At 45.9% G+C, this 283224-nt stretch overlaps 4 protein-coding genes across 7 annotated transcripts; 2 read left to right on the top strand and 2 right to left on the bottom strand.

The window, feature by feature from the left end:
- Positions 1-98674: 98674 nt before the first annotated feature.
- POU5F1 (POU class 5 homeobox 1) lies at positions 98675-139167 on the top strand. The gene is made up of 5 exons (XM_030195343.1): positions 98675-98736; positions 132363-132477; positions 135231-135361; positions 135822-135983; positions 138253-139167. Exons 3-5 carry the CDS (start codon positions 135236-135238, stop codon positions 138511-138513), a joined length of 549 nt encoding a protein of 182 aa, XP_030051203.1. The 5' UTR covers positions 98675-98736; positions 132363-132477; positions 135231-135235; the 3' UTR covers positions 138514-139167.
- Positions 139168-144241: 5074 nt separating this feature from the next.
- On the bottom strand, positions 144242-150789 carry TCF19 (transcription factor 19). The gene is made up of 3 exons (XM_030197426.1): positions 150190-150789; positions 146948-147689; positions 144242-145699 (listed from the first exon to the last, which is right to left on the bottom strand). Exons 1-3 carry the CDS (start codon positions 150467-150469, stop codon positions 145471-145473), a joined length of 1251 nt encoding a protein of 416 aa, XP_030053286.1. The 5' UTR covers positions 150470-150789; the 3' UTR covers positions 144242-145470.
- A 993-nt stretch (positions 150790-151782) lies between these two features.
- On the top strand, positions 151783-204314 carry CCHCR1 (coiled-coil alpha-helical rod protein 1). 4 transcript variants are annotated; one of them, XM_030197415.1, is made up of 19 exons: positions 152359-152526; positions 153093-153185; positions 156755-157016; positions 157480-157972; positions 158170-158333; positions 161071-161206; positions 162841-162951; positions 171898-172041; positions 173359-173469; positions 173955-174061; positions 176095-176207; positions 176687-176771; positions 183837-183967; positions 184373-184615; positions 185137-185238; positions 187038-187189; positions 190311-190464; positions 191612-191671; positions 203706-203792. In XM_030197415.1, exons 2-18 carry the CDS (start codon positions 153116-153118, stop codon positions 191653-191655), a joined length of 2622 nt encoding a protein of 873 aa, XP_030053275.1. In that variant the 5' UTR covers positions 152359-152526; positions 153093-153115; the 3' UTR covers positions 191656-191671; positions 203706-203792. The 4 variants fall into 4 exon arrangements, 3 of the variants coding, with proteins under 3 accessions (XP_030053274.1, XP_030053275.1, XP_030053273.1); XM_030197414.1 differs by lacking the exons at positions 152359-152526; positions 191612-191671 and adding an exon at positions 151783-152140 and having other exon boundaries at positions 203706-204314; XM_030197413.1 differs by lacking the exon at positions 191612-191671 and having other exon boundaries at positions 203706-204314.
- A 50-nt stretch (positions 204315-204364) lies between these two features.
- MDC1 (mediator of DNA damage checkpoint 1) lies at positions 204365-266831 on the bottom strand. The gene is made up of 18 exons (XM_030197424.1): positions 266708-266831; positions 265924-266058; positions 248928-249449; positions 248058-248142; positions 245940-247601; positions 245708-245856; positions 245160-245246; positions 244822-244881; positions 237804-237848; positions 236475-237494; positions 235788-235924; positions 232957-233143; positions 231591-232588; positions 216235-216435; positions 210511-210693; positions 210195-210320; positions 206438-206548; positions 204365-204654 (listed from the first exon to the last, which is right to left on the bottom strand). The coding sequence occupies exons 2-18, from the start codon at positions 266051-266053 to the stop codon at positions 204391-204393; spliced, it is 5967 nt and encodes a 1988-aa protein (XP_030053284.1). The 5' UTR covers positions 266054-266058; positions 266708-266831; the 3' UTR covers positions 204365-204390.
- Between the last annotated feature and the right edge of the window lie 16393 nt (positions 266832-283224).

The raw sequence follows: 283224 nt of genomic DNA, 5'->3' as shown, positions 1-283224 counted from the left end.
TCTGCTGGAGATTCAGACACCGACCTGAGCAGACTGGAGATTTGTTTTCTAAAATATTACACAATTTATCCAAATTTTCCAAAGACAACTTTTCAAGATCACACTGCATATTTGATAGCTGTCCTAAGTAGTTAATGAAAACCACCCCACACAAGTTTAAAATTGCTCTTTTGCACTGGTCTTTTTCCTAAAGATAACACAGAGATTATCTTAACTTCTATAATGAAAAATCCCCAAAATATCAATGTGATTCAACTAATTATACACCAGTGACATCAAATCCTTACTTTTTTTTAAAGTAATGAAAGGTTTAGTTACAAACCAGTTGGTAATTAACTGGAGCACTTTGACTAAAGTAAATTTTAAAACAGTATTGCAGAAATTGGTACTAACTGTATTGGACTACTGTAAGTCATATCTAGGTATTTGATTCATTCATTACAACTTGTTCAAAACTCTGCCACTAGACTCGTGCCAGGCTTGTCAAAATTTGAGCATATTTCACCTGTCGTGAGGGAATTACACTGGCTTCCATTTTTTTTTTGGCAGATTAGCTTCAAAGCATTGACTTTGATACTTAATGTTTTGAGTAGTGATGCTCCTCTAAGTTCTTGCTTCTTCTTTGATCTCATATCGGTCATCTCGTAATTTACATTCGATGGATAAATTTTTATTAGATATTCCTTATGTTAAACAGATTAGATGAAGCCAATCGCTTTGCAGTTCTTCAAGTTTGCTAGTACTAGTGTTTGCAATACATTGCCAGTGGATTTACATTTTTGTCCACCTCACTTTTGCAATTCAGGAAACAATTAAAAGCATTCTTTTTTTTTTTATTCAAGCAATTTTCTGATTGATTCATTGTTCCCTGGTCCACTGTCATTTGTATTCAGCCATGGTTATGATGAGCTGCATTGTTGTTTTGATTTGGATTGGTACTTGCAAATGATGTTTATAATGTTTTTTTTTAATTATTATGATGTTTGTTTGTTTTTTATTATGTCCACTGCCTAGGCCTATCAGACTGGTTTAGAACAGTTTATTGTTTAGTGTTTTAAATAAATAAATTACATACATCTCAATCTGCCTTTCGCTTGGCTCATAACCGTGAAACTGTAACCCAGCCCCTCATCCCACTCAACCCATATAATAAATAACAACACCTACACTTTGTAGATTAAATGGGCAACAACTTGGCCACTGCTTTATTGTAAAGACATGGCTGTATTCAAACACAACAGCAGCCAAACAGGATACCCGAGCCACTGATAAACTCCTAGAAGCTACAAGTTGCTTGTTAAAAATATTTATTAATACCCTATGCTGTCTATTAAAATGTACTATTATGTATTGTGTTGACACTAAATACTATGTAAAATAAAAGTGGGAGGGCAACCAAGGATAGCAAAGACTGAGAAGATGTATAATAAAAGAGAAGTTTATTGAAGTATGAAGCCTCGACACAGCGTTGTGTTTCGGCCGTTAGGCCTGCATCAGGAATCTTATTTGCAGACAACTTCCGAACAAAGGATGAAGGAAGATCTTCAGTAAAAGATAGTCTTTAAAAAGACCATTATGGGAGCAAGTGTCCTCGTTTCGTTGCACGCTTACAGAGAAATGCTTAAATGACTTTTGCCAATTTAAGCATTTTTCTGTAAGCGTGCAACGAGAGAAACGAGGACACTTGCTCCCATAATGGTCTTTTTAAAGACTATCTTTTACTGAAGATCTTCCTTCATCCTTTGTTCGGAAGTTGTCTGCAAATAAGATTCCTGATGCAGGCCTAATGGCCGAAACACAACGCTGTGTCGACGCTTCATACTTCAATAAACTTCTCTTTTATTATACATCTTCTCAGTCTTTGCTATCCTTGGTCGCCCTCCCACTTTTATTTTACATTGTTGTTTTCCGTGGGGAGTCTTGAGTTCTCTGCCTTGCGGCAGATTTTCTCATAGACACTAAATACTATGCCGTACTTTGTATTGTTATTTGAAAATTTTTACTGCTGTAATTGACTGTTTTTTATGTTTGACTTATTCTTGCTGTACACAGTCTTGAGTGAATTCTTTCAAAAGGCGGTAAATAAATCCTAATAAGTAAATAAATAAATAATAAAAGTAATTCACCTGGTCAGCTGCCATTAGCAAGACTGATCAATGCGCTAAACACCGTACCCAGAGCGCCTCGCCACGCAGCAAGTTGCACCCAATCCAAGTGCAGCGAATCCATCGTCACCAGTCATTGCTTGATGTATTAGCGCTACTCCACTCATCCAGGCTCAGGTATTCCCGCCCTCCAAGCTGTGACATGCATAAAACAGAAAACTTTAAGCAAAGCAATGGGTGAGTGGGTGGAGGGTAGGCAGCTCTCCTTCCTGTCCTCATGGACAAAAGAGGGCTCATCTCCCGCACTCGTGGGATTTTAAGCCCCTGCTTCGCATCCCTCCTATCCTATCAGGGAGCCTGGCTTTGGCGCAAAAGCTACTTTACGGCTACCAGGCTTCCCCGACGCTTAACTGCAACCCCCACCGCCAGGGCGGGGGGTTCACGGCCCCATGTTAATGTCGGCTCTGTGCACAGCGGCCCTCCACCTCGTTTCATTTATGAATAAAGGACAGCAGGCCCTTATTATGCAGCTAGATCTCTTTGTCTTAGTCGATCATGAGACATTACTTGCGGTTTCAGATGATATAGGAATATCTGGTGCTGTGCTGGGTTGGTTTAGAGCAGTATTTCCCAAGTCTGGTCCTGGAGTACCCCCCTTGCCAGTCAGGTTTTCAGGATATCCACAATGAATATGCATGAAAGAGATTTTCATATAATGGAGACAGTGTATGCAAATTAAGCTCATGCATATTCATTGTGGATATCCTGAAAACCTGACTGGCAAGGGGGGTACTCCAGGACCGGGAAACACTGGTTTAGAGAGTTTCTATCTAGTATTTATTTGTGACATTTATATCCCACATTATGCCAAACAAGTTTGAGTTCAATGTGTGGCTTACAATGAACAGTATAGGATACATAACAAGGAATAATGTATAAGAAAGTAGTTTGTTGTAAGAATCCAATTTTATAATACAGTATCATAAACATACTGGGATAACTATGGAAGTTTAACATTTAGAAAATCCATTATGAGTGAGAAATTGTATATGAAGCAAATAGAAAGTTAATGGTAAATAGAGTAATAACCAATTCAGATAATAATTGTTTGAGATATGGTCTTTCTTTGTGAGGGTTTGTTTGAATAGGAGCAATGTGAGGATTTTGCAGAATCTAGTATATTTCTTATTTTGGGTGGTAAGATGTAGATCATATGAAGTCAAAATATAGGGAGTCCTTTCTCAGAGTTTGTCTCCACCGGCAGGAGTAGCAGAGGGGTCTCCTTTATTATCACTAAGTTATTGCTGGCCTCCCTAGAGCAATGGCAGACTATCAGGTTTTTATTTACGCAGATGATATCTCCATATTGTTTCAAATTGATAGCAAGTTGCAAGACCTACACCAGAAAATCTCTCATTCCTTTTCTCCAATTGTTGAATGGATGAACGTAACTTACTTTAAATTGAATAAAAATCAAATTCCTATCAATGGATTTGAATCTTGAGCAAAAAGAGAAGCTGGTTCTTAGAATGGATGGGATAAATTATAGATTAGAACGGTCACTGAGGTTGCTGGGCATTCTTTTGGATTATAAGCTAACCACGGAAGAGCAGTTTGTCTTGAGAAAGCTCACTTTGGATCCTGAGATGACTAGCAAACATTTAAAAGTATCAGTGTCAGGATCAATTCAGGCTGGTGATCCAGTTACTAATTTTGAAACATTGTGTATTTGTGGATCTCTCATGTTCAAAATGTTGCAATATGTCTGAATTTTACTTTGGAAAATAATCACAGAGGATAACACTACATTGTTTTACACTGGCTCCCAGTGGAAGCCAGAATATTGTTCAAACTTTGCTGTTTACTTTATAAAATCATAAATGGTTTGATATGTTAACGCAATACCGCTTTATCTCCCATTCCGAATTTGAATCTACTATGTCCTCATCAAGACGTACTCCAATGACCCATCCTATGAACTTTTAATGGAATACCATTCTCTCTCTTATTCTGAACATGAATTTTTTGTACCTGATTGATTAATCTACTATGTCAGTGATGGCGAACCTATGGCACGCGTGCCAGAGAGGGCACACAGAGCCCTCTCCTTTGGCACATGCGCTGTCGCTGGTCCGCCCACTCTCCCTCCCTCCGAGCACCAGGCCGGCCTCCATCCCTCCCACCAAGCACCAGGCCGCCCGCCCTCCCTCCCTCTTCCAACCAACCAAGCAAGCACCAGGCCGCCTGTCGTCCCTCCCAGCACCAAGGCCCCCCCCCTCCTCTGAAATTTAAAAGGCTTACCTCGGGGTTAAGGTGGCGTCGGCAGCGGAAAGCGTGTTCTTTGCTCGGCGCGCCTTCGGCCTTCCGTCTCTCAAGCTCTGGTCCAGCCCTCATAAATTTCAGAGGAGGGGGGGCCCTGGTGCTGGGAGGGAGGACGGGCGGGTGGCCTGATGCTTGTTTGGTTGGAGGGAGGGAGGGAGGCCTGGTGCTTGGTGGGATGCCTGATGCTGTGTGGGAGGAAGGCTTGGTGCTGGGTGGAGGGAGGGAGGCCTGATGCTGGGTGCTGTTGCTGCGTGGGAGGGAGGCCTGGTGCTGGGTGCTGCTGGGTGGGAGGCAGGCCTGGTGCTTGGTGGGAGGGAGGGAGGGATGCCTGGTGCTGGGAGGGAGGGCGGGAGGGCAGAGGAGGGTGGCTGGAGGGGAGGGCAGGGGGAGAGGAGGGTGGCTGGACATGGGTGGCTGGAAGGGAGAGGAAGATGGCTGGACTTTTGTGGCTGGAGGGGAGAGGAGGGTTGCTGGACATGGATGGAGGGTAAGAAATGAAGAAGAAAGGAGGAAAGTAAAGAAATAAATGGAAAGGAAGCCCTGGAAATGGAGTTAAGAGAACAGCTTGAGAGCAGCAGAATCAGCAACTAGGGCCAATATGGATAGAAAAACAAAATCACCAGACAACAAAGGTAGAAAAAATCATTTTATTTTCATTTTAGTGTTTGGAATATGTCCAATTTGAGAATTTACATCTGTTGTCTTATTTTGCACTGGGTATACTGGAGCTGTAACAGCTTACAGAAATTATTTATAATGAAAGAAAATCATGTTATTTTTTTCTCCTATACTAGTATAATATTTTCAATGATGTCTGTTTATATGCGCCATGGCTGGTGTAAGGAGTGTGGCTATCATTGGGGTGGAGTCATATGTGGTGACCCCGCCCATAATGAGTACCAGCACTTTGCGATAAATAATTAGATTTTGGGTTGCTGTTTGGGCATTCGGTCTCTGAAAGGTTCGCCATCACTGTACTACATCATTCATGATCTTTATGTAATACCTCTTGTATTTCTTACTCTGGAATGGCGATCACCATGACGGAACAATGTAAGCCACATTGAGCCTGCAAATGGGTGGGAAAATGTGGGATACAAATGCAGTAAATAAATAAATAAATACCTCCCTACCTGAGTCATCTCATAGGCTGGTCATCCACCTGTAAATTTTATAACATCCACAATCTGCTGCTTGTCGATCCCGAGTCCAAGGTAGGTTACACCAAAAATATTTACGTCTTCATTTGCCTATAAAGCAGCAACAATTTGGCCTTTGCTTCCGACCAAAATACAATCTTTGTCAAGGTTTGGTATGTTTAAAAAGGCCTTTAAAACAGTTTTATTTCGTAAATACACTCGTGCTAGATAAAATGTTATTTCCTAGACATTGATCCCGTTACATTTTGTTATGTCTCCTCCAGGAACTGCTTCTTGGTTATAGCGGGCTATAAATGGTGTCACTGTATGTATTTCAGCTGCAGGCAGGTAGTGGGAACAGGGGCACAACCAGACCTTGAGGTGGGGGGGGCACATTTTGGTCATCCCGCCGCCGCCCCACCCCCACCCCACCGCAGATACCTTGGCTGGCGGGGGGGTCCCCAAACCCCGCCAGCTGAAGACTTTGTCCAGCACTGGTCTCTGGCGCTGCCGCCACATTGCTTGCCCTGCTTTCTCTTCCCCTCACGTCTGGCATGCCCCCTTTAGTGACACTGAGCATGCCCAATTTCACTAATAGGAGCGTGCCCGACATAAGGGGAAGAGAGAGCAGGGCAGGCAATGTGACGGTGCCCCCGCAGATCAGCGCTAGATGAAGTCTTTAGCTGTCAGGGATTGGGAACCCCTGCCAGCCAACCAGGGGTCCAGAGCAAATTTTTTTGGGGGGGGCTACGCCACTGGGTGGGAGTGCTGGAGGGATTTCTTATATCACCCTCCTATAACTCACAGGGCAGAAGAGAGAGGAAACAGACACAGTGTAAACGGACAAGCTACCCCAGCTGAACCTTCTTTACTCTTATTTGCAAACTGATAAAGCTTTCAGACCCTTCCGACTCTTTACAGCAACATTCTCTCCCCTAACCCCTTTCAATTCCCTTTAGCCCTTCCTAGCTCCCTCTATCTCTGACATAGACCTCCACTCTCTCTGCATGACCCTCATCACCCAACCTCTCTTCACCTTATAGCTATTTTCTCCCACCTCCAGCACAGCTGCCGTTCACTCTCAACCAGTAACCCCTTCACCCCTTCCTAACCCCTCTATTCCCCTCTCAATAGCTCCACTCTCAGCGCACGTCAATCTCACCTAGCCCCTCTCCCCATCACTTCTCCTTTCTCTCTCTCCTGGGCAATAACCCCTTTCCATTCACTTATCCCTTCCTATTCCTCTCCCCATAGCTCCACTCAAAATGCACGTCCCCATCACCCAGTTCCCCCTTCCCGTACACATCTCCATCACCCAACTCCCCTCCCCTTAATAATTCCCAATTGTCTATTCAGTTACAGTGGAACTGGGTCATACTTTACAGGAAATATAAAATAGAAATGTTAAAATCTCAATCCTGTAGTCATAGCTGTAAGTACTACAGATGGAAGAAATACTAGGAGAAGGGGGCATGCGATGAAGATGCAGTGTGGTAAATTTAAAACGAATCGGAGGAAATGTTTCTTCACTCAACGCGTAGTTGGACTCTGGAATTTGTTGCCAGAAAAAGTGGTTAAGGCGGTTAACTTAGCGGACTTCAAAAAATTGTTAGACGGCTTCCTGGAGGCAAAGGCCATAGAATGTTACTGAATGGACGTAGGAATAATCCACTATCTCTGGGATGGGCGGGACAAATTGCTTGTTCTTTTGGCCGCTGTCGGTGACAGGGTGCTGGGCTCGATGGACCCTTGGTCTGTCCCAGCATGGCCGTACTTATGTACCTATGTTTTCTTGTCTAGTTGCTATTAACGTTCACTTTCTTTTCAATTCCCAATGTCAAATGCAATTGGTACCTACATCAGATCACTGTTTTTCCTTTTCATGCCTATTTTTCAATACATTGCCCAACTGTGCTCATGTGACATTACTGCTTTCAAGATACTTATCTTGACTTACATTCTTTTCACTTTGTAATATGAAAATCAATAAACATATCTGAAGAAAAAAAACAAAGTCCTATTTTTCAGACCACGATTTTTCTTCTACTTATCATTTCTATAGCGCTACTGGACATACGCAGCACTGTACACTTGAACATGAAGAGACAGTCCCTGCTTGACAGAGCTTACAATCTAATTAGGACAGACAAACAGGACAAATAAGAGATAAGGGAATATTAAAGTGAGGATGATAAGGGTTCTGAACAAGTGAGTAAGGGTTAGGAGTTAAAAGCAGCATTAAAAAGGTGGGCTTTTAACTTAGATTTGAAGACGGCCAGAGATAGAGCTTGAAGTCCATTTCAGGCATATTGTGCAGCAAGATAAAAGGAACAGAGTCTGGAGTTAGCGGTGGAGGAGAAGGGAGCAGATAAGAGAGATTTACCCAGTGAACGGAGTTCCCGGGGAGGAATGTAGGGAGAGAGGAGAGGTACAGAGGAACTGCAGAGTGAATGCACTTATAGGTCAATAAGAGGAGTTTGAACTGTATGCGGAAACGGTTCAAACTTATTTACTTATAAGTGACTTATAAGTGTTTCTTCCTGTTCGATTATCGCTGAAAGATGTCCACATTTTGGGCCTGCTCACGTCCCGGCCAAAATACACCTCCAACGCACCCCTTTACAATTTAGACAAACTACACTGAAAAACGTCCTAACTCTAACCCCCATCCCCCCCCCCCCCCCCCCCCCCCCGTTTACGAAGCTGTGCTAGCAGCTCCCTTGCGCTAATGCTGACACAGCCCGTCAGCACTGCCGTGTGGCTTAATAAACAGGGGATGTGTCAAAAATCCACAACTTGGACGTTTTTAAATCCATCTGCCACTTCATGCTTTCAGACATTTTTCTTTTTTTGAAAATGAGCACCATAGCCTCTAGCAGGGACTTATGGGATCAGATTACCGAACAGAAACATAGGCATACCTGAGTATTAAATCTGATCAGTAATAGTCAGAAGGTTGAAAAAAAATACGGAAGGAAACTGGAAGCCAATGCTCGCACTGCAATAAAAGTAAAACAGTCAAATTTACTTGTATTAAAGAGCAATTTAATAAGTTGTAAATAAGTTGGGAAGCAAAGATTCCATGGTAAAGAGAATTACAACAGTCTAGTTGAGAAATAGTGAGAAAAAAAAAAAGCTGTATTTTGAGCGCTGGACTTAATGCCTGCCAAAACCAGGTGTAAATAAATGTCAGTGTCTAAGTTAGACGGCTTAGACCAAATTCTGCGTGTAATGTTTTGGAATGCCCCAGACACCTCCCCTTACCACACCCCCTTTTCAGACATGTGCTTTAATAGTTACGAGCCTTATAGAATAGGTCACAGCGAGTTCAATGCACAAATTCTAAATGATGCCAATTGTTGCTAGTTAAGGATTAAGTTGTGTGTGTCCAAATTTCAACGCGTACATTTGGGTCACATATAGAACCCAGGGGTATTATTATTATTATCAGCATTTGTATAGCGCTACCAGACGCACGCAGCGCTGAACACCCGACACAGAGAGACAATCCCTGCTCGAAAGAGCTTACAATCTAAAAATACAGACAGACAAGACAATTATGGGCGAGGGAAGTACAGGGTGAGAAGGAACAAGGGGAGGTAATTGAGTAGTAGTTAGGAGCCAAAAGCAGCTGTGAAAAGGTGGGTTTTCAGCATAGATTTGAAAACAGGTAGAGATGGAGCTAGACGTACAGGCTCAGGTATGTGTATTTGGTTCTGAGGATGCTGTTAAATAAGTCTGAAGACCTATGATAGATCTATTCCTATTTCTAATTTCTAGGAGGCCCATTCCTCCTAAAGCATAGGGAATGCACAGTCTTGGCATACAATGATTCTTATAAATTACCTCTTGGGCATGGAGGAGTTTTCTTGTTCATACATGCAGTTTTGCAAGACCTTTAAGAGACCAGTGTACAATTCAAAAGCTGTATGAGTGTGTGTGAATTGCCAGCTGATTCATGGATTGTATCGTATTCTCTGATGTTTAATGCACTGTTCAATATCAAGCTTAAACTCCAGTAAAATTTGTTACTGATCTTATACTTCATCGTTGCTTCTTCCTCCGTTGCTTCCTGTTCAAGTTCTTTTACCTCACAGTCGTCACTCAGAGGGATTTTGTCAGTTTTGCTCAATTTTCCCCTAAGAAAAGTTACCATAGCACTAGAGAATGACAAGGGGACAAAGTTTGTCCCAGTCCCTGTCACCACCCCATCCCACAAGCTCTGACCCCCATCCACAGAAGCCTCAAACAATTATGATTTTAATATTTCTATCTTTTTTATTAAAGTATAAAAAGGAACAAATATTCTGTACAACTCTTTATAGATCACAAATAGAAAATAACAACAATGAGCAACTGAAACACCCCCCCCCCCCCCCCCCGGGCCACCCTCTACCCTTCCAAGCCCAACAATAGCTGTGACTTCTACTACCCCAAGGAACCCTAACCCACCCTGTTAAAATGTCCAGGGGTACAAAATACAACCCACTCTGTATGCCCTAGCAGGGGAGAAATAAGCCCTAGGAAGCACCCGATACGAGCACTCCATATACCAGCATTTTCCAATCGGAGTGCCATAGGAGCTGAGGGTCATTTGGGGTCAGCTTAATTTGTGCAGAAGCAGAGTGTACCTTTTAAAATGTTTCCTTAGCTCTAGCAGTCGGTGGCAGTGAGCTTGCACCAACCCTGGAACCTTCTCTCTGACATAACTTCCTGTTTCCGCATAGGTGGGAAGCGTCAGAGAGAAGGCTCGGGTTGGCGCGAGCAGGCTGTATGAATCACTGCTCGCTGCCGCCAACTGTTAAAGAAAACTTTTAAAAGGTACGGGGGAGGGGTGTCAAGACAGACACGGGGAGATGCCTAGGGATAGATACTGGACTATTTGTGGGGGGTAGGGGGAAGAGAAGGTAGAATGCTGAGCCATGTGTAGGGCTGTGCCTTGACAATGTTAGCACTATGTAAGTGTGCTGTGAGATGAACAACAATTAAAATCTCTGCCCTTTACTCTTGATCTGTTATGATTTTTTTAATCCATGGATAAACAATAAGTCATCTACAACCGCAGGATTCAGTCTAGCTCTCCTTTCTTCCACAGTCCTTCCCGCAATAGAAAATGTCCTTTCAGAAGACGTGCTGGTAGCAGGAATGCATAGGATCCCCCGTACAAGTTTTGCCAGTTTTGGCCAGCACTCTTGCTTATTTCTCCAATATGTCAAAACATCATCGTCGGCATCACTCGAACATAAATAACTGTCCAATTCATTAACAATAGCCTTTGAAGGAGACATTGTTCCATAGAAGTCGCTCAGAAAACTGCTAACATCCATTTTCTTTCTTTTAGAGGGGGGCTCTTCCACAGATGCGACGCTTTCTGGAAATGGAGGATCTTGAGTTGTTGATGTTGGGCTCGAGCCTTCCATTTCGATCAGGTGTTGGTACAACCTTCTCAAAGATTCGGTTGCCTGTGTTTTTACATCATCTGGGAAGATAATCGGATTGTTCTTCAGACGTGGGTGTAGAAGAGAACCAACACGGTGTAGTGGATGAACAGGAAAATAAGCCTCAAGTAAGTGTTGGAAATGCTCCTTGATGCCAGCAATAATAGACGAATCAGTTACAGTAACAGTTAGATACTTGAGCAGTTGGGCACGTGATGGAAGAACATTGCAGATGTTAGGAGTCTGATCAGCAGACAAGACTCTTGTTGCCACTTCAAAGGCAGACAAGACACAAATGATGTCATTTAACAATGCTTCATTTAAATCCAAAAGCAGCTTCTGCAGTTTCCTATCATTGAATTCAGTTGCCAGTTGCTTAAGATGTGTTAAGTTCTGACAGATTGATACTAGCATTTCATAGATGCCGTTCCATCTAGTTGGAACTGCATGTTTAAGGCTAGTCTCAAGCTTCTGCTGCATTCTTGAATGCTTGACATGGGTGACGATGTCTTTTGAAAGTTTTATCAGATCACTTATTTCAGCAGCTGGAGAATCAGAGCCAGAGTCGTCCTTCAGGCCATGAACCAACACAAGATTCAAATTGTGGCCAGCACACGATATCCACTGCTGATCTTTGAATGCCGCCTTCACGTTAGCTCCACTGTCAGTCACATAGATGTTGTCCTGACGGTAAGCCCCAAACTCTTGCAAAATTTCCTTCACAATAGATCTAACATTAGCCGCAGTGTGTTTCTCGAGCAGAGTTCTGGTGGCAAGGATTCTTGAGTTTAGATGGAAATGTTCATCCACGTACTGTGCAGTTACTGTTATGTATGGCATTCTCGTACCATCTTCAGTCCACAGATCCGTTGTAACACCAAATTTAATTTGCTGTCGCAACACATCACACAGTGCTGCTTTTTCCTTTTCAGCAATAGCAGAAATATGTCTAGAAACTGTTCGGGCAGAGGGGAGTACCTGGTCTGCAGAGAGCTGGCCATATTTTGCACCGATTGAAATTAACTTCTCAACAAGATGAGTGAAGCCAATTCCTTCGACTGTAGAGAAAGGCCTGATATCCATAGCGCACATCAAAGCGACCGCGTTGGTAACTTCTGCTTTCACTGTCGGAGGCACAGTCGTCGATCTGGCCAGTTCGTCCTTCTGATTCACTTTATGTAAGATGTCCCCGATGTTTCTCCTACGAGAACACTTTTGCTTACAGCTTATTATATGCGCTTTCAATCCGCTGGTACCGTCACGTGACCTCCACTTCAGCGCCGCCTTACAAGTCTTGCACATGGCGAAACCACTGCTTTGACCATCCACGTAGATGACAACAAAGGATTTCCACACTATACTAGTTCCCTCATTTTTGATAAAAGACAATCGCTGGCTTTTTCTAATAATGAGATTTTGGATTGTTGTTTTATCCATAGCTAGAGATAACCTAGAAAAAAAAAAGACACACACACAAACACAGTGTGATTCAACACATTAAAAAATAAAAATAAAACAAACCAAAAAACAGAACAAAAAAAAACAAAACAGTGTAATACAACTTTGGATTTGTTTTTTAAATGTAAATTACTCACCCTTGCCAAATGAGAGCAGCTACTGTAGTTACTTGACTCGAATCTGAAGAAAGAGGAGAAACCTTTGCAGAGTTTGGCTCCCTGTGTAAAGATGGTGAGGTCACGGTTAGACACTGTAGGACAAGCTGTGGAGCAGGAGAGAGGAGGAGAGGAAAGATGCTGGACCAGAATGCAGAGATGCTAAGGGTGGCCCATCCTAAAGTGAGATTGAAGGCCAATGAGTGAAGTTTTTTTTTCCTGGTTCATTTGGGGTATCAATTTGGTACACTGAACTGGTGAAGGGACAGAGTCCTGCTGCTGGCTACTTTTGACAAATAATGCCTTCACATGAACCTAAAAATGGATTTCTGTACATATTACATGTTACATATTTTAAATTCAATCATTTCAAGCACTTACGAACACTAAACCACATACAAATCAATGGAATCAATTCAACTGTATGTAAAGACCCCTCAAGAGAGAGTGACTTTTAATTTAAACCTCATCAGACAAAACTCACCTCAATACACATCAGATCCTGCAATACGTTCAAAAACCCTGTCTGATATTAACAAACTAAAATATTGTACTGCCTACTGTGGTCTCAATAAAAAAAAAAAAAGATTACACACTATTGCCAGTGCAGGATTAAGGCTAAACCCATAGCCCAAAGAGTTTACAAGAGTACTTAGTGGATTATGTACCATACAAAACAAAAGTGGCAACAAGGAGCCATCCCGATACATGCCTCATTGGATCTTGGTATTATGAATGACAAGTTGTCTATCTGTATACTTCAGGTGCGGTCCATCATATTTTCATGGTGAACTTGAGGTTTTTAATCAATTGAGTTTATTTTATACGTGTAAAGACAATTTATTATCCATGAATGTGGAACACTATCAAATCCATGCTATACAGAGAATTCTGCTTTTCTTAGCACTGGCCATGATGGGTTCATTCAACATTAGCTGGTCTTTGGTTTCATATGCACTTCTCTTATTGTCACATTATCGGAGTCCATAACATATATATTCTATTGGCATCTATTGCAGTGAATAGCTTATAGATTGTAAGTCAATAAGTTATGGATCTGTAATTTTTGGGAACATTACTTGGATCTCCCTTAGTTAAAACAAGTGTTCTGCCTGTTATGCTCTTTTCTACTGCCTGTTATGCTCTTTTCTAGTTCCTGATAGGAACATGTTTTGGGATCTCTCTTTAAAAAAAGTTCATTTTGGTCTCTTTTTTTTTTTCTGTGTTCTTCCCCGTGTCCACAGTTTTTGCGCTTCAGCTGCTACTTTAAATTTATTTTTTGAGCATATGAATTTTAAGGTCTTCCTTCATTAATGCAGCATGTTTCAGTTTGATATTTTGGATCTCTCTTATTATCTTTGGTAAAATTGATCCTTTTGGATACCCTCTCCTGTGTGAGTTATTTCATGAATTCTCAGTCTATATTTTCAATTGAAATATTTATCACATAAAAAAACCCCATTAATATGGCTTCTCTCCACTGTGGATTATTTCATATTGCTAAATTCTGTTTTCGACTGAAGATTTTAATCACATTCTGAACAATGAAACAGTTCCTCTCAGGGGCAATTTCTCCAAGTGGGTTAGTTTTGGGCATACTATCACAGGAATAAACCTCGGTCCTAAGCCAGGGTATGTGGAGTATGATCTCAAAGTTACTGCTAACGCTCACCTAAGTACTTGCATTGTGCCAGAGAGCTTCTTTCATAAGTTGTAACAATAGATAAATTGTGTTACATCTTATGAACTCCAGTTTTCTAAGATTGTATTTTTTATAAAAACTTTTATTATATTCATATTAAACAGTTTATTTCCAGTATGGATTTAGTCATGTGTTCTTAGATATGGCTTTAAACTGAAGCTTTTATCACAATCAAAACATTTAAAGGGCTTCCCTCCAGTGTCGATTTTTTTTTTTCATGTGGTCTTAAGTACTGAAGCTTCTTTCACATTCAGAACATTTAAACGGCTTCGCCCCAAGTTAGTTTGCGATACTGTAACTTTTAGACACGACCCAGAAACACTTGTCACATTTAGAACATTTAAGCAGTTTCTTTCCAGTATGGACACTTTCATGCCTTCTTAAGATCTGTTTTTGACTGAAGCTTCTTTCACGTTCGGAACATTTAAACGGCTTCTCTACCTTTGTTAGCTAGTGGTTCCTTAACTTAAGAGAGAACCGTGAAACATTTGTCACAGTCAGAACATCAGACCAGTTTTTCTCTAGTATGGTGTCATTTATGCATTCTTAAGTTCTGTTTAAGTGGCTTCTCCCCTGCGTGAATTAATTTATATTGTAATTTTGACAGCAACCTGAAACAATCCGAGACATTCAGAACATTTAAACAGTTTCTCTCGGGTGCAATTTCGCCTCCATGTGGTTTCTTTCATGTGTTGTTAAAGTTCTGCTTTAGAATGAAGCTTTTATCACATTCAGAACATTCAGGAACTCTTTTACCAAGTTGATTTTTAGCAACTAGAACGGGTTTTATTGCACGGTAGGCATTGGCGAGCACCCGTACGCCTGCTGAGCACTAAAACCAGCAAGGCGGTGACGCACCTACACTAACTGCATAACACGGCTGACTTACCGCCACCTCAAGAAATCGTCGTTTAAGTGCAATTTGTGCTACTAAAATCTAGTAGTGCAGCCATGGCCCTAATTCCAAAAATTTGCATTCGCCCTGATTCCCCCCCCCCCCCCCAGGTCTGATCACGCCCTCGGATCTGATCCTCCTTTCCAATCCTCCGCCCCATCAGATCACCTGATCTCCCCCCTCCCCCGCCAGCCTCCTCCTATACAGTACATCCCCTCCCATCTGTCCCCAACCCAACCCATTCTATAATTGACACATGTCCCTGTTCGCGCTGCCCAAAATCCACCCATGCACATACCCAACAGCATAATGCATGCCGTCAAATCGTGGGGCCTACTTTTCCACTTGTCGGTAACTGTAAAAGGCCATTTACGATTAGAATCTTGCTATTCTTTACTTTAAATCTAGGATGAACACCTACGTATTTCAAGTAGCTTTTAGCTGAGATCCTAATGACAAAGCGATATTGGATTGAAGACTGCATTAAGCTCCACTGTGAATCAGTCAAGTCTTTATATTTTGTTCTGATACAGATAACTTGTCATTTTTCTTCTCCTTTCTATGTCTTATCTCTTACTATAGAAGTATATATCTTGTAAACCACTGTGTCAGCTCTGCCTAATAGCGATATATCAAATCAAAAATTAAACTGTAAACGTTTATGTGCAAAAATGATTATAATAATCACCATTTACGCATTTCATTTTCATCTAAATCTAGGTGGCTTCTTATAGAATTAACCCTCACATAAGCTAATTTCCATTTTCTTTCTGTCCCACATTTACCCTCAGATTCTATTAAGTTGCCCAAAATTTGGGCATGAATCCCAGCTCTCTGTACAAACTAATTAGTTAATAAGCGGTTAACAAATCAATCTGACACTGATTGGCACTAATTAGAACTTATGCGCTATTCTAAACACTGTGTGACTAAATATTCTCACGTGGCCAGGGAAGACGTATGGGCGGCAATGTTCCCTCCAGTGGCGTAGCTATAATGGGGCCACGGGGGCCTAGGCCCCCCAGATTCGGCCCAGGCCCCCCAGATTCGGCCCAGGCCCCCCGCCACCGACCCCTTTGACCCCCCCTCCTTCCCGACGCCGCCAACCCTCCCCCGCTGCCACCGTGGGTACCTGTGCAGGCGGGGGTCCCCAAACCCCACCAGCCGAAGTCCTCTTTTCAGCCGGTCTCTGGGCCGGCACATCGCTGCAGCTGATGTGGAAGCCAATTCTGCAAGTCAGTCGTCCTGACGTCCTGCACGCTACGTGCAGGACGTCAGGATGACTGATTTGCAGAATCGGCTTCCACATCAGCTGCAGCGATGTGCCGGCCCAGAGACCGGCTGAAGAGAGGACTTCGGCTGGCGGGAGTTGGGGACCCCCGCCAGCACAGGTACCCACGGTGGCGGCGGGAGAGGGTTGAAAGTAATGGGGGTCGGCGGGGGGGGGGGGCTAAAATGTGCCCCCTCACCTCATTCTCTGGCCCCCCTCCCGCTGAAATCTGGCTACGCCTCTGGTTCCCTCTAAGCTGAGTGCAAGTCTACCAACTGCACTGCTGGCAGTAGAGGGCGGTGTTTCAATATTGTGCTTTCAATCATTACGAACAGGCAGGTTCCTGGAGTCCTGCAGAGTTTGCCCCGTCCCTCACTATTGAAAATGTGACACTGAAACAGCACCCCCACCACTGGCAGGACTGTAGAAGGAGGACTCCCGCTCAGCTTATAAGGAAGAGCGATAGGCGGGGCAGGGGCGTTCTGAAAATTTAGGTGCAGTGTTACAGAATAGGGTCATTTACATACCCAACTTCCATTGGTTAACCGCCAGCATTTACACAAAGTTTCAGCAGCCGCAAGTCCTCACACCCTGGTCATGGAAATCCACACTAAGCCCTGTTCGATAAATGTTGCTTAGTGCTAACCCCCTAATTCTATAAAAATCACCAAAATTGCAAGGGCAAATTTGCACACATAATATAATTAAATAACTGGCTTAAAGCAACAATTTTTATTGATGACAAAGCCAAGGAAAACCAACACTATACAGGTACAACATAGCAAATAGCCAAACCAATACGGTATGTACAAAAAGAAAGAACCAAAGCTGTCATCACATTTTTACAAAATATGCCCCCTGTTGCCAACCCAACCCCACCCCCTCCCCACCACATCAGAATGCAAACCAACTCAATCCCAACTAATTGGCTTTATAACGAGCAATTATTGGCACTAATCAAATTAAATTTTACATGTATGTTGAAAAAGGGGGTGTGCAAATGGGAGGGGCACATACGTGGACCAGGGGCATAAGAACATAAGCTTTGCCATACTGGGACAGACCAAAGGTCCATCAAGCCCAGCATCCTGTTTCCAACAGTGGCCAATCCAGGTCACAAGTACCTGGCAAGATCCCAAAAACAGTACATTTTATGCTGCTGATCCTACAAATAAGCAGTGGATTTTCCCCAAGTCCATTTTAATAATGGCTTATGGACGTTTCTTTTAGGAAGCTATCCAAACCTTTTTTAAACTCCGCTATGCTATCTGCTTTTACTACATTCTCTGGCAACGAATTCTAGAATTACACGTTGAACGAAGAAATATTTTCTCTGATTTGTTTTAAATTTATTACTTTGTAGGTTCATTGTGTGACCCCCCTTGTCCTAGTATTTTTTGGAAAGAGTAAACAAGCGTTACTAAAATTAACGCGCACTGTTATAGAATAACAGGGATACGTACCTAATGTAGGTGTGTACATTTGCGCCGCCTTTCAGTTGGTGCAAACAGCCATACCTAAAGTTAGGCGCAATTCCCAGGATAAGAGCTATTCCCTAAATCGCACCCAACATCTTAGTGCAGATCTCAACTTTGGACGGCATTTACTTGAATCTGACCTCAGTTCATTTTAGTGCTCAGTCCACCCTGGCAGTACCTACTTTAAGCTACAAAGTAGTAAATTTAAAATGAATCGGAGAAAATATTTCTTCATTCAACGTGTAATTAAACTCTGGAATTCGTTGTCACAGAATGTAGTAAAAGCAGTTAGCTTAGTGGGGTTTAAAAAAGGTTTGGATGGCTTCCTAAAGGAAAAATCCATAGACCATTATTAAAATGGACTTGGGGAAAATCCACTGCTGCTTTCTAGGATAAGCAGCATAAAATGTATTGTATTGCTTTGGGATCTTGCCAGGTACTTGTAACCTGGATTGACCACTGTTGGAAACAGGATGCTGGGCTTGATGGGCCTTCGGTCTGTCCCAGTATGGCAACACTTATGTACCTATGTACCCTGTATGCTGTGAAATGCTCAATGAGTCCACAGCGAGACATTTACAGACAGGATTTATAACGACCTGTATTATCATGGTGTTGCGTCTGTATTCTGTTGCAATATCTGTTACCCTATTCCCCTCCCGAATCTTACGTTCATCGGACCACCACCACCTTCTTGTACCCCCTCTTCAGTTGGTACTGCTCGCCACCTTTCAGAAAACAACATTTTCCATTTCTGGTCCTATTATTGTGGAATAGTTTTCCTTTAGAATTACGTTGAGTACGCTCTCATTACAATCCAATATGACTCTTTAAAAAACTCATTTTTTAGACAACTATATGGGTTTATCACATGATTTTGGGCCCTGTTGTTTGGCTTCTTGGTGGAAAGCCTGTCGGTTGGGACACTAGGCCTGCTGGACTTTGATTCTTGAAATAATCCCGTCTATGAATCTTTCCCTTATCTCCCCCTTCTCTCTCTTCTACCTCTGCTAGTCGTTTCGTGTTCTTTGCACGCTTTGGTGGTATATCACGAAATAAACTTGAAACTTGACATTCAATATATTTTCATTATGTATTTGTAGTTGTTACCCACTCACTACTATGGATAAGGCAGGCTGTACATTTTTAATAGGGCTGCATTTTAATTAAAATTTTAAGATCAATTAATCACGACATTAAAAGACCAATATCAGAAACAAGCAGATAAGACTAACAATACTATCTTTATTAACCATAAGAACAGCTAAGAAATGCATTTAGCACATGGAAAGTAAACATACATCGTCTTAATCTTTGAGCCAACCACTCAGGCACACGAGTTTATCAACGCTGTCTGGTGAAAGAGCTGCACGTTTTTTATTGTCTACATGTCCTGATAATGAAAACAAACGCTCACAAGGGATACTCGTTGCTGGTGTTCCTAAGTATTTCATAGCCAGCCTGGCAATGACCGGATGCGACACTTCATGCGTCTTCCACCACTTTAGTGGGCATAACTCTTGATCGATCTGAGGTTCGGCGATGTAACGGTCAACAGCCTTGTTGCCAGACGTTGGCTGCAGTAACGGATCATCGTCGGAATCTGATGAATACTCTGCGTATAAGCAAACCTTCTTTCTTGGGGGTTCTGCGGATGTTTCAACTTCAGCATTCGTTTCTACATTTGAAACTAGGCTCCGTAGCTCCTTCCACACATTACTTCGATGCTCCTTCGGCATACACTTGAGGAGTTTGAAGCGGGGGTCCAATGCAGTTGCAGTGTTCAGCCATGACCAGTTTAGCTGTCGGCCTCTTAGATCAGTACTAAATGCTTCTTTGAAGCGAACCACATATGCTGGATCATCATCAGACACCATCATAGCGTGATGAAGATGGCACATGGTCGGCAGTATCACCGAGCATGAAATATATCGATCTCCACCAAGCAACTCTGTTGCGTGTTTGCAAGGCTTGAGAACGGTCTCCATCACACGAAGTTTCTCCCACTCAGAGGTGCTTGGCAGGCTCAATGTGTGTTTATGTTGAGGGCGAGTTAAAGTTGCTATCACCGCATCTTTGTTCCGAACCAGTCTCTGGATCATATCTAGAGTAGAATTCCACCTCATGGACACATCCTGAACAAGCATCTCCATTTTCACATTAAGTTTTCGCTGTTTCTCCTCCAACTCCGCTTGATTCACAGGGCTGTGTTTGAAGTGGCTGGCTATTTTTCTACATTTTGCCAAGATGACTTCCATACCACACTCGACCATTGCTTTGTCAACGGCCAACTGGAGGATGTGGGCAAAGCATGGCATATGCTCAAAAGGCAGCTGACCAACCTCAACAGTCACATTGTGAGCATTATCAATACCGACAGTGGTGACTTTGTCATAGATCCTCCAGTCCCTTGCAACCTGACTGAAGTGTTCTGCACAAACTGAAGTAAAATGGCATTCTTCCACATGGTACACAGTTAACGGACAAGAGTACAGAGTCCAAGTCTGGTCCAGCATATGACATGAAACTCCCAAGTAGCTGTAGGCTAATGATGTCCAATAATCTCCTGTAAGTGCAATGTGAGCTGCTCCATCCACAACTGCTTGAATCTTGCTCTTTTCCGCTTCAAACAGAGCTCTGATGCATGCATCAATCTTTGGCCTGGTTGGAAGTTCATAGGTTTGACATCCTGTTGCAATCCTCAGAACTTCCTGTAGGCCATTATCGGAAACAATGTTAATGGGGCGACCGTCCTTGGCTATCCACTTGACGATAGCATTCGTAATGTTTTCATTTTTATTTGGACTGATTGGCTTGCTCTGACTTTCCTGTAACCGAATTAGGGTAGGCTGACGCTGGCTAGAATCCTTTGATTGTTGCTGGGATGAAGAGGCGTGTTTACTGCGGAGATGGTAAGCTAGGGACGTCGTGCTGCGGTGATACTTAAATTCACCTTTGCAATACTTACAAATCACTGTTTGACGATCTTTGAATGTAAATTGCCCATTAAGCAGCGACTTCATTTTTGTTTCCATTGGAAAACTAGATGAAACAATTCCAAATTTAACAAAATGAGCTATCACTGTTTCAATCGTGTTTTTCACCCTATGTATCCAGTACACTACCACAAAGATAGCAAATACACATTGCAAAAATTGACATTCCAACACAAAATTGAAAATAAAATTCTACTTCCCTCTGCTCATCTTTTTAAAACTCTTATTCCCCTTCCCATGTCCAGCCCACCAGCATCTCATTACCCCAAGATGGTTTCAATGACAGGAGATGGTATGAGCATACCTAACCCATTATGTGGGATGAAGCCAGTAGGCAGGGCTTGTCACCCTATCAATTACATTGTTTTGGGTGTACCAAGATGGCAGCAGCTGCACTGGGGAGAATTAAAACCTCCTTGGGTGGAGACCAGCTTTGTGTCATCGTGCCATCTCCCATCATTAAACCTCGCTGCATTACCCCCCCCCCCCCCCAGCCTGCCAGCATCTCATTCTCCTCCCCCCACCCACCGTGTCCAGCCAGCATCTCATTCCCCTCCCCCCCACCCACTGTGTCCAGTCTACCAGCATCTCATTCTTCCTCCCCACCCCCACATCCAGCCTACCAGTTCACGTCTGACACAGCCGTGTAGCGATGACGATTGGTGATCCTGGTGACTGGCCTGAATTCGCTCGATAATTCTAGGGGGCAAAACCAAAGGATTAGTCCACAAGCAGTTGCAGAGGGACAAAGCACCCAGCCCAGCAAACACACGCCAGTGATCAGCTGACACGACTATGCTGGCACATGTGCAAGGCCCAACTCCTTCTGGGAAGGAAGATGCCACAGTGTGATTACTTTTATAAGCTGCGACAAACAATGTGTTAATCACAGCGTTACTGCGATAATGTGCAGCCTACATTTTTAATAATAATAATATTGTTCCCTCTGCTGGAGACAGATTTACCTTAACCTAGACTCGATTCCCGCCTGTAACACTTTGTAACACACCTGTTTTAAATCCTCTTTGTGGTGGTGGGGGAGATAGATTTTTTTACGCCACTTATAACACACACAAAAAAGCTCTCTGTAATAATCTAAACAAAATGAACCTCTATAGGTAAAACATTATTGTTGAATTTTTCTGTTAATATAACGAAGTGCCCCCTTTCGTGTCTGCCTCAGGAGCCGTAGCTGCAAATTGCCTTCGTCTGCCACCTCGTCGGACCGCAGCTGATCAGCCTGCCTAAAAGCTTTATTTGCAAGGTAAGTTTCATCGACTCACACTGTTAAGTGATATTGACACAGTTTATAAATGGGCTTTGGGTTTTGAAGCAACATATTTTGGACTCGTGTTAAACATAGTTATTGTTGAAAGTACCACTGTGAAGAGCCTCAAGAGTGTGTGGTATTAGTCACGTTTAGAAGCGATAAAGGTCATTATAGGCATGTATTCGCTCACAGTGAAACAAAGGCACCACAGAACGCTCCCTGGTATGGGAACCACTGGCCTAATGGACCCACAGATAATTTATTAAGATCGGCTCTTGGTTTTGCAGTTTCATTATCTTTTTACTTCACCTGTGATCCCCCCCATCAGGTTCCCCCACCCCAGCAGATTATCACACCCAAAGCAAGGAAACAGACAGTGAGGGGAAGAGAACGGATGACAGCCTTTTCCCTCCCCGTGCTGAATTCCTAAACTGTGCCGGCTGACCATAGTAAAATGTGCAGGGAAAATTTTAAACTTACCTGATTCAGGAGGGTGAATCTTCTGTTCAATCGTCTCTGATTTGAAACAGTCGATGAGGGGAGGCTCTTCTTCTTGTTTGACACTCAGTGAGAATACAGACGTTATAACTGGAAGGTCTGCTATGAGAAAAAAAAAAACATAACGGATTCACCCAGGGTTTGGTTATATTAGCAAATGGATGTTAAACCTCCAAATATCTGTTAAACGATACATTTCTGCCAATCTGAAAATGCAAACCCAGTTACATTCAGAATATTTACTTACCTTTTGGGGGGTCATTCATTTTTACTTTTCTGCCCCACTCACTCTGTTGAGTGAAATATTTCTCATCTTCCTTTTCTACTTTGCAGACAACAAAATCTTCCTTTTCTACCTTGCAGACGACGTCATTTGTCTTTTCAATCTTGCAGACGATTTCATCTTCCTTTTCAATCTTGCAGACGACGTCATCTTCCTTTTCAACCTTGCAGATAAGGTCGGGATCAGCCATTGAATAACCTGAAATTAAGAAATAAGAATAAAAAAAAGACACTCTTCCCCCCCCCCCCCCCACAAATACATTTCTGTCTTTCCTGATCTGATGGAACAGGGGTAGTGTGTGCATGCAGGTCTGTAAATCAGTGTTGCATATTTTTTGGATGAATCTGTGCGATTAAGTTGGGTCAGAAGCAGTTGCATCCTTGGAGGATTTTTATTCGTGCGGAATCACTGCATTCTATTTTTGCACACTTTTTCAGTGTTGTTTCACAGTTACCAAATACAAGGATATTAGAGATATGCACTCCCAAAACTGACACATTCCAATTAGGGCTGCATTTCAATTAAAAGTTTAAATCGCAATTAGTCACGTTAAAGGATTAGTATCTCCCTCCCTCAGTCCCACCCCTCCCCCCCAGGGCCCAACATCTCTTCCTCTCTTCTCCCTCCTGTTGTCTAGCATCTCTCTCTTCCTCCCCTCCACCCCCAAGCCCAACACCTCTCCCTTCCCTCCCACCATCAGGCATCTCTCTCTCTCCGCCTCTCCTCCCCTCCCGGTCCAACATCGCTTCCTCTCTCTTCCCTCGCTCCCAGGTTCAATACCTCTCTTTCTCTTCACTCCCATTCTTCAAGTTTCCAAGTTTAATCAATATTTAATAGATCACCTATATTGTAAGTCATCCAAGCAATGTACAACGGTACATGATATTATTGTAAAAGTTAATAGAAAGGAAATCTATCAACAAATGGACAGTGGAAAGAACAGGTGAGTGCAAAGCAGCAGCAATGTTGTCAGACCTTCCTTAAATTTCTGTAAGAACTATTCTAGCCCGAGATGCAGGAGTAATGCATTCCAAAGGGTAACACTAAAGATCCTAATATGTATAGTGCCGAGACAGTAACGCGGAAAGAAGGAATAACAAGAATGTTCTGTTGGTAAGATCAAAGGGACCTATGGTCTTTACCTGCCTATATTTTTCTCTGTTTCTATGTAACATACACCTAACAATTTTCATAGTACTTATTTTTAATTTTTATAGCAATTTTTTAATCATTTTTTTTATTTGATATAAAAAATTAAAAATAAGTACTATAAAAATTGTTAGGTTTGAATGAAAATCTTCCATTAAGCTACACAGTAATATAAAAAAACCACTGTTGGTTGTGATTAGTTTTCAGATTTGAGTGGTTTAGTTCTTGATATTTTTTAAAAGTAATTGTACGTAACATACAGCCAGACAATTCAGAAGCAAACAAAAAGATGTATTCATGTAGTTAAAATTTTCTGTAAATAAAAACTCTTTGGAACTAAAAAAAAAAAAAAAAGGTCAGACAGACACCAGGACTGTAGGTTTGAGGGTGGGGGTGCTCCTAGACTCCAGGACCATTTTTTTTTTTGGGGGGGGGGGGGGGGTCAGACACCACAGGTCACCTCAGAGAATGGGGGAACTACGGTGGGTGGAGAACCGTGGGATTTGGGGAGGGGGGAGAGGAGGACTGAAGGTGTGACCCCTCACACAGCAACATTGTTTTCTTTAAATGTCTCCCTTCCTGTCCATGCCAACCCGACAGGAAGGGGTACAGTTAACAACGACCTGCAGCTACTGCAGCATTTTTGTTTTGCTTTTTTTTTCTGACAGTGAACACTTTTTAATGGGGCAGTAATTTACATGCTCATCGATTACTACATCTCAGTGGTATATGTTATGGAAAGGCCCTGTTAGAAGCTGTGCTGTCAGCGGCTCTCTGCATTGGCCCTGCTGATCACAGAGTCCTTTTAAGCCTCCTCGGACCTTGTGTTCGAGCTCAGGTGTTGTGCCAATCAGCTCTTCTTTGCATCTGCGCTGAATAGCCAACAGCTTCATTAGTATGGATTTAAATGAGCCGGGCGGGAGGTCGCAGTTGCCATTTTGGGATTGTAACCAGCAGGAGCTATCCCCTGTGAAAACAGCGGCCATGAATTCCCGTGGTAGTCTCGCGAGGCTGCCATGTGAATTTGTGACTGACGTTTTCATACAACGCAGCAGGAGGGAAGCAGGAGCAACTCATGATCCCTCCTGCTCCAAACAGGCCACTAGAACACCAGGGTTTTTAGAAGCTAGGCCCAGGGAGGGTCTGCGGGTGAGGGGAGGGCAAAATTGGTGGGAGGATGGGGTGGGTTTTTTTGTTGGGAGGGAGGGAGGCTGGCCAGGGCTTACGGCTACAGCAAAAATCAGGGCCGAGGACTGGGAGTTTTGGCCAAAAATGCCAGCGCAAATTTGGATGCAGGCCGGATTTGGTACCAAAACTGAAATTTGGTTAGCCTCTATTTATTTATTTATATTTTGCTCACACCTTTTTCAGTAGTAGCTCAAGGTGAGTTACATTCAGGTACTCTGGATATTTCTCTGTCCCAGGAGGGCTCACAATCTAAGTCTGTACCTGAGGCAATGGTGGGTTAAGTGACTTGTCCAAGATCACAAGGAGCAGCAGTGGGATTTGAACAGGCCATCTCTGGATTGCAAGTCCAGTGCTCTAACCTCTAGGCCACTCCTCTAATGCAAAGCCTAGCACACTTCATCACAGCATCAGCCTCTCAGGCTTTTTAATGTGTTGGACTTAATGGACGTGCACAGCCCTCTTAAGGTAACCACTGTTGACTGGGAGATATATATATATAAAAAGAAAATAGTAAAGGAAAGAAACAAAATAACTCACCTTGAGCTACTCTAGAAAAACGTGCACGCTAAATACAAATAAATAAATAAAACAGACTGCAAAGCGCACCAGGAAGCCATGTTTGATCGCAGCAGCACGAGTGTGAAGTCTACGGGCCTCATCGAGGTACAAAGGAAGCAAATCAGAGCCAAAGCCCAAGGGGGCTCAGAAAAAGGACTAGACACTAATGGGGAGGGGGGGAGCAAAGCTCTGACTTACCAGCAGGCACTAAAGATCCCGAGCACTGTGCTGCAGAGAAAAGACCCTCTGTCCACTCCCCGGGCACCCAACCCCCCGCTTTCCCTGCCTCTGGCCCTTGCTTCAAGCAGCCTCTAGAAGTTGCAAAAGGGTTGCAATTTCTCTGTACGATGTCGCCCACTCCTCCTTCGCTCTCACGCTGCAGTTCTGCTGCTTCAATGTTTCTCGTTCTTGACTCTCTCGTGCAGCCGAAAAAGAAGAAGAAAAAAAAAAAAACCTCCCAGAAAGCCGAGAAGGCAGCAGCTACTCTTAAAGGGGAGGTGTCTGCAATTATTATCAGCCTGAGCAAAGAAAGGAGAATCCTTCATTCTACATCAACAGTGAAGTCTTACCATTAATAAGTCCAAGTTCCAACTTTGTATCTTTTCTTGTACATACTGGTAGGGCAAGATGTAAAAGCATTGGTAAAGATGGCTAAAAGAGAATTTGAATAAAAACTTGCAGCCGGGATGAAAACTCATAGTAACACTTTTTTTCAGGTATATCAAAAGCAGGAAGCCTGCAAGGGAATCTGTGGGACCCTTAGATCAGGAAGGAGCAAAAAGAGGCACTCAGGGAGGATAAGGCCATAGCAGAGAGATTGAATTAATTCTTTGCTTAAATTACGGCAGAAGATGTAAGAGATCTACCTATGCCGGAAATGGTTTTCAGTAGTGACAATGCGGAGGAACTGAAAGAAATCTCAGGTGAACTTGGAAGATATACTGAGCCAAATTGACACGTTAAAGCGTGATAAGTCACCTGGACCGGATGGTGTACACCCCAGGGTATTGAAAGACCTCAAACATGAAATTGCTGATCTGCTGCTAGAGATCCGTAGTACCTGGAGGGTGGCCAATGTGTCACCAATTTACAAAAAGAGTTCCAGGGCGTAGGGTTACCATATGGCTCCAGAAAAAGGAGGACGGATTGAGCCAGCCGGGTTTTACTTCCATTGCTTTTCCATTGAAAGCAATGGAAGTAAAACCCTGGATGATCTGGGAAATTACAGACCGGTAAGCCTGACTTCAGTGCCAGGCACAATAGTGGCAACTATTATAAAGAATAAAATTACAGAACACGTAGACAAACATGGTTTAATAGGACAGTGTCAGCATGGGTTCAGCCAAGGGGAGGTCTTGCCTCACCAATTTGCTTCATTTCTTTGAAGGAGTGAATAAATATGGATAAAGGTGAGCCAGTTAATGTAGTGTATCTAGATTTTCAGAAAGCTTTTGACAAAGTACCTTATGAGAAACTTCTGATAAAATTAAGGAGTCATGGGATAGGAGGCAATGTTCTTCTGTGGATTAAGAATTGGTTATTGGATAGAAAACAGAAGGTGGGGGTTAAATGGCCATTTTTCTCAATGGAGGAGGGTGAATAGTGGAGTGCCACAGGGATCTCTACTGGGACCGGTGCTAATTAACATATTTATAAATGATCTGGAAATCAGAAGGTGATTACATTTGTATTTTGCTCACACCTTTCAGTAGTAGCTCACAATACCCAGTGTGCATTCAGGTACACTGGGTATTGTGCATGCGGACTGTGAACATTGTCAGGAAGACCTTAGGAAACTGGAAGACTGGGCATCCAAATGGTAGGTGAAATTTAATGTAGACAAATGCAATTGGGAAGAATAATCCGAATCCTAGTTATCTGATGCTAGGGTCCACTTTAGGAGTCGGAACTCAAGAAAAAGACCTAGGTGTCATTGTAGACAATACGCTGAAATCTTCTGTCCAGTGTGTGGAGACAAAATAAGACCAAAAATATTAGAATGCCTCTGTATCTGTCACGATTGTGCCCATGTTTCATGCTCTCATTCATTTCGCCGCCTGGTGGTCAGACCTGGTGGCTGCGATGGACTATCTGCTTGTTGTTTCCCGTGTTCCAGAAATCATTCTGGTCCGGATCTTCCAGCCTTCCAGACTGTCTTGGGATTTTTGAAACTAAGCAGCACCCTTACCTGGTGACCTCCCTGGTATTTTGCCTTTATTAACCACCTGGAAACTTTCTAGTTTGCCTTTGCAATTGCAACAGAGGTCCTCAGAAGAGTTTTCATCTGTGAGAGTTTGTTGCAGTGCTAACCTTGCTACTTTCAGTTTCAGCTAGACCCTGCTTGTTTCCTGGTTTAGTCTACTTTGCTGCCTGCCAGTAAGACTCTGCTTGATTCGTGGACTATTCTCCTGCTGCTTATTGCTTCTGTTCCAGTCCAGCTGCTCAAGTCCGGCCTGTGCCCGTCTGTCTGTGGTCCACCCTGCTGCCTGTTTGGGTGGTTCTCCTGCCGCTGCCGGTTATCGGTAGTGGCCCAAGGGCTCACTTTTCTTGACCAGTGTGACAGATTTCCTGACCAGTGTGACAGTATCGCTCCATGGTGCGACCTCACCTTGAGTATTGCGTTCAATTCTGGTCGCCGTATCTCAAAAAAGATGAGCAACCAATATGATAGAGGGGATAGAACTGCTCTCATATGAGGAAAGGCTAAACAGGTCAGGGCTCTTCAGCTTGGAAAAGAGACGGCTGAGGGGGGATAGGATTGAGGTCTACAAAATCCTAAGTGGTGTGCAACGGGTGGAGGTGAATCGATTTTTTTTTACTCTTTCAAAAAGTACAAAGACCTTGGGGCACTCAATTAAATTTAATGGAAATACTTTTAAAACAAATAGGAGGAAATATTTTTTAATTCCAGGGGAGGCCCAAGACAATCTGCCTCTTGAGGCAGAAAATGAGCTGCAGCCCCGGCTCCTCCCCATCCCCCTTCCCCAGCAACTCCCATAGGTGACTACCGCCTGTCCCAGCTCCTTCTCTCTACTGTGGGTGGACCACCTCTCTGACATAATTTCCTGTTTCTTCGGAAGTGGATCTCAAGCAGTAGAGAGAAGGAGCCAGGACCCATCTGCCTATGGGAGCTGCTTCTACGGCCTTAGTTTGAAAAACAAGAAAAGAATAGAAAAGGTAATTTTGCGGAAGGGGGTTCGGGAGGGAAGGGTGAGGGGTGATGCCTCCTGAGGCTGCCATTCTTTCATTCAAAGAATAAACTCTGGAACTCATTGCCGGAAGATGTGGTAACGGCGGTTAGCATATCTGGGTTTATAAAAGGTTGGGCAAGCTCCAGGAGGAAAAGTCCATAGTCTCTTACTGAGATGGACATGGGGGAAGCCACTGCTTGCCCTGGGATTGGTAGCATGGAATGGTGCTACTAATTGGGTTTCTGTCAGGTACATGTGACCTGGAAGCAGGATACTGGGCAAAATGAACCATTGGTCTGACCCAGCCTGTGCCTACTCTGGGTTCAAAAGGGCAACTGTGACCTCTAGCTGTAGTCTCTAGTCCACAGCCAGCCAATAACTGTGCAACAAACCACCTGACAGGTTTTCCTGATTCAGCCACTAGGACAGGCTGGACCTTAGCTCTCCCCAATGAAGAACTCTCACCCAGAAATCCTGCATTTGAATTGACCACTGGGAAAGGAGTGACCTCTGTGTCAGTCACATACAGACCCTGGCTCAAGGAACCAAATGCCATCATTGAACTTGGAGATAATTCCAAACTCTAGGCTACCTCGCCCTGAGCAGAACCCTGATTCGTGACTTAAGTTTTTGCATCTTGTCTTTGGTCAAAAATACTTTCCCTTTCTGGGTATCAAATAGAGCACTCAAACAATCCTGCATCTAGACTGGGACCAGTTGTTCTTCACAAAGTTGAGGACCCAACCAAGTCCTGCAAAGTCACTCAAGCTGTTGCCACTTCACTCACTTTGCAAGACTTTGCTCAAATTATCAATCATCTAAATATCAGTGCACTGAAATTCCTTCTTTTCATAGTGTAGTCAACACCAACACCTTCATTTTGGGAAACACTCTCAGAGCCATGGCCAACCCAAAAGGTAGAACCCAAAATGAAGTATTTCCAAAGAACCACTCAATGTGGGTAACTTCCGATGATCCAAGTGAATGGGGCTATACAGATACACCTCTGTGAAGTTCAAAGAATTAAAAAACTCCCCCGATGAATAGCTACCATCTGATGGCAGCCATTTTGGACAAGGAGCTGCCATGGATGCATCACTCCTGCCCTTAAGACCCCACTGGACTATCAGGACTCTTCACAGTAGGCCCAGGGGGACCTACAGGGGTGATGGGTGGCTCGGTCAGCAGTGCTTTGTCCTTCAGCGGGGTGGGAAGGGGATCAGCATTGCAAAGGAAGGAGGGAGGAAAGGAAGGTCGCAGCAACAACCCAGACGTTAACCAGGCCCTGGCCAATATTTAGATCAGTGTCCAGTTAGATTAGTGGCTAAATTTAAGACAACTTTTTGCTGACCTAACCTAACCAGTTAGTGGTCTGAATATGGACACTAACCGCTTAGACCCTGGCTCTTCCCATGCTCCACCCTGTCTGATTAAGTGCCGCTGACTATCAACACTTAGGCAGTCACAAGCCTCTTCTGCCCGGTTAAATTGTTTGAATATCGGGAGGTCCATTTCCACCTCTGCAATATCGTCAGTCTGTCAGTAATTGTGAATATCCAGTTCAAAGACTCTCCTACCTTGACAGAAGAACGTCCTGAGTTCCAGACACTGCCTGCAATAAGTTATGGTTTTGCTTATTCTTGCAATAAAGAGAATTCAAGAAAAAAAAAAGTCTTCCTTGTGGACGTTGGGTGGGTAGTTTAGCTGGCTGTCTAGTAACACATGTGAACATGTTTTGAAGACAGAACAAGAAATAAGATAAATTATTGGGCATTACAGGCCCCTGATTCAATTTACATCATAAGAACAGAAGATTAGCCATACTGGGTCAGACCAAAGGTCCATCTAGCCCAGTATCCTGCTTCCAACAGTGGCTAATCCAAGTCTCAAGTACCTGACAGAAAGCCAATTAGTAGCAACATTCCACGTAGAACCTCAAAGAATAGCAAGATTCCAGGCAAAATCCCAAATACTATCAAGATTCCATGCTACCAATCCCAGGGCAAGCAGTGGCTTCCCCCATGTCTATCTCAATAACAGACTATGGACGTTTCCTCCAGGAGATTGTCCAAACTTTTTCAAACCCAGATACGCTAACCACTGTTGCTACATCCTCCGGCAATGAGTTCCAGAGCTTAAGTATTAATTGAGTGAAAAATGTTTACTCCTATATGTTTTTTAAAGTATTTCCATGTAATTTCATTAACTGTCTCCTGGTCTTTGTATTTTTTGAAAGAGTGAAAAATTGATTAATTTTTACCCATTCTACACCACTCAGGATTTTGTAGACCTCAATCATATCCCCTCTAAGACATCTCTTTTCCAAGCTGAAGAGCCCTAACCTCTTTAGCCTTTCCTCATATGGGAGGAGTTCCATCCCCTTTACCATTTTGGTCGCTCTTCATTAATACATTTCAGCAGACATATTAATGATGTATCTTCCAACCTTTCTTTTTCAAGTGGTCAATCAATGCACACATGGAGAGAGATTCATTGTTGCATCTCACTAGAAAACAGGATGCCCCCTCCCCCTGCCAACTCACTGATGCCACCAAATTTTCAAGATTGTGACTAGCAAAGAAATCGTCTTATTTTGTTAGAGTGGCATGATGAAATGCAACAGAATCTGCGGGGACAAATGTTGGTCTTCTAGGAAGAGAGTGACGGGGGTTAATGCCTGAAGAACCAGTTCAAATTGAGCTGGCATCACCAGTTGCTATATGTGGAATCTACCACGTGGTTGCCTGCCCTCTACTCATCTCTACTTTGTTGACCTTGCTTTCTGTTCTTACCTACCATTTTGGTTGGTATCTCCCCTGACTATATGCAACCGCTTGTTGACCTTCCTCCACCTGATGCTGTTCTAGGGTCTAGCAAATGTTTATAGTTGCACTACTCGAACAGTCAGAAAATTGCTTTTAAGTCAGTTGTTGAGGCAGGATTTGCCTACCAGGGCACTAAATGTTGGAACTCTGTGGTCAACGGGATTACATGACTTTTCAAAAAATGCTAATGATCTTCATTGTTAGCAGATCTCTGGAAGTGCTTCCTGATCTTCTGTTTAGGTTGATTTGACCTGTCTCCCTGTCTGATCCTGGCTTTGCAGTGTTTTTATTCTCTGTAATGTTTTTATTTATTTAGATTTTGCTCACATCTTTTTCAGTAGTAGCTCAAGGTGAGTTATATTCAGGTATATTGGATATTTCTCTGTTGCAGAAGGGCTCACAATCTAAGTTTGTACCTGAGGCAATGGAGGGTTAAGTGACTTGCCCAAGATCACAAGGAGCAGCAGTGGGCTAAGTTTGTACCTGAGGCAATGGAGGGTTAAGTGACTTGCCCAAGATCACAAGGAGCAGCAGTGGGCTAAGTTTGTACCTGAGGCAATGGAGGGTTAAGTGACTTGCCCAAGAGGGTTACCATATGGCTCCAGAAAAAGGAGGACGGATTGAGCCAGCCGGGTTTTACTTCCATTGCTTAAAGCAATGGAAGTAAAACCCGGCTGGCTCAATTACTTCCATTGAAAGCAATGGAAGTAAAACCCGGCTGGCTCAATCCGTCCTCCTTTTTCTAGAGCCATATGGTAACCCAACCACGCGCAGCAGTGAGATTTGAACTGGCCACCTCTGGGTTGCAAGACCAGTGCCACTCCTCCTTATGATGTAGTTATGTATTTGCTTTGGTGTACTTTAGCCGCATTGAACTCAGGTTGCTAGGATAATGTGGGGTAAAATGTTATAAATACATAAATATGATAACGTAGATATGCCGCATTCTCTGATGTTGCTATGGCAATGTATGTGTTGCTATCTGCTCTCTCTTTGACCTTCTATTTTTGCATGATGTTTCTGCATGCAAAATACGTAGAAAGTTTTTAAAAAGAGATACAAGGTGTAGTCAACAGACTGTTCATATTCCTTATTTCTATGGTTTGTATATATCTTTCTTTGGTCCTGTACCCAGAAGGAAAGTCCAAAACAATGCAACTGCCTGACCAAGGCTGGCAGGAACAAGGTGGTTTAATTTACTGATGAAAGATCTTGTTTAACTTCTAGAGAGGTTGCAATGCTGTACATTTTCATCCATGCAGCCCCTGTGCTGCAAGGGGGGTCCAGGGAGGAGGTAGTATCCACTTATAACCATTCCTGTATTTTTTTTAAGGGAGATCTACCCTGCTCTGGGGGCCCTTTCTGATATTTTCCTTGGTGGTCCTTAATTTGAACATCTGGCCAGGGCCGCCGAGAGGGGGGGGCAGGGGGAACAAATTCCCTGGGCCCGGGCCTCCAAGGGGGGCCCGGCGCTGCAGTCCCCGATCTCACCCGCCCTCGGCTCCTTCGACCATCCGCCACCAGGCCGGGCCCACCGCATTGAAATCATCACAGCGCTTCATTTGTCACCTCCATGACTGAAAGCGCAGCAGCGGCAGATCGGATTTGCCTCCATTTGGGCCTTCCCTCCGTGTCCTGCCCTTGTCTGATGTAACTTCTGCAAGGGCGGGACACAGGGAGAGAAGGCCCGAAGGGAGGCGAATCCGATCTGCCGCTGTTGCGCTTTCAGTCACGGAGCGAGGGTGACAAGTGAGGCGCTGTGATGATTTCAATGCAGGGGGCCCGGCCTGGTGGCAGATGGGGGGGTGGAGGACTGCAGTGCGGCAGCCTGGGGGGTGGCGACGACCTCGGGGGCGGGAGCTGGGCCCCGGGGGCGGCCTTGCCCCTAGCCCGGCCCAGTCTCTCAGCGGCCCTGCATCTGGCACTAGTTCGTTGCATCCCAAAACCCAAGTTTTTTTTTGTTACTTCTCCAGTCTGCTTGCTTTTTCCTCTATGACTTTCTCAGACCCTTAAATGAGTTTGAAGTATGATCTACAACCAGCACTGGCCTGATGGGTCAGCCAGTAAGTGTTGGGTTCTGCAAAATGGAAGATCACGGATTTGTTCCTCAGGTTGAGGCTGGCAGGGCCACTGAGAGACAGAGCCGGGTCCGGGTTGCACCTTGCACCCCTTACCTTCTTGCGGTCTGCTCTTCCCTCAGTCTGTCTCTTTCCTGCTTTTGTGTGCTGGGACTCTAATTGCTGGAGGATGTGGTAACGGTGGTTAGTGTATCTGGGTTTGGACACGTTCCTGGAGGAAACATCCATAGTCTGCTATTGAGATAGACATGGGGGAAGCCACTGCTTGATAGTATTTGGGATTCTGCCTGGAATGTTGCTACTTTTTAGGATTCCAGAATCTTGCTACTCTTGAGTCTTTGAGATTCTGAATAGAATCTTGTTCCTCTTTAGGATTCCAGAATCTTGCTACCCTTGGGGTTCTACATGAAATGTTGCTACTAATTGGGTTTCTGCCAGGTACTTGTGTCCTGGATTGTCCACTGTTTGAAGCAGGATACTGGGCTAGATGGACCGTTGGTCTGACCCAGTATGGCTATTCTTATGTCCTTATGATGTAAATTGAATCAGGCGCCTGTAATGCCCAATAATTTATCTTATTTCTTGTTCTGTCTTCAGCACAATCATCTGGGTCCCAACAGACAGGAGCAAGAGAGAGAGACCAAAGGAGCTGGTGGTAACTTTGAGCAGTGGCTGCCCCTGCTAAAAATAAGGCCTCTAAAGTTTTAGCTGAACACTCACCTAAATCTAGATTTACTTGCTTCCCCTTCCCTCATTCACCCTGGGCCAATCCATATTTTGGCAGCCTAAATGGAGGTGCTCAGTCTTCAAATTGACTGATTTTAGCACCTAGCTCTTAAAACCTCTTGAGACCTGATTCCCCCCAACCCCCAAATAGAAGAGCGTTATAGCTAAGGCTGCCAACTAGATCCAGATTTGCAGGACAGGGTTGATCCAGTTCTGGGTTTACCCCATTGCATGCAGGGACTTGCAGTTCTGATTTCCCCATTGCATTCCCTAAGAAGAGCAAGACTACAAGTCCCCAGCATGCACTGGGGTAAACCCTTGACTGGATCAACCCTGTCCTGCGAATCTGGATCCAGTTGTCATCCTTAGTTACTGCTCTATATTTAACTGACTGACTCACCAAAGCATTGTACATGGCACAATTTGGGGGTGGGCCCGGCCCCCGGTGGGGGAGCAGCAGTCATGGCACTCAATGTGTTTATGTTCAGCATCTTCCTAAACCCCCTCCCCAAGGTATTCAAGTAACTTCCCTTCCCTTCCTCACCCTCTCCAGCACCAACATATCAGTAAGCTTGCCGACACAACACTTCAGCGTAGAGCCTTGATCAACTGTGCATGCTCCAGCTCCAACATGTCCCAGCCCCTCCACGCTTCCTGTTTCAGAAAAGGATGGACGGGGCAGGTCTTGAGCATGTACAGATGCTCAAGGTCCCACACTGGGTGCAACAAGTGTTGTGTTAGCAACCTTACTGACATGCTGGTGCTGCTGCAGAAGGAGTGAAGAACGGCAGGGAAGCTGCTGAACACCTCGGGGGGGGGGGGGGGAGGATAGGAAGATGCTGGACACCGGGGAGGGGGAGGAATAGGGAAGGAGAGAGATGTTGGACACCATGGGGGGAGGATAGAGAAGGAAGGAGATGCTGGATACCATGTGGGGTGGGAAATGGGGAAGGAGAAATGCTGCACACCATAGGGGGTGGGAAATAAGAAAGGAGAGATGTTGGACGCCATGGGGGTGGGAAATAGGAAAGGAAAGATGCTGGACACCATGGGGGTTGGTAGGTGCAGAGAGATGGTAGACTATGGAAGAAAGGGGAAATATTACATGTGAAAGGGTGAGGAGGGAAGACCTTGAGCTGCCCTGGGATGGGGAGGGGGCACACATCTGAAGGTTCACTTAGGGTGTCAGGTACCCTTGGGCTGAACCTGTCTGGCTGCCCCTCTTAGACTGTGCAAAACAGCACAGAACCATTAATAATATACAGACTGCGTAAATATTCCCTCTCGCTATCTCCAGATAGATTCAACATGTGATTCTATTGTAATTCTCCATAAACAATACTGACCTTTCTATGTTTGCACAAGGCAAATTCATTTGGTGTTCTTTTTTGTTCTAATAAAAAATGAAGCTTGAATGAGCTGAGACCCAGGGAAATAAATTGAGTTTCTAAATCACAGCAGAGAGACCTGGTTACTAATGTCTCCGACTGATACTTGCTGCCAGTGAGATTCATCAATGTAGTTCATATGCTATCCAGGACCCATCTTAACCTTCTCTGTTCTTCTGGGCTTTTGTTCTCATGCTGCTCTTGCACTGGGAATGGGATCAGGGTCTCTAAGAGTAGATGCAGCTCCCTATAGGGAGCTGCGATGGGAAAAACTGAAAGAAAAAAATGCTTTCCCACGGGTTTAGTTCTAATCCCCGGCTCTGTCATGCACTTTATTTATTTTATTTATTTATTTGTAGCATTTGTATCCCACATTTTCCCACCAATTTGCAGGCTCAATGTGGCTTACATTTGCCGTAATGGCAGTTGCCATTTCCGGGTAACAGAATTATGAGTGGTAATGCATTAAGGTGCATACATACATGGTAACATACATGGTAACATAACATATATGGAACAGATCACGGTATATATATATATATATATATATATATATATATATATATATATATATATATATACACCATGTGCATGCATACATGGTAAAGAAGAATAAATTATGGTATTGCATGAAGGTTCCTGAGTAATAAATTGGATTGTAACAAACATTAGGTCATCGACTATAGAGAGACCCTATTCAACATAGGTTTAAAGTGGTATTGCTTGATCATTAATATGAAAGAGGTTGATCCATCATATGATAAGAGTTCGGTTTTGTGTAGATCGTGTGTAATGTTATTATTTAGTATTTAAGATGGATGTTTATGGTATGCCTTCTTGAAAAGACCTTGGGGGAGAGTCCTCTGTTCTTCAGTTCTAATCCCCAGATCTGGGGGGGAGGGGGGGGAGACAGAGAGAGAGAGAGAGAGAGTGTGTGTGTGTGTCACTTTATATCTCCTTGTGTCTCTGACTCACTTGCACTCTCCATCTCTTCCCTAGCAGTGGGGTGAAAACACACGTATACATCTCCATGTTTCAGTTTCATAGAGGTCCTCTCTTGGTGCACTGAACAGTGAACCCTATTACCAATGTACGGCAGAGTGGGAGAGAGATCCTCTGGAAGACGATCACCTACTTGTGACCTGCTATTTGTTCAACACTCAGAAATGTTGGCATTCATCTACCCATGGTTGCTATGGCAATGATTGAACAAGGCCTTGTCTTATCTTTTTTTTTTTTTTTGCAGAATAGATTATCGGGATTTTAATTTTCTTCCTCCTTCTCTATATATTGGCAAGAAATGGAGGTGGGGGTCTTGTGGAGAGCGTTATGGGTTGCCACTATAGAATGATACAGGGACAAAGTTTATCTCCATCCCTGCCCCGTCCCCATGGGTTCTGTCTCCATCCCCGTGGGCTCTGTCCTCATCTGCAGAAGCTTTAAACACTTATGATTTTATATTTAAATCTTTTTATTAAAGTATAAAAAGGAACAATATATTGTGCAACTGTTGTGTATAAATTATAAATAGAAAACAATAATAACCCTCCTTCCCACCACCACCCTCTACCCTTCAAACCCCAACAATAGGTGATTTCTACTACACCAAGGAATCCTATTCACACTGTTAAAATGTCCAGGGGTATAAAATAGAATCTGTTCTATATGCCCTAGAGGGGAAAAATATGCCCTATAAAACAATGTTATGTTTTTTTTTTTTAATCTGTGGATAAATAAGAAGTTATCAACAATCTCAGGATTCAATCTAGCTCTCCTGTCTTCCGCAGTCCTTCCTGCAATGGAAGATGTCTTCTTAGAAGATGTGCTGGTAGCAGGATGTACAGGATCCCCCATGCAAATTTTGCTAGTTCTGGCCAGCATGTTTTTCCAAAAAAATCAAAATATCATTGTCTGCATCACTCAAACATAAATAACAGTCCAGTTCATTAACAGGCTTCAAAGTAGAAAATTACACGGGGACAAAGTTTGTCCCCTGTCCCCATCCCTGTCCCATCCCCGCGGTTACTGCGGTTCCCCGTCCCCGTTATTCTCTAGTTGCCACAGATGATGTTTGAACTTCACAGGCCTCCGTAGACATACAGCCTCGCGGTTCAAAGAGCCAGATTGAATTTACGGCCCAACCCCTACAGGAAGAAGGAGCTGCTGTGCAACCCAGTGCTAGGACCATCTGGTTCTGGTTGGAGGGGCAAGGGGGGGGGGGGGTACAAAGTAATTTTGGGGGTGGCAGGTGCCTATGCTCGAGACTCTCAATAAAATGCATTTCATGCTTGTCAAAAAATATTTTGTTAGTCTAAGGCTGCCAACTGGATCCAGATTCACAGAACAGGGTTGATTCAGTCCTGGGTTTACCCCGTTGCATACAAGGAATTGTAGATCTGATTTCCCCATTGCATTCATAGAAACATAGCACAAATAGAGAGGGTAATACAGCGTACACAGAAAGTATACGAACAAAAGAAGCAACACTGGGCCTTCAAGACTGGGACAAATAAAATTCTTTATTAATGACCCGACACTGGCCATGTTTCAGCACCAAACAACGCCTGCCTCAGGGGTCAAAAATGAACACAGTAGGATGTGCTTGGAATCAATTCAAAGCCCCAGCGTATAATGAGAGATCAGCCGTTCATCACAATAGCGAGAGTCCAGCTTTTTAAGCACACGAGAGGGCTCCCCATAGAGCTGGACTCTTGCTATTGCGATGAACGGGGGATCTCTCATTATACGCTGGGGCTTTGAATTGATTCCAAGCACATCCTACTGTGTTCATTTTTTACCCCTGAGGCAGGCGCTGTTTGGTGCCGAAACACGGCCCGTGTCGGGTCATTAATAAAGAATTTTATTTGTCCCAGTCTTGAAGGCCCAGTGTTGCTTCTTTTGTTCGTATTCATAGAAACATGACAGTAGATAAAGGTCATATGGCCCATCCAGTTTGCCCATCCTCTGTAACCCCTAATTCTTCCTGTTACTAAGCGATCCCACATGCTTATCCCATGCCTTTTTAAATTCTGGAACAGTCCTCGACTCCATCACCTCCACCGGGAGGCCATTCCACGCCTCCACCACCCTTTCTGTGAAATAATACTTCCTTGGGTTACTCCTAAGCCTATTCCCCAAGGAAAAGCAAAAAAATAAGTCCGAGCATGTACTGCGGTAAACCCAGGACTAAATCAACCCTGTCCTATGAATCTGCATCCAGTTGGCAGCCTTATGTTAATCCAACAAAAAAGGTATCACTTTATTTTCCTTTCTTTTGTTGTGTGTGTTATTTTTGTTATATATACTTCTGTTTACAGTCCTCACAGAAACAACAGTCCCACAAAATCAGGATCACAGCTATAGGGCTCATTTTCAAAGACTTAGAAAGTTACATAGGTTGTAAGGAACTTTGTAAGTCTAAGTGCTTTGAAAATACTACTCGTAGTTGTAGCGGTCGAATGCTGAGAGGAAGTGGCTTAGTACTTAGATCAATAAGTTGGGAAATGAAGATCCAAATCTTTTTATTTTTTTACCACTGACACTCCTAGAGGGGCATAATCGAATGCGAACGCCCATCTCCATAGGCGTCTATGTCCGAAAATGGGTATGTGAAGAGGTGGGACAGACCATATTATCGAAAAAGATGGGCGTCCATCTTTCGTTTCGAAAATACGGTTTGGACGGACCAAATGCCATGGATTTGGTCCCTTCTGAGATGGGCGTTTTTTTTTTCTTTAGCGATAATGGAAACTAAAAACGCCCAGCTCATAAACTTCCCAATCCAAGCCATTTGGTCGTGGGAGGGACAAATGTACAACACTACCATAGCTCTTAGGGATGAAGGGGGCAACTACATGTGGGTACAGTGGAATTTAGAGGCCTTCCATTTACCACCACAAGTGTTACGGGTGGGGGGGGGGGGGGATGGGCCTGGGTGTGCCTGCCTGAAGTGCACTGCAGTATCCACTAAAAGTGCTCCAGGGACAGGACTTGTTGCTGGTGTATAACCTTGGCACAGCAGTTCACACCTGAAGACTAATCTCGCTGAAAACGTCCTTTATTTGAATAAGCACCTTTACTCACAGTTAACTGCAGATCAGAGGTTGTGCCCCACTGGCAACGAGTCTCGCTGGTACTGAGATTAGCAGTAGGTCCGAGCTGGCAGAATGGTGTACAATGCCCTCTTTCAGCAACATTCAAGGTAATAACTAATGTTCTCTAACGTGGGTAACACATGAAAGGGATCTAAAAGTGGCCACTACCTCATGGACTACCGGAAACAAAACAGGGCACACTCTGACCCAGTAAGCAGAGGGAAAAGCACCATGAGAGTAGAGCCTACCAACTACCAACATCGTGAGCATTTAACACAAGCTAGTGGAATCACGGAGCCCAATACCCTACACCCACCACGATGCATTGGTGATGTGACTCTGCAGTGCCCTTAACGGAAAAGGTGTCACACTCACCCGAGACCCACATCAGAACCAGGGAAATCCTGTCAGAGGATAGAACACATTCTGCTGTCATGGAGGTGGGTACGGCATTTGAGGCTGGCATACAGGCTGGGGAAAAAAGTTTGTAAAGTGGGGTTTTTTTTGGTGGGAGGGGGTTAGTGACCACTGGGGGAGTCAGGGGAGGTCATCCTCGATTCCCTCCAGTGGTAATCTGGTCAGTTGGGGCACTTTTTTGGGACTTGGACCTGAAAAAAAAGGGTCCAAATAAAGCGGACCAAATTCTCGTCAAAAACGCCCTTCTTGTTTTGATTATCAGCTAAAGACACCCATCTCTCTTTGGCCAATAACCATGCCCCAGCCCCGCCTTCGCCACACCTCCGACATGTCCCCGTGATCTTTGTTTGTCTGCGTGACGGACTGCAGTTGAGGATGCCAAAAATCGGGTTTCGATTATACCGATTTGGGCGCCCACGGGAAATGGACGCCCATCTCCCGATTTGGGTTGAAATATGGGCGTCTTTCTCTTTCAAAAATAAGCTGGCTAGTGACCTTGGGCAAGTCACTGCCACCCACTGCCTCAGGTTTCCACCTAGACTGTAAGCTCTTTGGAGAACGGACCTATTGTACCAGTGGTGTAGCAATGGGTGGGCAGGGGTCCACTTACGGCCTTCCAAAATTTGTGCAGCCTTGTTAGGGTTGGTTTGGATCCCTAAGCCCCATCAGCTGAAGACCGTCTGCCAGCCAGAACTCTTCCAAGCTGGGGAGCTGGCAGCAGTGTCCCCGAGATGCTGCTGCTGCAAGCCTCCATCCTTCCTCACACATGCATGCTCAGTTTTCACACATTGGGTACCAGCAGCGGTAATGGTTTGAGGACTCTGGTGCCAGCTGCCCAGTTTGGAAGAGTTCTGGCCAGGAGGAAGTCTTCTGCTGGTAGGGCTTCTAGTCCTCACCAGCTTGGGTATTTATATTTTGAGTTTGTGAAGGTGAGAAGAGGTGGAGAGTGGGAGAAGGGTGGGACAGAGAGAATATTTCACATCTACCTACTTTGGGTTCAGGACCACCGAAAATTAGCCATCTGGCAACACCACTGTATTGTACCCCAATACTTATCACTATTGTACAACGCTGTGTACGCCTAGTGGCACTCTTAAAAATGATAAGTGTTCAGGCCTTTACATTCAACAGGAATTTCTTCCAGAGTTCCTGTAAAGGAGATTTTTTTTTTTTTTAGGCAGTTGATGTGGAAACTCTTCTATTTATTTACTTATTTTATTTGACAGATCTTGGGGCTCATTTTTTGAAACAGAAAAACTTTCACAAAGCGGCACATGGAATTTTTTCCCCAAAATGTCCAAATTGCTATTTTCGAAACCCACTTTTTAAGACAGTTTTCTATGCAGTATGTCCAAATCACAAGGAAGTATGTTAGGGGTGGGATTTGGGTGTTCCCAAAACTTGGACGTTTTTCTGCCATAATGGAACAAAAACGTCAAGGGCTGCAAGTTAGACAGTTTAGTATAGACCTGTTTCAATCACGAATAAATCACAAAAAGGTTGGCTTAGCGGAGTTTTAAAAAAGGTTGGACGGCTTCCTGGAGGAAAAGGACATACAATGTTATTGAATGGATGTAGGAATAATCCACTATTTCTGGGATGGGCGGGACGAAATTTTGTTCTTTTGGCCACTGTCAGAGACAGGGTGTTGGGCTCGATGGACCAGTGGCGTAGCCACAGGTGGGCCAGGGTGGGCCAGGCCCACCAACTTAGGGCTCAGGCCCACCCAACAGTTGCACACATTTGGTGGTAGCTGGTGGAGATCCCAAGTTCAGCCAGCTGAAGATTTCCCCTTGATGGTAACGAAAACAGTACTCTCCTTGATACCTGCACCTGCTCATGCTCTGTTTTCTGCACATGCCTGCTGCAGACTGAAAAGGTGGAAATAAGGGTTTTCCCACCTGCTGAGATGTTTTTTTTTTTTTGGGGGGGGGGGAACACTTGGTGCCCACCCACTTCTTGCCTAGGCCCACCCAAAATCTGTAGTCTGTCTACGCCCCTGCGATGGACCCTTGGTCTGTCCCAGCATGGCGATGCTTATGTCTTAAAAGCCCACTGGAGGAATTAAGGCATGGCCACACACCCCTTAATCCCCCATTGGTCACTGACTCCCTCCCACCCCCCACCCTCCAAAGATGTGAAAGAATCAGTACATACCAGCTTCTGATGTTAAGATCAGGCCTATTACAACAGCAAGCAGGTCCCTAGAGTAGAGAGGGAGTGGAGGAGTGGCCTAGTGGTTAGGGTGGTGGACTTTGGTCCTGGGGAACTGAGTTTGGATCCCGGCACAGGCAGCTCTTTGTGACTCTGGGCAAGTCACTTAACCCTCTGTTGCCTGCTGCATTGAGCCTGCCATGAGTGGGAAAGTATAGGGTACAAATGTAACAATAAATACAAATAAATATCCCACTCTACCTGTTACACTTGTGGTGGAAAATGTGAACCCTCCAAAACCTACTGTCCCCCAACTATACACAACTACAATAGCCCTTATATGTGGGTACAGTAGGTTTTTGGTGGGTTTCAGAAGGCTGATCATACAGTATAAGGGACTGATGGTGAGATGTGTACCTGGGACCTTTTATCTGAAGTCCGGTGCAGTGCCCCTTAGGGTGCCCCACTGCTCTGCTGGGATGTCTGTGTGGTCGGTCTACTAAGAATGCTTACCCCCATCCCCATACATCACAATGGCTTGTTTTTTTTCTGTGTTTTTTGCTTTGTCTTTTTTTTTTTTTTAAACAATCCAAAAAGATATTTTTTATTTTTGTTCCCACTCATGACAGGCTTACATGGAGCAATGGAGGGTTAAGTGACTTGCCCAGAGTCACAAGGAACTGCCTGTGCCTGAAGTGGGAATTGAACTCAGTTTCTCAAGACCAAAGTCCACCACCCTAACCACTAGGCCACTCCTAGACACACGGAGCACAAAAATGTCTAGCAAATGGCCATTTTCAAAACAAAGAGATAGGACATTTTTGTGGTTTGATAATGTGACACTTCATTTTTGGACGTTTTCAGCAAAATATCCTAAGTTGGATTTAGAGGTCATATCAAAAATGCGCCCCCCCCCCCTCCCACACACATAAGTCTCAATAGATATTGACTACATGATGTCAGATAGAAACCCCACAGCCTGAGTATCAGTGGAGGAGGAGGACAGCAGGACAGGCAATGTGGCATTGAATATTTCCGTAGAAAAACTTCTGTTGGTGGGGATTGGGGACCCCCACCAGCCAAACCAGCAGACCTTGGAGGCCAGACCCCAAAATTGTGGGGGGGGGGGGCAGGCTATGCCACTGGAAGGACCCTCCTCTTCATTCCTCAAACCCAGTTCATCTGTTAGGCCCCACTACGCTAATGCTGTAGTTCCTTAATTATCAAATCCCAGAATCACAAACAGATTCTCTTGTTACAATTATTTCATTTGTAGCCTTCTAAAGCCAACAGACAGCTCTTTGCAAATAACAATTCCAAGAATACTAGATCAAAGATCTAAGATGTAACAGAAAATCATTTGCTAACCAACACTGAAAAGTTCATTTATCCAAGATGTATTTAACATAGTAAATGACGGCAGATAAAGACCTGTACGGTCCATCCAGTCTGCCCAACAAGATAAACTCATTTTACATGGTATGTGATACTTTATATGTACACCCCAGTTTGATTTGTGCTTGCCATTCTCAGGGCACAGACTGCAGAATTCTGCCCAGCACTGTCGTACTAAGTTCTAAAGCTAAAGTCGAAGCCCCTTAAAATTTACACTCCAGCCCATCCCTATCTATTCAGTCACGATCAGGGCATAGACCGTAGAAGTCTGCCCAGCTCCCATTTTGTTTCCCAATTACCAGCGTCGCCACCTAAGCTCTTCTAAGATTCCGCTGAACCATTTCTTCTAAACAGGATTCCTTTGTGTTTATCCCACGCATGTTTGAATTCCACCACCTCCTGCGGGAGGACATTCCATGTATCCACCACCCTCTCCGTGAAAATATACTTCCTGACATTAGTCCATCCTGAGTCTGCCCCCCTGGAACCTCAATTCATGTCCTCCAGTTCTACCGCCTTCCCGTCTCCAGAAAAGGTTTGTTTGCGGATTAATACCTTTCAAATATTTCAACATCTGTATCATGTCACCCCTGTTTCTCCTTTCCTCCAAGGTATACATGTTCAGGTCGGCAAGTCTCTCCTCGTATGGTTTGCAACGCAAATCCCATACCATTTTCGTAGCTTTTCTTTGCACCGCTTCCAGTCTTTTTACATGTTTATTTATGAAACAAAATTGTTTTCAGAGCTTTTTTTTAAATTATGAATACTAGATTCCAATTTTAGATTAATTGGTAGAGCAGACCATAGATTAGCTGCTTGGTAAGAAAGCCAGTGCGAAGCCACAAAAAAAAAAAAAAAGGGTCTTATCCTATCTGATTTCTTCAAAGAATAGATCAGAGGTACTGCAACATTGTTAATAGTTTGAACCCTCTTCAAACAGGTTTTTGAGAGTCCTGATTAAACAATGTGGCAGTAGTCTAACTTACTCAAAATTAACCACTGAACCTCCAGCCTAAATTGTAGTGACCACAACTCATGCTGTTCCCTCCCCCTCTGCACTCATACCCTCCCATATAGCTTTGAATTTTCTCCTTGTCTTTCTTACTCCTTTTCTCCCTATCTCACACTCCTTCCCTAATTCTTCATCACTCTTTCATATCTCTCTCTCTCTCTCTCTCTCATTCTTTTGGCATCATCCTCCATCTTACCCATTTCTATATCCCTCCCTCTTTCTCTCTATCCCCATATCCCTTTCTCTGTCTCTAGTTCTCTCCTTTCCTCTCTGCCTCCCTCCCCTCCTTTCTCCCGTGGGTTAAGGGGTTGGTCTCTGTTTTGAGGGAATTTCATTAGCTCCCATGAAATAACCTCATTGAGCTGTCAGAAGAACGCACACAACTCCCTCCTCCTCCCCTCCCCGTCCTCCCACCTCTCCCCGTCCTCCCACACACACTTGTCCATCCTAGACAAATAGACATTTTGCACCATAGGAACCACACTGAAATTTGTGTCTAGGGGTGTGTGTCACTGATTTTTAAGGTGTGTACCAGTGTGCCTCCGATTCTATGCATCTTTACTTGTTACAGTGTTTGTGTGTATTATGGTGTGTGTCTGTACAGGGACAGAGAGCTAGATACGTCACCGAGAGAGAGAGAGAGAGAGAGAGAGAGAGAGAGAGTTGGTGGAAGTGATGGAATCAGACCAGGGGTCTGAAGGTATCACTGCTCTCTGAGATTCCAGTATTAGGCTGACACACAGTGAGAAATGGTGGGCAGTGGTGGGATTGGAACCTGGGTCTCCAGGCGTGACAGCTCTGTGCTCTCAGCGCTAGACTGTCACACAGTGAGATAAGAGCAAAATGGAACGGGAACCTGCATCCTGAGATCTGATGTCTTCTCCCCCACTTTGAAATACAACCCAGGCAGCAGATGTATCAGCATAGCAAGTGATTAATTAGTGGAGGAGGGACAGGACATTGTTACTCATTCATTCAACCAACACACACATACACAGAAATGCACAGATTATATATATGCGAGAAAGGAAATGCACAGAGGTACAGAGACACATAGCTGCAGGGAAACAAATACAAAATATAGTGATCCCCAAAAGGAGAGGATTTCCTCCCTTCCTGTCTTGCAGTTTTGCATCTGACTGATAGACTGTAGCCACACACACACACACACACACATACATACCCACAAACACAACCCTCCCACCGTCAGTTCTCCCCTCCCTTTTCTGCAATCTCCATTCATAAAGAAAAGGCAGTGGACATCAAAGAGAGAGAAAGCACTCAACAGGATTCAGCCACCCAGAGCACAGGGAGAGCCTGAGAACAGAGCAGGTGGAGAGGTGGGGGCAGCATTGGGATCCAAGGACAGGCACCCTCCCTTCCCCACCACCACCACCACCACAGATCCTGGAACTTGGGAAGAGATGCAGGCTGAGTGCTGGAAGCAGCACCGGTTCATCATCTGTCTCTTTCTACTGCCACGTTTGTCCCTGGAGGCTGCTGCTGTCACAGGTAAGGGTGGACTGAGGAAAGGAGCCTTGGGGGTGGAGGAGTAGGGGGAGATTTGGCCTTGGCCAAGAGGAGAAGGTTTGCCCCTGCTCTCTGTGGTTTTGTTCACAATAGGTATTTCTCTGTTTGTAAGCAGTGTCTGGGGTAGATGCATGCCCCACATGTGTTCACTAATCATACATGTTGTATATGTGTGAACTAGGCCTCTGTGTGTGCAATCTGTGTGCATGCTATGTTGTGTGTGAATGGGTCTAAGTGTGTCAGTTTCCAGGCATAACAGCTTGATGTGATTCTTCTGCTCTCACGGCCCCCGGAGACTCTCATGACATCCTAACCCAGATCTCCAGAAAAACTGAAGTGGAAGTCTGTGTGCTTCTGCATTTTCATACGTGTGCTGCGTCTGTTCTTGAGCGCGCTTTAATTCAGCATATTGAAGCTGCCAGGTCTGTAGGGTCCTGTTTTCCCCTGTAAGCCTCAGCAGAGCCCTCTCTAAATCCAAAAGGATACCCAGTATCCAAAGCCAGTTTAGCTGTCAATGACAATTCCTTCCTGACCCTAAAAATCCAAGTGGTGGTTTAAAATCCGCCTACATTGGTTCCTTATTCCTATCGTACACCCTCCAATAACTGTCCAGTTTTCAGGTCCTTCACACTTTGACCTGCAACAGCCTCTGCTGGCAAAACCTTTCAAGTGCCCTCTCTCTTTCAAGTGCAGGAAATTTGTGACCCTCTCAGTTTAGGGTTCCATCGCTGGCTTCACAGGGTAAAATGATCCCTTATGATGAGCCCCCTGCAGGGATTCTTCATTATCTTTTAAAGCTCAAATGTCTTCTGTCGTAAAAACTGTCTTTTTTTAAAAATTAGGCTAGTTATGCAATTAAATAATCGTTTGGCCCCTGATAACTTTCATTGTGTTATGCAAAGTTTGGTTATGCTGCATCTAGATTATTGCAAACGCTTGATTTTGTGGTTTATCACAAACATCACCATGGGGTCCTTTTATTTATTTATTTATTTGTTACATTTGTATCCCACATTTTCCCACCTATTTGTAGGCTAAATGTGGCTTACATACCGGAGAGGCGTTTGCAGACTCCGGTGTAAACAAATACAAAGTGATGTTGTGGCAAGATAAAGTTCATGTGGTATAGCCATATAAGGGAATCGTACAACGGAAGAGTTGTGTTAAGTCCAGTGGCGTACCAAGGGGGGGGCGGTGGGGGCGGTCCGCCCCGGGTGTCGGCGGATAGGGGGGTGCTCCGTCGTCTCCTGCTACCATCCTGCGTTTTTTTTTAATCCATGCAGCGACGCAGGCAGCGCCTCGTATCTGCCCTGCAGTGTGCTGTCAAAAAAGAAAATCGCTTTGCCGGCGTCGGGCCTTCTCTCACTATGTCCCGCCCTCGAGGAAATAGGAAGTTACCTCAAAAGTGGGCGGGACATAGTGAGAGAAGGCCCGACGCCAGCAAAGCGATTTTCTTTTTTGACAGCACACTGCAGGGCAGACACGAGGCGCTGCCTGCGTCGCTGCATGGATTTAAAAAACACAGGATGGTGGCAGAAGAGGGCTCTGTCACTCTCCACGGAGGGGGGGGGCTCAGATGGGAGAAGGAGGTGGGGGAGCTCAGAGGGGAGAAGGGAATTGGGGAGGGGTGAGGGGAGCTCAGAGGGGTCCGCAGAAGGGAGAAGGGAACTGGGGAGGGGTGGGGGAGCTCAGAGGGGTCCGCAGAAGGAAGAAGGGAACTGGGGAGGGGTGGGGGAGCTCAGAGGGGTCCGCAGAGGGGAGAAGGGAACTGGGGAGGGGTGGGGGAGCTCAGAGGGGTCCGCAGAGGGGAGAAGGGAACTGGGGAGGGGTGGGAGAGGGGTGGGGGAGCTCAGAGGGGTTCACAGAGGGTTGAAGGGAACTGGGGAGGGGTGGGGGAGCTCAGGGGTTCGCAGAAGGGAGAAGGGAATTGGGGAGGGTGGGGGAGCTCAGAGGGGTCCGCAGAGGGGAGAAGGGAACTGGGGAGGGGTGGGGGAGCTCAGAGGGGTCCACAGAAGGGAGAAGGGAACTGGGGAGGGGTGGGGGAGCTCAGAGGGGTTCGCAGAGGGGAGAAGGGAACTGGGGAGGGGTGGGGGAGCTCAGAGGGGTTCGCAGAGGGGAGAAGGGAACTGGGGAGGGGTGGGGGAGCTCAGAGGGGTCCGCAGAAGGAAGAAGGGAACTGGGGAGGGGGGGGGGAGCTCAGAGGGGTTCGCAGAGGGGAGAAGGGAACTGGGGAGGGGTGGGGGAGCTCAGAGGGGTCCGCAGAGGGGAGAAGGGAACTGGGGAGGGGTGGGGGAGGGGTGGGGGAGCTCAGAGGGGTTCACAGAGGGTTGAAGGGAACTGGGGAGGGATGGGGGAGCTCAGGGGTTCGCCGAAGGGAGAAGGGAATTGGGGAGGGTGGGGGAGCTCAGAGGGGTCCGCAGAGGGGAGAAGGGAACTGGGGAGGGGTGGGGGAGCTCAGAGGGGTCCACAGAAGGGAGAAGGGAACTGGGGAGGGGTGGGGGAGCTCAGAGGGGTTCGCAGAGGGGAGAAGGGAACTGGGGAGGGGTGGGGGAGCTCAGAGGGGTTCGCAGAAGGGAGAAGGGAACTGGAGAGGGGTGGGGGAGCTCAGAGGGGTTTGCAGAGGGGACAAGGGAGCTCAGAGGGGAGAAGGGAACTGGGGAGGGGTGGGGGAGCTCAGAGGGGTTCGCAGAAGGGAGAAGGGAACTGGAGAGGGGTGGGGGAGCTCAGAGGGGTTTGCAGAGGGGACAAGGGAGCTCAGAGGGGAGAAGGGAACTGGGGAGGGGTGGGGGAGCTCAGAGGGGTGCTCAGAGGGGAGAAGGGGATTGGGGAGGGGTGGGGGTGCTCAGAGGGGAGAAGGGGTCTGAAGCTGGAACTGGGGTCCGACAAGGGGGCAGGAGGGAGAATGGGTCCATGCCTGGGGCAGGTGGGAGAATGGGTCTGGGGCTGAAAAGGGGGGGTTGCAAAGCATGTGGTGGATGAAGGGGGCTGGAACTGGGGGCTGAAAAGGAGGGTATTTGGGATAAGGGGGCTAGTGCTAGAACTGTGGGCTGAAACGGGGCAGGGGCTGAAACTGTGGGCTTTAAAGGGGACAGGGAGAACTGGCTGGGGCTGAAGCTCAGGACTGGTGAGAGAAAAGGGCTGGGGTTGAAACTAGGGGCTGAAAAGGGGACAGGGAGAAGTGGCTGGGGGCTGAAGCTCAGGACTGATTCGGAGAAAAGGGCTGGGGACTGGTGGGATAGTGGGGCTGAAAAGGGGGGCCGGTTGGAGATGTGGGCTGGGGCTGGAACTAGGGGCAGGTGGAACTGGGGGCTGAAAAGGGGGGGCAGAGAGAGAGGGGACAACAGACCCTGGAAGGAAGTGGGGAGCATGAGGGAGGGCAGACCCTGGATGGATGGGAGAGGGAGGGCAGACGGATTGAAGGGGCAGAGAGAAAGGTCAGATGGTGGGTGGAAGGGGGAGAGAGAAAGAAGGCAGACTGGGGCAAATGGTAGATGGAGAGAGAGGGCAGACAGTGGATGGAAGGGGCAGAGAGAGAGAGAGGGCAGACAGTGGATGGAAGGGACATTAGAGAGGGCAGACACTGGATGGCAGAGAGAGAGCAAAGACAGATCCTGGATGGAAGGAAGACAGTGAAAAGAAGATGAAAGCAGAAACCAGAGACAACAAACTGTAAATATATATTTTTATTATTTTGCTTTAGGATATAGTATTGTAGCTGTGTTAATAAATGTTTATAAATAGAACATGTAAATAAGGTAATCTTTTTATTGGACTAATTTTAATACATTTTGACTTAACTTTCAGAGAACAAAACCCCCTTCCTCAGGTCAGGATAAGATACTGTAACAGCACTATACTGTACTGACCTGAGGAAGGAGATTTTGGCCTCTGGAAGCTAAATGTATTAGTCCAGTAAAATGGTATTATTTTATTTTCTGTATTTGTTTTATTTCTATTTGTTAATTTGTAAAGTGGTGATTGGTATTTGTTAGTTTTTTCAAATTTACATCTGCTGTCTTTTTATTTTGCACAGTACTAGGAGACATTTTCTGTTTATGTGGTGTTGCATTGTATGCAGAGTCTGGCATCGGGGGTTCAGTTTAATTTTTGTCTAAATAGAAAGTTTATGATTACTTATCCTATAGTGGATTAGGGTGTATCTGTGTTTGTGAAAAAGACATGGCTTTCAGTTGGCATTGACTGTGCAGGATCTACGATCTGTACTGTTCTGTCTGGTTCATTTACAATAGGTGAATTGATGTCTAGTGCTCACTGTAGTGTTTAAGATGCTTTCCTTTTCCTTGTGTGACTCGTAGAAATGACTGCTTATGGTATGGTAGAATTGCTCTATAGGTCCTGAGTGTTTTGTATTCTCGGTATGCCTAGTACTGGATTTGGGGGGGGGTGTACGCCACTGGTTAAGTCCATTACGTATTTTAGTTTTGTCATGTAGCAGAGATTGGCATTTATGTTGGATCAGTAGGGTATGCCTTTTTAAACAGGTAAGTTTTTAGTGTTCTCCGGAAGTGTAGGTGGTCATACGTAGTTTTCAAGGCTTTTGGTAATACGTTCCACAGTTGTGTGCTTATGTAGGAAAAACTGGATGCGTAGGTTGACTTGTATTTGAGTCCTTTGCAGCTTGGGTAGTGCAGATTTAGGTACATTCGCATTGATTCGGATGTGTTTCTAGTTGGTAGGTTGATCAAGTCTGTCATGTATCCCGGAGCTTCACCGTAGATAATTTTGTGGACCAGAGTGCAGATTTTGAAAGCAATGCGTTCTTTGATTGGGAGCCAGTGTAGTTTTTCGCGGAGGGGTTTTGCGCTTTCGAATCGCGTTTTTCTGAAGATTATTCTAGTTGCTGTGTTTTGAGTGGTCTGAAGTTTCTTTAAAGGTGCGCTAAAAATAAGCACACGTTAAATGTTAGAGATGCCCATATATTTCTATGGGTGACTAGCGTTTAACACACGCTAAAAATGCTAGTGCACCTTTGTAAATGATGCCCTATATGCATTACAAGTTGCTCAAAATTCTACTGCACGTTTAATTGGAGGAATAGGTAGAATATAGCAGATTACTCCTCAGTTTATTAAGCTGTACTGGCTTCCAGTAATTTGGCAAATACATTTTAAAATATTGGGGCTCAGTTTTCAAAACAGAAAAACATCCAACAAAGCAGCAAATAGATTTATTTTTTTTGCAAAAATGTCCAAACCGCTGTTTTCAAAACTAATTTTAAGACATTTTTATATGCAGGTTGTCTAAATCTCAAGGGGGGGTGTTTTGGGTGTGACTTAGGGCCAGATGCACTAAACTTAACGAGCCATTAAGGAGCAAGTAGTAAACCCTGGCATGCACTAAAGACTTTTTTCCCACGACACTAACGAAAATGGAATGCAGATGAGCAAATTGTGTAGAAACCCTGTTGTAATGAGATGCACTAACCTTTTCCGATTGCCTTAACGCTGGAAAATCTAACGAGAGGTCTGTACCTCTCGTTGGGGCTGCGTGGGATTAAAAAACTGCTACAAAAGTAACAAAAACAAAAAATTGGGGGAAAAAAAGTAAAGTGCTCATCAGGGACGTCCTTTATGGATGTCCTTCACTCAAAAACAAACAAACAAAAATAGCGCTCCGCTTCAAAAAAGACGTCTATTTTGGCCGTCATTCCCCCCCCCCACCCCGAAGACGCCGCGCTGCTCACCCCCTCCAATATAGCTCGATCCAGAGGACAGTGCAGTTGAGGACGCCCATCCAAAAAAAACCGTACTAAGCGGCCCTTTTACTAAAGGGTTTGCATGCAGCAACCTGGAACTACAACCAGCCCAACGCGGGTGCTAGCAGTCAGGGCCGGTCTTAGGCAGGGGCGAGTGGAGCGGTCACACAGCGCCTCGCGCCTCCAGGGGCCCCGTGGCACTCCCTCCTGATCCCCACCACTGCCGGGATCTGGCTCCTTGCCTCCCCTCCCCTGAGCCGCACCCGGCACATACCCGAGGCCGCCCTGGTGGTGTAGTGGAGTCTTCAGGGCAGGAAAGATCCCCAGTCTTTCCTGCCCGCTGCCGGCGCTGACGCCTTGTTGCCACATCGCTCTTTAAAAATGGCTGCCGAGACTGTTGGCTTAGGCAGCCATGTGAATATTCAATTACTGTTTCATTATTGCTACCAAGTATTACATATTAAGCAGATTTGTTTTAATTAATTTATCTAGTCCTTACATGCACATGCTTTTGCTTTTTAAATAGCATTGTGCATATTTGAATTAGTTTTTCTGTACAAGTTTTGCTTGATTTGTCTTTATTTGAAATAAAAAAAAATGTTTAAAATGCATCTTGTCAACAAGGGGTGGGGCTAGGTGGGGGGGGGGCCCACCTAACTGGTCTGCAGAGGGCCCCGCAAATGCTAAGACCGGCCCTGCCAGCAGTAGTTTCATCCGATCGCATGCCATTTCTGGCACCAATGGATTTCCGTGTAAAATAATATTTGTTACTGCCATAGGGGTCGCTACTATTTAACATATTTATAAATGATATGGAAATCGGAACGACGAGCAAGGTGATTAAATTTGCAGATGATACAAAACTATTCAAGGTTGTTAAAACTCATGCGGACTGTGAAATATTGCAGGAAGACTTTAGGAAACTGGAAGAGTGGGCGTCCAAATGGCAGATGAATTTTAATGTGGACAAATGCAAGGTGATGCACATTGGAAAGAATAATCTGAATCATAGTTACTTGATGCTAGGGTCCACCTTGAGGGTCAGTACTCAAGAAAAGGATCTGGGTGTCATTGTAGATAATACGCTGAAATCTTCTGCTCAGTGTGAGGCGGCGGCCAAAAAAGCAATACAGGATGCTAGGAATTATTAGGAAAGGGATGGTGAATAAGACCAAAAATACTATAATGCCTTTGTAACGCTCCATGGTGCAACCGCACCTTGAGTGTTACTTTCAGTTCTGGTTGCCGTATCTCAAAAAAGATATAGCAGAATTAGAAAAGGTCCAAAGAAGAGCGACCAAAATGATAAAGGGGATGGAACTCCTCTCGTATGAGGAAAGGCTAAAGAGGTTAGGGCTCTTCAGCTTGGAAAAGAGACAGATGAGGGGAGATATGATTGAGGTCTACAAAATCCAGAGTGATGTAAAACGAGTAGAAGTAAACAATTTTTCACTTTTTCCAAAAGTACAAAGACTAGGGGACACTCAAGAAATTACATGGAAATACTTTTAAAACAAATAGGAGGAAATATTTTTTCACTCAACGAATAGTTAAGTTCTGGAACTCTTTGTCAGAGGATGTGGTAACAGCGGTTAGCTATCTGGGTTTAAAAAAAGGTTTGGACAAGTTCCTGGAGGAAAAGTCCATAGTCTGCTATTGAGACGGACATAGGGAGGCAGCTGTATGCCCTGGGATTGGTAGCAAGGAACGTTGCTACTAATTGGGTTTCTGCCAGGTACTTGTGACCTGGCTTGGCCACTGTTGGAAACAGGATACTGGGCTGGATGGACCATTGGTCTGACCCAGAATGGCTACTCTTATGTACTTATGTAGCGTGGGAGCACTCACTGCCACCTCAATAGGTAGCGGTAAAGACTCCCTCTGAAATGGCCGAACGGCAAGTGCGAATTTAGTGCACTGCCATTTTTTTCGGGCTTTTTACCCACTGCAAAAAAAGGGCCCTGGCATGCGGCAAACACAGCCACCGCCACTAACACAGGGTCCCTTTTACCTCAGCTTAATAAAAGGGCCTAAACTTTGATCCACAATCTGAAAATCATACTTTGGGAATAATGGTTTCAACCTACTCAGAACTTATAATGGAAAGAAGCACAGCTGTACCTATCTAGAAATTTGTGCTTCTTTTTGCGCATTTTTGCCTTGTGCACTTTGTTTGAAAATGTCCCTTAACAATGATGCTCCTTTGAGCATCTCTACATGCCTGAAAGCGTATCGACCATCTACATCACTGAGATGCCAATAAAAATGCCTACTGGACGTTCCTTCCATTCATCAAGTCCGTCTAGAGCGGCGGGGGGGGGGGGGGGGGGAGCAACCTGATTGGATTTTCAGGATTCCCCCAATGAATACGCACAAGATCTATTTCCAAGCACTGGCTCCATTGTCTACGAGTAGATCTCGTGCATAGTCATCGAGGAAATCCTGAAAGCACAATCAGGTTGTGGCTCTCGAGGACCGAGGTTGCCCAACCCTGCTCTAGAGGAAGACCATTTCTCGCATGTTTTTTTTATTGCTGGACCTACTGTTTGGAATCATCTCTCCCTCTAATTAAGACAAATCACATCTTTGCCTTCTTTCGTGAAACAATTAAAGACCTACTTGCTCAGCCAGGCTTTTTGTTTTAATAATAGTGTAGGAGATGAAATGCCTTGAGTACAATGTAGCTATCACACTGGGGTTTTAAAAAATGTAATAGTTGTTTCTGTTTGTTGTATTGTTTTTGTTTTACTTTATAATTATGCTTGTATTTTTGTGACTTGCTTAGATTATATAGATATGTGGGCTATAAATATAATAAAGTAAAATAAACCAGTCTGTACAATGTGGTTCACTGCTTCCTCTGTCTCCCTGGTGGCTATTGCACATATTGCTGCCAAGATTTCAGCACCCCAGTGCTATGTGCTTAATGCCAATTCTATAAAGGCATGTTGGTACCAAGATTCCATTGTTGAATACAAGCATCAGCTGGCATTAACGCACCTAAAATTAGATGTCAACAGCACCAAGTCAATGGCAGTCGTAAGTGTGGGGACCTGATTGTGCCTTGAAGTGCACATAACCTATAGCATCTTTATTTATTTATTCATACTTGTATCCCACAATTATCCAAAAACGAGTATCGGTTCAATGTGGCTTACATTTAACAGTTGTTAGAGATTACATTGATTCAATTACATTTACAAGGTTGTATGATGCTGTGTTTTACAGTGGTTGGCAAGATAACTGTTAGGGCGTATAGAATAGTCAGTGGGTTTCTTGAGAAGATGTGACTTAGTTCATTTCTTATATGAAAAGATGTGTTACAGTTAGAGGTTGTGTTGTGTATTGTTGTTCCAGAATGATTAGTGCATATTTTACTTGTAGAATTTCCCCAAGAGGTAGGTCTTTAGGTCTTTTCTGAACTGGAGGTAATTCGTGATGCTGCTTATGACTATGGGAATTGAGTTCCAGCATTTTGAGCCCACACTCTACCCGTGGTTATGTGTAACTGGCAATTAGTGGCATCAGTCATGGGCATATGTTGCTTGTATTCCATGATGTACGCACACAATCTTGAGGCATCAGTTTACAGAATTATGCTTCTGTCAGAATTATACTTCTATGCTTTACTTGGCGTAAATCCCAACACCTATATTAGGCGCAGATTGGGTATATCCTATATAATCATTTGCACCTCCAACATTAGAGGAGAATTGCTGGACATGGATGGAGTCTGCATACTCTTTATCTTAAAAAAAATACTATAAATAAAAATCACAAAAAAAGAAAAATTAAAACAAAACAAAACAAAAAATAAAACAATCTGTATCTCATACCCCTGGAGCATATTACTCATTATACACCCTTCCCAAATATTACTTATCATGACAGAACATTTCTCCTAACGGTTCCCTTAAAAACATAATCGCCATTACATGATAACCTTGCTAGCTCCCGTTTAATTTGTGTGAGAAACGGGCCTTTTTTTACTAGTTCTATAATAATGTGCATAAATTTTTAGAAACACCCATGCCCCACCCACGGCCACGCCCCCTTTTCAACTATGCAACTTGGAATTTACGTTCACCATGTTACAGAATACACTTAGCAAGTTGTGTGCATAAATCATAATTAATGCCAATTAGTGTTGATAATTGCTTGTTAACACCCAGTCAACAGCGCTGATTAGCTAGTTAACCATTTAAGTTATTTGCATGGTTATAGAATAAGCTTCCATTTCCACATGGAAATTAAGGCACAATATATAGAAATTCGGGGATTGTATTTAAAGTTCATTTTAATGTCTATGTAGAGTTTAAAGCATTCTAGTGCTAATAGGGCAAAACAGTATTTTAAAAATCCCGTTTATTATTCTTATTATAAGTGACTCTTTTCCTGGGGCAATTGCTTATTGCTGTTGCTAAAACTCTCCTCTCTCTTTCTCTCCCCACAGTTGTGTCCCAGTGTTCCCCCAAAATCTCCTGCCTCATTCAGCGCCGCCAGTCCTGTGCACTAGGGGCTCAGCAGTGCGGCTCCTGCCTGCCTGATTACCAGGAGAATCTCGGAGGGACCTGCGTCCAAATGAGCCTCCAGAAGCAGAGTAAGGAGAGGGAAGGGTGGGAGAGTCACTCCTCTGTTCTAGACTTCCAACTAAGTTCCAAATTGTTTACCACATTGGGAAGTAGCAGTATATTGCATTGCTGTGGGAAAACAGCAATAATACTGTAATTATTCCTGCTTTAACACTGAAATGACATTAAGTTTTAGGCTGGATGCTTAGGGGCCCTTTTACTAAGCTGCGCCAAACGTACGTCAATTTGGAATTACCGCCCAGCTACCGAGTGGCCCGGGTGGTAATTTCAATTTTTACACGCATCCATTATATGTGTATAGAAGCAATATAAAATAAAATTACTATAAATATATTTTTTGGACCATCAGAAAGTAGGCTTTTTCCAGTTTCTCCTGTGTATGTAAATACAAACAACAAAACAAGACAGGATAGCAAAAATTCAAAAAAATCTATCATTGCTATAAAGTGCCTATGGATGTTAGCACCCTGTAAAAAATAGCAACCTTAAATAAACAAAAACTAAACTGCCCCAGGAGACACTAAGCAGTAATCATCTTGAAATGGGCGGAGTGGCCTAGTGGTTAGGGTGGTGGACTTTGGTCCGGAGGAACTGAGCTCAATTCCCATTTCAGGCACAGGCTGCTCCTTGTGACTCTGGGCAAGTCACTTAACCCTCCATTGCCCCAGGTACAAATAAGTACCTGTATACAATATGTAAGCCGCATTGAGCCTGCCATGAGTGGGAAAGCGCAGGACGTCCCCGCGAAGGGGCGGGGAAACCCGTATTATCGAAATAGGATGTGCGCCATCTTTCGTGTCAATAATACGGTCGGGGATGCCCAAATCTCCACATTTACCTTAGAGATGGTCATCCCTGATTTTCAGCGATAATGGAAACCGAGGACGGCCATCTCAGAAACGACCAAATCCAAGCCCTTTGGTCATGGGAGGAGCCAGCATTCATAGTGCACTGGTCCCCCTGACATGCCAGGACACCAACCGGGCACCCTAGGGGGCACTGCAGTGGACTTCACAAAAAGCTCCCGGGTGCATAGCTCCCTTATCTTGTGTGCTGAGCCCCCAACCCCCCCCCCCCAACTGTACATCACTACCATAGCCCTTAGGGATGAAGGGGGGCACCTAGATGTGGGTACAGTGGGTTTGTGGTGGCTTTTGGAGGGCTCACATTTACCACCACAAGTTTAACAGGTACGGGGGGATGGGCCTGGGTCTGCCTGCCTGAAGTGCACTGCAACACCCACTAAAACTGCTCCAGGGACCTGCATACTGCTGTCATGGAGCTGGGTATGATATTTGAGGCTGGCATAGAAGCTGGAAAAATATTTTTAAAAATTATTTTTTAGGGTGGGAGGGGGTTAGTGACCACTGGGGGAGTAGGGGGAGTAGGGGGAGGTCATCCCCGATTCCCTCTAGTGGTCATATGGTCATTTAGGGCACATTGTTGTGGCTTGGTCGTAAAAAAAAAAGGACCAAGTAAAGTCGGCCAAGTGTTTGTCAGGGATGCCCTTCTTTTTTCCATTATCGGCCGAGGACGCCCATGTGTTAAGCACGCCCCAGTCCCACCTTCGCTATGCTTCCGACACGGCAGATGGACACCCAAAATCAGCTTTTGATTATGCCAATTTGGGCGACCCTAGGAGAAGGACGCCCATCTCCCGATTTTGAACAATTTCTAAAGGACAGATGTTACCTAGAGTGATGGGATTGGTGGGGGGGGGGGGGGGCAATGATCCTTATTGCCCAGATCACTGCTGGCTGTCAGCCCTCAGGAGCCCTGACCCAAAAACAGGACTCTAAGAAAATATTATTAGATACACAGGGTCTCCACTAGGATTACCAAGGTCAACCCAAAGAGGTCAATCAAGCCCTGGTTATACCCCATTACATATAGAGCCCCATTTTCTTAAACAAACCAGGAGAATGGTCTGGGAAGGAGATATTTAAGATGGTGGTTCTGCTGAAGTCCAGTGATAGACTTGAAGGGTGATGGCATTGAAGTCGACGGAGGTGAAGAACATGGGAAAAAGGTATTTAGGTTTCCAGTTCTTCATGGGAAACTCACAGGTGTCAAAAGCCATGTGAAAAAAAAATATATTGGAAAATCTGTTATTTTCCCAGGGCTGAGGTAAGGGCCGGCATTTCTGCCTTCCAATCCTCCTGGGTGCTGTTGGCATTGCCCAGACCCTATCTCCGTTCTCCAGCCATGCTGAGAGACACTAGACCATGAGGAGTGTATGAGTGTGGCGACATGAGACAGAGGCAGCAGGTCTGACTTTCATGGTGGCCTCTTTCTGCCTCCTTTGGAGGTGAGGAGATATTTTGAGAGGTTGGCATCGCTGAAGTCTTTATCCCCCCCTTTCTTCTGTTTTGCAGCTTTCGCTGATGGGAAGCCCAATAGCATCACAGACTTCATCCATAAGCTCCTGACCAAGAACCCGAAATTCAGGTGGCCTTCTGGGATAAAATCCAACATCTATGGTATGGTCCAGTGGTGTAAATTGTACTCAAACTGCCCCTGTATGATGGGCAGAGTCCAACAACTGCCATCATCCCAGAGTAGCAGGTCAAGGCCAATGGCAATCTTCATGATATCGGAAAAGAAGAACAAAGGGCTCTCAAGAATGGGACAAGTGTGTTCAAGTTTTTGGTGCATTTTCTTGGCGGTTTGCTCCATACTAGGAATTTTATTCTCCGTTTCCAGATTCCTACTGTGCTGAGTACTATACTTTGAGCAGCAGTTCATGCATTTAGTGTTGTTTTGGCTGAATTGACCCCTGTCCCATTCTTGAGAGCCCTTTGTGCTTTTCTCCATGGACTCTTTAAAACACCTGTAGGGCCAGCTTTACATTACATTACAGCATGACTTATATCCCACAGTTAACCTCTCTGTTCTATGTGGATTATAAAGGAATCCTGTTCAGAAGGAATGGATCCTCAGAAGCTTAGTGGAGATTGGGTGGCAGAGCCGGTGGTGGGAGGCGGGGCTAGTGGTTGGGAGGCGGGGCTAGTGCTGGGCAAGACTTCTACGGTCTGAGCCCTGAAAATGGCAGATACAAATCAAGGTCAGGCATACACATAAAGTAGCACATATGAGTTTATCTTGTTGGGCAGACTGGATGGACCATGCAGGTCTTTTTCTGCCGTCATCTACTATGTTACTATGTTACTTTGACCCTCTCCGTTGTACGTTGATCTTCATGGTATCAACAGCAGCAGCAAGAAGGAAATATCACAGCAGAGACTGTGAGCCTGTTTGTGCTCATGGGCCATGGAAGGGCCCTATTTCCTCCATCTACATGAACTTCCTGTTACCAAAGATACTCATGTGAGCGGTGGGGTGCTGTAGGGCCTGTGAACACATGTATGCTCATAAGCTCAGCACTGGTTTTCCTTTATGTTGCTGCTGCACCTAGAGAGCTCCACCTGGGACCATGCAACTGATAGTCAGAAGAAGAGAACCTAGGAAGGAGCCATATGAGGTAGGGGGAGGCAGAAAAACAAGGAAGAGACACCAAGGAAGGGGTCATGGATGTGAGAGAGTCAGAACAATGAGGAAGAAGCCCCGAGGGGAACAGATAGGAGAGAGAGAACCAAGGAAGGGATCAAGGGAGGTTAGTTGTTCATGTGCTTACAATAAATCAATTGGATTACTGTAATCTACTTTTTGTGGGTTGTTCTGATAAATTGTGAAAACGTTTGCAAACATTGCAAAACACCTTTGCTAGTCAATATCCCAGGCTAAGAACTAGGATAGAGCTTTTCCCTGTACTGAAACAGTCTGAAAAAATTACACTGGTTACCAGCTGAGGATAGGACATTATTTAAATTATGTTTGTTTATATTTAATACTATTCATGGCTTCACCCCTTTGCCTTTAATGACAGTCTTGATGTCTCACTCTTTAGGAACAGCTTCCGGATCTACACATCAAATTAATCTCTCTTTTCCATCAGTTGTTTGTATCAAATACAAACACATTCAACTTCTTCTGATCTCTTATCAGGCAGCAAAGCTGTGGAACACTCTTCCACAGTGTTTTCCCAAGTCCAGTCCTGGAATACTCCTTGCCAGTCAGGTTTTCAGGATATCCACAATGAATATGCATGAGAGAGATTTGCATATAACGGAGGCAATGCATGCATATTCATTGTGGGTATCTTGAAAACCTGACTGGCAAGGGGTACTCTAGGATTGGACTTGGGAACCACTGCTCTACCACTGTCTATTAAATTAGAAGCAAACTACTCTATTTTTGGAAAGCAATAAAACCTTTTTGTATAGTACATTTTTTAGAGATTACGTGGAGGGGCATAATCGAACAGGGACGGCCATCTATAAGGGCAGCCATCGCTAATGACAGCCCTGTAGAGCGGCGTACCCGACCGCATCATCGAAACAAGATGGCCGGCCATCTTTCGTTTCAATAATACGGTCGGGGCCGGCCAAATCTCAACATTTGGGCCCCCTTAGAGATCGCCGGTGTTAGAGATGGCCGCCATTGGTTTTCGCTGATAATGGAAACTAATGGCGGCCATCTCAAAACCGGCCAAATCCAAGCCATTTGGTTGTGGGAGGAGTCAGCATTTGTAGTGCACTGGTCCCCTTGACATGCCAGGACACCAACCGGGCAACCTAGGGGGCACTGCAGTGGACTTCACAAATTGATCCCAGGTACATAGCTCCCTTGCCTTGTGTGCTGAGCCCCCAAAACCCACTCCCCACAACTGTACAGAACTACCATAGCCCTTAAAGGGTAACCGGGGGCACCTAGATGTGGGTACAGTGGGTTTCGGGTGGGTTTTGGAGGGCTCCCAGTTACCACCACAAGTATAACAGGTAGGGGGGGATGGACCTGGGTCTGCCTGCCTGAAGTGCACTGCAGTACCCACTAAAACTGATCCAGAGACCTGCATAGTGCTGTGATGGAGCTGGGTATGACATTTGAGCATAGGCGGTCGGTGGCCCAACTGTTTGGGGAGGCTAAAGGGGGTGGGGTTAGGGGTGGGGCCAGGGGTGGAGCTTGAATCCATAATTGTCTGATAACACACAGAAAAAATAAATAAATAAATAAAAATAAAAGTCACAATTAATACCTTTTATTAAATTTAGATATTAGCTATGTATCATATGTCAAAGAATAAAGTGGTTGCTCAAAGCATATACTAACCACAATCGCTCAACTGCAAAACACTATGCACAACTTTGTGCAAAAACACACTCAGAACCTTACTGTACCATAAATATTACACTGGGCAGAACCTAATACACCAATATACCACCCATACGGAAAATGCAGACCCTCAACAATATGAAACAAGGGATCATAATATCACAATTCTCATGTAGAGCCACAAAACACCCTAATTCATGTTTAATGTGGGATAAAATGCCATAAATAAGTAAATAAATATAAACTTTTAATGTTGAGCACCTGATTCTCAAAGTGGACATATTCCAAACACTATAATGAAAATAAAATAATCTTTTCTACCTTTGTTGTCTGGTGACTTTGTTTTTCTGATCATGCTGGCCAAGTATCTGATTCTGCTGCTATCTGTCCTCTTAACTCTGGTTCCAGGGCTTCCTTTCCATTTATTTCTTTACTTTCTGCCTTTCTTCTTCATTTCTTGCCTTACATCCGTAAGTAAAAGCTGGGTCCTCTGCAGACTTGACTGTCCAGTGGATCCAGCTTCTGCCTATTTTCTCCATCGATGTGCAGGTTTTCTCCCTTTTCCCTCATCTCATCTCCTTCCTCTGTCTTCCCTCCCCTCCATGCATGTCCAGAATTTCTCCCCTTCATTCATGTGCATCTCCTTCCTGTCTTCCCGTCTCGCCATCCATGTCCAGCAACCCTCTTCTTCCCTCTAGCCACCCACCTATGTCCAGCAAATATCCTCTCCCCTGACCTCCCCTCCACCCATGTCCAGCAACCCTCCTCTCTCCCCTGCCATCTCCTCTATCCACCCATTCCAGCAACCCTCCTCTCTCCCCTGCCATCCCCTCCATCCACCCATGTCCAGCAACCCCTCTCTCCCTCTAGCCACCCACCCATGTCCAGCAAATCTCCTCTCCCCTGACCTCCCCTCCACCCATGTCCAGCAACCCTCCTCTCTCCCCTGCCATCCCCTCTATCCACCCATGTCCAGCAACCCTCCTCTCTCCCCTGCCATCCCCTCCATCCACCCATGTCCAGCAACCCTTCTCTCCCCTCTAGCCACCCACCCATGTCCAGCAAATCTCCTCTCCCCTGACCTCCCCTCCACCCATGTCCAGCAACCCTCCTCTCTCCCCTGCCATCCCCTATCCACCCATTCCAGCAACCCTCCTCTCTCCCCTGCCATCCCCTCCATCCACCCATGTCCAGCAACCCTCCTCTCCCCTCTAGCCACCCACCCATGTCCAGCAAATCTCCTCTCCACTGACCTCCCCTCCACCCATGTCCAGCAACCCTCCTCTCTCCCCTGCCATCCCCTCCATCCACCCATGTCCAGCAACCCTCCTCTCCCCTCTAGCCACCAACCCATGTCCAGCAAATCTCCTCTCCCCTGACCTCCCCTCCACCCATGTCCAGCAACCCTCCTCTCTCCCCTGCCATCCCCTATCCACCCATTCCAGCAAACCCTCCTCTCTCCCCTGCCATCCCCTCCATCCACCCATGTCCAGCAACCCTCCTCTCCCCTCTAGCCACCCACCCATGTCCAGCAAATCTCCTCTCCACTGACCTCCCCTCCACCCATGTCCAGCAACCCTCCTCTCTCCCCTGCCATCCCCTCTATCCACCCATTCCAGCAACCCTCCTCTCTCCCCTGCCATCCCCTCCATCCACCCATGTCCAGCAACCCTCCTCTCCCCTCTAGCCACCCACCCATGTCCAGCAAATCTCCTCTCCCCTGACCTCCCCTCCACCCATGTCCAGCAACCCTCCTCTCTCCCCTGCCATCCCCTATCCACCCATTCCAGCAACCCTCCTCTCTCCCCGCCATCCCTCTATCCACCCATTCCAGCAATCCTCCTCTCTCCTCTGCCATCCCCTCTATCCACCCATTCCAGCAACCCTCCTCTCTCCCCTGCCATCCCCTCTATCCACCCATGTCCAGCAACCCTCCTCTCTCCTCTGCCATCCCCTCTATCCACCCATTCCAGCAACCCTCCTCTCTCCCCTGCCATCCCCTCTATCCACCCATTCCAGCAACCCTCCTCTCTCCTCTGCCATCCCCTCTATCCACCCATTCCAGCAACCCTCCTCTCCCCTGCTCTCCATGCATATCCAGCGAATTCCCTTCTGTCCCCTGCCCCCCCTCCATCCATACCCGGCAGCGGCAGCGCGATTCTCCTCTCCCCTTTCCCTCCTCTTCTTTACTATCTGGCCTGCGCCATTTTTAATTTACCTGCATTCCAGCGTCGCCCCGCCGCGTCATTTCAAAGCCCGCCCTGCTGCCTGTCTCTATTCTTCCCTCCCTTCGCGATGTGATTCGTTCGGCAGAGTCCCGCCTTCTGACATCATTTCCTCGAGGGGGGGACTCTGCCGAACGAACACATCGCGAAGGGAGGGAAGAATAGAGACAGGCAGCAGGGCGGGCTTTGAAATGACGCGGCGGGCCGACGCTGGAACGCAGGTAAATTAAAGATGACGCGGGCCGATAGTAAACAAGGGGAGGGAAAGCGGAGATTCACGGCGCTGCTCGCTCGCCCGCCCGACGCCTAACTCTTTCCTGCTGGCTGGGGAGGCTTAGCCTCCCCAAGCCTCTTATACCGGGCGCCTATGCATTTGAGGCTGGCAAAAAAATGTTTTTATTTTTTATTTTTTTTTTTGTGGGAGGGGGTTGGTGACCACTGGGGGAGTAAGGGGAGGTGATACCCGATTCCCTCCGGTGGTCATCTGGTCAGTTCGGGCACCTTTTCAAGGCTTGGTCGTGAACAAAAAAGGACCAAGTAAAGTCGGCCAAATGCTTGTCAGAGCCGGCCTTCTTTTTTCCATTATCAGCCAAGGCCGGCTATCTGTTAACCATGCCCCCGTCCCGCCTTCGGTACACTGCCGACATGCCCCCTTGAACTTTGGCCGGCCCTGCGACGGAAAGTAGTTGAAGCTAGCCAAAATCGGCTTTCGATTATACTGATTTCCCAATTTGTGTCAGAAGATGGCCACCCTTCTCCTTTGAAAATAAGCAGGATAGTAACATAGTAGATGACAGCAGAGAAAGACCTGTACGGTCCATCCAGTCTGCCCAACAAGATAAACTCATATGTGCTACTTTATGTGTATACCTGACCTTGATTTGCATCTGCCATTTTCAGGGCACAGACTGTAGAAGTCGGCCCAGCACTAGCCCCGCCTCCCAACCACTAGCCCCGTCTCCCAACCACTAGCCCCGCCTCCCAACCACCGGCTCTGCCACCCAATCTCGGCTAAGTTTCTGAGGATCCATTCCTTCTGAACAGGATTCCTTTATGTTTATTCCACGCATGTTTGAATTCCATTACCGTTTTTATCTCTACCACCTCCCCTGGTAGGGCATTCCAAGTATCCACCACTCTCTCCATGAAAAAATACTTCCTGACATTTTTCTTGAGTCTGCCCCCCTTCAATCTCATTTCATGTCCTCTAGTTCTACTGTCTTCCCATCTCCAGAAAAGGTTCGTTTGTGGATTAATACCTTTCAAATATTTGAATGTCTGTATCATATCACCCCTGTTTCTCCTTTCCTCCAGGGTATACATGTTCAGGTCAGCAAGTCTCTCCTCATACATCTTGTAACGCAAATCCCATACCATTCTTGCAGCTTTTCTTTGCACCACTTCAATCCTTTTTACATCCTTAGCAAGATACGGCCTCCAAAACTGAACACAATACTCCAGGTGGGTCCTCACCAACGACTTATACAGGGGCATCAACACTTCCTTTCTTCTGCTGGTCACACCTCTCTGTATACAGCCTAGCAACCACACTGTTTCATCACCTTCAGATCCTCAGATACTATAACCCCAAGATCCCTCTCCCCATCTGTACATATCAGACTCTCACCGCCTAACACATACGTCTCCCATGGATTTCTACTCCCTAAGTGCATCACTTTGCATGTCTTCGCATTGAATTTTAATTGCCAAACCTTAATCCATTCTTCTAGCTTCTGCAGATCCTTTTTCATGTTTTCCACTCCCTCCTGGGTGTCCACTCTGTTACAAATCTTAGTATCATCCGCAAAAAGGCAAACTTTACCTACTAACCCTTCAGCAATGTCACTCACAAATATATTGAACAGAATCGGCCCCAGCACTGATCCCTGAGGCACTCCACTACTCACCCTTCCCTCATCCGAGCAAATTCCATTAACTACCACCCTCTGGCGTCTGTCCGTCAACCAGTTCCTAATCCAGTTCATCACTTTGGATCCTATCTTCAGCCTGTCAAGTTTATTTAAGAGCCTCCTGTGGGGAACCCTGTCAAAAGCTTTCCTGAAATCTAAGTCTATAGCACGTCCATGATTCAATTCTCCAGTCACCCAGTCAAAGAATTCAATGAGATTTGTTTGGTACAATTTATCTTTGGTAAAACCATGTTGTCTCGGATCTTGCAAATTATTGGCTTCCAGGAAATTCACTATCCTTTCCTTCAGCATCGCTTCCATTACTTTTCCAACAACTGAAGTGAGGCTTACCGGCTTGTAGTTTCCAGCTTCTTCCCTATCACCACTTTTTTGAAGAGGGACCACATCCGCTCTTCTCCAATCCCACGGAACCTCTCCCGTCTCCAAGGATTTATTAAACAAATCTTTAAGAGGACCCGCCAGAACCTCTCTGAGCTCCCTCATTATCCTGGGGTGGATCCCGTCCGGTCCCATGGCTTTGTCCACCTTTAGATTTTTTTTTTTTTTTTTTTTTACATTTGTACCCCGCGCTTTCCCACTCATGGCAGGCTCAATCAAGTTGTTCATACACCCTCTCTTCCATGAACAGTGCTATATCCACTCCATTCTCATATGTACTTTGTCAGTCAATTGTAGTCCTTCTCCAGGATTTTCTTCTGTGAAAAAAGAACAAAAGTATCTATTTAGCAAATTTGCTTTTTCTTCATCATTATCTACATAGCGGTTCGCAGCATCTTTCAGTCTCACAATTCTCTTTTTAGTCTTCCTCCTTTCACTAATATACCTGAAGAAATTTTTGTCACCCCCTCCTTACATTTCTAGCCATTTGTTCTTCCGCTTTTGCCAGACGTATCTCTTTCTTGGCTTCTTCCAGTTTCATCCAGTGTTCCTCTCCGTGTTCCTCTTTATGAGTTTTTCTGTATTTCAGGAACGCCAATTCTTTAGCCTTTATTTTCTCAGCCAGTTGCTTGGAGAACCATATCGGTTTCCTTTTTCTCTTGCTTTTATTTACTCTTCTTACATAAATGCTTGTGGCCTGGACCACTGTCCTTCCACTTCTCGTTCGTCCTCCCAGCCCATCAGCTCCTTCCTCAGGTATTCCCCCATTTTACTAAAGTCAGCATGCTTGAAACCCACTTCAGCTGTCATATCAAACCAAACCGTTTGATGGTCACTGCCGCCCAGGTGGGCACCCACTCGGACATTTATTTTTATTTATTTATTACATTTGTACCCCACATTTTACCCACCTATTTGCAGGCTCAATGTGGCTTACATAGTACCATGACACACTATCCCCATTTGTGAGCACCAGATCCAGCGTCGCTTCCTCCCTCGTGGGTTCCGTCACCATTTGTCTGAGCAGAGCACACTGAAAAGCATCCACAATCTCTCTACTTCTTTCCGATTCCGCAGATGGAACCTTCCAATCTACATCTGGCAGATTGAAATCTCCCAGCAACAGCACCTCTCTCTTCCTTCCCAACTTTTGAATACCTGCGATCAGATCTTTATCTAGTTCCTCCAGTTGTGTCGGAGGTCTGTAGACAACACCACATGGACAGAGGTTCTATAATCTCTTTTTAAGGAGATCCATATCGCTTCTTCCTTTCCCCAGGTCCCTGTCATTTCAGTCACTGCGATATAATTTCTCACATACAGAGCTACTCCTCCACCTTTACAACCATCTCTATCCTTCCTAAATAGATTATAGCCTGGCACTGTTCCCTCTAAGCCAGGGGTTCTCAACTCAGTCCTCAGGACACACCTAGCCAGTCAGGTTTTCAGAATATCCATAATGAATATGCATGAGAGACTACATAGAATGCTTTATCTCATGCATATTCATTGTGGATATCCTGAAAACCCTACTGGCTAAATGTGTCCTGAGGACTGGGTTGAGAACTTCTGCTCTAAACTGAGCGGGAGTCCTCCAACTGCACTGCTGCCAGTGGGGGGGGGGGGGGGGGGGTTGCTTCAATATTGTGTTTTCAATTATTAGGGACAGGCAGAGTCCTACAGAACTTGTCTGTCCCTCACAAGGAGGTTTAATGACAGGAGATGGCATGAGTCTATCTGAATTACATTGTTTTGGGTGTGCCAAGATGGCAGCAGCTTCATCATGGAGAATTAAAAATGTCTTTGGGTGGAGTGGGTGGAGACCAGCTTTAGCTTTTTGATGTCATGCCATCTCCTGTCATTAAACCTCCTTGGTCCCTCACTATTGAACAATGTGATAGTGAAACAGCACCCCCAACTGTCAGGACTGTAGGTGGAGGACTCCCATTCAATGGGGAACAGTGACTGTGGGGCACACTTGGCGCACTGGTATGTTCTATTAATTTTTTTGCTTTTTCTATTAGTCTTTTTTTGTATAAGCAAATAGCTTGGCTGGTTGTTCTGATATAATTTCTAATAAATATATAAAATTTGTTTAAAAAAAAAAAAAAAAAAAAGCAGATCCACCGCCTTGGGTGAATCTCTTCATAAAGGCGGTTAATAAATTCCAATAAATAAATAAATATCCCCAATTTTGCCTTACATTGTCCCTCTGCAGTAACTTCTTTCCCTTCTCAGCCTCTGTTTTTATATGGCTTTATTTTCATCTTCAGCTGGATCTAACATCACCGGCTGGAACATCACCTCCTCTTCCCTGACACGATTCTCCAATGCCACCACGCCAGCCAGGACCCTTCCACCCTCTGAGCCCACCTCAGCAGCAAGGCAGACAGGACCCATCCAGGAGCCCCGGAAAGATCCCCTGCCCAGCCTGAATGATGCTGTGTCCTTGAGTAAGTGCTGATCTCTGCTTCTATGTCTCAAGCAATGAGGTTCCACAGGACTGAGCTATGTCTAGTTTGATAAAGATAATCCCCTAAGCCAGTGGTGAGGGGCAAGAAGGTTAGACCCCCTCTCTCCGCCCATCTCCACAATATGGAAAAGTCTAACTGGTCATCTCCTGTTAGGCGCCCCATGGCGCGCAGTGAGCAGGCAATGTTTAGATGCCAAAAACTGAGTGCTAAGTCAGTATTCTATAATACAGTCACATGCCAAATCTGTTATGGAATACTAGTGTAAATTTGCAGTTATGCAGCAAACTTATTGAGCAAGACATGGGAAGCAACTGCTTGCCCCGGGAATTGTAGTATGGAATGTTGCTACTCTTTGGGGTTCTGGATTCTGGAATCTTGCTATTCTTTGGGGTTCTACATGGAATGTTGCTACTAATTGGGTTTCTGCCAGGTACTTGTGATCTGGATTGGCCACTGTTGGAAACAGGATACTGGGCTAGATGGACCATTGGTCTGACCCAGAATGGCTACTCTTATGTTCTTATGCAAACTTTAGGTGTCAGATTCACCCAGAGCCCCAAATTTCCCAAGTTATAAGAGTGTGGTATAGCAAACACCAGAATAAAAATAGAAGCTCTGCTTGGATAAATAAGGCATTTAAAAAAATCCTACATTCATATTTAAAAAAGAAAATTGATGAAAAGCCCGAGTTAAATCTGTTTTCTCTGCAGCCCTCGTGGTCATTTGCACAGCCGTCGGGATCTCTGCGCTGCTGGTGGCTGGTCTTTGCTGGTACAGGTAAGGCAATCCTTCTCCAGCCCTATTTTCCCAACTCCTTCCTCCCTCACAGCCCCCACTAACCCTAGCTTTATGTGAGCTAGGTCAGACTCCACATCCAGGTATAAATACTCCAGTGGCAGCATCCCATCAAAGTCACCATCTAAAAGGCTCCGGGGCCTGTGGTTGCTGCTGCTCATCCCTCTGTCTTTAAGAGAGTATGTGCAATGGGACCTGGCAGCTTAGGGGGAGTGTGCCTGTGAAAAAGTGCTGATCATACGATGCAAAAACAGAAGAAACAAGTCTTTGCAGAAATATAAATAAAAAACAGCGAAGATGACTAAGTAAATGTACGACGCTCCAGATAAAAATCCAATATTTATTGATCGATGAACAAGACTTGACACAGCTGTGTTTCGGCCTAAAGGGCCTGCATCAGGAGTCTTTTGCGTTCAGAGAAATCAATTCTTGTATTCGTCATACAATTATTGGTCTTGTAGTGGAGCTGCAATATCTCTTACGTCAGAATGAAATAGTGCTCTTGAAGACTTTCTAATCTCGAGAGTAGACCTGGATCGAGATTAGAAAGCCTTCAAGAGCACTATTTCATTCCGACGTAAGAGACATTGCAGCTCCACTACAAGACCAATAATTGTATGACGAATAAAAGAATTGATTTCTCTGAACGCAAAAGACTCCTGATGCAGGCCCTTTAGGCCGAAACACAGCTGTGTCGAGTCTTGTTCATCGATCAATAAATATTGGATTTTTATCTGGAGCGTCGTACATTTACTTAAAGTCATCTTCGCTCTTTTGTTTTTTTTATTTGTGAAAAAGTGCTGCCAGGAGAGAAACACACTTCCCCTTTCTTACTGGCCTCTCACAATCCCCTACCCAAGCCTAGGGGTGCTCAAGAGGTTAATCTAGTCCTGGCAAGAGGAGGCCTCAAAATGTTAATCTAGTTCTAGAAATGCAAGTCACAACAGACCCTTGGAAGTCATATAGAGTTACTGATAGGTCTGGAAGGGATCCCAGTCTGGCCAGGGCCGGTCTTAGGCAGGGGTGACAGGGGCGGTCACACAGGGCCTCACGCTCCTAGGGGCCCCGCATCTCTGGAACGTCTGTCCTCCTGTCTCTGAACACCTCCCTGCTCCGTACCTTAATGTGCATCCACATTTCAGTAGAGAGCATCAGGCAATGGCAGCGATTTCCATATCCTGTCAGCTGCCGAGCCCAGAACTTCCTCACTGCTGCATCCCGCCCCCTTTTGGATGTCACTTCCTGCTTCTGCAAGGGTGGGATGCAGCAGCGAGGAGGCTCTGGGCTCGGCAGCTGACGGGATATGAAAATTGCTGCCGCTGTCTGGCGCTCTCTACTGAAACGTGGTGGACGTGTATCAAGGTATGGGGTGAGGTGCGGTTCCAAGATCTCTAAACCTCCTTTTAAACTGATAACTTATGACTTATGGTGGTGGGCACGGGTGAGGCCCACTGAACTGGTCTGCACAGGGCCCAGCAATTGCTAAGACTGGCTCTGAGTCTGGCAGTGGAAGGGTAGCCTAATGGTTAGAGCACCAGGCTGACAACCAGCAAACCCAAGTTCAAATCCTAACGTCACTCTTGTTGACTTTGGGCAGGTCACTTAACCCTCCATTGCCTCAGGTTCAAGCTTAAGCTCTTCAGGGACAGGGAAAGACTTTGTAACTCACCTCGAGATAGGATAGAAAAAAGTGTGAGCTACATCCAAATAAATAAAAAAAAACTGTCCTAAGCATGCAGGGAACAGGAAAAGAGTACAGTTTTTTTTTTTCGATTTGTGGTTACTTGTTCTGAATTTGGTGACGGGAATTCTCCGCTCGATATTCAGTGCTATTTCATTGACCAGGAACAGCTCCTGGCCGGTTAAATAGCACTTAACCGACTAAAAACATTGGCGCCAAAATTAGCGCTGACTAAGCGTCTTCTGTAATCGGCGCCTAAACTTAGGCAGCGATTATAGAATGTGCTTAGTTTATATTTCAGCACCTAAATCTATGCGCATCCATTTACACCAATGAAAACATGGCGTAAACCTCTGTGCGTAGATTTAGACGAACTGAGCCATATTCTATAACTAGGTGCCTAAATTTTGGAACACCCTTGAAATGCCCATTTCCTCGCCCAAAACCACACCCCTTTTGCCTGCACGCTTTAGAAATTTGGTGCACATCATTACAGAATACGCTTAACGAGTTGTGTGCCTAAATTATAATACGTGCCAATTAGTACTCATTATTGCTGGTTAAGTGCTGTTATTGGCGCTCATTAGCTTGTTAAATTGCGCGCATGTTATAGAATAAGCACCAATTTTGCTGCCGATCTCTAAGCAATCCTGGAGATAGTGGCTAACTGGCTATATCGTGCAATATAACCATCTAGCCACCAGTTTCAGACCACCCATATAACCAATTTCTTCTTCCTATTGTCATTCCTCGAGATGTCACTTCGCTTTGTACGAAGGGCTTCACTTTCCTTATTGTAAACCGCTATGAATCCTTTATGGAAAATGGGTGGGATATGATGCCAATAGAATAGGACAGAGTAGAAGAATTCAGCACTTCACCAGATACGTTTAGCAGCCATATCGGACCACCTAAATAACAGTCCTATCTTTGGCCGCTATAAACTTAATCAGCCAGCGCTGAATATTAACTTGGCAGGTTAAAATATCCGGGCACACTGCCGATCATGGCACTAAGCTGGCCTGCCTCCCGTGGGCTGAATATCAGCCGGTCTGTATTTTGCTCGAGTGGCCACTTTGGGGTATTCTGCTAGAATAAACAAACAAGCTGGACTACCCAGCCCTTCAGATTACAGCTCACAGTGTTTTTAGAATTCAGATGGAGTAAGTCCTTCCCCACAGAGCTTACGGCTAAGTGGGAGATCAAGTGACTGCCCAAGGTTATGAGGATCCAGTAGTGTTCCTTGGTCGGCTGCCACATGGGGCGGATCGCCACTGCACCCCCCCCCCCCGGGTATGACGTCATCCGTCCCCCCCCGGGTGGAGCACAACATACACCCCTCGGCGCATCACCGTTCCCCCCCCCCCAGAGCATCACCTTCAAGCCCCCTCCCCCCCCCTTGAGTGCATTCTTCTTACCTGCTGGGGAGCTGGAAGCAGCCACGAACGAGGCTGTTGGCTCCGCCGGTTCCCTGCTCCCTCTGCCCCGGGACAGGAAATACCAGCAGAGGGAGCAGGGAACCAGTGGAGCCGACAGCCGCATGGCTGCTCCCTGCACCTCTCCTGCAGCGTGTACCCGAGGCAGACTGCCCCGCCCTCGGTATGCCACTGTGAGGATCATCACTGAGCATTGAAACCTGGCTTTTGGCCCATTGCTCTAACCACTAGGCCATTCTTCCCTATTCTAGGGCAAGTGCAATAAGCTGCATTATTGCCTTTTCGGAGGTAGAGTTGTTGCTGTTTGAGTTCTGGTATGGCAGGTTTGCTTCGCAGGTTCTCAGTAATTTCTGGGCAGGGTTTTGTGTTACTTCTCAACATGTCTGGTAATGGAGGGAATTTGTTTCGCTATTAATGAGGAATTTGGGGGATACTCAAGGAAGTTACATGGAAATATAGGAGGAAACATTTTTTCACTCAACAAATAGTTAAGCTCTGGAACTCATTGCCAGAGGATGTAGTAACAGCGGTTAGCGTATCAGGGTTTAAAAAAGGTTTGGTCAAGTTCCTGGAGAAAAAGTCCATAGTCTGCTATTGAGACAGACATGGGGGACGCCACTGCTTGCCCTGCGAATGGCAGCATGGAATCCTGATAGTACTTGGGATTCTACCTGGAATGTTGCTACTCTTTAGGATTCCAGAATCTTGCTACTCTTTGAGATTCTGAATGGAATGTTGCTACTCTTTGGGGTTCTACATGGAATGCTGCTACTAATTGGGTTTCTGCCAGGTACCTATGTCCTGGATTGGCCATTGTTGGAAACAGGACACTGAGCTACATGGACCATTGGTCTGACCCAGTATGGTTACTGTTATATTCTTATGATAGTCAACTGGCGGCGTAAGCATTTTTCTAGCTATTGCAGGCAATATTCAGCATTTAACTGCATAAAGATAGGACTGACTTTTATGCAGTCCGATTTAACCTCTAAACTTAGGTGATTTAGTGCTGACCGTGACCATAGACTGCCACAAAATAGCCAGCCTCTCCTCTCCCTAACCATGACCACCCCCCCCCCCCCCCCCTCATTTGGTACATCTGCAACTCTGTCTCTTTCTTTCAGCTAGGTTTTTGGAGTGCCACATTTTGGCTGCTCTTAGTGATGTTTCTATGTCACTGCTACTTGTTAAATTTGAGTGGTTATCTTCAATATTTGGTTGTGATTATTCATTTGTTTCAACAATCTTAGGAATAGGACCCCTGAGGAAGGCTTGCATGCTGAAACACGGCCCGTGTTGGGTCTTGCTTTGGATTGAGGTGTAACCTATGATGAATCAATAAACCCTATGGATTTTAGCACTTGTTATTTTCAGATTTTCTATGTCTTTGAAACATTTGGTGACTTCTACTACTTGTTGGTTGTTTGTGGACTTCCAGTGGAAGATTTCTTTTGTTTTCCTCTTTTTGTGCTGGTACAAAGTCTATAGGTGAAAGTTAATTAGGAAGTGAGGAGGTAGGGGCACCAGGTTGAAAGTTCTAGGGTGCCTAATAGTCTTGCACTGGCCAATCTAGATTCCAGTCTAAAGAAGACTCTAAGGGCCCAACTAAACCATGCTAGTGATTCCTAGCACGGCAAGTACAACACAGGAATTGCATGTGCATTTGCTGCACAGGAATCGCTAGTGCGGTTTAGGGCCCTAACAATGATTTCAAATAATACCTTGAGAAATATTGGTTTGATAGCCACTAAGTTATGTTATTGGTGAATCAGAGTTGCAGAGTTACCCAGTTCCAGGCTGAAGATTTTGGGACAGTCATGGATTTCTGACTACCCCATCCTGTTGCACTATGGAACTTACAGCACTGATTTCAATGGGCAGGATCAGGCACTACAAATCCCAACCTGCTTTGGGATGTCAGTTTAAAACCAGGACTGTCACAAAACTTCCAGCCTGGAACTGGGTAACTTGGGATTTGTGGTGGACTGTTTTATTTTTGGTTGATTTTATTGTAGTTGTTCGATATATCTTGTATATTGCTTTCATTGTTATGTAGGTATGGTTGAAACACACTGAGGGGCATAATCGAACGGGGCACCCAAGTTTTCCTGAGGGCGTCCTCGCAGGACGTCCCCGCGAATGGGCGGGGAAACCCGTATTATCGAAACAAGATGGGCGGCCATCTTTCATTTCGATATACGGTCGGGGACGCCTAAATCTCCACATTTAGGTCAACCTTAGAGATGGTCGACATAAATGTTGAGATGGTCGACCTTAGAGATAGTTGTCTCCAGTTTTCGGCGATAATGGAAACCGAGGACGCCCATCTCAAAAACGACCAAATCCAACTCATTTGGTCATGGGAGGAGCCAGAATTCGTAGTGCACTGGTCCCTCTGACATGCCAGGACACCAACCGAGCACCCTAGGGGGCACTGCAGTGGACTAACTGATGCAGTAACTGAACGGAAAAAGCCCTTCCTTCAGAAAGGAACGGGCATGTATGAAGGAAATTGCATGCAAATGAGCTGCTCGCTGTTAGCTCATTTGCTCACGATTTCCTTCCTAAAGCGGGGAAGCCAGTGCAGAGCAGCCAAGCATTATGTGTGGCTGCTCTGCGCATGCCAAAGATGGCTCATACACGCAGACAAGGTACGTGAATAATAGCTGTCTACAACCTTAAAAAAACAAAAGTCCAGGTGAAAACATCCAAGTGCTTGTCAGGGACGTCTTTTTTTTTTTTTTTTTAGTACAGATGAATGACGTCCAGGTGTTGGGCGCCTTCTCTATGCCTCCGTCCCTGCGATGGGCAGTTCAGGACATCCAAAATATGGATGTTTCTTGAGAAGCACATCCATGCCTCCAACACCCCCTTTATTTATTTGGATTTTGGATCACAAGTAGCAGCAGTGGGATTTGAACCGGCCACCTCTGGATTGCAAGACCAGTGCTCTAACCACTAGGCCACTCCTCCACACCACACCACACCACACCACTCCATTCCCTTGAAATTTGGCCATCCCTGTGGGGGGGGGGGCAGTTCAGGACGTCCACGCCTTCGCTATGCCTCCGCTGACACCCACACATCCCCCCCCCCCCCAGGGACCTGCATACTGCTGCGATGGACCTGAGTATGATATTTGAGGCTGGCAAAAAAAGTTTTTAAAGTTGTTTTTTTCAGGGTGGGAGGGGGTTAGTCACCACTGGGGGAGTCAGGGGAGGTCATCCCCAATTCCCTCTGGTGGTCATCTGGTCAGTTCAGGCACCTTTTTGAGGCTTGGTGGTAACAAAAAATGGGCCAAGTAAAGTCGGCCAAGTGCTCGTCAGGGACGCCCTTCTTTTTTCCATTATCGCTCGAGGACGCCCATCTGTTAGGCACGCTCCAGTCCCACCTTTGCTACACCTCTGACACGCCCCCGGGAACTTTGGTCATCCCCACGACGGGAAGCAGTTGGGGACGCCCAAACTCGGCTCTCGATTATGCCGATTTGGGTGACCCTGAGAGAAGGACGCCCATCTCCCGATTTGTGTCGAAAGATGGGCGCCCTTCTCTTTCGAAAATAAGCCTGACTGTGACGACTGGATACAGCAAGCTATAAATTTTGTAATAATAATATCCTATCAGACCCCATTTCTGCATTGTGTAGCTGGCAGCCTGTGCATATGTGTGTCAAACATGACCTAAAGGAAATCACTGACGAAATCAACCAAAGCTTCCAAATCATGCACTCCTGGGCGGATGCATTTCAGCTTAAACTCAAAGCAGAAAAAACACAATGTCTTATACTCACCTCACAACACAACACAATACAAACAAGTTCACCACCATAATCACCCCAAACTTCTCCCTCCCCATCTCAAACAATCTGAAAATTCTAGGAGTTACCATTGATAGAAATCTCACACTTGAAAATCACGTGAAGAATACAACTAAGAAAATGTTCCACTCCATGTGAAAACTCAAAAGAGTAAAACCTTTTTCCCCCCAGGGCCATCTTTCGGAACCTGGTACAGTCATTGGTATTAAGTCACCTAGACTATTGCAATGCACTTTACGCTGGCTGTAAAGAACAGACCATCAAAAAACTTCAAACAGCCCAGAATACTGCAGCCAGACTCATATTTGGAAAAACAAAATATGAAAGTGCAAAACCCCTGAGAAAGAAACTACACTGGCTCCCTCTTAAAGAACGGACCACATTCAAAATCTGCACAATTGTTCATAAAATCATTTACGGAGATGCCCCGACTTACATGCTAGACCTCGTGGACCTTCCACCCAGAAATGCTAAAAGATCTTCCCGAACCTTTCTTAACCTACACTTCCCCAGCTGTAAAGGATTAAAATACAAACTAACACAGGCGACCTTTTCCTACTTGAGTACGCAACTGTGGAATGCACTTCCAACTCACCTGAAACGATCAATGAACTAAGTAACTTCCGCAAATCCCTGAAAACCTACCTCTTTAACAAGGCCTACCACAAAAACCCATAACTAACTAAACCACAACATCTATCCACCTTTATCAGATTGTATCTTTCTATAACTACCTGACCAATTCCTCTTGTTTTCCTTGACTTCTTTGTAACACCAATTGTATTCTTTACCCTGGCATGGGGACGCCATATCAGGTCTTTGTAAGCCACATTGAGCCTGCAAATAGGTGGGAAAATGTGGGATACAAGTGCAATAAATATAAATAAATAAATACCTGGCATTAACCCCATGTTGCTGCCTGCAATAGCTCTCCTTATTGACCCTTCTGTATCTCAAGGAAAAGACAAAATCCTAGTGGGAACTTAGCAGCAATCTCACAGCCAGCCACAAGGTGATGCCCTTGTCATACAGTCATCAGGATGGGTGGGGTGGGGAAGGAGATTCTTTTGAAATATGGCATTGTTTACATTACACCAACTAAACAAAGACTATTCAAGTGCAAATTTTGACTTTCAGCAGCTCAGGGAAACCTCTGTGGGATCTTATGCTTGGCATTCACATCAATGTCAGACATCTAAGCTGTTCCTCCACAACTCCCAGAAATAAATATTGGAGTGCCGAGTAACATGCTTAAATCCTGTGTGGTAGACAGTACCACAGAACATTTTTCCCTCAAGCATAGGTATAGTTTAAGGGGACATTGGGGAGCATTCCCCTCCCAAATAAAAACTACAAGTTTTGGTGCTGATTTGACCCCTCCCCCTTTGCCTCATGGCCAATACAACCTCTCACCTATACCACCAAGCATTAAGTATCATTGGAAATGTAGAATAAGTATATTCTAATAAAGTTAATGCCCCATCAAGATTTAAAGCTCAGGGTTTTAAACTCTTGCAGGGTGGGCGTCATGTGCTTAAGTAATGATGACTTCAATCCTGCCAGATTTGGAAAGAAGGCAACCAGTGACACACAGGAATGAAATCTAGGCAGTCTAGAGCTGAATATTCCAACACGCCCCTCCCTCCTTTTCACCACCATCCCCATGCCCACACCCACCACCACCTTCCCAAATGCAAAAATATATGCCATAGGATTTGCTATCCCCATGAATTTCTCTATTTGTGGGGCTTGGGGAGTCTGGCTGGCCTGTTTCCCATTCCTGGAGACACGCCATTTTCTAGCCATGGTGAAAAGGAGGAAAGAGCAATGCATGAATAATTAATGTTAAAAGAGCCAAAATGGTTCTTGTGAAATTATTCCTGCTTTTCTGTTTTTCTAACCACCCTCCCAGGTTACAGAAGGAAGTACACCTGGCTCAGAAGATGGCCTACACTGCCTACAGGGGGAGTCGGAGGTATCCAGTGCACAGGGTGAGTGACAGCTGACTGATCGGCACATGGCAAGCTCCAGCCATGATTGGTCAGCTCGCAGGAAAAGAGGAAGCCCTGGGGGTGGGGGAGGGGAGGATGCTGGTCATGGACACTGTCGTCGTCCCCCAAATTTGGACACAAATTGATTAATGAGCCATTAACTACCAATAAATAAATCCTTATTTTACCCATATCTATGAAAAAGAATAGTTTTAATTTTCCTCCTAAAATCTAAATAATTGAGATGGGAACCATAAAACCTTACATACGTCTTTTCCTAATCTGTACAAAGACACATCATCACCAAGAAGAAATAGCATCTACTTCATGTCGCATCCATCCAACAGTAACTGGATTTGTTTGAAGGAATCTGGTGACCCTTGATGAAGGCAAAAGCCCAAACTTGGCCAAGTTGGGTCCCTCTTCATTAAAATCTATTTTAGGTGAACTCTCATCTGTTCCTCATTCCCTGGATCACCTTTGCTGTCTGTGCTACTTGTTAATTGGAGTTAGAGAATTGCATAGAGACAGAAATCTAACCTGCTCCCACCCATCCCCGCCGCAAGTAATCTCCTCCATTCCCACCCCTAACTCACCCAGCCCCGGCACCGCAGCCCTGCATCATACCTCGTTGCACAGTCACCTTAAACACTCCCCTTGCCCCAAGATAGTCAGGTTCTATAAATACCGGTAAAAGTAAATGCATTTTCTTCCATACTCTTCTAAATAAATTTTTTTAAAATGCAGATTTAAAAAAAATAAAGTAAACATCCATGAGCAACATCCTTTCTTTTACCTCCCATCCATGAACAGCATGTCCCCCTCTCCTCTCCATCCCATTCACTCTATTTCCCCCTTTCCCTTCCTCCCTCTCCATGTATGTCCCCCTTACCAAAATGTTTTCCAGCTCCCTCCCTCCTTTTTTACAGCCCCCTTGGTTGCTCTCACCCCCCCACCCCATGCACGACTCCATCCATCCACTTCCCCTCCCCTCCCCTCCCCTCCCCTCCTGGTTGCCCTCCCTGAACATACCTCAGTACATCCTGGTGGTCTACTGGGGCAGGAAAGATCCCCACTCTTTCCTGCCTACTGCTGCCGATCCTCTCTCTCTGCCGCCTTTTCTGCAGAGACTTCAATCTGTAGCCTTGCAGGACTTCCGTGGAAGTCTGGCAGCAATCATGGGATTCCCGCTATCCCTGTTCAGCTCTCTAATTGGAGTTAGCAGCCAATTGGAGTGGAGTGGAGGAGTGGCCTAGTGGTTAGAGCACAGGTCTTGCAATCCTGAGGTGGCTGGTTCAAATCCTGCTGCTCCTTGTGATCTTGGGCAAGTCACTTAACCCTCTATTGCCTCCGGTACAAACTTAGATTGTGAGCCCTCCTGGGACAAAGAAATATCCAGAGTACCTGAATGTAACTCACCTTGAGCTACCACTGAAAAAGGTGTGAGCAAAATCTAAATAAATAATAATAAAATTATTAGCTAAAATTGTCCTCAATCGGCACCAATATGTAACTGTCCTTTATCACTATTCTATAAGTCACTCACTCAAATTCCAGAGCATACAACTTCAAAGGAGCAAGGCCCTGGAGGGGCACGGGCAGGTCAGCAGTGTATCAGGCAGTTAAGCATGCAGGTTATAGAATACTTCATTTACAGGATGGTGCAAGCATTTACACTAGCTATTGCACCTGTGGTCGGCTGTAAATGCAGATGTTTGCAGTATTCTATAATGACAGTTGCACGCAAAATGATGTTATAGAATTTTCACTTAGTGTGCATTATCCCGGCCCCTAAATTTGGTCAACCTTTTGAGAATTTACCTCTATCTGTATAGTGCCACTGAAAATCCATGGATAGTGCCAGCCAGCCCAAATATCCGGATAACTACAGCCCAGCCTGGTTTTAAATATCCAGGTCTAATAAACGTACAGACTGAGGCAAAAAATAGTAACCTCTCTGGAGTTTTTTTGCTGTTTTCTCAGCAACCGCTTGGAATTTCAAGGTGAAATTTTAAAGCTTTATGTGTTGTTACTATCTACGTTTATATGCCAAGTGGAATGAGATTATCTTTAAACACAGCAAGGTTACAGACTCTTTACCATGATCACCCAGCAACTTTTGTGTGTTCAAAAATGTTTGCACTCTAAAAGTTGAAACAAAAAAAACAGCTTCAAGCACTCTAAAAGTACCATTATTTGAAAAAATAAAAATAAAATGGGGTACCGGCTTACTGTTAACTTTTGTCTGAGGAGCAATGTTGGAGGCCTATCACAAGCTCCACCCAAAGCCACAAACAATCCTTGAACTCAAAGAAGCCCTGCAGATGATCTGGGACAGCCTGCCACAGGGACCCATGGACATGGCTATTAAGAACTTCTCAAAGTGACTGAAAGCCTGTGTTAAAGCTGGGGGTGGACACTTTAAGCATTCACAGTGACTGCAAAACTCTGACACATTGTTAATTGTAGCCTCTGAATGACGTTATTTTACTGTGTTTTAGCTTGAACATTTTTAACATACAAAAATCACTAGGTGGTAACACCAACATAGCTTAAGATAATTAAATGTTGTTTAATAGTAATACTCACGTTCGAGCCTCAGGTTGCCTCAGTAGTGAAAAAATCCTTCAGGTCTCTTTGGAAGCGGAGGAGAATCAGACCATATTTCTCGACAAACATCTTTAGACTGCTAGTTCAATCCTTGGTTTTAATTCAGTTCGTTTACTGCAATTCCATTTATGCTAGATGTAAGGAACCCTCCTTACATCCTAAAAAGCTACAAAACAGCCAAAATACAGCAGCTAGGCTTGTCCTCAAGGTATCACGTTTTGATAGAGCCGCTCCATTATTATTCAAGCTGCACTGGTTGCCCATTAAAGCCAGGATTATTTTTGAACTATGTGTTTTTGTCATTCAAATATTATATGGCATGACACCGGATTATACACAGGCTTATGAACCTCAACATGTATACCCTGGAAGAGAGGAGATATGATAGAGATGTTTAAATATCTCAGGGGCATTAATGTACAAGAAGTGAGCCTTTTTTTCAAGTGAAGGAAAACTCTGGAATGACGGGGCATATGATGAAGCTAAGAGGAAATAGGCTTAGGAGGAATCTAAGGAGCATAGTAACATAGTAAACGACGGCAGATAAAGACCTGTACAGTCCATCCAGTCTGCCCAACAAGATAAACTCATTCACATGGTATGTGATAATTTATCCCCAAGTTTGATTTGTCCTTTCTCAGGGCACAGACCGTAGAAGTCTGCCCAGCACTCTTCTTGTACTAAGTTCTGAAGCTAACATCGAAGCCCCTTAAAATTTACACTCCAGCCCATCCCTATCTATTCAGTCACGATCAGGGCGTAGACCGTAGAAGTCTGCCCAGCTCCCGTTTTGTTTCCCCAATTACCGGCGTCGCCACCCAATCTCCGCTAAGATTCCTTGGAAGTATTTGTTCACGGAAAGGGTGGTGGAAGCATGGATTGGCCTCCCGGTGGAGGTCATGGAGACGAGGACTGTGTCAGAATTTAAGAAAGCATGGGACAGGCACGTGGGATCCCTTAGGAAAAGGAAGAGTGAGTGGTTACGGAGGATGGGCAGACTGGATGGGCCATTTGACTTTATCTACTGTCATGTTTCTGTGTTTCTTAATAACTATTTCCCTACGCAATATAACCTCTGGTTCTAGGGACTACATTAGACTTCATCTTCCAGATTGCAAGAGGGTGCGCTATAAGTCAGTTCACTCTCCTGACTTTTGATACCAGGGTGCTAAAAGTGGTGGAATTCACTGCCAATGGCAATCAAGGATCAGCCTGATTACTTGGTATTTTGTAAAAGACTGAAAAATCTCCTCTTTGAGAGGTTTCTGTCCATTGTATCTTAGAACGCAACTGGCCATCAATGGTCTATATTTGATATTTTGTTTATGGTTTTGTAAACCTTGTCTGTTGTTTATTTACTGTTAGACACATTAAACTCAAGTATGTTCGGGATAATGTGGGGTATAAATGTCAAAAATAAATAAAGTATGATGACTAAATAAGGGGGTCTTTTACTACGGCACTCACTCACGTTTTTGGCACACGCTAAAATTGTAGGCGTGCTAAACGTTAGAGATGCCAATGCATTCCTATGGCCGTCTCTAACGTTTAGCGTGTGCTAAAAACATGAGCACCCTAAGTCTGTAAAATTTCTTGTTGAAATTCAAAGCAGGTACTGAGAAAATGGCAAACTACTACTTATCATTTCTCTAGCACTACTAGATGGACACAGCGCTGTAAACCTGAACATGAAGAGACAGTCCCTGCTCGACAGAGCTTACAATCTAATTAGAACAGACAAACAGGACAAACAAGAGATAAGGGATATTAAAGTGAGGATGATAAAATAAGGGTTCTGAACAAATGAGTAAGGGTTAGGAGTTGAAAGCAGCATCAAAAAGGTGGGCTTTTAGCTTAGATTTGAAGACGGCCAGAGATGGAGCTTGACGTACCGGCTCAGGAAGTCTATTCCAGGCATATGGTGCAGCAAGATAAAAGGAACGGAATCTGGAGTTAGCGGTGGAGGAGAAAAAAAATCTACTTTTTTTGGAGGGGGGGCCTCACCCCCATATATCTATATAACATAAGTAATACATTCAGGACCATATTGAGATACAGTTGTGCTGTGCAACTCTTCCCCTGGTGCTGCCCAAGTTCAGCTTCCCTCCATTGTTGTGCCCTGTGCAGCCCTACTCACTCACACAGCCCTTGGTAGAGCTGGGCTGTTGTTTAATTATGTATGCATACTGCTCTATAGGCCCCCTCTCCTACACAATGACTATTATTTACTTTCTTGGAAGCTCATTTCTCCTTGGAGGGGAGGGAAGGGGTGACACTGAGAAGAAACCCTCTTTATCTAAACCAAGGCAGAGAGCAATCAACAAAAGTCAGACAGAGCCAGCCTCCAAGAGAAATCCTGAGATTCAATGCTTCCTTTATCTTTTGTCTCTTTCCTTCATATCTCCTTCCTCTGTCCATCTTGCTTCCACACACAGTCTCTCTCCTTTTCTGTCTCTCCCCATTTCCCTTTTTCTATGTCTCACTCCATCTCTCCTTTTCTCTCTGTGGCTGCCTTGCTTTCATTCGCTGATATTTGCAGCCCAGCCTGGTTTTAAATATCCTGTTCTAAATTCCTAATAAATGTACTGGCTGATGCAAAAAAAAAAAAAAAAAGTAACCCCCCCCCCCCCCGGAGATTTTTGCTGTTTTCTTGGCAACCGCTTGGAATTTCAAGGTGAAATTTTACAGCTTTATGTGTTGTTACTATCTATGTTTATATGCCAAGTGGAATGAGATTATCTTTAAACACGGCAAAGTTACAGACTCTTTATCATGATCACCCAGCAATTCTCATATTTTCTCCTCTCTGTTTCTCTTTCTCCTTCACTCTCTTGTTTCTCTCTTATCATCTTCCATCCCTCAGCCTGGTGACATCAGGCTAGCTCAGTCTGTGCAGGTCCATCACTACCAGAACGAGAAGAAGAGGATTCAGGCCCTGGAAGAGTAAGTCTACATGAGCTAGAGGTGTCCTGAAAAGTTGTGTTCTCCTAGGACAAGCAGGATGCATCAGCCACATATGGGTGATGTAATCCGACAGCCCATTGGACGGAAATGCTCTCCAATAGCTTAGAGAGATTTTTTTTTTTAATCCCTCTGAGCATGTGCAGTAGGTGCCCCTACCAGGCGAGTCCCCTCACTCCCACTTCCTGCCTCAGTCTAAGTTTTCCGCCGTACCCAATGGTCAGATTTTTCAGCTCTCCACCAACAAACCATTAACACAAACTTACAACATTGCTAGAACATCAAGATACAGCGTCTGGGATACAGACACCAATATGGAGGTGCTAAAGCCACAAGGAGAAAGTCTGGTCTATACTTCACCTTCCCTGTCTGCTCTATGGCTGCACGTACCGCGCCCACATGCACACGCGAGACTCTTTCTCCACAACACTGTCACTGCAGGAGGTGATACAAAACCCTGCACCAGCAGCAACTTTTCTCTGCTCCGCAGCCAGCTCATGCCTCAGACACCAACAGGCCCTCCCTTTGGATGCTCTGACAAAATGGACATCATGGGCGTAGTTTGGGGGGTGAGGGGGGGCAGTGCCCCCCCCCACACAAACGAGCTGCTCCTACCCAAACTTCCTTGGACTAACCCACCACTATCTTCTCTTCTCCCGGCCGCTGCTATGGCAGCCTGGAGGAACCGCGAACTTCCATGCTCTTCTCTTTCCTTCCGTGCCTCTCGCTCGCTCGCTCACTCCCTCCCCCTCCCTGGCAAAGCATAATGCAAACGTGCGCGGGGGCCGTACTCCTTCTGCACATGCCGCTGCCGGCCTCCCCTCCTTCTCCCTCACTCACCTCAATATAAGTTCCTGTTTCCAGAGGAGGGAAGCTGGCAGCGCAGCAGGAGTATGGCCCCACGTATGTTTGCATTATGCTTTGCCAGGGAGGGTGAGGGAGTGAGTGAGCAAGTGACAGGGAAGGAAAGGGAAGAGCATGGAAGTTTTTATTTTGTTTTGTAGCAGCGTCGGGTGCGGGGGTGATGGAGAGAGTGAGTGAGAGGCAGGAAAGGGCAGGGTAAATCACAGAAGCTTGCGGTTCCTCCTGGCTGCCATAGCAGCAGCCGAGAGGAGTAGATAGTAGTTTGGTCCCAATGTCCCTAACCTTGTTTGGGGGGTAGAGAGAGTGAGTGAGAGGACAGGGATGTTTGATGGAGGGATGAAGGGGAGACGCTGGATGTGAAGGAATTTAAATGCTTTACTTTTTGTCTATTAGATTGTAAGCTCTTTGAGCAGGGACTGTCTTTCTTCTGTGTTTGTACAGCGCTGCGTACACTTTGTAGCGCTCTAGAAATGTTAAATAGTAGTAGTAGTAGACAGATGGAAGATCCTACAAAGGGGAGAGAGAGAGGGGAGATGCTGAATGGAGGGGAAGAGAACATGATGGAAAGGAATGAGAGAGCGATGGGAGATGCTGTGAAGAGGGGGGAGAAAGGGGGAGACGCTGGATAGAAGGGGGAAGGAGATGGAAAGAAACAGGATGGGCAGGGGAGAGAGGAGAATTGCTGGACATGGATGGATGGATGGAGAGGAGGGGAGAGAAGAGAGTTGCTGGACATGGATGGATGGTGGGGAGGGAAGACAGGAAGGAGATGCACATGGATGAAGGGGAGGGAAAAGAGGAGAAATGCTGGACACAGATGGAGTGGAGGGCAGGGAAGGGAGGAGAAATGTTGGACAAGGATGGAGAGAAGGAAAGACAAAGGAAGGAGATGCACATGGATGGAGGAGAAATGCTGGACATGGATGGAGGGAAGGGAAGACAGGAAGTAGATGCACATGGATGGAGGGGAAGGGAGTGAGGAGAAATGCTGAATATGGATGGAGGGGAAACTGCTGAATTTAAGAGCTGGATCGGAACACTTTGAGGGCAGATGCTGAAACTGGAGGAAGGATAGGGACAGGGCTACAGATGGTAGGCAGGACGCATAAGGACACAGGAGGATGGTGGACATGGTGAGTGAAAAAATATCAAATGGAAAGAAGACACTACATAAAACAGAAGACACTGGAACCAAAGTGAATAGAAAAACTAAATGCTCAGACAACAAAGGTAGAAAAAAGTATTTTATTCAGAATGTATTAATTGGAATATGTCAGCTTTTGGAAATGTGCATCTATGATATTTTGCATTTAAGTTTCAATTTCTCTAGTATTGCTGCATGCCAAGTTTGATTTCTTGAGGTAACTTTCCAGTTCAGTATTTTGCCTTCATATTTTTTTATTTCTAGTTCCTTGTGTCATATCTGTTGTGTCATGTGTTTTTCTTGTGTGATCAAGGTGCAGTATTCTGCTAGCGTGTAGTATTTGCAGCCCTTTTTTTTTCACTAGGTTTTGTACTGGTGTTTTAGAGCCCGGTGTAATTACAATGCTGCCTTTCTATGCATAAGGTTGTAGCTTGTCCTTTCCTTGGAATCAGTGCTGTTATGGTTTGGTAAGGTTATGAGTGTGTTTTTGCACAAGTTTGTATATAGCATTTTGCAGTGGAGAGATTGTGTGTTGGCCTTACTGAGGTGGCACCAAAACATCAGAAAGGGTTTTAGAGCCTAAATCATGACACACTACCTCTTGAAGGATCTACATATAGAGCTTATGCATTTCTAAGGTCTACACTGGCATGGTATGGTATGGGAAAGGGGGTGAGGAAATACTACTGGAGAGGAAGAGGGAGTGCTGGGTAAGGAGGAAAGAAGGAACGAAGGGAGAAAGAGCTGACCTTTCTGGGAATAACCATAATGTATATATATGAGATCTCATACATATTCATTATGGTTATTCCCAAAAAAGCCAGCTGTTTCTCCCTTCCTCCATATTAGCATATTCGTTTACATAAATATACATGCAAATGAATATGCTAATATTCCCCACCCCCATCCTTTGCCCCCCCCCCAAATGAAACAGTCAAACTACGCCCATGATGGACATCAAGGTAAGCCCCCCCCCCCCACCTTTGCCCCTCATGGCTTTTTGCCAAGTACTCAGCAATGGTCCAGCTCTGAGTTGGGGTCACATCAAGGAGGCTTGGCTGTAGCCGGCACCTGCTCACATGCTCTATCACCGGGAACCCAGAAACGGTCCTGGGCTGAGCGCAGCACCCATCAGCGGCCTGGGGCCGCACTGAATCCTGAAATGGCCCCAGTCCAAGGACAACACACATGGAGGTCCTGGCGCCAGATCTGCATTGGGCACCAGTTCAAAGGCGCGACCAGCGGGAACCCTGAAACAGTCCCGGTCTAAGGAGCAACACAGATAAGGCTCTACCACCGGGGCAAACCTGAAAGGACCCTGGGCTGAGGAGCAACACACATCAGGGGACCTGTCCACATTGGCCCCATTAACAACACAGGTCCTAACTCTTGCCCAGCCCCCACGCCATTTTAGGCCTCAACACCGCTCCCTTCAGCGGCAACCCTGGGCTTCTAGGCCCTGCCCACCATTTCTTGTCAGCACTGCTGCTCCTATGGGCCCCGCCCATACAAGCGCAGGAGGCAACTGGACCTGACCCTTAGGCATTCTACAGATCCCAGATACCCTAAATTACAAACATAGCGGGATTGTGCTGATGGCCACCCCCACACACACACACAGACGTCAGAGGGGAGATGGGACACGGCAATATGACCTACCTCATGTTGCTCCACTCTCCTCATCTGGAGCACTCATATAAGGTCCGCCTGCTACTCATGATGATGGACCTTGCTTCTGAGAATGTGGTAAAGGCGGTTAGCTTAGCGAAGTTTAAAAAAATAAATAAATAAAGATTTGGATGGCTTCCTAAAGGAAAAGTCCATAGACCATTATTAAATGGACTTGGGGAAAGTCCACTATTTCTGGGATAAACAGTATAAAATGTTTTGCACTTTTTTGGGGATCTTTCCAGGTATTTGTGACCTGGTTTGGCCACTGTTGGAAACAGGATGCTGGGCTTGATGGACCTTTGGTCTTTCCCAGTATGGCAATACTTATGTACTTATGTGCTTATGATCCCCACCTCTCTGGGGCCTCATCAAGGTACTTGACCCCCCCCCCCCCCTCCACCTCCACTCCATGACTCAAAAAAAAAAAAACACAAACAAACAAACAAACAAGAAGAGCATTTTAAAGTAAAACTATGACTGTGATTGCTCTGTAACCACAGGAGCCAACTTTTCAATACCACTTCAACTCCCCCCCCCCCCCTTGGGACACAAGCATGGAATTGCACAATAGTAGGGGTGCTCAAGCACCCAGGGAACTGGCTCTTTGGTATATAGCACTGCCTGCATACATTGGAAGTTTACCTAAGATCTCTGGGGCTGCATGCCCCCATCCCCTCACATGGGGGTATCTTCCCTATACAACCAGCAATGATCAGCACCAGGTCCCTTCAATGAGATCCCTCTAACCTATTTCAAGCCACCATCTAGCCTGGACCCAGGCCACCAGTTCATCAACTATAGGGCCACAAAAGATTGTCGTGACCAATCCACACCATGGGCCACAATCAGGCAGTGGCTCCTGTCAGACGGTGCTATACTATTATCTGTTCCAGATTAGTATAGCAGTACTCATTTATTTACTCACTGGGATCTATTAACTACCCTTATGAAGAAATTAAACCAAGGCGGCATGCATTTTCTGACTGCACCACTTGCTGACAGGGAACTAAGTGTCCCCCACAAAAAAAACCCCAAAAAACCACCAATATGCTATCCCAGCTCCACTACTACTAATCAACCACCGCGGTCAACCCTGAAGGTACCGGAACAACCCCTGATATTGAACACAAACCTCTTACAGGGTCCAGGGAGAGGTCAACCACACCTCTGAGGTCCGGGTTCAAACATCAACATGATTTAAATTGACTGGGTCAAACACCAGCAAGATAAAAATTCTTAAGCTGCCCTCTTACCTACGTTTGGTCTAAGCACCAACCACACAAACAACTACAACAGAGGCGCATACAAGGATTACAAAAAAAAAATTCTACAGTGGGGTAGAAATTGTTTATCATTATTACTATTATTATCAATCATGCCAGCGACAGCACCACCTTGCATGAACTCTGAAGCAGGTTGCTCTGGCAATTAGGGAACAATCCCTAGCAACCCCAAGGCACAGCTTACAGCCCTCACCAAGCCCTGTCTCATCTCACCCTAAACAGCACCCAAACACCGTACATAGCACTGCGACTCTGAGGAAGCCGTTCATCAACAAGCATGGCCAAACTTGAGCTACGCCACCTTCTGCCCTGCCAGTACTTGTGCTTTCGGCGGAACACTACAGAAATAGGACCCAAGACGATAGCCCCTCAGTCAGTTCCACTACGGCAAGGCTTCTCCTCCACAGTTCATTAACACCACCCATCCTGGTGGTCCTCACACTGAGGTGTTGTGGGTATTCCAGTCTAACTGTTCTGGTACTCATCATTGCAGATCACTAGCATTCATTCAAATAAACAAATAAATAAATACATAAAATTAAGACGACGAAGAAAAATAACCCCTGGTATTCCTGTCCCACAATGCCGTGTTCTTCCTGTTCCACTTCTACATGTTACACTATCACTGCTGGTCGCTGTGATGCAGACTTCATGCCTACACTACCAATGGCGGTCACCATGATATGGACTATGTGCCTACAGTCAGGCTGTTTGTTTTTCCACAAACTACTGACACTCCAGTGTATTTACTGCACCATGTTTACTGCAAACCTTCATGACCATCTCCCTTTTTCACTCCCTGCTCCTGCGGCTGGGGCCGGACCATCCTACCACAGCACATCAAGGGCCGTAAGGACCAAAAACCTACTGGAGCACCTAACCCTCCTTACGCCCCTTGGCTCGGGAGTCACCCATATGTGGCTGACGGATCCTGCTTGTCCCTGAATTCTGGCTCTACCTCTGCTAACAACTCACCAAACTCTCTGTCTGTAACTTTTCTCCCCCAGCAGTAATGTGACTGATATCCAGGGCTTTTTGTGCGGGGGGGGGGGGGGGGTACTTGGGGGTACTGAGTACAGTCACCTTTTCCATTGTCTGCTAAAATTGACCAATGGTTGCCAAGTTTTAATGAAAGAGCTGTGACTGGTGGTAGGGGGCCTGGCTATTGTGGGGTGGATCCCTCAGTGATCACCCCTCCCTTGAAGGGTGGGTGGCCTGGCATTTGAGTACCAGCACCTTTTTCGCTAGAAAAAAACGCACTGCTGATATCATATGCTGTTTTCCGCTTTCTCCTCCTTTCCTTGTTCCAGGGCAGTAGCAGGAGCCCAGCAGCCTCAACAGCAGCTGTCCACAGAATCTGAAGCAGAGACTGAAAATGGAGAGTACACTGTGTATGAGTGCCCAGGTCTGGCTCCGGTATGTCTTCCACCAGAAAACTTGGAAAGTGCCAGACCCTGATGGTTCTAGTTCTTCTGGTTTCTAAAATGGCAAAAAGTTATTTTGTAGTAATTGGTCACAGAGAGGTCTGTGTAGCTCATGCAGTTTGCGGATTATTCCAGAACATTATATTATATTTATGTTACATTTTCTATACCGCTGTCCTTGAACACAGTTCAACCCAAGGCAGTTTACAAAATGTGAATAAGTAGCAAATACTTTGCAATAAAATGCGTTGGTAAAGAATACTAATGCAATAATATATTAATAGTTTAGGGGCAAAATTCCACTCACTCTCACTGAATCAGGACGAATGCTTAGTATATGAGCTTTCAAGATTGGCATTCCTGCGTATGGTCCTTGAAATCTCATATATATGATCTGTGGCACTAGTATTCACTCTCAGTTCCTAAGGGCCACAAATTGGTCAGGTTTTCTGGATATATGTAAAAATATGCTTAGAAACATAGGGAAAGGGAATAGGGCTTGATATACTGCCTTTATGTGGTTTTTGTAACTACATTCAAACCGGTATACATGGTATATACAGGTACTTATTCGTACCTGGGCCAATGGAGGGTTAAGTGACTTGCCCAGAGTTACAAGGAGCTGTAGTGGGAATTGAACACAGTTCCCCAGGATCAAAGTCCGCTGCACTAACCACCAGGCTGGGATTCTACATGGAATGTTGCTACTCTTTGACACTATGCATGGAATCTTGTTAATGGGACTTGATACACTGTCTTTCTCTGCTTTTGCAACTACATTCAAAGCAGTTTACATAGTATATACAGGTACTTATTTGTACCTGCGGCAATGGGAGGGTTAAGTGACTTGCCCAGAGTCACAGGGAGCTACAGTGGGAACTGAACCCAGTTCCCCAGGATCAGAGTCCGCTGCACTAACCACTAGGCTACTCCTCCACTCCACATAGAAACATGACGGCAGATAAAGGCCATATGGCCCATCCAGTCTGCCCATCCTCTGTAACCCCTAACTCTTCCTTTTCCTAAGCGATCCCACGTGCTTATCCCATGCCTTTTTAAATTCTGACACAGTCCTCGACTCCACAACCTCTACCGGGAGGCCATTCCACGCTTCCAACACCCTTTCCGTGAAATAATACTTTCTTAGATAACCCCTTAGCCTATTCCCTCTTAACTTCATCGTATGCCCCCTCGTTCCAGAGCTCTCCTTCAGTTGAAAAAGGCTCACTTCCTGTTCATAAATGCCCTTGAGATATTGAAAATGTCTCTATCATGTCTCCTTGCATTCAAGACCGCTTACTAATTTCGTAGCCGCCCTCTGGACCGACTCCATCCTGTTTATATCTTTCCGTAGGTGTGGTCTCCAGAACTGCATGCAGTACTCCAAATGGGGCCTCACTAGAGACTTATACAACGGCACTATCACCTCCTTTTTCCTGCTGGTCATGCCTCTCTTTATGCACCCAAGCATCCTTCTGGCTTTGGCCGTCACTTTTTCTACCTGTTTGGAAGCTTTAAGGTAATCAGACACAATCACCCCCAAGTCCCCTCTTCCTTCTTACACTGAAGCACTTCACCCCCTATACTGTACCGTTCCCTCAGATTCTTGCGACCCAAGTGCATGACCCTGCATTTTTTGGGATTAATCCTTAGTTGTCAAATATCAGTCCATTCCTCCAGCTTCGCTAGGTCCTTCCTCACATTTGATATAGATTTACATGCGATGGAGGTGGTATGTATGCAAGTCTATCTCATGCATATTCTATAGGGATCCCTTGGCATCAAGAACTCAGAGTGAATGCCATTGATCTAAAGGTAAGTCTTATACTGGAATCAGAGTGCTGCAATGAACCAGGTCATACTCCGCGCCCCTCAGTCCCAAGCACTAGAGCAGTGCTCCTCAACCCAGTCCTTGAGGGACACCTACTGCCATCAGGTTTTCAGGATATCCACAATGAATATGAATGAGATATATTTACATACCAGAGGCTGTGCATGTAAATCTATCTCATACATGATCATTGTGGATATCCTTAAAACCTGATGGGACTAGGTGTGCCTCAAAGACTGGGTTGAGAAGCACTGCACTACAGCAGTGGTTCTCAAACCAGTCCTGTGGGACCACCAACCAGTCAGATTTTCAGGATATCCCTAATAAATCTGCATGAGAGAGATTTACATATAATGGAGGTGACAGGCCTGCAAATCTGTGTCATCTGTATCATTAGGGATATCCTGAAAACCCAATTGGCTGGTGGTTCTCTAGGACAGGTTTGAGAACCACTGGTGTAAGGGTATTGGATACTTAGGTGAACCTTGACCCTTATGCCCCCCCCCCCATTAACTCTCAGACCTCTGATCTGAACCTTCACACCCTCCCTCCAAACACATTATGCTTATCTGCCCACAAATAATGAGAGCAATTTCCAAGAGTCATTTACTCAGAGTCATTTTCAAGAGTCATTTACCCAAGTGCAAAGTGATGCATGTGGAAAAGAGGAACCCAAACTATAGTTATGTGATGCAAGCTTCCACATTAGGTGTCATTGTTGATGATACTTTGAAACCCTCTGCTCAGTGTGCAACTGTGGCAAAGGAAGAAAATAGAATGTTAGGAATTATTAGGAAAAGAATGGAAACAAAAATGAGAATGTTATAACATCTTTGTATTGCTTCATGGTGCGACCACACCTCAAATACTGTATGCAATTCTGGTCACCACATCTCAAAAAAAAAAAAAGTGGAATTAAAAAAGTTGATAAAGGAGATGGGACGACTTCCCTATAAGGAAAGGCTAAAGTGGCTAGGGCTCTTCAGCTTGGAGAAGAGATGGCTGAGGGGAGATATGATAGGAGGTCTATAAAATACTGAGTGGAATGGAACAGGTAGACATGAATCACTTGTTTATTCTTTCCAAAAATACTAGGTCTAGGGAGCACACAATGAAGCTACTAAGTAGTAAATTTAAAACAAATTGGAGAAAATATTTCTTCACTCAACGTGTAATTAAACTCTGGAATTCGTTGTCATAAGCTATTATTAAAATGGACTTGGGAAAATCCACTGCTTGTTTCTGGGATTTTGCCAGATACTTGTGACCTGGATTGGCCACTGTTGGAAACAGGATACTGGACTTGTTGGACCTTCAGTCTGTCCCAGTATGGCAAGGCTTATGTTCTAATGGGCTATTTCAAAATTGCCCACCCTTCCTACAGGTAAAAGCGTGCATTGATAAATCTTTGAGTTTGTCTGGCTGTCAGGATCCATGGTTTTGCTTTGACTGTCCTTCTCCCCTTCCCCCCAGAAGCTGCTGCCCTAGGTGAATGCCTAGTTTTGCCTAATGCAGTTGCATAGCTAGATTTGCAATTTTGGATGGGCCTGAGCCCAAAGTAACTCCATTCCTGACACCCCCCTCCCCAACTCATATCACAAATGCCTGAGCTGGTGGGAATGCTCAAGCCCCACCAGCTAAAGAGGTCCTCTTCTGGTGGCCAGAACACTCCCCTACTCTCTGCAGTCAGCGGCACCATCCACTGATCACTGCCTCCTCCCCCTACGCATGATCAGTTTGTACATGAACGAAAATTGTACATGTGGCAGCCCATGGACAGTGCCATCAACTACAAAGCATGGGGGAATGTTCTGGCCACTGGAAAAGGACTGGGGAATCCAGCCAGCCATAGCAGGGGTGCCACAATACCACCCATGGATATGCCAGTGTCCTAATAGTTAGGTTATTACCAGAGCTGACACTTTTATGGAATCTGTCAAGAAAGAATAGTCTACGAGGCTCAGGCAGAGTCCAAACAGATGTATCTTAGACCCAGTCAGGCCAAGGGTTTTAATATTGTTGTCTAATTAAAAGCCAAAGTGTGCAGTTAATCCATTCCTCTCTTTTCCTTTCTACAGACCGGAGAGATGGAAATCCACAACCCGCTCTTTGACTCCTCCATACTCCAGGGTCTCCATCACCAACGCTTCCAATAGGCTACAGCATCTCCCCCATCTCGTGCTAAAAGCAAGAGAAGAGAGTGCAGCTTAATCAGCAGCACCCCCTCAGCTGCTTCCTTCCACTCTTGTCTTGTAACTGCTCCAGTACCCTGATTGTGATGAGGAGGAGGAGGAAGAAGGCTACATTAGTGCTTTTTGGTCTGCAAGGTTCTGCACCTCACAGTTCCAGCTGCGGATGCTGTTGTCTGGATGACCCCCTCCCTTGCACTATTGTTTCCGTCTGTTACCATTAAACACACATACTGCATCGGTAATTCAATATTGGGGGGGGGGGGGTGTCAGAGAAGCTTGCGCTGCTACCGCTTGTGCTGTACCTGTCCTGAACTTGATGGAGGTGGGGCAAGAAGTGGAAAACTTGAGTGTTGCTACCTCTGCCATACCTGTAAGATGTGTGTGGGGCAGGGGGAGGCATGCTTTGTTGTTGTCTGTGGTGTATCTGTTGTGGGTGTGTAGGGGGGGAGAGTTCCAGTTCCAAGAGGGAGATTTTAGGTCAATCCTAGATTGTGACCAGCCTCATCCTAATGCACAATGGGACCTGTAGCACAGATTTCAATGGGTAGAATAGGGGACTACAAATCCCACACCGCTGTGGGGTGTGAGTTTAAAACTAAGACTGGTCAAAAAGTCTCTCTACTGGAACTAGGTAACTTGGCAGCTCTGTTGCTGGGGTGGTACGAGTCACAGAGATGCCGAGATTGCCCAGTCCTGGTTTTGAACTTAAATCTCAAAGCATTGTGGGATTTGTAGTGTCTGATCCTTGCCCATTGAAATCAGAGCTGCAAGTCCCATGGATGTGTGTGGTCAGAAATCCAGGACTGTCCCAAAATCTCCAGCCTGGAACTGGGTAACTTGGCATCTCTGTGAGTGAAGTTTGAACCGCTGCTGCCTGTGTTGTATGGGGCAGTGTGTGTTGGGGAGATGGGGAAGAAACCTGTACTTCTGTCTGTGCGATGTCTGTTCTTTGTAGGGAGAGGAAACTTTTGTACTGTTGGTGGGGGGGGGGGGGGGGGGGGGAGAGGGGTACGTCTGAAGAAACTCTCCAGTGCTGTACCTATTCTGGGGCTGATGAGTAAACTACGAAAGCACAGTGGGCATCCAAATCACATGCAAGGGATTGAATAGAAGGTTGCTCTCGATTATTTAAAAAACTGTGCTGAATCTTACCTTTCCCTTGACCCATAATCCTTGGTGGCTCAGTGGGACCCAGACCCTGATTCCCCGCTTCCAATGATTCCCCTTACATTCCCTAACCCCTATAAACATCCCTGGTAGTCCATGGTCCCTGGACCTCGACCCCTCACCTTCCCACCCCAAAGATTGTCTTGATGACCCAATTGGCTCCTTCCTCCCCCTCCCCTCTCACACAACAAATATAGTAGAGGTCCAAGTGGACCCTAAAAAAAAACCCCTGCACACTTCAGGTGTTGAGATGCAGGAGAGATGCCCACTTACTCCTGCTTCCATGCCATCATCTTACAAATGGGTGGCACCTGACCCCCATGATGCATAGACAACAGTGAGTGGGCATCACTCCTGCCTCTCTATGTTGGAGGTGCATGGGGGGGGGAGGGGTTTGGAGAGCTCAGAGAGATTCTAAAGGTATTAGTGGATCCACTTTGGACCCGTCCATATAATTTGGGAGAGGGGGAAGGAAACAGGAGGAAAATGCAAGGGGCCACCAGAGAAATTTTCAAAGTGAGGGGCTGGGGGTCCAGAGGCCACAGGCCATAACAGACATTTGCTGGGGTTAGGAGGGACTGGAAAGTCAGGGGATGGGGGAGGGAATTAAGAAGCACAATAAGGGGCAGCAATGCAATGAGTGCACAAGACTCTGGTAAGGTTTGCCTCTTTGCGGATGATACTAAACTCTGCAACAGGGTGGAAACCCTGGAGGGTGTGAATGACATAAGGAAGGACCTAGCGAAGCTAGAGGAATGGACCGATATTTGGCAACTAAGGTTTAATCCCAAAAAATGCAGGGTCATGCACTTGGGTCGCAAAAATCTGAGGGAACGGTACAGTATAGCGGGTGAAGTGCTTCAGTGTGCGAAGGAAGAGCGGAACATGGGAGTGATTGTGTCTGATGACCTTAAAGCTTTCAAACAGGTAGAAAAAGCGACGGCCAAAGCCAGAAGGATGCTTGGGTGCATAAAGAGAGGCATGACCAGCAGGAAAAAGGAGGTGATAGTGCCGTTGTATAAGTCTCTGGTGAGGCCTCATTTGGAGTACTGTGTGCAGTTCTGGAGACCGCACCTACGGAAAGCTATAAACAGGATGGAGTCGGTCCAGAGGGCGGCTACGAAATTAGTAAGCGGTCTTGAATGCAAAAATTATAGGGACAGGCTTATGAACCTCAACATGTATACGCTGGAAGAGAGGAGACATGATAGAAATGTTTAAATATCTCAAAGGCATTTATGTACAGGAAGAGAGCCTTTTTCAAATGAAGGGACAGCTCTGGAATGAGGGGGCATATGACAAAGTTAAGAGGGAATAGGCTTAGGAGCAGAGCTTTTTTTGAGGGTGTACTTGGGGGTAGAGTACCAGCACCTTTTTCATTGTCTGCTAAAATTGATCCATGGTCCCCAAGTTTTAATGAAAGAGTTCAGGCCCTACACACCAATTCTGCCTTGTCATAGGTTCTGTGACTGGTTGCAGGGGCCTGGCCATTGTGGGGTGGGTCCTCAGTGATCACCCCACCCCTGAAGAGTGGCCTATCATTTGAGTACCGGCACCTTTTATGCTAGAAAAAATGCACTGCTTAGGAGTAACCTAAGGAAGTATTATTTCACAGAAAGGGTGGTGGAAGCGTGGAATAGCCTCCCAGTGGAGATGGTGGAGTTGAGGACTGTTCCAGAATTTAAAAAGGCATGGGATAAGCAGTTGGGATCGCTTAGGAACAGGAAGAATTAGGGGTTACAGAGGATGAGCAGACTGGATGGGTCATATGGCCTTTATCTGCTGTCATGTTTCTATGTTTCTAAGACCTCCAATTGCCACTAGTGTAGACCCGTGTGCAGTGTGTTCTCTTACATTAGCATACTTTTTTTTTTTACAAAGGAGGTTTGATTAACAGGAGACGGTAGAAGTGTGTTTGGCCCACTATCTGGCCAGAAGCCAATAGGCGGAGTTTGTCACCATATCAATTACATTGTTGTTGGTGTAACCAAGATGGCAGCGGCTGCATTGTGGAGAATAAAAACCTCCTTGGGTGGAGTGGCTTCAGCCTTGTGATGTCACGCCGTCTCCTGTAAATCAATCTTCCTGTTTTTTTTTTTACATCCACTTATTTGCATCCTATTTGCCTACTGCGAAGGGGAGCAAATTTTTTGCATTAGGGAAACTGCGAGAAGCTTTAGTGTAATATTACTACATCAGTTGCTTTGTGGTGGGCAGTGTGTGTTTAGGAAATTTGCATTACCGTTTTGAGTGCTCTATCTGGTCTTTGGAGAGGGAAAGTTTATGTGTATAGGTGTAAAGTTATACTGCTTGCTGCCTGTACTACACTTGCTCTGGGATGGCATGGCCAGTGTACAGCGCTGCGTAAGTCTAGTAGCACTATAGAAATTATAAGTAGTAGTAGTAGTAGTTGAGTGAGGATGTGTAGTGGGGGTAAGACAATGGTATAGCCAGGAATTTTTAACAGAGAGTGCGTCTCCCGTGCCCCCATCATCTTAAAATCACTTCTGCTCCAGACTTCACCTGGGCAGCGGCCCTTCACAAAACAGGAAGTTGCATCAGAAGGGGGAGGGACTTTTCAGAGAGAAAGTTCTAGTGCAGGCCACAAGCAGCCTATGATTGCCGCTGCCACTACCCGGACAAAGGCTGGAGCAGAGATGTTTTAAGGTATTGTGGGGGGGGGGGGGGGGTGGCGTATGCAACACTTGTACCTTGAATAAATATACCACAGGTTGGTGGGGGGAGGGGGAAGCACATATGCTTACCTGAAGCAAATTATAGTCTTACTTAGTTACAGGGACAGACAAAATAGGGATAGGGGATATGATTTGATATACTGCCTTTCTGTGGTTACAATCAAAGTATTATATACAGGTACCAGTACTTATTTTGTACCTGGGGCAATGGAGGGTTAAGTGACTTGCCCAGAGTCACAAGGAGCTGCATTAAGAATTGAACCCAGTTCTCCTAGTTCCCAGGCCACTGTACTAATCATTAGGCTAGTCCTTCATGGATGATAGAGCACTGACAGCCAAAGAGGGGTCTTCTGAAAAAAAGATTAGTATGCACAGACATTATGGCCTTTATGTCGTCGTTCCCCCCCCCCAACAAACAAAATTATAAAAATGCAGGAAATAAATGATATTGGCTAAAAACTCTCAATTTCTCTCAATTCTATCATGAAGCAGCTTGCTTTAAGGGTCTGTGCGATTTGTCTGTACTGTTCTGTGTAGGACTCTTTAGGGTGTATATATGTGTCCATAGGAGAAAGAACAAATTAAAGAAATGCTGTAATGTTCTTCTCACAGACTGTCTTTTCTTCCTTCTGATCACATCTTTCTCTGGAAACCTTTTGACCTCTTAAGTCCCAGAAAGTCCCTTTTGTAAGCAGGGATCACACTGTGTCACCATCCCTTCATTCTAAGCCTTGTCATTCTTTGTCCCTTATAAACCAATTGTTTATTCCACCAATCACTCTACACACTTCCCACTTGTCCCAACCCCATAAACTATCCCCACAACTGCCCCACCACACTTCACAATGCCCTACTTCCAAACTACCCCATTACCCCATAAACTGCACCAAACCCCAAATCTTAAACCTCACAACCGCTGTACTACCCCACAAAGTGCCTCAACCCTAAAACCTACCTCCCCCAGCAACTACTCCAATTCCAAAAACTGCTCCTGTCAACTGCCCCACTACCTCCACCCCAACACTATCCCACCACCTTACAAACTGCCCCAACCCTACAATTTACTTCTCCCTCAAGTGCCCCAATTCTAAAAACTGCTTTATCAACCATCCCACTACCCCTACCCTAAAAGTTTTCCCCTGCAACTACCCCACCACCCTACAAACTGCTCTAATCCTAAAATCTATTGCAACTGCCCCATATCTCACAAACTGCCTATATCCTCCCCCAAAATACCCTCCTCAGCAACTGTCCCAATTCCAAAAACTGCCCCTCAACTATCCCCCTGCAACTGCTCTACCACCTTGCTGTCTGCCCCACCTCTAAAAATTACCCCTCTGCAACTGCCCCACCACCCTTCTAACAGCATGCATTTCCCATTTGCATGCTTTGTTGTTGGAACCACACAGGGCCCCACCAGTGAACGTTTTAAAATGTAATATGATGGGGGCCCAACATGCTTCCTTGCCTAGGATCCTCCAAGGGGGAATTTATAAACATGGGCTACTGTTAAGACACGTTATGTTACTGTTAACCCCAGTTATTAGTAACTAGATCTCATTGCATAAAATAAGATCTGTGGTAAAATAGCACTAGTTAATGGTAAAATAACCCATCTTAATGGCAGCTCATGTTGATAAAGTCTCCCCTTTAGTGTGAAGAGTTTCCATCTCTGGTAACCAGAGCTGATATTTTGATGTCATAATGCCTCAATCCACCAATGCCTAAGAACCAGCCTCATCAATTATGTCAACATTTTAATACATATAGCAGTGATTTTGATTTCTAGAGACATGGGGGGAAGTTATCAATGTGGACTAACTTAAGATGTGTTATTTTACTGTTAACCGTGGCCATTAGTAACTAGGTCTTCTTGCATAAAGTGAGACTTGTGTTAAATTAGCACGAGTTAGTGGTATGATAACACAACTTAACAGTAGCCTACATTGATAACTTTCCCCCTTAATTATAGAAAAAAAAATCTAGAATTTGAAATCACTGCTACATGTAAAAAAGTAAGCCAAGTATAGCGCAATTGTGGCGTCACCGATGAGATTGGTTCTTAGGCACTGGCGGAATGAGGCATTATGACATCACAATACCAGAAGTGAGCCAAATATAAAGCAATCAAACCATTGTGACACCACAGATTAGGTTGGTTTCTTAGGCATTGGTGGAATGAGGCATTATGGCATCACAAAATCAACTCGGGTTATCAAAAATTGAAACTCTTCACACTAAGGGGGGAAATTATCAATATGGACTACCATTAAGATGTGTTTATTTATTAGGATGTATTTACTGCCTTTTTGAAGGAACTCAAGGCAGTGTACAGCAAGAATAAGTCAAACATAAGCAATACACAATTACAGCAGTAAAAATTTCAACAATAATACAAAGTATGGCATAGTCTTCTACACAATATGTAATAGAACTTTTTAATAGACAGTGTAGGATGTAAGCAAAGATGGAACACATAGATAGATAAGATAGAGTAACAGGAGTAAGAAAATAAGGGACTAATTTAAAGAAAGTTGCAAATGAGGCCAGAAAGGTGCTTGAAAATGATCTTAGCTAGGGTAGGAGTGGATAAACATGTCCTGAGATAGTATGTGTTATTTTGCTGTTAAAATGGGACCTATGCTATAACAGCATGAGTTGTAGCTCATATTGATAACACCATCCTTCAAGTGATTAATCCTGCCCTGGGCATCAGATGCTGTAGAGAACTCAAGTTAGGTTGGAGAACTATTTGTCCTTTAATATTTTTGGGTGGTTAAAGTCTTTGACTGCTGCTTTTTAAGGCTGGTATTGTTGAGAATGACACATTTTGCTTTTATTAAAGTAGCACTTGATATTATTTGATTTTCTTGTGAGCTGTTAGGGCTGTTTGTGACACTGCAAGATATTGAGTTCAATAAATAAACAACATTCCAGCACTGCCACACAGATGTGGAGCACTGGTCTTGTGTACCAGTCCCTAGTAATGTCCCTAGTCAAGGGGAAGGGAATTGGATTGTACAGTGCCTTTGGAAAGTCAAAGAGCACTGGAAGGCAGCAGCAGCAGCTGTGCACTGGTGCCCACTGCATGTGGCATGGCTTACAGCTGATTGGCCAGAAGCAGGCTATGACATCACTGCATTCCAGAGCAGGGTTTATAGCTACTAAAATCAACCACAGAAAATCATACAAGGGTGAAGCTTAACTACAGTGCAATCTGCTTAAGTACAAGGGTCTGGGACCAAAGAAATACATGCAGTTAAACGGAGCGTGCACTTAACCATTGTGACCCAAAGAAGCTTGACATCTGATAAACATATGTACAGTACTGTTTATTATATGTACAGTATACAGTCTCCGTTAACTGTATACTCTTGTGTCTGTGAGTTCCATAGAGTACGTCTGCCAGATGATAAATACTGTCATAGCACTGACATCCAGTGGCCTCCAGATAGGCCCGCACGGTGTTGAGACTCTCCAGCGCTCTTGCAAAAGTGACAGGAGGTTGTTGAATTTTGTCAGCATGCGCCTCGCTGCTCATTTCATCATCTGTTTCATCATCAGCCATTGCCTGGACATATCTGGACATCAGTGCTATCGTCAGCTGTTTGTAGATCGTAAACAGCTACCTAGTGATGAAACTCCTCTTCAGTAACACAGGCTGGGATGTCAATAGCCTGTTCATCTGACGCATTTGCAACAGCTGCATCTGTTTCGTCCCTCTCCACATCCCTAACAAAGCTTGTCCGCTTGTAGCAGTTCACAATGGTTGCCTGTGTAACATGATTCCAGGCTTCTTTCTGCATATGTAGGGAATCCAACAGTGATAGATTATGAGCCAGTTCAACAGCACGTTTATCCTTGCCAGTCTGGTCATCCATAATGCTCATCAGATGACATAGCACAAGAGCCCGATAATGTTGTTTGAAATTGGCTATTATGCCCTGATCCATAGGTTGGATCAGAGAGGTAGTGTTTGGTGGCAGGAAGACCACCTTGACTTTAGACAGCCTGACATCATCCCTGTGTGCAGCACAATTATCACAAAGCAACAAAATCTGACGCTTTTGTGCCCGCATTCTAGTGTCTTTCTTTAGCTACTGCTTCCAAATTTCCCCAGTCATCCATGAATTTGAGTCTTTGCTTAAAACCCACCTCTTCAATGCTGCATTCGGCACCTAACTCTTACCGTTCAGTAAATCCAGACTGCCCCAATTTGACCGCCCCTATCGGACTAACCGTTCACTTGACTCTTAGATTGTAAGCTCTTTGAGCAGGGACCGTCCCTCTATGTTAAATTGTACAGCGCTGCGTAACCCTAGTAGCACTTTAGAAATGTTAAGTAGTAGTAGTAGCCTCGTATGACACAGGAAGTCGCTTAACATTCTTGAAGCAACGGGGCTGTTTGCTCTTTCCAATGACGAGTGGCTCCAACTTCTCACTCACATCCATATTGCAGCAAAGTAGGATCGTCAGTCGGTCCTTCGACGTTTTACCTCCTGTAGTTTCGGCTTGTTTGAATGCAAGTGTTCCATCAGGAATCACTTGCCAGTAGAGACCGTTTTCATCAGCGTTGAAAATGTCACGAGGTGCAAACTCGTTCAAGATGGTAGGAAGAACTGAAACAACCCAATTTTCAGCACCAAAGTCATCAGCGTCTTGTTTTTCACCATGCTGTTTCTTGAATTTTATGTTGTTCCTCTCCTTCCATCTTTCCAACCATCCAACAGAGGCTTTGAATTCAGTTAGTCCAAGACTTTCAGCTAGCTGATTAGCTTTCTCCATAAGCAGTGGACCACTGACAGGAAACGGTCTGCTCCTGACTTGAGAAAACCACCGAAGAGCATCTTCTACCTCCTCAGCTATTCTTGCCCGTTTTCGTTTCTGGTGTGGATTTGTATTGTTTTGCCAATCTTCCAGAAGCTGTTCTTTCTGCTTCAAGATATGTGAAATTTGACTGGGATTGACACCATATTCTTTAGCAATAGATGCTTGACTTTGTTTGCTTTCTAATTTTTTAAGAACTTCTATTCATTCAGCCAGTGTTAAAGTCTTACAGTTGCGCGACGACAACGACGACTCCAGTGTACACTCTGACAACATTCTTTCGCTTATTCTGCCTGTGGCAGCTAAAGGGGCGGTAAATTTGAAATCGCGTTGGTTGTCACGCGCCAATCGGCTTCCATATTCCATGCGTGCGCTTATGCGGAGTCTTTCTTGCAGAGGAGCGGTCTTAAACCATGCATATAAGCGAATCTTGTACTTATCAGTGGTGTGCTAAACCGAAGTTTGTCCTCATAGAAATTGATGGCGCCAAAAACAGGACCAAAGTACGGCATGCAGTTAAACAGAGCATGCGCTTATCCAATGTACACTTAAATGGAGTGCACTGTATTTTGTTTACAGATTTTAAGTGGTCATCTGGAATCGAATGCAGCTTTAACTCCCCGTGCCCGAGATCTAATCCTTGGCTCTGCCAATAAAGAAAGTAACTTAGCAGAGCCGTGTGCCAGTGGCAGGCTGAGTGCGCAGCTTCTACAGCAAATTAATTTAAAAAAAGAAACCTAAGGTGATGCAGTAAGCTAATGAGATTTATTTTTATTACATTTGTACCCCATGCTTTCCCACTCATGGCAGGCTCAATGCTGCTTACAGTGGGGGAAATAAGTATTTGATCCCTTGCTGATTTTGTAAGTTTGCCCACTGACAAAGACATGAGCAGCCCATAATTGAAGGGTAGGTTATTGGTAACAGTGAGAGATAGCACATCACAAATTAAATCCGGAAAATCACATTGTGGAAAGTATATGAATTTATTTGCATTCTGCAGAGGGAAATAAGTATTTGATCCCCCACCAACCAGTAAGAGATCTGGCCCCTACAGACCAGGTAGATGCTCCAAATCAACTCGTTACCTGCATGACAGACAGCTGTCGGCAATGGTCACCTGTATGAAAGACACCTGTCCACAGACTCAGTGAATCAGTCAGACTCTAACCTCTACAAAATGGCCAAGAGCAAGGAGCTGTCTAAGGATGTCAGGGACAAGATCATACACCTGCACAAGGCTGGAATGGGCTACAAAACCATCAGTAAGACGCTGGGCGAGAAGGAGACAACTGTTGGTGCCATAGTAAGAAAATGGAAGAAGTACAAAATGACTGTCAATCGACAAAGATCTGGGGCTCCACGCAAAATCTCACCTCGTGGGGTATCCTTGATCATGAGGAAGGTTAGAAATCAGCCTACAACTACAAGGGGGGAACTTGTCAATGATCTCAAGGCAGCTGGGACCACTGTCACCACGAAAACCATTGGTAACACATTACGACATAACGGATTGCAATCCTGCAGTGCCCGCAAGGTCCCCCTGCTCCGGAAGGCACATGTGACGGCCCGTCTGAAGTTTGCCAGTGAACACCTGGATGATGCCGAGAGTGATTGGGAGAAGGTGCTGTGGTCAGATGAGACAAAAATTGAGCTCTTTGGCATGAACTCAACTCGCCGTGTTTGGAGGAAGAGAAATGCTGCCTATGACCCAAAGAACACCGTCCCCACTGTCAAGCATGGAGGTGGAAATGTTATGTTTTGGGGGTGTTTCTCTGCTAAGGGCACAGGACTACTTCACCGCATCAATGGGAGAATGGATGGGGCCATGTACCGTACAATTCTGAGTGACAACCTCCTTCCCTCCGCCAGGGCCTTAAAAATGGGTCGTGGCTGGGTCTTCCAGCACGACAATGACCCAAAACATACAGCCAAGGCAACAAAGGAGTGGCTCAGGAAGAAGCACATTAGGGTCATGGAGTGGCCTAGCCAGTCACCAGACCTTAATCCCATTGAAAACTTATGGAGAGGGCTGAAGCTGCGAGTTGCCAAGCGACAGCCCAGAACTCTTAATGATTTAGAGATGATCTGCAAAGAGGAGTGGACCAAAATTCCTCCTGACATGTGTGCAAACCTCATCATCAACTACAGAAGACGTCTGACTGCTGTGCTTGCCAACAAGGGTTTTGCCACCAAGTATTAGGTCTTGTTTGCCAGAGGGATTAAATACTTATTTCCCTCTGCAGAATGCAAATAAATTCATATACTTTCCACAATGTGATTTTCCGGATTTAATTTGTGATGTGCTATCTCTCACTGTTACCAATAACCTACCCTTCAATTATGGGCTGCTCATGTCTTTGTCAGTGGGCAAACTTACAAAATCAGCAAGGGATCAAATACTTATTTCCCCCACTGTATATGGGGGCTTGCCCAGAGTCACAAGGAGCTGCCTGTGCCTGAAGTGGGAATGTAACTCAGTTCCTCAGTTCCCCTGGACCAAAGTCCACCACCCTAACCACTAGGCCACTCCTCCATTCAAAGCATGTAGAACTTGTGTGCTAACCAAGGTTTTAGCCTTGCAAAAATGTATTTCACATAAAATTCTTGCAGGGATGTTTTATACCTTGACCAACATTCCGGTTCCTGCACAAATATGTGTTGGCACTCTCATTCTGTTTGAAGATGTGCTCAGAGCTGTCACCTCCCCTTCTGTCTACTTAAGTTGCAGGCAGTTGTTATGGTCACAGAAAAAAAGGAAAACTGGCATTAAATCCTCTCAACAAACCCTTCCACACCACCCTCAGACTTTTGGTGGTAAATTTCTCAAGTTGTGTATGCTTTAAAATCATCTGTTTACTTCTGTGCAATGTGGAGGAATGGCCTCATTACCATCCATTTGAATATACTGTGCCCTGGGTGTGTATTGCTCAAGTTAACTTCTGCAATGAACACCTTTGTGCATGTGCCAAGTGCTTCTGCTTGTGGTAGCTTTCTGCATCAGCCCCTGTGCTTCAGAGACCCCTGGGTGCCCACACTTCTAATACCTGGCTCTGTGAGAGTGAGAGTGAGAGTGAGAGTGAGAGAGAGAGAGAGAGAGAGAGAGAGAGAGAGAGAGAGAGAGAGAGAGAGAGAGAGAGAGAGAGAGAGAGAGAGAGAGAGAGAGAGTGTGTGTGTGTGTGTGTGTGTGTGTGTGTGTGTGTGTGTGTGTGTGTGTGTGTTGCTGATTCTCTGTGTATGACTTTAGGGTGAGTCATTTTCTGTCTGCATACCTCCAGGTTTTTTTTTTTTGTTTTGTTTTCAATGTATTATTTGGAATTAGCTCACATATTCTTTTCAGGAGAAGCTCAAGGTGAGATACATTCAGGTACAGTAGGTATTTCCCTGTCCCTGGAGGACTCAGGATCTAAATTTATACCTGAGGTAATGGAGGATTAAGCAACTTGCCCAAATCATCGGGAGCTGCAGTGGAATGGAACAGACCCGTAGCCAGACTTCGGTGGGAGGGGGGTCCAGGGCCCGAGGTGAGGGGGCACATTTTAGCCCCCCCGGCGCCGCCAACCCCCCCCCCCCCCACACTTTTGACCCTCCCCCAATGCCCCTCCCCTTTTGACCCCCCCATTCCCACCGCCGCCAACCCTCCCCCCCCCCCCCCGAAGTCCTCTTCAGTGCCAGTCTCCGGGCCGGCGCGTTGCTGCAGCTGATCTGGATGGAAGGATTCTGTTTCTGTGTGAGTCGTCCTGATGTCCTGCACCGGGACACATGACAGACCTCATCGACCTACCACCCAGAAACACCATAAAATCAGCTTCATCATACCTAAACCTCCATTACCCAAGCAGCAAAGGACTCAAATACAAATCCACCTATGCTTCCAGCTTTTCCTACCTGAGTGCACAATTGTGGAACACACTACCAAAAGTAATAAAAACCACACTTGACCACATGAATTTCCGGAAAGCACTAAAAACAGAACTGATCAGAAGGGCATACCCCACCGACCCAACATAAAAAACCTGGACATCTGCGACACAACTTAACCAAAGATCATAACGGACGTATTCTAACTCTTCCTTTCCCTCTCTAAGTTCTCCCCAATTGTCTTTACCATACATGTAGCTCACTCTACCATAATATCTCCTTGATATTAATTGCAACTTGTATTTGTTCATACCGAAATTGGTTAATGCCGATTACGGTACCATGTAAGCCACATTGAGCCTGCAAAAAGGTGGGAAAATGTGGGATAAAAATGCAACAAATAAATAAGTCTAACTTTCTGCACGGAATATAGACTACACAGAGCGGTCATGACAGTGCCTAACTCTAGATGCGGCCATATATGCCAAGTAAAACTTGGTGTAAATACCAGGACCTAAATGAGGCATGGGGCAGTTGTATTCTATAACCCTGCACATAGTTTTCTGGAACACCCATGCCCCTCACATTCCATGCCCATTGCCATGCCCTCTTTCAGCAGTGTGCCTTTGAATTTAGGTGCCTTTGAATTTATATGCACCACTTTGCAGAATACGCTTAGCGGCTAGTGTGCATAAATTCTACCAATTAGCGCTAATTGCTTGTTAACATCCAATTATCAGTGCTGATTAGCTTGTTAACTAATTAAATTATGCACATTGTTAGAGAATACACTTCGATTTACATGGAAATCTTTGCGAAATGTGTGTGTGTGTAACAAAGCAGTTCATTGCACCTCTCTGTCACAGCTTTAACCCAAATAATGTTTGGGTGAGTCACTATCCCCTGAATTCTAAAAAGGACACCTAAATGTAGGCGCAGATCCCAGATCTGCACACAAACTAATTAGCTAATGAGCCATTAAGAATCAATTATTGACATTAATTTGAACTAATTAGGGTTATGTGCAGATCTAATTGCACTAATTAGGTTATGTGCGGATCTTCCTATGCGCTATTCTATAACTCTGTGCACCTAAATTGTCTCGCATGCGACTGAAAATGGGGCGTAGCAAGGAGACGAGCATTCTGAACATTTAGGCACAGTGTTATAAAATAGGTTAATTGATCTGCCCTATTGACATCGGTTGCGCACCAGAATTTACACCAGGTTTTCAGTAGGCATAAGTCTTTGCGCTCACAGTTGGTTGCGAGAATCTGCGCTAAGTGCAATTCTGTAAAAGTTGCTTGGCGCTAAGCAACCTTTATAAAATTTGTGCAAATCTTCCCAGTGCCTAACTTCAGGCTCCATTTATTTATTACATTCGTACCCCGCGCTTTCCCGCTCATCACACGCTCAATGTGGCTTATAAAATGCCCCCTATATTTTGTTATGGTTTTGTACACTGCCATGAGCATTAATAGGAGAATTAACATCTCCATGTGCTGAGTTCCAGTCCCCTGCTCTGTCACTGATTCTGTGCATATTGGTGTGATCTGGGGAAATCACTTTCTTGTTCTCAGTTCTACTTGGCAGGTCTCTTTGGTCTCTCAGCACCTCATAAGGTTAGAATTTACCTGGTCCCCTCTCTCCCATCTGCCTGAACTCTGTGTTTTGCAGGCTATAGTGTCAAAAGTGTGCTGGCTGGCCTTGCATCTCAGTGGTGGCTTCATGCCTTGTTATAATGCATTAGAAATCAAATCTGGAATAAAACTGTGAATGGACACCCAGGGCGTCATACCTCTAAGAAGAAGCTGGAAAAATGTTGAACAGTTGGGCTACTGAAATTCTTCTGTATAAGCTACAGCAATAAATTAAACAGATACAGGTGGAGGGTGGGACATTAGCCCAGGGCTGGTCCTGCCACTAGACAGACTAGGCATTCACTTGGGTGGTAAGACAGCAGCCTTACAGTGGCAGGCCTTTGAATACTCATGTGCACTCAAGACTGGATGTATCTTGTCTGTCCCTTCTCCTCCGATAAGAATTTTGAGTCAGAGGTGACAGGACACTGCAGAACTGAAGCAGGTGCAGATACTCAAAGGCCCCATGACACATTTCCTGCTTGGGTAGGCATTGGAAGTAGACAGTGGTGGCACGGGAGGAATGCAAGGGAGAGGATGCTGGACAGGGCAGGAAGGAAAGAATGATAAACAGCTGGGGGGGATAGGGAAGGCAAAATGCTAGACTATTGGGGGGGGCACATGAGTGAAGGATCATCTAGGAGTAGCCTAATGGTTAGAGCAGGAGTAGGCAACAACAGTCCTCGAGGGCCACAACCCAGTTGTGTTTTCAAGATTTCCACAATGAATATGTATGAGACTGATTGCATGAACTGCTTCCATTGTATGCAAATAGACCTCATGCATAGTCTCATGGCAATCTTGAAAAGTCCAACTGGGTTGTGTCTCTTGAGGACCATGGTTGCCCACCCCTGGATTAGAGCAATGGGCTGAGAACTAGGGGAAGCCCAGTTCAAATCCCACTGTGGGTCCTTGTGATCTCTCTGCTCCTTCAGAGAGAGAAAAATACCTACTGCATCTGCCTGCAAATTACCTTGAACAACAACTGAAAAGGTGCCAACTAAACTGCAAATCCCATCCCACCCCTTCCCTAGGGCTTTTTGCTGGTCCTGCAGTATCCAAAGAGGTTAGTGGTTCCACTTTAAATCCCCTTTCTCTTCAGAGTCACGCAGTCAGCTCATGGAGCCAGAGACAGCATAGCTAGGGTTTACCATCTCATCTAGGTCCACTGAAACAAGGCAATCCAGTTTCTAGTTTTGCCCCACTGCATTAAGGGGCTTCTTGTTCTAATGATTCTTCTAGGGAAATACATTGGGATAAGTCCCCTCATGCAGCAGCCAGAGCTGCTAAGTTACCCATTTCAGGAGGGAGACATTTTGGCCAGTCCCGATATTAAACTTGCATCCCAAAACAGTGTAGTAATTGTAGTCCATGATTCTAGCCATTGAAATCAGTGCTGCAGGTCCCATAATGCACCAGGATGAAGTTGGCAGAAACCCAGGACCGGCCAAAAAGTCTCCTTCCAAGAATGGGTAACTTGGCAGCTCTGCAATGGAGAAAAGCTGAACTGGATGCATAGACAGTGGAATGGAGCAGCCACAGGGGCCATGGCCCCATTAATATTTTGCTCAATACAGCATCAGCAACTAGACAACTCGGGGACGGGGATGGGTTTGTTTGGCTCCTCCAACTCAAAATCTATTCTGGTGCCCTTGACTGGATGATCCTCTTTGGTTGATTTGGTGTGAGCTCACCAGAACCCTTTGGTTCAACACCTGGCCACCTCTGGAATAAATCAACAAGAGCAAACTGATATGACAGATCATGTCAGGTCTGGCAACAAGTTCCAACAGCCTAAAATGAGGTGGGGAAGAGGCAGGGGCCTGCTGGAAATTGAGAAGGCTCTTTAATCTTCCCCAAGAGTCTGGGGTCTGGAGAAAGTCCTTGTCTCTCAGCAGGGGACTGGTAGGGAGGGGGTGAGCTTTGGAGGAGGAAGATTGACCAACAAAAGACCAGACTTGACTTGCCAAATGCTCCCCCATCAAGGTCCATTGGGTACCCCGTGGGGAGATAATCTCAGGGGAATCCATTCAGGAGAGCAAAAACAGAATGACAGACAGGAAATCGTTCTCCAGGGAGCTGGTGCTGCCAGCTTGCCCATCCCCAAACACTGCCCTCAGGCCATCCAGCCTTCCCACAAGACTATTCAGCCTTTGGTATATGTTTAACAAGATAATAGAGCTATTCATTCTATTTCTGCTGGCAGGGGCCTTCAGTGCAACCTGCTCTCCCCCCCCCCCCCAAGGAGAGGCAGAGAGGGAGGAGGGGAGGGTCTCGGGTTCCCAGTCTCTGTCTGGCTGGCTATGCTCCATAGTGCCCACCTATGGAGGGGCGGAAATCCAAGGGGTGTTGACATGGTGTCAACGAATTGGTCTTCCCAGTCCCCCTTCTTTCAGCCGTTTCTCCTGTTTTTGTTTCTGTGTGCTGGGTGAAGGAGACCTGCCTTTTGTTTGGGCACTGATTCTGTGTGTTGGGTAAAGGAGGCCTGGCTTCTGCTTGGGCACTGATTCTGTGTGCTGGGTAAAGGAGACCTGCCTTCTGCTTTGGCACTGATTTTGTGTGCTGGGTAAAGAAAACCTGTCTTTTGTTTGGGCACTGATTCTGTGTGCTGGGTAAAAGGAGACCTGTCTTCTGCTTGGGCACATTCTGTGTGCTGAGTAAAGGAGACCTGTCTTTTGTTTGAGCACTAATTCTGTGTGCTGGGTAAAAGGAGACCTGCCTTCTGCTTGGGCACTGATTCTGTGCGTTGGGTAAAGGAGACCTGCCTTCTTCTTGGGCACTGATTCTGTGTGCTGGGTAAAAGAGACCTGCCTTTTCTTTGGGCACTTATTCTGTGCGTTGGGTAAAGGAGACCTGCCTTTTCTTTGGGCACTGATTCTGTGTGCTGTATATGCCCTTCCATATCCCCCATGAGTACAACCTGGGGGAGAAAGCAGGCCTTCTTTATGCAGTACTCGGGATCAGAGGCCAAGCAGGAGGAGGCAGGTCTCCTTTGATACCCATTCAGTATTGGCCTGTACTATGGTATAAGGTTTAGGTCACGCCTTTGAAGTAATAATTCAAGGTGAATTGTATTCAGGCATAGTAGGTATTTCCCTGTTCATAGGTACCTGACTTTTAAAAATTATTGGGGATACTAAACACCACATAACATTATCCCTCCCTGTAGGTTGCTGAATACTGGCGATGCTCAGTCCCACAGAAAGAAATGATGGCCCATAGCGCCAAAAGGTTTTTGCCAGGTCAGGGGAAGCGAAGAAGGTTTTGAGGAGAGGATTTCTTGTCAACTTTTCACATTGAACTACTGTTTTTTTTCCCTTTTTTTACAAGCAGGAGGAAGCTCCTTCAAGTTTTAAGGACAGATGGAAAGTAACAAACGTGTCCGTGTATGAGCAAAACTGAAAGTAAAAGAATACATCAGCACCTGTTCTTCTGCGCCTAAATATGAGCCTTGCAAAAATTCCATGTGTTACTAATAATTTGTGAGGCTCATATTTAGTGGCTGATGAAAAAGCACCGATGTGTGCTGACACTTTTGTTTTTGTCTGGGCATGCACACCACAGTGGCATAGCTAAGTGGGGTGCCAGGGGAGCGGCCACTCCCCCAAACGGAATTCTGCCAGTGCTGGCGCCTATTTTTTTCTCCTCGTGTTGCATTGAAAATGTGTGCCAGCGCCGGCGGAAGTCCACTTGCGCCGCTTTCGCTCCCCTGCGCCATCAACCTGGCTCCGCTTCTGGCACACAAGAGCCATGCTAACCGCAAAACCTCTGTGCGCATGTGTCAGGCCTACCACCAGGTTTGCACCGTGCTACAGACAAAAAAATGTCCAGAGCAGCAGAAATGGCAAGTGCTCCAGCCAGAACTAACCCCGGCAGCCACGTTGGACTGGTGGAAGTTCTGGATTAGCCGCTTTGTAAAAGACCCCCTAAATGACTTGCCCAGTGTCCCAGGGAGCAATCAGTGGGATATGAACCCTAGTTTCCAACCCACTGCCTTAACCAGTGGGTTACAAATGGACTCTTAGCAGTGTTTTCATGAAGGACGGGCAGCCAGAAATGTTTCATTTGATGCTGTTTCCTGTGTCATTTCTGGGAACCCTTCCACTATTCATTTTTGTTTGGCCATTTTGTCATGAGAGCAAAGCCGAGTGCACACTCTTTTCCTGACAGTGCAGGCATGCATGTGCTAGTCACCCATGCGCAGTGATTCACATGTGCTTGATAGTTCACGCATGCACTCTTTGCAAATGTGTACACTTTCTCAAACACAAAGGTAATCAATAGAAGTAAAATAAAACATAGGAAAGAAAATAAGATACCTTTTTTATTGGACTAACTTCATACATTTTTTGATTAGCTTTCGAAGGTAAACCTTCTGATCTGAAAAAGGGTTACCTTCGAAAGCTAATAAAAAATGTATTGTTAGTCCAATAAAAAGGTATCATCTTATTTTCTTCTCTATGTTTCATTTTACCTTTAAAAGTGAACTAACAGGGCTATCACATCACTCTACTCAAAAACAAAGGAAATTTTAATGCACTTTCTGGCCAGAGTTTTGGAGATACCACCAGACAGGTTGTGAAGTAAGATTAAGATAGTGATTTGTCTGCCAGGGAAAGGGGAGAGCTCTACCCAGGCAGCTCTCTCCCCCCTCCCCAACTCCCTCCTGGTGGGTCCTTCCCCACTGGGGTCCCATACCCTACTCTGCCTGATTGATCTTGGCTTTGATGTATGAAGACTTGGGGGGGGGGGATGGGAGTTGGGAGGGGAGAGTCCTGATCAGATTAAGATGAACCAGGAAGATGTGGAGGGGGGAGGGGATGAAGAAAAGAAGGTACATGGACTGGGAGGGCATCTCCAGTGCACCTATCAGAAGAAGGATAATTAGCATGAGAACACCTCAGTTAATCAGGAAGATGAGGGTGATTAGTGGTTCCTTTGCAATGCCAGCCCAAGCCCTGCTGCTGCAGTCTCTCAATCTGGCCTCATTCCTGGCCAGGAGAGGAGTCCAGACCAAGGGTTGCCACAGTGCTGGAAGAACTCCATGGCCAGACACTATGGCCAAGAAGTGGGGCGACCCTATGGCTTCCCTCAGCAAGGGCTCACATTGGCCCGTGATCTCGGCCAGGAAGCCAGCACCAGCTTCTTGGTAGATGGGTACACCACTCCCTCTTCGCAGGCCTTCAACTTCAAGGTGGACTATAGCAGCCAAGAAGCACTGCAAGGGCAACATGGAGAGCTTCCCCAAGCAAGGCCAGGGCCTCATAGCTGGCCCAGGCCCTGGTACCCTTTCCCAGCAGCAGAGGCCTGGAGTCATGGTGGCATGGGGCCCTACAGCTCCACTCAATCCACTCATGCTTACGAGCCCCCTAAAGTAGAGATTAAGGTGGAAAGGGAAGAGGGAAATCACGGAGAGATCAACTATCCTGCACAGGTGTCACAAGGAATATTTTATGGCCTTCACCCATGGAGTACCAACTTCATCCCTCCTCAGGTGGCAACATCTGAGCTGGTGAGCGGAATCCCCCACCCAGCCAGGACAACGGGGAGTACGACCAGCCGACAGATGGCACCGTCCCAGCCAATAAGCCCCCAGGAAAGCGCTGAGGGCAGCCCTCAAAGTCAAAGGAGTGTCAGCAGCCCAGACTCGGAGCAGAGCACCAGCAAAGAGGGCACCAGCGAGAGTGGAGATGAGGTGAGAGGGTCTTCTAGAGACCTCCTAGGATTTCACAATACAGTCTGAAAAAGGACAGCTGAAATGTTACTTGGCTTTTGTGGCTCATTATTGTTTAACTCTGCAGGTAGGAGGTTAGATGTGAAGTGGTATGGCAGACCAACACCTGCAAAGGAAATAAGGGAAAGAGCTGGGACTGTGTGTAGGGATCTCAGTACTGGAATGGCAAAGGGTGTTGCAGGACAGGAATGAGGTGCATTGACAGAATTATGTGTATGTGGGGGGGAGGGGTAATCTCAGTACTGGAATGGCAGAGGGTGTTGCAGGGCAGGAATGAGGTGCATTGACAGAGCTGTATGTGTGTGTTGGGTGGGGAGGTCTCAGTACTGGAATAGCAGGAGGTGTTGCAAGGCAGGAATGAGGTGCATTGACAGAACTGTGTTTGTATGTGGGGGAGGGGGAATCTCAGTAGTGGAATGGCAGGGGGTGTTACAGGACAGAAATTAAATTATGCAGCAGGGCAGGAATAAGGTGCATTGTTGGAGCTGTGTGCAGTAGGATCAGTAATAGAATAGCAGGGGGTGCTGCAGGGCAGGAGAGAGGTGCATTGGCAGAGCTCCATGTGAGTGTATATCTCAGTATTAGAATAGCAGGGATTTTGCAAGGTCTCAATACTGAAATAGAAAGGGTGCTACAAGGCAGGAATCAGGTGCACTGGCAGAGCTGTGTGCAGTATACTCACTACTGGAATAGCAGGAGGTGCTGAAGGGCAGGAGTGAGGTGCATGGGCAGAACTGTGTGTGTGGTGGTCTCAGTACTGAAATAGCAGGGGTATAGCAGGGCAGGAGTGAGGTGCATTGCCAGAGCTGTGTACCTGTGATAAAGGAGATGAGAAAAGGCTAAAAAGAGACTAGGGCTCTTCAGCTTAGAGAAGAGACAGCGGAGGGGAGAGATGATAGAGGTCTATAAAATACCCAGTGGAGTGGAATGGGTAAACCTGAATCAATCGTTTACTCTTCATAAAAAATTACTAGGACTAGGGGGCACACAATGAAGTTACTAAGTAGTAAATTTAAAACAAATCGGAGAAAATATTCACTTTGGGGACCTTTTACTAAGCTGCAGTAAAAGGGGCCATGCGCTATGATTAATGTGCGTTTCCCCGTGCGTTGAAGCTACTTTAAGCATGACTGTAGAATAGCGCACTAATTTCCAAATTAGCACCTGGCCATTAGTGTGTGAGCCCATACCGACCAATACTTAGTCGTCAGAAAGGTCTCACATGCTAACCATGCGCTAATCGGTTAGTGTGAGGCAATGTAGCTGTACTAACCAATTAGTGTGGGGATGTCTACTCTCTTCTGATGCCTGAGATGCTGCAGGGCACCTCAGCATGCCCTGAAGTAGTGCATTCTGGCGCATGAGAGGCATGCAGTAGTGTTTACCACTGCTTAGTAAAAGGACCCCTTAATGTATAACTAAACTCTGGAATTCATTGCCAGAGATTGTGGTAAAAGCAGTTAATTTAGCAGGGTTTAAAAAGGTTTGGATAATTTCCTAAAAGGAACATCCATTAGCCATTATTAAGATGGACTTGGGAAAATCCACTGCATATTCTAGGATAAGCAGCATAAAAGACTTGCCAGGTACTTGTGACCTGGATTGGCCACTGTTGGAAACAGGATACTTGACTTGATGGGCCTTTGGTCTGTCTCAGTATGAGGATGCTTATGTACTGGAATAGTGAGGGGTGCTGCAGGGCAGAAGTGAGGTGTATAATGCCAGAGCTGTGTGTGGTGATCTCAATACTGGAATAGCAAGGGGAGGGTTGGATAGGGGAGGGGGAGCTGCAGGGCAGGAGTAAGGTGGGCTGGCAGAGGTGTGTGTCTGTTTCTGTGGGTGTGGGTGGGGAGATCTCAGTCAATAGCCCTGAGCCTGGCAAAACAGTAGAGAAGTGAAAACACCAGGAAAAATGTGCTTTATCACTATTTACTCAGTAGCTTCCTGAAATATCTTGATCCCTAAGCCAAGTCTGGGGAACACTCTGGAAAACCCTGTTGCATGCCCAGAACCACACACCTTGCCTCTGCTAATCTAATAAGATTAAATCAAATAGTCCATGCAATCACCACAGGCTGTGCTGTCATCCTAAACTAAGCCAAGAGCCAAAACCATTAGACAATGACTGACCCTCCCTCACAAGCAGAGGAGGAACTAGTATATGGCCAGACTGTGCACTGTGTATGCCAGGAGAATGGCTGCTGCCAGGGCTGCCAACAGGGGGGGGGGGGGGGGGGCGGCAAGATTCCCCAGGCCTAGCCTTCAAGGAGGGCCTGGGGCCAGCCATAGAAAAGCTGTTTTTTTTTTTTCAGTGATGCTGCAGCCAGCCTGATATCCTCCCTCAGTCTGATCCCTTGTCTTTCCCTCCCTTCAAACCCCCCTCCTCCTGTGGTCCTCTACTTGCCTCACAGACAGTCATTGGCTGGCAGGCAGCAGTGATCCAGAGAGACTGCTCTGCCAGCCAGGGAATGGATTCTTCTTCCTGCCACGTCCCGCATCTTGTGAAGTAACTTTCTGTTTCTGCATAGGCGGGACATGGCAGTGTGTGGCTGGCTGAGCAGTCTCTCTTGATCGCTGCCTGCCAGTCAATGACTTTACTTTGGACTGATGGTGTGGCGAGAGGGTGGGGGGCACAGCAGCAGTTGGTCTCTTAAGATTGTTTGCTCCGGGCCCTGTTTTGTCTCTCTGTGGCCCTGGATGCTGCTTCCATTTTTCTTATCCTGTGTGAATGATTACTGTGGATTGCAATAGAAGTGGAGGAGTAGGCTAATGTTTAGTGTAGTGGCCTGAGAATCGAGGTTCAGTTCTCACTGCAGCTCCTTGTGAGTCTGAGAAAGTCACTTAACCCTCCATTGCCCCAACCACAAATTAAGTACCTGTTTATAATACATAAACCACTTTGATTGTAACCACAGAAAAGCAGTATATCAAATCTCTTCATAAGCTTAAAGACACTTAATAGGACTGATTGAACACAATCAACGGTGAAATAGGTTGGAGTTACGATATCAGATTGGCAGAGCTGGGCAGCCCAACCATTAGGCCACCTGAGGCGGGGGCTTCAGGGGGTACTCTTTCGGGAGCGGCATCTCCTCCTTCCTTCACCCCATTCCCAAATTTTACCTTCTTTTTATGTTTTTTAAAAGCCAGCAGCGATTTCCATAAGCTGCCCTTCCGCCAGCACCCACCTCTTCCCTTTACTGTGGCTGCCTCTATGATGTAACTTCCTGTTTCCTCAGAGGCGGCCGTAGTAAAGAAGAGGCTGGTGCTGGCGGCAGGGCAGCGTAAGGGAATCATTGTCGCTGCCGGCTTTAAAAAAAAATGTAAAAAGAAGGTAAAAACAGAGAACAGGGTGGAGGAAGGAAGGGGGGAAGATGCCAGAACTTGGCCTTGGGTGTGTGTATGGGGGGGGGGGGGGGGGGGGGGGAAGAACGACAACAACACTGGAGTGGAGGAGTGGCCTAGTGGTTAGAGCACTGGTCTTGAAATCCAGTGGTGGCTAGTTCAAATCCAGCTGCTGCTCCTTGTAATCTTGGGCAAGTCACTTAACCCTCTATTGCTTCAGCTACAAACTTTGTGAGCCCTCCTGGGACAGAGAAATATCCAGAATACCTGAATGTAACTCAGCTTGAGCTACTACTGAAAAAGGTGTGAGCAAAATCTAAATAAATAAATAAGCATCTCAGCCCTGCTTCAGGCAGCATCTTGCCTTGGGCCACCCCTGCACAGCACCAATCCTAAGTATGAAAAGGCAGGCAATATAACTGTTACATCATGCCCTCTGACACCAATACACCTATTACTGGGAAATCCGAACAAATGGACAAAGTGATGGGGCCAGATGACATGCATCTGAGGGTACTGAAGAAACTTAGGGAAGTTCTAACACCTCCCCTGTCTGACCTTGTCAAACTTCTCTAGAGTTGGGAGTGGTCCAGGACTGCAGAAGGTGCAGACCTGGTCTCTCTCCAAAGGTGGAGGTTGGGAACTACAGAGCGGAGCCGGTTAGTCTGACCTCTGTGATGAGTAAATTAATGGAAACACTTAAAAAAACAGAGGGCAGTGTTCTTTCTGGAATGCAATGGATTGCAGGACCCCAGGCAGCATGGTATTACTAAAGGCAGGTCTTGTCAGACAAACCTGATTAATTTCTTTGACCAGAGAGTTGGACTGAGGGAGAACGCTACATGTGGTGTGTTTAGATTTTAGCAAAGCCTTTGAATCAGTCCTAAACTAGTGCCCTATGGACCTTAAAGTGACTGACTTGGTTAGGAACTGGTTGAGTGGAAGGAGACAGAGGGTAAACGGAACTCACTCTGAGGAAAGGGATGTTACCAGCAGTGTGCTGCACGGTTCGGATCTTGATCTGGCGCTTTTAAACATTTTTGTAAGCAATATTGCTGAAGGGAAAGGGAAATGGGACTTGATATACCGCTTTTTTGTGGTATTGTGGAACTACATTCAAAGCGGTTTACATATATATAGGTACTTATTTTGTACCAGGGGCAATGGAGGGTTAAGTGACTTGGCCACAGTCACAAAGTGCTGCAGTGGGAATCGAACCCAGTTTCTCAGGATCAAAGTCTGCTGCACTAACCACTAGGCCACTCCTCCAGTAGCAACAGTCCATGTAGAATCTCAAATAAGGAAAGGGAAATGGGACAATATAGCGAATGATACATACCTGTAGCAGGTGTTCTCCGAGGACAGCAGGCTGATTGTTCTCACGACTGGGTTGACGGCCATGGCAGCCCCCACCAACCGGAAAAAAACTTCGTGGGCGGTCCCGCATGCAGGGCACGCCCACCGCGCTTGCGCAGCCGTCTTCCCGCCCGTGCGCGACCGTTCCCGCTCAGTTGAATGACAAGCAAAGGAATGAGTAAAACGCAACTCCAAAGGGGAGGAGGGAGGGTAGGTGAGAACAATCAGCCTGCTGTCCTCAGAGAACACCTGCTACAGGTATGTATCATTCGCTTTCTCCGAGGACAAGCAGGCTGCTTGTTCTCACGACTGGGGTATCCCTAGCTCTCAGGCTCACTCAAAACAAGAACCCAGGTCAATTGAACCTCGCAACGGCGAGGGCGTAACAGAAATTGACCTACGAAGAACAACTAACTGAGAGTGCAGCCTGAACAGAATAAATCGGGTCCTGGAGGGTGGAGTTGGATTCAAACCCCAAACAGATTCTGCAGCACCGACTGCCCGAACTGACTGTCGCGTCGGGTATCCTGATGAAGGCAGTAATGTGATGTGAATGTGTGGACAGATGACCACGTCGCAGCCTTGCAAATCTCTTCAATAGTGGCTGCCTTCAAGTGGGCCACTGACGCTGCCATGGCTCTAACACTATGAGCCGTGACATGACCCTCAAGAGCCATCCCAGCCTGGGCGTAAGTGAAGGAAATGCAATCTGCTAGCCAATTGGAGATGGTGCGTTTCCCGACAGCGACCCCCTTCCTATTCGGGTCGAAAGAAATAAACAATTGGGCGGACTGTCTGTGGGGCTGTGTCCGCTCCAGATAGAAGGCCAACGCTCGCTTGCAGTCCAATGTGTGCAACTGACGTTCAGCAGGGCGGGTATGCGGTCTGGGAAAGAATGTTGGCAAGACAATTGACTGGTTAAGATGGAACTCCGACATCACCTTTGGCAGGAACTTAGGGTGAGTGCGGAGTACTACTCTGTTATGATGAAATTTTGTATAAGGAGCATGAGCTACCAGGGCTTGAAGCCTACTGACTCTACGAGCTGAAGTAACTGCCACCAAGAAAATGACCTTCCAGGTCAGGTACTTCAGATGGCAAGAATTCAGTGGCTCAAAAGGAGGTTTCATCAGCTGGGTGAGGACGACTTTGAGATCCCATGACACTGCAGGAGGCTTGACAGGAGGCCTTGACAAAAGCAAGCCTCTCATAAATCGAACGACTAAAGGCTCTCCAGAGATGGCTTTACCCTCTACAGGATGATGGTAAGCACTAATCGCACTAAGGTGATTCCTTACTGAGTTGATCTTGAGACCAGACTCTGATAAGTGCAGAAGATATTCAAGCAGGTTCTGTGCAGGACAAGAACAAGGTTCTAGGGCCTTGCTCTCACACCAAACGACAAACCTCCTCCACTTGAAAAAGTAACTCTTTTTAGTGGAATCCTTTCTAGAGGCAAGCAAGACGCGGGAGACACCCTCAGACAAACCCAACGAAGCAAAATCTACGCCCTCAACATCCAGGCCGTGAGAGCCAGAGACTGAAGGTTGGGGTGCAGAAGCGCTCCGTCGTTCTGCGAAATGAGAGTCGGAAAACACTCCAATCTCCACGGTTCTTCGGAGGACAACTCCAGAAGTAGAGGGAACCAGATCTGAAGGGGCCAAAAGGGCGCTATCAGAATCATGGTACCGTGGTCTTGCTTGAGCTTCAGCAAGGTCTTCCCCACCAAAGGTATGGGAGGATAAGCGTACAGGAGGCCGTTCCCCCAATGGAGGAGAAAGGCATCCGACGCCAGTCTGCTGTGCACCTGTAGTTTGGAACAGAACACAGGCAGCTTGTGGTTGGTCTGAGAGGCGAAAAGGTCCACCGAGGGGGTGCCCCACTCTCGGAAGATCTTGCGTACCACTCTGGAATGGAGCGACCACTCGTGCGGTTGCATGACTCTGCTCAGCCTGTCGGCCAGACTGTTGTTTACGCCTGCCAGGTATGTGGCTTGGAGAAGCATGCCGAACTGGCAAGCCCAACGTCACATCCTGACGGCTTCCTGACACAGGGGGCGAGATCCGGTGCCCCCCTCCTTGTTGATATAATACATTGCAACCTGATTGTCTGTCTGAATTTGGATGATTTGGTAGGAGAGATGATCTCTGAAGGCCTTCAGTGCGTTCCAGACCGCTCGGAGCTCCAGGAGGTTGATCTGAAGATCTTGTTCCTGGAGGGACCACAGTCCTTGGGTGTGGAGCCCATTGACATGAGCTCCCCACCCCAGGCGAGATGCATCCGTCATCAGCACCTTCGTGGGCTGTGGAATTTGGAATGGACGTCCCAGGGTCAAATTGGTCCGAATCGCCCACCAGTGCAGCGAATTGCGGCAACTGACAGACAGGCGGATGACATCTTCTAGATTCCCGGTAGCTTGGCACCACTGGGAAGCTAGGGTCCATTGAGCAGATCTCATGTGAAGGCGAGCCATGGGAGTCACATGAACCATGGAGGCCATATGGCCCAGGAGTCTCAACATCTGCTGAGCTGTGACCTGCTGAGATGCTCTGGTCTGGGAAGCGAGGGACAGGAGATTCTGCGCCCTTGCTTCGGGAAGAAAGGCCTGAGCCGTCTGAGAATTCAGCAGAGCTCCTATGAATTCCAGAGATTGGACTGGCTGGAGATGGGACTTCGGGTAATTTATCACAAACCCCAGCAGCTCCAGAACGTGAATAGTGCACTGCATGGACCGAAGAGCTCCTGCCTCTGAGGTGCTCTTGACCAGCCAATCGTCGAGATATGGGAACACGTGCACCCCCAGCTTGCGTAGATACGCCGCAACCACCACGAGACACTTCGTGAACACCCGTGGTGCAGAGGCGAGCCCAAAGGGCAGCACACAATACTGAAAGTGCCGTGTCCCTAGACGGAATCGGAGATACTGTCTGTGAGCTGGCAGTATCGAGATGTGAGTGTAAGCGTCCTTTAAATCCAGGGAACATAGCCAATCGTCTTTCTGAATCATTGGTAGAAGGGTGCCCAAGGAAAGCATCCTGAACTTCTCTCTGACCAGATATTTGTTCAGGCCTCTCAGGTCTAGGATGGGGCGCATCCCCCCTGTTTTCTTTTCCACAAGGAAGTACCTGGAATAGAATCCCTGCCCTTCCTGCCTGGGTGGCACGGGCTCGACCGCATTGGCGCTGAGAAGGGCGGAGAGTTCCTCTGCAAGTACCTGCTTGTGATGGGAGCTGAAGGATTGGGCTCCCAGTGGGCAATTTGGCGGGGTGAAGATCAAATTCAGGGTGTATCCGCACCGCACTATTTGGAGAACCCACTGGTCAGAGGTTACGAGAGGCCACCTTTGGTGAAAAACTTTCAACCTCCCCCCGACCGGCAGGTCGTCCAGAACGGGTACTTTGATGGCGGCTATGTTCCCATGGATCCAGTCAAAAGCCTATCCCCTGCTTTTGCTGTGGAGGCGCAGGGGGCTGCTTAGGCGCACGCTGTTGACGGGAACGAGCGCGCTGGGACTGTCCCTGTGCCTGAGGAGGCCTTCGGGCCGGCTGGGTGTACCTGCGCTTGCTGTAGACGTAGGGCGCAGCCTGCCGGGCCCGGGAAAAACGTCCACCTGCAGAGGTGGATGCTGAAGGCGCCCGGTGGGAGAGCTTGTCGAGAGCGGTTTCCTGCTGGTGTAGTTGGTCCACCAACTGCTTGACCTTCTCGCTGAAAATGTTATCCCCCCGGCAAGGGACATCCGCCAGTCGCTGCTGGGTGCGGTTGTCCAGGTCAGAAGCACGCAGCCATGAGAGTCTGCGCATCACTATACCTTGGGCCGCAGCTCGAGATGCCACATCACAGGTGTCATAGATACCCCTGGACAGGAACTTTCTGCACGCCTTCAGCTGCCTGACCACCTCCTGAAATGGCCTGGACAGCTCCGGGGGGGAGCTTGTCGACCAGGTCCGCCAGTTGTCTCACATTGTTCCGCATGTGAATGCTCGTGTAGAGCTGGTATGATTGGATGCAGGTCACGAGCATGGAAGATTGGTAGGCCTTCCTTCCAAACGAGTCCAGAGTGCGAGACTCCCACCCAGGGGGCGCCGAGGCGGTATCCCTCGAACTCCGTGCTCTCTTGAAAGCAGAGTCCATGACCGCCGAGTCATGAGGCAATTGAGGCCGCATCAACTCTGGGTCTGAGTGGATCCTGTATTGGGACTCCGCTTTCTTGGGGATGGTGGGATTAGATAGTGGCTTCAGCCAGTTCCGAAGCAGTCTCCTTAAGGACATTGTGCAACGGCACCGTGGAAGACTCTCTAGGTGGTGATGGATAGTCGAGGACTTCGAGCATCTCCGCCCTCGGTTCATCCACAGTAACCACGGGAAAGGGAATGCAAATAGACATATCCCTGACAAAGGAGGCAAAGGAGAGGCTCTCAGGGGGCGAGAGCTTCCTCTCCGGTGAAGGAGTGGGGTCGGAGGGAAGGCCCACAGACTCCTCTGAGGAGAAATATCTGGGGTCCTCCTCCTCCCCCCACGAGGCCTCCTCCTCCTCGGTGTCGGACATGAGCTCTTGCAGCTCAGACCTCAACTGGGCCCGTCTCGACTGTGAGGAACCACATCCTTGATGATGGCATCGGGCGGTGGACTCCCGCGCCGGCGGGGACGAAGCTCCCTCCATCGACGTCGACGGGGACTCCACCTGCGTGGCGGTCGACACCAGTGCCGCAAGCGGCGTCGGAGGCCTCAGCATCGGGCCAGAGCACACCGGCGCCTCCATCAACGGCGCCGTGGGCGCAAGCACCCCCGGTGCCGGCAGAGACTGGCACATCAGCCCTTCCAGGATCCTGGGAAGGATGGCTCGGAGGCACTCGTCTAGGCCCGCTGTCGGGAAAGGCAGGGGGGCCGGTGTGAGTGTCGGTGCCGGAAGCTGCTTGGGTCCAGGAGACAGTACCGAAGTACCCGCGGACTGACGCAGCGACACCTCTTCAACCGAGGGGGAACGCTCCTCCCGGCACTGCCGCTTCCTGGGCGTCAAGTCGTCTCTCGAAGTACCAGAGCTGGCAGTCCCGTGCGCCGTGGGCGACCGATGATGTTGCTTCTTTGCTTTCTTTCGATGCCCATCATCGGTGCTCGGCGGAAGAGATGAGGAGGAGGTGGAACGCCCCCCCCCCCCCGGCCTCGAGGAATCGGATCCGAAAGGGTTCGGTCCCGATGGCCCTGGGTAGAGGGAGTATCCGGGGCAGACTACCCGCACGGCCGCTCACCCCGCCGTCACCGGCAGGCCGGCGGGCCAACGGTACCTGTACTCCTGGGGTCGGTGCCAGAGTCAGCGCCGATTTCGTCGACATCGGTACCAGTACCGAAGACCCAGCCGTCGACACCGATGCCGTCAAGGTCGACGTCGAAGGGCCGGCGCAAGTTCCAAAAAGACGGTCCTGAAGAACTTGCCTCGCCACCTGTGTCCGCTTCCTTAAGCCGAGACACAAGGTGCACGTCTTGGAATTATGCTCCGGGCCGAGGCACTGGAGGCACCAAGTGTGGGTATCGGTCTGCGAGATCTGCCGGCCGCACCGACCACACTTTTTGAATCCGCTCGGGACCTTCGAGGACATCGATGGAAAAATCGCGTCGGCGAGGTCAAAGTCATCGATGGTGGCGGTGAAAAGCACACTCGAAAAAGAAAAGGCCGCGACAAAGCGCCCTCGCGGCTAAGAACGACAAGGACAACTCCTTTTTTTTTTTTTTTTTTTAGTTTCCTAAGAAAAAAAGACCACGCGAACGCGTACGCGAAACAAGAAAAAACCGCGGCTAGGCTGCAATCCGGTTTCCGGGGCTGACAAAGAGAGAGACGGTAACACGTCTCTCTTCAGCGCGGAATAGAAAAAAACTGAGCAGGAACGGTCGTGCACGGGCGGGAAGACGGCCGCGCATGTGCGGTGGGCGTGCCCTGCGTGCGGGACCGCCCGTGTAGTTTTCTTCCGGTTAGTGGGGGCTGCCGTGGACGTCAACCCAGTCGTGAGAACAAGCAGCCTACTTGTCCTCGGAGAAACTGCCTTTCTGTGTTTTTTGCAACTACATTCAAAGCGGTTTACATATATACAGGTACTTATTTTGTACCTGGGGCAATGGAGGGTTAAGTGATTTGTCCACAGTCACAAGGAGCTGCAGTGGGAATTGAACCCAGTTCCCTGGGATCAAAGTCCGCTGCACTAACCACTAGGCTACTCCTCCAGCTAATGGACTCTTTGGTAAGATTTGCCTCTTTGTGGATGATATAAAAATCTGCAATAGGGTAGACAGACACTCTTGATGGTGTGGATAACATCAGGAGAAACTTAGAAGAATGGCCTGGCATTTGACAGCTAATATTTAATGCTAAAAAAAATTTAAGTCATGCATTTGGGTACAAAATACGGAGGGAGTGGCACAGTTTAGGGAGTGAAGTACTTTTGTGCAGGAAAGAGGAGCAGAACTTGGGTGGGATTATATGTGATGACCTTAAGGTGGTCAAACAGGTAGAAAAGGTGATAGTGAAAGCTAGAAGGATGCTTGGGTGCATAGGGAGAGAAATGGCCATGTTAGGCGTCACCGAACAGGAAAGGGATCTAGGAGCGGTGTTGATGATATGTTGAAACCCTCTGTTCAGTGTGCGGCGGCGGCTAAGAAAGCAAATACAATGTTAGGTATTATTAGAAAAGGAATGGAAAACAAAAATTAGGATGTTATGCCTTTGTATCGCTCCATGGTGGAACCGCACCTTGAATATTATGTTCAATTCTGGTTGTTGCATCTCAAAAAAGATATAGTGGAGTTAGAAAAGGTACAGAGAAGGGCGACAAAAATGATAAAGGGATGGGAGGATTTCCCTATGAGGAAAGGCAGAAGTGGCTAGGGCTCTTCAGCTTGAAGATGGCTGAGGGGACATACGATAGCGGTCTATAAAATACTGAGTGGAGTGGAACGGGTAGACGTGAATTGCTTGTTTATTCTTTCCAAAAATACTAGGACTAGGGGGCACGCGATAAAGCTACAAAATAGTAAACTTAAAACAAATTGGAGAAAATATTTCTTCACTCAACATCTATTTAAACTCTGGAATTTGTTGCCAGAGAATGTAGTAAAAGCAGTTAGCTTAGCAGGGTTTAAAAAAGGTTTGGATGGTTTCCTAAAGGAAAAGTCCACAGACCATTATTAAAACAGACTTGGGGAAAATCCACTGCTTATTTCTAGGATAAGCAACATAAAATATATTGTACTTTTTTGGGATCTTGCCAGGTACTTGTGACCTGAATTGGCCAATGTTAGAAACAGGATGCTGGGCTTGATGGACCTTCAGTCTGTCCCAGTATGGCAATACTTATGTACTTATGAGGTGATGATGTCCCCCGTATAAGACTATGGTGAGACCTCATTTAGAATATTGTGTACAACTCTGGAGACCACACCTTCAAAAAGATATAAACGGGATAGAGTCAGTTCAGACGGCTTTCTCTATCCGCCTGGATCCAAACGGCGTGCTCTCTCTCTCTCGTGATCCATTAGCACAGCAGTCTCTATCACCCTCCTCTTCCCTACCCTCTAACTTCTCTTTTATCTTTCCTTTAAAACACTGCTGTTCTTTTAACTTTCTGTACTTATGGATTATGTGCATCGCTTTGTTATCTCACCAAGGAAAAGTGATTAATCAAGTTCTAATAAATCAAATCAAATACTAAAATGGTCAGTGGTCTTCGTTAGTTGCCTGTTTCAGTAAGACTTGTTTTTAAGACTTTATGTCTTGTTTTTCAAAGCTCTTTTCTTGCAATCTCCGAAGTATCTTTCAGAACTTTTGTTTCAGTGAGTTCATCAACAGTTATTTCTTCGTTCATCATGGCATAGTTTATTGCAACTTCCTTCACTTCAAGAGATGGAGTTGACTTCCACTAGAAAGAGAGCTTTTCGTTATGTGGGACCTCAGTTGTGGAATTCACATCCTGCTACTGTTAGCAGCATTACCAACTACCTCGGGTTTCAGAAAGTTTTGAAAACTTGGCTTTTTAAAATTAATTTTAATTAGGTATTGACTATAACACTAATTATTTGAGATTCTTGCCATGGAACTTTTTCTGTTAATAGTACGTTGTTGTTTTTGTAAATTATAGGTTTATTACATAAGTACATAAGTATTGCCATACTGGGAAACACCAAAGGTCCATCAAGCCCAGCATCCTGTTTCCAACAGTGGCTAATCCTGGTCACAAATACCTGGCAAGATCCCAAAAAAGTACAAAACATTTTATACTGCCTATTCCAGAAATAGTAGATTTTCCCCAAGTCCATTTAATAATGGTCTATGGACTTTTCCTTTAGGAAGCCGTCCAAATCTTTTAAAAACTCTGCTAAGCTAACCGCCTTTACCACATTCTCTGGCAACCAATTCCAGAGTTTAATTACACGTTGAGTGAAGAAAAATTGTTAATTGCTACCTTTTTATTGTAAACCACTTTAAAACTTACGTACCGGGCAATATATCAAGACAATAAATCCAATCTCAATATGTATACTTTGGAAGAAAGGCAGGAGGGGGGAGATATGATAGAGATGTTTAAATACCTTCATGGCATAAATGAACAGGAGGCTAGTCTCTTTCAACTGAAAGGAAGCTCTGGAATGAGGGGGCAAAGGATGAAGGAGAAAAGGGACAGACTCAGAAGTAACCTTTCTTCATGAAAAGGCTGGTGAAATCGTGGCACGGCCTCCTGGTGGAAGCAGTGGAAATGAAAACTGTACCTGAATTCAACAGAGCTTGGGAGAACTACATAGGATCTCTAAGGGACAGGAAGGGATAGTAGATGACATGGATAGGCAGATTGGGTAGGCCATATGGTCTTTATCTGCCATCATTTTCTCTGTCAGTGGGGCTGCTATGAACTGTTGAACTGCAAGGAGAGGCTAACAGAATACCATCAGGGCTCTGTAAACACTATTGAACCCTAGGCAAAAATACATTTATGGACCTCCTACCATGGACCTCACTCACTGGCCCCACCAGTACTTCATTCATGGCCTTCACCCCCACATTGCACATCTCCAGAAAGGGCAGATGAAGTGGAGAGCCTGGCTGTGGGCATGGAGGCAGCCATAGTGTGTAAGTGAGCATGGGGACCATACAAGCATGTTCCCAATGGAATGGCTTAATGGTTAGCGCTGGAGAGCTGACAAGTTACCCAGTTGCTGGAGGGAAATTTTAGGCCAGTCCTGGGTTTCTGACAACCCTGTCCTGGTACATTATAGGACCTGAAATGCTGATTTCAATTGGTGGTATCAGGGACTACAACTAGAACACTAAATTTACGGTATTTTGTAAGCCACATTGAGCCTGCTAATATATGGGAAAATGTGGGATACAAATGTTACAATAAATAAATAAATTGGAATTATAAATGGAGTGGAGGAGTGGCCTAGTGGTTAGGGTGGTAGACTCTGGTCCTGGAGAACTGAGTTCAATTCCCACTTCAGGCACAGGCAGCTCCTTGTGACTCTGGGCAAGTCACTTAACCCTCCATTGCCCCAGGTACAAATAAGTACCTGTATACAATATGTAAGCCGCATTGAGCCTGCCATGAGTGGGAAATGCCATGAGTGGGAAAGCGCAGCGTACAAATGTAACAAAAAAAAAATTATGATTCCCTTCTGACAATGACCATGATATATAATTGCTGCTTTTTAATATATTTATAAATGATTTAGAGATGGGAGTAACCAGTGAGGTAATTAAATTTGCTGATGACACAAAGTTATTCAAAGTCATTAACTCGCAAGAGGATTGTGAAAAATTACAAGGACCTTACGAGACTGGGCAGCTAAATGGCAGATGATGTTTAATGTGAACAAGTACAAGGTGATGCATGTGGGAAAAAAGAACCCAAATTATAGCTACGTCATGCAAGGTTCCACATTAGGAGTTACGGACCAAGAAAGGGATCTGGGTGTCATCGTTGATAATACACTGAAACTTTCTGCTCAGTGTGCTGCTGCGGCTAGGAAAGCAAATAGAATGTTGGGTATTATTAGGAAAGGTATGGAGAACAGATGTGAAGATGTTATAATGCCGTTGTATCGCTCCATGGTGCGACCGCACCTTGAGTATTGTGTTCAATTCTGGTCACCACATCTCAAGAAAGATATACTAGAACTGGAAAAGGTGCAGCGAAGGGCGACAAAAATGAAAGCAGGGTTGGGATGACTTCCCTATGAAGAAAGACTAAGGAGGCTAGGGCTTTTCAGCTTGGAGAAGAGATGGCTGAGGGGAGACATGATAGAGGTATATAAAATAATGAGTGGAGTGGAACAGGTGGATGTGAAGCGTCTGTTCACGCTTTCCAAAAATACTAGGACTAGGGGGGGGCATGCGATGAAACAGTATAGTAAATTTAAAACAAATAGGAGAAAATATTTCTTCACCCAACGCATAATTAAACTCTGGAATTCGTTGCCGGAGAGCGTAGTGAAGGCAGTTAGCTTGGCAGAGTTTAAAAAGAGGTTGGACGGTTTCCTAAAGGACAAGTCCATAGTCCGCTACTAAATGGACTTGGGAAAAATCCACAATTTCGGGAATAACTTGTATAAAATGTTTGTACATTTGGGTAGTGTGCCAGGTGCCCTTGACCTGGATTGGCCGCTGTCGGGGACAGGATGCTGGGCTCGATGGACCTTTGGTCTTTTCCCAGTATGGCATTACTTATGTACATGGCTTTGATTGGGCATTCTGATAAGGAAAGCAGTTTATATACATCTTAAACACTAATAGGTCGATATTGAAAGCCAGTTAATTGGGTAAGAGAGCCTCTTGTTCAGTTAACTGGTGCTAAGCATGCCCCAAGGGAATATTTAGTGGCATTTACCTAGAGATGCCAAGTTACCCAATTCCAGCCTGGATATTGAGCCTGTCCTGGATTTCTAACCACCCCCATCCTGGTGTATTATGAGACTTGCAGCACTGATTTCAACAGGTAGGATCAGATACTACATATCCCATACTGCTTTGGGGTATAAGTTCAAACCCAGGACTGTCCTGTTAGTGCCACTGAGTGGGCTCTGAGGGCATGTAGTGGCTGAATATTCCCTCTAACCACTAAAGACAAAACTGGTTGGTGATCTGGGGCAGAGTCAGCATTTAACTGAATTTTTTGTTTTGCATTTGTGATTTATGTTGATATTTATTACTGTCTTTTTGTTATATGCTCAAATTGTAAGATGATGCAGGCTACAAGTTTTATAAATAAATAAGTAAATAAGGTAGACTAACCAAAGATAGGGTTGCTTGCTATTTGTGCAGTTAACATAACTGGTTAAAGGTTAAATATTAGCACTTATCTGGTTAAGTGCAGACTCTGCCCCCGGAGCACCCACACAATAACAAAATAGATCTAAAATATATGTTTTAAAAGTAATGGCTTAGAAGTCTGTGTTTTCAGTTGTCCCGACCTTTAGAACATAAGCTACTCCAAGTCAGACCAAGGTCCAGCAAGCCCAGCATCCTGTTTCCGCGGCCAGTCTAGATTGCAAATAGCCGGCAAACCCCATAAAGTAGATCTATTTCTCATAAATGATTTCCAGGGATAAGCAGTGGCTCTCCCAAGTCTACCCAGCTAATAATTTTTATGGATTTTTCCTCCAGGAACTTGTCCAGTTCTCTTTTGACTCTGCTATATTGGCAACCTTAACCAAATCCTCTGACAAGAGATTCCATGGCTTAATTAGTGCTACATGTAAAAAAAAGACTTTCTATGATTTGATTCTAACCATGTCAGTGTCTTTTCTTCTCTGATGACCGGGGGGGGGGGGGGGTGGGGGGGGGAGGAGGTCCTAGTACATGCTGGGATTTGTACTTAATTGTTATTCTTAGCAACACAAACTCCAAGTCAATGGATATGGTATAAAACCAGACCTGGTTGCGTCTGTCACTGGAGTTTTCTGGCCACTCCTATTCCTCCAGTACAGGAGTTTTCAACCTAGTCCTTGGGGCACACCTAGCTACAAACTATGAATATGCATGAGACAGATTTGCATAGAATGGAGCTAGCCATTTGGAACTCACAGTGAATGAACGACAGAGTTATAAGTTCAGATAAATCTGCACCTGTTTGTTTTTCAACCTCCAATGCTTGCTGTTGATTTTTGTTAAAGAAGCTGTAAGTTTTATGACTTCATTTAGATCTTAGGGAACATATTTTATCCCTTAACTAGATGGATCCTGGTGGTATATGATGCTTATTGAGAATTCATTTACTATCACATTCTGTTTTGAGTTAAATTCCACATTGGGTTAAAGCACTCAAGTTAAAAATAGGGAGTTACTTATGGAGAGTATATCATGAAGTATAGAGCTTTCAAGTGAGCCGCTTTTGCGGCCTGACTCACTGAAGTTACGCTCAGCCGCAGACACAGTCTATACTAAACTCTCCATTGAAACCTTTAATAAATAAAGATTTACTATTTGTCTTCTCTTTAGGCATCGTTTATACTACTTTCCTAGACATATTTTTGAGATTGACTTTTCGTGTGGTATATTTGAGTTGTCTCTCCCCTGGGATTTTTTTTTTAGTATTTATAGAATGGACCTAGTGCATGCAAATTTATCTCATGTATATTCACTGTGGATATCCAGAAAACCTGACTAGCTAGGTGTTTCCGGCGAACCCCTGCTCCAATAGAAAAGCTGATTTTTAAAGGTGCAGAGACACCGGGTAATATTTCAAAACCCTGGGATCTAGTTCGCTTGGAAGTGCTGCACAAAACTCTGTGATTCCCACTTCGGCTCAACCAACTTTTTAGTTTCTCTCCTGTGATATTTTCATCCTCTTTTCACAGGACACCACCATCACCACAGCTCAACTAGAGCAGTTCGCCAGGGAACTGAAACAGAAGAGGATCACGCTGGGTTTCACCCAGGCAGATGTGGGTCTGGCGCTGGGGGCTCTCTATGGTGGGTTGTTTATCTGATGTGAGTTCTAATTAGTGTGGTAGCCATGTTAGTCCACTTTAAAGGTAATATATAGAAATAAAACAAAACAAAAGAAAATAGGGTGATATCTTTTTTAATGAAATAAGTTATACATTATTTTGACAAGCTTTTGAAAGCAGAACTTTCTTTTCCAAGACAGTTTTTTTGTCTCTGACCCTTGGAGACAAGTCACTTGGGGCCCTTTACTAAAGCTTTAGCAAATGCTAACTAAATTAGCACACGCTAAATGCTAAGCTTCTTAGCATTTAGCACACACTAATTTTGTTAGCACACACCAAGGATTATTAAAAGGGCCTCTTTATTTCCTTGAAGCACAAAGGAGTGGAAGAAAATCAAAAGATCTCACCTACAGCTTATTTTTACAATTTTGCTTCCATGCTATGTCTGGTGCACGGGGACAGAAATTTAACCCGTCCTTGCCCATCCCCACTGGTCCCCGCAAGAATTTAACCTGTCCCTGCTAGAATGTAACCCAGTCCCCCCCCCCCCCCCCGCAAGAATGGTACCTTAAAAAAAATTTCCAGTCGACTCTCTCAGTCTCTCTCTGGGTTCGAGCCGCAACGCTGCAGGCAAGGAAGGAACGGAAGCTGGAACTTGGAACACTCTGGTGCACACATGTAAGACTTGTCTCTTGATTCGCTGTCACTGTGTGCCGAGAGGTCGCCACATGCACGTGCCAGTGGGTCAGGTGACCTCTGATGCTTGTGCCTGCGCATCAGCCTGGGAGCAGAGAGGGTTATGGAAGACTTTCCGCATCTGCGCTGTTAAAGCAAGGAGGAGGAAGCTACAAAGAACTTGGTACTTGGTAGGTGAGAGGCTGGCACAGGTTTTTTAGGATACCCACAATGAATATGCATGAGATAGATTTGCATGCACTACCACCATTGTATGTAAATGTATCTCATGCATTTTCGTTGTGAGTATCCCAAACATCTGACTGGCTAGGCATGTCCTGAGGACTGGGTTGAGTACCACTAAATAGTATTGATGGGCCATGCTTCCATGATGGCTGGGGACAGTGTTGGCAAGTTCTTACAAAAACACAAAAAAATGCAGTATCCGCTAGTGCTTAATGAGCTAATCTAATACCTAGCAACATAATGCACTAGTGTAAAACATTCAAACAATGCTGAAATATTTTTTATATATTGCAGAAAAGCCCTCAGAAACCAAAGGACTCCAACCTTTGGTAGAACATGGTTTCATTTATAAACTAGTGCTTTGTTTCTATCATGGGGCTAAAACTCCATTTTATGTACAATCATTTAAAGTGCAACAAACTGTAAACATTAATCGTGGAAAAAAATTGTAGACTTATCAAGCTTATCCAAATTACAAAAATTGAACCAGCACTTAACTTTCAAATGTTCTACGGGGCCACCGTTTCACCCCTGTAAGGCTTTGTCAGGAACAAGTGCTGTCCAATCAAAACGTCAAAACTGTCTGCATTCATACAAATTTCTCTTCAGCGCCATCTTGAAGAGAAATTTGTATGAATGCAAACAATTTTGGCGTTTTGATCGGACAGCACTTGGAAAAGCTTGATAAGTCTAGCATTTTTACACTAGTGCATTCTGTTGCTAGTATTACACAGTGCTGGCAACCCATGGCACTTAACATAGTGATACCAAGTTACCCAGTTCTAGGCTGGAGATTTTAGGACAGTCCTGGATTTCTGACCATCCTATCCTGGTGCTTTATGAGACTTGCGGCATTGATTTCAATGGGTAGGATCAGAGACTACAAATCCCACACTGCTGTGGAATATAAATTCTGAACCAAGATAGGACAACAAATTCAAGCCTAGAACCGGGTAACTTGACATCTGTGTTAAGACCTGCCATAGAAACACTCATGCTTGTGGCAGCCCCCATAAGTCGTTCCCAGCTTGCTGCTTGTGTACAGGGGGGAATCACCATACCAAACCACATCATGCACTTTGATAGGGCTGGCATTTACTTCTCATATCACTACATACTGACTGTATAAGGGGATGGCAGTATAGCAGCCCATCACGTTGATCAACCTCCAGAACATGAGCAAATACAAATAGCACTCTCGACTGCTCATGTGTTAATACTTTCTGGCAAAAAAAATGGTCAACGATCCAAAACATTATTGAAAATCAACAATTCAATTTTGCTATCCAGCATCATCCTACATTCAGCATATCCTTCTGTACAACTAGATGATACACAATCATGTTTATTTGACACATTAATTGCACTTGCAATCCAAATGATTCTTAGTTGTTGGAAGACTGCCACAACTCAGAATGATATCTTTTGGTGGCATACAAGTTGTCTTATGGATAAATACAAACGAAAGGCTGCAGAAAAAAAAAACCCATTGATATCATTTGTAAGATTTGGAAACCCCTTGAAATTTCTCTCATCAATGATTCTTTTATTGATATTTTATATAGTTCTCCTCAGTTGAATTTTGTTCGTTATAAAAATTCAATAAAATGTTTTGAACTTAAAAATAAAAATAGCTCCCTAGGACACTTCTAAACATACTCCGTGACCATGCGCAGGGTGCCTTGGCTCCTGAAAACTCAGGCTCTGCAGTTTTTGTAACCGCTTCTTAATACAGGATAACTGTGGGGAGGGTTTGTTGGGGGTTTTGTTTTCTCTCCTGGCCTGTTCCTTTTTTTGGCTTCCTGGCAGCCCCAGCTTGGTTCTGCAGTCCTTGACTGGTTCCTCTCCTTGCAGGGAAAATGTTTAGCCAGACCACCATCTGCCGCTTCGAGGCCCTGCAGCTAAGCTTCAAGAACATGTGCAAACTGAAACCGCTGCTACAGCGCTGGTTGAATGATGCTGATGCCAATGAAAATTTGCAGGAGGTACTAGGCCTGGCTCTGTTACTGTGTGCATGACCTCTGGGAGATGCATTCGATATTTTAGTATCTCATTTCAGAACCTAGTTCTCTCATTTACTATGTATGTGCAACCTTATGCTGTCTCACTTTGTCTTCCTGTATCCACTTCTAATTCTTGGTTCTACAACAGTCTGTGTGACCTCAGGTGAATCCCTTTATCTTGCTGTGCCTCAGTTCTAACCCTGTTTCCATCTCTTTGTACGAATGAGTCTGCATTGTGGTTCCCTCCATCTGATGGCCACATGCAGCAGGTCTTTGTTCTGCCATCTCATGTCTTTTGGTTAAATAATAATCCAGTTACTGAAGTATGGAAATATAAGAGGAAGATGTGTTGCAATTTACCAGTTTTATTTCAGTAAAATTCCTTGGATCAGGAGCTGCTCCTGACTTTTTCCTTCTGTTCTCTGTCCCCCACCCCTTGCAGCTTTGTAATATGGAGAATGTTCTCCAGCAAGCAAAGAAACGGCGAAGAACCAGCATTGAAAATAATGTCAAAGGGATGCTGGAATATTTCTTTCTTAAATGCCCAAGACCTAACCTGGTGGAGATCGCTCACATCGCTGGTGAGCTCAGCCTGGAGAAAGATGTAAGTAGCAGACCTATTTTAAATACCTAAAGGTATAGTTGTAATGACTGTTCTCCCCAATAACAAAAAAAGTATAATTAATTTCAGAGCTTCTCCAAGGCAGAAAGAACACAGCCTATGCTTCAGATTCCAATGCATGTTTATATCTTACACTTTTTGAAAAGGAAAAATTCCAGAAATTTAAAAGAAAAAAAAACCCCAACCCAAATCCTGTAATAGGACAGAGCAGTGGGGGAAAAAAATGCTATAGGACTTTTCCTCCACCTAGGGTGAATTTAAAGAAGTGATGCAAACCTGTTTGCAGATATATATATATATATACACAGTGGGGGAAATAAGTATTTGATCCCTTGCTGATTTTGTAAGTTTGCCCACTGACAAAGACATGAGCAGCCCATAATTGAAGGGTAGGTTATTGGTAACAGTGAGAGATAGCACATCACAAATTAAATCCGGAAAATCACATTGTGGAAAGTATATGAATTTATTTGCATTCTGCAGAGGGAAATAAGTATTTAATCCCTCTGGCAAACAAGACCTAATACTTGGTGGCAAAACCCTTGTTGGCAAGCACAGCGGTCAGACGTCTTCTGTAGTTGATGATGAGGTTTGCACACATGTCAGGAGGAATTTTGGTCCACTCCTCTTTGCAGATCATCTCTAAATCATTAAGAGTTCTGGGCTGTCGCTTGGCAACTCGCAGCTTCAGCTCCCTCCATAAGTTTTCAATGGGATTAAGGTCTGGTGACTGGCTAGGCCACTCCATGACCCTAATGTGCTTCTTCCTGAGCCACTCCTTTGTTGCCTTGGCTGTATGTGTTGGGTCATTGTCGTGCTGGAAGACCCAGCCACGACCCATTTTTAAGGCCCTGGCGGAGGGAAGGAGGTTGTCACTCAGAATTGTACGGTACATGGCCCCATCCATTCTCCCATTGATGCGGTGAAGTAGTCCTGTGCCCTTAGCAGAGAAACACCCCCAAAACATAACATTTCCACCTCCATGCTTGACAGTGGGGACGGTGTTCTTTGGGTCATAGGCAGCATTTCTCTTCCTCCAAACACGGCGAGTTGAGTTCATGCCAAAGAGCTCAATTTTTGTCTCATCTGACCACAGCACCTTCTCCCAATCACTCTCGGCATCATCCAGGTGTTCACTGGCAAACTTCAGACGGGCCGTCACATGTGCCTTCCGGAGCAGGGGGACCTTGCGGGCACTGCAGGATTGCAATCCGTTATGTCGTAATGTGTTACCAATGGTTTTCGTGGTGACAGTGGTCCCAGCTGCCTTGAGATCATTGACAAGTTCCCCCCTTGTAGTTGTAGGCTGATTTCTAACCTTCCTCATGATCAAGGATACCCCACGAGGTGAGATTTTGCGTGGAGCCCCAGATCTTTGTCGATTGACAGTCATTTTGTACTTCTTCCATTTTCTTACTATGGCACCAACAGTTGTCTCCTTCTCGCCCAGCGTCTTACTGATGGTTTTGTAGCCCATTCCAGCCTTGTGCAGGTGTATGATCTTGTCCCTGACATCCTTAGACAGCTCCTTGCTCTTGGCCATTTTGTAGAGGTTAGAGTCTGACTGATTCACTGAGTCTGTGGACAGGTGTCTTTCATACAGGTGACCATTGCCGACAGCTGTCTGTCATGCAGGTAACGAGTTGATTTGGAGCATCTACCTGGTCTGTAGGGGCCAGATCTCTTACTGGTTGGTGGGGGATCAAATACTTATTTCCCTCTGCAGAATGCAAATAAATTCATATACTTCCACAATGTGATTTTCCGGATTTAATTTGTGATGTGCTATCTCTCACTGTTACCAATAACCTACCCTTCAATTATGGGCTGCTCATGTCTTTGTCAGTGGGCAAACTTACAAAATCAGCAAGGGATCAAATACTTATTTCCCCCACTGTACACACACACAGACATATATATATATATATACATATATAAACTTTGGGAAAACAATGCAATTTGTCTTTTCCTTCTGTTTATTATAAATATTTGCTATATCGCTTTTTCTAAAACACAGATCAAAGCCGTTTATATGTAAATAACAAAAATATAAAAAATTGGTAAAGAATGCCATTAATCAGGACAGATGCAGGTAGGTTGGTGGTGTTACTCACCACAAGAAGTTTAGAATTGCTTTGAGGGGGAGAGGAATTTTATTGAAACACCCTGCCCATACCACCTTATGAAATGTTCCACCCCCACTTTATTTTTCATTGCTCTCACCCTTTCTATCCACTTTTCTGTTCCTCAGGTTGTCCGAGTCTGGTTCTGCAACCGGCGTCAGAAAGGAAAACGCAACCTTTGTCCACCCCAGGAAGATTGCGACAGCAGCAGCGGTAGTGGCAGCCAGTACCCCACAATCCCTCAGCCCCTTTCAGGGGCCGCTCCACTGCAGCCAGGGCTTGTTGCCCCACCTGCACAGGGCTATCCTGGGCCCCCCTTCCCCACTCTGTACACCTCCCAGTTCCATGAGGGATCAATACCTGCAGACAGAGCCATGAGCTCCACCTAAAACACTTCTGCCACCACAAAAAGGTGAATGCTGGAACACTGCACTTTCCCTGTTTTTTAGCTGTCCTGAGTTACAGCTTGAAGTAGACGGTGTACGGGCCTGCTAGGGAGAAGCCCACAAAGAAAGAAGCAGAAGGATTGGTTTTGTTCATGTTTGTTTTACTTAGACCTGCATATTTACTTTAAATATATACATATGTATGAAATACGTTGCTGACCACAGAACAGGGAAAGAGCCCACCTATCAGTCAGCATCTTGGAGAGAGAAATATCTTATTGTTTCATTAGTCAGGCTCCCATCATGGTGTCTTATATCTGGGTGTTTTGTGTCCTCTTCAAGCAACATAAGTTTTGTGTAAGTTTGTTGCTGTCAGCGCTAGGATTCCCCACCAGTGCTCAAGCTTGGTTGTGATCCACACCTGCTCCAGCTATGTCTCTTTCTGCTTGGATGCCCCTCAAGTGATATGTGTCTCTCTCTCCACCTTATGACACCCCTTAGCCTTAGCTGATAGATCTGGGTCTCTAATGCTCTTGAGTGCCATAACACCCTTTAGGTGACTGTACCTCTCTCTTTTGAAAATAAGGGTTACATGGATGTTACATTTTACATATGACGCCACTATTCCTTGGAAGTGTGACAGTTTCAAAATTTAGACTTGTGGTCTGCTTTCATTTAGACTGATTTAAAAATAAACATCCATTAAGTGTTATGTCTACTATATCTTCACTATATTTGTGGGTTTTCCCCCGACCTCCTTAAGCTTCTGACATAGATGTTAATATGGTAAAAGGGACTTCAGAATTTGGAATGTGCTTTTTTCTTTAAAGAAACAGGTACTCCTAATTTAATCAGACCCCACAGGGGATTGTGACTCAAGGAGGTTTCATGAGCAGGCCACAGCGTGATATCATAAAGCTGAAGCCAGGCCACCCAAGGTGGTTTTCATTCTCCACAAAGCAGCAGCAATCTCAGTACACCCAAAACAATATAATTGATAGGCAAACAAGAACTGAGGTTTCAGACCAGATAATGGGCCAAGCACGCTGCTGCCGTTTCTTGTTCATCAAACATCCTTGTTGTGACTGGCTAGGGAGAGGCAAGGCACATGGGAAAATTAGGAATAACGTTAAAGCACATATTCAAAACCTGGCCACAGCTAGGCATCAGCATTGAATATTCAGGTTAAAGCAGCTGGCTAGCAATTAACCACTGCATGAAGAGAAAAGTCAGGTCGATATGGTCCAATTGGTCCGGTTAACTTAGGTAGTTAAGTGCTAAATATCAGCATTTAACCATACAGTACCAACCCCACCCCCACAAAACAATCAGCTTTTTCTTCAGCGGTCTGTGGCGATATTCAGCGGCACTAACCGCTTACTTGGCATCTAAGATCAACGGATAAGCATACACAAGCTGTTTCTAGGCAGTTAAATCGCTTTGAAGATCCAGCCCTAAATGTCTAGGGACAGGCTGGAGGGTAGAGTAGGTCGTTGAGGAAATCAAAACAGTTAGCAGTAGCGCCCAAACATTTATAGAATATGACCTAATTTTAACACTCAAATACACATGGCCCCAAATCCCCACTCCCCTCCCTAACATAGTACATGACAGCAGATAAAAAAACAAAAACTCATACAGTCCATCCAGTCGGCCCAATAAAATAAAATCATAGCATAAGGTATGATGCAACACTACATATGCATACTTGATCTTAATTTATCCTTGTTATTTTCAGGGCACAGGGCATAGAAGTCTGCTTAGCTTTTGGCCTTGTTCTCCAACTACTGAAGTTGTCATCGAAGCCCCACTCCAGCCCATCCAAATCTGTCCAGCCATGATCAGGGAACAGACCATAGAAGTCTGCATGGCCCTGGCCTCCAACTACTGAAGCTGAATCTGTCCAGCCATGATCAGGGCATAGATCGTAGAAGTCTGCCCAGGACAGGCTTTGGTTCTGAATTACTAGTGTTTTGCCATCTAATCACTGCTATTTGGTTCCTCATCTATTTATTTCCTCTCCACTCCTAGCCAAAGCAAGAAGGCAACAGTAGTGGACAGAACAAGAGCCTGTTTCTTAGTGTGTGCTCACATACCTCCAGGACTGCCAAGTCTGTACACCAAACCTTCAACTCCAACTGCTACTGATATTAGACTTTAATTTTTTTTGTTCTGGATCCAAAATACTAGTAAATATAAAACATATTCACCAGTACAGTACTTCAGATCCAGGACAAATATATATTTTATATATATATGCACACACAAAAGTATAAAATCAGAGATGTATATTCCACCCCCCCCCCCCCCCCCCCAAAAAAAAAAATTACAAGAGACCAACGTATAACAATGATCACAAAATAATTACCATATATTATATATATAAATATATATATATATTTTTTAACTTTGAAGCTGGAATCAGTACATTTGTACCGACTCAGCTCCATCCAAAATCGCTGCCAACTCCGACACTGCAGCCCTGCATATCCCTAGACTGGAAACCTATGCAAAGTACTAACAAAAGCCCATAGAAGAGGAGGGGGCAGAGCCTGTGAACATTCACCGACTTGCAAACCCCATAGTGAATGCCACACCAAGGCAGAGCTCACAATGGAGAAAGGGAAGGACAGCAGTCTTCATTCTGTGAACCCATGGCATCCTGAGCTCCACTTTACAAACCTCTGTCTACAGCTCTTCTACTGTGGCCCTGTCTCTCATAAGTAACATGCAAGGCTGTAACAGACCTATGTCCACACAAACAAGGATATTATCCAAAGATGCTTATATGAAGGAGCTTTCCAGAACACATACCAGGGCTGTGCAGTCAGACTCAGCAGCAATTTTGAGTGGAGTCAAGCTAGAGTTGGTAAAATGTTACCGATGGTAGCTTCCAACTTAAAAAAAACCCCAAAAAACATATACACACATATATCTATATATCTTTGTTCTGGATCTAAAGTCGTTGTAAATAAGTTATATTTACCAGTACTTCATATCCATTAAAAAAAATTAAAAGCTAATATCAGTAGGAGTCAGAGGATTAGTGTGCCGACTCCATAACCCTGGCACATACAGGTCATTTATTTAAAGGTGAGACCCGTATGATCTCAAAAAACTGCAGCATCACTCAATAACTGGCACTGCAGCCTCCAAGACTGTGCTTCCTAGGGGCAATACAGTTATTGGACCTGTGGCTGGGACACCAAACCAAGCAGCAGCACTCCAAGTGTACCAGACATGACACAGAAAGAAAAGTGTGAAAATAAGATGTAGGCAAGACCTTTGATTTCCTTCTACTTGTGAATAATAGCTGCAGGAGGCAGCCCTAATTCCAACTATATTGTCAGTCCTGAATAGGGCCCTAGAGGAAGGCTACCTTCTAGAGCTCTGCAACGCATGGGCCTCAAGGCATCCCCATGCCAACGAAGCAAACAGTACACCAACTTGGGAATAAAACTTGTATGTTGTACAGTACTAGGCAGAGCACTTAGCACCTAGGCGGGTGGGGGTGGGGGAGTCAACCATGATCCTCAGGGACCACAACCCAGTCAGGTTTTCAAGATTTCCATAATATATAGTAAAACTAGTAAAAAAGGCCCGTTTCATAACAAATGAAATGGGCGCTAGCAAGGCTATAGAGAGAGTGAGAGTGTGTATATGTATGTGTGTCTGTGTGTGTGACACAGAGTAAGTGTGTGTGTGTGTGTGTGTCTCTCTGTGTGAAAGAGAGTGTGCACAGGTAGGGTGAAAATGAAGAGACAGCAGTGAAATTTTACATAGGACAGCTGAACCATTTGAGGCCTGTTTGTGTGTCTGTGTGAGAGAGTGTGTATATGTGTGTGGGTGCGTGTGTGTGTGTGAAAGTGAATGTGAAAGGGTAGGGTCTAAATGAAGAGACAGCATTATAATTGTACATAGCACAGCACAAACATTTGAGGCAGTTCTTGCCTTATCTCCCCTGCTGCCCCCTCCATATCCAACGATTCGTTCCTTGTCTTCCATCCCCTCTGTGTCCCGTGTGTATGTGTGTGTGAGTGAGAGAGAGGTGCTAGCAGTCCCTGTGATAGTGACAGGTCAGTTGCTCATTATAGCCAGTTAAGAGTGAGAGTGTGTGTGTATGTGCTGGTTTTTTTCCTTCCCTCATATGCCCTCCGTGTCCGCTGTTTGTGTGGAGAGCAGAGATCTATATGGTCCTTTTAGCATTGCTGTTGACGTCGCGTAGCAACTGTTGCTGCTGGTTTTCATTGTTCCGCGATGTGTCTTATGTCATGTTCTGTCGCTTAGTAACGGGTTCGCGATGCGATTGGCTGAGTGTCATTGCTCCGCCCTCGACATCATGATGTTTACGTGGGGGGGGGGGGGGGGGGGGGCCAACACTCATGGGCGAATTCCTGGTTTCACCACCATGCATTTAGAATGTTGGGACTTGTGGAGGCTTCAGAATGTTGGAGGTGCGTTTTATATAGAGAGATGATGGCAGATAAAGACCTGTACGGTCCATCCAGTCTGCCCAACAAGATAAACTCATTTTACATGGTATGTAATACTTTATATGTATACCTGAGTTTGATTTGCCCTTGCCTTTCTCAGGGCACAGGCTGTCAGAGTCTGCCCAGCACTGTTCTTGTACTAAGTTGTGAAGATAACGTCGAAGCCCCTTAAAATTTACACTTCAGCCCCTCCATATCTATTCAATCACGATCAGAGCACAGACCGTAGAAGTCCGCCCTGCACTGGCTTTACTCTCCAAATACTGGCATCGCCACCCAATCTCCACTGATTCCATAGATCCATTCCTTCTAAACAGGATTCCTTTGTGTTTATCCCACATACATAACGTTGATCTGCAATGCAATGGAAGCAGTACATTAAAAAACACACACACAAAAAAAATGTATATTATGGAAATCTTGAAAATCCAACTGGGTCATGGTCCTTAAGGACTGTGGTTGCCCAACCCTGCCCTAGACCAAGGCCAGCACTGGTGAGACTCTCAACATTACTACACTGGAGGAACCTGGGCATCACTTTACAGCTTGTGGACTGACTTTATTTCAACATATTGAAAGAGGTGAACAAGCACATAACACCTTTGGAGGTGTTAGCAATGCAAGGCCAAACTCACTGTAGTTTTACTAGTTTCTGGGGAAGAGTTATAGAGGAAATGAATGTTTGAGCCCTTAGAAATGAGAGGATTCACCCTCTGAGCCCAATTCTTTGTGCCATGAAGAAAAACAAGAACCATGCTCTCCAGTTCTAAAAGATAAGAAATAAAATCAAAATCTTTTGCTTTAAATAGAAAAAGCTTTATTGCTTCTTTTATTTTTAAACCTTCAAATCAGAAAACCCTGAGCCAATATAAGCCAAGGAAGCATGGTAGGCTGGCTTCCAATCTTTTAGTAGTGTGAACCACACCCCCTTCTCTCATCTCTTTGGATACTGGCTATGTGCACACGCAGCAGTTGCAGCTTAAACTCAAGTTACCGCAGAGTGACACTGGAGCAAAGCTGAGGGTGTATTTTTTGCAGCTGATTTCCTTGTGCATAAGTAAGGCCTTTGAGTGCTATTTTGTGCATGCAGCTGGCTCCAGGGCACCAAGCTCAAATCCAGTTGTAGGTTACATTCAGTTATCATAAAGTGACACTGGAGCACAGATGAACAGCATTTTTCTGTAACCATGTGTTAGGATTAGTATTCAAAATTAGCTAGTGAGCATAATCTAATTTTCTATAAAAAAAAAAAAAAAAAAAAGTAAAATTGCACTGATCCATGATGACAAGCTAAAGGATTTAACCACAAAAGAGAAAAACAAAACACTCTCAGACCTCTGATTCCACTTCCATCCTGTAGAAATTAAATATATAGATTTGGCCCTGCTTGGTATATCTTTTTAAACTAATTTCTTATTGTGCAGTAATATTCTGCACTATATTTCAATACATACACAGGCCTGTAGTTGTTAAATGCTTTACACAGATGTAGGAGCCATCTCTCAGAAAAATAAAGAAACTTCACATCAGATTATGACATCATACTCAAAAGTCTCAAAGGACAATAAATGCACTATGAAAAAACAAAAGCACAATGGTTTTGGGAGGGGGGCAGCAGCCTACTAAGCAAGTAACTGAGACAAACTTATGTTTAGTACCAGAATCACAGAACACATAAAAGGAATGGATTCATATTTTCACACCTCCATATTACAAATCAAGAGTCAAGTCTAGGCATCAACTTCAAGTTGGAAAGGTTTCCTTTTGGCTTTTGAGAAGCACAGAGTATCCACAGTATGGGCACAGGCAGTGTTAGCTTGACTTGTAGAATTTTTTATTTTTATTTGTTAAAACCAGGCTTCCTTCTAGGCATTCTGAGAGAGTACAAAGCGCAGTTCGTCCATTCTCCAAAATTTTAGTCCATGAGGCAGTGCCACAGCTTATAACAGATCACCCAGTCGCAGTAGGAGAGGTAAGAAACAGCAATTGCTTTTTTTTGGTCCACTAGAAATTTCTCTACGCATTAAGAACACCCTAATGAAAGCGCCAGATGAAGAAAAGACAGCATTGACCTTTTTATGTTTTCTCCTCACCTCCAGGAGAGCAGGAGTTTGTTTTCCTGGTCCTTACTTAGATTTACACGCCTCCATGTTGAATCACTGTCTTAAAAATTACCATCTTCTTCAGCCAGCTCTGTGTATTCTTATTATAACAGTTCTGAATCTCAAGAGGACATATTTATTTCAAGTACGGCTCAGAGTCAGCCCTCACTGGAGGTCACAGTTGTGCAAAACAAGTGGGGGTTCAATAGGTCCAGAAAGAGCACTGGAGCTGTAAAACAAAAACAAAACAAAAACACCCACCCCACTGAAGCTGTAAGAATAGAATTCACTCCCAGCTCTTCTCTGGGGCCGAGGCTCATTCCTCACAACGCAGGTCTCAGAAAAATCTCGTGTGGCGGTTGTGGTTACGTGCAGCCACAGCGAAAGTCTGAATTCTGGACAGCACTGTAGCTGCAGCCCACACATGCTACATGATACCAGGAGTCACAGTCATCGCACTGCACCCAGGCCACAGTGTCATCTTGGGGAAGGCGGCATCTATCAGCTGCACAGGGCTCTGCCGCAAAGAGAGTTTGAGAGAAGACCTGGCAGGTCTCACGCAGGGGGTGCTTTCGTGGACGGCCACGGCGCTTCCTGTAAGGGCCAGAGAAGACAAAAGTATAACTCTGGATCAAGGGCAGCAGACACAGGAACACCAGTTACCAAATACGGAAACTACAGAAGGAAAAGGGGGCTTAAGAGGAAAAAGAAGAAAGGAATTACCGAGAAAAAGTTGCAAGAAGCAAGAGCAGAACTGAATTAATGACAAAGGTTGGTGACAATTTCTAGGCCATGATTGTCCAACTTTTGCATAGTGGTCCCTCAAATGAAATTTTCTCCTCACTCAGAGGGACCAGAGAACAATCTTTAGAATATTAAAAAGAGCCTAACTTTCTACAGTTATCATAATAATAAACCTTAGGATGTAAACTAGATCTCTCAACTTTGTTTAGCTGCATAAATTATTTTGGGCTGCTTTGAAAAAAGGATTTCAAATATGGTGAGTGGAGAAGGAAGTTCAGACATACTGAAGGAAATGGGGAATAGGTTATCTCTAACCAAATTCTGTTCTTTACAAGTCAATCCTTTCTGTAACCTCCTTTATTTTACACCCCCTTACTGTCCCCCCCTCCCCAGCAATCCAGAATGTCTCATTTTACAAACACATCCAGCCATTCTCCATCTCATTATTTCCCACTCAATAGCTGCAGCCCTTCCCATCACTCTCCAGCCAGCCCATCACCGAGTCTGCAAGCAAGCCAAAATATCAATTTCCACTCTTCCACTCTAGTTACTGCCATAGCTGCATGGTGCCAGAAGCTGACTTTCCAAAGTGTCTGAAATTCCCATCCTGTTTTCCCTCAAATCTTGCAAGAACACAGAGTTCAGACATCATGCAGCTCAGTTTCTAAGAGTCAAAGGGTGCTGAAAGCAATCAGCTTTCAGTCTCTCTCCACCTGGCATAGCTGATAGACAGCAGAGGAATCCAACAGGACATTTCCTGGGCAATCCTGTTACAGATAAACAGATTTCTTGAAGTATAAGCTTTTGAAAAAAAAAAAGAAACACACCACTTTTCAGATGCAATACATCCATTCTGAACAGTCAAATCAGACAACACCCTACAGAAACAAGCATGGGTCAAACAAAAGTGCAAACACCCTGGCATTTCAGAGTGTAAATATTCTCATTATTTCTAACCTTGGCCTGTTTAGTAGTCAGGGGACTGTGTGAAAGAAACCCTGGACAACCATTCATTTCCAGCCATCGGCTTAACATGAAGAAGATTCCTATAAATTATTCACATGTTAAAGCTTTCTCTCTCCTTTGTCATCTACTCACCGGCCAGGCGTCACTTGCAGAGCTTGTGCTGTTCCCTCTCTGTGCTGCTCATTCCTCCTGCCATCCCCTAGCCTCCTTTTGTAGCCACTCACTCCCCCACGAGCCCCAGGCCCTGGCATCCGGTGGCAGTGTACCAGCTCCACTTCAGATTCCGACCTGCAGAGCCTCTTCCTCCTTTGCGCTGCTGGCTCCTCCAGTCCCTGGACTTCATCCTCCAGCTCTGGCAAAACTGTGTGTGCCGATTTGCGCCGGCTATGTGCCACAACAGCCGCTTTCTGGTTCATTGTGTCCCTTTTAGGCAGCGGTGGGGTAGACCGGGGAGATTCTACTGCCTCTTCACCCTCTGAGTGAGGAGCTTCCCTCCAGGTGCGAGAGAAAGTCAGTGGCTGTGGCTTCAGTTTGCTGATACTACCAATAGAGTTGAGTATCAGAGTAGCCCCTGAAGGGAACTTGGTGAAATCCTTTGTGCGCCTGTCTGTAAATGGTACGGGTTTGAAGCAGCTGCCTCCGACAGTACCACCACCGGAGCTCAGAGTTTTAGGTGTAGTGATGGCGTCAAAGTCCCGTGGGCAAAGCCGAACCTTCTGGAACATGAAGTAGAACTCTGGCTCTTCCTGCTGCTGCAGGGTTGGTGCTCCCTCAGGGATCTTCTCAACCTCTTTGTGGCCAAAAATCACCATATCGCTGTCCGACAGCTCCACTCGTATGCTACGATGGACACGGACATCGTTAACATAAGTGCCTAAGGGAGAGAAGTTAAAAGCAAGATATTAAAGTGTGGAGACAGAGAAAAAAATTCATCCACTGGGTAAAGATTTTACTACCACTGAGAACATTGTTGTACAATTAGTTATTGGCAGTGAAGGGATTTGACCCTAGCTCTGTGTCAACCCTCCTTTGTTATTTCAAGGCTATTAAAGTGAGAGCTAGAGGTAGGGTGGGATTGGAGCTTGTATTTGCAGGTGTCACAGAGCTCAGTGCTTCTGGCACTAAACTGTGAGATTATGGAACAAGGGTCCTATCAGTCTCACCATCACAGCTTCTGGTCCTCAGCTGCTCAGTTGACACCCCAGCGAGGTCTAGCTATAAGGTAGGGATAAGGGACAAGGCAGATTCCTGTTTATCCAGCAGAGGTGTGTCCCTGGGAGGGGAAAGGATGACACATCCACTGTAAAGTTTACAGACTGCACAAACCGCAAAGACTCATAGTTATGCCAAGTAGTACAAAACATCCTGGCAAGACATGTAGTAACAAGGAAGCCAGGCAGCTGACAAAACCCGTTCATCCAGTGTCTGGCTGGATCAGAAGCTTAGAGTTTGCAATAAAAAAGATCATTTTTGGTCCATGCAGTATTTTTGCAACATAACTGTTTGAACTGCGTAATAATGATGATTAATGCTAGGATGGAACACACATGCCAATCCTTTTAGTACTTGGCACCAACACAATGAAATACACTACCAGAAAATCTTAAGATGATACATTTAAAAAAGAAACTTCAGTTCCAAAACCCAGGGTTGTTCTCAAGCGTTTGAAGGAGAACTAACGGAGGATGTGAGTTACTGATTTGAAAAGGTGCAACAGAGTATGCTATTATTTTTCTTTGCTCTCATAAAAAAAAAATAAAAATTTTGATATTTTGTATGAAGAAACACTGCAAATAAATCGTTCCATCCAGACTCCAACAAGGGCACAATAAGAAAGTGATCCCTCACCGCCCCACCCAAACTCAAATACAGTTTCAGAGCTAAAGATTATGATGGGCCCTGTTTAATAAGCTGCGTTACAGGTACATTAGCATTTTTAGTGCGGGCTGTGTAGATGCTCATATTACTATGGCGTCTACACGGTTGGGACGTGCTAATTTTTAGCATGCACTAAAACCGCTAGGGCACCTTAGTAAACATGGCCCCTATATCTGAAGCACAGGGAGTCAGTTGGCTCTGCTAATGCTGACACCTGAAGCAAAGAATCCACAAGATTCTGAATATTTCCCCGATATATTGGGAATGATTTGTGTAGTTAATTTCAGAACTAACCACACAATTGTATATGAAAATTCTGGGGCTGGCAGATATGTAACTTTTGGCTAGTCACCTATGAGGATAAAAGTGGGAGGGCTTTGGAGGTATGGGGAAACTGGCATAGGTTAGCTGCCTAGGGCAGAGGATCAGCACTATCTCAACTAAACTTGTAAAGTTAATTGGGTAAGTTATTTGTACAGTTCAACCACACAGTTTCAACTTAAGACACACTAGCCGGTTGAAAATCCACTTAAAATTATCCAGACAACTTTTAAATGGGATTTCTTGCCACTAAACACTGGCCCCATTATTTATTAATCTGTGCTCAAAACACATCATCTCCAACTATAATTTAAAAGAAACCCACCTGAAATACATATATATAGGTCCTGCTAAAATCCACTTGACTTATACTTCCATGTTACAATACCTTACACTGATCACAGCTCAAGGCAAAGCTGGTCTTCTCTCACTGACATTCTTGTGACTGTGGGAAACTCACTTAACCCACTCTATTGCCCCAGGTACAGAGAAAATACCTGTAGGTAATACGGAAACCGCCTTGGTTGCATCATAGAAAGGCAGTATACCAAGAATCTAACCAACATGCATTCCTTGTGACCTTTGAAAAGTCAATTAACCTACCACTGCCTTGGGTACAACACGTATGGCTAGTCTCACTAATGTGCATGCAACATGTTAATGCTCACTTGGCAATTAACATGTGTGTTTAGTAAATAAGCCTCACCAACAGTAAGGCTAATGTGAAATGATGTATGTTAATATACATTATTTTTCCCACTACAGCGAGCACATTTTAGAACATAGTTTCCCTTCTGGACAGGGAAACTCCTACTGTGCCAAGTACTACTACTACTACTATTTAACATTTCTAAAGCGCTACTAGGGTTACGCAGCGCTATACAATTTAACATAGAAAGACAGTCCCTGCTCAAAGAGCTTACAATCTAAAGGACAAATGTACAGTCAGACAAGTAGGGGTAGTCAAACTGGGGCAGTCTAGATTTCCTGAAAAGTAAAAGGTTAGGTGCTTAGATTTGAAAAAATATTCAAAACCAGAGTCAAGACCTTTAACATAGCATGCAGGATCATGGCCTAAGCCTGGCCTCCTTCACATAGCATAAGAGACCCAGCCCAAACAGATCTTAATTCTTTTGCAAGGGAAAAGACTAGGAAAACAGAAAGGTTGTTCTTACCATGAGTGCTGCAGTCTACGATGTAAACTCTCCAGTCTCCGCTGCCACTCTCCTCCCTCTCTGCATGGATCTCTGCATGGACCTGGGAGATTAAGTCCGGGTTTCTCTCTGAAACCAGCACTACATCGCAGACATCAGGCCGCCGTCCCAAGCGGAAGACACAGTGTGGGGTCTCTGGCCGGAAGGTGTACAGATCTTGGGAGACTGGGCTTGCTGAGCCAGGAGTGCCCACTAGCCCCATCCTCAGAAGCTGGAAGCAGGGTTGCACTTCTGACAGCATGGCGTGTAAGAGTCTTAGGAGACACACTGTCCCCTTCAACAAATTATATTAAAACCCTATTTTTCTTCTTAAGTTTAAAAACACCATCAAACTAGCATTAAATAAGTTGCTAGGGGTTCACCAGCAAAGAGCCACTCAAAGACCACCACAAAAAGGCCTAGAAGGAAGAGGAACCAACTTGTTTCTTCACATTTTGTGGGGTGATTTGCTTTTCTATCTTAAGTAGAGGAGTGTGGTAGCCGTGTTAGTCCACTTAAGGTTATCAATAGAAATCAAACAAAATAAAACATGGAACTAACTCTTACCTTTTAAGTAATAGCTCAAGGTGAATTATATTCGGGCACACTATGTATTTAAGAAATAAAGGACGGCAATGTAACAGAGATTGGTTAGAAGCAAGCTACAGGTCCAGCTGACAGTAATATCTTAAGTACCACCCCCCCCCCACCCAAGCAATGCTTGAGCACCCTTGCTCTTGTCTACTACCTAGCCCATCTGTATCATGCACGTGAAATTACCTGAGAGATAATATTGCTATACAAATGAATATATGGAAGAACGTTATCAAATCATACTAGACCAAAGTAGGCCTCACTTGTCTCCCTAGATGTGTGTGCAACAAACTAAAGAGCTCTTTTTCCTCGATAGGGTTCAGATCTAGACCAACCCCGGGGGGGGGGGGGGGTACCAGAATACCTCCTTGTGCTCAGATTTAGAAAGACAAGCACTTAAGTCTAAAATCCAAACCCAGACTAGGAAAACAAACCTACGCACCCCCTTTAGCAAACCCCTGCGTCTAACTTCCCAGGTTAACCCTTCAAACCAAACCGGGCCACGTGGGTCTCCAATACACCTACCCCCAGAGCATCCCTATATGGGAGAGCAGGATAGCAATACCTGAGAAGGTCTATGCTGGTTATCAGGGGGAAGAAAAACCTGACGCTCCCCTCTCTGAAGCGGATTAAACCACAGGCTGGGCCGCTCCCCTCCCCCTTTCCTGCCTGGCCTGCATCAGGGATAGAGTGTGCGTGTGCTGCTGCCTGCGCTGCTGCGCACGAGCCTCCGAGCAGGCGCAACCAACAGTTCTATCCCACACGGCACACGACACGCGCGAAGTGGCTCCTCCCCCTTTTCCTCCAGTAACCTTCACAGGCACCCGTCGAGAGGCAGGGACGTGGCTACCAGTGGTGGTCCGCGAGCCAGCGAGCGCGCGCACCTCTCACCCTCCCTCTACTGCATGGAGCAACTGATGCGCCGACTACTACTGGGGGGGGGGGGCGCACGCGCGTCCTCTCGCACAGGAAAGACACTTAGCAGACGCCTACGTGCTTACAGTACGGATATCAGGGCCGCCGTGACAACCCACCTGTCGAGAGGCGGAAGATAAACCTTTATTTATCTTCCTCACAGGAGCGCTGCGGTCATATTAGTGCGACCAGGCCCCGCGGGTACACAGCACACTCCCAGAACTGTGTGTCAGCGAAGGAGGGCTTTGAATCTTGGCGCCAAAAGGTGGATAGGCGGTGACGTCATACAAAACCAGTTGGAGGCAGCCAATCTTTGTCCGCCTTCTTGGCTTCTTCCTCCCTTCCCAACCACCCCTTCTCCATCTTCTCCCGCCAAGCTAGGGGGCGCATGCGCATTCCCTGTCGGCGGCGGTGAGAGGCGAAGGTATTACACTTTGACGGCAGGGGGCGTGTGCAGGCTGCAGGCTGCCAAGGAGGTTTGATGACCTCCTTGGGCTGCAGGCGCACGCGGTGAGAGGGAATGCTGGGTAGGCGTGTGGAAGTTGACGGCTGTTGCTATGAGACGGAGTTGCCGGGCTCTGGGCCCGCGCGGATTCGGATTGTAGCTGCGTGCGCAGCTCGGTCATGTCAGGCCCACTTCCGACAGTATGAAAGTTGGGTGGCTGAGCCTATATAACATGGGTGTTTAGAAGTTTTTTTTTTTAATATCTTGTATGAAGGCATAGGCAATTTATAGTAGCACACAGCATAAGTGCCAGAAGATATCTTTTGTTGGAGTATGGCTGCTTAACCTATAACATATCGGAGAAAGTATATATATTTTTTATTTTTTTTTACACCCAATCACAATACACAATCAAGCTGTGGAATTTGTAGCAGGGACGTGATGGATGCTTTTAGCGCAGATGGATTTTAAAAATGAATTTATATAAGTTCCTGGAGGTTGTCCACAAACCATATTTTGATGGGTAGACTTGAGAAAGCAACAAGGAATGCAGCATATGCGTTAAGATCTGGACTGGATTAGTCACTGTCTGAACTGGGATGGTTTAGTGTAGGGGGTCTGTGTGGTGCCTTGATCTGACACAATATGGGGCATTTCATTATTCTGTCATATACCTCTACTAACTCTTATTGAAGAATGGGTACTCAAACTATATAGTATGTATTGGTGTATTTGAAACTGTATTAGTATGAATACTGGTGCAGAAATATAACATCTTGCAAATCTCTAGCAGTTTGTATCAGCTACAATTGTGATTTTATTGTAAGTGTTTAGTATCATGAGAAATATGTAGCAACATGTAGCCATTTGCAATCACTTGGTATTAAAGGATTTCTGCCTTTTCCTTTTTGCATGTATCTCCTTTTCACAGGAGGACAATAACCCTAAAAAGAAATGGATGACCGAAAGAAGGAAAGGGAAAATCTTGAACCTCCAGCGGCTTTTACAATACCAAAGTCAGCAGGTAATACTGGATTCTTTTTGGTCCCCTCCAATTTGGGGTTGGTCCCCCATAGTAAATAAATAAATAGTCTGCTGGTTTGGCTGGCGGGGGTCCCTCCCTCATTCACATGCTTTGTTTTAATGAAACTGAGCATGTGTGAGCCTCAAGCATGCTCAAGTTCACTAAAACCGAGCATGTACGCCAGGGCAGGAAAGCAGGGCAGGTAGTGCAGTGCTGAGTAGCGCCAAAGGAAGGCTTCTGCTGCCGGGGCTTGGGGACCCCCACCAGCCCAGGTATTTAGGGTTAAGGCAGGGGTGGAGAGCAGCGGGGAGGCAGGGCAAAATGTGCCCCCAACTTTGGGCTCCCCCCCTCAAAAAAAAAATCAAGGTCTGGCTATGCCTCTGCTACTATGTAATGTGTATGTATGGGTAATGATTTCAGTGATTATTTAGTTAATATGATGGTCGTATTGTGAATGTTATGAGCTTTTATTGTTGAACTTCTGTAAGCTGCTCTGAATAGTAGATGGTGTGGGTTATAAATTTTATAGATAAAGAAATAGCCCCCTTAGGGGTTGCTGTTTTATGACAGAGCACCTATGTGGAAAGGTCAAAAAGGTGACTAGTTATCTTTATTTCATAAAGGCAGCATAAACTCCAATGTGCATCACAGAACAGGCACCAGGAACCAGCAAAAGTAGTAGGGAACATGCATTCATCTAGCTGTAACTGTTCCCAGTTCAGCTTAATTTAATATACTGCAAATAACTTAATCTAAGCGTGAATAGTGGTGAAGCAGTTTGGAAGGATATTCAGTAGTATTATCCAGATAGTGCCACTGAATAGATGTACAAATGAAAAATTAATTATACAGAATTGGGGGGGGGGGGGGGAGAAACAAAAGGAAGCCTAGGTTACAATGAGGGTGATTATTAAAAAGGTAATATGTTTATAATACACAATAAACAAAATGTACAACATTCCAAGCTTATTTCAAAGAACGAAATCATCGTCCAGAAACCCAAAACTGAAAGGTTATCTAAACCCTCCAGGATCTTTGTAGTTATAGGGTCATAAACTGATACTCATAGTAATGCATCATGTACATAGCAAAAATGTATCCAAAAATATAAACATAGACCACAGAGTATAAATGTAGGTCACAAGGAGCTGTGCTCTTGTACTCTCCTGTCAACCTGACCATCAGCCTATCCCATTTGTTATATAAAGCAAAAGAGAGAAATGAGAAACCTGTATGAACAACTCCAACAGGTGAACACACCAAGAGGCATATTTTCAAAGCACTTAGACGTACAAAGTTTGGAACTTTGTAAGTCTAAGTGCTGTGAAAATGAGCCCCCAAGTGAACCTGGAAGTATAGAGAAACACTGTGCTTTATGAAAAAGGTAATATAATATAATATGTACAACAGCTTGACTTATGCTTGAGGTGGTATGTAAAACTAATAAAAAAAATAATATTAGTATTAATCTAAGAAATACAAAGGGTGGGAAGGGATTATAACTACGTAATGCAAGGTTCCATGTTAGGAGTCACTGACCAGGAAAGGGATCTAGGCAGCGGTGTTGACAATACATTGAAAACCTCTGCTCAGTGTGCTGCTGTGGAGGCTAAGAAAGCAAATAGAATGTTAGGTATTATTAGGAAAGGAATGGAACACAAAAATGAGGACGTTATAATGACTTTGTATCGCTGCATGGTGCAACCTCGAATATTGTGTTCAGTTCTGGTCGCCGCATCTCAAAAAAGGTATAGTGGAATTAGAAAAGGTACAGAGAAGGGCGACGAAAATGACAAAGGGGATGGGATGACTTCCCTATGAGGAAAGGCTGAAGCAGCTAGTGCTTTTCAGCTTGGAGAAAAGATGGCTGAGGGGAGATATGATAGAGGTCTATAAAATAATGAGTGGAGTGGAACAGGTAGATGTGAATTGCTTGTTTACTCTTTACAAAAGTACTAGGACTAGGGGGCATGCGGTGAAGCTACAAAGTAGTAAATTTAAAACGAATCTGAGAAATTTTCTTCACTCAATGTGTAATTAAACTCTGGAATTCATTGCCAGAGAATGTTGTATAGGCGGTTAGCTTAGCAGGGTTTAATAAAAGTTTGGTTAACACAACTCTTCTGTTCTCCAATTCCCTAATTTGGCTATGCCACATGAACTTGATCTTACCACAACATCACCCTGTATTTGTTCACACTGGAGCCTGCATAGGCCTGTCCGGTACTATGGGAAAATGTGGGATACAAATGTTAACAAATAAAATAAAAAAGTCCATAGACTATTATTAAAATGGACTTGGGGAAAATCCACTGCTTATTTCTGGGATAAGCAGCATAAAATGTATTGAATTTTTTTGGATCTTGCCAGGTACTTCTGACCTGGATTGGCCACTGTTGGAAACAGGATGCTGGGCTTGATGGACCTTCGGTCTGTCCCAGTATGGCAATACTTATGTAATTATGACAGTGAGGGCACAGTGTTGCTGCAGTAGAGCGACAGCGACTATAGTAGGGATCATGTGGTTCAGACAGGATAGCTTTTGGGAAGGGCTCTAAACCTAACTAACCACAGTTCCTTCTGTAAATCAAGTGAGGATAGGAGAGAGAACTGAGAAAGAAAATGTTCTAGCAGAGTGCAAACGAATTTGAAGATGAGTAGATGGAGTGAGAAAGTATTGGAGGGACAAACATAAAGTACATGTTGGAGCGTTTGGATTGAGATTCTTAATCAGGAATAGAGGCATCCTGAATGAAGAACTTGAAAGTTTCCGGTGATGATTTTGAAGATGGTCCGGTATCGCATTGGTAACCAGTGCTCAGAATGGAGAAGAGTGTCATATTTCTTAGTTCCCTAAATCTGGTGTATATTATGCCCATGCCTAGATGTACGCATGGATACGTGCATGCCCACTGGCAAAGTATGTTCCATAAAAGCATGGCATATGAAGCTACTTTGGATGCAAATGAGCTGATGAAAAGCTGCAAAATATTTTCCCATGTAAGGCCATAACACTGCTGGCATCTACCCCACCAGCCTGCCTTCAAACTTTTCATGGGGGGAATCCTCAAGAAGCTGGGCATTTCCAAGTATGTTCTCTTCTTTTGTTGAGAAATGCCTTGTCCTTCAAGCATTCGGCTTTTCCTCCCATCCACATCCCCCTTTCTGTTGTAAACTTGGGTAGAAAGGCAGAGAACATAAGCGTTGCCATACTGGGATAGACAGAAACAGGATATACTGGATTTGATGGACCTTCGAGCAGTGGCCAGTGCAGGTCACAAGGACCTGGCAAGATCCAAGAACAGTAAAACAGAGTTTATGCTGCTTATCCTAGAAATATGGAGTAGATTTTCCCAAGTCCATCTTAATAATGGCTTATGGACTTTTCTTTTAGAAACTTATCCAAACCTTTCTTAAACCTTGCTAAGCTAACTTCAAACACAGATTGGAAGAGAGATATTTCTTTTGGCAGGGGGCTGGTGGAGGGGATGAAATTTTGTAGTCGGTTTCAAACATAAACTGAACCAAAAGGTGTGAAGCTTAAACTATGGTTTGCTCTTGTTCTTTAGGTCAGATTGAGTTAATACCCCCGTCACATTTCCAGAGAAAGCCTCCCCTTGCCACACCACCGCTTGCTCCACACGCCACACGCCCAGTGTCTCTATCGCCTCCTGCTGTGGCTCCCAACCCTTGGACCCCACTGTGCCAAGAGCTCCTAGCCCTGAGGCGGGAAAATGAGTATCTCAAAGCAGCACAGAGGAGCACAGATGGAAGGGATGCCCACCGTGGGCGTAGCCGGACAGCCTTCAAAGAGACAGGCATCAGAGCCAGGTATGGCAGAAATTCGGGAAAGTTTTGCAGTGCCTCTAAAATTGCTTGACTGGGCTAGGGATTTCAGTTGCTTTCTCTGCCATTTCTATTCTAGTCCTTGTAAGGAGGTGAGTGTGTGTTTGGTGAGAGTGGGAATGCCAATCTTTCTTCCCCCTGCCCACAGCCAAGAGGGCCGCCAACCCCAGAATTGATCCTGGTAGGACTCCAGGCAAGATGATAGATGATAAGCTTTCTGCTAATCATTTCCTGTGTCCTGATATTAATGTTTCTGTGTGTGCTTTATACAATACCACATGCATACACTTGTTAACACTCTACATAAATAATGATTTTGTTTGGTTTTATATAGTGTACACGGTGCTGTATGAGGAATCATTTTACGTTGTACATTGATAATGCTGTATTACTGTGTAATGATTAGAATTTGACACTCTAGCCCTGGTTCTCTGTCACCCTGCTCCAGATCACAGGACAGAGATGCTGATTTCACAGCCCCCCAGCATGCGTTGGAACTCGCCAGGAAGGCAGAAACCATCTCTCGGCAGACCAGCGACATCTGGTGGCTGGAGGCTAAGGCACAGGAGCTCGGGACCGCCACTACCCATTTGGAACATGAGCGGGAGGCCACCCTGGCCTTTCTGCAGGAGGTGGCAGAGGGTCTGCAAGCCCAGCTGAGAGCATCAGAACTGGAGCGGGCCTTAGTGGAGGAGAAGGCCCTACGCCAGCAGGAAGAACTGAAAGACCTGGAAGAGAGTCTGACCAGGGAGAGGGACCAGGCCCAGGCAGAATTGGAGAGGCAAAAGGAGGACATGGTGATCCTAAGGGAGAGAAAGCAGGAGGCACACAGACTAAGAGAGGAGCTGCATGAGGTAACAGGGAAAGAGAGCAAGAGAGTGCAGGAGATGAACAGACTGAGAGAGGAGCTCCAGGAGGCACAGAAGCACTACCAGGAGAAGGTGAGGAACTGGAACTGTTCTGTCCTCCAGCACTCCTCAGGGAGTTGTTACTAAAAGCCTTGTTTTCATCTGGCGCTAGTAAAGGAACCATTGTGCATGTTGTCACTCTTAGATCCTACACGTCTCAGAGGACTGTCACTTTAAGACTGTGTCATGCTCATTGAGAGTTAAATGCCTGCGTCTTTCTCTCCATCCAGCTCCTGAAAGCAACAGAGGCCCACAGTGAGGAGGTTGTTCAACTGCAGCACAAGGTGCAGATTCTGGAGGAAGAGCGGGAGAGGGTACGGCAAGAAGTAATGCAGCTCCAGGCAGAGCTCCTCTCAGCCAATCAAGAGAGAGAAGTCCTCGCAGAGCAGCTAAGGTAGGTAGACACCTACACACAGGTGCATACATGTGGTCCTGCCTTGTTAACCAGCTACTGGACAGAGACTCAGAGCCAGTCCTATTATTATAAAGATCCATTTATCATCTCAATGCAGTTGGCTACCTGTAGTTTCAATTTCAGAGCTGGCTGAAGCAGGGACTTCAAATCCCAAAATGCATTAGTTAATAGATGTTCCAGATCCAGGCCCAGACCTGCAGTTTCCTTGCAGAAGTCATACATCAGGTTTTTATATTCTTCATGATGCCCAAGTCCAGTTTCTCTTCAGATGAGCAGAGCCCCGGCTGAAAACAATTGAATAATTGGGGGGGGGGAACTAAGGTGAAGTAGGAGAGATGAGGGAGAGGGCTTCTGCTACAGTTGTCACTCGAGTGAAGGGCGTCCATTTTTTGCAAACAGGAATAGGGGTTGGTAGCAGCTTTGTCTCCTGGTAGAGGAAGGGTTAATTTTTACCACTGTACAAACTAGGGCTGTTTCCCTTCAAAAAGTGAGAATTGAGAGCTTTTATTTATTTTTTTTCCAAAGCTGCACTAACGATGCCTGTGTGGTAAATGAGAGGAAGCCAAGTCAATTCCTATAAGCTTCATCTCGTTTGCTGTGCGGGAATCGCTAACATGGCTTTGTAAAAGAAGCCCTTAGTTACACTACAAAGATTTAAATTTAATATGGAGTTTATATTCAATTTTCAAGTGGAAAAATTCCATGTCTAAACATGATTTCAATGAAATTTCACCACAACACTGAATTATCAATAAGCTGATGGGCATTAAAATACCAAAACAACAGACTTCATACAAATAGTATAAAACCAATATTCTGTAAGTGCTTTTTAATTTTTAATATTTAAATTTTTTATTTTGAGCTCTGCTGTGCCACTCAAACGGTCTTAGACTTCACTGAGGAGAATCATGCACCTCAGATCATCACAGGTCAATAAAGTTCAAAACATTACTTATATCTTCAATCTTGAATCATTCTACAGCTCTGATAAAAATCTTATATGATTCCATTATAAAGAAGATGTTTCATTCTATGTGGAAACTAAAATGTCTAAGACCTTCCCAAGGGAAATATTCCCGAACTTGATACAATCAATGGTTCTGAGCCACGCAGATTACTGCAATGGATTATTTGCGGGATGTAAATTACAGCTTTTGAAGAAGCTCCAGGCAGCCCATAACACAGCAGCCAGGCTGATATTCAGTAAAACACGTTTTGATAGCGTTAAACCTCTCCGATCAAAACTGCACTGGCTCCCAGTCAAGGAACGTATTACCTTCAAAATTTGCTCTTTGGTCCACAAGATTATCTACGGTGAAACCCTGGGATACATGGTTGACTTCATAGATCTTCCAACCAGAAACAGAACCAGAGCGTCACGTTCCTATCTGAACCTCCACTATCCAAGCTGCGTTGGACTCAGATATAAATCAACCTATGCATCCAATTTCTCCTACTTAGGTACACAAATGTGGAATTCACTACCAGAGTGTGAAAACGATCCATGACCATCTAAACTTCAGGCGTTCATTAAAAACCTATCTGTTTTGCAAGGCCTAGTCTACTGATCCAACTTAAATGCCTTAACTCCGTAATGCATCAAAACCTCACATCATAATGGACATTGTATATTCCTTAGTTCCTTGACCCTTGTTATACTTGTATACCCATATTTTAAACTGTATTTATTTAATATCTACTGGACTTGGCGTTCGCCTTGACGGTATTATGTAAGCCACATTGAGCCTGCTAATGGGTGGGAAAATGTGGGATACAAATGTTACAAATAAATTATTACTCCTCATCCTCTTCAGTAATAGTCATGTACGATTTTTATAAGAGCTGTAAAATGATTCAAGATTGAAAATATAAGTAATGTTTTGAACTTTATTGACCTGTGATGATTTGAGGTGCATGATTCTCCTCGGTGAAGTCTAAGACCGTGTGAGTGGCACCACTGAGCTCAAAATAAAAAATTAAAATATTAAAAATTAAAAGCATCTACAGGGTATTGGCCTTATACTATTTGTATGAAGTCTGTTGTTTTGGTAAACAGGATTTCAGACATTTCTAAGCAATCCAATCACGTACAATCTCAAAAAAAAATTAGTTGTGTCACAGAGAAAATCTTATCCCATAAATATAACCATAGGCCTTTAAGGCTGCTTAAGAGAAAAACATCAGATTTCAGTACCCCTCTAAGGAAGAAACTGTTTACTCGGGAGATGAAGAAAGCAGGTTACAACATCCCCCCCCCCCCCCCCCCCCCACGAGAATAAGCTAGTCTAAAACAAAATCATAACCCCCACTACCCAAAAAACTCTAATATAATGAATTATATCAAACCCACTCTCCTCACATTTCCAATTAACAATACAACCCGTCACATCCCATCTGAGGCTAGATCAATTATCATCTCCCATTCTTACAATCCCTAACATAATAAGCCACATCAGTTCAGACAATAAGAACTGTTAAACGATGTCAAAAGCAAATGACAGATTTTTCAAAGGAAAAACTTTAGATAGAAAAGCTGATCCATAGCCTTAAGCTAGTTGGCGGACTATGGGGGCCATTCTCTGTGGAACTGGCTCAAGGTACAGGTAGTCTATTTCGTTTTTTCAAAATATTTCCTTTTGAAATACCATTCAGAGAGCATCAGGGATAATCTGTAAACTCCTCCCTTCCTTTTTTTCACTTTTTCTGGGGCCTTAAGGGGAGCCAATACAGAGCTGGACTCTCAGAAATCTCTGGTGCAGCAGCTGAGAACATACGTTGGACAGCTGGTGCCGGATGACACCAGGGCAGAGGAATGGCGACAGGAGAAAGAGCAGCTCGTCGCAACTGTGCAGGTGAGCCTGGGGCCACAATTTGAGGATCTCGGCAGCAGCATTTGGTTTTTTTTTAACACCAGCAGACGAAAGATCACTTCTGTGCTGTGGACAAGGGTAAGATTTATCTTTAGTTACTGTAAATATGAGTATAGTTGTGCTGGGTCCAGGGCTGATGTGAGAAGGAACTAAAACCGCAAGCTGCACCAATAAATCTGACATCCTTTATTGTGAATAACAAAAATTACCCAACATGGCACCACGTTTTGCCCTGCGGCTGCTTCAGGGGTACACACATAGCAAGATATGAGTTCTCAGGCTTCACATAATAAAGTCAAAATTCTCCCACAATTCCTTCTTAAAAATAAGAGGCACAGTTGTCATGCAGTTAGACTATGCGGCATTTCAAACAGATTGCAGCCAACAGCTGCCATATTTAAAAAGTAGCACTTTTGACAGATATCAAGTTATTCTCAGCCCATTATTATGTAAGGTGTTTATTGTATAAATACAAGTGAGAGTACTTTTGCTTTTGCTTGGGAAGTAGCAGCATACCAAGGGCAGGGTAGGCAGCAAGGGGGTGCATGAAGCAGTTGCACAGTTGTCTGCTCTTCCGGTCCCCTGCCCCATCTGATGTTACTTCCTGTTCCGGGGCAGGGGACCGGCAGAGTCAACAGCCTAGCGACTTCTCCATGCAGCCCCTTGCTAGGAGGAAGGGTAGTGGGGGTGATGCGCCCTGGGTGGCAAGCAAGCTAGGTACGTCATTGAGAAGTAGTGCACTGTGAGAGGTGTTGGGAGTGACTCAGAGCATGAGGTTCAACCAGGGTTGTAATTAGATCTCGGGGACAAGAAAAATTCTTTGGTTGTCTTTATTGGTGTCCACCGCTCAATTGATGACCTTGAGCAACATCGTTCATCCTGCCCTATATCCAGATTTAAGACGAGTCAGGAAAAGTGCATTATAACTATGCAAAATAGAAATCTGTCATGCACTAGTGCTGTCTAATAAATGTCCCTATTAAATTCAAATTCAGGGGCCTTGCTGGTGGGACACTTTGGAACACTGGAGATTAAGTTGGAGGGGATCAAAAGAGGGATAAAGGGGGTTGGAGATGGAAAAGTGGGCCTGATACGAGAGGGGAGGTTATAAAAGTCAAGACCTCCTTTCTCAAGTCTTTTATTGTGGGAATTTCTTTGATTTGGGGGGGGAGTGCATAGGCAGGTACAAGTTTTTCTGACTTAAACAGTTGGATAAAAATGTATTGTTGTATGGTTTACTGTTTGGTTGGATACTTATCATTAATAAAATACAAGTAAATTTAAGTTTGGGAATAAAGTGTATTGCAAAGAGTGGGAAGCAGAAGAACAAGGGGTTGTGATGCTATGCTGTAGGGGAAAAGACTTAGAGAAAATGCTTCTTTCCTGAGAGGGAGGTGGGTGCCTGGAATAACTGATCAGCAGAGGTGGTAGAAAATTATAGTTAGGATTTCAAGTACATGTAGGATAGATACAGTAGAGAGGACAGCGGTAAGGATGAAGAAGGAAGATTATTGGAGATATACCACAGCCTGTAATTACATGGTAGGTCGAGCCAACCAGAAGGACTTTTAGTCAAGAAGTTCTAACCTATTACTCATTAATGTTTATGTCCACAGCAATTGGAAAGAGAGCGGGAGGTATTAAAGACCTCAATGGAGCTTCTGAATGTCCGTCTGTCCTCCCTGACAGACATTCTGTCCATCCAGGAGGAGGAGCTGGCTAAAAAGGTATGGAGGCTGCAAGAAAGCATGGGAGTTTTGTGCAGTGCCAGTGAAAGGTGAAAAGGGAGGTAAGAGGAGGCAGCACTGCACAGGGGCTTTGGAACTGAGCAAGAGGAAGGAAGGAAGTAGAAGATGCTGGAATGAAAGGCGGTGGGTGGACTAGGGAAATTTGCTGTGTCACTTGTTGAGCTCCATGGACAGGGAGAATGAACAGCCCCACATGGAGAGTGTCAACTCGTAGGCTAGAATAGATTAGAAGGCAGTAACTACTGCACCAGGTAGCCCTCCACAAAGCCCCTCAAGTCTTTTCATCCACTGAACAGATTGCAGGGTCGGCGGGAGCTTTTTATCATAGGGGCTTCCTCAGATTCTTTTTCATATCTTTTCTATCTAATGCCTGATCTCTAAAAAGATTTTGATTTGGCATAAGCTCTTTCCCCTGCCATGACTGACAAAAAGGCTGCTGGCTTTAAAAGGTGCTCACTTTGTCCTTCAGGCACAGTATGGGGGCAGTTCTTTAACCTTGGCTTTCATAGTTACTTGTGCTTTATGTACATAAATGTTTAGAATAGTGGCATTTAATTTCTGCAAATACTCACTTAACTTACATAGCGGGTATTTGCAAGGGGGGACGTAGGCGGGGCTCCCACTTACATACGGACTTATGGAATGGTGTAAATTATGTGGGGTGCTGCCACACTTAGACGCTCAGATTTACACAAGCTAAATATTAGTTGTATTGATACCTGGTTATGCAAGTATTCCAAAAAGAAACTTAGGCCTCTGTGTTCCTTTATAGACTAGGCTCGTACTGCCCTCTGGATGTGCAATTCTAGGTGCTCTGTTATAGAATTGTCCCCTGTGACTTAAATACCAGGGAATTAGTCATGAAATATTAAATTTAGGTCAAAACTGAAACGGTCTGAAAGCTTTCAGCCAGAACTGAAACTTCAGCTGAAACTCATCACTTGGTTTTGGCTGCAGCTGAAACCAAAATAAAAACTTAAGTTTGGTTGAGTAAATGTGAACCCTTGGGGGCCACTGGGAATTGTCATTGCTTGCAGTCTGCATTCCTCTGCTAAACCCACAATATCCAAGCCAGAATATAACAATTTAAATAATGAAAGACCGTATTTAACTTCCAAGCAAAATAGCGTCCTCACAAATGGACTGCAGCTAATGAAAACTGAAACTAAAAGTAGAGTTCATCTGAATTCCAGTTTTGGATTAGGCACCAAAACTGACCCAAAATCCGGGTTCGGGTTTTGGCTGAAACTGAACCTCTCTCCACCCCCCCCCCCCCCCCCACTTCCTGCCCAACCACCTGTAGGCCTTCCTTGAGCCTACCTTAGTGAAGCCCTGGTGGTTTAGTGGTTTCTTCAGAGGCAGAAATGAACCACACTTATTCCTGCCCTGTGATGCTCCCTTGAAGTGACCCTGGTGGTCTAGTGTCCTCTTTGGGGCCAAGAACAAACTCCAATCATTCCTGCCCCATGTGTTACTCCAATCCAAATGGCTGCCAAGACAGCCTCACAAGACTGCCGTGGGAGGTCTCAGCAGTCATTTTCTGATTGGAACCAGCATGGGCAGAGGACTTGCTCCTGCCCGTGTTGGTTCCAGTTGCAAAATGGCTGCCAGAACCTCCTGCTGCATTCTTGCAAGGCTGCCGTAGGAAGTCTTGGCAGCCATTTTGTGACTGGAACCAACATGGGCAAAGCGGACAAAGAGAATCATCAGGCTATCGCTCAGGTAGTTCAGTTTCTGCAATTCCTAGGTTGGGTATATCTTAAAAAGAGCAAGCTGGAATTCTCACAATGTATAGAATATTTCGGAGCTTGTTTTGATAGCAAACAAAGGATTTTTAAAAGCTCCAGGATTGGGTATAGGCCCTAGTAGGGGAAGAAGGTACCTGAGGCTTTGGACTATATGTAGGTGCTAGGTTCCATGGCAGTGACTCTTGATCTTGTTCTCTGGACTCGTTCTTATATGCAGCTCCTACAGTCATTCCTCCTAAGTTGTTGGTTCTGTAGCACCAAATTTGCCTCAGTAGCCTAGTGGTTAGTGCAGTGGACTTTGATCCTGGGGAACTGAGTTCGATTCCCATTGCAGCTCCTTGTGACTCTGGGCAAGTCACTTAACCCTCCATTGCCCCAGGTACAAAATAAGTACCTGAATATATGTAAACCGCTTTGAATGTAGTTGCAAAAACCTCAGAAAGGCGGTATATCAAGTCCCAATTTATTTATTTATTTGTTACATTTGTATCCCACATTTTCCCACCTTTTTGCAGGCTCAGTGTGGCTTACATAATACCATTGCCAGTTCTGGTATGAACAAAATACATCCCTTCCCTTCCCCTTCACATGAACTGTAGAGGCCACAGCCAGTCTGAAATGGGGGTGGAATTGTTGGAACCTTGTGAGAGGGATGTTTTTGGAGGCTCCCCATTATGAATCTTGTCAGCAGGGGGCTCATTGTCTGAAATAAGTGGCTCAGAGCTGACATGACCACCAAAGCATCTTGATCAATCAATCGCTTAGAAACACGGGCTGTTTGAACAGCCTTCTGTGCCTTCCAGTCCTTGCTGCAGGGCAAGGCTGTAAGAGATTTTTTTTTTTTCCAAAATACTCCAGTGGCTTATGTCATTCACCAAGGAAGAATGAAATGTCGAGCAGTAGCGAAAGAGGCCTTCGTATTGTTTCAGTGGACTGAGAATCACTTTTAGGCAGTGTGGTCAGCGCACACTGTGAGATCTGAAAATTGAAAGCAGATATCTTGTGCAGATATGTACTGGATTCAGAAGAACGGGAACTGTCGAAGAGGGCCTTAACCACGATTGCAAACCAGTGGAGGACCCCAATGTTGGATATGATGGTTTCTAGTCAGAATGCCAAAGTTCTGCTGTTTCTCAGTCAGAGGAAGAAACACTGGATGGTGGGTTTGGAAGTTTTTCTGCAGAAGTGGCCTCATGCAGGCATTTTGTACAGTGCTGTAATGGGCGAGTATTGCAAAATGTGATGTTTCATCCAGGCTCAGTGATTCTGGTAGTACTGGATTGGCTCAGGTGTCTGGTAAACAGACTTGGTTCATTAATGGGTAGATAAGCTGAACCTCCCCCAGGAGACGGGTCTCCTAGTTTAAGGGCCGGTTCTCGTGGATGATCCATTTTGCTTCTGTTTTACAGCCTGGTTCTTAACAGGATGTGTTTAAAGTGTAACAATTATTCAGACAGGGAGATTACAACTCTTTTGCAGACAAGGAAATAGTCTACCTTGTTAGCCTATGCTAGAGTCTAGAGAGCTTTGAGGCATGTTGTACAGAGAGGCAGTTTCCCCATTTTAGCCTTCAGCTGCCCATATATTTTCTGTTTTTGAAAGGGGGATTGGTTGGTTCCAGCATGGAAAATGAGTAGGCAGACCAAATTTTTCCTTACTTATTTTGACCGGTGTTCTACATATGGATAACAGAATAAGCAATTCCACATTCACCTCTCTGTAGATGTTAATCACCTGTTTTGCTATTTATTCTGTTGGCAGCCTGGCTCTGTGTCTACTGCACTTGTACAAAACCCTCTAGACTATTCTATCTAGTAAACTGATACTCTTCCAAATTTGATGCCACATGGTGATATCACCTGCATGTGAAGCTATTAGTTCTGTTGTCCATGGAGAACATCAGTTACAGGTAAGCAACTGTTCAAAAACACTATCCTGGAAGCCCAGGCCAAATATATTCCACATATTAAAAAAGGAGGACGGAAGACCAAACGACAGCCAGCGTGGTTAAAAAGTGAGGTGAAGGAAGCTATTAGAGCTAAAAGAAAATCCTTCAGAAAATGGAAGACGGAACCGACTGAAAATAATAAGAAACAGCATAAGGAATGTCAAGTCAAATGCAAAGCGTTGATAAGGAAGGCTAAGAGGGACTTCAAAAAAAAGATTGCGTTTGAGGCAAAAACACATAGTGAAATTTTTTGTAGGTATATTAAAAGCAGGAAGCCAGTGAAAGAATCGGTTGGACCGATAGATGTCCGAGGAGTAAAAGGGGCGATCAGGGAAGACAAAGCTGTAGCGGAGAGATTAAATGAATTCTTTGCTTCGGTCTTCACCGAGGAAGATTTGGGTGGGATACCAGTGCCAGAAATGGTATTCGAAGCTGATGAGTCGGAGAAACTTAATGAATTCTCTGTAAACCTGGAGGATGTAATGGGGCAGTCCTACAAACTGAAGAGTAGCAAATCTCCTGGACCAGATGGTATTCATCCCAGAGTATTGATAGAACTGAAAAATGAGCTTGCAGAGCTATTGTTAGTAATATGTAATTTATCCTTAAAATCGAGCGTGGTACCGGAAGATTGGAGGGTGGCCAATGTAACGCTGATTTGTAAAAAAGGTTCCAGAGGAGTTCCGGGAAATTATAGACCGGTGAGTCTGACGTCGGTGCTGGGCAAAATGGTAGAGACTGTTATTTAAGGACAAAATTACAGAGCATATTCAAAAGCATGGATTAATGAGACAAAGTCAACATGGATTTAGTGAAGGACAATCTTGCCTCACCAATCTACTACATTTCTTTGAAGGGGTGGAGGAGTGGCCTAGTGGTTAGGGTGGTGGACTTTGGTCCTGGGGAACTGAGGAACTGAGTTTGATTCCCGGCACAGGCAGCTCCTTGTGACTGTGGGCAAGTCACTTAACCCTCCATTGCCCGCTGCATTGAGCCTGCCATGAGTGGGAAAGCGCGGGGTACAAATGTAACAAAAAAAAAAAAATTAAAAATAATGTGGATAAAGGTGAGCCGGTTGATATTGTGTATCTGGATTTTCAGAAGGCGTTTGACAAAGTACCGCATGAAAGACTCCAGAGGAAATTGGAGTGTCATGGGATAGGAGGTAGTGTTCTATTGTGGATAAAAACTGGTTAAAAGATAGAAAACAGAGAGTAGGGTTAAATGGTCAGTATTCTCAATGGAGAAGGGTAGTTAGTGGGGTTCCCCAAGGGTCTGTGCTGGGAACGCTTTTTAACATATTTATAAATGACCTAGAGATGGGAGTAATTAGTGAGGTAATTAAATTTGCTGATGACACAAAGTTATTCAAAGTCATTAAATCGCGGGAGGATTGTGAAAAATTACAAGAGAACCTTACGAGACTGGGAGACTGGGCATCTAAATGGCAGATGACGTTTAATGTGAGCAAGTGCAAAGTTGAAACCTTCTGCTCAGTGTGCTGCTGCAGCTAAGAAAGCAAATAGAATGTTAGGTATTATTAGGAAAGGAATGGAAAACAAAAATGAGGATGTTATAATGCCTTTGTATTGCTCCATGGTGCGACCGCACCTCGAATATTGTGTTCAATTCTGGTCACCGCATCCCAAAAAAGATATAGTGGAATTAGAAAAGGTACAGAGAAGGCCGACAAAAATGATAAAGGGGATGGGATGACTTCCTTATGAGGAAAGGCTAAAGCGGCTAGGGCTCTTCAGCTTGGAGAAAAGGCAGCTGAGGGGAAATATGATAGAGGTCTATAAAATAATGAGTGGAGTTGAACAGGTACATAAGTAATGCCACACTGGGAAAAGACCAAGGGTCCATCGAGCCCAGCATCCTGTCCACGACAGCAGCCAATCCAGGCCAAGGGCACCTGGCGAGCTTCCCAAACGTACAAACATTCTATATATGTTGTTCCTGGAGTTGTGGATTTTTCCCAAGTCCATTTAGTAGTGGTTTATAAACTTGTCCTTTAGGAAACCATCTAACCCCTTTTTAAACTCTGCTAAGCTAACCACCTTCACCATGTTCTCCAGCAACGAATTCCAGAGTTTAATTACACGTTGTCACGTCTGTGGCCGTGACCACCCTCATTCTTACCCTGTTTCGGGGAGTCAGTGGCTGTGCTGGCTTCTGCTTGTTTCTGTGTCTGTCTCTGTCTTAGTTTCTCTCTGGCTCTGTGTGCTGATTGCCCTACTGAACCTCACCTGTGTGGGCTATGCCTCTTCCAAGATGGCTGCCGACTCCTCTATGCCAGTATCCAAGATGGCTCCCGCTGTTCCTTCCTGTGGGCTGACTTCTCTGTGTGTCAAGCCTCTGTTTGGAGGCAAGGAGATTGCTGCAGCTGTGCCTCTGGTGTTGAAAGGCTTTATTAATCACTTAGAGCCTGCAGCCCTTGCCTTTGCATTTCGTCTAAGGGCCCTGGTATGTAGAGTGCTCTGTACACTGCTACATTGTTTGCTCTGTGTATGTTTCTGGTGTTTGACTTGTTAGCTTGGGCACAGCTTTGTTTGTTAGCTTGTGTACAGCTTTACTAGTTCTCCTGAGTTTGCTCTGTGTATGACTTGTTAGCTTGGGCACAGCTTTGCTTTGTCAGCCTGTGTACAGCTTTCCTGTGTTTGCTTAGAGTATGTTTCTTGTGTATGACTGGTTTGCTTGGGCATAGCTTTCCTATTAGCTTGTGTACAGTTTACTAGTCTTCTTGTGTTTAGCCTGCTGGTTTTCCGTGTGTGTTTCTTTTGCTTCTGGAGCTTCAGCCCTTGTTCAGTCTGTGGCCAGTACTCCTTGATACTGAAGCTCCAGCCTTAGTCTTGTTCCTTGACCTGACCATTGCTTTAAACCTGCCTAGTGCCGGAACCCGGACATTCCTTGCCTGTCTGCCTTGCTTTCGCCTAGGTGCCTGGGGGCACTCCTGGATCCTCATTCCTGCTGTTCCTGCTTGCAAGTTCCAGTTCCGGTTTTTCCTGTAAGTCCTGCCAGCTGCCCGAACCTGAGGGCTCAACCCTTGGGGAAAGGTGGTTAAGCGTAGGTGAAGCCTAGGTCCAGTGTGTTCCGGTCCCGTGGGTTCCGCTCCAGTGTGTTCCAGTCCAGCGGGTTTCACTCCTGTATGTTCCAGTCCAGTGGGGCCACTCCAGTGTGTTCCAGTCCAGCGGGCTCCACTCCAGTGCGCACCCGTCCGGTGCGTTCCAGTTCCACGTATTCCTGTGTAGAACTCCAGTCCGGGGTTCCGGTCCAGTCTTGTCTTGTCTCTACCTTGAAGGTGATCTTGCCTGCCACTGCCGCTCCACGGTAGTGGCCCAAGGACTCACGTAACCAGTGCTCCCGGGGAAGAAGCCTGACAGTATGCCAAGGTCCTCGAGCACGCGACACGCGTTGGGTGAAGAAACATTTTCTCCAATTTGTTTTAAATTTACTACACTGTAGTTTCATCGCATGCCCCCTAGTCCTAGTATTTTTTGGAAAGCGTGAACAGACGCTTCACATCCACCTGTTCCACTACACTCATTATTTTATATACCTCTATCATGTCTCCCCTCAGCCGTCTCTTCTCCAAGCTGAAAGTAAATTTACAACGAATCGGAGAAAAATTTTCTTCACACAACGTGTAATTAAACTCTGGAACTCGTTGTCAGAGAATGTGGTAAAGGCGGTTAGCTTAGCGGAGTTTAAAAAAGGTTTGGATGTCTTCCTAAAGGAAAAGTCCATAGACCATTATTAAATGGACTTGGGGAAAATCCACTATTTCTGGGATAAGCAGCATAAAATGTTTTGTTCTTTTTTGGGATCTTGCCAGGTATTTGTGACCTGGATTAGTCACTGTTGGAAACAGGATGCTGGGCTTGATTGGCCTTTGGTCTTTCCCAGTATGGCAATACTTATGTGCTTTCTCAGCTCCTACCTATAGATGTGTACAGTGGACAGACAAAGAGTGTAACATTTTTTTTAAATAGATGAATTCTCTGTACTCACTGCAGTGAGTTGATGGCAAAGGTAGGATTGTGGTTTGCAGGTTAGCTCTTGTATAATTATGGTACAGCCAGAGACCCCCCCACCGGAATGGTGGCGGGCCCAGTCATAGAGCTCAGGCCATTACAGACCTTGGCTGAGTCAGAAATCTGATGGCTGACATAACTGGGAGCTTACTGGAAAAGTATGGCCTAGTTTGTAGCCCGGATTGAGGCCTAAATAAACTAAATTAGGAAAAGTTAGGTCAATAGATATGGAAACAAAATGGAGGATTTCAGCACAAAATGGAAGCCGTATCTGTTACAAAGTGGAATTTTCTGTAATGTAAGTTAGAAAAACAAGTTGAGAAATGAGACTTTCCTGTGAGCAGGATTGTGGTCAGCCATGGTGTGAGAGAGGAAAGGTGTAGCTGGATGCGGGGTCTTGCTTAAGATTTGTGGTCAAGCGAGCTAAAGACAAAACCATGTTAGCAAGATAGAAGCTACTCATTAGCATGAGCCAATCAGTGACAACCATGACATTAGCATAGATCCAATCAGGTATATCTGCTGTCATATTATCCATATCCTGAGGGCACCTATAAAAATCAGGGTATTTCCTGGTTTAAGTTAGAGAGAAAAGGGTTGCCACTCTCTCTCTCCAAGGGAAACCAATGTGTCCAGCAGAATTGACAAATTACTAATTGCTTTCCCTTGTAAAACCTCTAATTGGTAAAAGAAATTATAAAAGATTAGGAATTAACACCTATTTGCAGCTGGATTATTATATTCCTATAATTAATTGATTGTACGTGCCTGTTGTCAATCACTGATTTGACTTGTATCTTGGTAAATAAACTCCTCATCCCAAATGATGATTTGTGGGCTTCACTTAATGATGAAAGGCTGTAAGTATAAATGCTTTTGCTGTATCAGGCTGTTTTTCACTGCATTGTATAACCTGTGACATAAATCCAGTTTGTCATAAGGCTGGTATCTTTTCCTTAGACCTAACATCTCTCTTAGTGGCAATTCCTTTTAGAACTTCACAACTCCTTGATTACCCCAGTACTAGTGCTATTTAGAGATGGAGTCAGATTTAAGGTCACTCCAGCCTTCTTGGGGGGCTCGGGACCCCTCAATTCACCCCTCTTGTTAAATAGGAAGAGCTGGTGGCCATGGCGGAATTTGAACCTAGGTCTGTCCACTCTTTTATTTTCACTCTATTTCTGTGTTTTCTCAGGCCAAGCCAGAGTCCCTGGACATGGATTCAGAGAGAGTACATGCACTGCTGACTCGCTGGCGACAGAAAGTGTTTGCACTTATGCTGCAGTTGAAGTCACAGGAGATCCAGCACTGTGATGATGTGAGCCAGATTCGCAAGAAGGTAAAACAGACCCCTTCCCCTCCACCATCTACATCGATGTAGGTTCTGTACAGAGCTGACCAAATACTTTTGTAGTCTACGGACTTTGCACTTTCTGTGCATGCAGGCCAAATCCACGGGGGAAAATACGTGCAGCCTCCTTCCATTCCGGAATTGTTCCTTAAGGCTAAATCAGGGGTTCTCAACCCAGTCTGAGACACACCTTCCAGTCATGTTTTCAGGATATCCACAATGAATGTGCACAAGATAGATTTGCATGCAGTACTTCCATTGTATATAAATATCTCATGCCTATTTATTGTGGGTATCCTGAAAACCTGACTGGATAGATGTGTCCCCAGGATTGGATTGAGAACCATTGTGCTATGAAATTGCACTGTGAGTTTGCATGCACATTTTAACCATGTGATTTAAAAAAAAAAAAAAGATCAATATTTTAAAATGAAAAAAAATTAATTCCCAGTCTCCACCCTATGAGACAATTCACTTTGATGACTTTGATTTTTCTTTGCTGGCCAAGGGTGTGAGAGGGAAGTTTCCCCTAAGACCAAATCCCGCTAGTGCCACACTTCTAGCAGGTACAGGTTCACTCCTAAAGCAGAATCTGCCATTACCTTCCCTCCCTTCCAAGCAGGCCTGAACACACGAGCTCTATGCTCAACTCCGAACCTTCTGTGCCAGTGGTGTCCTGAGGGCTCCCCAGCCTGTCAAGGTTTCAGGATATCCACAATGAATATCTATGAGAAATATTTGCATGCACTCCTCCTTTACATAGAAATCTCTCTTATGAATATTAATTGTGGATATCTTGAAAACGTGAGTGGCTGGGGAGCCCTCAGGACAGGTTTGAGATCCACTGGCACAGAAGGTTTGGAGTTGAGCGTAGAGGTCGTGTGTTCAGGCCTGCTTGGAAGGGAGGGAAGGTAATGGCAGATTCTGCTTTAGGAGTGAACCTGTACCTGCTAGAAGTGTGGCACTTGCGGGATTTGGTCTTGGGGGAAATTTCCCTCTCACACCCTCGGCCGGCAAAGAAAAATCAAAGTCAACAAAGTGAGTTGTCTCATAGGGTGGAGCCTGGGCATTTAATTTTTAAAATCTTCATTTTAATTTTTTCCCGTTTGCACAAAATTGTAGTATAACAAGAACATTTGACTCCCAAACAAGTTCCAGAACCACAATCAAATAGGTTCCCTTTACCCCATTCGAGCCTGGGAATTTAACAGAGGGAGAAAATGGGGATGCTGAGAGACGTGCCAGGTGAAGTATGCAGGTGAGATTGGCACATGTCAGTGGTAATATTGCCTTTGCTTGTATTAGGTCTTAGATCTGGAGGAGGAACTGGAAGCTGGGAACCAGAGACAGGCAGTGCTTTTGCACAGCCTCCAGGATCGCACAGCTGAATTGGATATGGAAAGGGTCAGCCATAAGGTAAGACCACGGAGGATGCAATAGACCAGGACGTCATTTGCCTTGCACAGAATTGAAATTCTAGCATCTTCTATCCAAGGATTTAATTTTCTGAAAAACCTGGAAGGAAAAAGAAGAAAAAGCTGGGAATAAAGCTCTGTAGGTTTTTAACCCAGACGGGTAAGTTGTAGAAGCAGAACAAAAGTACACGCAGCAATTTCTGCACATGTTTAACCCCCTCCCCCTCTAGAAATCACAAGAGAATAAAAATATAGGGAAAACCCTGCAGCAATTTGTGCAAGTGAACTGACATATTTTACCTAAACCTTTATCCTCTAGCATTTCTGTGCTTTCATTGCTAAGAAATCCACAGCCAGATGGTGGTAGCAGCGGGATTGGAATTTGGGTCGACCGTGCAGCCCTCTCGCCCACAGGGAGCATCAACATCTGGTCCTATATAACTCTCTATCTCAGTTAAGTTGTTCATCTCCTCTCTACCTCTTCAGGGAGCAAAGGACGAGCTCTTTCATGCACGAGAGGTTGTGATGCGCCTCCAGCAGCAACTAGATAAAGCTGAAGAGATGGTGCATCAGCTAAACAATGCTGTAAAGAGGTAAGAAGTTAGTGAGGAGGGGGAAGAGATCATAAGCTGTCACACTCTTACCGTTCTCTAGATGGGGAAGGAAAATAGTAGATCTGTGAATGATACTTCGGACTCTGCCACTGCAGGCCTGAGAGAATCCAGTGTTCCACAGATGGGGTCTTTCTGTAGCATGAACTCACATAGGGATTGATTTATTCAAGTTTATATACCATTGGAGGTCTCCCAGGTAAAAGTAATAGTTTTGTTTTGGTTTTTTTCCCCTAGAGGAGGTGGATTTTCATTTGTGGTTTGATATTTAAGCTTCACGTGGAGGGAGAGCTATAAGAGTCCAGGCTGCTCTGCCCCAAAATTAGTTAGAAAAGATAGCGCTATTAGATGTACGCAGCGCTGTACACTTGAACTTGAAGAGACAGCCTCTGCTTGATAGATGTTACAATCTAATTAGGACAGACAAACAGGATAAATAAGAGATAAGGACAAAGGGTAGCAACATTCCATGCAGAATCCCAAAGAGTAGCAAGATTCCGGAATCCCAAAGACTACTACTACTACTTATCATTTCTATAGCACTATAGAGCACTGTACACTGAACATGAAGAGACAGTCCCTGCTCGACAGAGCTTACAATCTAATTAGGACAAACAAGAGATAAGGGAATATTAAAGTGAGGATGATAAATTACCGCACGGTTAACACGGGAGACCCACTGACTTAGTGGTAAGGTGTGTAGGCGCCTACTCGGCCTCCCGGTGGAGATGGCGGAGTAGAGGACTTTGGATGTGCGGCAAAATAAAAATCAGCACGCGTCCATTTTGGGTTTTTTATTATGCCGCACATCCATTTTTGGCAAAACAAAAAAAGCCTTTTTTTTGCAAGCACGCTGAAAAACGGACCTGCGCACGTCCGATACACGCGTCTACACCAGTGCAGGCCATTTTTCAGCGTACCTTAGTAAAAGGGCCCCTAAGAGTGATATTCAGTACTTAATTGGCTACGGTGAACTGCTTAAAGATAGTACTGACTTATGCGGTTACTTTGGTCAATTAAGTGCTGAATATTGGCACTTAATCAGCCAAGTGCTGACTCTACCCCTGGAACGCCCCCAAACTAGCCGGTTTCACATCAGGCACTAACTGGACATTTTTTAAGACACTGTCCATTTACTTGCCACTCAATATGACCAGTTAACCCCGATCAAGCAATTCAACCATCCAGGAGCCTCTCCTGGCCAGTTAAATCACTTTGAATATTGATCCCTACATTCCTAGTTTTTTTCCTAATACCAAGAGACTAGTTTCCATTCTTAAATTGGTGGTTCAATAATTCTGATCCAATAATCCTAAAAGCCTTAGATTACCATCCAACTGACCTTATATTATCTAAGCCCAGAACTTCCAACAAATTCCCCTATGCTCACTGCAAAAATCCATTAGGCACATAAGATTTAAGTTTAGGTATCTACATTTATGATAAAAAAAATCAAAGTTAATAACCTAAATATAGCTTGTTCCTTTAGGGAGCCAATGTAGTTATTCATCAAGGGCCCAATACTCTTTCAATCATTTCCCCCATAACTTTATTTATTTATTTATTTGTTACATTTATATCCCACATTTTCCCACCTATTTGTAGGCTCAATGTGGCTTACATAGTACCGGAGAGGTGTTACAGACTCCGGTGTAAACAAATACAAAGTGGTGCTGTGGTAAGATAAAGTTCATGTGGCACAGCCACACTAGGGAATTGTACAACAGAAGAGTTGTGTTATAATAATCTTGCTGCTGCATTTTGGACTATCTGTATCTTTTTATAATATGTTGCTGATAGACCCACATATAACATGTTAGAATAATCTTAAAAGCTTATCAAAAAGTGTAAGCCATTGTCAGAAAAGTCTTGGTATCAATTAGTCTATGAGGGAGACAGGACTGATGGTGTTAGAAGAACAATGCATATATGTAAATGTGTTTGGATGTTTGTCGGTTTGTCTGTGCATGTTTCTGTCTGCATTCAGAACTATATCCACATGCCTGTCTTCTCAGTTTCCATCAGGTCGTTCTGGGGCAGGAGTCTGCAACGAAGGCAGCTGCTTCACGCCTGCAGGCGCTGGGCCAGAGAATCACCTTCGCTTCAAAAAGAATCGACACGATTCAAGGTCACAGAAAAGGAGAGGAGGATCTTGACTTCTCTGCACAAAAACATAAAGGAGTGGGGGGGGGAAGGGGGCTTTTATTTCTAAGAGGATGGTGAAGTTATCATCTCTGTAGTGTGTACATGCTTTCTGGAGTTAATTTTATAAACGTTTTTCTGCAGGTAAACCCTGTTCTACCTGTGGAAAGGGGCTTTTATAAATTATCCCTACAGTTACATATATATAAAGTAGGTGTGGAGAATGTTAGTGTAATGCAAAGCAAGTGTAGGCGTGTTTGGGAGAGGAGTTTGAGCAGAATGTGAGCAAAATCATGATTTGCATGCATATTATAAAATACATGTGTAAATTTACATCGTTTTCCCAGCAGGTGTAATGAAAGTAAGATTAGAATGGAGAAAGGGGTGTGGTATCTGAATACTTTTATTTCTCAAGAGCCCTGGCCGGAAAGTATATTTCATTTCAGTGTTTTTGCCTTGTGCTAGGTCTGGTGGCACGGAAGTCGGTACTAGCCAGGTTGCAGCTGGAGGAGAGAGCCAAAAAAAATGTGACTGCACCAGAAGGTGATAGGTTAGTAACAATCAGTTCTAGGTTGTTTGCTGATGGGGGACATAATCCCATCAGAGCTGTGTAGCATCCTTTAAATGCTTTTTTTTTTTACAGCTAATACTGTATGTGTATTCCATTACTCCAAAAAAAGATTTGAAAAAATAAAATAGCTGAGCTGCTTATCACTTCACAGTAATCTACACTCACCGCATGAAGTTTATCCCGTTGGACCTGCCCCATTCTGCTCTGATAAGGAGTGGAGGAGTAGGCTAATGGCTAGTGCAGTGGCCTGAGAACCAGGTTCCATTCCCACTGCAGCTCCTTGTGACTCTGGGCAAGTCACTTAACCCTCCATTGCTCAAGATACAAAATAAGTACCTGTATATGAGAAGTAAACCGCTTTGCTTATAACCACAGAAAGGCAGTATATCAAATACCATCCCTATCCCCACCTCTTTGTAACAAAGTTTCTCCGAAGACAAGCAGGCTGCTTGTTCTCACGACTGGGTTGACGTCCACGGCAGCCCCCACCAACCGGAAGAAAACCTTGCGGGCGGTCCCGCACGCAGGGCACGTCCACCGCGCATGCGCGGCCGTCTTCCCGCCCGTGTGCGACCGTTCCCGCTCAGTTTTTTTTTATTCCGCGCTGGAGAGAGACGTGTGATCGTCTCTCTCTCTGTCAGCCCCGGAAACCGGATCACGGCCTAGCCGCGGTTTTTTCTTTCTCTGCGTACGCGTTCACGTATTCTCGTCGCTCTTAGCCACAAGGGCGCTTCGTTGCGGCCTTGTGGCCGCGCGGTCGTTTTCTTTTTCGGGTGTGCCTTTTCACCGCCACCATCGACGACTTTGACTTCGCCGACGCAATTTTTCCGTCGATGTCCTCGAAGGTCCCTAGCGGATTCAAGAAGTGTGGTCCGTGCGGCCGGCAGATCTTGCAAACCGATACCCACGCTTGGTGCCTCCAGTGCCTCGAGCCGGAGCATAATACCAAGACGTGCACCTTGTGTCTTGGCTTAAGGAAGCGGACACAGGTGGCGAGGCAAGTTCTTCGGGACCGTCTTTTCGGAACTTGCGCCGGCCCTTCGACGGCATCGGTGTCGATGGCCAGATCTTCAATACCGATGTCGACAAAATCGGCGCTGACTCTGGCACCGACCCCAGGAGCACAGGTACCGTTGGCCCGCCAGCCTGCCGGTGACGGCGGAGGTGAGCGGCCGCGCGGGCAGTCGGCCCCGGCCACTCCCTCGAGGCCGGGGGGGGGGGGGGGGGGTTTCTACCTCCTCTTTGTCTCTGCCGCCGAGCGCCGATGACGGGCATCGAAAGAAAACCAAAAAGCACCGTCATCGGTTGCCCACGACGCACGGGACTGCCAGCTCCGGCACCTCGAGGGAGGACTCGACGCCCAGGAAACGGCAGTGCCGAGAGGAGTGTTCCCCCTCGGTCGAAGAGGTGTCGCTGCGTCAGTCCGCGGGTGCTTTGGTACCATCTCCTGGACCCGAGCAGCTTCCGGCACCGACACCCACACCGGCCCCCCTGCCTTTCCCGACAGCGGGCCTGGACGAGTGCCTCCGAGCCATCCTTCTGGGGATTCTGGAAGGGCTGATGCGCCAGTCTCTGCCGGCACCGGGGGTGCTTGCGCCCCCGGTGCCGTTGATGGAGGCGCCAGTGTGCTCTAGCCCGATGCCGAGGCCTCCGACGCCGCTTGCGGCACCGGTGTTGACCGCCACGCAGGTGGAGTCCCCGTCGACGTCGATGGAGGGAGCTTCGTCCCCGCCGGCGCGAGAGTCCACCGCTTCACGCCATCACCGAGGACGTGGTTCCTCGCAGTCGAGACGGGCCCGGTTGAGGTCTGAGCTGCAAGAGCTCATGTCCGACACCGAGGAAGAGGCCTTGTGAGGGGAGGAGGAGGATCCCAGATATTTCTCCTCAGAGGAGTCTGTGGGCCTTTCCTCCGACCCCACTCCTTCACCGGAGAGGAAGCTCTCGCCCCCTGAGAGCCTCTCATTTGCCTCCTTCGTCAGGGACATGTCTATTTGCATTCCCTTCCCCGTGGTCACCGTGGATGAGCCAAGGGCTGAGATGCTCGAAGTCCTCGACTATCCATCACCACCTAGAGAGTCTTCCACGGTGCTGTTGCACAATGTCCTCAAAGAGACACTGCTTCGGAACTGGCTGAAGCCATTATCTAACTCCACCATCCCCAAGAAAGCGGAGTCCCAATACAGGATCCACTCTGACCCAGAGTTGATGCGTCCTCAATTGCCTCATGACTCGGCGGTCGTGGACTCTGCTCTCAAGAGAGCTCGGAGTTCGAGGGATACCGCCTCGGCGCCCCCGGGGTGGGAGTCTCGCACTCTGGATTCGTTTGGGAGGAAGGCCTACCAATCTTTCATGCTCGTGACCCGCATCCAGTCATACCAGCTCTACACGAGCATTCACGTGCGGAACAATGTGAGGCAACTGGCGGACCTGGTCGACAAGCTCCCTCCGGAGCAGTCCAGGTCTTTTCAGGAGGTGGTCAGGCAGCTGAAGGCGTGCAGAAAGTTCCTGTCCAGGGGTATCTATGACACCTGTGATGTGGCATCTCGAGCTGCGGCCCAAGGTATAGTGATGCGCAGACTCTCCTGGCTGCGTGCCTCTGACCTGGACAACCACACCCAGCAGCGACTGGTGGATGTCCCTTGCCGGGGGGATAACATTTTTGGCGAGAAGGTCGAGCAGTTAGTGGACCAACTACACCAGCAGGAAACCGCTCTCGACAAGCTCTCCCACCGGGCGCCTTCAGCATCCACCTCTGCAGGTGGATGTATTTCCGAGGCCCAGCAGGCTGCTCCCTACGCCTACAGCAAGCGTAGGTACACCCAGCCGGCCTGAAGGCCTCCTCAGGCACAGGGACAGCCCCAGTGCGCCCGTTCCCGTCAACAGCGTGCGCCTAAGCAGCCCCCTGCACCTCCACAGCAAAAGCCGAGGACGGGCTTTTGACTGGATCCATGGGAACATAGCCGCCATCAAAGTGTCCGTACCGGACGACCTGCCAGTCGGAGGGAGGAGGATAAGTTTTTCACCAAAGGTGGCCTCTGATAACCTCCGACCAGTGAGTTCTCCAAATAGTGCGGTGCGGATACACCCTGAATTTGGCCTCCACTCCACCAAATTGCCCACCGGGAGCCCAATCCTTCAGCTCCCATCACAGGCAGGTACTTGCAGAGGAACTCTCCGCCCTTCTCAGCACCAATGCGGTCGAGCCCGTGCCACCCGGGCAGGAAGGGAGGGATTCTATTCCAGGTACTTCCTTGTGGAAAAGAAAACAGGGGGGATGCGCCCCATCCTAGACCTGAGAGGCCTGAACAAATACCTGGTCAAAGAGAAGTTCAGGATGCTTTCCTTGGGCACCCTTCTACCAATGATTCAGAAAGACGATTGGCTATGTTCCCTGGATTTAAAGGACGCTTACACTCACATCCCGATACTGCCAGCTCACAGACAGTATCTCCGATTCCGTCTGGGGACACGGCATTTTCAGTATTGTGTGCTGCCCTTTGGGCTCGCCTCTGCACCACGGGTGTTCACGAAGTGTCTCGTGGTGGTTGCGCCGTATCTACGCAAGCTGGGAGTGCACGTGTTCCCGTACCTCGACGATTGGCTGGTCAAGAGCACCTCAGAGGCAGGAGCTCTTCGGTCCATGCAGCGCACTATCCACCTTCTGGAGCTGCTGGGGTTTGTGATAAATTACCCGAAGTCCCATCTCCAGCCAGTCCAATCTCTGGAATTCATAGGAGCGCTGCTGAATTCTCAGACGGCTCAGGCCTTTCTCCCCGAAGCAAGGGCGCAGAACCTTCTATCCCTTGCCTCTCAGACCAGAGCGTCTCAGCAGGTCACAGCTCGGCAGATGTTGAGACTCCTGGGTCATATGGCCTCCACGGTTCATGTGACTCCCATGGCTCGCCTGCTCAATGGACCCTAACTTCCCAGTAGTGTCAAGCTACCGGGAATCTAGAAGATGTCATCCGCCTGTCCATCAGTTGCCGCAATTCGCTGCACTGGTGGACCATTCGGACCAATTTGACCCTGGGACAGCCATTCCAAATTCCGCAGCCCACGAAAGTGCTGACGACGGATGCGTCTCGCCTGGGGTGGGGAGCTCATGTCAATGGATTCTACACCCAGGGACTGTGGTCCCTCCAGGAACAAGATCTCCAGATCAACCTCCTGGAGCTCCGAGCGGTCTGGAACGCGCTGAAGGCCTTCAGAGATCGGCTGTCCTACCAAATCATCCAAATTCGGACAGACAATCAGGTTGCAATGTATTACATCAACAAGCAGGGGGGCACCGGATCTCGCCCCCTGTGTCAGGAAGCTGTCGGGATGTGGCGTTGGACTTGCCAGTTCGGCATGCTTCTCCAAGCCACATACCTGGCAGGCATAAACAACAGTCTGGCCGACAGACTGAGCAGAGTCATGCAACCGCATGAGTGGTCGCTCCATTCCAGAGTGGTACGCAAGATCTTCCGAGAGTGGGGCACTCCCTCAGTGGACCCTTTCGCCTCTCAGACCAACCACAAGCTGCCTCTGTTCTGTTCCAGACTACAGGCACACGGCAGACTGGCGTTGGATGCCTTTCTCCTCCATTGGGGGACCGGCCTCCTGTATGCGTATCCTCCCATACCTTTGGTGGGGAAGACTTTACTGAAGCTCAAGCAAGACCACGGCACCCTGATTCTGATAGCGCCTTTTTGGCCCCGTCAGATCTGGCTCCTTCTACTTCTGGAGTTGTCCTCCGAAGAACCGTGGAGATTGGAGTGTTTTCCAACTCTCATTTCGCAGAACGACGGAGTGCTTCTGCACCCCAACCTTCAGTCTCTGGCTCTCACGGCCTGGATGTTGAGGGCGTAGACTTTGCTTCGTTGTGTCTGTCTGAGGGGGTCTCCCGCGTCTTGCTTGCCTCTAGAAAGGATTCCACTAAAAAGAGTTACTTTTTCAAGTGGAGAAGATTTGTCGTCTGGTGTGAGAGCAAGGCCCTAGAACCTCGTTCTTGTCCTGCACAGAACCTGCTTGAATACCTTCTGCACTTATCAGAGTCTGGTCTCAAGACCAACTCAGTAAGGAATCACCTAAGTGCAATTAGTGCTTACCATCATCGTGTAGAGGGTAAGCCATCTCTGGAGAGCCTTTAGTCGTTCAATTCATGAGAGGGTTGCTTTTGTCAAGGCCCCCTGTCAAGCCTCCTGCAGTGTCATGGGATCTCAACGTCGTCCTCACCCAGCTGATGAAACCTCCTTTTGAGCCACTGAATTCCTGCCATCTGAAGTACTTGACCTGGAAGGTCATTTTCTTGGTGGCAGTTACTTCAGCTCGTAGAGTCAGTGAGCTTCAAGCCCTGGTAGCTCATGCTCCTTATATCAAATTTCATCATAACAGGGTAGTACTCCGCACTCACCCTAAGTTCCTGCCAAAGGTGGTGTCGGACCACATACCCACCCTGCTGAACGTCAGTTGCACACATTGGACTGCAAGCGAGCGTTGGCCTTCTATCTGGAGCGGACACAGCCCCACAGACAGTCCGCCCAATTGTTTATTTCTTTCGACCCCAATAGGAAGGGGGTCGTTGTCAGGATACGCACCATCTCCAATTGGCTAGCAGATTGCATTTCCTTCACTTACGCCCAGGCTGGGCTGACTCTTGAGGGTCATGTCACGGCTCATAGTGTTAGAGCCATGGCAGCATCAGTGGCCCACTTGAAGTCAGCCATTATTGAAGAGATTTGCGAGGCTGCGACGTGGTCATCAGTCCACACATTCACATCACATTACTGCCTCCAGCAGGATACCCGACGCGACAGTCGGTTCAGGCAGTCGGTGCTGCAGAATCTGTTTGGGGTTTGAATCCAACTCCACCCTCCAGGACCCGATTTATTCTGTTCAGGCTGCATTCTCAGTTAGTTGTTCTTCGTAGGTCAATTTCTGTTATGTCCTCGCCGTTGCGAGGTTCAATTGACCTGGAGTTCTTGTTTTGAGTGAGCCTGAGAGCTAGGGATACCCCAGTCGTGAGAACAAGCAGCCTGCTTGTCCTCGGAGAAAGCGAATGATACATACCTGTAGCAGGTGTTCTCCGAGGACAGCAGGCTGATTGTTCTCACCTACCCTCCCTCCTCCCCTTTGGAGTTGTGTTTACTCATTCCTTTGCTTGTCATTCAACTGAGCGGGAATGGTCGCGCACAGGCGGGAAGACGGCCGCGCATGCGCGGTGGGCGTGCCCTGCGTGCGGGACCACCTGCAAAGTTTTCTTCCGGTTGGTGGGGGCTGCCGTGGACGTCAACCCAGTCGTGAGAACAATCAGCCTGCTGTCCTCGGAGAACACCTGCTACAGGTATGTATCATTCGCTAACTGGCTCCAGATTGTAAAGATAGGCTGAGCCAGTTCTGCCTTTACCTCCAGTGCATTCTAGACTTGCAGATCTTGTTTTCCTAGGGAAAGTAAATAGAAATCCCAGCATGCAGTGGCTGGGGTGGTGGTGGGGGTACACACCAGGACTTGCTAAGTTTAGTTCTGATTCAATGAATAGTTTTTTCACTCAACGAATAGTTAATCTCTGGAACTCTTTGCCGGAGGTGGTAACAGTGGTTAGCGTATCTGGGTTTAAAAAAGGTTTGGACAAGTTCCTGGAGGAAAAGTCCATAGTCTGCTATTGAGACAGACATGGGAAGCCACTGCTTGCTCTGGGATTTGTAGCATGGAATGTTGCTACTCTTTAGGGTTCCATAATCTTGCTACTCTTTGAGATTCTTCATGGAATCTTGCTATTCGTTATGATTCCGGAATCTTGTTACTCCTTGGGGTTCTGGAATGTTGCCACGATTTGGATTTCTGCCAGGTACTTGTGACCTGGCTTGGCCACTGTTTGGAAAACAGAATACTGGGCTAGATGGACCATTGGTCTGACCCAGTATGGCTACTCTTATGTTCTGGTACTGTTTGTCTTCCCCTCTAAACTTGGTCCTGGAAATGCCTCCACCTATGGATCACTCCCCTGTCCCACTGGGGCACATTGTTTGTAATACTGGCTGACTCCAGATGTTGTTCTGCAGCTGTGGCCCTTCCTATGAGGATCTGCGTGCCGAGGTGGAGCTCCTGCACCAGGAGAGAGACAGCCTGTCTGCGGAGTTGAAGCGCAGTGCTCAGATCATCGAGAGGAAGGTCAGCGAGGCCAGAAAGAAATGTGAGTGTGTGTCGTAGCTGTCTTGGGGAAGGGGCGTGGGAGGACGCCTCATAGAAGGGAGAAGATGATAAGGGGAGATCCAGCGGGAGGCTGGGATGGTCTCGTTTCAGCATCTCTCTTAGGAGACTTTGGGGCTGGGACGAGTGCTTCTCACTATGGAATGGGTTAGGAGGAGGTGACACTTTGGTAGTTTTATTAATTTAGTCATATTTGTTATATCACTTTTCATTACAGTTTACAATGAACTCATAGTAACTGTAATAACATAAATAATAAAGGCAGTAAAATATTAAAACAATCTTAATGCTAAATGTGTGAAGGTAGAAAGTGTAGCAAAACAATAAATTCCAGAGAGACTATACACACGAATCGGAGATTCTCTCCCTTTCCTCTCTCTCCTTGCAGTCGAGGTGGAGCTGGATGAACAGCAGGCTGCCATGCGGCATCTGCAGGAGGCCTTGGAGGAGGAGTCCCGGTCACAGCGCTTACTAGCACAGGAGCGACGTGCAGCGCTAGAGGAGAAGGAAGAGAGAGAAGAGGACTTGAAAGAGCAGCTGAGGACAGCAGAGCAGGTTCTGGGGGAAAGCAGGGAGCATGCAGAGGCACTGAGAGATGAACTGTCCCAGCAGCAGGAGCAGTATGAACAAGGTACCTAGGAAATGCCCTCATGTCAACCCCCACACACACGCAGACGCATACCATCTCTCCATCTGAAGGACATCCTGACTCTGACACATCTTACAGAACCTTTTGACAAGCCATTTTATCTCCCCATGGTGTATTTTTAAAACCCAGACCTACTTCTGATTCTCAGTGTGAGTGACCTTGAGGAGAGTCGCAATCTTTTTAGTTCCCCATCCTGCGTGTGTAGAATTCAGAATCTAGAGGATTGGCTATAAACAAGGATTTAATATCCTGCAACTTCTGGTAGGAAAACAGTTCCCCAGAGAAGAAACCTGCAAATGCAGAATTGCAGCAGCAGTTTTCCACTGCTTTTTTGGTACTTCTAACTCCTTTGCAATCAGGGTTGGGATCTGCTGCCACAAACCTCCATTCCCAACTCCCTGGGCATTTTTCCATTTTATATCCCACCTGGTCTGGTCATTGTACTTTTTCTTCTTATGTTCTGCCTAGTTCTCAGTCTGGTCCTTGGTGTGTCCTTCTCTCAGCCCTTCAGCAGAAAGTCACAGAAGTGGAGGCTCAGATGCAGCAGCAGCTGACAGAAATGGAAAAGCGGCTGCAGGAGGCCAGGAGGGAACATACCAAAGCAGGTAATGGAAAAGGTGGTACTGTATTTTTTTTTTTTTTTTTTTTAAAGGTGAGACGCATCCTGAGAAGAGTCCAGCACTTCAAACTATCCCTCGTTTCTGTCAACGGGCTCATCCTTGGTGACCTTTACAGGTTCTTCTCTTAAATGACTGTAGTCTTTTAATTGTTAAAATCTGGAACTTCTGTTCAGAAATTCTTTCAGCAGTTCATGTTTTTTTTCTGCTTTTCAACTCTCTTCGGGTGATACCATTATGAATCTTTGCTCAGATCCCACTGGACAGTCTAGATTTTGATATGTGGGTCGTCTTTCTCTTGGTGGGGGTTGGGAACCCTGTTAGCATTGCAGAATCGGTCACACTTCCATTTATGCCCCCCCCCCCCAATCAAAAGGTCAACCTGCAGGCTAGACAAATATGTTCTATAGGCCATAGTTTGGGAAACATTTATTCTAGAAGATGGGGAAAGACAAGATATAGGTAGAAGAAAGCATATTCCGTAGAATGGAAATCTCAGAGTCAAAGGGGGAATCATTGTGAAACTGGAGAGAGGAAGACTTGACCAAAAATGGGGAAAAATACTGCCCCAGACTTCTAGGAAAGGTGGTACAATAACTCAAACACAGATAAAGATCAATAGCTCATCCATACCATCTACTGATGTTAACTATCCCTTCTTCTTCCTTATTCTTTGTGCTTGTCCCATACTGTCTTGAATTCAGATATAGTCTTTGTGTCCTCTGCCTCCACTGGGAGGCCAAGCCACATATCCACCACCCTTTCCCGAAAGACGTATTTCCTTGGATTACTCCTGAGTCTCTCTCTTTCATCTTCATCCTATGCCCTCTTGTTCCAGAGCTTCTTTTCATTGAAAAAGTCTGTCTTATCATATCTCCCCAATCCTGCCATTCTTCCAAAGTATACATGGGGCAGATACAAAGAGGGTAATATTTTAAAGGGGCACCTAGTTTAAGAGGGCACACTATGTCTATAAAATGCTAACGTAAGCAGTGGAAATCAGGCCTACCGTTGATCAGTGGTTCCCAAATTTTGAGTCAGAACCCCAAAAAGGATCACACCATTAGTAGATAGGGTCAGAAAGACAGAGTGCTTCTCCTTCCTATGCCTATTAGTGGAAGTCAGCCGTGTACAGTCATGGGCCCTGCCCCCTCCTCCTGTCCTGGGCTACCTTTGAGACTGGTAACTTGTGCACAGTACTGGGATCCATGAGCATACCCTGTACTCGCTGCTGCTGCTCTGTTTTTGCTTTGGATAAGCTGGGAAAGGAGGAAGAAGTGGATGAGAAAAGGGAAGGGCATGGGGTCTGCTTTTGCTTTACATCATCGGGGGGGGGGGGGGGGGGGGGGTCATATGTGACCATCTCTGGGAAAAGGTGACTAAAGTCACCAGAAACAAAAAAATGTTTTTTTATAAATTCTGTAATACAACAGTCCAAACCACATCCTTTTTATGTGAAAAAAAGAAAGCTACTGGAGTTCACCCATGTAACTTTTGCAGATATGAAAAATCAGTCACTCTCAACATTTTGGATTTGCTACTTTGTCACCTTTTCCCAAAGATGGTCACATATTAGATAAAGTTTGGGAAGCACTGCCATAGATTAATATCTAAGACCTGCAGATGGAGATTAGGTAGTTATTGATGAGTTGACTAGTTCAGCCAAATAGTCATGATCAGCTGATGTATTTTGTTTCCGTGATGATGACATCAAAAGAAAGTGTATTTGGCTATTTTCCCTCATTTGGAAGACAAGATATTTAATTAATTACCATGTTCCCATACAGTTGTAGCTCTGCGACAAGTGGAGCGCCAGACAACCCGCGAGAAGGAGAGGGCACAGGAACTATTGAAAGTGCAGGAGGCTGCCCAGCAGCAAGAGATTCAGCAGCTCAGCAAGAAACTACAAGAACTGGAGAGAGACAGGAATCTTCTTATGGTAAATCTCACAGATTCTCTGGGGGTAATTTTATAAAACCGTTTCTGTTTGTCAAACCTGTATCACATGCAAAAAAAAAAAAAAAAAGGGCTTTTATAAATTGTGTGACCATGTACATGTCTCCGGCCTCATATTAATGAACATTATTTATTAGGGAGGGCCTCTAGACTGGTCTGGTGGCACTAAAGGAAAGAAAATGAGCAGATAAGACCTAATTTCTCCTGCTTTAGCATCCTCACAGTACAAAGACCAGGGACACTCAAATGAAATTACATGGAAATACTTTTAAAAGAAATAGGAGGAAATATTTTTCATTCAAAGAATAGTTAAGCTGTGGAACTCATTGCCGGAGGATGTAGTAACAGTGGTTAGCGTACCTGGATTTAAAAAAGGGTTGGACAAGTTTCTGGAGGAAAAGTCCAGTTATTGAGATAGACATGGGGGAAGCCACTGCTTGCCCCGGGATTGGTTACATGGAATCTTGCTACTCTTTGAGATTCTGCCAAGTACTTGTGACTAGAGAGTTCCATGGGGACAGAAATCTTACCCGTCCCTGCATGTCCCCACAGGAATCTAAACTGTCCCTACCCGTCCCTGCCACACGTAATTTCTTGCATCCCAGCCCCTGCTGCACCACAGTCCCCTTATTTTGACATGAAAACCACTTGTCCCTGAAACATGCTCTAAACAAAATAATCCATTTGTACAAAAGAGATGAGGTGAAGATGTGATTCCATGTTCTCCAATGAAAGGAGAGTTTAATGTTTAATGTTACTTCCAATCTTTATAACACCAGGCTTCCCAAGGCAGATTAATGAACCCATCAGGAAACAGGATATCCTCACTGAAATCTAGCCATCTGTATTGTATAGAACAGTGTACAAAAATGAGCACAAAATACAGCCTTTTAGAGCTGTTTCCACCAGCTACAATAATTTTTGAAGCTGCTTATTTCATTATATTTATATCTACATAGAGGAAGCTTTCAAATAAATTAAAATGCTGCCTACCAACTAGAACAGCTTTTGACTTTTTACAGATGGACCACGCATAGGCAGTTCTTTATTTCTAACAATCTTTTGCTATTGTATTCAATAGCGTTTGCTATTGTTTTGGGTGAACCAGTGTGGCGGCAGTCTCTGCCTACTGGCTTCAACCCATTGGGCTAGATCGCCTCGTATCTCCTGTTCTCAATCTAACCTCCTTGCCCCATTTTTTCCCTCCTTCCTGCACCCATACTCTACATCCACCTCCCCTCCAGCCCTGGGCACCCTCCCCGCTCAAACTTGAAGTCACCCTAGTGGTCTAGTGGCTTTCTTCGGGGCAGAAAAGATCCCTACTCCTTTCCTGCCTGCTGCTGCCACTTGTTTAAAATGTCCGCTGAAGAAAAGAAAGATGTGAGTGAAATGATTCAGAGGGAGAATTCCTTTCTTTGAATACCACTTGTCAAACTACCAACTATGCTAAAGAGGGGGAAGGTGGTTTCGAGACTCAAAAGGAGCAAAAACTGGAAAGTCCTCTATGACGATCCAAGGAATCAGCAAAATAGTAGAGGATGACACACAACTCACAGGCAGGCTGGGAGTTGTAGAAAATAAAAAACACTTTATTATAGCACCAACAGCAAAGACCCGACACGGGTCTGTGTTTCAGCGGGCAAGCTGCCTGCTTCAGGGGTCACATACTAACACTCTGTGATGGTTGTAGTGTGTTGTACTTGGTGCAGTACTCTGGATATCCGATAAAACAATCTGTCTGATGGTGGAAGAAACCACTGTAGTTCAAAACAAACAAATGCTGCCGTCATCCTCTACTCTTTTGCTGTTTTCTTTCAAGCCTAAAAAAACATGCCAAAGATATGTTTCTCAAAAACTACAGCACTTGAAGCATAACTTCTGAAGAACTAAGCCATAATAGAAAAATGGAGACAGATTTCTTGTAGCGGAATCTGTTCTACTGGAAAATCTGAGGATGTTGAAATGTTAGAGAGAAATTAAGTCGGCTAATCAAAATCTCCATCGTTAGGTCAGTGCCTCCCCCCCCCCCCCCCCCACACACACACACACACTATACCTCGCTGGTGATCTACTGGCGCATTGGGGCAGGAGTGATCCCCACTAATTCCTGCTTATGCTGTTTCTGTGGTGAAAATGGCTGCTCAATGTTCTTGGTTTTACATTTAAATGCTAGAAACTCCATCTGAAGGAAAATAAACCAACAAGGGGAAGGAGCTCTGATCTGAGTTATCACCTTCCACTGAGGCCTGCACCAGAAGTTCACCCCAAAAACTATCTCTGGCACATGAGCCAAGCTGGTAGGAAAGACCAGTTCTTCGGCCTAGCACTCTGAAAGAAGTGCTGCTGTTGGCCTGAACAACAGCCTCAAACCCAAGCTCCCTCAGGACTAGCAGAAGAAAGGCAATCATCCCTCCTCACTATACATGCATATTCCCACTTGTTTCTGCTAACTGCTGCTGTAGCCTGGAACAAACTCGGAGCAACTTCCAATCCAATTATTTAAAAACTCCTTTCGGGGGAATGAAAAAACAGCGGTGAACCAAGTGTGTGTGTGGGGGGGGGGGGGGGGGGAACTGTGACTCCTCTGAGTGTCATCCCCACTCCAGATCAAATTAAAATTTGTACCAGTTCTCCAACTGGATCAGGAGCTGCTTCAGTAACAGGTCTAGAAGTTGCACGGTCCGCACATCATCTACTAGAGACAGAAGTACTGTTATCAGGCAAAGAACGCTGGTCAGCAGGCACAGCCCACAGGTTCTGAACTGATCTGGTGAGGACACTTCGGAAAGGAAGGATTCACAGGTTTTGTCTTGTAGCTTGAACAAAAGGTTTGGCAGTCTTTAAGATGACTATAATATTTGAATATATGCAATTTTTGTTCTTGGAAGGATTCATTTAGCTCATAATCCTACATTTTTGTTGGCAGGCTCTGCATCCCTAAAATGACTGTTTTGTATGTTAGTGAAGTGCTTTAAGTTTTAAAGCTGTTTGTAAATGAGATGGTTCATGAGACTGCATCTTAATCCCTCTCTCACAATCTTCAATCCCTCACTGGAAATTGTTGTTTCTGTTGCTTCCTGTTAATGCCTTTTCCCCTACCACAGGCAACCCTGAGACAGGAGGGCCTCCTGAAACAGTATAAGGAGACTAGAAAAGCAGCCATCCAGCCCTCCCCAGCCTGGTATGAGTCGCAAGCAGGAGACAAGCCTTCCCTTCAGCCCCACACTTTGAGGCCTGGTGCTGGGCAACCTTCCAAAGGTATGAGATTTATATATATTTTAAATTAAAGTTACAACAAAAGACATATAATAATGCACAACTTACAATACTGTTGAAAAGTGACCAATTTTTGATTAAAGAACTCTCCATCCCACACCCACCCAAACCTGAAACTACCACCTGAACTGCACAAGATCAGATACCATCCAACCCTGGGCCAACTGTGTTATTCCTTCAGGAAGACCCAGACTATTAAACAGCTGTTGCACATAAAACAAAGCCCATCCCCTTCTCCCTTCCCCCTCCACAGAAAAATATGCTCCAGTTCACAAGTTCAATAAAGAACTCAGGGATTGATGTGGTAAGGAGTCCCAAAACAAAGACCATGTTTGCTGAAATTGACGCCAGGCCCTAGGAGAGCCAAACTTGGCATCCAGCCTTTCCATTTTCAACAAATAAAAAGAGTTTATTCTTCCAAAAAGTCATGGAAGGGGGATCCTGTTGTTGCCAATAAAACAAAAGACATCTCCGAGCCATCAAAAGTATGAGATTTAAATTTGTCTAATTCTCAGAGCCCCAAAGACAATCAGGATAAATTATATCTGCTACCAGCCTGCTTTGCTTTGATCCTTGTCTTCTCTCTAAGCAGGAGAGGAGTGACCTAGTGGTTAGGGTGGTGGACTTTGGTCCTGGGAAACTGAGGAACTGAGTTCGATTCCCAGCACAGGCAGCTCCTTGTGACTCTGGGCAAGTTACTTAACCCTCCATTGCCCCATGTAAGCCGCATTGAGCCTGCCATGAGTGGGATAGCGCAGGGTACAAATGTAACAAAAAAAAATAAAAATATCACTATTCCAGAACTTGTGTCCATCAACCAGCAGGTGGAGATAGAGAACTGAAAACTGAGCTGAGACATATCTCTCTTGGTATCCAGTCCGGCTCCTCAATATTTTCTATCTCCTCCAGCAGATGGATGGAAACACTTTTCAGCCTCTGATTCTGAGTGCTTTGCTCCTGGTCCGCTGGTCCCCAGTTGAGCTTTGTGGGTGGCTTGAGTCTACAGTCATTAGTGGAGGTCTTCAGATTCCTGTCTCTGGTGCCCCGCAAATTGGCTTTTTCCCTCCCTTCACCTCTCACATGTGTGTGCTGTGGAGCTCTCCTTTTACAGCACAACTTTTTTTTAAAGAAAGGAGATGGAAAGAGGTTTGCTGGAAAGCATGGGACACCTGAGCCTTTCTCTTCTGTGGTAAGACTTCTAGAGACTGTGAGCTTGAGGGAACAGCCGGCAGTGGTAAGTCCGACTAAAGTTTGACTTGGAACCGCTTGGAGGGCTGCAAGTTCTATTTAGTGCAGGGGAGGGATCCTGATTCGCCACTTGAGACACGTGCAGTGCTTGTGACAGTTGGGGTGAATGGCAATTTCCGCAGAGGCAGTTAAGTGGGGTTCTTGCTGTGGGACTAGCTGGCCGGCATTGCAATGCATGTAAATCAGGAATCCCACGGGATGTATAAAAATCTTTGGATTTGGCGCAGTATCCAAATACGCTGGTGTCTTCAAGCTCTCCAGCAGGGTCGGTGTGCACTTTGATGCAGGAGAGTGCGGGAACAGGCGCCATTTTGATGGGGCCAACTGACAGGGAAGAGCAGCCTCTGATTACATTCAGAGCACATTTTATAGTCCCAGGGCCTGACAGAGCATTCAGCTGCATCAGGATTTTTGTTTTCTCCGGAGTTTATATTGCTCTTACACCAGGTCTATTTACTGATGCAGGGACAGTCAGAGTTGTTGCAAGGTGCTTCACTTTATCACCCCGCTGTCCTTCCGGCTCCTAAGAGATCTCGTTTGGACCTCCAGGAGTGGGCAGATGAGGCTATCTCTGTTTCTTTCTCCTTATCTAATGTGGCCTAGGTCTATTCAGAGAAGCCATTTTTGAAGAAGCTGTTAGAGGAGGGACAGAATCCGAAAGTACTGAGGTTGTTTCATAAAGAGGAGCTCAGTACTCTTATCTCTGAGGCAGTGCTTTCCATTGAGCGTCAGGAGTTCCATCTTCCTTGATCATGAGGGAGCTTAGAGGACCTTCCCGATGCATCCAGACATGCAGGAACTGATTACAGCAGAATGGGTCGTACAGAACGCTGGGCTGAGAGTGGGAAGAGCCATGGCTCACCTCTACTCATTAGTTTTGGAGGAGACTGTAAATTACAACTTCCCAGAGTGGACTCCCTGGTTATGGTGGCAACTAAGACCACTTTGCTGATGGAAGGGGGCATTGCCCTAAAAGATCTACAAGATAGGAAGGTAGAAGGCTCGCCGAAACAAGCCTTTGAAGTGGCCTCTTTGGACCTTCAAGTGACAGTGTGCAGCTCATTTATGGCAAGAGCATGCCTGTAGAGGCATCAGCAGTTGGCAATACAAGATGGACAATCGATGTAAACACTAGCTGGAAGCGAGGTTAGCCTTCTTGGCAGATGCTGTTTATGAGACATATTATGGGTTACAGCCCACAGTATGTCTTTGGCTGTTGCGGCAATGGGCAGCGGATGCAACGTTGAAGTCACATCTAGTTAAACTGCCCTTTCAGTTCAAGTGGCTATTTGGAAAAGATCTCAGTAATTTGGTGAAAGACCTGGGGGAAAGTAAGCCACAGTGGTTGCTGGAGGATAAGCCAAAAAGCCTCTTGTCTGTCTTAAGAGGGCTCTTGATCACAATTTTGAGACAGCAGACTGTACTGGCCTGGTCATCAGCAAATAGGATCAGAAGTCCCACTTTCAGGCACGCCAGGCTTCCTTTTGTGCAGACAGGAAGTCCTCCTCCTCTCAGTCAGCTAGAGCACCCAATGCCTCCAGAGCTTCGCAGTGATGCGAGGCTGGTCCACTCTTCTCTTCCTCCAGTGTGAGGACGTCTTCAGGAGTGGGCAAACATGTCAGACCAGTGGGTTCTGGATATTCTTACAGAAAGCTAGAAATTGGAGTTCCCCCACCCAGTCCCTCCTCTCTTCATGCAGTTTCCTTATTGTAAGGGAACCAACGTGGTCGAGCTTCAGGCCACTATTGATTCCTTGCTGGAGCTTTGGGCCATTATTCCAGTTCCCCAGACTAATCAGGGACAAGCAGATATTCTGTCATCATTGTCCCAAAGAAGGAAGGCACCTTTCATTCGATCTTAGATCTCAAAAAGTCTATACCACTGTCTCCGAGTGTCTTGTTTTTGCATGGAGACACTAAGTGCAGTTACAGCCTCGGTTCAAGTGGGAGAATTTCTCACCGCCCTTGATCTCAAGGAGGCACACTTGCATATAGCCATATGGTTGCTGTATCAAAGGTTTCTACGTTTTGTGGTGCTGGGTCTTCACTTCCAGTTCAGGGCTTTGCCCTTTAGTCTCTCCACGGTTCCAAGAATGTTTACCAAGGTTATGGTGGTGGCGACTTTTGAATTAAGATCAAAGGAAATGGTCAGAAGATTTGAAGAAAAGGGATATCCATATGACTGGTTCATTCGTGCATTGTCCTATTCAGACAGTGTGGCGACGATGGACAAAATTGTCTGTCTTCTGCAGTCGGGTTGGGTGATCAATTTCTGGAAGAGCAGACGAACTCCATCGCAGACGCTGAAGTATCTGGGCATTTTATTTGACACAGCACGGGAGAGGTCGAAACTGGTTCAACAGATTCGTCTTCTCAGGGTCTGGGACTATGTCCAGGTTCTAGGGTCAATGATGGTGGCGATGGAAGTGGTGCCATGTGCAAAGGCTCATATGCGACCATTACAGGAATCTCTTCTCAGTCGCTGGCCTCCTGTGTCACAGAAGTATGACCTTCATCGGACACGGAGTATGCAGTGGTATTTGTCGCCTAGGAATTTGACTGTCGTAACTCCTTTTCTGATAATACAATGGGAGGTAGTAACAAAGGATGCCAGCAAGTTGGGCTGAAGAACTCATGACAAGTTCCATCTGGCACAGGGCACCTGGACGGAACAGGAGTCTTGATGATCGATAAATCATTTGGAGCTCAGGGCAGTGCAGAATGCCTTACGTGACTTCACTTCCTTTCTGGCGGGGGTCCCAGTCTAACTCTGCAATGATAACTTTATCTTTGCCCATTCTTCTTAGCTCTGTCCCAATCGGTCCTCAACCGCAAGTTAAGGTATTGTGTGTTTTCCTGGACAATACATTATCCTTTCAGCCACAAATTTCTCTGATACTCAAGAAATGTTTTTTTCAGGCTCTGTCAGATCCATTTGATCAGATCATTATTAAACCCCCCTGCCTTTAAACATATTAATCCAGTCGTTCATTATTATTAGTGAGTCAGACTATTATAATACACTCTACACTGCTCTTAGAGCAAGTGATATTTGACAGCTACAACTAATTCAAAATACAGCCATAAAACTGACCATGGGGGCTGTAATGTTTAACAATACTATGTAAGCCACATTGAGCCTGCAAATAGGTGGGAAAATGTGGGATACAAATGCAATAAATAATAATAATAATAATGCTGTGTTTAGAGCTATTCTCAGGAAGAATAAAGTCAGACAGAGACCAAAAGACAGGAAAAGGGAGGTTTTATTACTAGCTCACCCAGATATTGTTTGATTCTTGTGGGAAGCAAGCCATTTGCAACCTCTTTTCACACACGTCTAGAGTGGAACCTTAATTTAGAGTTTTGGGCTCTTCAGAAGTCTCCTTTTGAGCCACTCTAGAAGGCCTCCTTGAATGATCTTGCACTAAAGACAGCATTCTTGGTGGCTGTTGCATCGGCACATAGGGTTTCAGAGCTTCAGGCTCTCTCGTCAGGATCCCTTTCCTTCCTTTTCGGAGGCAGGGGGTCTCCCTGCGCACGGTTCCTTCCTAAAGTGGTATCAGCATTTCATCTCAGCCAATCTTTAGAGCTTCTATCCTTTTGCAGAGGATGAAGTGGCTCAGTATTCTTCCTTGAAGCTTCTTGATGTATGTAAAGTCCTCATTAGATATCTGGAAATCACGAATGAGTTTCACAAATTGGACTGTGCTTTTTGGTAAACAGTCTTGGCCTAATGGCTTCCAAGCCCACAGTTGTTAGATGGCTGAAGATTATTACATTAGCTTATTTGCTTGCAGGGAAACAGGCGCCTCAGTTCTAGCGGGCTCGTTCTACAAGGTGTACAGCGACATCCTAGGCGGAGACTACCTTAGTGTCTCCAGCGGATATTTGCAATGCAGCAATGTGGCATACCTTTGCCAACCACCACAGGATGGATGTAGTGGCGCACTCGTTAGCCAGTTTTGGGCCTTTGGTCCTCGGGGCGGCGGCGGCATCAGGATCCCACACATTCTAGGGACTGCTTTTGAACATCCCACTGTTTCTGGAAAAGTGTGAAGCTATGTCATGGAAGGAGAAATTTAATTCTTACCTGATAATTTTCTTTCCATTAGTCTTTCCCACTATTCCAGAGCCCGCCCACGATTTCTGAGAAGTTTAGTCGGTGCGAAGTAATGGGTAAGAAAATGACTGTCACCTTGCATGGTGCTTCCTATATCTCTTGTTTTCTACAAGTTATCCAGAGATGAGCAAGGTCCACATGTTTTCTCATCTGGATAGTGTTAGGTTAGCCCACATTTCTGCATTTTGTAGGACTTTTGGCTATGCATTTTAAGGTTGTTGTGTTTTCTGAGTTTCTCCTTACTGCTCGACTATGTAAATACTGAAGAGCTGGACTGGATGCCAAGAGATATATGTCTCAGCTGAGTTTTCAGTTCTCTATTTCCACCTGCTGGTTGATGGAAAGAAACAACTGTTCCACAGATTCTCGAATAGTGGGGAAAACTAATTGAAAGAAAATAATCAGGTAAGAGCTAATTCCTTAGCGTCCCTCCGGACCGGACCAGGATTGGACTGATGGGTTGTGCTCGCCTACCAGCAGGTGGAGACTGAGAAAAAACTCTGACTCTAGAGAGCCAATAGGAGCCCTGGCCATGTGACCTTAGCCTCAGTATTTTCTCAGTCTCCCAGCAGGTAGGAAGTGAGCCCATTAGTCTCTCTCCTTTTCTCTTTAGATATTACAGATATTTGTGATATTTCTTCTGTGCCTGGAATCTTATTTAGAGGCTTGACAGGGTTTCCTTTCTCTTCTTTCTTTGACAGCCTCGGGGGTGTTAAACTCGGGTGTCTCGAGTCCACCCCCCTTCCTCCCCATCTCCCTGGCTTAGCAGGGAAGGGCCGTCCCTTTCTCTGGAAAGGTGTACCGTCTTTGGGAGAGGCAGCCACTTTTAACAGGTAGCTGCTTTAAAAGAATTAAATCAAATAAAAGGAAATTCAAAGAAGCAGCCTTTCTTTCTCCAGACTTCTAACGAGCAGGCAGCTCCAGTGTTTTATTATGATTGAGGGGTTATAAAAAAAAAAAAAAAAAACAAACAGAAGAAAATAATTCAGTATCTGTGACTTTAAACAGCGATTTTTCTCGTCAGATTTAATTTCCTCCATTTTCTTGCGTTTTGGCGGCGGCAGTTTAAACAAATGAAAAAAAAAAAAAAAAGGTGCGAACCGCGTAAGCGTGGCCACCTGTTTTTTCCGATATGGCTTAAAAGTTCAAACAGCTGCTGTCGGTCAGCGTCGCGCAGTTCACGCAGCCGGAACGTGTAAATTTTGCTCTCCCTTCAAGGTTTCTTCGGGTCCGGTGCTGCCTCCAGTTTTTTCGGGGCCTTTTTCGCCGGCTGTTGTTTCTTCGCCGTTCCACTGGGCTCCGCTTGTTCGGAGGTGTCGGGCGCGCTGTCGATGATCGCCACAGGGCCAGTGGTGCGAACGGCGGCCATTTTGTTTCTCCCTCCATCTTATCAGTCGGGGATCTCTCTGCTGAAGGTAAGGCTACAGTTCATAGAGCAGTTCGGCTCCAAGATGTGTACACTTTTGTATGTGCTGAACGGCGTATTCTAAAATGCTCTTCACATCAGCAGGCAATATTTGGTTGAAAGGGGGCTCCTTTCGTATATGGATATATAACAAGCTTTTCTTGTTTTAAATTTCTATGTATCACGGGGCTGTTAACACTAGTTTTTTCTGGTGCTCAGTCATTTTTCATTGCCTGGTGGAAAATCTACATCTTATCATAATATCATAATTAATTTCAAGCATTTTCCTCAATAGCTGTAGTATTATACAGTGTTTTAAGAACTTTAGAAACTTTCTCTATAGGCATAGAGTAAATTTCTGTCTTTCTCATTCCCTGGTGAATAGGACTACATTGTCTAAGAGTCAATTGATTGGTACTTTGAAATTCTGACCATAATATCTTAGTTCCTTTCAAGCATTTTACTCCATGCCTATGATGTTATATAGTGTTTAAAGAACTTAACAGACACTCTCAATGGCTGTAGTGTTATACAGTGTTTTCTTTTTCCGACTTTAAGAAGCCTTCTCTAGAGGCATACAGTATATTGTTCAGATGCCATGGGGATATATCAGCTCTTTCATATTCTCTGAGGGACAGTCCTGTCTACCAAGCTCCCAATCACTCAGCTGCCTTAGCAGGCATGCTTTATTCATGTCTTCCCTTCTTTTCCAACTGCCTTGAAGCCTCTCATATTTCATTTTAGCTTTCTTCTGGTTTTTACAGGACTTATGGTCACTTAGAGAATAAAGTCATCCTTTCACTTAAAGATAGTGGACGGTCCTCAAACCATCTACTCGTGTTTGTCACTACTCTATCAGTTCAGCATTGGCAGATTATAAACATCCTGGTTTGGTCCAGTATGCCTATACATACCATCTGCTATCTCTTCCTCTTCCTTAGAGACCTGATGTTATATCAAGCTTTCTTGAATTCAGATACAGTCTTGTCTACACTGCCTTCACCAAGTGGCTGTGGCACAACTTCACTTTTTTCGTTACAGGTAATTTCCAAGTTTGTCCTTTTTCATTTTCATTCTATGCGCCTTCACTCCAGAGTGTTCTTTCAATTGGAAGGGGATTCACTCACTTCCTGTGTATTTATACCATAGGTACATAAGTATGGTTATGCTGGGTAAGGCCTAAAGTCCATCAAGTCCAGCATTCATATCTAATGGGCATAGGTACATAAGTTTTGCCATTCTGGGGAAGCTCAAATGTCCACCATTCTACAGCCAGAACAGCATTAAAGAAAAAAAAAAAAAAACTCTCACGAGAGTATCGAACAGAAATCTCTGCTCCAAAAGCAAGGCTTTGCAGTAATTCTGCAAACTAACGCATACAATATTTGCCATGGCTGTTCACCACTAGGAACACCAGGGACCCTGGGCCTAGGTTCGGTGTTTTAACCTGAAACAAGCTCAACATTCATATCTATTGGGTGTGAGTCTGGTACTACTACTACTACTACTACTACTACTTAACATTTCTAGAGCGCTACTAGGGTTACGCAGCGCTGTACAAATTAACAAAGAAGGACGTTCCCTGCTCAAAGGAGCTTACAATCTACATCTCAGTGAGGGAGGACGCATGACCGTGGTACGTGGATTAGTGGTATGTGGATTAGGGAGATCCAAGAAATTACAGGCCGGTGAATCAGACGTTCATACTGGGACAATTTTTTTCTGTCCGGAGCGTACTACCATAGCTGGTGGACTCCTATATTCAGAACTTTCTATATTCAGAACTTACCCAACTATGGAACGCCATAGAGATAGGGTTGGAGTTTGTAGCCCTATTTAACTGGTGTCCTTGGTCACCCTTCCTCTTCTCCTCAGGATCCAGAGAATGGCTAGTTTTTTGCTTATGCATTAACCGGTCATTTTCAGCAGTACTCTCTCTTCCGTTCTTTTATAGATCTAAGAGGATGTTCATTGCGCGCTTAGGGTCATTTCATTCTTACCTAGACGACTGCCTAATTGGAGAAAGTCTTATCAGCAGAGTTCTCAGGTCATGCACCGGGTGTTGCATTTCTTACAGTCTCTAGGTTGGGTGGTGATTGTAGCCAGGCCTCTCATTTGATCTCTCATCAGATATCTCTGATTTTCTCTTTGTTTAGTCAGGTTGGCGCACAGTCTTTAGTCTCCTCTGCAAACATCCCAGTTTATATTTTTCTTGGTGACCTTGGGCCTTCGGCCATTTCCTCGCTCTATTCTGCAGAATGCAATTTTACTTTCTAATGCCCAAGAAGGAATTTTCCTTCATCCTATTGCGAATCTCAGGGTCATCAATCGCGCTATTTAAGTGTCATCTAGTTATCTCAAGAACCTTAGTTCTGTCATTGGGATGCTTCATGCAGTACACTTTTTGGCAGAAGCTTGTTTGTATATATATTTTTTTTTTCTGGGGGACCTCAGCAATTCGTTTTACCTTCGGGTGAATTTTGTTTTCCCTACTGACAAACAAGGCGGAGAGAGCTATGTTGGTCCTTGCCATGGCAATGGGTTATGTCATCCGCCAAGGAGGAGTTAAGAGTATACTCTTGAGTTTGTACTCATTTTTTCTTAGTTGTGTCACCCTGCGTTTTGGACTCTCATTTTTTCAGCCTTACTTCCTCACTGCGACACTTCAGGGCTATCTCTTTTTGCCTTCAGGCTCACGAACATTTCTTGCTTCTTCCGTTCAGCAACAGTCTTGACGGAGACAGGGACAGATGCCAACATCCAGCAGGGGTTTTTCAACCTTCTTTATGCGTTTCTTCCATCATCTCACTAGGTGTTTACGCAGAACCAAGGCACCCTTCTACATCCGGACCCCCAGTCACTCAAACGTATGGCGTGGTTACTGGGTCTGCAACATCTTTGATATTTTCGCAGGAAGTACTTCAAGTTTTAATTGCTTCCAGACAGAAATCTACATTAAAGTCCTATGAATCAAAGTGGCGACGGTTCACTCTGTGGTACTCCTCTCGCCACTTCATTCCACAAACAGTATCCATTTTGCATGTTTTGGAATATCTTCTGCATCTTGCGAAATCTTGTCTGTCTTACTCATCCATTAGAGTTCATTTGGCAGCTCTATCAGTGATGCATGATACTGTTGACAACCGCACGCTTATGCAGCATCCACTGTCAAAGCGGTTTCTTAAAGGAGTCCTGCACCTGTACCTCCCGCTTCGTCCACCAGCTAGGTGAACTAGGTGAACAGACTCTTAAAGTTCTGTTTTCTAGTAGCCATAACTTTTTCTATAAAGTTTTCCTCTTCAAGCAGTGTTTCCCAGTAGCCATTGCAGCAAGTAGATCTATGTGTGGAATACTTCTACGGTTGGTAACTTCTTTTTGGTCTGCTGTAGTTTAAAGTTTTCACCTTTCCCAATCGGTTTTTTCTTATTGGTTTTGTCCTTCTAGCCAATAGGCATAAAAGTTTTTCATTGTTTCTAACCCGCTATATCGCGAAGGATCAAGGAAATGAGAATGTCTATTTCTCTTCTCGCTGAGAGGGCAGTTCCACAGCGTATTACAACATATTCCACAACTTCAGAAGCGGGCTCTATTCTTACTACGGCGATTTTTGGTGCTCTCGGTGCACATTGGTAAGTTGGCAACTTAGTCCTAGTTTCATTTTATTTTGCTCATTGGGACACACTACATGTTAGTTGTCGCCAGGTGGCCTATGCAGCATGAACATTTCTCTGCAGTTTTCATAGGGTCCCTCCCTTCAGATTACTGCTTTGGTACTTCCCATCAGTCCAATCCTGGTCCGGTCCGGAGGGACGCTAAGGAAGGAGAAATTAGATCTTACCTGCTAATTTGCTTTCCTTTAGTCCCTCCGGACCAGGCCCCTCCCATGTTCTCTCTACTCTTTAGCTTCTTTTATTAAGTAGGAAGTGTATTCAGTAGGAAGTGTATTCATTCCTTTACGATTCGTGGAACAATACTATATATATACAGAACTTTACATGGTCTATACCACTTCTCTGGTGGTTGCTGGTGAGCTCAATTGCTGGAATCTATCTATAAAACCTTAAATACGCCATACCACTTCTCTGGTGAGAGTTGTGGCTGAGCTCAGTTGCTGGAATATCTATAAAACCTTAAATATGATTTACCACTTTTCTGGTGAGAGTTGCTGGTGAGCTATAAGACAAGTGAGCCACACCACTTCTCTGGTGAGAGTTGCGGGTGAGCTATATTATACGTGAGCCATACCACTTCTCTGGGGAGAGTTGCTGGTGAGCTATATTACATGTGAGCCATATCGCTTCTCTGGTGAGAGTTGCTGGTGAGCTATAGTACAAGTGAGCCATACCACTTCTCTAGTGAGAGTTGCTGGTGAGCTGTAATACATATCGGGCCATACCACTTCTCTGGTGAGAGTTGCTGGTGAGCTATAGTACAAGTGAGCCATACCACTTCTCTGGTGAGAGTTGCTGGTGAGCTGTAATACATATTGGGCCATACCACTTCTCTGGTGAGAGTTGCTGGTGAGCTCTGATACTTGGCATTGCCGAGTGCTTTGTGGCTGCTAGGATTCCATACGGCACAGAAGGTCTTTCTTTCTTTCCTGCTTTGTTATTCAAATACTGAGGCTAAGGTCACATGGCCAGGGCTCCTATTGGCTCTCTAGAGTCAGAGTTTTTTCTCAGTCTCCACCTGCTGGTAGGCGAGCACAACCCATCAGTCCAATCCTGGTCCGGTCCGGAGGGACTAAAGGAAAGCAAATTAGCAGGTAAGATCTAATTTCTCCTTTCTTAATTTATTTTTTGTTACATTTGTACCCCGCACTTTCCCACTCATGGCAGGCTCAATGCGGCTTACATATTGTATACAGGTACTTATATGAAAACGATAGCAACTTTGGTAAGCAACAAGACTATTACACCCCTTAAATGTTAAAACGTGTGCTAACTTTGCCTTCTTTGCCCAAACTTCTCCTAGGGGCTTTCCAATCAACGAGGTTTACAGGATATTTGCAATGAATATTCCTTAGCTTCCTACTAGCCTAGTCCACAGCCTGTTGATTGTGCCTATAGAAACAGGAAAGGGGGGGGAGGTCCATGTCTTCCACAAAAACACAAGCACAGCAAACCAAGGGTGGAAGCAAGACCAAGTCCAAATGACCAGGCCAAGCAATAGAGTGAGAGCTTCAAAATAAGTTTATTGGGTCCCAATAAACTTGTTTTGAAGCTCTCACTCTATTGCTTGGGCTGGTCATTTGGACTTGGTCTTGCTTCCACCCTTGGTTGTGCTTATAGACCACAAGCTCTGGATTGGTCTAATGGGACTAAAGGAAAGAAAATTAGCAAGTAAGTCCTGATTTGTCCTTCATGAGATAAGAGTTGCATGCACTGCTTCCATCACATAAAAAAAATCCAGACTGGCTGGGGGTCCCCTCAGGACAGGTTTAGGAACCAATGCTCTGTTCCCTTGAGTCCAATATTATTTAATTCCAGACCTTGAGGGGTCACAAGCAAGTTGTGGTTTTGGGCTATTCCTAATGACTATATATGAGATGGATTTACATACAGTGGAGGTAGTATCAGGCAGCATCCTGAAAATTTCCGTTTGGGACCCTTGAGGACCATCAGTGAACACAACTTTTTTAGTCACTCAGTAAAGACTTGTTCCTTGGTGGCATTCCTTTCCACACCTTCCCCCCCCCTCCCCCCTCCCCCCCCCCGAGGCTCCAGCACTCTCCGTCCCTGTGAGAACCCATCAGAATCATATTGAACACTCTAAACCATGTTGCAGAGAGAGGTACGTGGAAAATTGCTTCATTTTGCTTTTATCTTTTCAGTGTTTTTAAATAGATTTAGCACACTTTCCAATGACAAAACTGAAATGCAGTGACATTTTTTTTATGTGTAATTTGACTGCAAATTGTTTAAAAAAATGTATAACCCACACTATTTAAAATTCTAGGTGGGGAAAATTACCCCCCCCCCCCCCAGAAAAAAAATGTGTTTCTTATCATTTTGGAAAAAGATGGCTAAAATGCAGCATGGTTCCATACCCAGAAGAAGAGCATTACACCTCATAGGATTTGACAAAAAAGACCTGCAAGTCCTGCTGCAAAAATGATTTGGAAAATTATTTCATGGGGAAAATAAAACATGTGCACAAAGAAATAACTTTGGTAGAAAACACTTGGGGGTAGGAGAGAAGAGAAATGTAAATTCTACCTTTCAGGACTGAGGCCCACATTTCTGCTTTTGTAGGACTTTTGGCTATGCATTTTCTCTCTCCCTACCAGTAGTGGCAGGAAATTTGAATCTTTGATCCCCATTGTGCCTTAAAATTCTTGCTGCCTCTTTTTTCTTTATCGTCCCGTCCTGTTTATACCTGTACAGTTGTAAAAGCAGGCCCCTAAGCTTTTCAGAAAGCAGTAAGATGAACTTTTGTTCTTACCCAGAATCCCTCTCTGCACTGCTGGATAACTTGCAGACCCTGGGTGCAGCTATCCTGCAGGAAGAGGAAGATGAGCCTTCTGAGGAAGAGGAAACACTCAATAAGAAGGAAGAATAGTTCCCTGGACACTGTTCCATCCTGCAAGTGGACAGGAGGGTACGTGGAGGCTGCTTTATGGATGAGTGGCCCGCATGGAGTGTTAATGCAGAGCTTAACTTCATAACTGACTTATGTGTGAACAACACATTCAGATTTGGGCTGCAATCTGCAAGAGCATATCTGATATTCCTGTCCTGAGGAGCACCCCCCACCCCTGCAGTTTGGCCACTTAGCATCTTTATAGTTAGTCATAAGATGGAATTTGCTTCTGGCCTGGACATTATTCTGGCCTATGTCAGACTGTTATGGGCTGCTGTGAGAGAACCAGTTTCTACTGCCTAGGAAACACATCAGTCCTCCATTACAATAATTCTTGAATGAACCCCAACATGTGAGAAAAAAAAACCCAAAAACAAGGAATTATTTCTATTTTCTTTATTTCCCAAAATAAAAAATGAAAGCACTAGTTTATATTTTTTTATATATACAAGGCTAATAAAATAATTTAGCTACAGTCCTGGCGCTGGATTTTATTTATGGTGGCATTTTATGTAAAAGGCTTATTCCCCTTTCATAGGAGGCACAGAGCCTTAGCGTCGCCTCTTTGATTTGGTATCGGTGGTGGTGGTGGTGGCAGAGGCAGTGTCGAGGGTCAGAGTGCCTCTCTTGCTGGTCCGTTTGGCAGTGGACTCCTGCACATCAGCAGCTGCCTCCAGGGCATAGGCTTGGAGATCGATCACCTGTTGGAGGATCCCCGTTAGCATGAACTCTGTGTTGGCAACAGGGAGGGTGGCATTGAAGGCAGGTTTGCATTTAGCGAGGTCTTCTGGGCATGAGATAACAATTCTCTTCTCCTGCCAAACAGAAAAATATTAGGGAAATGATAGGGTGTGCAGAGGATCACTGTATTTTTGTTCTTTTTTTTTTTTCTATTCTGCAATACTAAAAAAAAAATAGTTCAATGCAGATTACAATAACAAAATAACCGAATAATCCGGGAATTTACAAAAAAATACAAAAGTTACAGAAAATACAATAATTATAATATAATTACATTATGAAACGTATCTGATGAAAAAGTAAGTTTTAATTTCCTTTGTAAAAATGAAATAATTCAATAAAACATGAATTTGTATCGGTAATGAGTTCCACACCCACACTATCTGATAATGTATCGAGGAGACAAACACATGCTGTTTAAGTTGCTTCACTGTAGGAAAACTGAGTAGCATTTGATTGTGAGTTCTGCTATTAACTGTATTTGAAAGAAATATTACCCAGTCAAGTATACCGGGGGGAGGGGGGGGGGGTTTCCATTTTATAGGCTACAGTACAAAGTTAAACCGTAATCTAGCCTGTATAAGCAACCAATGAAGTTTTTTTTGTTCAACAACAGAGATGTTGAACAAAAGCTTGCAGCTGAAAATATTAACCTAGTGACTGTATTCTGAACAAGTTGAAGACGTTTTAACAAAATTAATGAATGGCCAATATAAACAATATTGCAATAATCAAGTCTCGACAATATCAGCGCCTGCACCAGCAATCTAAATTTCTCTGTCTCAAAATACTGTTGAATTGATCTTAACTACTTCAACATGTAAAAGGCCTCCGCAACCACCGATTTAACACGAGTAGAGAAAGTCAAAAGTAGTACAGTGATCTGGCTAGAAAGGTGCACAGGCTGTTAGCTGTGCATTGTGAAATTGCCTTCCACTGGAAAGAGCAGGAGATCCTAGACATATTGCGTTATGGGAAGGAGGGATTAGGATGTGGTCGCCGCATCTCAAAAAAAGATATAGTGGAATTAGAAAAGGTGCAGAGAAGGACAACGAAAATGATAAAGGGGATAGGACAATTTCCTTATGAGGAAAGGCTAAAGCACCTGGGGCTCTTCAGCTTGGAGACGGCTGAGGGGAGATATGATAGAGGTCTATAAAATGAGTGGAACGGGTAGATGTGAAGTGTCTGTTTACGCTTTCCAAAAATACTAGGACTAGGGGGTATGTGATGAAGCTACAAAGTAGTAAATTTAAAACTAATTGGAGAAAATATTTCTTCACTCAACGTGTAATTAAACTCTGGAATTTGTTGCCAGAGAATGTGGTAAAGGTGGTTAGCTCAGCAGAGTTTAAAAAAGGTTTGGCCGGCTTCCTAAAGAAAAAGTCCATAGACCATTATTAAATTGGACTTGGGGAAAATCCACTATTTCTGGGATAAGCAGTATAAAATGTTTTGTACTTTTTTGGGATCTTGCCAGGTATTTGTGACCTGGATTAGCCACTGTTGGAAACAGGATGCTGGGCTTGATGGACCTTTGGTCTGTCCCAGTATGGCAATACTTGCGTACTTATGTAATGTCAGTTGTGGGGGAGATGAGAAGTTATATAGAAAAAGATCTGGATCACAGGTGTATAGGCTGGTACCCTGAGGAAACCACTTTTCCTTTATTGTTAAATGCTCATAATTTAGCTTGTGTTTGAGTCAAACTGAAAGAAAATGTTTATTTAAAAAAAAAAAAAAAAAAAGGGGGGGGGGGGAGGTACATAGCCTGCAGGCCACCATGCCTTTTAAGGACCCGACAACACATCAGACTTCTCAAGAAATAAAAAGGTACATGAGTTGATGAGATCTTACCTTGTATGTTCTGGGCATGTTGGGCAAAAAGGTAGCTCCGCTACACTGTATAATATCCTTCATGTACTCTGGTTCTGGTTTCACATTGGGGGTCACGTGGATCTCATAGCCCTGTGGTGGAAGAAAGAAAAGGACACAGGAGAGACTAAGAACATGTAAGTAGAAAACTCTGCACTTCTCTCACCAAGATAATTTCTATAAGGTGGATAGAGTTGTGAAAATTCTGTATAAGTTTAAAATCATTGCAAAGTTAAAGGATGTCTGCTAGGTGCCAGGAAAGGGGATGGAGATTTGGTATACTGCCTTTCTGTGGTTACAATCAAAGCAGTTTACATATATAAGGGTGCTTATTTTGTACCAGGGGCAATGGAGGGTTAAGCGACTTGCCCAGAGTCGCAAGGAGCTGCAGTGGAAATCGAACCCAGTTCCCCTGGTTCTCATGCCAATGTTGTTTCAACTTATATGTATTTTAACACTTCCCAGGAATCTGTCATCAAAGCCTAAACAACTGAGGTAAATTATTATAAATAAACTAGTGCTTAAGGAACAAGTTGCAACTGATTACTAGTCCTTTAATCCTGGTTTGAGAGCTGGGGGGGGGGAACAATGTAAATTTGAAAGCCCTGTATTGCATGTTAGTTGTGAGTTTTATGTATAGTGTATTAGCATGCCTGGTTACAGACTTCGATTTCAGTCTGCTACCTGAGATGTACTTTGAAAAGTACCGCAAAAAATAATATAATAATATATGTAAACCGCTTTGACTGTGTCTACAGAAACGTGGTATATAAGTATGGAATAAACATGGCACAGTTGTAAGCTGTTACTTTTCTGTTTGAAGTTTTAGGTGGCTCAAACAGATTACATATGATACCTCAGTATGTATACACAAGCTACACAAAGTCCTGCTGCACCAATCCAGAAGCTGCTGCCATTTGACAGAGAATACTGGGTAGTCCAGGGTTGCACCTCTGACATACTAGGATGAAGTCATTGGAGAGCTGAGTTCTCTGTCTCCATCTGCTGGTAGCGATCATAAACCTAGGGATCTGGACTAGACAAGCAGGAGGATAAGGAGGAAATTGTTTGCTGCATAGGGAGACTACACAAGAATTGTAGAGCAAGAGTTTAATTCTCCTTGTTTCTACACTTTTTGTTCTTGAAATTCATTCCATTGTTTTTGTGTCAATATATAACATGCCTCTATGCAGGGCCATCACAGAGGGTTGAGGCAAGAAAGGAAACAGCATGGTGTGGAGTCGGTCTGTGAGCACATAAGCTCAAAGAGGAAGGGATGTTTTAGTTTTGTTCAATTTATGTGTTAAAGGAATTCAGACTTATTCTAGAACCCCTTTAGAGCTGGCGGAGTCATCATATCTCTTTGGATACTACAGTAGAAAACTAGTAGGGGTTCACAATTCCAACTTTCTGTGCATTTAACCAAACTATGCTCTACTGCTGCAAAGGAAAAAGAACTGGGGCTAAAAAAACTTGCCCCAAAATCCCTAATGGTCAAAGTTTCTAAGCGTTTCTTACCTCACTTTTTTTCCTTTTATTTAATGCTACCTTTAGAGGCTGACTGAATTTCGGTTTTGGCACAGAGCCTGGCCCAGAATCCATATTTGGCATTGTCTTGATTTTGGCTGAAAATGCCTGTGCATTTTCGGCTGGAATCGAAACTATGCTGTGCAGCCCTCACCCCCGACAAAAAGGAGCTTCCCTCCCAGACCTACCTGTCAGCAGCAGCCCCCCTTCCCCGTGGCAGCCCCCTCCTAGGCCTACCATATTGTTGGTGGGTAGTGGGTGTAGGAGCCTACCTATGCCAGTTCCAATTTCAAAATGGCTGCTGACAGACTGCCAGTGGAAGTCATGGAAGCCATTTTGAAACAGGAGCTGGCTGTGTGCAGGAGCAAGTGGGAATCATATCTGTGCCCGCTGCCCACCAATGATACAGTAGGCCCAGAAGGGGGCTGACAGGGGGCTTGAGTTCAGGAAGGGGACTGCTGCCAGCAGGTGGATCCATGAGGGGAGCTCCTTTTGGTTGGGTGGGGGCAATCAGGAGTGGGGCCAGTTTGGTTTTCAGCTGAAACTCATCTGTACTGCTCTGCAGGAATGCCAAGGAAGAATATACTTTCCAGGACATATGTGGATACCATGGATATATCCTCCCAATAACACACCTGTTGGGATTCTCGTCACCCTCCCCACTGACAGTTCCTGAAACAAAAAAATCAGGCCCAGATGCACAAAACTTTAACGACCCTCTAACCAGGAAAATTTGAAACGTAGCATGCATTAAAGGCCATTTTCCGACGATGCTAACGAAAACGGAATGCAAACGAGAAACTACCACTGAAATGTGGACAATTCGGAATGCACTAACCATACAGACGATTGCAACGAATCATTTTCCTTGAGAAATTTAAATTCAGCTCACACCTCTCAAGGCCTGAGCTGTCACCTCCCCGCTTCCCCCTGCACCATGAAAATCCAAGCTGGCATGTTTAAAAACAAAAGTGAGATAAAAACACAAACACGTGGCTCCCCGCTTCCCTCTGCATAAAATAAAAAATGAACACAAAATCGAAAAAGGATCGGGAGGGGGCAAAGGCGCTCGTCAGAAGCATCCTGTATAGATAGCCTTGCCCCCCCCCCCCCCCCCCGATGTTGCCGCTGCTCCCCGCTTCCGCTCGTATAAAATAAAAAATTAAAACAAAACTAAAAAGTTTAGCAGCCCCGGTCCCCTCCCTGTCTCTCTCTCTCTACTCCTCCCATAGCTCCGCCTCCCGGCATCCTCAGCCCCGTGCCCTGCCCCTCTGAGGTCATCGCCGCCACTCCCCCACTCCGCCTTACCGGCCCGCGCAGCGCCTCTCACCTCTGTGTGAAGGCGCTGCACGGGATGGAACAGCTGATCGGTGATCACTGCTGCCTCCTCCGATGTCTCTCTGTTCTTCCTGGGCCCGCCCTCCTCTGATGTAAGTTACCTACGTAGATAACTAACGTCAGAGGAGGGCAGGCCCAGGAAGAACAGAGAGACGTCAGAGGAGGCAGCAGTGATCGCCGATCAGCTGTTCCATCCCGTGAAGCGCCTTCAAACAGAGGTGAGGCGCGCAGGCCGGTAAGGCAGAGGGGGGGTCCGGTGGAGTGGGGGAGCGGCGGTGACGACCTCGGGGGGGGGGGGGGGCGCACGGGGGCGGAGGATGCCAGGAGGCGGAGCTATGGGAGGAGTACAGAGAGAGGAAGGGAGGGGGACCGGGGCTGCTAAACTTTTTAGTTTTGTTTTAATTTTTTATTTTATACGAACGGAAGCAGGGAGCAGCGGCGAACTTGGGGGGGGGGGGGACGCTTCTGATGAGCGCCTTTGCCCCCTCCAGATCTTTTTTTGATGTATGTTTATTTTTGTATTGATGCAGGGGGAAGCGGGGAGCCACGTGTTTGTGTTTTTTTTTTGGTTGTTGCTGTTTTGGACGTTTGTGGCATGCGCAGAGCAGCCAGCATAACGCTTGGCTGCTCTGCGCATGCTTTAGGGTCCGATTACCGACGGGGATTACGAATATTTGACACATTGTACTTTTCAATACCGCACCGAACACGTGCGACTTGTTTTTTTGGTGCATGCTTTGTTTTTTCAAATTCGTTAAGGACTTTAACGTTCTGAATTTTTTTACGTATGGTTGATGCATCTGGGCCTCAGTTCTGGTTCTCTTAGGAATGTAACGGGCCACTGAGCAGACCAGAAGGGTGTGTGGTTCCTCACCTCAAACAGCCGACCTCTGCGGGCTCTCTGCAGTGACACAGACAGGCTGAAGCTGAAGTTATGCTCCTGTTCCGCATCCTTTACTAAGAAGCCAGAGGGACATAAGAAACAGCCACTCCTCCCACACTGCAAACCAAGACAGGCAAAGATTCAACGACAGAGCAAAGCAGCTGAGGATCATGAGAAATACTGCCTCTGCTACTTAATCTCATAACCTCCTCCTATAATGGTCCATGCAGCAAGAACTGCTATAATTTAATTACCTTAACAGGTTTGAATTGTGCCTTTATGGTCCTCAAACATCATGAGCAGTTACCTTTTTCAGCCAATCCAGGGTGACGATGGGGATCCCGCGGGCCAAGGCACAGAGGAACTTGACGGTGCGGCGCACGCGGTCGGTGACCAGGTGTGTGCATTCATATACGGATTCTGCCAGCTCCCCGCCTAGCTTACATACCACCTGTTCCCCATCTTCATCAATCACCCCCGTGAACATCACCTGTGGAAGGGAACAAAGAGAAAACAAGGGTATAGGCAGACCCTAATTGATGGTGGGAGGATATTAAAAGAGACAAGGAGGGTACAATAGAGTCCCCAACTTGCCAGAAGTGTAATCAGGGTCAGAACTCATTTTTTCATGCATTTTGGAGTTGTCCGAAGGAGGTTCTTGCTTGACGTCGGTAGTTATTTGACTAAGTTGCTAGGCCGAGTAGTGCCATGCTCTCCAGTTGGAATCTTGCTGGATAAATATGAAGTCTTCCATATTTCAAATCGCTCAGGTTTTGTTTGTTTGAAAGGCAGGAGCTATAGGTAAGAGAATTATCCTGGGGGTCTGGGTGGGGGAGGAGGCCCCCTCCTTCTGGGCTTGGAGGAATCGCAGGCACGCATTAATGCTTTTGGAGCGTCAGTACGCCAGGTGCGCCCCCAAACGCCTGAAAGTGTTTTGTGCAGTGTGAGATGTGTACATTTGGTCCTTGCCACACAGAGCCAGGAGTTTGATTCTTAATCCAAATTGATTTTTGTGCCTTGGTGGTGGTGCGAGGAGACTCTTTTCAGAAAGGATGAGCTGATTTTGAGGACTCGGGTTGTATGTAGTGAGTATGGTGAGAAGTGCACACTTCCGCCTTTCCCTTTTTTTTTTTTTCCTTTCTAGAATATGATTTATGAGTTGTTGTTTTATTGTGGGATGGGAAGAATTCCTGTAAATGTGTTTGATGACTAAATATTTTGTTTGTAATTCATTATGGGGGAGAAAAGCTATGGTTTATGCATCTGACTGGTTGTTTCTTATGTTGTGTCATCAATAAAATTGTTGAAACATAAAGAGAGACAAGGGGGAATAAGTCAAGGACAAGAAAAAGGAACATCTCACTGCATTGGTTCAAAAACAGATTTCTTTTTGTTTATAAGGATCCTTAAGTTTTGCAGAATTCCCGTTGTTTCCTGAAGTGCTACCAGTACAGACTAACTATGGCTACGAGCCAATTGTCCATCTATGAATAGAAAAAGTGCCTGCTTTTCTATAGATGTGCAGCTATGATGGCACTTTGAGAATACTCTGGGAGCTGACAATATTGGTTGTGATTGTTGAGAAATTGTCTTAGACATTGTCAGTAATGAACATGAATTGAGATGAGAGTGTAGATGTCTTTTAGACTGAGAAAAGCTAACCAATCACTCTGATGAACACCTTGAACTAAGATAGGCCAGAGCGCTCCCATTTTCTCTGGAATGTGAAAGAACCTGTAAGCAGACGCCTTTTGATCCAGTGGCAAAAGCTCCACAACTCTGTTGGATATGAGTGCATGGAGCTCTTTGGTTAAGAGTCTTACATAAGTGTACAGAATTTGGGGGACTCTCTGGCCCCTTTGTGGGGATGGAATTTGCTGAAAGTTTAGCTTGTAGCTCTGTTCTACAATTCTTAGCACCAAAAAAGCTATGGTGGTTGCCATGCCTCTCTGAAATGCAGTAGCCTGTCTTCTACTGGCAGGTATTCAAAAAATGAGGCTGGCCTTGCTGAGCGCAGCTTGGGTACTTGCTGGAACTTTGTATTACCCAGGCCTTTGGCATTGGATGCAAAGTTGGGTAGCTTGATGTTGTGTTGTCTCCACTGTGGGGAGAAATGTTGGAACTACTGCTGGTGGCATGGCTTTTTGTACAGGGGTTACTGCAATCTGTAAAACTGAGAAGTTTGGCTGGGTGGCTCAGTGAGCAGCTCATGGATGGTGGAGAATTATTTCTGACTTGAAATACAGCATCCTTCACCTTGTCTTCAAAACAAATTGTCTCCTAGACAAGAGGCATCTGCCAGGTTAATTGTGTAAGTCTTCATAGGCCAGATGCCCTGAGTCATGCACTTTTTGTGCCCTGATCATGACTACTGCCCTACAGGTACTATATGTGTCATTCTTGAAAATCTGCCAAGGATCTGGCAGGAGGTTCTGCTATTTGTTGAAAGAGAGTAATGGTAAAGATACTTGGAGGATTTGCAGTTGATGGGTTAAAGCTTTGCTCATGAGCATGGCCCCTTGGTAGATTTTCTTCCCTGTTGTGTCCAGGAGCTTCTGATCCTTGCCCGACAAAGTCAGTGCATCAGGCTTTTATGGCTTAAATAGTTTAAAAGTGGCTTCTGGTTCTAGACTGGTAGGCAACTAAGAATGGTGATGGCCCGATGCCAACAGGACCTTACACTGCAGTTCAAGTCTTCTTGTTGCTGTTGAGTGGAAATACATTATTGAGCTGGAGGGCTTGATGCACTGGAAAAGCTTTCACTTCCTTTGATGCGCCTAGAGATTACACAAGGCCCCTTTCCTATTTCAAGGCAGTGATAGTTCCAGGGACGATGCTTTTGAGATTTTTACTAGGAAATTTGGATGAGTGGTCTTTCGCCTATTACAAAGATAATACTGGTACTTGGATGTGGTGTGAGGAGGTTATACCTTTAGTATTTTCTCCAGACATGGGTTTAAGGTGGGCTACAGACAGAGAGTGAGTGTCATCTGAATCCTGGAGGCTGGGGTGTTGAAAGGGGAATCCCAGGGACGGGAAAAAGCCATTAAAGGTGGATACGACAGATGATGGGTGGATTCTTGAGACTCCCCATGTCGTTGACTTGGGCATGGTTGACTTTCTGTGCTGCATTTGCTCTTTGGAGGAGTGCAGTGCTGTCCTGAATAACATTTTGAAGAAATTGCAGGAGTCCATTGTGAGGAGCCTCCTGACCTGAAATGGGATCTGGAGTTTATATACTTGCAGGCTGGGGAGACAGCAGTGGCATTTGCCTGCTGGGTGGAAGAAAGTCAGCCCTTTTCAGAAGAATTGTGCCTTTTACTAGACTTCTGAAGGTGTCAGTTCCATCATTTTTTTCTCTCTTGGGTTTTCTGCAGGTGCTTAATGCCTTCTCTTCGGACTGCCTGGAAGTGGGTGTCCTTGGAGAACAGCATCCAAGCCAATCTTGTGGTATTGATGGGATTTTATAAGGACCTAGGTTTCTCCCTAGTCTGTCTGATGATGGGAGCATGAACAGAATTGCAGAGAAGTGCTTGTTTTGCTGCCATGATTATGCAGGGTGGGATGCTCGAGAGCATCAGATAAAGTGTCATAATCATGGTGTTTACTTCTGTGCTTTACACTGCTGGCACTTCTCGAGTTGTAGACAGCATTGCCCTTTTTCATGGATCATGTACTGCACACCTTCCTGGTCACGAGGAGCATTTTTTTTTTTTTTTTTTATGTGTCCAGATTCCCCTGTCCTGCTTATAATCGAAAGAGAAAAACGCCTATATTGCGACCCAAATCGGGAGATGGGCGTCTTTCTCCCGTGGGCGGCCAAATCGGTATAATCGAAAGCCGATTTTGGGCGTTTCCAACTGCAATCCGTCGCGGAAACGGGTAAAGCTGACGGGGGCGTGGTGAAGGCGGAACTGGGGCGTGGTTATCAGCCGAGGAGAGATGGGCGTCTTTAGCTGATAATCGGGGGGGGGGGGGAAAAAAGGCGTTTTTACCACGATTTTGGGTCACTTTTTTTGGACCCTTTTTTTTCACGAACAAGTCCCAAAAAAGTGCCCCAACTGCCCAGAAGACCACTGGAGGGAATCGGGGATGACCTCCCCGGACTCCCCCAGTGGTCACTAACCCCCTCCCACCAAAAAAAAACCACTTTAAAAACTTTTTTTCCAGCCTCTATGCCAGCCTCAAATGCCGTACCCACCTCGACAGCAGAATGTGTTCTATCCTGCGACAGCCTTTCCCTGGTTCTGATGTGGCTCTCGGGTGAGTGTGACACCTTTTCTGTTATGCGCACTGCAGAGTCACATCAGCAATGCATTGTGGTGGGTGGTGGGTATTGGGCCCCATGATTCCACTAGCTTGTGTTAAATGCTCACGATGTTAGTAGTTGGTAGGCTCTACTCCCATGGTGCTTTTCCCTCTGCTTACTGGGTCAGAGCGTGCCCTGTTGTGTTTCCGGTAGTCCATGAGGTAATGGCCGTTTTTGTAAGCCAGTTTTAGATCCCTTTCATGTGTTAGCCACGTTACAGAACTTAGTTCTTACCTTGAATGTGGCTGAAAGAGGGCATTGTACAGCATTCTGCCAGCTCTGACCTACTGCTCATCTCAGTACCAGGGAGACTCGTTGCCAATGGGGCACAACCTCTGATCTGCAGTTAACTGTGAGTAAGCGTGCTTATTCCAATAAAGGACGTTTTCGGAGAGATTAGTCTTCAGGTGTCAACTGGTGTGCCAATGTTATATAGCAGCAACAAGACCTAGAGGCCTGCGTGTATGCAGGTCCCTGGAGCATTTTTAGTGGGTACCGCAGTGCACTTCAGCCAGGTGGACCCAGGCCCATACCCCCCTACCTGTAACACTTGTGCTGGTAAATGGGAGGTCTCCAAAACCCACTATACCCACATGTAGGTGCCCCCTTCACCCCTAAGAGCTATGGTAGTGTTGTACATTTGTGGGTAGTGGGTTTTGGGGGAGGGGGGTTGGGTGCTCAGCACCCGTGGTAAGGGAGCTATGCATGTGGGAGCTTTTTCTGAAGTCCACCGCACTGACCTCTAGGGTGTCCAGTTGGTGTCCTGGCATATCAGGGGGGCTAGTGTACTACGAATCCTGGCCCCTTCCATGACCAAATGGCTCGGATTAGGACGTTTTTGAGCTGGACGTTTTTAGTTTCCATTATCGCTAAAAAAACATAAACGCCCAGCTGAAAAACGTCCATTTTTTCGAAAATACGGTCTGTCCCACCTCTTCATGTACCCGTTTTTGGACATAGATGTCCATGGAGATAGGCGTTCGCGTTCGATTATGCCCCTCCACAGGTACCGGTCCAGAGCTTGAGGGGTTACCAATTTAGGAGCCAGAAAACACTTGTCTGGGTCCCATGGAGGAGTCTCCTTCGTTGCTGGGAATGCTGACTGCCAGTTTATTTATTTTTTGTTCTCTTTGTGGAGAGACAGAAATCTTTTACACTATAGAGCAGTGCTTCTCAACCCAGTCTTTAGGGTACACCCAGCCAGGTTTTCAGGATATCCACAATGAATATGCATGAAAGAAATTTGCACACTGAGAAGGCAGTGCATATTCATTATGGATATCCTGAAAACTCGATTGGCTGGGTGTGCCCCAAGGAATGACTTGAGAAGCACTGCTATAGAGTGGCAGGGGATCTTGCTCAGTGTGATAATGCCCATGCATACTCATGAGAGCCAAAAAAACAGCTTCCTCGGGCTTGGGAAGAGCACTTCACACCAGGACCATTAGTGTGCAACCAATGTGCCTACATTTTGCTTGTTTGGAGAAGAAAATATTCTCAGCCCATCCAGCTCGCAGCAGGAGCCACTGGGCCCAACTTTATTCCTTTCTTCCCCCTTTATTCTGCACAGGGCACAAATCCATACCGGTGCCTTTCTTAAACTGTTCCCATCCTGCTTCTCCCCCTGTATGAAGTCCTGTGGCTGATAAGCACAAAGTGCAGTATTTTGCCAGAGCTACTGTCATTTCTGGCTTACTTTCTGCCTTTCAAAGGTTGCCATACCTTAGGTACTGCTGGTTCCCTGTTAGCTGCAGGGCTGCTGCTGCTGCCAAGTGCACGGCAAGTGCGACGGGGGGTGCTCCCCTCTTGGGAGGCTACAACTTCTGCATCCTCAGCTTTGTCTTCAGAGGAAGCTGTGTTCTGCTTTCGCAGCCTCCGTCCAGCTACCAAGGACTCCTGGGAAGAAGTGGCAAGATCTTGATCCTTGAAGAAGAGGAAAGGGAGGGAAATAGATTTAGAATCTGCAAAACGTCTGTAAACTTAGTAAAAGATCAAAAAAGCTGGCCAAACATCCTACTTACAAATTCAACTAATACATGAAAAGTAAGCTGTAGAACCAGTCTCCTTTCCATTGCTCATATTTTATTTATTTATTTAGATTTTGCTCACACCTTTTTCAGTAGTAGCTCAAGGTGAATTACATTCAGGTACTCTGGATATTTCTCAGTCCCAGGAGGGCTAACAATCTAAGTTTGTACCTGAGGCAATGGAGGGTTAAGTGACTTGCCCAAGATCACAAGGAGCAGCAGTGGGATTTGAACCGGCCACCTCTGGATTGCAAGACCGGTGCTCTAACTACTAGGCCACTCCTCCACAGGTCTGATCTCGTCACCCCTCTGGTGGCATGACACAACTGGTTCCCCATTCCTTATCGCACTGCCATAGAGAATCCTATTAATTAAAGTACACAGCTTAAACTTACATTGGGCCTCCAGAGGGAGCCAATGCAGTTCATCAATGGAGACTCAAGCTAAGGAGGTGATAGTGAAAAGGAAGGGAGTAAAGACATACTCCCTTCCTTTTCACTATCACCTCCTTAGCTTTTTCTTGTATGTTTCAACTCTCCACTCCATGTTCCTCTTGCCAACACTTCCCTGTTTTGTCTTCCATCCTTCCAACTCTTTCCCTACTCCTCCCTCTCTAAATCAGAACCTCATCCATATTCCCTCTTTTTATTCTCTCTGCGAACAACCACTCTCCATTACTGCGCTCCTGCCTCCTTCCCCCTGCAACCTTGACATGTTTCCAGCCTCTTCCTCCTTCCATGCATTGTCCTCCTCCCTCCCCAGCATCTGCTGCCCCCTGCTTCTCTTCACTCCCCACATTCTCCTCAATCTCCCTCCCCCTCAATCTCTTGTGTTCCCTGCTGCAGCAGGATAACTGGGGGTTACAAACACATTGTTAGTCTTACTTATTTAGTGGCGAGGAGGACTGTGGTCCTGACCCTTTATAGGGACTGGGACCCTACAGTTGTGAAGTGGGTGTTCAGTGCTTTAGCTAATTGGGATTTAGAATGGAGTTGGGACCAGCAGCAGTGAAGGAAGCTGACCAGAACCATAACAGTCAGTGGCCTACTGAGAGGTCAGCGCATGGCTGCTGATTTGTATCTATGCATGTAATGGAGTCAAACTAGGACTTGACTGATCCATCCTACTGGAGGAACTGGTCAGACTTCTCTGTAAAGCAATGGAGAAATCTACTTCCTGTCCTTTTCCCCCTCTACCTCCTCTAGGGTTCCCTGGCACCAGTATTTTGGGGGGCTTCTCCTTGTGGAATAAGTGTTGTTTGGGCAGTGTTGCCATGTCATAGCATATATACCCTTGGTCTTCACTCTCTGTCCTCCAAGGCCACCAACTGGTCAGGTTTTCAGGATGACTAATGAATATGCGTGAGAAAGATTTGCATGACTACTATCTCTATTGTACACAAATCTCTCTCATGGATACTGTTTAACTCACAATTTAGAGTGACAGTCTCTATCCTGTTATCATTAATACTAATCCCAAAACTGCTAACATCACAGTGATGTTAGCAGTGTGTACAGTGTTTAAAGCATTGGCGGGTACACGCAGAGTTGGTATAGCTTAGTATTTACATGTATTAGCTTAGGTCATTGGGTTTGTGCATATTATTTATGTAAGTTCCAGCGGACACGTTGAACACTGTTGTATATGTTAGTATGAATGATTGAGTGGATGTTTTGTATGTAAACTTGGACAATGCAATGTGATTTAAAGGTGATTAAATAAGAATAAACATGTTGGGAGGAAGTGACGTCGGAGCTAGAGAATGGCCACTTAAGAACGGAGCTCCATTGGAGTCCAAATAAAAGTATATTAATCCCCGAGTCAGGCGGAAAAAGACTGCAAAATACTGAATAGCGCTACTTGCCAAACATCGATGGCAGCGAGGAAAAAGCTATCGCAATTTAAATATTCCACCGTGAAGGCCGGAACGAGTCAAAGTGGCGCTCAGAGAGTATCGACACGAGGCGCGAAAATGGCGCCCGAAGAATCGGACTCGGATATAGACCACGAACTTGCAGAGCCTGGCGACATGGTGGCGAATATGAAAGAGATTTCCCGCTGGTTTAAGGAAATGAAATCTGATCTGGTAGCAACCCGAAAAAGTATACAAACGGCCTGCATGCAGAGGTGAAAGAAATCGGAGGTCGAATGGCAGAAACAGAGGAGAAGGTAGAAGCGCTGACGGAGGAGATGGGCACGATTCAGGCAGGTTTAATGAACGAGCAGCAACAAAGGGAAGAACGAGAATTAAAGACTTAGAGAATAGAACACAGAGGTGTAACCTGCGAATTAAAGGAGTTCCTGAAGATGAACAATTTAAAGATACAGTGGTGGTGGTGGTGGTGGTGGTGAAAAGAGCTCAGTGAGTATATCTTGCAATCTGGTGAAGGAGCAGGGGCAGATCAAGAAATAGCTATCAACATCGATTGAGCACACAGAAGCTTGGTCCACAAAGAGGGAATTTACCCAGGGATATCGCTGTGTGCTTCCATGAATTCGTGATGAAAGAGAAGATCTGGAAAAAAGCTAGATATCTTGGAGAGAGCCATTGGAAAGGATGCAAACCACACATTTACCAAGACCTGGCAAAATTGACCCTGCAAAAGAGATGTGGATTTAAAGAAGTCACCTCCTATCTACAGAAGGAAGGATTGAGATATATAAGTGGTTGTATCCATTTGGACTCCAGGTCACAGTAGGAGATAAATCTCGCAGGCTACTGAAACCGGAAGGATCCTGGAAGACCCTGACAGAAATGGGATGTACAAATGTACCAGATGAATTAAGATCAACATCAGGAAACCGCCAAGGAGGTGGCAGCAGGATTACCTCGAGCTGGGAGAAGGTGGACAGAACAAAACAGAGATCTCCCCAAAAGGACAATGGAACCTGAATCAATAAAGAGACTGAATTCTTCATTTTAGGAAAAAAGTACCAGAAGCAAGTGGTATTGTATGAAAAAGTTCTGCATTGTTATGAGTTATGGTTGTTTGTTAAGGGGTTGAAAATCCTGCTACTGTGGGAATAATGGGGTAGAGGAATGAGGAGGATTGATGAAGGGGATACATGTGGCATAAGACAGGCCTCTGGCGAAGACTAACTTCCTCGGAGAACAAACTGGCTGGAGGGAATGTGGGCCAATTAACGGGGCTAAGGGGGGGGGGGGGAAGGCGGGAGGAATGGGGGGAATTAGAGTGGGATCATGGAATGTTAATGGCTTAAACAGTCCGGGAAAAAGAAGTATAGTGTTTCGGGAATTAAAAAGATTGAAATGGGATGTGGTAATGTTACAAGAGACACATATACGAAAACAGGATGTTTCCTTAATACTGAATAAAGGTATAGGGGAGGGCTACTCAGTGGAGGACCCGAAAGGGGGTAAAACAGGGGGACTAATCATTTATATTAGGGACGGCTTGCAATTTGTAAAGGAGGCAGTACATAAAGACAAGGCGGGGAGGTGTATAGCATTGAAAGGGAAAATCCACGACACACCTATCACATTTTTTAATATATACAGTGGTGGAAATAAGTATTTGATCCCTTGCTGATTTTGTAAGTTTGCCCACTGACAAAGACATGAGCAGCCCATAATTGAAGGGTAGGTTATTGGTAACAGTGAGAGATAGCACATCACAAATTAAATCCGGAAAATCACATTGTGGAAAGTATATGAATTTATTTGCATTCTGCAGAGGGAAATAAGTATTTAATCCCTCTGGCAAACAAGACCTAATACTTGGTGGCAAAACCCTTGTTGGCAAGCACAGCGGTCAGACGTCTTCTGTAGTTGATGATGAGGTTTGCACACATGTCAGGAGGAATTTTGGTCCACTCCTCTTTGCAGATCATCTCTAAATCATTAAGAGTTCTGGGCTGTCGCTTGGCAACTCGCAGCTTCAGCTCCCTCCATAAGTTTTCAATGGGATTAAGGTCTGGTGACTGGCTAGGCCACTCCATGACCCTAATGTGCTTCTTCCTGAGCCACTCCTTTGTGCCTTGGCTGTATGTTTTGGGTCATTGTCGTGCTGGAAGACCCAGCCACGACCCATTTTTAAGGCCCTGGCGGAGGGAAGGAGGTTGTCACTCAGAATTGTACGGTACATGGCCCCATCCATTCTCCCATTGATGCGGTGAAGTAGTCCTGTGCCCTTAGCAGAGAAACACCCCCAAAACATAACATTTCCACCTCCATGCTTGACAGTGGGGACGGTGTTCTTTGGGTCATAGGCAGCATTTCTCTTCCTCCAAACACGGCGAGTTGAGTTCATGCCAAAGAGCTCAATTTTTGTCTCATCTGACCACAGCACCTTCTCCCAATCACTCTCGGCATCATCCAGGTGTTCACTGGCAAACTTCAGACGGGCCGTCACATGTGCCTTCCAGAGCAGGGGGACCTTGCGGGCACTGCAGGATTGCAATCCGTTATGTCGTAATGTGTTACCAATGGTTTTCGTGGTGACAGTGGTCCCAGCTGCCTTGAGATCATTGACAAGTTCCCCCCTTGTAGTTGTAGGCTGATTTCTAACCTTCCTCATGATCAAGGATACCCCACGAGGTGAGATTTTGCGTGGAGCCCCAGATCTTTGTCGATTGACAGTCATTTTGTACTTCTTCCATTTTCTTACTATGGCACCAACAGTTGTCTCCTTCTCGCCCAGCGTCTTACTGATGGTTTTGTAGCCCATTCCAGCCTTGTGCAGGTGTATGATCTTGTCCCTGACATCCTTAGACAGCTCCTTGCTCTTGGCCATTTTGTAGAGGTTAGAGTCTGACTGATTCACTGAGTCTGTGGACAGGTGTCTTTCATACAGGTGACCATTGCCGACAGCTGTCTGTCATGCAGGTAACGAGTTGATTTGGAGCATCTACCTGGTCTGTAGGGGTCAGATCTCTTACTGGTTGGTGGGGGATCAAATACTTATTTCCCTCTGCAGAATGCAAATAAATTCATATACTTTCCACAATGTGATTTTCCGGATTTAATTTGTGATGTGCTATCTCTCACTGTTACCAATAACCTACCCTTCAATTATGGGCTGCTCATGTCTTTGTCAGTGGGCACACTTACAAAATCAGCAAGGGATCAAATACTTATTTCCACCACTGTATGCTCCAAACATAGGACAAGGGGGGTACTTTGAATCTTTGCGGGAGGAATTGGGATCTTTTGTTGGAAGGACAGTGATTGTGGGAGGGGACTTTAATTTCCCAGTCGAGGCGATAGATCACTCTAAAGGAAGCGGGGAGGAGAATACCCGGATGAAAAGGCAATTTCTTAAATTAATGAGGGAGATGGATGTGGTGGATGCGTGGAGATTACAGCACCCTGGGCAGAAAACGTTTACACACTACTCGCATGCGCAACAGACTTATGCTAGAATAGATGCACTTTGGTGTAGGCGGGCACTTTGGGGGAATGTAACTGATACGGAGATTGAAAGTATACATACATCAGACCACGCTCCTATATGGATGGCATTGAGCGGCATGGGAAACAGGGGTCGAGGTACAAATTGGCGTCTTAATGAATCTTTGTTGGATGGGGAGCAGGAGTGTAAGGAACTGCAAGAGGTCATTATAGAATATTTAGGTCTCAATGATACAGGTGAAGTCTCAGATGGCACCCTTTGGGATGCACTAAAAGCAGTGGTGAAAGGCCATCTAATAAGTAGGGGTGCCAGACGGAAGAGAGAGGGATTGGCTAGAGAGATAGAGGTGTGCAAAAATGTAGCCCAGTACGCAGCGGACCACCAGCGAAAGGGAGACCCTAGCAGTTTAGCAGAATTGCAGAAATGGAGAACAGAACTGCAGAAGATACAGGTAGTAAGAATGGAATATCATAGAAATCTCTTATGACAAAAGTTTTATGAATTTAGCAACACAGTGGGTAGGTTAGAAATCTGCGTCACCGGCGAGTTTAGCATACAATTATGAAGATAAAGGGACCAGGGGACACATTATTACATCAGGATGAGGAGATAAAGGAGCAATTCATGAAGTACTATAAAGGATTATACTCTAAGGAGACTAGGGCCACCACGACAGAGATACGTAGTTATATTCAAGGGTTGGGGTTACAGAAGATTACCGAACAACAAAGGGGGGAGATGGAGGCGACCATCACCTTGGAGGACATTTTAACCGTCATTAAGGGGTTAAAAGGGGGAAAAGCGCCAGGATTAGACGGCTTTACAGCTAAATACTATAAAATTTACGGTCAGGAATTAGCTCCGCTACTAGTAAGGATCGGGAATGCATGTTCTAAGGACGGAGCACTACCTACTAGCATGTATGAAGCAGGGATATCGGTATTGTTAAAGCCGGGCAGAGATCCAACTGTGTGTGGATCTTATCGTCCGATACCCCTGATAAATACAGATGTCAAAATACTAGCAAAAGTGATGGCCAATAGACTGAAAAAAATTTTGCCACATATCATACATGAGGATCAATTGGGATTTATTGAGCATAGACAGGTAGCAGACAACATAAGGCGAGCGCTGAATATCATCTGGGGGGCACAAAGGAGGGGGGACTCGCTGACAATGTTCACGGTTGATGCCGAAAAGGCATTTGATAGGGTAGAGTGGGACTACTTGTGGGAGGTGATGGTGGAAATGGGGTTTGGGAGAGCATTTGTTGGTTGGGTAAAAGGGCTATACAAGTCACCGGTAGCCAGGATTAAGATTAATAGAAGTTGGTCGGAACAATTCACTATTCAAAAGGGAACACGACAAGGCTGCCCACTATCGCCACTGCTCTTTGCCATCTCGATAGAACCATTAGCGCAGAAAATTAGATCCCAAGAGGATATTAAAGGGGTCCGGATGGGAGGCAGAGAGCATAAGGTAGCACTATTTGCGGATTATATTTTATTTTATGTAGCATCACCCCTCACAACATTAACAAACATAGTTAAAACACTTAAGAGTTTTGGGGACTTATCAGGATTTAAAATTAATATCAATAAATCTGAGATTATGGGGGTGACAGGCAAGGAACAGCAGATTAGGCAGATGGAAGAAAAGTTTTCTTTTAAAATGACAGCCACAAAGATTCATTACCTCGGAATCTGGATCCCGGTAGAACTAGAGAAGTTATATTTCTTGAACTATGTACCTCTGCTTAAAAATATTTGAGAAGATCTAAATAGATGGAGGAAAGGTGAAATTAGGCCTTACCTGCTAATTTTCTTTCCTCTAGACCCTCCAGACCGGTCAAGATGCTTGGGTTATGCATGCCTACCAGCAGAGGGAGACTCAGAACACTAACTTCAAACTGAGTACATATAACCTGTGCCTAGCCATCTATCTCCAGTATACGCTTAGCAAAGCAGAAAAAAACAGACAAAACAAAACAAACCCCTGGAACAGTAACTCTAAAACTAGAACAATCCCTGTACCTGGAAAACCAACAGTTAAACACCAACAGTGTGCTTAAACAGATGAAACACCCAGGCATCCCACTCTGTAGAATATTAGAGTCAAAGAAATCTCTCCGATCATACTGAACATGAAATGAACAATCATAGCAGAACACGGCTCAAAATACTTCTGATAATCGACACAGCTGAAAAATACTTCTGATAAGAGACAGGGCGGGCTCTTGACCGGTCTGGAGGGTCTAGAGGAAAGAAAATTAGCAGGTAAGGCCTAATTTCACCTTCCTCAGCAACCCTCCAGACCGGTCAAGACGCTTGGGAAGTACCAAAGCAGTAGACAAATTAAGGGTGGGACCCACGAAAAGCAGAAGACAGCACAGCCGCTCCAAACCGAGCATCCTCTTTTGCCTGCACATCAATTCTATAATGCTTCACAAAAGAATGAATGGTCGACCATGCCGCCGCCTTACAAATGTCTTGCGGAGGAATAAAACTACTTTCCACCCAGGAAGCGGCTACCCCCCCGAGTAGAGTGTACCTTAAGTACCGAGGGGACTGCCTGACGCTTCACCAAATACGCCGAGGCAATAGCCTCCTTCAACCATCTAGCCAGAGTCACCTTGGAGGCCGCTTCACCCTTTTTGGGACCTCCAAACAAAACAAACAACCTATCTGATGCTCGAAATTCCTGAGTTCTGCTCAAATACGACTGCAAAATGCGTCGAACATCCAACTTAGCCAAACGACGTTGAGAAAGATCACCCGACCTATCCCCCAACACTGGCAAGGAAATCACCCGATTTACATGGAAGGAGAATACCACCTTCGGAACAAAGGAAGGAACCATCCGTAAAGTCACTTTCTCCTTAGCAAAAGACAGAAAAGGCTCCCTACAAGACAAAGCCGGAAGCTCTGAAATTCTACACGCCGAAGCAATGGCCACCAGAAACACTGTCTTCAAAGTAAGATCTTTACACGTAATGGATGCCAACGGTTCAAACGGAGGTCCTACTAGAGCCTCCAAGACCAAATTCAAATCCCAAGGCGGAACCACCGGACGACGAGGCGGCAGAAGCAACTTGACTGCCTTCAAGAACCGCCCCACGTCCGGCAAAGCCGCCAAGGAAATTCCCTGAATCTTTCCTCTGAAACAAGACAAAGCTGACACCTGCACCTTCAGGGAAGAGAGCGAGAGTCTCCTGTCTAGACCATCCTGCAGAAACTCCAAGACTTCCGCGATCGACACACGCAGAGGAACATAATCCCGCTCTTGACACCAGTTCTCAAAAATGCGCCACACCCGCACATAAGCCAAAGAAGTAGACCTCTTACGCGACCGCAACATCGTATCAATCACTCTGGCGGAAAAACCTTTCTTCCTTAATCTGAGCCTCTCAAGAGCCAAGCCGTAAGCGAGAATGGAGAGGGATTGGCCATCTCGATCGATCCCTGAACAAATCTCACCCCGGGTCCCAACGGAATCGGAGCCTGCACTAACAACCGGAACAGATTTCCGTACCACGGATGCCGAGGCCAATTGGGCGCTATCAGAATCACTAGACCCGCATGGCGCCCGATCCGCTGCACCACTCGGCCCACCAGGGGCCAATGCGGAAACACATAGAGCAACTGCTGAGTCGGCCACAGGAGAACCAACGCGTCGATGCCCTCGGCCCGAGGATCTCTTCAGCGACTGAAGAATCGAGGGACCTGAGCGTTGTTGGCCGATGCCATGAGATCCAGCACCGGCCGACCCCACTCCAACACCAGCCGATTGAACACTGAGGGATGAAGAGACCACTCTCCGGGGTCCAACGTGTGTCTGCTCAGAAAATCCGCGCTCATGTTGTCCACCCCTGCCACGTGACCCGCCGAGAGAGTCTGAAGATGAGCTTCTGCCCACAACATTAACTCTGCCGCCTCTGCAGCTAACGCTTGGCTCTTCGTTCCCCCCTGCCGATTTACATATGCGACGGCTGTGGCATTATCGGAAAGAACCCTGACTGCCTTGCCTTCTAGAAGGTGCTGAAAGGACCGAAGAGCCAACCGAATTGCTCCAGACGATTGATGGACCAAGACGCTTCCTCCAACGTCCAACGGCCTTGAGCTACCTGACCCAGACAATGTGCCCCCCAGCCTGACAGACTCGCATCCGTGGTCAGCACCACCCAATTTGGAGTGTCCAGCGGCATGCCCTTCGCTAGATTCGGAGAGTGGAGCCACCAGCGAAGGCTGCGACGGGCAGCCCCCGACAGTGGGAGTCTCTCCTCCAGACACTGGGACTGAGGGGACCAACGAGTCAGCAAAGCTCTCTGTAACTCTCTCATATGGCCCTGGCCCAAGGAACCACCTCTATTGCCGCTGTCATCAGACCCAACACCTGAAGATACGCCTGAGCCGAAGGCGCCCCCTGCGCGCGGAACTGCCGGATCTGATCCTGCAACTTGGAGATGCGAGAAGCTGTCAAAAACACCCGGCCTTTCTTTGTGTCGAAAAGGACTCCCAGATATTCTAGGGACTGCGACTGCACCAGGTGACTCTTGGCCAGATTGACAACCCAACCCAGCGATTGCAAGAAGGTCACCACCCGGCCAGTGGCTTCCTCGCTCTCCGACCTTGACTTGGCTCGAATCAACCAGTCGTCCAGATAAGGATGAACCAAAATGCCCTGTAGACGTAGCGCTGCTTCCACAACCACCATCACCTTGGAAAAAACGCGAGGAACTGTTGCCAGACCGAACGGAAGCGCACAAAACTGAAAATGTCTCCCTAACACCACAAAGCGAAGAAAACGCTGATGCGCCTCTAGAATGGGGATGTGCAAGTAAGCCTCTGTCAGGTCTAGAGAAGTCAGAAACTCTCCTTCTTGAACCGCTACAATGACTGAGCGTAACGTCTCCATCCGAAAAGAAGGAACCTTCAGAGCTGCATTGCCCTTCTTGAGGTCTAAAATGGGCCGAAAGGAACCCTCTTCTTTTTTGGGGACCCCAAAGTAAATGGAATAACAACCTGTTCCTCTTTCCACCGGAGGGACAGGCACTACCGCCCCTAAAGCGATCAACCGAGACAGAGTAGCACGCACTGCTCTTGCCTTGCGTCTTGAATGACAAGGAGATACGAGGAAGAAGTCGGATAGGGAACCGTCGAACTCTAGCGCGTACCAGTCTCACTATCTGCAGCACCCACTGGTCTGACGTGATTTGGACCCACCTCTGGTAAAACAAGTGTAAGCGAGCCCCCACGCAAACCAAAGGTTGGGTTCCCCAAACCATCATTGAGACACACGGGACGTGCCGGTCGCTCCTGAAGAGGAACCTCGACCCCCGCGACGGCCACCTCGAAAGGACTGGGTTCTCTGGAAAAACCGACCCCTAGGCCCCCCAGAAGATCTACCGGGCCGATACCGCCGAGCCTCCTGAAACCGGCCGCGTACCGCAGCCCCCTTAGAAGCCTTAGGACGAAGCTCTGGGAGCCGAGGAGCCTTAGCATCACCAAGACCCTTCACCAACTTATCCAATTCCTCCCCGAAAAGCAAAGAGCCTTTAAAAGGTAAGGAACAAAGTTTTGCCTTGGACGCGGCATCGGCGACCCAGCCCCGTAACCACAGGGCCCGCCTCACCGCCACCGCAAAGGTCATGTTCTTTGCAGACGCCCTCAACAAATCGTACAGCGCATCTGCCAAGAAAGACGACCCCATCTCCAACTTGGCCAGATCTTGAACAAGAAAAGCCCTATCAGCCTGCGGGCTATCCAGGAGCCTCTCAGCCCAGCGAAAACAAGCCCGGCCACCAGACCTCTACAAACAGACGCTTGCAATGCCAAAGCAGACAGATCAAAACTCTGCTTTAGGAAGGTCTCCAATTTCCTATCCTGAGGGTCCCGCAACGCGGCCCCCCCATCCACTGGAATAGCAGTAGCCTTAGTCACTGCCGTCACCACGGCATCTACCGTCGGGGGCTTGAGAGAATCTCTATCCTCCTGAGGAAGAGGATAGAGCTTGGTCATAGCCCGAGCCACTTTACATTGAGCCTCCGGCGAATGCCACTCCTGCGTGATCATGTCTTTCAAGTCCGCATTCATAGGAAAAGAGCGAGAGACCCGCCTGATCCCCTTAACCAACAGATCCACCTGCTTCCCATCCCCAATGGGAGCTGCCGCAGGATCAAACTTTAAGTGGCAGACACCTGTTCAATGAGTTCAGATAATTCATCCATGTGAAAAATCCGAACCACCGAGGGGTCTTCCCCTGGCAAAGTCAGGTCCCCATCCTGACCTGCAACAGACCCCTGCTCCTCCTCCAGTGGGCTAAAATTGCCTTCAGAATCCGGAGGAGAAAAAAATCTCTACATCTTCAGACCACTCCACACGTGGTCTTTTAGCGGAAGCCCCCCCCCCTGTCCCAAGACCAAGGGGCTCCACACACGACGGTCCCGCCTTCCAGGCCTGAAACAAACGCCAAACAAACTCCGGAGGGAACCCCATGCTGCCCGAGGCCTCCCCCCCAGAGTGACTCGAAATCAGGAGTCCCTGAGGCCCCACGACCGTCTCAGTGCTCACCGGGCCCGAATCCAAGATGGTGGCAGTTCCCGCCAAAATCAGGACCACCACCGGAGCACCAACCTGAACCGCTCCAACCTCCTGCAAACCCGTCGAGAGCACCTCCGCCGCCAACACCGGCAGTGCGAGAGATTGGGCCTTAGGCTCCCCACAAAACCGGCAGGAACCGCCAACCGCGTCTAAACCCCGACGCGCACACAGCCGACAACGAAGCAGCTTACCCGACATGTTCGCGCAAAGAAACAGCTGATTACTACCACAAAACCGGCGAAAACAAAAGGGAAACACTCACCGGCGCTTAAATACGAACTCAGCTCTCCCAGAACAGCTGAACAACTCCGGAACCACCGGAGTGCAGCTCCTGCAGCTCTCTTCACATGGTGTGCTTTTTTTTTTTTTTTACTTTATTTAAGCCCTGCTGCTGCTACAAGCTATTCGGCACTCAAGGCTGCAGGATTAACACTGCAGCCGAGGCACAACGCTGCCCAAAAAGGGAGAGCCAGTCAGGGGGAGGGACCCGGCTACCTGGGTGTGACACCCCAGAGGGGACAATGGCAGGCCCCACCGGACCTACCAACCCCTTGCACACCACAGAATTCCAGGCACAGGGATTAAACACTGCTCCCAAGGAAAACTGAAGCTAATCTCTCAACAAGGGATCTAAATCCTACCAGACCGGACAAGCTGCACAGGCTGCATGTCTACCCTCTGCTGAGACTGAGAAAATACTGGAGATAGATGGTTAGGCACAGGTTATATGTACTCAGTTTGAAGTTAGTGTTCTCAGTCTCCCTCTGCTGGTAGGCATGCATAACCCAAGTGTCTTGACCGGTCTGGAGGGTTGCTGAGGAAGGGTGGCTTTCTCATGGTGGGGGAGGATTGCCGCTATCAAAATGAACATTTTGCCCAGGTTGCTGTTCCTTTTCCAGACCTTACCTGTACAGGTCCCCAAAAGGGAGATAATGAGACTACAAGCAGAATTAGGGAGGTTCATCTGGGAGGGGCGCCTGGCTAGAATATCCCGAAATATCATGTGGAAAGCGGTAGAACAAGGGGGCAGAGGTGTGCCTAACGTACTCTGGTACTATTGGGCAGCACAATTGAAGCAGATGGCAGCGGCGAAAACACTTATTGCAGTGAATTGGAAACAGAAAACGGGCCCTACTGTACAGACCTGGTTATTGAAACTTAAAGCAGTATCCTCACTGGAAAAATTGGCACATCGCCGCAAGGGACGATTGAACTTGGAAGCAGAAGAGTGGAAACACCTGAATGAACTATTGGACCATCCTATATAATAATTCTCACCTCCAACATTCTAATGTGCCTGGGACCGTGGCTCCCTCAGAGGTGGTCTGCTAAGCAGTTTAGAATGCACTGAGGTCAGTGATGTCACTGACAGCTGATTCCAAGGCAAGGGGAGGAGTAGGGAAACACGTGGAGCGTGTTTCCCTACTCCTCCCCCTGCCTGGGAAACAGCTGTCAGTGCCCTCCCTCGGCGCAGCACCCAAGCCCCTACCCCCCCCTCGACGCATCACCCAAGACCCTCCCCCCGGCGCATCACCAAAGCCCCTACCCCCCCCCCCCCCCCCCCAGGCACATCAACTCCCTCGCCACCCGCAGCCGCCAATACTAACGCTGTCCGGCCGCTGCTGCTTCTTCTGTGGCGCAGCAGCACCGGTACAAAAAGAAAAAAGCCAAAAAAAGATTAACCTGAAACGCGGCTCCGTAGACAGCCATCTGGCATTGGCTGTCGTCACTGCAGCCGCTCCTCCTCTCCCCTCCACGTCACTGCCCCTGCAGGAAGACCCTGGAGGAGCAGCTGCAGAGATGACAGCCAATGCCAGATGGCTGTCTACAGAGCCGTGTTTCAGGTTTAAAATCTTTTTTTTGGCTTTTTTCTGGGGGGGGGGGGGGGGTCGCTGGACATGGGTGGCTGCAGGGGGAGAGGAGGGTCGCTGGACATGGCAGGCTGCAGGGGGGGCAGGGAAGAGGGAGGTGGGGAGGGGGTCCTGCGACCAGATGGGTGGCTGCAGGGGAGGGCAGGAGAGACAGAAGGGACGCTGCAGGGGGGGCAGGGGGAGAGGAGGGTCGCTGGACATGGGTGGCTGCAGGGGGGGCAGGGGAGAGAGGTGGGTCGCTGGACATGGGTGGCTACAGGGGAGGCAAGGGGAAAGGAGGGTCGTTGGACATGGTTGGCTGCAGGGGGGCAGGGGAAAGGAGGGTCGCTGGATATGGGTAGCTGCAGGGGGAGCAGGGGAGAGAGGAGGGCCGCTGCACATGCATGGCTGCAGGGGCAGAGGAGGGTTGGTGGGGAGGGAGTCCTGAGACCAGATGGGTGGGCTGCAGGGGGGGCAGGGGAGACAGGAGGGACGCTGTGGGGGGGGGGGGATTACCTTGCTAGCGCCCGTTTCATTGCCTACTGAAACGGGCCTTTTATACTAGTAGTATATAAACACGAACTGTGATAGCCAATACAGATGCATGTGATATTGGGGATTACGGGTGGGAGAAGGGAGGGGAACTAGGGAGTATGGGGGGGGGGGCGGAATTGGGAAGAGTTTAAAAGATTATATGTATTAAAAGAGGGTGGAATGACTCAAGTTTATGCTTATGTTATTAAGTCATTGTTTGGAGATTGACACCCTATACAGTTGTGGAATGTGTAGTTTTACTACTAAAATTATAAATTGAAAAAAAAAAAAGAATAAACATGTTGATTATAATTTGAAAGCATGTGATATAAAATTCTTAGAGCTGTTATCAAGAGTTTTGGGATGTTTAGGGATGTCCTGAAAACCTGACCCAACGGTGGCCCTCAATGACAGAGAGTGAAAACCAAGGGCTTATGATGTACATGTGAACAAACCTCTGTTGTGCATCTCCCAGCGGGGCCAGAGCTTTCATGAGCAGAAGCTTAAATATTTAACACACGAGTACCTACACAAATTATTCTTTTTTGCTTTAAATTCTCTTCCCCAGGCCCTTAGGCACATGCCTGCTGTGCCTACTGAATAGTCTGGAACTGTTCCCCACTAGGCCTCAGATGCACTGTTTCCTGTGACAGCTGAAATCCTGTCATCCCCGCTCTGGGAGTACAAATTGCTCACCTGTTTCTCACTACTTCCATGGCTGCTGTCCTTGCTGTTGCTTCTCCTATCTCTCTTGCTCAGGATGTCATTTTCGCTCATAGCTACTGTTAACCTCAACCTTTGAGAACTCCTGCTTGGTGTGGTCTGTGCAAAGTCCAGGGTCTCCTGTGATGCCTTGGAGGAGGCCGACCCCCTCCTTGTCCTCTCCCGTCCCACCTTGCTCTCTTCTGATGAGGGCAAAGCTGATGCTTCCCTGCTCAGGCTCTTCTGACTGTTAGCAGTATCATCGCCAGCCACTCCTGCTACCGCTGCAGCTGCCCGTGTTCGCCTCCGTTTCGGCTCAATGTTGGCAACAATTTGGGTGGGCTTGCTTCCATCCTCCTGCGCAGGCCTTGCAGGTTTCCTCTTCCGTGTCCCCCTGGCCCCAGGTGTTTCCTGGCTCATTGCTGAGGTGTGTTCCTCAGCTGCAGGAAGCTTCTCAGGGGCAGTGATGGCTCCTGTCCTCGCTTTCTTATCCTCCTCATCTGCATGAGGAAGATCCATGAAATCTGCTCCTACTTGGTGCCTCTCGAGAGCAGTCGGTTCCTTTGTTTCTCTTGTACCCAAGGGGTTCTTCTCTCTCACACATTCTGGATTCTGGGGTTTTTTCTCCTCCTCCTTCACCGCCCCTTTCTCCACCACACTCTTCCTGTTGTGTTCAGGACGGGCTGTGACTTTTGTGGGCACCTCTTCCGTCCCTACGAGGCCCCTCCGAGCCCGAGTCCTTCTTGTCAGAGTGGGCACCTCTAGTTCAGCAGGTGCTTCATTGGCGGTGCTCTCAGAAACAGCTTTCTTCGTTCTCTTGGTTGCTCGGGAGGGAGCTGCGGGAGGCTGGTGCTCTTGCTCAGTTTCTTTTTCTTCTTCTTTCACTTCAGTTATGGGGCCCGTCTTCCTCCTGGTGCTCCGAGTACTCTTTGCCCTTGGTTCTAAAACTTGTGAAGGCACTGAGGTCTTCTTCCTGTTTCCATTTTTGCTCTCTGTGAACAATTTATACAAGGTACTTTACATTAGGAATAACAGTTTCTTAGGCTGCCAATTTACATATTCATTTATTACCACACTAGTAAAAGAGGCCCATTTCCGAAAGAAATGAAACGGGCACTAGCAAGGTTCCACGCCCCCCTCCCTACCTCCCTCTCTCCTCCGAGTTCCATGCCCCCCTACCTCCCTCCCTCCCCTTCGAGTTCCAGGACGCCCCTCCCTCCCCTTCGAGTTCCACGGCCCCGTGCAACTTCCCTGGGCCCTCATGCCCGCCCAAAGCAGGAGGCGAAGCAAAGTTTTGCGTTGGGCCCCAGCAGGTCTAACACCAGCTCTACTGCCGTATTACCATCACAACTGGCTTTACCGGCTGCCTGATCTACTGTGCTTCCTTGGTTCCCAGGGGCTGATGAGGGCTCCTCTTGCACCTTGGACTGCTTCCTCTGGTAACCACATGGCAGACCACCTTTCTTGTGTGTTTTCTTTTCCTGGGGGGTTCCTCCTTTATCCTCTTCCACTGGGCCTGGGGTTGATGACCTCCCCTCCTCTGGCAGCTGGTAAATGAGAGAATCAGCGATGTAGCTAAGAAAACATCTGTAGCATTGTGACAGAGAGAGTAATGCATTAGGAGAAAAGGAAGAAAGCTAAATAGACTGGGATGTCCTACTAGCTCAGCCAGAGGATGGTATTCTTTTATCTACTTGGTAAAGTTCTTGGTTTGGAGCTGAAAAGTACAAAAATAAAAACCCATTCTTGACCATTAAGTTGTCATACTGTGACAATAGCAAAACTGTCAAAGGTGGTCTGTACCACTGAGGAGGGGAGGAGGGGAGTGGAGGAAGAGTGAGAGAGGGACAGTGGTGCAGTCCACGTGTTTCTTCATGTTTGCAGCGTTCAGCCCTAAGCTGTGAATATGCATTTTGAAAGGCATTTATTCTACCTTTAGGAAGGAATTCTGGTTTTATACTAAAGCAGATATTTTGGATTAGAACTGGGTTTATGGAAGGCTGGGTTAAAGATGTTGTTACTGTTACACACTTCAGACTCTCCAGTGAAGCAACCTGAGAAGGAAAACCCAAAAAGTAGGGATGGGCAAAGGCTTCCACCTTAAAGCAAAAGAAATCCCAAGGCAAAAGTTCAAATTTTATTGTGAAAGCACCAACAATGGATACAAAAGGACCCAACATGATCTGTGTTTCGGAAGGAGTACCGCCTGATTCAGGGGTTAATCCCTCACTGGTGTGTGTTAAAGACCTGCACGTTGAGGGCTGACAAATACCCCCATCAGGAAGACGTGAACTGACAATCTAACTTTTTTAGAAAGTACTTCAACGTGCAAGCGCAGGAAAATGGAACCCTGGGCTGGTAAACTGTCAAAATGAAATACTTGCGCTGAAGCCTTTTTTGCCATTTTCAAACTAGAAAGCCCTTTTACTAAGCAGAATTAAGCAGTTAGCATGGGTTTTACCGTGCATTAAACCTTAGTGTAGATGTGCTAATGTCTAACACGCTATTCATTACCACAGATCCCCCCCCCAAAAAAAAAATAAGGCATTCTAGGGGGAAAGAAGTTTTCATGGGGGGGGGGGGGGGGGTGCGCCTTTAATCCCCAAAAGAACTGCCTTGTACTTGCTGCTGTCTGCTGCCAGCTTGTTCAGCTGCTGCTGTGGCCCACTGCCAGTAGCTTTTACTGCCTCTGCTGTGCTCCCTTGGTCCGTCCCCGTGTGCTGGGACAGGGGTTATCTCTTGATAACATGTTAATTCTGCTCTGCCACTGGCCACGGGTCAGGTTCTTCTTCCTGTGACACGAAGAAGGACCCTGACCTGTGGCCGGCGGCAGAGCACACGCGCATTATGTCCCTCCCTCCACGGCACCCTTGTGAGTTTGCTGTGGCATATAGTTTGGGAAATGCTGCTCTGCTCCCAAAGCCCTTCCTATTAGGATGCCAAGTATATATGTAGCCCCACCCTTGTCAGAAAGCCCCTCTAACTTCAACCTGAACCCCCCCCCCCCCCCCCCCCGGAATTCGCAGGAACTACCACTACTCTTCTTCCCCCACCTCATGACCGGATCTCTCTTCTTACCTCCTCTCATGATTAGGGGACCCGGTCGGTGCAGGGCCTACAGCATATGCAGATGCTCTAGGCCTCACGCCAGACCAGTGCCATAACTGTGAGGAGAGCAATACTGATTACCACGGGAGGTGGAGTGGAGGACAAAAATTGGCTGTCATCACTGGGTAGATGGGTGGAGGTAAGAAATGGTGCCTCCATTAATAACAAAGCAAAATGCACAAAAGAACCACAGTCAGAACACCAAACGAACAACACAGGGGAGAAGACAAACAAAACACCGAATACTTTTATTGACAATGTTCATGCAACTCGACATGACGGGGTTTCGGCTTACAAGACCTGCATAAAGAGTCTGGATGTGTCAATAAACAGCTCACAATTTGGAATGAAGTACAAAGAAAAAACTCAGGCTAAAAGACCAGCCATAAGTAAATTCTGCAAAGCAGAGTCACAACTTCACTGTCAGTCGAGAAACCTTCCCACCACAACTGCATAACACAACCAGACTCTTGATGCAGGCCTTGTAAGCCGAAACACAGCTGTGTTGAGTCGCATGAATACTGTCAATAAAAGGATTTGGTGTTTCGAAACACAGCTGTGTTGAGTCGCATGAAGATTGTCAATAAAAGGATTTGGTGTTTCATTCGTTGTCTCCACTCTAGAAAACACACTTTCTAACAATAGCTGGGGCATAAAATTCAGACACCTGCTGCACAGTTAAAGATTTGGGCTTGTCTGAGAGAACTTGAATTTGTCTGCATTGTGTGTGTTTGCATGTTTTGGGACAGATGATGTGGTCACTTGTGCGGGTGTGATGGAGGAGAAGGCAGTGTGCATTTGAAAATACCATGCTTGGCAAGTTCTTTAACTTGTGTGTCTAACTTTCCACTGTTGCTCAATTTGCATATTGTGATTTGAGAAATTAGTGTTGATATGAAGCATTTACGGTAAAAATTGCCTACGAAAGAAAAAACACAAATCTCTATGCTGTCACTTTTATCAGAGGGAAGGACGAGATAACAGGGATGGCTTGCTATCTCTGTTAGGGAATCATTACATAAGCTGCGGTTTAAGTTCTTTGGAATCACAAGAGGTGGAATCCTCACATGCATCCCCTCTCACCTGCACAGCGTCTGACTCCCCTGCCTCCAGCGCATCTGAGGTAGCTTTAGTAGTTTTCTCTTCCTCTTTCTTCTCCTTCCTACCTTTTTTCCTACCCTCTTTCTTCACTTCTTCCTCCTCTCTGGTTCTGTCAGTACCTGCAGAACGAAAAAAAAAAATGGCAGCCACAAAAGCCCCTAGGCTTACTCATTCTGCTTCAAACATTTACCTCCCACGATCTATGCTTCAGAGCAGGAGCACTAGCAAATCTGGATCTGAAATAATTCAGCAAACAAAATGAGCACAAGCCCTCTCTTTTATTCCAGGCATTTCCCAAGGAAATATTTTAGTGTTTGTAACATTTCAGAAAGTTCCTCCTGTTTAGCTGCTTCAGCATTTATGGAATTCATTGGAAGGGTGCTGCTCTGATGATCATTCATCAGTTGTCACATTGATACTCGTATAAGCAGAAACACCGCATGGATAGCTGAAGAGCGGGACATGAGGAAGAAGAATTGAACAATCAGGGATATATTATTTTTAAAAAAACATATGCTGTTAAAAATGTTGTGAAAATATTATAAAATACAACAAAACTAAACCAAGGTGACCTAGCAATAACCCCATAAGCCTCTGCTCTAACCCATCCTCCAGCGCCAATCTGCTGGTAAAATATGACACAGCAAATCCCTTTCCTAACAGGTTTACCTTTTATTAGAGGTGGTAATGGGACCTCTTCCTGTGTGGCATCATTCCCAGAGTCTTTTTCTGTGTTTTCGCAGGTCCTTGCTTCCTTCGGACTCACCTTCTCTTCTCCCCACACTCTCTCTGGATCTGGGCCATCCAGAGTGTCTACCAATTTCTCTGTGCAAGGGTGATTACTGATGGTTGAAGCTGTCAGTGGTTGTGTGGGTAGAGTATTGTCTTTGGAAACTTGCTTTGCTTCTGATAAGATTTTTGCCGTTTCTTGCTCCTGTGGTTCTCCCTTCTCCCTACACACTTTCAGTGTCCCAATTTCTTGCTCCTCCTCTGCTAAAGTAACAGCACAGGTCTGAGTCTCATCACTGAAAGCAATCTCCATGTCTTTGCTTTCCTTTGGTATTTCCCCCTGCAGATGCAATGATGATTCTGTCACATTCTCAATAGAGTAGGTCTGAGTCTGTTCCTCAGAAACGCTCAATTGGAGGACACAGGTCTGAGTCTCATCACTGAAAGCAATCGCCATCTCTTTGCTTTCCTTTGGTATTTCCCCCTCTGGATGCAACGATGATTCTGTCACATTCTCCTCTTTTATATCAATAGCATGGGTCTGAGTCTGTGCTTCAGAAACGCTCAATTGGAGGACACTGGACTGAGCACAAATTTTCGGCTTCTCTCCTTTCTCCAGAGGAGGTAGTGATCTGGGTTTAGTGGTATTGGCTTTGGCATGGTTCTCTGAAACTGCTTGACGTTGGAGAACGGTCATGGTATCAAGGCCACAGTGGACTCGCTGGGGTTCGGATGCTGCCCTGAGGCTCAGGTACAGTGCAATGGGCTGTGTCTCCTCTTGAGAGACTTCTTCGCTTTCCCCTTGTCGCAGGAAGGCCTGAGTGGGTTCCACTTCAATGTTCTCTGCTCTACCCTTGCTGGAGATGGCACTGAGGTCGTGGTTGTCGCAGAAGGGTTGCGTCTCTGCTACTACAAGCTGGTCATCAGCCCAGTTGTCTGTCTTCTCTGAAGAGGCACATTCTTCAGGGAGTAAGCAAGAAAAGAGAACTTGGCAGATTATTGCCAAACAAGAGAAACCTAACTCAAAAGAGCAGGGCCAGCTTAGGGAGATGATATGAACTGGCGCGATTGTCAAGGGCTCATGGTAGCCCTGCCTGCCCCAGCCCTCTGACATAATTTCCTGTTTCTGAAATAATAAGCAGACATCAACAGCGAGACAACTCTACAGCTCTCTCTCACTCAGGTGAAGGGAAGCCTGATTCTGCTTATTTATCCTGGGCCTCATACCTCATTAGAATTCAACCCTGCTCACAATTTCAGAGCACTTACCTGAGGTTGGCAGCAATCCTGTGCTAGGCCTCAGGACAAATGGCTCTAAATGTTTAAAAAAAAAAGTATTGCTGATTTTTGTGAGATTTCTATTTCATATAAAATAAGTTAAAACCTTCACACAACAACAGACTAAGCCTTCTATGTATTCTTATTCATGAAAGAGCACATATATAAAACTGCAGCACTCCAGCCTCCTTCTATAATAAACTCTTATGAGTATAAAAACTCCTCACACTGCATTTGATAATCCGATTGGCTTCTGCACACTCCACCCACAAAAGGGCACAGGAAGAAGATTCCTAGTGTCCTAAGGGTGAAGGTCTTCCCAGCATCAGTCTATCTGTTCCACCTAAACAGGAGGGAAGGAAAACAGAACCAAAGGGGATATGTTTCCTACAGAAGGTTTTTTTTTAATAAAGATATTTCAGATCAAACCTGACAAAAGAATTACAATAATACATGAAGACAATGGCGAAATTTGGTCTTACCTGCTAACTTTATTTCCTTGAGTTCTATAAGACCAGTCCAGAACCAATGGGCTATACCCATTAACCAACAGATGAGAGGCAGAGCCAATCAAATTTGAGCCCTACTCTACTAAGGCACTCTGCAGGAAAAAATCATTCAGTACTGAGACAGAAAACGGCATTAAGAAAAAAAAAATGAATTCCCCTAAATAAATGTTAAAATTAAAGATCCAATGTCTGCAAAAAAAAAAATTACAAAACTTGATAAAAATAGAAAACAACAGTAACAGCAGTACAGATGAAGGTGAGACCCTGGATTAGTTTGGCAGGATGAAAGGAAATTAGCAGGTAAGACCACATTTCAGCTTCCTAATTATTATCAGACCAGTCCAGAATCAATGGAATGTATCAATAGAACATGGGAAGGCATCAAAGATCCCTGCTGTAAATACTGCGGCCCCAAAGACCACTTCCCGCTTAGCACTCACATCCAACAATAGTACGGAGAGAAGACTAAGTTGCAGTTCTACAAATAACATCTGGAGTGACTGCATGAAACTCTGCCCAAGAGGTCACAATCTCTTCAGCTGAATGCACCCTTTAACTGAGCAAGGGTAGCCTTAACTCCCCTAAACAATATTTTAATAAGCCTATTTGACCTTCTAAACTCATTAGTAACCTCCACGTGATGCAAGAGAACTCTGTGTACATCAAAGAGCCTCAAAACTTGAAATTCATTACCATCCTTTCTCCTCTCTTGAAGGAAGACAAGTCTAATAACTGATTCACATGGAAAACTGAGACCACCTTTAGTAAAAGGGAAGGAATGATACAAATTCCAAATGGTAAAAAGAGGTCCTTAAAGTAGGCCTGTAGGCTCTGAAATTTGTCTTGCTGAGCAACAGGAACCAGGAAAACCACCTTCAATGTTAGATACCTGTTGTTTGTTTTAAAACATATGCCCCCTAGGGCAGGAAGAACTATGTTCAAATTCCAATTTGGACAAATGGCTTGAACTGCAGGTCTCAACTGAATGACCCCTCTGTGGAATCAAACATCTGGATGAGAAGCTAAAGAGGTCTTTTCATTCTCACCCCTGAAACACACAAAGGCGACTACTTACACCTTTAAAGAAAATTGATAGCCAAGCCTTTCTTATGACCTTCCTAAAGGAAGGCCAAAATCTGGACTATTGGCTCTCCAGGTGGAACAAAACTCTCCAAACTTGTCTATACTACCAAGAATAATTTTCTTTTCCTTATCGTCCCATAGATCAATTCAGAACTTGTGGGTTACACACCCATCTACCAGCAGATGAAGACAGAAAGTAGTTCTTTACGATTCACCTCTTTGAACTAAAATAGATTTTTTTTTCTTGCTTGAAGAAGGATTTTAATAACAGCTTCAGCATAACCCTTACATCTCAACTGTGCCCTTTCAAGATCCAGGCAATCTGCTGCAAAACTTAGATACTTTTGCATTGTGCTTGGTGGCCATCAGGTCAATGAGTGGAAGATCTTAACACTCCATTATTAGGAAAAAAGTGCTGTGCAACAGCTGTAACTCCCCAGACTCCAGAGAATGCCTGCCCAAAACATCCATTTGTACATTCTGAACACCCATTATGTGAGCTACAAAAAAAACATTTGGGCCACTGGAGAAGCATGGCCACATCCAGCACCACTGCTGCACTTTTCGTTCCTCCTTGCCTGTTGATATAGGCCACTGTCATGGCATTGTCAGAAAAAAAAAACAACAACAACTTCTGAATACTTGCCCAACAATTAACATCTTGAAAGTTTCTAGAGCTCTTAGAACAGCTCTCATCTCCAAGCGGTTTATCAACCAAGCTGCTTCCTTCCTGGTCCATTTGCCTTGAGCCCTCTGATCCCGACAATGTGCTCCATAACCAGAGAGGCTGGTGTCTGATCAGAATTATCCAGGAGACCTCTCCCTACTATTGATGGCTCCTCTGAATAGACCGCGGCCACATCAGATAAGAAGGAAGAAGCAGAGAGTCCTCCAGGAGTGGACAGATGAGATTAAGTGAGATCTCTTAGCCGGAGGGGCAGCCTGAAGCACTTTGCAGAAACTCTGACTGTCCCTGCTTCTGGTGTAAACTCCGGAGAAAACAAAGATCTCAATGCAGCTGAATGCTCTGTCAATCCCCGAGGTCTGAAAATGGTGGCTGTGCTCTACACGTGATCAGACAGAGGATGTTCCTCAAATGGAGCCTGTACCTGCGCTCTCCTGCATCAAACTGTGCACCAGCCCAGCCGGAGAGCCTGAAGTCCCCAGTATATTCGGATGCTGCACCAAATCCAAAGGCGTGCTGCCACCTACCATTCTTCCATGTCCCATGGGATTCCCAGCTTGCAAGCACTGCAACACTCTGACGCCAGCCAGCGGGTCACACAGCAGGAACACCGCTTATCTGCCTCTGCAGGAGTCGATTGTCACAAGTACCGCACCATGCAGTCCCAAGCAATGAGTTGGGATCCCTGCCCTGCACCAAGTAGAACTTGCAGCCTTTCAATTGGTTCTGAGTGAAACTTTAGTTAGACTTACCATGGCTGGCTGCTCCCCACAAGCTCACAGTCTCTACAAGAATCAGGATGGATAATCTTTCCCACGTTCTCCAGTAAACTTCTTCCCTTCTACTCTCTTTTTTTTTTTCAAGGTTCTTGTGCTGGAAAGGAGAACTCCACAGAAAACAGGACAGATGTGAAGGGAGGGAAGAAGTAAATTCACAGGGCACCAGAGACAGGGATCTGAAGACCTCTAGATATGACTCTGCAGACAGATTCAAGCCACCCGCAAAGCTCAAATAGGGACCAGTTGACCAAGTGGACCAGAAGCAAATCACTCGGAACCAGAGGCTGAAAAGTGTGTCCATCTACCTGCTGGAGATAGAAAATACTGAGCAGATGAACTGGATGCTAAGAGAGATATTTCTCAACTCAGTTTTCAGTTCTCTATCTGCACCTGCTGGTAGATGGACACAACTATCCCACAGGTTCTGAAATAGTGGGAAGCTATGTAATGGAAAGTAAATTGGTAAATAAACTACAAACAATCTAAGACCTACTGATTGGACATAATTTGGACCCACTTTCCATAAAATTTGGTAAAGCAGCTACCCAGATTCTTGGGCGAGGAGGGGGCCCACCTCATCTCATAGCATAGCCCAGGAAGAACCTGAAGACACCAACACCAGCACCCATGTGTGAACCAAAAACTAAGCATGTGTGGGTACTGGTGCAGACTGCCGAGGCGGAGAGCAGCATTTTCAACACCACTGGGAAGAAGTCTCCAGAAGGGGAGGCCTGGGATGTCTGCCAGCAGAGATATGTTTTTTTTAAATTGAGTAGGGATGGGATGGATACCAGAAACAGTATATCAACCAACCAATTCAGTTGGAAAACACTGATATAGAGCATCAGTCACATAAGAAAACCCGACTCTAAACAAGGGGCCTCTAGAAGACTGTTTAAAAATCCTTCTCCAAGGGTTCTAAATGGAAATGCTGAACCACTGCAGATAAGTTCTGGAGACAAAGAGGGGCATAATAGAACGGCGCCGGCCATCTAGATGGCCGCCACCGCAAAAAGCGGTCCCAAACCGTATTATCGAAAAAGATGGCCGGCCATCTTTTGTTTCGATGATACGGTTGGGGCTGGCCAAATGTCAAAGATGGCCGGGTTTGAGATGGCCGACATCGGTTTTCGCCCATAATGGAAATGAATGCCGGCGATCTCAAACCCGGCCAAATCCAAGGCATTTAGTAGTGGGAGGAGCCAGCATTTGTAGTGCACTGGTCCCCCTCACATGCCAGGACACCAACCGGGCACCCTAGGGGGCCTAAAAAAAAAAAAAAAATTTAAATAGCTCCCAGGTGCATAGCTCCCTTCCCTTGGGTGCTAAGCCCCCCCCAAATCCCCCCCAAAACCCACTCCCCACAACTCTACACTATTACCATAGCTCTTATGGGTGAAGGGGGGCACCTAGATGTGGGTACAGTGGTTTTTTTTTAGGGGGGGAGTTGGAGGGCTCCATTTTACCACCACAAGTGTAACAGGTAGGGAGGGGGATGGGCCTGGGGCCACCTGCCTGAAGTGCACTGCACCCACTAAAAACTGCTCCAGGGACTTGCATACTGTTGTCAGGGAGCTGGGTATGACATTTGAGGCTGGCAAAAAAGTTTTTTTTTTTTGGGTGCGAGGGGGTTGGTGACCACTGGGGGAGTAAGGGGAGGTGATCCCTGATTCCCTCCGGTGGTCATCTGGTCAATTGGGGCACTTTGAGACTTGGTCCTGAAAATAAATGGACCAAGTGAAGCCGGCGAAATGCTCATCAGAACCGGCCATCTTTTTTCCATTACTACGCCCCGTCCCGCCTTCACTACCCTGCCGAAATGCCCTCTTGAAGTTTGGCCGGCTCTGCAACGGAAGGCAGTTGAAGCCGGCCAAAATCGGCTTTCGATTATACCGATTTGGCTGGGTTCCGGAGATGGCCTGCCATCTCCTGATTTGTGTCAGAAGATGGCCGGCGATCTCTTTTGAAAATAAGCTGGAAAGGCACTTGCACTGCCTGACGAAAAGGTTTCAACTTCAAAGGCCTGCTTCAATATGGATTCCAGCTTTCTATCCTGAATATCTTTCAAAACTGTACACGAAAACCACTACTTATCCCTAGGTTTGGTAGCATGGAATCTTGCTACTTTTTGGGATTCTGCCAGGTACTTGTGACCTGGACTGGCCACTGTTCTTGTCACCTTCTCGCAGACATTTCTCCCTCTTCCAACAGATCAACTCCTGAAGCCCTCCTAGAGCCTACAATGGGGGGCATCCCCCGAACTAAAGCCCCACTGCAACTACTGACAGTGCTTCCCAATTGACCAGTGGCTCCAGACCTGGCCTTCTAGCGTGAGCAGGGTCCTCCAACCGCTTAACTCCCTGCCACTTAGTGTAACAGCTGAGGGATTCCCCAAGCTTTTTTTTTTTTTAACGAAGGCTCTAATGGGTAACCCTCCAGGGAACCTACCTCCCCCCAAGGGATCCTCAACTGGCCTGGATGGGTTGAGCAAATTGTGTTCCCCCCAAGCTTGCCAAGCCTCTACACGGATGACAGCAGATAGTTGAATCCAAAATGGCTGCCATTCCCAGGCTCTCAGGCAAAGGAACATGGCTGTATGAAAAAATGGCTCCTGAGTCTGCAGCCGGTGAAAAATAAACTTGTAAAGCTGTCAGAATGAACCACAGAAGCATGGCAAGGGCCTCATTGTTCCAAAGGGTTTCTATGGCTTGCAGCCCACTCCAAAGCCGATTCCATGCTGTGGCAAGCACTGTTGTGGTTAAGCAGCATCCCCATGCTAACCTTGAAACCCAGCAACAAAAGCCTCAGAGCCACATCAGAACTGCACAAGCTAGAAGTTCCTGAAAAAAATAAGAGAGACACCCGACATCTCTGAACTGCTCCTGGTCCCGGACACAAAAACAAAGTGGAACATACCACCAACAAGAAGGCTACTCACAGGCAAACTCCCTCTGCTCACTGCATCCTTGGCTTTTTTGCAGAAATATGAGTAAGCTGTTTTAAACTGCCTTGCTCCTTCTGGGGGCGGGGAGGGAGTCAGTTAATCCCAAGAACTAAGGTCTGGAGGGAAGGGAGAAGAAATCCCAGACTCCGCTGGGTAAACTTCAAGCAGTGTTCAACAGAAGATCTTAAACCTGCTAAGACTTCCCCCAGTTCAACTACCCATTCAGTTCTCCCACTGGGCTAGGAGTGGCCTAGTAGTTAGGGTGGTGGACTTTGGTCCTGGGGAACTGAGTTCGATTCCCACTTCAGGCACAGGCAGCTCCTTGTGACTCTGGCCAAGTCACTTAACCCTCCATTGCCCCATGTAAGCCGCATTGAGCCTGCCATGAATGGGAAAGCGCGGGGTACAAATGTAATAAAAAAAAATAAAGACAGAACACCTACAAAGGACGCCTGTGAAACATCTGCTGAAGACAGAAAAACTCTGAAGGATTCCACCTGCACAGTGCCCAAGTATTGCAAAAACAAAGTTGACTGGCTCTGTCTTCCATCTGTTGGTTGATGGGCATTACCCATCAGTTCTGGACTTGTGCTGGTAGTGAAAATAAGGAACAAAGGATACAGTGATAAAATAAGTAAAATAAAATTTAAAAAAAAGACAGAAGGAAACAGCTGGTAACACAGATACTAAGGTATCTTGAGAAAATGGAAATGTTTGCATAATGACAGCAGTTCTGGGAAGTACCAGGTAAACAAGAACACATTAGGACTCTGCTGAGAAAGACAGGAAAATCAAAGCACTGTGGGAATGATCCAGCTACAGAATAGGTCCCCTCCACCAGGAGGAAATGGATGCCAAATGCAGCACTGGCAAAGGGATAATTCTGTTTGCGGACAATAAATCTCAGCTGGATAAGCTGAGGGAGGCTGGGAGTCTTTAGTTTCCAGTAAAAGCAGTAAACACTTTTGATTCTGCGGAGCATTTGGGGTCTGAGATCCCTGTTGCTTACTTTTGAAAAGGTCTGATGAGGCTTTGGAGGTGAAGATTTGAGTGGCTTCCTCTCCTGTGTCTGTTGGGAAGAGAGAAAGAGTCAATATATGGGAAAACTGCAAAAATAAGCACCCTCACTTCCAAGCAAAGCAATTCCTAATGCTAAATCAAATCTTCAAGAGCCTGGGGGAAGACCTAGAACATCTTCAGCACCAGGCTGAGAAGAGGAAGTTGTCCTGTACTGCAGAGAGGGAGGAAAAACACCAGGCATCATGATTCTTGATGAGAGCCAGATGGAGAGGATAAAAATCACATACAGAGACCAGATTCTGCCTTCCCCTTCGCCATGAGACTGACCTATGGAGGCCTCCCTCTCTTCCTCCCAAATATTAGAAGCAGGACTGAGGTAGCACTGTGTGTCCAGCATGGCAAAGCTGGAGCCATCTGTAGGAGCAAGGAAAAAGGGAAATCACAGTATTAAGAAAGATCCGAGAAACAGCACCTTCCATCACACCCCCCTCCACCTCTTACCAAGCTTCCCACTGTGCAAGAGGAATTAGTTAGATGAATAGCTCATCCTGAGTTAGATGAATAGCCATCATCAAGAATGCTGAGCTACTTCTAACAACAGGGGAAAATCCCACAGGGAAGCACGGTCATGTCCCATCATCCTCCTCCCTCCCACCCACATCTTTGGTAGCCAAGAGAAAATGCAGCTCTTCTAAGATACACTCCTCATCCACCCCCACCACTCCTAAATGCTGGTGGACTTTCCAGCAATACAAGGGCCGATGAGGGCTACTGCAGCAGCAGCCCTCAAGTCACTTCTCAGAGCATTAGAACGGACATATTATCTGTATCCCACCACCCCATATAAGGTAGAGTTGCACCCCTCTTTGTGTTACCATCTGTGTCGGCTTCTTCCTCGCTCTCAGTTTTGGTATCACAGGGCCCGGGTCTCCTCCAGCTGTGCCGCTGCTCTACAGGGGTAGAGTGGTCTGTCGCATCAGTGCCCTGCCCCTGTTCCATATCTGTATCAGGGTCATGGTGCACACTCAGCTGTCTGATGTCCTCCTCCTCTACCATTAGTCTTTTTGACCTTGCTCCTTCCACATCTGTATCGCTGTTCTGCTGGGCACAGGATTTCCGATGCTCTCTCCCCCTGTGCCTGGTCTCCCTGCCCCTTCTTCCTCCACATCTGTTTCAGTGTCCAAATCTGCAGTGGTCTTTCTGAGACCACCCTCTCCTGTGCTCAGTCTCTCCGTCCCTTCTCCTTCCACATATGTATCACTAGTCAAATCCGCAGTGATCTGTCTAATGCATCCCTCTTCTGTGCTTGGTCTCGTTGTCCCTTCTCCCTCCACATCTGTATCAGTAGTCAAATCTGCAGTGATCTGTCTGATGCATCCCCCTCCCGTGCTCAGTCTCTTTGTCCCTTCTCCCTCCACATCTGTATCAGTAGTCAAATCTGCAGTGATCTGTCTGATGCATCCCCCTCCCGTGCTCAGTCTCTTTGTCCCTTCTCCCTCCACATCTGTATCAGTAGTCAAATCTGCAGTGATCTGTCTGATGCATCCCTCTCCCGTGCTTGGTCTCGTTATCCCTTCTCCCTCCACATCTGTATCACTAGTCAAATCTGCAGTGATCTGTCTGATGCATCCCTCTCCCGTGTTTGGTCTCTTTGTCCCTTCTCCCTCCATATCTGTATCACTGGTCAAATCTGCAGTTACCTGTCTGATGCATCCCTCTCCTCTGCTCGGTCTCTTTGTTCCTTCTCCCTCCACATCTGTATCACTGTTCAAATCTGCAGTGGCCTTTCTGAGACCACCCTCTCCAGTGCTCAATCTCTCTGCCCCTTCTCCCTCCACATCTGTATCACTGGTCAAATCTGCAGTGGCTTGTCTGATGCCCCCCTTCTGTGTGCTCAGTCTCTCTGTCCCTTCTCCCTCCACATCTGTATCACTGGTCAAATCTGCAGTGGCTTGTCTGATGCCCCCCTTCTGTGTGCTCAGTCTCTCCGTCCCTTCTCCGTCCATGTCTATATCACTGTCCAAATCTGCAGAGGCCTGTCTGATGTCCCCCTTCTGTGTGCTCAGTCTCTCCGTCCCTTCTCCCTCCATGTCTGTATCACTGTCCAAATCTGCAGTAGCCTGTCTGATGCCCTCCTTTCCTGTGCTCAATTTTTCAGTCTCTTCTCCCTCCATATCTGTATCACTATCTTGGTATGCAGTGACTTGTCTGATTCTCACTTCCCCTCCACCTGGCCTCTCTATCCCTTCATCTGTGTCACTATCCTGGTCTGTGTTGACCTGTCTGCTGTCACCCTCCCCTGCCCCTGATCTCGCTATCCCTTCTCCTTCCATATCAGTGTCGCTGTCCTGGTCGGCGTTAGCATGTCTGCTGTCCCCCTCTCCTACACCCGGTCTCCTTTCTCTCTCTCTCTCCACATCAGTGTCGCTGTCTTGGTCTGAAGAAGTATTACTGCTATCTCCCAGAAACAAAGATGATCTCTCTGTTCTGCCACTGTCGGTATCAGTGTCGCTGTCCAGGCCTGAACTGAGCATTCTGCATTTCTCGATTCCCACTGCTGGCTGCTCCGTGCCTTTCTCTTCCATGTCGTTGTTCTGGCTTGTGCTAGACCCTCCCTTCCTAAATGGTCTCTGGCTATATTTGCTGCTGAAGTCTTCATCTTCCACATCAGTGTCACTGTCCAGATGGAAGAGGTCCTGGGGTCTTTGCTCTGGCTGGGGTTCCGGCTGGTCCTTTCCAGTGGTGCTCTCCTGCCCTTCCTCTGTATCACTGAGATAGTACAGAGAGAGAGAGAGAGAATCATATAAGATCTCAGCAGGAAAAGATGCCAACCAGTCTGCCTTTTCAAATTGCCTACTGGGATGCGACACATCTTATTAAATCCATATCTCTGTGTCTCACCCCTGCTAGCTTGAATTCTGTCAGAGTTATGGCTCCTAGCATCTGCCCTAGAAGTTTGCTGCAGGTCCCTACCCTCATCTAACTGGAAGATGTCTTTTCAACAGATTCCTTTCAAGCCTCCTTCCTTTCAGCTCTTTGTCCTTGAACTGACATTCTGTGGCAAATGCTTTTTTTTGGTATCTTATTGGAACCTGGTAGATATCTGAATGTTTGCATCACACCTCAAGACAGTACATTTTTAGCTCCTCGTTCCCTCGGTATGGCTTACAGTGCAGGCCATGCATCATTTTGGTCTACTATCAACATGGTGAAGGCAAAGCTTACCTTTCAGGTACCACGGTAGAGGAGGTGGGGGTCATCACTGCACTGGAGTTGGGCACAAGCCTGCCTTCTGCCGACACTGTGGATTCTAGAGAGAGGAGACAAGATGTCAGCATAACAACAGGCCAAACTTTTTAGCGCAGGATCTGCTGGAGAACCAATCTCCGTTGGTCAATATCTCACACTGCAGGCCCCCACATTTCCTCTTTTTTTTTTCTTCCAATTTTACTAAAACAAAACCAAAAAAGCAACATAAAATAGGAACAAACACTGGTAGGGTGAGAGGAAGTCTCAGCCGGTGAGCAGCAGTGACTCCTGGTGGTCAGAGTCAGGATGTGCACAGACCAGGTTCTGAAAGGAGGGAGTCTGTGGCTGACTGGAGGGTTTAAAATGAATGAAACTCTTGGGCAGTCATAAACACAGGCTTGTGGCTGGTTCTAAATGACACGGAAGCCCCAAGCAGCAGAAAGAATAACTGCCAGGCAAAAATAGAACAGGCTTCAGTATGGAAAATCAGCCCAGAGGAAAAAAAAAACTCAACCATCTACTGGTCAATATGAAACCCTTGCAGCCAACCTCTTCTGAAAGTGAGATCCATAACAATTCATACATCCTATACCTGCCTTCTTCTCCCTCCCCCATTTATTCACCGAGACCTGCACACACTGCTCTGTCTGTGCATCTCACTTCTATCCTGCAGTTCCTCCTCCTAGCCCAGTACAGATAGACACACACACACACAAAGTTTTGCTAATACACCTCAGTCTTGCCATGCAGCACCATTCACTGATTCCAGGACCAGGATACACACACAACTCAGCCAACACACTTCCTGCCACTCCATTACTGGCATGCCCACACAGTTCCTCTTACCTTGGCTTGCCCTCTCTCCCTGCCGTGGGCGACTCCTGCTTCTATTACTTTCCTCGCTGTCATCATCTGAGTCCTTGGCTAGTACACCTCCATATCCCATTTTCTTCACTGCAGGCGTCTTCTCAATTGCCAGTGGTTGGGCTGGGCCACTTTGCGTCCCTGGGACCAGCAGTGAATCATCTGAATCGGTGTCCCTTGCATGTGGGCTCCCCCTCAACCCATGCTCAGCGGCGCCAGCTTTCAACGTCCCGTTCTCATTTGGTTGGGGCAGGATAAAGTACTGACAGGCTACGTCTGCAAAAAGCAACAGGTCTTTGTCATTCAGGGCGTAGCGAGCCTTGGGCTTTAAGGTGCTTTTCTGCCTCCGTGTACGGTTCAAGCTGTCACAGTCATAGATGAAGTGAGAGCCGTCTACCTCAGCCTCTATCACTGCATGCCGCTTGGAAATGGAGGAGGCCGGGATAGGGATGTGGCAAGTGGTCTGCCGCCCAATGATGTTCTCCCCGCAGTGGATCCAGAAATCTAAGAGCCAAGAAAGATGACAGGGAACGTGGTAACGCTTCCAGATAGTGGCAAATCACACCTCACACTTCTCTTTTGATGTTTCTACTTATTGATAGTGTTACTGTGTGTGCGACTCTGTGGTTCCCAAAGCTTGCCAGAACTGTTCCGGAACTGGGAACCTTCTGATGCAACAGGGCCCACGACCAATTAGCTGCAAGCTAAGTCATAAAGGCACCACAGAAAAGGTAAAATTATGTATAATCATACCTGATAATTTTCTTTCCATTAATCATAGCTGATCAATCCATAGACTGGTGGGTTGTGTCCATCTACCAGCAGGTGGAGATAGAGCAAACTTTTGCCTCCCTATATGTGGTCATGTGCTGCCGGAAACTCCTCAGTATGTCGATATCAAAGCTCCATCCGCAGGACTCAGCACTTAGAGAATTACACCCACGAAGGGACACTCTGCCCAGCTCACCACCGCCGAAACGGGGGAGGGGAATTAACCCAGCTCATCCCCACACAAGTGGGGGAGGGGAATCCGTCCAGCTCCTCCCGCGGAGCGGGGGAGGGACACCACACCCGCCGATGCGGGGGGATCTGGCTTATCCTGCAACCGCAACCGCGGGAGGAGCTGACTGACCCTAACACCGCCGAAGCGGGAGGGGTACAAAGCTGCCCTACAGCCGCACGAAGCGGGAGGGAGTGCCGGCAGAATTTATGTCTCAATCCAGCCCCGTAAAACGGGGGGAGAGGAATGCAGCAGCTCACTGTAACACAAACTCGTCTCAACTCTTGAAGAATCCAAGTGAAAAAACTTGAACACGAAGTCTTTCTGAAGTAACTGAAGACTAAACTTGAACCTGAAATCCAACCAGAATAAAAACAGTACAGATATCTGGGAGGGGCTATGGATTGATCAGCTATGATTAATGGAAAGAAAATTATCAGGTATGATTATACATAATTTACCTTCCATATCATCAAGCTGATCAATCCATAGACTGGTGGGATGTACCGAAGCAGTACTCACCCAGGGCGGGACATTGAAATCCCTGACCTCAACACTGAAGCTCCAAACCGGGCCTCCGCCCGTGCAGCCACCGTCAAACGGTAATGCTTGGAGAATGTATGAGCCGAAGCCCAAGTTGCCGCCTTGCATATCTCTTCCAAGGAGACGGATCCGGCCTCTGCCATCGAGGCCGCCTGAGCTCTCGTGGAGTGAGCCTTCAGCTGGATAGGCGGCACCTTCCTTGCGGCCACATAAGCCGCTGCAATGGCTTCCTTGACCCATCTTGCCACTGTAGGCTTAGCAGCCTGCAGACCCTTACGAGGACCTGCAAACAGGACAAACAGATGATCCAATTTCCGGAAATCATTGGTCACTTCCAAGTATCTGATGATGACTCGCCTCACATCCAGATATTTAAGAGCAGAGTACTCCTCTGGGTAGTCCTCCCTACGAAAGGAAGGGAGACAGAGCTGCTGATTCACATGGAAGCGAGAACAATCTTGGGCAGAAAGGAAGGCACTGTGCGAATAGTCACTCCTGCCTCAGTGAACTGCAGAAAAGGCTCTCGACATGAGAGCGCCTGGAGCTCGGAAACTCTTCTGGCTGAAGTGATAGCCACCAAAAAGACTGCTTACCACGTCAGGTCTTTCAGAGATGCCCTTGACAAGGGTTCAAAAGGCGGCTTCTGCAATGCTCTTAGCACCAGGTTGAGATTCCACGCAGGCTCCACTGAGTGCAGAGGAGGGCGCAGGTGATTAACTCCCTTGAGAAAGCGCACCACATCTGGCTGCGAAGCCAGGGAAGCACCCTTCAGGCGGCCCCTGAAGCAAGCCAGAGCCGCTACCTGGACTTTAAGGGAACTGAGCGACAGGCCTTTCTCCAGACCTTCTTGCAGGAACGCCAACACTGAAGAAATTGGAGCAGTGAAGGGAGAAAGTGAGCCTGCTTCACACCACGCTGCAAAGGTACGCCAAACCCTGGCGTAAGCAGTAGAAGTAGAGCGCTTCCTCGCTCTTAGCATAGTGGCGATGACCTTGTCTGAGAAGCCCTTCTTCCTCAGACGCTGCCGCTCAATAGCCAGGCCGTAAGACCAAAGGGGGAGGGATCCTCCATCACCACGGGACCCTGATGTAACAGGCCCTGCTCCACTGGCAGCCGCAGAGGATCGTCGACTGAGAGCCTGATCAAGTCCGCATACCAGGGACGTCTGGGCCAATCCGGGCCCACTAGGATTACCCTGCCGGGATGCTTTGCCACCCGGTCTAGCACCCTGCCCAACATGGGCCAGGGCGGGAACACATAGAGGAGCTCTTGTGTCGGCCACTGTTGGAGAAGAGCATCTACTCCCAGGGATCGAGGGTCCCGTCCTCTGCTGAAAAAGCGCGGCACTTGGCAATTGGCCAATGACGCCATCAGATCTAGGCTCGGCTGGCCCCAGCGCTTCGTGATGTCCAAGAACGCCTGAGCAGATAGCTGCCACTCTCCGGGCTCCAAGGTATGGCGACTGAGAAAGTCCGCCTTGACATTCATGACTCCGGCAATGTGGGCCGCTGAAAGCTGCTCCAGGTTCGCTTCCGCCCACTGGCAAAGATTCATAGCCTCCTTGGCTAGAGGGGCGCTCTTGGTACCTCCCTGGCGGTTGACATAGGCCACAGCCGTGGCATTGTCCGACAGGACCCGTACAGGCTTCAACACCAGTACCGGGATGAACTCCAAAAGCGCCAACCGAATGGCTCTGAGTTCCAGGAGGTTGATAGACCACTTTGCCTCTGCAGGAGACCAGAGCCCCTGCGCTGTCCTTCCCAAGCAGTGGGCTCCCCAGCCCGACAAGAGGCGTCCGTCGTGACGACAATCCACTCTGGGGTCACCAGAGGCATTCCCGCAGACAACTTGTCTGTCTGCATCCACCAGCTCAGCGCCTTGCGCACTGCTGGGTCCAAGGGAAGGCGCACAGCATAATCCTCCGACATCGGAGTCCAGCGCCGCAGCAAAGATTGTTGAAGTGGTCTCATATGAGCCCTGGCCCAGGGCACTACTTCCATCGTGGCCGTCATAGAGCCCAACAGCTGCACATAGTCCCAAGCCCGAGGAGGAGAGGCTACTAGGAACTGGTCCACTTGAGCCTGAAGTTTGACAATCCGATTGTCTGGCAGGAACACTCTGCCCACTTGGGTGTCGAATCGAACTCCCAGGTACTCCAGGGACTGAGTCGGGCGCAGCTGGCTCTTCTCCCAGTTGGTGATCCATCCCAGGGACCTCAAAGGAGCAACTACCCGGTTCACAGCTTTGCCGCACTCTGCATAAGAGGGGGCTCGGATCAACCAGTCGTCCAGATAAGGATGGACTTGTACCCCTTCCTTTCGTAGGAAGGCCGCGATGACCACCATTACTTTGGAAAAGGTCCGCGGAGCAGTAGCCAACCCGAATGGGAGGGCTCTGAACTGGAAGTGTCGTCCCAGGACTGCAAAACGCAGAAAGCGTTGATGAGGAGGCCAGATGGGAATATGCAGGTACGCTTCCTTGATGTCCAAGGATGCCAGGAACTCTCCTGCCTTCACTGCCGCTATAACAGAGCGGAGAGTCTCCATGCGAAAGTGCCGCACTTTCAAGGCCCGATTGACCCCTTTGAGGTCGAGGATAGGCCGGACAGAACCTCCTTTCTTTGGTACCAAAAAGTAAATGGAGTAACGTCCCTTGCCAAGCTGACTTTCTGGCACCGGAACGACCGCACCCAGGCGGATCAGATTGTCCAAGGTCTGCTGCACTGCCACAGCTTTGACCGGAGACTTGCAGGGAGAGAGTACGAACCCGTCTTTTAAGGGTCGGCAGAACTCTAGCTTGTAGCCGTCTCTGATGACTTCCAGCACCCACGCGTCTGAAGTTATTGTGGTCCACTCGCCCAGAAACGAGGACAGCCGTCCTCCAATCTGCACTGGGGCGTGGACCAAGGCCCCGTCATTGGGTACGAGACCCTGGGGGAGGACCGGAGGGAGCACCTCCGGGACGGCGGTCTCTGCGAAAGGAATGCTGCTTGGGGGAGAAATTCCTCTTGAAGGAAGAAGGGGCAGAGGAGCCCGACTTGCCCGGGCGGTACCGACGGGCTTCCTGCAACCGTCCTCTGAAGGTACCGGGACGAGTACTAGCCCGAGCCCTGACCTCTGGTAATTTCTTGCCCTTAGACGTGCCGAGATCGGTCACGATTTTGTCCAGCTCGACCCCAAAGAGCAGCTTGCCTTTAAAAGGCAATCTAGCCAGGCGGGATTTAGAGGCGTGGTCAGCAGACCAATGTTTCAGCCAAAGCTACCGCCGCGCAGAGATTGTCTGAGCCATGCCTTTAGCTGAGGCCCTCAAGACATCATACAGCAAGTCTGCCAAATAGGCTAAGCCCGATTCCAGGGCCGGCCAATCAGCCCTCAAGGAATGATCCGAGGGGGAAGCCCGCTGCACCATAGTCAGGCACGCCCTGGCCACATAGGAGCCGCAAACTGAGGCCTGCAAACTTAAAGCAGCCGCCTCAAAGGACGACCTTAAGGCCGCCTCCAATCTTCTGTCTTGGGCGTCCTTCAGGGCCGTGCCACCTTCCACCGGCAAAGCCGTTTTCTTAGTCACCGCAGTGATTAAAGAATCCACGGTAGGCCACAGATAGGCCTCACGTTCACTCACAGCCAAAGGATAGAGGCGGGACATAGCCCTAGCCACTTTAAGGCTCGCTTCCGGGACATCCCATTGAGCCGCAATTAAGGTGTGCATGGCATCATGCACGTGGAAGGTTCTAGGCGGGCGCTTCGTCCCCAGCATAATGGCAGAGCCAACAGGGGCTGAGGGAGAGACGTCCTCCGGAGAGGAAATCTTCAAAGTGTCCATGGCCTGTAACAACAGGTTGGGCAAATCCTCTGGGCTAAAAAGCCGCACTGCAGAGGGGTCATCCGCTCCATCCGAGCGGGGATCTATCTCCTCCAAGGAATCCGCAAAGGACCGTTGGGAGACCTCAGACACGCTGCCCTCATCTACATCGGAGGAGACAAAGTCCTCCAAGGCCTGGGAATCAACCCGAGGGCGTTACCTCTGGGAACCTCAACCTCTTTACCAGACGAGGGAGCAGGGGCAGCGTTTTGCATGAGGAAAGCCTGATGCAGCAGCAAAACAAACTCGGGGAAGAAACCCCCCAGACTGTGCACTTCCGCAGCCTGGGCAACAGCCCTAGACGCACCCTCAACCGGCGTTCGCAAGAGCGGGGGAGAGACATGCTGCGCATCCAAAATGGCGTCCGGCGCGACACTCCGCGAAGGAGCCGCGCGGGAAGAACGGCGCTTAACTTTAGCCGCTTTTGTGCCGTCGCCCAAATTAAGGGCGTTCATGGCATTAATGTCTCCAACCTCAAGGGCGGCCCACGAAGAAGCCGTCCGAGCCGCGTGGCCGGCCAAGATGGCGGAGGCGAGGAGCGGGGGATGGGCGTTTATGGCGGGAAAACCGCCACGCCGGAGGAAGGACCGGACATTCATCGGTCACTAAACTGTCACCCATCAAGGGCGAATCAGGCTGTAAAACCCCCGCATCCCCTCTAGAAGCGCTCCAGCGATCCGGGGAGCGACCCTTTGCGCCCTCGCCCTCCGACGCCATATGCCACGAGGAGAAGAATCGGGGAACCCCCTGCCCGCTATAAAAAGGTAAAATTACCTGCTTGCCGCTCCGAGCTGTAACGACTGGTGTCCCAGTGAGTAGCTGCAATGAACGTTTAAATAAACGTCGAAATAAACGCCTTTAAGGACGTTTAAAATTTTTTTTTTTTTTTTTTTTTTACGGAGCCAGCGGGAGGGGGGAGAAAAGGAGGGACCTGGCACACCAGTTTGCACTTGCTCAAAAGAGCCCTCAACCCCAGGCCTCAACAAAACCTAAGGATTAGGCTTGGAGGCCTAGCCAGAGCTGCTGCTGTGTGTGACCACCACCTGCTGAGATAGAGAACATACTGAGGAGTTTCCGGCAGCACATGACCACATATAGGGAGGCAAAAGTTTGCTCTCTATCTCCACCTGCTGATAGATGGACACAACCCACCAGTCTATGGATTGATCAGCTTGATGATATGGAATAGCCAATGAAATAGGGACAGGGGATAAAGTGGCGCCTAGGCTCAAAAAATGAACAGGCCTGAAACATTAGAACAGAACTGCTGCAGCCAGAGAACACCAGGCACCACCTTCCCCCTCCCCCAACACACTTACCTCCCCAAGAAAAAAAAAAACTTTACTAATGAAAGAGGATCACGATTACTTCAGGCAGACAAAAATCCATAGATTCTGACAAGGATAGAATCGGACAAGATTCAATCAGCAGATATTTCTACATTGAGTTCTTTGGTTTTCTGTATTTTGTTTATTGTATTTTTATGAATGTTTTATTGTAACCCATCCTGGATAAGGGCTGGCTAAAAAATAATAAATCTAAATCTATATAAGATACTTCTGGAGGTACCGGGTACCTTTCTTGGCTGGTTAGTGTTTCTGGTTAGATTTTTTTGAGATGCAATTTTATTACTGTACTCCCTTTTCACAGTTCCTTTTTCCTACCCTTTTGCATTTGAGGGGAATTTCGTAAATTATTAGTTATATTTTAATAAGCATTTCAGCAACCTGGAGTCTGAATGCAATTATAGGGTCAGCACATATGCTTTCACCCCCCCCCCCCCTAATTAAAATTCAGTGCCAGTTAATAGATACATTTTTGGCCAGACACCTCTGTATCCTATCAAAATTTATCCGTTCGGATTTAGGATGGGCCAGGGCGTACCAGGACACAGGGCTAAAATTGGTCTGGAACAGCAGAGACATTCAACCATTATGGGCTAGATTCTATATACCATGCCGAAATAAAATTAGCACCGAAACAAAAATATGCCTAGGCAAATTCTATAAAGTATGCCTAAGTTTAGGTGTGGTTTACAGAATATGCCTACCACCCATCCGCGCGACTAAATTAAGCTGCAGGCAGTTAACGCCAAGTAAAACTTGATGTAAATGTTGATGCCTAAATTAGTCACTGACCGGGTGTATTCTATAACAACTCGCATAGTTTTTAGAAACATCCATGACCCACCCGTTCCACGTCCCTTTATCAACTATGCACCTTGGAATTTATGCACATTACTTTACAGAATACACTTAGACAGCTGTGCGCATAAATTTTAATTAATGCCAATACTTGCTTGTTAATTGGCAATTATCTGCACCGACTGCTTGTTAGCTAATTAAGTTGCGCACTGAAATCCAGAAAACAACCAGATTTGTGTGTGCAACTAAAGTCGCACTATATAGAATCTGGGGTATGTGTTTAGTGCAGGGGTGGGCAACCTCGGTCCTTGAGAGACACAACCCAGTCAGGTTTTTAAGATTTTCACAATTAATATGCATGAGATTGATTTGCATATAATGGATGCAGTACATGCAAATCGATTTCATTCATATTCATTGGAGAAATCGTGAAAACCCGACTGGGTTGTGACCCTCGAGGACCGAGGTTGCCCACCCCTGGTTTAAAGGGACTGCATAAATTAACAGTCGTAACTTAAAACAATTTGCTTAAATTCAGGAACACATATTCTGCAGATAGGGCCACTGAATATTGGACGCAAGATAGATTTTATTTTTACTAGTAAAAAAGGCCCGTTTCTGACACAAATGAAACGGGCGCTAGCAAGGTTTTCCTCAAAGTGTGTATGTTTGGGAGAGTGCATGTGAGAGTGACTGTGTGTGTGAGAGAGAGAGAGAGAGAGAGAGTGAGTCTGGGTGTGAGTGTGTCTATGAGAGAGTGTGTGTATGAGAATGAGAGTGTGTGCAAGTGCGTATGTGAGACACAGTGTGAAGAGAGAGAGTGTGTTTCACACAGATACAGTGTGTGCAAGAGAGAGAGTGTGTGCGAGACACAGATTCTCTGTGAGACTGAGTGTATGAGACCAAGCGAGTGTGTGACTGTGTAACACATAGAGAGTGAATGTGATACACTGTGAGACACAGAGTGTGTGAGAGTGAGAGACAGAAAGACATTGTCTGTGAAAGTGTGTGTGTGACAGAGATACTTCCCTCCCTTTCTCTCTCTGGTGTCAGGCCCCCCCCTCTCTCTCTGGTGTCTGAGATTGCCGCCACTGCACCCAAGCAATTGGTGTGCTGGAGGAGGGGGAGAAGAGAGTGGTATGTATGTGGGGGGGGGGGGATGTGTTGGGGGGTTCAGCTTGGAAGAAGAGGGGTGTGGGGGGTTCAGGAAGCGCTGCCAGATGAGAGTGAGAGAGTGAGTGTGTGTGTGTGGGGGGGGGGGTTCAGGAAGCAATGCCAGATGACAGAGTGAGTGTGTGTGTGGGGGGGGGGGGGGGGGGGGGGGAGGCACGGGGTTCAGGAAGCGCTGCCAGATGAGAGAGAGTGAGTTTGTGTGTGTGTATGGGGTTTCAGGAAGCGCTGCCAGATGAGAGAGAGTGAGTGTGTGTGTGTATGGGGTTTCAGGAAGCGCTGCCAGATGAGAGAGAGAGTGTGTGGGGGGGAGGGGTGTTGGGGGGGTTCAGCTTGGAAGAAGAGGGGTGTGGGGGGTTCAGGAAGTGCTGCCAGATGAGTGAGTGTGTGGGGAGGCGGTTTATCAAGCATTGCCAGATGAAAGTGAGTGTTTGTGTTTGGGGCGTGGGTTCAGGAAGCACTGGCAGATGAGAGAGTGAGTGTGTGTGTGGGGGGGGGGTTGAGGAAGCGGGACCAAATGAGAGTGAGTAAGTGTGTGTGGGGGCAGGGGTTTCAGGAAACGCTGCCAGGTGAGAGTGAGAGTGAGTGAGTGTGTGTGTGTGTGTGTGTGTGTGTTGGAGGGGTGTTGGGGGGGGGTCTGGAAGCTCTGCCAGATGAGTGAGTGAATGTGTGTGTGTGGGGGGGGGGGGCGGTTTATCAAGCGTTTCCAGATGAGTGAGTTTGTGGGGGGGGGGGCGTTCAGGAAGCGCTGCCAGATGAGAGAGTGTGTGTGCTTGTGTGTGTGTGGTGATGGGGGGGGGGTTCAGGAAGTGTGGCCAAATGAGAGTGAGTAAGTGTGTGTGTGTGTGGGGGGGGGGGGGGTTCAGGAACCGCTGCCAGATGAGTGAGTGTGTGTGTGTGGGGGGGGAGGGCAGGAGTTTTAAGAAGCGCTGCCAGATGAGAGAGTGAGTGTGTGTGTGTGTGTGTGGTGGGGGGGGGGGAGAGGGGGTTGCCAGATGAGTGAGTGTGGGGGGGGGGGTTGAGGAAGTGGGGCCAAATGAGAGTGAGTAAGTGTGTGTGTGTGGGGGGGGTTCAGGAACGGCTGCCAGATTAGTGTGTGTGGGGGGGGGGGGCAGGAGTTTTAAGAAGCGCTGCCAGATGAGAGAGTGAGTGTGTGTGTGTGTGTGTGTGTGTGTGTGTGTGTGGTGGGGGGGGGGGGGAGAGGGGTTGCCAGATGAGTTGAGTGAGTGTGGGGGGGGGGGTGAGGAAGTGGGGCCAAATGAGAGTGAGTAAGTGTGTGTGTTGGGGTGGGTTCAGGAACGGCTGCCAGATTAGTGAGTGACTGGTGTGTGGGGGGGGGCAGGGTTTTCAGGAAGCGCTGCAGATGAGGTGAGTGAGTGAGTGAGTGAATGTGTGTATGGGTTTCAGGAAGCGCTGCCAGATGAGAGTGAGAGAGTGTGTGTGTGTGTGTCGGAGGGGATGTGGAGGGTGTGATGGGGTTTTCAGCTTGGAAGAAGAGGGGGTGTGGGGGGGGGGGGTCTGGAAGCTCTGCCAGATGAGTGAGTGAGTGTGTGTGTGGGGGGGGGGGGTGGGCGGTTTATCAAGTTTTCCAGATAAGAGTGAGTTGTGGGGAGGGGGGGGTTCAGGTAGCGCTGCCAGATGAGAGAGTGTGCGTGTGTGTGTGGTGATGGGGGGGTTCAGGAAGTGTGGCCAAATGAGAGTGAGTGAGTGTGTGTATGGGGGGGGGTGTTCAGGAACCGCTGCCAGATGAGTTAGTGTGGGGGGGGGGGGGGGAGGGGCTTTAGGAAGCGCTGCCAGATGAGAGAGTGAGTGTGTGTAGTGGGGGGGAGAGGCACGGGGTTCAGGAAGCGCTGCCAGATGAGAGAGAGTGTGTGTGTGTGTGTGTGTGTGTGTGTGTGTGTGTGTGTGTGTGTATGGGGTTTCAGGAAGCGCTGCCAGATGAGAGAGAGTGAGTGAGTGAGTGAGTGAATGTGTGTATGGGGTTTCAGGAAGCGCTGCCAGATGAGAGTGAGAGTGTGTGTGTGTGTGTGTGTGTGTTGGAGGGATATGGAGGTGTGTGTTGGGGGTTCAGCTTGGAAGAAGAGGGGTGTGGGGGGGGGGGGGGTCTGGAAGCTCTGCCAGATGAGTGAGTGAGTGTGTGTGGGGGGGGGGGCGGTTTATCAAGCGTTTCCAGATAAGAGTGAGTTTGTGGGGAGGGGGGGGGTTCAGGTAGCGCTGCCAGATGAGAGAGTGAGTGTGCGTGTGTAGTGATGGGGGGGGGGTTCAGGAAGTGTGGCCAAATGAGAGTGAGTGAGTGTGTGTGTGTGGGGGGGGGTTCAGGAATGGCTGCCAGATGAGTTAGTGTGGGGGGGGGGGGCTTTAGGAAGCGCTGCCAGATGAGAGAGTGAGTGTGTGTGTGTGTAGTGGGGGGGAGAGGGGGTTGCCAAATGAGTGAGTGTGTGTGGGGGGGGTAGGGATTTCAGGAAGCGCTGCCAGATGAGAGAGTGAGTGTGTGTGTGTGGTGGGAGGGGGTTAGGAAGTGTGGCCAAATGAGAGTAAGAGTGTGTGGGGGGGGGGGGGTTTGAGGAAGCGGGGCCAAATGAGAGTGAGTAAATGTGTGTGTGTGGGGGGGGTTCAGGAATGGCTGCCAGATTAGTGAGTGACTGTGTGTGGGTGGGGGGGGGGGGCAGGGGTTTCAGGAAGCGCTGCCAGATGAGAGAGAGTGAGTGATTGAGTGTGTGTGTGTGTGTGTGTATACGGGGTTTCAGGAAGCGCTGCCAGATGAGAGAGAGTGAGTGTGTGTGGAGGGGGAGGGGGGTTCAGGAAGCGCTGCCAGATGAGATTGAGAGAGTGTGTGTGTGATGGAGGGGTGTGGGGGGGGGTGTTGGGGGGTTCAGCTTGGAAGAAGAGGGGTGTGGGGGGGTCTGGAAGCGCTGCCAGATGAGTGAGTGTGTGTGTGTGGGGGGGGGGGTTATCAAGCGTTTCCAGATGAGAGTGAGTTTGTGTGTGTGTATGGGTGGGGGGGGGGGGGGGGGGGTTCAGGAAGCGCTGCCAGATGAGAGAGTTAGTGTGTGTGTGTGTGGTGGTGGTGGGTTCAGGAAGTGTGGCCAAATGAGAGTGAGTGAGTAAGTGTGTGTGTGTGGGGGTTCAGGAACCGCTGCCAGATGAGTGAGTGTGTGTGTTGGGGCAGGGGTTTCAGGAAGCGCTGCCAGATGAGAGAGTGAGAGAGTGTGTGTGTGTGTGTGGTAGGGGAGGGGGGGTTGCCAGATGAGTGAGTGAGTGTGTGTGGGGGGGGGGGGGGGCAGGGATTTCAGGAAGCGCTGCCAGAAGAGAGAGTGAGTTTGTGTGTGTGGTGGTGGGGGGGGGTTAGGAAGTGTGGCCAAATGAGAGTGAGTAAGTATGTGTGTGTGTGTGTGTGGTGGTGGGGGGATCAGGAACTGCTGCCAGATGAGTGAGTGTGGGGGGGGGGGGGGCAGGGATTTCAGGAAGCGCTGCCAGATGAGAGAGTGAGTTTGTGTGTGTGGGGGGGGGGGCGGGGAAGGGTTTAGGAAGTGTGGCCAAATGAGAGTAAGTGTGTGTGTGTGGGGGGGGGGGGGGGGGTCAGGAACCGCTGCCTGATGAGAGAGTGAGTTTGTGTGTGTGGTGGGGGGGGAGGGTTTAGGATGTGTGGCCAAATGAGAGTAAGTGTGTGTGTGTGGGGGGGGGGAGGTCAGGAACCGCTGCCGGATGAGTGAGTGAGTGTGTGTGTGTGGAGGGGTGGTTCAGCAAGCACTGCCAGATGAGAGAGTGAGTGTGTGTGTGTGGAGGGGTGGTTCAGCAAGCACTGCCAGATGTCAGTGAGTTAGTGAGTGTGTGTGGTGTATAGTTCAGTTGGGGGGGGGGGGGGGTGATTCTGCTTTGAAGAAGAGGGAAGGAAGCACTGCCAGATTACAGGGGTGTGTTTGATGAGTGCCGTCACCGCCCCCTCCGCGTGATGCACCCCCCCCTAAACCCACCCACCGTCGCATTGTTTTGCTGGCAGGGGACCCAAAATCCCGCCAGCAGAAGTCCTGTGTTGTCTGCTGACTCCGGCGTGATCTTCGGCATTGATAGCCTGTGCAGGGCGGGGTAGACGCACAGAAGTCCTGCCTGCAGAGGCTAGCAATGCCGAAGATCACGCCATAGTCAGAAGACAGGACTTGTGCTGGCAGGGTTTCGGGTCCCCCGCCAGCAAAGCTACACGTGGCTTGGGGGGGGGGGGGGGCGGCACGGGGGGTGGGTGTTGCACCTCCAGCATTCTGTGGGCTGGGCTTCTTTTAACTACTGAGCTTTGGTGGGTGGTTTGGGGGGGCGGCGCGGTGGGGTGGGTGTTGGACCTCGAACATTCTGTGGGCGGGGCTTCATTTGAAGTCCGGAGCTTTGGAAGTGGTTTCCCTGCAGAGTTTGTCTGCGGGTGGGTCGCGAGGTTGGTAGCCAGTGTTTCCTAGGCAGGGGGAGGACCATGAATTTACGAACCGTTCTGGGAGTCTGAGTGACTTCAGAACGTTGTCTTCAGAACGTTGAGGGTGAGTTTTATTATAGTAGATATCTCTTCTATACTGTACAATCCAAAAGTTCTCGACAGTTTACAATTTACACACAAAATAAACAATTTACAAACTTTAAAACAGTTAAAACAAAAATAAAACTGAAACCATAACAAAATTAACTATTTCTAAAATCTTCTATTCTCAAGCTCCTTAAGCCTGCATAAAAAGATAAGTTTTTAGCTTTTTCTTAAACTGTACTATTTCTTGTAGCTTTCTTAGCCTTAATGGTAAACCATTCCATAAAATAGGGCCTGCCACATAAAATATTGATGTTCTGTACTCTTGCAATCTTATTACACAATGTGATGGTACATTTAGATAAATTTGCTGTGCAGATCTCAATGATCTTGAGGGTTGGTAAACACTCAATATTGCAGCTTATGCCTCCAATACCTGGCCAGTCAAAATCTTAAGCACCAATAAAAGTATTTTAAATTTAATACAAAATTCAACCGGCAACCAGTGTAAAGATTTCAATATAGGTGTAACATGCACATATTTACCTACATTTCTCACAACTCTGGCCATTGAATTTTGTGCAATTTAGTTAAACCAAGCAACAAACTATTACAATAATCAAAACATGGCATAACATAACTTTGAATCACAGTTCTAAAGTTTGTTGGGTTTAGCAATTTCTTTAAATATCTTAGCAACCGTAATTTGAAAAACACTTTTCATAACTTTATTTATATGCTGTTTCATATTCAAACTTGAGTCCACTGTAACACCTAAATCCTTCAAAATTTTTCAATCACTAGTGATAAACCTTCAAACTGAAAAGAATCTGGAATATCCACAGAGTTAGAAGATAATAACATTAATATCTTTGTCTTACTTAAATTCAATTTCAAACATTCTGCTGTCATCCAACACATCAGTTTTTTTAAATCATTATTAGCCTTTCAAAGGCTTCCTGAAATGAACTATCATTTGGAAGTATAAATTGGATTTCATCAGCATAAAGCTTGAAATTTAAGTCCAAACAATGCAATAATTGACATAATGGCAATAAAAATATATTAAAAAGAACTGCTGATAAACAAGAACCTTGTGGTATCCCAGTGTCCAAATGCTTCCATTCTGACATGTTTTCACCTAATACTATAGTGAAATTTCTACTCTCTAAAAAAGAGGCAAACCACTTATTGCTAATCCCTACTGAATGCAATCTGTTTAATAAAATGGAATGGTTGTGTCAAATGCGGCAGAAATATCCAATGTCATCAACAGAAAACGCTTACCTTCACTGATTTATCCACTTATGTAGTGGCCACAGTTCTGAATACTGCCTCTTAGATTTCTATTGGCATAAAACAAATCACACCTACACCTGCACACAGAGATTAGAAAGAATGCCACAAACAATGCTCTGCATGCATTCCCCACTTGTTAGACTTTCCTAACAATGACACCACTCAATTATTTTTCTTCTCCCAAGGATTTAGTCCTCCTACTCCAGCATGTCGTGACATCCCAGGCCCCATCTTTCTTCGATCTATGCTGGACATTCGAAAATCACACCTGGATCACAGATCTTGGCGTGATAAGGAAACAAGAGGAAGCCAACTTTGGTCCCCAGGAAGCCTTATTTTCAGAATAATCAAACCACGTAAGTGAAGGTAATTTAACAAGGGGAAACCAAAATGATATATGACCTGCATTGCAAACCATCCCCAAGAAAACTGGGGGACTGAAGAGACCCTCTAGAAGACAGAAGGGAAACAAGAGATCTGATGCAAAGATTTGATTATCGAGCAGGCTCTGATGAAGTACCAGAAGAAAGCACATTTCATAGATTAAAAAGCTCAAGGTGAAAGGAATACCAAGGTAGAAAGGAATGCGAGGACAGACTTTCACTGGGAGGGTGGTGGCCACCTGGACTAGATCTCTAGCACAGTGAATAGGAGCCAAAATAATGGCAGAACTCAAACATACATGGGACCTTAAAAACAAAGAAAGGGAGAAAATCTCATATCTGTTAGACTTGTGGAGACACTGGGAGCAGCAAAACTGGGCAGAACCCATGGTCCGCTTCTGCTAACATCTCATCTTTCTACGATATTAAACATAATGTCAACCTGGGCTCAGTACATCCCTACACCATGACCGCTGGAAACTGTAAGGATCTGCAAGGATTGAGAACTCTGTGCATAGCTTGATTCAAAAGTCATTCTGGTCTTACTAGTCGAGGATAAAATGCATTTCGTAATATATTCTCCCCCTGCCAGCACAATTTATTGGGGGATGAAAGAGGACCAGTTGGAAAACCAGGTGAGTATATTTATTCCATTTTGGGTGCCTATTCTCTCTTTCCACTCTGGTGGAGTGCTATCACTTGTCTGATTTCTGCTGAAAGTGAATTCCACAACATCGCACCCCCTATGCAGATCCAAATGGAGGCGCCGAGTATCAAAGTCCTAGTACAGGGCGCTTTCAATTAAGCTGGCATTCAAAGAAGCAAGAGGAAACACTCGGCTGAGGAATAAACACTTGGAAAAAGCCAAACACCTGCACAGTATCTGACAAAGCAGAGATGCCAAGTTACACAGTTGCAGGCTGAAGACTTTGGGACAGTGCTGATTTTCTGATCACCCCATCCTGACCACCCCACCTTGGCTCAGAGGGACCTTGGGCTGATGGTGTCTGAGGATCTGAAGTTGATGAAACAATGCGACAAGGCAGTGGCTGTGGCCAGAAGGATGCTGGGCTGCATAGAGAGGAGTATAACCAGTAGAAAAAAGGAGGTGCTGATGCCCCTCTACAAGTCATTGGTGAGGCCCCACTTGGGAGTCCTGTCTTCAGTTTTGGAGACCGTATCTTACTAAGGATGTAAAACTTGAAGAGGTTCAAACAAAAGCGACAAGAATGGTATGGGATTTGTGTTGCAAGACATATGACTTACTGGCCTGAACATGCATACCCTGGAGGAAAGGAGAAACAGGGGTGATACGATACAGACATTCAAATATTTGAAAGGAATTAATCCGCAAACAAACCTTTTCCAGAGAGAGAAAGGCACTAGAACTAGAGGACATGTATTGAGGTTGAAAGGGGGCAGATTCAGGAATAATGTCAGGAAGTATTTTTTCACAAAGAGGGTGGTAGATACCTGGAATGTCTTCCCGTGGGAGGTGGTGGAGATGAAAATGGTACCAAAATTCAAAAATGCGTGGGATAAACACAAAGGAATCCTGTTTAGAAGGAATGGATTCAAAGAAGCTTTGGGGAGATAAGGAAGCAACACCAGTAATTGGGAAGCAAAGCCAGACTGAGCAAAGTTGGGGGGAAGCAGGTGGGGGGAAGAGGGGTTGGTGGTTGGGAGGCTAGGATAGGGGAGGGCAGACTTATACGGTCTGTACCAGAGCCAGTGATGGGAGACGGGACTGGTGGTTGGGAGGCGGGAAATACTGCTGGGCAGACTTATACGGTCTGTGCCCTGAAAAAGACAGGTACAAATTCAAGATATGAGTTTATCTTGGGCAGACTAGATGGACCATGCAGGTCTTTTTCTGCCGTCATCTACTATGTTACTATGTTTTTACGGTCTGTGCTCTTATCACTGCTGGACAGATTCAACTTCAGAAGCTGAAAAACTTCTATAGTCTGTGCCTTGATCATGGCATTAGACCGGCAAATAAAATACCTCTTTTTCAGTATTTACTTTCCTTTATCAAGCACTCCCCCACCCCCCTCAGCTTAAGCCTCCTCACCTTTCTCTGGACCATAAGAGCTGCTGAAGACATGAAGTCTTCCCACAGTCTCCTGGTTGCCATCTTTGCCCTCCAGAGTCTCACATGTCAGGCTTTCATCTTCCCAGTTCAGCAACTGTGTCTGTTCCATCTCAGCTGGACGAAGGAAGAAAGGAGAAAGTGAGGTATAAGAAAAACAGGTATCAATGACTTAGGGACATTCCAGTCAACAAGAACATGAACATTTAATGTTGCAGTGGGTGGGGCACCACTCCAGACTTTGGACAAGTCACTTAACCCTCCACTGCCCTGGGTACAAAATGAGTACCTGTACATAGTATGTAAACTGATGATTGTAACCACAGAAAGGCATATATCAAGTCCCACTCCCATATGTAGAGACCCAGGCGTAGCAGTAGGGAGGAAGGTATGCTCAGATTTCTTCCTACAATTGGTTTACTTCGCAACATCTCCAGTTTCATGAAAGCAGTGATCAAGATCAGTGCACTGGTACTGAAGCTCTGATGAGTGAGAAAGCTTTCAAATCTGCGCAACACACTCCTAATGAGTGAGCATTGATCTCTCTGAAATTTGCATGCATTGCCTCCATTGTATGGAGATCTCTTTCATGCACGTTCATTAGTGGTCCTGGAAATCTGTTGGGCAGAGTGTGTCCCGGGGATTGGGTTGAGAACCCCTGTTTTACATATTAGGCCTTCATCAGCGCACAAGTGCAAAAAGGACCCAACTCAACTTTTCTGCTACTTAACGCTATGCTATCCCAAGCTAAGAAACAGTCTGATACCTGCACGCTACCGTTGACGGTAAGATCCAACGTCCCTCCTTCTCCCTCCGCCCCGACTTCCGCATTCAGTTCCCGATACTACCGGGGATTGGGAATCGGCCGGGATTAGGAAGGAGAAGAAGCAAAGCCACTCTTTCGCGCGCATGCGCATCAAAACCAGACGTCACAGTCCACTAACCAACCGCCGCTTCGGGTTCCGCCGTGGCTGCCACGGCGCTTGCGCACCAAAACGGGAACGTCACAGCCTGTGAACCAACCGTTGCTTCTGGTTCACCTTCTATTTTGTTTGCTGAGCGGGCCGCGCTTCGAAGTGGAAGTGTTCAATTCGTGGATGGTTGCTGCCGTCGGTTACAATTACTTTGTTGATATGGATCGCGCGCCATGTGGTGGGAAGTTCGTCATGTTGTTAACGGCTGGATCGGTTTGTCGAGGTCTGTTTTGAAGTAAGACATGGTTTGGGGCTTACTGGGCAATAAAACTAGTTGTTTCATGATGAACGTTTAATTGGTGATGTTAATTTGTGGAACTAAAAGTGCTAATGTTATCTGTGGTGTTCCAATTACAGCCAAGCAAAAATCTTGTACTGTAAGCTGATAAAATAGTTTAGGTAATCCAGGGTGTTGGAGGCAGAATATCCTTAACTACCTATTCAGTGACACCCCCCCCCCCCCTACACACACAGACATATACACATACATGTAGCACCCCATTCTTTGGTGTTGGGGGAGGGGAGTACTCTAAAATAAATCCACAGTACAAGCTGATGCATCTGAAATTCTAGTTTAGCGAAGGAGCCATAATCAGTTGGAGTACAGTACATTCCTTAATTCTGAAGCAGTACTTACAGCTTCTACAGGTAACAGAAGTAGCATTTTCCAGCAGGTTTAGATGGTTTGCTCTTTTTCATCACATACTTTCAGACAGAATTAGGCTCCTCTCATGCACCTTATTGAACTTCCAAGTTATCTAGTTCTAGGAGAGTGATTTTAGGCCGGTCCTGGATTTAAGAACATAAGAATAGTCATATTGGGTCAGATCTGTGGGTCATCTAGCCCAGTTTTCTACTTCCAGCTGTGGCCAGTTCAGGCCACAAGTACCTGACAGAATCCCAAATAGTAGCTGCATTCTAAGCTACCAATCTCAGGGACAGCAGTAGCTTCCCCCTGTCTGTCTCAATAGCAGACGATGGACTTTTCCTACAGGAACTTGGCCAAACCTTTTTTAAATGGAGATACACTAACTGTGGATACCACATCTTCTGGCATAGAGTTCCAGAGCTTAACTATTTGTTGAGTGAAAAAAATGATTTCCTCCTGTTTGTTTTAAAAGTAATACCATGTAACTTCCTTGAGTGTCCCCAAGTATTTATATTTTTTCAATTTGTTTACCCATTCTATACCACTAAGTATTTTGTAGACCTCTATCATATCCCTCCTTAGCTATCTCTTTTCCATGCTGAAGAGACCTAACCTCTTAAGCATTCTTCATATAACAGAAGTTCCATCCACTCAATCATTTTGGTCACCCTTTGAACCTTTTCTAATTGTGCTATATCTTTTTCTGACCCCCTAATCCATTACGGGACCCACAAGACTGATTTCAGTGAATAGAATCAAGGACAATAAATCCCACACTGCTTTGAGATGTACATTTAAAACATTCCTCCACCTCCTCTTTTCTTTCAGGGTGCTTAGAGAATACCTCTTTTTTTTTTTTTCCCCAGGCCTGTGCTGTGTTGGCACTAAAAAGGTTCTCTCTCTTAGGTCTGGGTGGCAGAAGTATGTCTTAGGGAAAGTCTCTAATCTGTCTTGGGTTCTCCCTTTAAGGTGAGGCTTCAACAACACTCCTCTTTTGCCTCTAGCCTAGGCCAATGCCAGACATCCCACTGACTTCAGCCATTGAGTCCCAAATAATCTTTGCCAAAAGGAAACTCCATGATTCAAGACCTGGCAGAGGACAGACCAGGTTCCAACATCCTGCATGGATTACTAAGATCATACATGGTGGGAACAAAGATCAATTTTCCCTTCAGTGCAGGGCCTTTTATTACCTAAGGAACTCCCTAGATCCTCCCTCAGGTTCTTCCACCTAAGAGTCCAGCTAGCAAGTTCCTATGGGCATAGGTCTAGGGCAGGTGTACTCCTGAAAGGGCATCTCAGGAAAAATTTACCTCCTTTGCAGGGATTTAGTGATATCTAAATCCCTGCAAGGTCACAAAACTGTTGAAATACTTTAATAATTTATCTGTTTAATGATATCTAAGTTTAATGTGGAATACAATCCTGAAAAATAAACATAATGTTATAATAACTACAGCTTAAAAATTATATAATACAGCATATCATAACATTAAGTTAGACTGAAAACAATGCCAAATGAGGTTTTCAAAAGTGAGAATGAAGAAAGTAACCAGGAGAATGGTGTTCTGTCGAGCGGCCGTAAACTTCTTCCGACGGGCCGACGCCAGAGACGACTTCCTCCCAGCCGAGATCGTGGTATGACTTGGATAACGGCGCCCTCCTTTGCCCCGACATCACAGGGTAGAGGTGAGCCCCGCCGCACGTGGGGATGCAAGGGAGCGCCGAGCAACCGACCACCCACTGTGACTTTGCGGAACAACGAAGGAGAGAAATCCCGTGTGTCGGAAGGATAACGCGAACCAGGACGCCGGCGGAGACTCTGTAAACAACCCGAACCTGTATCCGACCATCACCACCCCACGCCGATCGCAGCGACTGCGGAATGAGAGGCCCATACCCACTTCGGGAGAAGCTGGTCCCCCGTGCCTGCCAGCATCAACCGCCTTCAATCTGCAGTGAAGCTGGCTTATCAAAATCCCTACCTCTGACTGGCGATACAGCAATAAGAACCTCAGCGCTCTGGGGCACCATGGCTGAACACTGACTGTGAGTAAATTCTTTTAAGTAATCAATAAGACCCCTACGTCCGACCAATAATTTAGCTCTCAGAAACCCGCGGTGAATATCATAGCCGTGGAGCCGAGACAGAACAAGACTGACAAACCCTGTGGGAGAGTGGGAATGAGTATTGTGGGAATGGCTCCGAGTAGAGGGCTGCTCCAGTAAACAACAGGACAGGATCAATCGCCTACTTCATATCCCCTCACCAGAACACTGCCTTCAGGAACCACAGGGACCCATTATCAAAATGAATACCTTCAAACTCCTCATATTAATTTACACCATAACACTGATTAACATAACTCTAACCACCCCACTCATCGAATATAACATGATATCCATACTACACACACACCAAAGATTGATCGGATACAATATACCTTATCAAACTGACAACAACTCAAACAATGGAAAATCACCATCACGCGGACAACCACAACAGAAGGGAAAGAAAGGTCCTACTAAAATAAAAGAATGTCAACTAATAAAAATCCGCACAACATCAAACACAGACCCCTACCAAACAATTCAAGTGGGATACATAAACGCCAGATCTGTAGTCAATAAAACAACAACAGACTGGATCACAGCAGACAATCTTGATTTACTATGCATCAGTGAAACCTGGATCCATGACCACAAGGATCCCATAATTTTAGAACTCTGCCCCCCAGGCTACAAAATTACTCACTGGACAAGGAAAGAAAAAAGAGGAGGAGGCTTAGCACTAATCCATAGATCTCACTTCACTGTAACAATAACTGCCGAGTCTATAACACCAAAACTTGAAATCGCCTCAGTTAGAATTAACCATACTACCCTGCTTGACCACTTAAACGTTGTCTTGTTTTATAGACTACCAGGTAATTGGCAAGAATGCCAATCACACTTCATGGATTTCATATCGAATACCTGTGTAACTAACTCCAATTTACTTATAGTAGGGGACATAAACATACACCTAGAAGACCCTAAAGCAACCAATGCAGGTGAATGCAAGGACTTCCTCCAACTATGGGACCTTAACTGGCCTAATATGCAAGCTACCCATGTCAACGGTCACACAATTGACCTCATCGCACACAAACTATCCTCAGACTTAAACCTTATACTAACTGATACAAAATGGACAGACATACCATGGTCAGATCACCACAAACTAAACCTAACTCTACAATGGCGAAAAAAAAGGCATGGACCTCAAACAAGAACGCACAACCTACACTACGAGAGGCCAAATATACCCTGAAACATTCTGGCGACAAATTTACAAAAACAAATGGATAGCACAAACAGACTCCAAACATTATCTATCAAACTGGGACGACAGATGCAGGAACACACTAGACAAAATGGCTCCACTACAAACAAGAACCACACGAAGACACATCTCAATACCTTGATTTAATGAAGAGCTAAAAATACTAAAAACACAAGTTAGGAGACTCGAACGAGCATGGAAAAAAAATGAAAGATGAACACACACTTAACGCATGGAAACAAATGCAAAGAAAATATAAATATACAATAAGACAAACCAAAAGAACATACTACAAAACCAAAATAGGACCAGACTACAAAGCCACATTGAGCCTGCAAATAGGTGGGAAAATGTGGGATACAAATGCAATAAATAATAATATTAAGATGCACATAAACTTTACCAACTTGTGAATAAACTACTAGACACCACACCGGTTACCACAGCCAGCACAGACACCCCATCAGCAGACAACCTTGCCAAATACTTTAATGAGAAAATTATAAAACTACGATCCACGCTACCACTAAATACCACCGATCACAAAAAATTCATTGCCTGGACCCAACGCCTGATAAATACCCAGCAGATCGAACCTGGACAAACTTCGATCTTCTAACTGAAGAAACCATCACTAAAGCAGTCAGCAAATTCGCCAAATCCTACTGCCAACTGGATATATGTCCCAACAACCTAATAAAATTCGCCCCCCAACGCTTCATAACAGACCTCACATCCCACTTGAACTACATGCTACAACATGGACTTTTCCCCAAGGACAAAGGAAATATACTACTTACCCCTATACCCAAAGATTTAAAGAAAAAAACAAATGATACAACCAACTACCGCCCAGTAGCATCCATCCCTCTGGCAGTCAAACTTATGGAAAGTATGGTAACCAAACAACTTACCGAATACTTAAACAAATTCACAATACTAAATGGATCACTGTCAGGATTTTGATCCAACCACAGCACCGAAACAGTGCTAATCACTCTCCTAACCAAATTCAAACAAACAATTGCAACAGGCAATAATGTACTTTTCCTACAATTTGACATGTTCAGCGTGTTCGATATGGTCAGCTACCAAATACTATCGAACATCCTAGAGTACTTCGGGATTGGAGGAAACGTACTTAGATGGTTAAATGGCTTTCTAACTACAAGAACATATCAAGTGATATCAAATTCAAAACCGTCACCACCATGGAAGCCTGAATGCGGAGTACCCCAAGGCTCACCGCTCTCACCAACCCTTTTTAACTTAATGATGACACCTTTAGCCAAATCGCTATCCAACCAAGGACTCAACCCGTACATATATGCAGACGATGTCACGATCTACATCCCGTTCAAACACGATCTAAACAAAATCACTAATGAAATTAAACTCAGTCTCCAAATAACGAATTCATGGGCGGATGCATTCCAACTAAAGCTAAACGCAGAAAAATCACAATGTCTTATTCTCTCCTCACAATACAACATGAACAAACCCACCACCATAAACACCCCAGACTACACCTTTCCCATCTCGGATAGCGTGAAAATTCTTGGATTTACAATTGACCAAAATCGCACACTCGAAAACCATGCAAGAAACACAGTAAAGAAAATGTTCCACTCAATGTGGAAACTCAAAAGAATCAAACCTTTCTTCCCAAGGGAAATATTCTGCAGCCTGGTACAATCAATGGTGCTAAGCCACCTAGACTACTGCAATGCTATCTATGCCAGATGCAAAGAACAAATCATTAGGAAACTTCAAACTGCCCAAAATACAGCAGCCAGACTCATATTTGGTAATACAAAAGCGCGAAACCCGTAAGAGAAAAACTACACTGGCTCCCACTAAAAGAACGAATTGCGTTCAAAGTTTGTACCCTGGTCCACAAAATCGTTCATGGTGAAGCCCCGACTTATATGTCAGACCTCATAGACCTGCCAACTAGGAACACAAAAAGATCAGCACGCACATTCTTGAATCTCCACTACCCCAGCTGCAAAGAACTTAAATATAAATCCACATATGCATCCAGCTTCTCCTACATAAGCGCGCAACTATGGAACGCACTACCAAAGGCCAAAAAAACAATGCACGACCTAACTATCTTCCGAAAACTACTGAAAACTGACCTATTCAAGAAGGCATACCATAATGATGTATCCTAAATACTAGACAACTAGACTTTACATGAACTAGACAAAACCGAGCTCTTTATACTGGACTGAAAACCTTGCTGCTATTAATGAAAGTTATGCAATACGCACTATCACGTTATCTCTCATGTCGGAAATGAACTTTCTATAGCTGACCATCTAACTTATGTTATCATTTACTCTTTCACTCAGGAACTTCTATGCACTACCACTTTGTTTTCTACTTTACCATGTATGCACCTTAATACAATATCATTTGTAACTCTCTACCCGGAAATGGCGATCACCATTATGGCATAATGTAAGCCACATTGAGCCTGCAAATTGGTGGGAAAATGTGGGATACAAATGCTACAAATATAAAATAAATAAAATTGGTTTGATCGCAACAACTCTGTACATCATTTTGATTTTTTTTTTTTTGTTACATTTGTAACCTGCACTTTCCCACTCGTGGCAGGCTCAATGCAGCTTACATGGGGCAATGGAGGGTTAAGTGACTTGCCCAGAGTCATAAGGAGCTGCCTGTGCCTGAAGTGGGAATTGAACTCAGTTCCTCAGGACCAAAGTCTACCACCCTAACCACTAGGCCACTTTGAGACTTTTCCTTCTTCTTTTTTTTTTTTTTGGGTAGTATATGCATACTCCATATGTTTATATTTGTGGATTACCGTGTGTTTGTTTTTCGTTGCGATTTTTGTAATTTCACACCCATTGTGTGTTATTTTAGTTGATTCTATGTGTAATATACACACATAACTCATTTATGCACATTAAAAAGTTGTACTGTTCTTAAAAAGATTGTGAAACAGGCTTAAAAAAACAAAAAAGTTGAGGGGAGTGGCCAAAACTTTTCCATGGTTATTCTCTCTAGCAGATCTTAGTGGCTGTAAGGCTAGAGCAGGAAAAGCTGTTGCTGCAGACTACAAGTGTGTGCTACAGAGTCTGGGAGGTCTCCAGAGAGAGAGGGCAGTCCTTGCATCTCTGGTGGGTTCACTTTAAAACGTGCACAGGCAAGACTGGCTTGCTGCAGGAAGAGTGTGTATGTGAGAGAGTGCTGACTGTGCCTCCTACCCATCACACTGTGCTTTGATTGGCTCAGAGACTTCCAGGTCTCTCAGCTGAGTGGAAGCACGGCCAAAAAAGACGTTTTTTTTATTATTGCGGAGGTGAATGACGGTGAAAACTGACGCCTTTTTTCGATGGCCGGCCTCACCTGCACTTTTGTTTTTATTATTGCGGCGGGGGGCAGAATTGACGACGAAAACAGACGGCTTTTTTCGACGGACGGCCTCAACTGCACTTTTGTTTTTATTATTGCGGCGGGGGGGGGGGCGGAATAACTTTTTATAGTGGTTTTTCATCAGTTTTCAATCCCGCGCAGCCCCAACGAGAGGTACAGACCTCTCGTTAGAGTTTCCAGCGTTAAGGCAATCGGAAAAGCTTAGTGCATCTCATTACAATAGGGTTTCTACACAATCTGCTCATCTGCATTCCGTTTTCGTTAGCTGCTACCGCCCTCATAAAATGGCTTTTATTACATGCCAGGGTTTACAACTTGCTCGTTATTGGCTCGTTAGGTTTACTGCATCTGGCTCAAGGTGTCTTGGTATAATGCATTGCAACTTGTTGAATACGTAAGGGCAAGATTTCTTCTTGGAGATGTACAATGTATGCATCATGTATGTTGTGTGCTATCCCTGTTCACGTTTGCCATTGTTAAATAAAAAGTTATTAAAAAATAAAATCTCCTTTTTAATGTTATGATGCTCAAGACACAACATCTGAAATGAAATTTGTCATTCCCAGCATCACGATTCCTCTTGTTGTCTAGCACTAAATTTAATGAATAATCTTATAACCTTTGGTCATGTATTTAGACGTAACAGAAGACTGACTGGGTTTGCCCTGAGGACAGGGTTGAAAACCTCTGATTTAAAGCTTTACGTCTCTAGTGATCATGACTTAACAGAGCAACTTAGTAGATGACTTTTTGCCTGAACGAATGTGCAGCTAAGCAACCTTCATTAAAGGAAAACTAAGTAAAACTGAAAACGTGTTTGACTGAAGACTATAAAATATGGGAATTTGAGCAGGAAGGTATATATAAAAATGTAAGAGTAGAAGGAGTAATAATTCAGCACAAATACTGAGATCAGCGAAGAATACTACAACAGACTGAAAATGACAATGAAAATTGCTTTAATGGCACAGAATAGAATACAAGCTGTCAAACAGTAATTTCCATAATTCATGCAGCTGTGGAATTTGACTGGCCCCATAAATGTAAGAACAAATAAACTCCTCCATGTATACATATAAAGTATCACATACCATGTAAAATGAGTTTATCTTGTTGGGCAGACTGGATGGACTGTAAAGGTCTTTATCTGCTGTCATGTACTATGTTACTATGTCCACAAGATAATCTGTAAGAATCAGAGTATACCAAGACTTATAGATCCCAAAAGCTGAAGGTGGAATAGATATTATACTGTAGCTCTGATAACACAGGGCCACCAGGTGTTAACAGCATGAACAGATCTAAATACACAAAGTAAACATTCACAGTCACTTTCTATCCTAAACTTGAACAAGTATTTTGCTGAACAGAAAAAGAATGAATGAGAATTCACCTATACGTGTGTGGAAAAGAAACAACGATTTTCTAAACAAGAGAAAGCATGTTATTAAAAAAAAATCAGATTAGGGAGCGAGGAAAAACAAGTGGCAAATATCCAAAGCAATTGGAAATGCAGTTACTTCAGAAATTAGCATTAGCTCAAAATGTGACCTAGTTGATTAGATTTTTGTTCACCCCTACTTAAAAATGAGATAGATAATAGCACAGGACAGTGGACTACAGCCATCATATGTACTCCTGGAGGAACTTTGTTCAATGTAGAATTTGCTCAGAATTTTGCAGGTAGGTGGGCTGGTCTTAGAAGGATATCTAAATCCCATTGGCTCATTTGAAAGGAGGAAAGGGGAAGGGATTTGATATACAGCCTTTCTGTGGTTACATTCCAGGCTGGTAAGGCTTAGACATGGAGAGGGCAGGAGCAGGATTGGGTCTGGAGGAGGGGCAAAGGTGAAAGGATCAGGTTTTGAGGGGAGAGAGAGAGAGTGAAGAGAATCAGGGCTGGGGTGAGGGGGTCCTGTCTGGGAAGAGTAGAGAAAGGGTTGTTATTGGTAAGGTTTTTCTTTTTCAGGTCATCTCTTTATCCTGGACCCTATGTGACTCTGGGTTTTTGACCCTGATGGGTAGGTGCCTCTTCTCCATATGTAGTTTTCCTGTGTCTCTCTGCATTAATCCCACACTCCTAGATTCTTACTGATTTTTGTCCCCCACCACCTCAACTAGGAGCCATTCCAGGCATCCACCACCCTTTCTATACAGAAGTATTTGCTGGTGTTGATTTTAAGCTTAACTTCCTGCAGTTTCATGTCATTTCATGTCCTCTAGTTCTATAGCTTTCCCATCTTTGATTTGTTTCTTTACTAATATCATTCACGTATTTATCACCCCTGTCTATTCAGTGTTCATACCTGGTGGGGAACAATGTTCAAAATAGAGGTGTGCACGGGGCATAATCTGTTCCCTATCCCCAGTCAATTCTTTTCCGTCCTCAGCCTATCATATTGGTACCATCCCCACAGTTTTCTTTCCCATCCCATCTCTCTGTTGCACATGTATTCACTCCATGCTTATATCCCTTGGACAGATGGGAGGATGATATAATGAAAAGGACAAAGGGCCCTAATTTACGTGCATCATGATTAACAATAGCTTTTTTTGCAAACAAAATCCTGAGTTATTCTGGAAGGGTCCTTTGACTAAGGTGCGCTAGAAAGTGGCCGGTGCTGCAATTAGTGCATGGGTTTGCTGCATGCGCCAGTCATTTCTAACGCAGGTGAAACATGACTTTTTTTTCATGGCCACATTCTAATTTCCCCATTAGCATGTGGCTGTTACTGCTGAGAGCACTTGCCGCCACCTATTTAGCACAGGCATGCCCACTCCACCCCCAGGGACACCTCCCATGGCAAAAAAAAAAAAATTAATATTTTTTACCTTGGGAGGTGGATCTGCCCTAGCAGGGATTAAAGGGGGTTTTGGACAAGTTCCTTGAGGAAAAGTTCATGCAGTTAGGCAGGTAGGGGAAACCACCAAGGGAGGGATGTACTGGTTGGGATCTCCTGGCCGGTTGGAAACAGGATGTTGGACTTGATTGAGCCTTCCAGCGTAGCATGTTGTATGTTCACAGGTGGTACTTTTACCCACAGCAAATTTGAAAGCAAAAGTGTATATCTTCACATTGAAAATTAGGGTAAAGTCCACAGAATTAAAAAAAAAAAGTACCTGTGAATTTTGTTCAGTGAAAATGACTTGCTAAGGATGTAAAAAGACTTGAAGCAGTTCAGAGAAAAGCAACCAAAATTGTATGGGGTTTTTGTTGCAATTCCTTTTAGGAAAGACTCGAGAACTTGTACACATATACCCTGGAGGAAAGGAGAGATAGGGGTGATATGATACAGACATTCAAATATTTGAAAGGCATTAATTTGCAAACAAACCCTTTTGCAGTGATGGGTAGAAGTAGAAGACATGAATTGAGATTGAAAGGGGGTCCACTCTGGAATAATATCAGGAAGTACTTTTTCACAGAGAGGGTGGTAGATACCTGGAATGCTCTCCCACGGGAGGTGGAGATGAAAACGGTAACGGAATTCAAAAATGCTTGGGACAAACACAAAGGAATTCTGTATAGAAGCCATGGAACCAAACAAGCTTAGCAGTGATCAGATGACAACACCAGTAATTGAGAAACAAAGCCAGTGCTGGGCAAATTTCTACAGTCTATACCCTGAAAATGGGACAAATCAAGACCAAGTATAAGTATCATACTATGAGTTTTTCTTGTTGGGCAGTCTGGATGGACCGTAAAGGTCTTTATTTGCCATCATCTACTCTGTATGTTACTATGACCTTTTACATGTATCAATCATATCTCCATGGGTTTTTGACATAGTCATAATGAAGAATTTCTCCAAGGGGAGGTAATAAATAGAAATAAAACAAAATAAAATAACTTCTTTATTGGACTAACAATACATTTTTTTTAATCCACTTTCAGAGGTGATGCCTTCTTCAGATCAAATTCCCCCTCTTGTTCCCCCTACACCCATGGTTTCTGATTTAAAACTAAGAGTGGAAAAAGGGGAGTCTTGATTTTCTTTCCATTGCTTAGGAATATTTTGCTAGTACAGTTGCTTCCATGAGGGGGCAGCATATGTTAAAAGGATAGAGGCTGAAAGGAAATTGTACTGCTGATCTCACCTCCTGCCAGGGGTGGTCTTAGCTTTTCTAAATGATCTACCCACCCCTGATTGGATTATGAAGGAGCCATGGGAGAAGGAGGACGCCAAAGAGCGCTTTGGCATGTCAGTTAGAGTTCCGGAGGAGCCTGATGTCTGGAAAGAGACTTGAGCTCTGTTTGTGCCCTGGATGTGCTCCTTCTGTAAAGTAACATATTCATGAAATGGGGACCGTGAAGGAGGGCTGAGCATCCCTGTAACACTTCCTGCTATAAAACTGCTATAAATCTGGAGGCAGATTTTCAATTCAGTGGGAGATAATGGGGTAGAAGAAACCCTTACCTGGTTATCTCCTGTTGACTGGGTGATCCTCAGATTTTCTGTGGCACTTAACCAAATAGTGCAGAGAAAATCTGGGGAAACCGCCATGATACTATCTGGTTAGTGCCAGGGTGGCCTGCAGGGTCTGGGCAGAGCCGATATTTGGCAGCAGAGTCTATCCAGTTAACAGGACAGCAAACGGCTGTCAGAAGTTAACTGGGTCGCTGTCCAGGTACTGCCATTTAATACTGGTAGCATTCCGGTAACTACCAGTGGTTGTCTTGTGCCTGGATATGTGGTACCGAGCACAGTTCACCCAGTGGCAGCCAGCAATTAACAAAACACTGACCGCCACCGGCTGAATTATTACACTTGGTTTCCAAAGTGAGTTACAACTATGAATTGTTTTTTGTTTTCAAATTAAAGCACCTCCTTTCACTTCCACATACATTTTAAAAAGTTTCCTATTTGTTTAAAAATGTTTTCACTTTGCAGTTCTTCCTTACCCTCTTCTTTTACCTCTCGTCAGGTCTCTTCATCTGCACTGGCTAACTACTCCTTGCCTCTGCTGTTATACTTTCCCCTTGCCCCAAGTATAGCAAGATGGAAAGTATGCCAGCAGAGGCAAGAGTAGCTAGCCAGTGCAGATGAAGAGACCTGAAGAGGGTAAGGAAGAACTGCAAAGTTGAAAGCATTTTTAAACAAATAGGAAACTTTTTGAAATATATGTGGAAGTGAAAGGAGGTGCTTTAGTGTGCGGGGAAGAGAGCATTGCCCCCCACTGTCCATCCCTGGGCAACCCCAAAATTCACACAACCGCAACTCTCCAGGGCAATGGGCCTCCGCCAGCGCGGACATCATAGAGACCTAGAACTCCTGCTCTCTGTTCCAACTAAGTCTTCGGTACAGCCCTGAAAAGCACCTGAGAGAGGCTGCCACTCCTACATCGCCATGCCGGCTCTCTGCACAAATGGCGCAAGTTCAGAAACCTCCCTCACTTCTGTAGGCACAGGGCCAGTAAGCTCAAAGAGGAGATCCCAATCTCCCTCAGGTCAAGCAGGCAACTCTCATAGACGCCAGTCGCTCTCCCCATCTACACCTCAGCTGTCAATGCACAGCGGATTATCAAGGCACTCGCCTCACCAGGCTCAAACAGCTCTTTAAGATATCTGGAGCCAGTTTCTAATAAGCCCACTCCTCAACTGATCACAGGCCTCATTCTCCCTAGGAAACAACTCCTATATCTCTAGAGCACTGTTCACCTTCTCTTTCCACTTCATCATCCCTGCTAGAACAAGTAGCCTCAAACTGGGATTTACAATCTCCTAATAACTGGGACTTTTCCCTGGCATATTACGAAGGATCTCCAGGCATCCCTTCAGCTCCAGGAGCCTACACGGACTGCCTTGCCAGAAGATACCTCTTGTAAATTTCTCCCAAAATTTTTTAAAGAATTGGACCTTCCTACTCTGGTTACCCCTGACCCTAGTGTTTTACAATATTTTGATGCGCCTAAAGAAATTGTGGCTTTACTTATGCATGAAGTATTCCTAGACCTTCATAAAGAAAATTGGTCTACACCTTGTACTTCAATTTCCACCCCAAGATCCACTGAAACCAAATACAAAATGCAGTTTATCATTAGGGTTTGAAAGCCGCAATTGTCACATCACTTCATGGTTGTGGAATCTGCTCTATGAAAGCATAAGAGCTCAAGAACCCGTACTAATTTCCCACCAGGACAAGACCAAAAATTTCTGGATCTTTTTGGCAAATAAATGTTCCAAAATGTTAACTGCTCATATTGCAGCTCAGTACTCCTCTTGATCATTTAAAGCTATGAGTGAGTCTATCACCAGAGGGTCCGGCTAAGGAGTTTGATTTAATCCTACAGCCAACATCTCTTGGCTCTTCCCCCATCTTCCACTTCCAGCTGGTCAGCATTCTCCTGGCCCTTCCCTATCCCTCATTCTTGTGTCCAAGATCTCCCCTTTAAATGACCAGCATCTCAGCCCTCATTTCCTTTTCCTTGCCACCACTGCCACCCTTCTTCTACCAGAGCAGACTCGTCTGAACCCAATGCATGCAGACATTAAAGCACTGCATTGGGACACAACTTTTACTTATGGTCCTCCCATCCCCTCTGATGGCAGCTGCTCTATCACTTTCTACCAACTGTGCTCCCCCCCCCCCCTTTCTCCCAATGTGTCATCCTAGGTGAACACCTATTTGTGGAATGACCGTCCTGACTTATGGTACCCTGTTTTTGGCCATATTCTAGCGCTGCCTAAAATGCCATCCTTTTCTTTCTTTTGAATCATGGACCGCCCTGATTTTTAACCATATTTACTGTAATACCAGTCTTCTTGAATGTAACTCAACTTCTACTGAAAAGGTGCGAGCTAAATCCAAATAAATCCTGCCTTGATTTCAGGAAATATTATTTAAGATTTCGGTCCCCAGAAGGGGAAGTGACCACTAGTGCCACAGCACTGTGGATTCCTCGCATCTGCGGGGGGGAGGGGGGGGGATCATGATCATTTCTACAGTAGTCTGAAGGGGGTGCCAGACAGGAGGATCCTCTTTGGTGCTTTCAGAATCTGGTGAAACTCCATTGAGCAGGGGCTGTGTCTGTAGCATGCTGTGTGTGTCTAGTGCCATTACAGAAATTAAGCTATCTGACTGCATAGCGATGTAGTTGGTCATTCACTTCCTTTTTCTGAGCAGTTGTTTTTTTGCTTTCATTCTGGCATCTAGTTACATTTCACATTGTCTCTTTCCATAGACAGCTGAGGAGTAATTTGATCTTTTTTTTTTATTTTTTTTAAGTAACTGCACTGTATGAAGGGATCCAGCCAGGGTATAACTTTCTGCTGGTGAATTCTTCCAACTTCTTGCTCGGGGGGGGGGGGGGTGATTGGCCATGGGGTAGGTAGGAAGGGGGATGCTGGACTATGGTGGGGTGGGGGGAGGAATATGGCCTTGAGCCATCTCTGGGGGTAGAGAGGAGAAAGGAGGTTATTGGCCACCTGGGGTGGGTAAGAAGGAGGATGCTGACTATTGAGGGGGGTATGGCCTCAAGCCACCTGTGGGGATACATGGCTGAAGGTTCGCTTAGGGTGTTGGATACCCTTAGACTGGCCCTGTGTAAGATTCAGGATGGTAAATTCAGCAGCAACACTTTCGCCACAGAGATGCCAAGGTTACCCAGTTCCAGGCCAGAAATTTTAGAACCATCTTGGATTTCTGACCATCCTCTCCTAGTGCATTATGGGAGACTCAGTACTGGTAATAATGGGCAGGCTCAGGCACTCAAATCCCACACTGCTTTGGCATGTCATTTCAAAACCAGGACTAGCCACAAATCTCCAGCCTGGAAGTGGGTAACTTGGTATCTCTGAAGCCAGTGTTTGTTGCCAAGACAGTGGATTACACCTGCAGGAGCATTGGATTTCTTCTGGATTTTCTCAGAAGCTGCAGACATTTTTGGGAGCTTGGTTTGGATGCCACATGCCAGGAAAGGGGAGCAGAGCAGATTTCTGCAAAAAAGCAACAGGACTGGATGAAGAACAGACATGCTGCCCCAGCTGTTTTTCTTTTACAGTGTCTTCCTTGCTGCTCCCCACCAGGAAACAATTGTAATGCTCAAATTTTTGCAGCTGCAGAGGCGTTTTTTCAGTGCCAGGCGGAATGGGTGTTGGAATAACATTAGCATGGTCTCACCTGCAGGGGGTGTGAGGAGGGGGAGGGTGCCATGTCTGTTTAAACCTAATTATGCCTTAGGAAAATAAAGAAAGCAAGCCAACATTCTGCATAACCAAATTAGGAAGCAGCCTCTGTAGGGAGGAGGCGCAGCTTTGTGATTTAAGAGGAATGAAAGGGTGCCAGAGCCATTTTGGCCTATCACCCTGGCTCAGGCCTCAGACTTACAATTTACCTGTTTTTTTTTTTTTTATATAATCAATCTGATTTGTTCTTCATGCTCTTTTTAATTTTGACACAATCTCTTTGTACTGTATTTATGCATTAGGTTCTCTCTCCTCCCTTGAGATCTCTAATGCTCCGCTTATACTTTGAGTGTCTTAAGGTGCTGCCTGTATTTGCCCCTTCCATATCATCAAGCTGATCAATCCATAGACTGGTGGGTTGTGTCCATCTACCAGCAGGTGGAGATAGAGAGCAAACTTTTGCCTCCCTATATGTGGTCATGTGCTGCCGGAAACTCCCCAGTATGTTCTCTAATTCTTAGGTTTTGTTGAGTGCCTGGGGTTGAGGGCTCTTTTGAGCAAGTGCAAACCTGGTGGTGCCAGGTCCCTCCTTTTCTCCCCCCTCCCGCTGGCTCCGTTAAAAAAAAAAAAAAAAAAAAAATTTTGAACGTCCTTAAAGGCGTTTATTTCGACGTTTATTTAAACGTTTATTGCAGCTACTCACTGGGACACCAGGTCGTTACAGCTCGGAGCGGCAAGCAGGTAATTTTTACCTTTTTATAGCGGGCAGGGGGTTCCCCGATTCTTCTCCTCGTGGCATATG

This window comes from Microcaecilia unicolor, chromosome 3 (genome assembly GCF_901765095.1).
Source record: "Microcaecilia unicolor chromosome 3, aMicUni1.1, whole genome shotgun sequence".
NCBI classification, from domain to species: Eukaryota; Metazoa; Chordata; class Amphibia; order Gymnophiona; family Siphonopidae; genus Microcaecilia; species Microcaecilia unicolor.
This window is presented reverse-complemented; position numbering and strand designations above follow the sequence as displayed.

What these genes read in the sequence shown, in the direction of transcription:
- TCF19 (XM_030197426.1), bottom strand. Translation starts at nt 150,469, where the DNA reads ATGCTGTCAGAAGTGCAACCCTGCTTCCAGCTTCTGAGGATGGGGCTA. An exon ending in CGTAGACTGCAGCACTCATG is followed by an intron (nt 147,690 to 150,189) that starts GTAAGAACAACC and finishes TCTCTCCCTTAG; the next exon opens with GCACTTATGTTAACGATGTC. An exon ending in CTGCAAGTGACGCCTGGCCG is followed by an intron (nt 145,700 to 146,947) that starts GTGAGTAGATGA and finishes TGGCCCTTACAG; the next exon opens with GAAGCGCCGTGGCCGTCCAC.
- MDC1 (XM_030197424.1), bottom strand. Translation starts at nt 266,053, where the DNA reads ATGGAACAGACACAGTTGCTGAACTGGGAAGATGAAAGCCTGACATGT. An exon ending in CTCTTATGGTCCAGAGAAAG is followed by an intron (nt 249,450 to 265,923) that starts GTGAGGAGGCTT and finishes CTTGGCTCTTAG; the next exon opens with ATTTCTGGATCCACTGCGGG. An exon ending in GGAAGAAGCCGACACAGATG is followed by an intron (nt 245,247 to 245,707) that starts GTAACACAAAGA and finishes TTGCTCCTACAG; the next exon opens with ATGGCTCCAGCTTTGCCATG.
- CCHCR1 (XM_030197414.1), top strand. Translation starts at nt 153,116, where the DNA reads ATGGATGACCGAAAGAAGGAAAGGGAAAATCTTGAACCTCCAGCGGCT. An exon ending in AAGAATCGACACGATTCAAG is followed by an intron (nt 176,208 to 176,686) that starts GTCACAGAAAAG and finishes GCCTTGTGCTAG; the next exon opens with GTCTGGTGGCACGGAAGTCG. An exon ending in GAGACAGGAATCTTCTTATG is followed by an intron (nt 187,190 to 190,310) that starts GTAAATCTCACA and finishes CCCCTACCACAG; the next exon opens with GCAACCCTGAGACAGGAGGG.
- POU5F1 (XM_030195343.1), top strand. Translation starts at nt 135,236, where the DNA reads ATGTTTAGCCAGACCACCATCTGCCGCTTCGAGGCCCTGCAGCTAAGC. An exon ending in CCAATGAAAATTTGCAGGAG is followed by an intron (nt 135,362 to 135,821) that starts GTACTAGGCCTG and finishes CACCCCTTGCAG; the next exon opens with CTTTGTAATATGGAGAATGT. An exon ending in AGCTCAGCCTGGAGAAAGAT is followed by an intron (nt 135,984 to 138,252) that starts GTAAGTAGCAGA and finishes TCTGTTCCTCAG; the next exon opens with GTTGTCCGAGTCTGGTTCTG.